The sequence below is a fragment of the Sarcophilus harrisii genome, chromosome 4 (assembly GCF_902635505.1).
Source record: "Sarcophilus harrisii chromosome 4, mSarHar1.11, whole genome shotgun sequence".
NCBI lineage: Eukaryota > Metazoa > Chordata > Mammalia > Dasyuromorphia > Dasyuridae > Sarcophilus > Sarcophilus harrisii.
The window spans coordinates 137,539,456-137,824,303 of NC_045429.1; the positions used below are offsets into that span (position 1 = coordinate 137,539,456).

The 284,848-nt window shown below is 34.3% G+C and overlaps 2 protein-coding genes and 1 pseudogene across 6 annotated transcripts in view; 1 reads left to right on the forward strand and 2 right to left on the reverse strand.

The window, feature by feature from the left end:
- The first annotated feature begins 202 nt into the window (after window positions 1-202).
- IPCEF1 (interaction protein for cytohesin exchange factors 1) lies at window positions 203-204,096 on the forward strand. 5 transcript variants are annotated; one of them, XM_031937588.1, is made up of 13 exons: window positions 203-374; window positions 82,834-83,085; window positions 86,578-86,656; window positions 89,696-89,748; window positions 115,328-115,364; window positions 116,032-116,201; window positions 145,349-145,422; window positions 147,209-147,280; window positions 155,082-155,140; window positions 156,255-156,343; window positions 172,118-172,478; window positions 194,414-194,607; window positions 202,892-204,096. In XM_031937588.1, exons 4-13 carry the CDS (start codon window positions 89,725-89,727, stop codon window positions 203,093-203,095), a joined length of 1,284 nt encoding a protein of 427 aa, XP_031793448.1. In that variant the 5' UTR covers window positions 203-374; window positions 82,834-83,085; window positions 86,578-86,656; window positions 89,696-89,724; the 3' UTR covers window positions 203,096-204,096. The 5 variants fall into 5 exon arrangements, with proteins under 5 accessions (XP_031793448.1, XP_031793450.1, XP_031793449.1 ...); XM_031937589.1 differs by lacking the exon at window positions 203-374 and adding an exon at window positions 77,157-77,270; XM_031937590.1 differs by lacking the exon at window positions 82,834-83,085.
- On the reverse strand, window positions 45,047-47,053 carry LOC105750495 (annotated as a pseudogene).
- Window positions 204,097-242,597: 38,501 nt separating the features above from the next.
- OPRM1 (opioid receptor mu 1) overlaps window positions 242,598-284,848 on the reverse strand; it is a 49,848-nt gene continuing 7,597 nt past the window's right edge. The window contains exons 2-4 of the mRNA XM_003769557.2: window positions 258,516-258,868; window positions 255,971-256,491; window positions 242,598-245,076 (exon numbers count right to left, since the gene is read on the reverse strand). Coding sequence (XP_003769605.2) covers window positions 245,038-245,076; window positions 255,971-256,491; window positions 258,516-258,868 — 913 coding nt within the window. The 3' untranslated portion in view covers window positions 242,598-245,037. The remainder of the gene's footprint in view (window positions 245,077-255,970; window positions 256,492-258,515; window positions 258,869-284,848) is intronic.

The following is a 284,848-nucleotide window of genomic DNA, read 5'->3' on the forward strand; positions in this document are numbered from 1 at the left end:
CTCCAAAACAGGAAACCAGAGCAGCCCACTGTTTTGTACATGTGTCCTGTGAATGAATATACTGGGCAGTGTTTAGAATAAATGGAATGAGACAGATAGGACTTGCCTTCCCAGAATAGCTATGCCTGGGGTATTGGAATCAGAGAAGAACAGAAAGAAGAACAATCAATTTAGGGAAGTACGAGACTTCCTCTTCTTTCAAAAGCGCTTCATTCTCCATTCAGTTTGTGAAGGGAACCTTGTGGGTTGATAGAGCCCTCCCAGTAATACCTGCTTAAGTGGAATGAACCTCAGCTGTTGCTCTTTATGTTACGAATTTTCTGAATTTGGGGACACCTGAGTCAGCTCCTGGATTTCTCCCCCTTTTAGTCCATGTAAGTAAACTCTATGTATGGGAAGCAATTATTGAGGGTTGCAAAGTTGTGGGCAGCCAAGAAATAATCTTGATTTCAGTAGGGTGTCTTCTAAAGTCTAAGTCTTGGGAAAGCAGTCCTTCAGCTTGGCTATTTGTAAATCTGCCTTGACAGCGATTGGATAAAAGGGTGTTATTGAAGGTGTCCTTAAATTGGGGGCTGTCCGCAGGCAGTAACTTGAAAGGGCAGTACTGTGTACTGAGAGTGTCTCTCTCCTGCTATGAAATGGATGGAGTATTGATAGCTGTTTGAACCAGCCACTGTGGGGTTGATTCAGACCAGCACAAAGCTGCATTTGTGTGTGTTCTGTAAAGTTCATTTGGGGGAAGTCTTGCAGTAGCATATCTGTCTGATCGAGTGTGTGCTCTTTGTGCTTGATTTGCAGTCCATCCTCCCCGCCCCCCTCTTCCCCCTGCTGTTAACATTCCCCTCCCTACCTTGATGCCTACAGCTGGTGGGGATTTCATTTCAAGTAAAATCAACATGCATGAAGAACTATGGTAGGGACTGAAAGGAGAGCTAAGGCTACGCTAGGTGCTGCTTGTTTGGTGGGCTTTTATCCTAGGGGGCTTAGGGAGCTCCTAGAGGACATTTAATTATTGGAGAAAGCATTAGTTGTGACCTCTCACATAACATCTTTGATCTTAATTATATTTATAACAATAATTTTTAATTAGGCACTTCTCTTGCTGTATTAAGGACACTACCACCTTCCCAATCACCCAAGCTTTTAACTTTAGAGCCATTTTTGATTCTTTCTTTCCTCTCTCCCCTCCTCCTTTACATCCCCTCAGTTGTCCAGTCCTCTCAGAGCTTCTTTTGAATTACCTCTGAAATGTATTGCCTTGTTTTCATTCACTCTGTTGCTCTCCTGGTTCATTCAGGCCCTTATGTCTTTCTGTACCATTTTAAGAGCCTCCTAATTGATCTTCCTATCATCAGCAGCTGCTCTTTCCATTATGTACTTCACATTCACGCTAAAATAACTTTCCCAGTGCCTAAGTCTGACCATGGCACTAAACTATTGGGTATACATCTTTTTTAAATTATTATTTTTTATTTTATTATTAAAGTTTTTTATTTTCAAAACGCATGCATAGATAGTTTTCAACATTCTCCCTTGTAAAACCTTGTATTCCAATTTTTTTTTCTCCCTCCCTCCTATTCCCTCCCCTAGACAGGAAGTAATCCAATATATGTTAAACATGTGCAATTCTTCTGTATATATTTTCATATTTATCATACTACACAAGAAAAATCAGAATAAAAAGGGAAAAATGAGAAAGAAAAAACATCAAACAACAACAAAAAGATTAAACTACTATGTTGTGATTCACTTTCAGTCCCCACAATAATCTCTCTGAGTGCAGATGGCTCTCTCCATCACAAGTCTACTGGGATTGGCCTGAATCACCTTACTATTGAAAGAAGCAACGTCCATCAGAATTGATCATCACATACTCTTGTTATTGCTGTGTACCATGTTCTCCTGGTTCTACTCACTTCACTTAGCATCAGTTCATGTAAATCTCTCCAGGCTTCTCTGAAATCATCCTCTTGATCGTTTCTTATAGGATAATAATATTCTATTACATTCATATACTGTAATTTACTCAGCCATTCCCCAAATGATGGGTATCCACTCAGTTTTTTTTTTTTTTTTTTTTTTTTTTTTGTCTATACATTTCACTCCAACTTACCTTTAAAGTCTAATTTCATGATTCTCCCCTTTAGGAATTCCATTCCAGGCAAGCAGAAATATTAACTATCTTTCCTTATTCTGTCTTGACATCATTTGCTTTTGCCTTTCCTATTTCTTGGAACAATCTCTTTCCACATCTCCACATGCTGAAACCATAGGATTTGATCTCTAAGGTACCTTTAAAATCAACTAACACCCTCCCATTTTATAGATGAAAAGGATAAGGCTCCAAGGAAATCAAGTCATGCCTGAGGTCACAGAAGTCATAAATAGTAGAGCTGGATTGTCAAACTCAAGCCAACTGACTCTAAATTCAGTGCTCATCTCACTGCAGTTCTCTTCCCTCAAGAAATGATTTTTTTAAATCTTATTTTTCTTGTGCAGCATGATAATTATGGAAATACATAAAGAAGAATTGCACATGTTTAACATATACTGGATTGCTTGTCATCTAGAGGAGGGAGAAGAAAAATTTGGAACACAAGATTTTGCAAGAGTAAATGTTGAAGACTATGCATGTATTTTGAAAATAAAAAAATTTTATTAAAAAAAAGGAAAAAAATTGATTTCCTCAGTGAAACCTTCTTAAATTTTATTAGAACATTCTGAACTGCTTCTTTACTTTAGCCATATTCTGCTGTCGTACCTTTCTATGGACAGATCTGTTGACCTTGTTAGATTTTAAGCTCTTGAGGGTCATACCATGCTAGGATTTTTTTTTTAATTTTAAGTGTTGTATCCTTAGTGCATAATACAATTTTTTTTGGGGGGGGGAAATAGGGCAGCTGTTGAATAAATCTTTGTTTTGACTTGACTTGAATTGACTTGAATGTCTTGTTAATATTAGCACAGCATTTTTCATGTTAGAAGGTGTATTTTCACTGGAAAGCTCACTGGATCATCTCAACAATCCTCTGATACTACTTAGCATCCCTGTTTTATAGATGTTGAACCTGAGGCTCAGAAAAATTTAGTAACTATCCCCAAGTCCTTAGTTAAATGGAAAAGCCAGGATTTAAATTCAGATACTGTTATTCCCAATTTCATTCACAAAATTTTGAGTCTAGAAAGAACTTTAAATGTAAATTCTCTAGCTCAATCCCTTGCTTTTACTGATGAGGAAACTGAGGAAAAGGTGAAATAGCATACACATATTTATTACTTGTCCAGTGCTTATTATAAATGGTATTCTAGGCATAGTATATGTGGGTAATATGTATATATTTTAATGGAAAAAAGACCTATTGCTTGCTCTTGAAGAGGCTTTAATATGGGAAATATAGAGTAAGATTTGAAAATAAAATTGTTCCTTTCCCATTCAGGTGAGGAAAGGAAGCAGTTGGAGTTTAGGATTTTAGCTGTCTTTTGCTTTCATTCTTTCCCACTTTTTGTGTCCTGTTAAATGACAGCAATTAAATCTTGTTTTCTCTGTAAGAATTGCATTAGGTATCTGCTCCATGAAGCAAATACCTATTGTGCAAGATAGAAATAGGAAGTTTTCTGCAGTAGCATGTTGGAGCAATAAGAGATAAGCAATTACTTCATGACTCTGTTGCCTGGGTCTGCTTTCCTTTTGAGTCCTCCTGGTCTCTTTTTATAAAGCTCACTTCTGCTTTTGCATCCATTTTGGAGCCAAGGGAGTTGTCTTGTTAGTTTCTGAGTACAGCACACAGATGGGACCTGAATTTACTTGGCTTCTTCCCTTTTGTTATTGAAGTAGTCATGAAAGCCCATAAACAGTAAAGGCAATAAGGTAGTTCCTTAACCTACAAAGAAAGGTCTTTCCCTGGTACCATTGTCTCTAGGACAATGGTAGTGAAGGAGGATATTATTAAGAGAAGGCTAGGAAGTCTCTCAAGAGTTTGATTGATCATAGGTCCTAGATCAGACAAAGTTGAAAGAACAATAACTTGTTTAAATCAGATAACTTTGATGTCCCTAAATACTGGGGTTTATTGTGATGTGCTTTTTATTTGTTTATTTATTTATTTTTTTTAAGGCAACAGGGGTTAAAAGATTTGCTTAGGATCACACAACTAGTAAATGTTAAGTGTCTGAGTCTGAATTTTAACTCAGGTCCTCTTAACTCCAGAACCAGTGCTCTATGTGACATGCTTTCTTGTCCAAACTTCTTAATTACATGGTTCAATATGTTCCAAGGGGGTGTCAGTTGTAAGACTTGAATCTGGACCTTTAAGCTTGTCTATCTTCTATCCTCTATCACTTACTAACTGTGTGACCCTCGACAAGTCACTTAACCCCATCTGCCTCAGTTTCCTCATTTGTAAAATGAGTTGGAGAAGGAAATTGCAAACCACTTTAGTATCTTTGCTGAGAAAACTCCAAATCACAAAGAATACAATGCAACTGAACATCAACAACCTTCTAACCTAAGCTATATTTTAACCTTAATTTTCAATTTTGTAAGCCAATAAGGTAGGTGGTTTTTAAAAGGTTTGTAGATCCTAGCTGGATCTAAATCCTATGATTCTCACATCATGTTGCATCCCTGACATTGCCTTCCAGGACTTAAGAGAGAGAATTGGAGTTCTAGAGATTATTTTCATAATCATTGGTGGAGATGTGAAAGTAAAGATATAGGCTGATCGTTCCTGATAGCTTCTTTGCTACTCTCCTAATCATCATAATAAGCAAATAACTAGCATTTTTATACAGCTTTAAGATTTTTGGCAAGCACTTTACATGCTATCTCCTTTGACCTTCATAGCAGCTCTCTGTGACAGGTGTGATTATTTCCATTTTACAGATGAGGAAATGGAAGCTGAAGTGAATAGTTAGTTGCCATTCATAAATATCTGAGGTAGATACTTCCTGCTTCTAAACCCAGGACTCTTATGTATTCCAGGGTTTGAGATTTTTTTGCAAGGGTTTATATATTATGAGACTTGGTTCCTTATCAATACAATTGTATTCCTTTCAGGATGAATATCTGTTTTTTATACTTTGTCTAGTCTGGCTACTCTGCCCATTTTTTATAAAAATTTCTTCTAGTTTCATTGTTGAATGCTCCCATGATAATCTGATTGGTGGGAATCTCTAAAAAAGAAAAGAGTTAGATTCTTTCCCATTGTTCTGTATCTTTATGTCTTTACCACAGAGTCAGATTTGGTTCCTCTCTTGGGTCTCTCCAAAACAGAGTAAAAAAAACAAAAACAAAATAAATTTTGTGCTTATCCATGTAAAAGAATTTTTAAAACACAATTGATTCAAAAGTGAAAATGATAAAGATTTAAAACTCATTAAAATAATGTCTAATCTCTACTGTCCTAGGAGGTTGGTACTAAAAACATGGACCATTTTGTGATATCTTTCAAGAGGCATTTCATTTTCATCTCAGCTCTGTAGAGTCTGAATAACTTTTTTCATGTCTACTATGTCTTCTGATAAGCCAGAGCAGCTCTTGAGTATGTTCTCATGTCTGTGGTCATCTGTTCTTCTGAGAATCATTGTAGTAGCTGATGGGAACAATTCCCACCATGTAGTAAGCATCAAGTAGGGACTTGGAATCTTCTGACTCTGAACCTATAAGGTTGCTTCCTAGGGCAGAAATATCTCCCTCAGGATTGCTGTTTGATTACTGAGACTTCCAAAGAGAGATACAAAGGACATATAGCCTATACTTAGACTTGTATAGGCAACAAGTACTCTTATCTGCTATGTGTATGTAAGTATTGGGACAGGGAGATAAGAGGAACCTTTCTCTTTCCTCTTTCTCTGGGATGGGAAGTCGCAGAGAAAATATCACATATCACATATTCTGGAGAGAAGATGGGAGATTACCATGGCTAAACCTTTTTTCATGCATCCATCCCCACTCCTCTTTTTGTCATTGGTAGAACAAGGGATTGGTGTGTTATTCTCAAGTTCCAAGTCTTTCAGCATTGATCCAGAGCCCATGTATCCCATCAGAACTGGCCTAGAATTCCCTAGGTGGGTTTCCCCAATTCCATTATCTATTTTTGTGCATATATTAGATCCTTATTAAATTGCAAATTATTTAAAGGCAGAGACCATGCAGTATGCATATTGGTTGAAGGGCATGATGCCATACCTTAAAAGTAAAGTAATCACTCAATAAATACTTGCTAAAATATTGGAAGTAGCTGTCCTTTCTACTATAATTTCCAAAGTAGAACATAATATAATATCTAGAATAGAAAAATAAACAAGAGCAAAATATTTGCTCAATTTCCTGATATTATTGTGACATTTATCATAGCTTGTAAATATGAAATGGAAGCTGATTTTTAAATCCCTTTTTCCCTTTTTAAAAACCCTATTATTTACTTCAGGGGTACTAAATCTCTTGTATCATGAATCTCTTTTGGCAGTGCAATCTATGGATCCTTTCTCAGAATGGTTTTAAGTGCATAACATAAAATACATAGAATTACAAAGGAAACCAATTCTATTGAGATACAGCTATCTGTCCATTAATCCATATATCAATATGCTAATGTGACTGTGTGTTAAGTTCATTGATACTAACATTACTTTACCTTTTCATTTCTGCCAAAGCCAGTTCAAGTTTCACATTTTATAAAAAATTATTCACACAAAGTTATACAAATTAATAGTTTATCCATTCCATTCACTCTTGACGAACATTTTCTTCTGTGCTTGTATCTCTTCAAATAAGCATCATTTTAGTGTAGTCCATTTTCACCAGGTACCTAGACTACTGGAATAATGTTTTCGTCCTTCATAGAATTATCAGAGTGAATTTTTCCTATGTATCATTTACTTTAAAAGGTTTATGGAATTGGTTTTGAACACCACTACAAAGTAAATGTTGTTCTCGACAGTTAAATCAGCTATACCTTTAAGTGTTTGTGCCTTCAGTCTCTATTTCAGCCTCTGTACCCTTAGCTTCTTCTTTCCTTCTTTAGGGGCACCCTCTTTTCATTGTCAAAAAACATAGTGCCCTAAACTCTGCACCTTTCTTCAGCAAAACCAACCTTGAGAAAAGGGATCTGAAACTCATTAACACTAAACTGCAATATTTTCCAGGGATATTTACATTTTAGCCAAAGATTAAACCTCAATTTAAAGAAATAAATCTTTTCTACATAAAATGCTTTGTAAATCTTTAAATGTCAGACAGTAATTGTGGAATTTTAGATATCCACAAACTGGCAGGAAAGGATTGGGTGGAGGGAGTCATTCCAATATTTCTGAAGCATCCCTCTTAAGTGACCCCATATTTCATATTTAGCACCTGTGAAGTGTCTTGGAATTGGAATTAAAGGATTTCCATATTGTTAGACTTTAGGCAATTTAATTTAATTCAACCATAAGTAGCTCAGTTTGGTTGTTACCTAGAGTAAGAAAGTATGAATAATGTAAAATAAGTCTAGAAAAAAGAGTCTGGAGAAGATGAGAAATTATCTAATTGTATTTATTTTATATTTATATTTATTTACATTTTGTCTCAGAGGCAATAGAAAGTCACTAAAGCTTTTTGAGTGGGGGAGTAATTTAATTGTCAGTCATATCATTTAGGAAAATGAGATTGAAGAAGTGAGAGACTGGAAGCATAGAAGCCAATTAGGAGACTATTGTCACATTCCAGATGGGAAGTTATGTAGGCCTGAAAAAGGTCAAGAGAACAGGAGGGATGTGAAAGATGTTGTAGAAGTAGAATTGACAAGCGTTGTCAATTTATCGACTACGAGGGATAAATAAGTCATAAAATCATCAAAAAGTCTCATAATTAGAAATTATTTTATTTGATCCAATTCATATCTAATCAGGAATTTCCTGTGTAACGTCCCTGGCAAGTGATCATTTCAACTCCATTTGAACTTTTTCACTTACCGCTTCCTCCAGGGAAGCTTATTTCACTTTTGGACAGTTGTGATTTTGAGTATGTTATCCTTACTTTGAACTAAAATCTGCATTTGCCTCTGGAACCAAGAAGAACAAGTCTAATCCTTGTTCCTGATGACATCACTTCAAATGTTTGAAGTCAGGTATTATGTGTTCCTTAAATCTTCTCCGGGTTAAACATTTTAAGTCTTTCATGTGATTGTCATGAAATATTTTTAGGTTTCCTCACCATCTTGATTGTCCTTCTTTGGATAAGTTTTTGATTATGCCTTTCCCTCTTAAAATATTATACTAAGAAATATAGCATTGCACCTAAACACAATACTATATAGACAAATTGACCACAGTTGAGTACAAGATGACTATTGCCTCTCTTGCTTTGAAAATTACAATTTCATTAATATAGCCTAAGATCCTTGTTGGTTCATGTTAAGTTTATTACACTAAAATTCTCTCTTTCACCCCTCACTTCCCTACTCCTCTTCTTCCTCTTCCACCCCAAGAACTCTTGCTGATCCAGAGAGAGGTCTCACAGGTTCAGTGGATAAAGGTTGAGCTTGGTGTCAGGAAAACTGGAATTTAATCTGGCCTTCTTTCCAGATATGTGATTCTAGGCAAATCATTTCACTTCTCTTTTGTCTCAGTCTCCTAAAGTGTAAAATGAGATTAATAATACCTATCTCCCAGAATGAAATGAGATAGCATTAGTAAAGCATATAGTACAATTTCTGGCACATAGTAGATGTTTAAATAAATACCTATTTCCTACCTTTCTTCCTCTTGTCTTTCCTTCTTCCTTTTTATCCTTCCCTTTTTCATAGCTGCCATTGCTGCTTTAAGAACCTATCATTATTTGTGATTTCTGCTTTTTTTTTTTTAGACTGTAAATCAACTGGAAGTAATTACTTTGAGAATGATCTATTGGCTCTCATAAAATTAGATCTGGGAGAGTTCTTATAGGATCATAGATGATGATGATTGCATTTATATAGCACTTCAAAGTTTACAAAGTCCTATAATTATCTCATTTGATCTTCACAAGTTTAAGTGATTTGGCCAAGGTCACACTGCCAGTTAGTGGAGGAACAGGATCTCAACAAAACAAAACAAACAAAAAAACAACACAGTGTTTCCAAACTCCTAGTTTAAGTTTAATGTTATTCATGTCACACCACAATGGAATACACACTGATAAGGTCTCTCAGCAGGTGATTTCTGAGGTTCTCTTTAAATCTACTCTCTAATAGGTGACCTACTATTTCTTGAGACAGCTGATTGCATTTTGGGATGCTCTAATTCAGGGGTTCTGAAATTCTTTTTTTTTTTTTTTTTTTTGACATCATGGATCCCTTTAGCAATCTGGTGATTTTGATTCATTTTTTTAAAAAATTCTGAATCACGTTTCAAAATAATTGATGGAAATGTTATATTTTACTTAAAGGTTGGGGAAAAAAGTAAAAGGATTTTCCCCTATTCAAGTTCGTATAACCTATGAAAGTCTATCCTTGGATCCTGGGTTAAGCATCCCTATTCTAATTTTTAGGAAGTTCCTCATTTTGAAATCTGTCTCCCAGTAGCTTCTATATATCACTCCAGTTTTGCCATTAGTAGCCACAGAGAGTGAGGCTAATATCTTTTACACACCTGTTTTTTCAGGAGTTGCTGAACATAATTTTTTTTTCTTCATTTACTTCTTGTATCTTTGTACATCAGTGCATCATTAGTCAGAGTAATACATATTTTATAGGGCAGAATTAGAAGAAATATGGTGATCTGAAAATGGGATGAATTGTCTTGAGAAGCTATAAAAGTTCTGCTTTGAGAAAGGAGTACTTTTAAATAAAATGTAAAACATTGTCTGAAATATTGTTATGTGGGAATTTATAATCCTCTCAAAATGATAAAGGATTAGACTAGATGACCCCTAATTTCCTACTCTAAGATTTCATAATTCTTTAGTCCTTAAATTAATCTTCTTTAAATATAATCTTTTTTTCTTAACTGGATCATAGATTTAGAGACAGAAATAATCTGACAAGTCAACCAGGTCAGGGCTTCTTAAACTTTTTTCATTCATGACTCTTTTTTTGCCTGAAAAATTTTTATGTGACTCAGAGAATATAGGTATATAAAACAGGTATACAAATCAAATATTTACTAATGATAAATCATAATTTCACAACTCCCACATTCAGTTACAAAGCCCTCTCTGGGGTCACAATCCACAGTATAAGAGTTGGGATCTTGGCCATCAAGGTGAGAAAGCCAAGACAGATCTTGAGAGATTAAATGACAGATATTAAATTTCTAGTTGGGTCACTGGGCTTCAAATCCAGTACTCATTCCATTATATCATATGACTTATTTTATTTACTCTCCATTTTCATCCCATTTGAGGAATTATTTGGATCTAGTAGACCTTTTCTGGCAAGAAACTTAACTCTGAAGTGGTGGCTAATGCAGAACAATCCCCTTAAGTGGTCTCACAGTGAAGAAACTCATCTACATCACTGGCAAAAACTTTCAGGGAACAAATCCAATATGAGTCACTTCAGTGACTCTAACCTGTGGCACTGAGCCTTAAATAGTAAAGTGTCACTTTATCATTGGATGGAAATAAAATGTAACACAAAACAATGAAACACATTTAGGAAATGGGGGAAAAAAAAGCTCATTGTGAAGTCTATTAAAAAGATGTCTTTTCATGAAGGGTTGAACTGCATTTACTATGCAAGTAAGAGCATTTGCCAGATATGAGCACTTTGGTTTTCATCTGGAAGGATGCTATTTTCCCAAAACCATATGGCTGAGGAAAAGTTCAGACACTAAGAATTGGGAAATGATGCAATGGGATGACACATTTGTCCAAACAGCTAAACAAAAGGGCCAATCTAAGCAGTGCTAAAAGAAGAAATATTCTAATGGCTTTCTCAAATCTCAACCATTTGGTGTTTTCATATGGACTTTGTTTTCCTGTAATGCGTACATGATCCCTGTATACCTGCTTAACTACCTAACACAAATGGTCTGGATTTCAGAATGACTGAAATCATCAGGCCTCCATCAGAACTTCAGATTCTCATAAATGAGCATCACAATGATTTTCAAATACACTAATACATGTTATTATGATTACCCCTCAAAGGAAAAGAAAGGGTGGGGAGTTTAGATTTATTTTGTTGGGACATAAATTAGAATCTTAGTATCTTTCTTCTTCTCTCCCCTCCCCCAATTCCATTTGCTCAATACTGATCATAGGGATTTAAACAGCTTTTAAAATCCTATTCTAGAGTAGTTAGCAGTTAAATATGACAATGAAGGGAAGGAAACATTTTCAAGAGGATTGTAAACCAATCCCTAAATCTGGAAGGGGGTAATAACTTATTTACAAATATTTATGAAATCAGCTACTTTCAAAAGATTGTATAGTATGGAAAAGTACTGACCTTAAATGTAAAAGATGTGGCTGCTGGGTTCAGATCCTTTCTTCTTACCTTATTTGTTGTAGTATCTTGGATAAGTCATTAGTTTCCTTTTTCTGTGAAATGGAGGTAATAATATTTGTCCTATTTTACAAGATTGTTATTCATGTGTTATATTAAAGCAAGTTATGAATGTTAATCATAAGTTCTTAGAATTTTAGAATCATGATAATGATAACAATCTTGAGAAATAGGTGCTAGTACTATTGCCATTTTAATTGGGGAAGGAATTAAGTGATTTGCCCAGAAACATACAGGAAGTATCTAAAGTAGAATTTAAACTCGGGTCTTTGCTAGAGGTCCAGCACATACATTGTACCTAATCTAGAGATTCTTAACACAGAGGATAAAGGATCTTTTGTCATAATTTAATATGTGTGTGTGTGTGAGTGTGAGATTTAGGATTTGTATATTTGATTTGATAAAGAAAACTTCAAATCTCTCAGAATTGTGAGGCATATGTTAGACTTGTTTAATGAGTCTTTATTAATGTGTTTTGAAAGTAAATGTTACCTTTTTTAAAAAAAATGAGACATGAAAATATTTAGGTTAGAGAAAATTTAAATGGTTTAAAAATTAAATCCACTTAAAATCAGATATGCTTTACTCACTTAAATATATTTTTTGATAATTATATTTCAATATAATTGTTTTCTTTTGTAATCCAATATATTTTATGCATTAAAAACATTGTTTTTGAAAGAAATTTCATAGGCTTTACTGCCAAAGAAGGTCATGACAAGAGGTTGAATTATAAAGAAAATGATTCTTTTTACTTACATTATTGTATCTATTTATTAGTTTACTTGATTGTATCTTTAGGTGGGATAGCTCTTCTTATTAATTTTTTTAAAATTTCTGTATTTGTATCAACAATACCTTACACATAATTGATCCTTAAGGTTGTTGATATGAATGAATGGAATTGAATAGAATATAATCTTGGGAGATATAATAGTGTTTGTTTAAACCTAATACCTAGAAGAATATTTTGCATGTAGGAGGCATTTTAGCAAATAAGTATTTAACTTGAAAGGAAGCCCTATATTATAAATGAGGTACCTAATAAAGAAACCCCAGATGGAATTTAATTTGGTAACATAATAGGCAGAAAGACAACTTTTGACTAATATTGTCTACAAAGTTTCATCTAGACAGTATCCAATCTTAGTGATCTCACTTTAGGATGAATACTTTTTGTAATAAAGGAAGGGATAAAATTCCATAGCACAGAATAAATATTACAGTCTTATTACAAAATAATTCAGGACAGGTATTTTTAGTTCCATTTTACAGATGAAGAAACTAAATCCTAGAATGATTCTTTTAAGAACACATTCATTTAAACACATCTTCTGACATCAAATTCAATGATCTTTCCAATGTATCTCCCTAACTTTCCAAATATTGGCATCTTTACACTGATGAGCCATCTAGATGTCACAAAAGATTGTGTGCTGTGCTTGGAGTCAGGAAGACTCGACTCCATAGCCTGCCTTAGACATTTTGTCAGCTGTGTGTCTTTGGGAAATGATTTAACTGTTCCCAGCTTCAAATCTCAATCTGTATAATTATAATGAGGTTGAACTCTAAGGTCCCTTCCAATTCTAAATCTATACTTCAAGATCCTATACTTATTCCATTGTGGTTAAGCAGGACCACTTGACTAACTAACATGAGAAAACTTGGTGGAAAGGTGGGGAGGGATGCATTGATTATCCTTCCCACTTAAAAGAAGATTCTTAATTGAATCGATCAACCGGAACTAAGTGTGAACAAAGCCTGTACACTTCTTTGAATCAATCAGTCATTTTTAAGAGACTTGGTCATACCCCAAAGACTTTTTGTGAAAAGAAGGATTGTCTCAGAAACAAAAATAACATGCCTGAAAGTAGAGAGAAAGCAGTGGAGTCATACAAAACTGAGTGGAGCACCAGCAGCCCTGGGGCAACCAGTGAAAGGAGAAAATGAAGGTAGGACTGAACTATGATGGAGAAAGGAGACTTTGAAGAGGGTCATTATCTCATCATTTATCTTGGAGCAGAAGACCTAGGCTGAATATTACCACTGTGCTCATCTACTCAAAGACTGAAGGAAGTAATGATAAAAAGGTCTGGTCTGTTCTTAATTTCTCTCCTCGTGCCCATTGTCACTTTAAAATTATCTTTGTTACCCAAATATTTCTATTAATCCATTGTTTACTTCAACCACAGAAGAGCCTGAGGTTAAATAGAAATAGATATAGATGTAAATTTAGACAGAGAGCCAACTGCTGCTTAAATTAGAAATTTTTTTAAATCTTGGAGATGGAAGTGGAATGAATGCTATTGAAATCATAATTTTTTGTCTAAACCTACTTATGCTTTTAGAGGAATGAGCCATAGTAACTTGGAGGGGGGGGTGTTATATTAACGCTAGATTTTAAATGTGTTTAATTACTATAACAATAGTAATTGGGCAGCTAAGTTGGCCTTTTTGTGAGGTCACAAACAGTTGGCCAAGACTGATAATCAATTGAATAGCGAATATAACCAGATGTTACTTAGGGAAAAATTCTATGGTTGGCTTATGAGAAGTTGTGTGATAAAATAGAATGAATATTGGACTGGGAACCAGGAGGCCTCAGTTCTAATTCTGGATCTGCTGTTGACTAGCTCTGTAACTTTGAGTAATGGCTTGCTCAATGTAGAATAGACTTTCCACATTTAATAATAATAATAATAACTAACATTAATATAGCACTTATTATGATCCAGCCATAGTGTTAAGTGCTTTTGATTATCTCATTTAATTCTCACAGTAATCTTGGAAAGTAGATGCTATTGTTACAGATTTTTTTTTTTTTTTTTTTTTTTTTTTACAGATGAGGGGCAAATAGAGACAGGCCAGATATAGATTCAAGCCTTCCTGACTCCAGGTCTGGTGCTCTATTCCTTGCATCACCTAACTGCCCAACTGAGAAGGATTAGATAGCATCCTAGGGAATTCTAACAGTTTATCAGTTTTTTATAATTCTTTTATAATTTTAAAAATAATTATTATAATTCTTAATTTGATATATTTTTTCCCAATCCATTTGCTAATGCCGCTATTGTGACAAATTCAAAGGCATCTTTTCAGGTAAGAGGTTCAACGGATTTAAAGCTACAAGTCAGTGGTATCTTCTATAACCTAATTATGAAGAAATGCAATATTAACATTGAATGTCAACTCAGTTCATTAAGAGATAGACAGATGAAGTGCATTTCTCAGTATAAAGTATGAAAATCACTCAGAAAATTTTATGGAATTAGATTCAAGGGAACAGTTTTGAAAGCAAAAGGATATCCAAGCCATGAATGTTTTTCATATCTGGAATGAGAGCGTCTTCCTGTCTTATCTCTACAAATTAGAAACTCGAATTTCCTTCAGTGGTAAACTTTGACATGAAATCTTACTGAATCTTCCAGTTACTTGTGCCCTCCATCTTCTGAATTATCTTGTATTTTTTAATATTTTCTGTATAATTATATCAACCAACCAAAAGCATATAAGAGACATAAGTATAATTATGTGTGTGCATATTATATTCTTACTAGAATGCAAGTTTATTTGGGAAGTAGGGGCTGTTTTTTTTTTTTTTTAATTTTTTAATTTTGAATCCATATACTAGGTGTCTAAATAGGTGCTTTTCTATTGACAAGCTACATGACCTTCTAAATTCCTTCTCAGGCCTACACATTTAAATCCCTTTATAATAGCTTGAAGGAACACATGACCAGTTTTCCCTTGATGAGAGCTAATTACTGAGTTTGGTGAAGGGGCCTGGATTTTTTTCGCTCTCAGTGCTCTATAAATGCTTTTCTAGTTAGAACTGGATTTCTCTGTATAATTCAAACTGCCAGGGTTTTTTTGCAGTCTGATTTTCAACTTGATTAATCAACTAGACCAGCTTTTATGTAGGTAATGGGAAATTAAAGAGAGAGTGTGTGCTCTGAAGGTTCAGTAAGGAATTGGAGTCCTGTTGTGTTTTATCTCTTGAGCACTGTCTAGCATTCCAGGCCTGTGTACAAATCGGTTCCCTCGATTGGAACATAAACTCTTTAACTATTTTGAACTAAGAAGTCAGCTCAGGAGCAAGAAAGGAAAAAAGAATTCATCTGTCACATAACATGGGTAAGTGAATCAAAGGGGGTGGGAGCCCAGTGATTCTAATGGGGCAGACCATTTGCCTCATTCAGAAGCTCTGTCTAGAAAAGCCATCTATATTTGGTCTGGAATGCTGCCCTGCATATAATGGCATGGAATCAAAGCCTGTGTCTGAAATGGTGATGTTTCTACTCTTTTCGTGTATAGCATCTTTGGAACTCAGGACTAGAGTCTATGCGATAGGAGTAAATGTCTTACTATAATATATGCCAGTAAATGAAAGACATAGTTAGGATGTTATTTACATTATCAGCTGAAACCTTTTACACTAATATAAATATCTTGTAATGGCTTCTGAAGTCCTGCTTTTAGGGGATTGAAAGACAAAAGGGCTCAGTCTCTACAGAGATCATCTAACTAACTAGTTAACTTGAGTCTTCTTGACTCCAGACCTGTTACTCTCTTCCTTGTACCACCTTATTGCCCAAATGAAAAATGACCAGATGGCACTTTAGATAATTCTAACATTTTATAAATCTTTTTATAATTCTTCATTTGATTAAAAAAAACATATCTACAAAAAAAATTTGAAAGAAAAAAAAGTGTAAAAGGCAAGGGGAATGTTGGGAGGGAACTCTTGAATAGTTTTCCATTTATTCCTTCTTTTCCTTTGGGAGGTTAAATTTGAGGAAAGTGAAATGAAATGAAATGAAAGTACACTTTGTGTCTTAATGTGTGTGTGTGTGTGTGTGTGAGAGAGAGAGAGAGAGAGATGAACCCTTTCAGTAATCTGATAAAGCCTCCACACAGTGCCTTTGTCTACATTTATAACTGAAAGAAGTGCTAGATTTTAGGTAGAGATTAGTGAAAATAATGATGTAAGTTGTTTTTCTTCCCCTCATCCAAGTTCATAGACTTTTTGAAATCTATCTTATAGGATAAGAAACCCTAAGTTAAGAATCACTGGTCTAATGTAACCTCTCAAGAGATACCCGAATATATTAGACATCAAAAGAGATTTAAATGACTTGCTTTGGGCCACCCACAGCTAAATTAGTGGGAAAATCAGTTCTGATTTTCTAGTGTTCATTCCCCTACACCAGACTTGGTTCAACATTCTTACTAGCATTTAAAAAAAGCAAGGCTTTGGTTTAATAAAGGACTTGAGTGTTTTTGGTATTCATAATTGAATTATCTTACACCTATCCCTATACTTTAGTATTGTTTTTTTTTTATTGATTACTGGATGCAAGAGTCTATGAGACCCAATTCACTTAGATGAATTGATAATGAGAAGCTTTATACTTGATAGCCATATATTTACCTGGAGAATTGAGGAAAAGCCCATCCTTATCTTTAAAGATGTTCCTAGATCTAAGAAAAGCAATCACATAGCTACAATAGGTATAGGAATGGGGATGGGAAGGGATCCATATGTTTGAATAAAGATACTGCTTAGTTTTGAAAATTTGAAAAGAATTTGAAAGAAAAAAATGTGTAAAAGTCAAGGAAAATGTTGGGAGGGAACTATTGAATAGTTTTCCACTTATTTCTTCTCCTTTGGGAGGTTAAATTTGAAGAAATTGAAAAATACTTTAATTTTATCCCACTGTTGAAAATGGAAGCCTGAGGTACTGTTTTCAGTCTGCATATGACATAATTACTCTTGCTCCTAACTCATTAAATTAATTATTGTTGTTCAGTCATTTAAGTCGTGTCTGAAACTTCACGACTCCATTTGGGGTTTTTATTGGCAAAAATCCTGAACTGGGTTGCCATTTTCTCCTCTAATTTACTTTGCTCATGAGAAAACTGAGGCAAAAAGGGTGAAATGACTTGCCCAGTACTAGTAGATATCTGAGGCCAGATTTAAACTCATGGAAATGAATCTTCCTGACTACAGGCCTGGTACATTATCTATTATGCCATATAGCTACCCTGAACTAACCCATAGATGATGTAAATCCTTTACCATTGCTTTCATATTGCTCTGATGGTATTTATTTTCATTAGTGTATTTTTAATAAATTCATGCCTGTATTAGTATTGTTTATCTTGGCATTAGTTGGAGTAACTTTTCCCTTTACTTAGGATCTCCTTCCTTATCTATATTCACCTGTCCAAATTCTATTCTAAGCTCAGTTAAAATTTTATTCTCTTCATGAAGTCTCCCTTTATTTTCTTTGCTCTCTCAACTTACATATTAGTTGATTTCTGAATTATTCATACTGTCATGTAATCATATGATGCCATCTTGTATTTTTAAATATTTTTGTTTATCAAAGGTCTTCCTAAAGTACAGGTATTCTGATCACTTCATACCTTATTCAATAAACCCCAGCTCTTTATAATCTTGCCTATTTCTATCTTTCCATTCTTCTCATAGTTAACTCCCCACATATTCTTTTTTTTATTAAAGCTTTTTATTTTTCAAAAACATATTCATGAATAATTTTTCCACATTAAGACCCACATACTCTTAAAATTCAATAATTCTGGTTGGTCTCCCTTGTTCTTCCTCACACATGACACTCCTAACTCATTGTATTTTCTCTTGTTATGCTCCATGCCTGGAATGCTTTCTCTTACTAGATGGCCCTAACTCATGGCTTCCCTGGAGTGAGAAGATAGAGTATCTCTCTCTCTCTCTCTCTCTCTCTCTCTCTCTCGTGTTTGAGCGCTCTCTTGCGTGCCCTCTCTCTTGCTTTTTCATTTCAGACTTGTTTCTTATACTTCCAAAATAACCATAGGAAAATCATTTTTAATTTCCCTGAATCTCAAGCTGTAAAATCATGATAACATAACAACTGTAATGTCCACCTTATGGGACTGTGAAGCTCAAATGTTTAAATTAGAATTAAGGAAATAGGGATGTTCAGGCATTATGAAATCCAATAGAATATAAACTCTTGGAGTTCAGGGACTACTTCTTTTGTTCTTTATATTCCTCAAGATTTGAAAGTCACTCAACTATCCTGAGCTTCAGCTTTCTCTTCTATAAAGTGGGCACAGCAATCCCTTTTGTTGGGTTATTAAATGAGAATAAATGATGCAGTGTAATGCTCTGCAAACTTTTTAATGGCAAGCAAATTTCAGGTTTTTTTTTTTTTTTTTTTTTGGATAACTTGAGTATTGGCCTGGCTTCAGAGCCCTTTATGCTCTTCAACTTCATGCCTTTATTTGCACGGTTACTTCACTAAAATCTTGATCTATCTTCTCTACCTGTAGAAATCCTAATCATATGTTAAGTGACACATTAGATCCCACTTGTTCCATGAGATCTTTCTGCAATATTCCACTCATTAGCCATCTTCCCTTTCTTTGAACTTTTGCAGCACTTAAGACCTGGCTCATCTATTTTGACTTTTAATCAAATGTTATTGTTGTTCAGTTGTGTCTGACTTTTTCTGACCCCAGATGGGGTTTTCTTTCTAAAAATACTGGAATGGTTTTTATTTTCTTCTCCAGCTCATCTTACAGATAATTGAAGCATATAGAGTTAAGTGACGCCCAGAAGCACCCAACTAGTCAGTGTCTGAAGTTCTGGAAAATGAGTTTTTCTGATTATAGAGCTGCTATTCTATCCACAGTGTCACCTAGTTGCCCCTATTTAATCAAATACTTCATGGTGTTGTGACTTAACTATTTTGTGTGTGCGTGTTTTGTTTCCTTAGTGAAACAGTGAGCTTTTTAAGGGCAGGTGGCACATTTTTGTAATATATATGTTTTAGGTCCTCAATGAGTCCTATTGAATGAATGAATGAATTAGTAAAATGAATTAAGCCTTCAGTTCTTACCCACTGGAAGGCTTCTCAGTGAATCTGAAATAAAGGCTGTAAAAACAGATTTGAGTTAAATCTTAACACCTCCATCTTTTATATATAGCAATAATTCTTTCCCCTAGGGATAGGGAGTAGACTTAGTGATTTCCTTGGTTGAGGGAACTTATGAGTGAAGAAACTTCTACCAATAAAGGCCCTTGTTTTTTCTGCTATTTGGTCTTTAAAAAGTTGCCTTTAACACTGAAGATGTTAAGTGACTAGCCCAGGGTCATATGGTGAACTTGTGTCAGAGGCCAACTCCTAACTGTCCTAACTTCTAGGCTAGATCTCCATCCACTGGCTCACACTGCCTCTTCTCTCCTACCATGATATCTATTTAAATATATATCAAACCCAGGAAGAAAAAAAACACACAAGTCTCTCTACAATCAAACAAAAGAAATAAATAGGAGAGAGAAAAAACAGAGGCAAACTAAAATCCACTTGTAGTTTTGGATGAATTATTTGATCTTATTGATTCTTGGTTTATTTATAAAATGAGGGATTTGGACAATATTTCTCATGCATATCCTATTTATTCACAGTCACCATCCTAGTTTAGCCCTTTATTACCTCTCAGTAAGACTATTGCAGTAATCTTCTAATTAGTCTTCTAATACCCCCTTTTGCCTCAAGATACTCCCACTATCATCCATTTTCTGAACAATCACTCAAGTGATTTTCCTAAAGTTCAGATGTGACCATGTCACCCTTCCTCTTCCCCTTCCCTATTCATTAAATAACAATGGTTCCCTGTTACTTCTTACATCACATTTAAACCCCTTTGTCTGACATTTCAAGCTCTTCACAGTCCAGCTCCAACTCATTATTATATTACATGTTACTTCCCTCTACATACTGTAAAGTTCAGTCAAAGGGACCTTCTTGATGCTTCTGATGAGAATTCAATTCTCATTTCTAGATCAATATATTGGCTGTCCCTTATGACTGGAATCTTTTTCCTCCTTAGTGTTTTACCTTTTTGAGTTTTTGTCTTCCTATAAGACTTGATTCATTCACCATACCCCCCCCCCCTTTTTTTTTATTAAAGCGTTTTAACTTTCAAAAAATATGCATGGATAAATTTTTTGACATAAATCCTTGCAAAACCTTGTGTTCCAGTTTTTCTCCCCCTTCCTCCCGTCCCCTTCCCTAGATTGCAAGAAATCCAATATATATTAAACATGGTAAAATATGTTAAATCCAATATATGCAAACATATTTATACAATTATCTTGCTGCGCAAGAAAAATCAAATCAAAAAGGACAAAAATGAGAGAAAATAAAATGCAAACAAATAACAAAAAGAGAGTGAAAATGCTTTGTTATGATTCACAGCCAGTTCCTACAGTTCACTCTCTGGGTATAGATGGCTCTCTTTATCACAAGATCATTGGAATTGGCCTAAATCATCTCATTGTTGAAAAGCGCCATGTACATCAGAATTGATAATCGTAAAATCTTGTTGCTGTCAATCACCCATTTTTGTATAGGTTGTTTTTAGGTACCCCACAAGGTTACTTTGCTTTATTATCTGTAGATATTTTTATTTATACACTCTATGGGTGTATGTCATGTCCCTTTTAGAATTCAAGCTTCTTGAGGGCAGAACTGTTTTTGCTTTTGTTTTTTCATCTTTAGGGCTCAGAATATACTAATTGATCAATCAGTTAACAAATGTCCATCTCTAACATAATATGATATAAAATCACCCTTAAATGCTATCAAGTAAAGTTTTAATTGCTCTACAAGCACATTTTGGCCTAAATTAATGCGAGTGATCATTCGGGAAGCTAAAGGAAAATTAGAGTAGAGATAGTGATATGGGCTGAGCTCAACTCCTCTTGAGTCTTACTTTTTTTTCCTCTTTCTTCTCTTGTAGTCAACCTCACTCATTACTTAATATGACATGTCAATAGCACCTTATATGGGCACTTAAAAGTCCTGTCTGGGCCTTGACAGCATGATTTCATCATGCCTTCCATTCTGGCTCACTCAGTCATTGTGATTAGAAACAACTTCCTTTCCTTTCTGCTCCCAATTTAGCTACTAGCGCACCAGATATAGTCTACTTAATAAGACTCTTTTGGTGCTCCTCCTACTTCTCTTAATCAATCAATCAATTAATAAAATATTTCCCCCAGTTATATTTAAAACATTTTTTTAACATGTGTTTTTTTTAAAACTGTTGAGTTCCAGGTTTTATCCCTTATCCTCACTCCCAATTAAGAAAATGCATGTGAAGTTATGTTAAACGCTCTTACTTATCTCTTTTCCTTTCATACATTACCTTGGTCTTTTCATGTTCTGTCTCCATGTTGAACTCTGCTCTTATCTAAGAGTCTAAGAGGTGTTCTGAGATTGTTTTGTTTGTTGTAGTATTGAGAGGCTAAAAATTGAATAGGTGGATAATGACTGGAGCCTGGAAATCTTTTCCTTTTCCTTTTTACACTTTCATTTAGTATGTGAGAAAACATATTTTAAGCACTTACCAAGCTCCAGGCATGTGAGATGGTCAGTGCCTTCAAGGAATTTTTATTCCATTTTGTTGAAACTCACATAGGAGAGTAGTGGTAACCAAGGAATGGTATTTTGGTCTGGAAAATCACTGGGATAATGAGTGAAACAACTGGGCAGTCCATTGACCCAAATTTTTCCTGAAACAAAGGCAGTTTTGATTTGATTATAGTTCTCAGAGAAAGAAGTGAAAGTGATAGCAGAGCTGGACATGATTGGAATGAAGAAAAATGGCTCTAGGGAATTCAGAGCTGAGTGATTTATTTTTTTCTGGACATGCTTTCTAGAAGTCCAGTTAGAGATTGGAGTAGTAGCAGTAGCAACTAGGAGGGAAGTAACAAAGCCCAGGGATAGGGGATTGGGACATCTTTTTCTTATGCAGAAATTTTTACTGAACACATCACTTCCTTTTGTTATTACTGCAAAAATTTGGGCAACTTGTCCTTAGCTTGATAAATTTAGAAGTTTAGTAAAGAAATCCAATTCACTTAAGACTTTAAGCAACTGAGATGTTATAGATTCCAACTGCAAGAACAGCAGGCCTTTGAGATTACTTCTAAGCAATGACCTATTATAAGGGGAACTTTGGCAACAGTACAGGCATGCCTCATTTTATTGTGCTTTACAGATGATGTGTTTTTGTTTTTATTGTTATTGTTTTTTAAACAAATTGAAGATTTGTGAATCCTGCATTAACAAGTTTATTGGCACCATTTTTCCAACAGCATGTATTCACATCGTGTCTGTCACATTTCGTTAATTCTTGTAATTAGCTTTTTATTCAAATTTATTATTATTATTATATTTTTTCTGTGATCTTTGATGTTACTATTATAATTGTTTTGGAGTGCCACAAACCATGCCCATGTAAGACAACAAATTGATAAATTTTGTATTTGTTCTAACTGATCCACCACCTACGCAACACAAAATTAGGTTAGTTAATAACATACTATGGCCTCTATGTATTCAAATGAAAGGAAGATTCAATGTATCTGGCAATTTTTAGAATTGTTTTATTTTAAGAAATTACCACAGCTACTCTAACCTTCAGCAATCACCATCCTGATTAGTTAGCAGTCATCAATATTAAGGCACAACCCTTGACTAGCAAAAAGATCAGATTCACTGAAGGCTCAGATGATAGATTTTTTTAAAGCAATAAATTAAGATACGTATGTAGCTTAAAAAAAAATCTAATGCTATTGCATACTTAATAGTATACAAAATAGTATAAACATAATTTATATGCACTAGGAAACAAAAAAAAATCATGTGAGTCACTTTATTATGATATTTGATTTATTGCTGTAGTCTACAACTGAACCCACAATATTTATTAGGTATTCCTGTAATGGACTTAGGACAAGGAAAAAAATTGCCAAGCTAAGTGGAAGTTCTCTAGATTTTAGCAGTAACCCTGAAGTCAAGGTATAGTTGCAATGAATCTTATTGCATAATGAAAAGATTTCTAAGCCCCAACTATCATCCCACCAAGCTAAGGGAAATGTCTCCAGGTTTGAGTAGTGATACAGCAGGGAATGTTGACATTTTGATCTATAATATTTCTAGAAATGGCACAAGTGGAAAATTATGTTATCAGAAGTTTTTGCCTTTAGTGCTCTTTTCCTGGAGGAGAGGGTGACTCAACGAATTAATCAATTTCACCTTAATTTCACAAATATTTATATTTAATTGTCTAAATAAGGGAGATATTCACTCATTTTTCAGTTATATGCAAATTTTCATGACCCCATTTGGCGTTTTCTTAGCAAAGATACTGGAGTGGTTTGCCATTTCCTTCTCCAATTCACTTTATAAATGAAAAACTGAGGCAAACAGGGTTAAGTGACTTGCCCAGGATCACACAGCTTTTAATTGTCTGAGGCTACAGTTGAACTCAGGAAGATGAGTCTTCCAAATAATAGAACTAGCACTGCCATCTACTTGCCCCAAGGAGAAAAAGTAGGAAAATGAATAAAAGGGTAAACTGTATACAACCCCTAATCTCCAAATAAATTAACTAAGTAAAGTAAATAAATAAACAAACAAACAAATAAATAAAACTTAATAGTTTTTATAACTTATATAGCGCTTTAAAATTTGTAAGGGACCCTACAAATATCTTATTCGATCCTCACAACCACCTTTCTAGGTAGGTGTCATTTTTATGGCCATTTTTATAGATGAGAAAACTGAGGCAGATGTGGTTAAATGTTTTGGTCAGGGTCAAATAGCAGGAAATTATATGAGGCTGAATTTGAATCCAAGTCACCTTGATTTCATGTCCAACCCTTTATCTACACTGTTATTCAAATATTTAATATTAGTGCCAAACAATTTAAAAAGGTTATTCAATTAGATAAGGAAGAAAATAATTTCCATATGAGAGCAGGAATGGACACTTCTAGAAGGTAGCATTTTGACCCATGAAGTTTGGTTATATAATGTAATGTATGTATGTAATGTAATGTATGTATGTAATGTAATGTAGAGTAGTTTGGACAATAATGATGCACATAGCCTGACAATTTTCTTCCTTTTTCCTAAGTGAAACTTCCTTATATTTCTTCAGTGGCAGTGAAGGAAGGAATATTTATATTTATTATGGCAATATTTATAGTGTGACATAGGCAGAAATGGGGATTTTCAAACTTTAGCCATCATCCAACTAAGTACCCAGTAACTAGTAACAGAGAGGAATGGAACATGAGAGTTGAAATGTTTCTTAGAAGCAAACTAATCTAATACCCTCATTTTAGAGAGAAGGAAACTGAGGTTGGGATAAGTGTAATTCTTAATTATCTATATGTAAAAAATTCATTCTACTAAGAATTCTTAGTAGTTCTTGATTTCATTTTGTTTTTCTATATTTTGATTGGATACAGGGCCAATCTTGAAATCAGGAGGATTTGAGTTCAAGAAAAATGCTAAATGGGGTCAGAACCAACAAGCAATATATTTTAATATAATTAGTTTCTTTTGTAATCCTCTTAAGTTTCACCAGATTGTTAACAAGGATCCATATGAGATACAAAAAAAAAGTCACTGTAGGACATCTTCCTGACTTTTTCTTTTTCTATTTAGTATCTCCCTGATCCTTCCAGCATCTTCATGTATCATGAATTCTGGGTAGGTATTACTGACTCTTATGAAAATATCATCATTATGATTTGAGGGCTAACCATCACTCACCTATCTCCTCTTTTGAGACTGTTGCTGAAACTTGAAGATTTAACTGTAGTGCTTCATTGTTTTGATTAAAGATGATTTTCTTTGCTCAAGTTCAAATGCTCCTGTGATAGCATACTCTAGGATGTCACTAAGAACTAGTTGGGCAGATTCTTTTAAATGACACAGATGACTGAAGACTAACCAGGTGCTAAAAGCAAAGTAGACACAGACCACAGGGAAATAGGCCTGGGTGGGGAAGCCCAGAGCATCAAGAAAGCAGCATGAAGGAATAACAGGAAAATGCATCTCAGATAAAGAGAAGCTCATAGTGGAGATGAAGAGCAAAGAACATAAATGCCCTCTATTTTACAGATTTATGGAGGTTTGGCCTTGGCTATATGTTCAGCTAGTGCAAATACATTTTAATCTTTTGAGAGAGAGTTATCTCTATAGGGTGGGGAAAAATCCTAAAGATATCTAAAAAAGATAGTTAAAGTTAAACATAGGATTAAAATCTTGTTTTTATTATCTGGTGGTTTTTGGATTATCTGTATTACAAATATTATTGCTTTTTATCAGGAATTCAACAAACATCAATAAACATGGCCATTTAAACATACAAAGAACAGGGGGAAAAGGATTATTTCTGAAACTCTGAGCTTTTGCAAGTTTTATAAAGCATATATATATATATATAATATATATTATATATATATATATATATAAAATTTAAGTTGTACTAATTATTCTGCCTTTTTTGTTTCCCCATATGAACCTCCTTCTGCTTTCCTCTATGTCTTTGAATCATTGATACTCTTTTTTTTCCTTCTGTTTATTTTCATCACTATCACTCCTCACCAACAGAACCTTCTACCCTCAACTAGAAGCTCACACTTGTAATATAAAAGTAGTCAAACAAAACAGATTTTTCCTATCCTGAGTTAGATAATGGAAAATTTACTCAGTTTTCAAGTGAATAATCCAATTTAAAAAGATATTGTAAGAGGAAGAGACCATGCAAATTGGGATGGAAAGGTGTCATCTCAGATTAAATTGTGTTAACCTTAGTTCAGACCTTAATGAGATTTTAAGAACTCCTGCTTTTTTTCAGGCCTTTAGAATGGCCAGATCATAAATTCTGAGGGTCATCTGGTCCTAGTTTCTTAATTGCTGGTAGATGAGTGGCTAAATTCACCATTCTTATTTAAGAAAAGAGATTATAAAATTCTTTTTGTTAGGTCTTATTAGTTTTTAACCATAATCTTTTTTTTTAAAAAAAGATCCTTTCCATTGATGAGGTTTTACCCTTTGTCAAACAAAATAGGGCATATTTATTAGTTTGCTATCCTAGGGGTGGTGATAGATCGAGCACCTCCAGGTACTCTAGTTTTCTTGCTTTTCTGGGTCTCCTTTATGATCAATGACTTGAATTTACAATAGAGGCAGATAGGGTGAGTGCAGTCTCTAACTGGGGATAATTCACAACAAACTGATCCATATGGGAAATGAACAGATGTTCTTAGCCTCATTAGAAATGAATTTGATCAACTAAACAAATAGATTATCTCTCTTTCTTACCCTATACCTATTCAGGTCTTTCCTCCCCCCACCCCTCCCATCACAGAAAGAGATTAAGTTTGTGTGACATGAGGGGCCTGAGTTGAGAGAACCCTTATCTTTAACATGGGAGCGGTTTCATAGGGCAAGTTTGTGACAAGGATGAAAATATTTCTCACTCTTTTTGCTTCTTAATTATGCATTCCCCAAGACAGGATGCTTTAGGATTAGTTGAGTATTGCTTTAGGAATATCACTATTAATAGCTAGCATTTAAAAAACCTTAAGATTTGCAAAGCACTATATATGTTATCTCCTTTGAGCCTTACAGGATTCCTTTGAGACAGGTGCTATTATTTTGCCCGTTTTATAGAAGAGGAAACTAAGGGTAAGGTTAAATGACTTAGTGTTCTGTACAACTAGTCAGAATCTGAGGCAGGATTTGAATTCAGATTTCCAGATCTAAAGCTCTTATCCACTCTATCCCCTTCTGCCTTGATTGCAAGATATCATCATGGAGCCCAGCTCAAGAATTTAAGCTTCTGGTCTTCCATTAAAGTTCTGTTTTTGTTACTCATCCTTTTAAATTCAGGTTCGCTTCTCTGTGATTCCTCCTCTCTTTCTCTGATTATAATCTATTTACTATAAGCAGTAAATGCTGATTTCTGGGTGAGAGGCTTAACTTTGCATAGTGTTGTGACATATTTGTTGTGACTATATCTGTAGTATCTTCCAGGAATTAGGAATAATGGATAAGCTTATTATTTGGAATCGGCAAGATGATATAATGGATAGAGTGCCAAGGCTGGAATCGGGAAGACTCATCTTCTTGAATCAAACTTGGCTTTCCTCAAACTACGGCCGTCGGGCTAGATGCGGCAGCTGAGGACGATTATCTCCCTCACCCAGGGCTATGAAGTTTCTTTATTTAAAGGCCCACAAAACAAAGTTTTTGTTTTTACTATAGTCGGCCCTCCAACAGTCTGAGGGACAGTGAACTGGCCCCCTATTTAAAAAGTTTGAGGACCCCTGCTAGACTCTTATTAGCTATTTAACCCTGGGCAAATCACTTACCCCTGTTTACTTCACCTTCTAATCTGTAAAATGAACTGGAGAAGAAAACAGTATATGACTCTAGGATCTTTGCCAAGAGAATCCCAGATAGGATCCCAAAGAGTCAGACATGACTGAAAATTACTGAACAAAATAGATAATTTCAAATAAAATCTTTGCAAAACATTTCAATCTCTAACTTAACCTAATTATGAGATAACAATAAGGAAAATCTTTTTAGAGTTTCTTAAAGCTTTTGTTGAGTACAAATGTTTTTTCAAAAAAAAAAAAATCCACCTATACAAAATAAATCCTATAAGTGCAATTACAGTTTAAAAAACAAAGAAACAAACTCAAATGACTAAGAGTTGGGCATAAATGCTTCCCTTATGGAAACTCATGGTAATCATACCTCTTTAGTGCATCTTTGAGGAAAATGTAATACTGCATAAAACTACCATTGTTTCAGATGAGAGATACATATGCAGAGACATACACACAGAGACAGACACACACACACACACACACACACACACACAGAAACAAACATACACAGAGACAGAGACACACATACACAGATACAAAGAGTATATTTCTAAATGTTATATTCAAGTCTTATCTCCTGTACCTCAATACCTTCCTATGTATTCCAGGTTATGAATCGGGAAGAAGAAAACAATCTTCTATTAAGTACTTAATTTGTGCCAGACACAGGTAACCTCTAGGGATATAAACACAAGCAAAAAGAATAAACACAAAAAGGAATCTGAAAAGGGGAAGAGGTGATAAAGCTACCTTCCTCTTGATGATGGCTATATGGCTAACTATATCCAATTGACTGTCATTATTTATAAAAGCAAAATATATTGAAAAAAGGTTTTAATTGATTTTTTTTAAACTACTAGTTCTTAGTGTGTGCAGAATGCTTTGATATACAACTAGATCAAAGGGAGCTCTCAAAATTCAGGGTAATCTCTGTGATTTTGCAGCTAAGGTAGTGTAATAAAAAATATTAAGTCATTTAGCTCTGCTTGCCTCAGTTTTCTCATTTGTTAAATGAGCTGGAGAATATCTTTGCCAAGAAAACCCCAAATGGAGTCACAAAGAGTCTGACATGACTGCTATGATTGAAAAACAATAACAAAAAGAGGTTGTGAGAGGTTCAGAAACATGAATTAAAAAAAAAAAATCTACCTAGCTATAGTACTAGAGAAAAGCATTTGGCTAGTTTTACAGCTATACATGTTAAAACTGGGAAGTATTAATTGGAACAGCTGAGTTGAAAGAAACACATCTTTTATTTCAGACATAAGGTTTGGTTCTTTCTTATTAAGAGGAGGGATGTTTGGGTAAGTTCTCTCCATTTTTTTAAAGTTAGATTTTGAACGGACTTTGGTTGTTTTGGTAGTACTCTGAAGGAATCAGGAAGGATTATTTTAGATAAGGAAGTGATCAAATGGGATAATATTGAATTTCTTTCTTTCTAAATCCACACATTCATTGCTCAGGCCTTGCTTTTATTCCTTTTAAGAGCACATGGTTCCTGTTCCCTGTTTTGCTAAAATCATACAAATTCTGTCTAAATTTGGGCTAATCAGGAACTGTGCCCATTTGGAGATCATGGCAAGGGCTGGAGTTTTATTAAGTTTTCAGAGAGGAAAACAAAATCACTGACAATTGTTTTGAGTTCATGTGATATCAGGACCCAATTCTTTTCATGGTTCCCTTTCCCATCCCTTTGTTGGTGTTTGCTCTTTTTCCACACAAGGCTGCTATAGTGCCAACGCTGGCAATCAATGACTGGGAAATCCATGTAAAATGACCTGATTATTTTCCTTTTTGGCAGTAGATGACTTGAAATAGGCTTTGGGGGATATTTACTGAAAAGGCTGTTATTTATGTAGCAGGGAGTTTTTATGTCTTCCAAATGGTTCTTATTCTGTTTTTTCCCCTTGAACATTTTCTCTTCTGAACTAACACATACATATCTTGTCTAGGGTCTAGAATTATTTTCTATTTTCTTTGATTCTCCTGGCACTCAGTAGCTTTGTGAATACTTTATAAGAGTTTTTTTTAACTTGTCTTAATCATGACCTTTGATCTAGGCCAGCAGTTTTATATAGCTGTCCACCACCATCATCTTCCATATTGAGGCAAGATTATACCTGATCACAGATGGCCAGAAGAAGATTCTGAAGTTTTTGTTCCAAAGTATAGTAGTTTCTCTCCTTACCTTCTCTGATCAATAGCTTCATAAAGCTTTTTGGATACTATCAGTAAGTGTCAATATATAGGTTATGGTTTTGCCATTTTTGACTTTGCTGCTTACTTTTCCAAATTTCTTTAAGCAGAAATTATTTTGAGTATAAGAAGCATCAGGATAATTTTTAAGGTCAGTCTTTTTATTCCCATGCTTTGCTACAGGTTATTCAGTAACAGGTGAAAGCCTCTTTCAAGCCTTGTATTCTATTTGGGTTGATACAGATATTTAAAATCACATGAAAAAGTTTGCTTTCCTTAATATAAACGATAATATTTAATGATACAGTGTCCCAAAAGTTTTAGTGAAACTTCTGTGATTGCTTAAAATGGCACTAAGACTTTCAGAATTCCAGATATGTATGTATATATGTATGTATGTGCACACACATAATACATATGTATATATGTGGGCTTAGAAAGCATCTGCATTTTATTTTCACAACATCTCTATGAGGGAGGTGATACAGATATAATTATATCTATTTTATGCATGAAAGAAATGAAGATGTCTCATATCTATGGTCACATAGTTATAAATATCAGAGTTAGGAATCAAAACTTGCTGTACTATATTCATCTGAACCAAAGAGAGCTTCATTGAGGTTTTTTATTCAAATCAATTTGAATGGGGTTAATTAAAGATTTAATCAAAGTCATGGTCTATTTGAGGACACTAGATGATCTTGGGATCACTAGGTCATCAATTTAAAGATGGTTTGTTATAACAATAAGTTTTATAACATCAGAAGATCTAATTTATATTGTCAGAGTCTTAATTCCCATAAGGTGAAAGGGGCTTTGACTTAAGGCATTGGCATCAGGTAGTGCATCCCTATTCTCAGCATCTTCAGGACATTGGAATTATAGTATAACTGCCATTCCCATGATCACAATAACATGACACCTCTCTCCCCTAATTTCTCTTGTAACCCTGATGGGAACATGGATGTAAGTACTGGTCTATGACCTCTCCCAGCATGACTGGACCGGTGGTTGTAGTGTGTTTTGCTCCCACTCAACTGTGCTTATCTCAGGTGAAACCATTTTCATTTTTGGCTCTTAGTACTCTTATTATATTATCGTCTCCATGCAATGACAAGAAGCCAAGAAAATGTTTTGCAACATAGCATTTTAGAAAACAACTCTGTCCTTTACAAATTTGCACATGAAAATGGAATAGTTTCCCAAATCAAGGATCCATAGACTTGAAGGAGATCTGAGAGGCAACTTGGCATCTTGGAGTAACTGGTGGCCCCTTGTCATGACTTCTCTAGGTCATACTGACTTGGCAACTCCACAGATGGGACCCAATATAGTTTCAGGTGTTAAGTGAGAATGCCCTTAGATTTCTATCATATTTCCCCTGTTTGCAATATGGATCCTATGGATTGGGGAGATTTTGAATTGGGCCAAAACAAATGTTTTTTGTTCTGTGTCTTATGTAAAGCAAACAACAGGAAAAGGAGAAATTGATAAATGAAAGTATTTAAAAAATCTGTTGGCAAATTTGATTGGAAATAAAAGGAAATATAATAATTTCTTTTTCTTTTCTCCCCTTATTAAATACGTTGAGTCTCTGGAGTTTATAATGTGGGAAGGGGAGATGTGTGTTAATTTAGTTGGATAGAGGATTAGGGCTCTGAACAGAGAGAGAGTTCTTTTTGTCTGGTTTTTGAAATCATCTTAGGCCTGGCTGATCTTCTGGCTGTTGGTTTGGGTGCCCCTGAGCCTCTTTAAACACGGATTATCCTAAATGAATTTACTGAGTGTTTTTCTTCTCTGCTCTACATACTTTGGCAGAATGGGCAATGCTCCAGAAGAACAAAGGGGATCAGCAGAGCATTTTGTTGACATGGTGACTTTGTCATCGGCCAGTTCCAGTGGAATGTGAACTTTGTGAAGGTGCTTATCTTTCCATGGCATGACAATTTTGAGTTATATTTTGTAATGCCTTTGGGATGATATGTTGTTCCTTTAAGAAGCTCCTTTGGTCAACAAGGACACATTTATCCACTTGTCAATCCAAATGAAGTATAATACTTGCAATTTGAATGATTTTTATGAAGAAAATATTAAATTCTCTTCCCTAATCTAATTTTCTCTACTCTCCCCTCCATCTATTTATACTTGTCCTTCATGCCTATACTAGACTCCATTCACATATCTATCTGTTAAAAAATTTCCCTTTCTTTAAAGTAGAGGCCATATAGTACCTTTTCCAAGAAGCTTTCATTTGTTCATTCAAGCAATTTTTAAGTGCTATTCCAGCAAGACACTCTGTTATACATTGGGAATACAAATACAAAAGTGAGTCAGAGTTTGCCTTCAAGGAGCTTATCATTTATTAGGGAGATTTTCAGAGATAAATATACAAAATTAAATATATGCAGAGATTTAGAGGGAGGGAGGAGGTCACCAAACTGGGAGTAGAGAAAAAGTCCCTTGATATACTTGACATGAGCTGAAAGTTGAAGAGAACCAAGAATTTCCAGAAAGGTGAGAATGAAGGGCACTCCAGGCATGGATAAAGAGTCCTTGCAAGAGACAAAGTCAGGAGATGAAGTGGTACAATAGCAAAAAGGCCACTTTGGTTGGAATACAAAGGGGAAGTAATATATAATCAGCCTGAGGCAGATTATAAAGGCTTCAAATGCCAAACAAGGTGTTTTTATTTTAGCTTAGAGGTAATATGGAACCATTGAATTTTTTTGAGCAGAGAGAAACATAGATAGATAGGAGTAACAATTTGGCAACTATGTAGAAAATGGTTTGTAGAAGGTATAAATGTAGGAAAACAAGTATCACAACACTGCAATAACCCAAGAGGTCAAGACCTGGACCAGGGCAATTGTGGTATAGAGAGCAGGAGATGATATAAGCGATGTTAAGGAGATTGAAGCAACAAAATTTGACAATTGGATAGGGTGGGACACGTGGTGAATGAGTGACAGTGAAAAGGGAAGGATAATGTTTAGGTTCTGAACCTGGGGAAGGAGGAATGACTTTATGAAGAAAGAGAATGACTTTTATTTTGGACATATTAAGTTTAAGACATCAATGGAATGTCCATTGACATGCTTTGCAAGCAATAAGAAATATGGAAGTGGAGCCCAGGATGGAGATGAAGACTAAATATATTAATTTGGAAGTCATTTTCATAGAGATGATAATTGAATCTTTGGGAGTTGAAGAAATCACTAAGATTATAGAGAGTGAAGAAGAGAAGATACAGGATAAAACCTCAAGATCAACTTTTGTGTAGGAAATAGGATAACAGCACAAATTTTTAAATAGTACTTTATAATTTGCAAAATGTTTTACATATATTATATAATTTTAATTCATAGCAATCCTAAAAGGTAGTTAGTATATTTTAATGTTGTGTTGTATTTTTAAATTTTATTAAACATTTTCCAATTACATTTTTTCCACAAAATTTTGTTGAAATACAGTGATCTACATTTGTAGACTATATTATATGTTTTTAACAAATGAGTGAAGTGGTAGATTTCAAGAGTACCATTATATGGGAAAGAGAAATAATCATAAGCATCATTTCTTCCTGGGTCATTTCAGTGTTTTACCATTTTAACTATAGTCTTATGTGAAAAAAAAAATAAATTAAGATCTAAAATTTAGTAACTATCAGTGAATTTCAAGGTTTAACTCTGTCCTATTTTAATTAACTGGGAAATCTCTTAAGCCATGTTTCTCTGAAATATCCGTGGCATTTGAAAACATTTTTCTTCTTCATTTTCTTCAGTCATACACTTTTTTTTTTTTTTTGCTGAGACAATTGGCATTAAGTGACTTGCCTGGGGTCACATAGCCAGGAAGTGTTATGTGTCTGAGATCAAATTCGAACTCGGGTCTTCCTGACTTCAGGGCTGGTGCTCTATCTATTATACCACCTAGCTGCCCCTAGTCATACATTTTAAAAAATGCCCTCAACACAATTATATTATTTTGCCTAAAATAAAGGTAGTCACTATTATTGACATCACTTTACATATAGGAAAACTGAGGCAAAGAGAGATTAGGTGTTGCATAGTTAATTAATAGTTGAGGCAGGATATTAATCCAGGTCTTCCTGACTCCAGATCCAGCACTCTAGCCACTGTTGAGGCACTAGTTGATCCTAGTGGCTACTGTGGAATTGGATGATGATCTTGCAAAGGACATTGAAAAGAACAGGTAGATGGGTCTGTATCCCAAAAAGATCATAAAAAAGAGAAAAGGACCCACATATGCAAAAATGTTTATAGCAGCAGCCCTTTTTGTGATGGCAAGGAACTGGAAACTGAGTGGATGTTCATCGGTTGCGTAATGGCTGAATAAGTTATGGTATATGAATGTAATGGAACATTATTGTTCTATAAGAAATGATCATTAGGAGATTTCAGAGATGCCTGGAGAGACTTTACGTGAACTGATGCTAAGTGAAGTAAGTAGAACCAAATGATTCTACATTGCACATAGGAACAAGATTGTGTAATGATCAACTCTGATGGACATGACTCTTCATCCATGAGATGATTCAGGTCAATTCCAGTAGATTTGTAATAGAAAGAGCATCTGCTTCCAGAGAGAGGACTGTGGGGACTGAATGTGGAACACAACATAGTATTTTCACCTTTTTTATTATTGTTTGCTTGCTTTTTGTTTTTTCTCATTTTTTCCCCTTTTTGATCTGATTTTTCTTGTGCAGCATGATATTTATGAAAATATATGTAGAAGAATTGCACACGTTTAACATATATTGGATTACTTGCTCTCTAAGGGAGGGGATAGAGGGAAGGAAGGGAGAAAAATTTGGAACACAAGGTTTTGCAAGGGTAAATACTGAAAACTATTTTTGCATATATTTTGAAAAAAAAAGCTATTTTTTTAAAAAAAGAAAACTGGTAGAGAACATAAAAAGATAACTATAAAAGAACTGTTATTAAAGGGCAGAGAAGTAAGATTATGAAGAAGGTAGGGATTATCAATAATGTCAATTTTTGTGGAGAGGTCAAAAAATTAGAGTACTGAGAATAGGAAATTGGATTTAGCAGTAAAGAGATCATCTCTGATTCTGGAGAAAGTTCACTGTAGTCAAACAGTGGAAGTGGAAGCTGGACTGAGGAAGTTGAGAGGTGATGGGGGAATTAGAAAGTGGACTCAAAGAGGGTAGTTTTTTTTCCCCTTTAGGAGTTTAGTTGTGAAATATAGAAGTAGATTGATAACTTGAGGAAATAGCAGGGTCAGTTGAAGACTTTTTTTTTTTTTTTTTTTTTTTTAAACAATGATGGAGAGCCACACATGTTTAAATGCAACAGGGAAGACATCATTGGATTAAAAAAAAAAGGTTAAAATTGATAGAGAGTGTAGGGGCAATTTAAGGGGCTAATTGCTGAAAGAGGCCAAAGGGAAGCCATTAAGGGCACAGATAGAGGGTTCATTGCAACTAGACATGAAAGTCACACCTCTCTTTGACCTCTTTGCTGTGGTGATATTTGATCTTGTTTTACAGTTATTTGTGTATGTATCTTATCACTCTTTAAGACCTTAAGCTTTATGAGATCAGTAGTGGAGGTTTATTATTATTATTATTTTTAATCTTCATGTCTCCATCATTCCTGTCCCTTTCCTTTCCTTAACTGAAATGATCTTTCTCTATATTTTCTTAGGGCACTTTATTTAAATCTCCTCTTTTGTTAAACCTCTCCAACATTCCGTAAGCCATTTTATTAGATTGAAAGCTCCCTGAAGGAAATTACTATGCTACTGTCTCTTTGTATCTCCAGCATCTAACACAATATCTTTCACAAAATATATGTCTAATAAATATTTGTAGAATTGAATTGGACATAATTGATACTTTGTAAATGTTTCTTGAATTGAAATATATTCATCCACCCATATGGCTGGTGATTAATCGTGGGAGGAAACAAAAGAAGTACTAAAAAGCAGAAGTTAAATAATTTTTTTAAGCTAGAAGAATTAAATCAATGGTATCATTACCTCTGGAAAGGACATGTTAATTAGCTCTCCTATTATTCTGCTCACCCGTTTTATGACTTTCCAGATCATGCGTATCTTTGAGACTTTTCTGAATGGCTCTTAGGGCTGGGGGAGCGGGGGAGACAGAGAGGGAAGGAGGAAAGATAAAACTTGTCTTATTTTATTTTTATGTTCTTAGTACTTGACACAGTAATTGACTTATAATAAATATTTAATACATTTCATTCATTCATTTACCTTAGTTTACAACAGTCACCAATCTGAAGAACTTTACAGACCTGGAGAGGAATAAAACTTCAAGAGGTAGCTTGGTATAGTAGAAAGAACATGGATTCTGGATTCAAAAGACTGGGTTCATATCCTACCTTTGATACTTATAATAGCATGTTTATCAGATATTTAACCATCAGAAAAGTTACTTAACTTTCTCCGACTTTTTCCTCATCTGTAGAACAAGGAGTTTAAACTAGATGGCCTTTGGGGTCCCTTTCAGGTCAAGATTTGAATCTTATATTATACAGTTGCTTTTCAGTTGTGTCAGACTCTTTGTAATCTCATTTGAGGTTTTCTTGGCAAAGATACTGCACTAGTTTGCTACTTTCTTCTCTAGAGCATTTTTATAGATGAAGAAATTAAGTCAAAAAGGATGAAGTGAATTGCCCAGGTCACAATCTAGTGAGTGTCTGAGACCAAATTTGAATTAAGGAAGACAAATCTTCCTGATTCCAACCCAGTGCTCTATAACACTGCATCAACCAGCTGCCCTAAGATCCTATAGAAATGTTCACAAATACTTAGAATATCACCATTGCAAGAATGAGTTCTAGAAGAGATGTATGAATGATTCATGTTTAGATGGGGTAATTTCAGAAGGGTTTTTGGAAGAGAGCCCCCTGACCTAGCCCTTTAAGGAAGGAAATATTTGAACAGATTCTCAGGTGGAGAAAATTCGATTCCAGGCACAGAAAACAAGAAGTGCAAATGCACAGCAGCAGTAAAGGGCAGGATCAGATAAGAAGTTATTAGTTAACGAAATGGATCCAACAAACTTAAAAAAAAAGTCAATGTTTAATCTAAGCTTAATGACTTCTCAGTTTTTATGTACATCTGGATCCTGAGGGCAAATACAAGAACTTATATTAGGGTAAACTTCCTTGTTCTGCCCACCCTTTAGACTTGCTGGTTGGCACTCACAGGTGCTGCTTAGTTCTGGGAGTGACGTGCAAGGGCTGGAGAAGCTGCTGATCTCTGGCATAGGTGAAAAGCAGACTGGTTTCCTTTGATATCTTTAGTTTAAGCTTTGAGGTCAAGCTTAATCTCTTTGTTGCTATGACATTTTGAAGAGTTGATAAATATGCTAGTTTCTTTATTATATTCATGTCAGTTCTCAACTACTGACACATAACCTACAGGAAATCCACACTTGATCCAAACATCCCTAAAAGTTATTGTCCTGTATCTCTACTCTTTTTTTTTTTTGGGGGGGGGGGTTGGGAGGGCGTTGCTTAAATTCCTCAAGAAAGCTATTATTGGTACTTTCACTTACTTTTTTCTAAACCTCTGCATTCTGGCTTCTAACTTAATCATTCAACTCAAATAGTCCTCTCCAAAGTTATAAAAGATTTTATCTTTATTTATTTATTTTTTGCTGAGGCAATTGGGGTTAAGTGACTTGCCCAGGGTCACACAGCTAGTGTGTCTGTTTTAGTGTATTTAGTGTATTAAGTGTCTGAGGCCAGATCTAAACTCAGGTCCTTCTGACTTTAGAGCTGGTGTTCAATCCACTGTACCACCTAGCTGCCCCTACAAATGATTTTTAAATTGCCCATATTAATGGCCTTTTATCAATTTTCATCCTCTTGGCCCCTCTGTTGTCTTTGACACTATCAGTTCCCCTTATTTCTTAGATACTTTCTCTCTCTCTCTCTCTCTCTCTTTTTTTTTTTTTTTTTTAGGTTTCGATTACCCTGCTCTCTCCTGTTTCTCCTCATACCTGATTGACTATCTTCATCCTCTTTTGCTGTATCTTCCCCAAAGATCATGCCGCTAACCATTGTATATACCTCAGAGATATGCCATTTACCCATTTCTCTTTTCCTTCTGTCTGATCTACAGCAATAAATTACTTTCTGATTGGTCTCTTTTTCTTAAGTCTTTCCCCATTCTAGTCTATCTTCTATACTGCTGTCAAAACCACTGTCTCAAACCTTATGTATGTCACTGCTCAGTTCAGCAGTCCTTAATAATTCCTTATTGCTTCTGGTAAATTCTTTATTTAAAATCCTTAACAGTTAAGCTCTAAACTAAATTTCTAAACTTATTTGGAGTATAATGAACATGTAAACAACAATTTAACACCAAATAACATCACAAAAAAAATGAAATTGACTACATTTTAGTAGATATGGAAAAGACCTTCTTTCCACTAAGAAATGGTTTCCAAAGGAAATAGTGGACTCATAATAAGCTGATCCTTGACATCTTACAAAAAAACATGATGAATAATACTGAGATGAGCAGAGTCAACTCAAAAAGCTCCTGGGTATAATGGATGATAAAAACATTTTAAAGGAATTTTGGCAAGATATCCAATGAAGCAGAGTCAATCCCAAGGACTTTCAAGGATGAAAATGAAAGGACTACAAATACAAGAAAAATGGAAATGTTTTGTAAAAAACATTTCAAAAAACTATTTTCTTCATCAAGAATAGTGAAGAAGCACCTTTGGAGATTAACGTTATAGTCCCTGTGGTGCTTAGAGAGAAGGTGGAAATGACATTGGAACAAAAAACCAAAGCAAAACAAACAAATGTAGGAAAAGCAATCAGCTTGGATTAAGAATATATGGAAGAGATTTATGTTGAAGGTGAAACAATTGTGAGGGTACTGAGGGACCAATTAATGTTTCTAAAGGAAGGGAAGATACCAAAAGTATGGAGAAAAATCCCAGACCTTATTAATACTGAAATAGATGGCTAAAAGACCAATAACGTCCCAATTACATGCTTATCCTCCCATGTATATACAATTTTAATAAGTTATCTATATATGAACTGAAGGCATATTCAATGGAGACATTTAATAAAATAAACAGGCTTTCTACAAGGGATATTCAACAATGAATCACATCTTCCTTTACTAAAGTACTACTCTTACTTTAGCGTGGTATGGACATGTCTGGGTCATTAGTAAGCTTTGGTGGACTTCAAGAATAATCCAGCAGAGGTCTCCATCATTTGAGACTAGCCTCATTTAGCTTGAGGAGGCTCATGATTAGATTGTTAAGTACCAACAGATTAATTTTTTTTGACTTTAGCTTCTCATGTAGGTTGCCTTTTAAGGACACAAATAGTTACTGAAGATTCTGTGTAGGTACCAATGAAATAAGAGATCCTGGAAGCATCAAAGTAAGGAATATACTTTGAAGCAATTCAAAAGTTTTTAATAGGAAAATTCATATAGAAAGGAATTGGAAATGGGAACCTAAAAACCCCTCTTCTTCCTCCCAATTTCTGAATACATGTAGAGATAGTTTTCAATTTTATTTTTTAAATTAAAGCCATTTATTTTCAAAACATATGCATAGATGCTTTTCAACATTTACCCTTGAAAACCTTGTGTTCCAACTTTTTTTTCTCCCTTTTCCCTCTCACACCCCCTCTAGATGGCAAGTAATCCAATATATGCTAAACATGTACAATTCTTCTGTACATATGTCCAAAATTATCATGTTGCACAAGAAAAATCGGATTAAAAAGGAAAAAATGAGAAAGAAAATAAAAAGCAAGCAAACAACAAAAAAGTGAAAATACTATGTTGTGATCCATATTCAGTCTCCACAATACTGGGAGCAGATGGCTCCTTTCATCACAAGACCATTGGAACTGCCATGAATCATCTCACTGTTGAAGAGAATTATATCCATCCCTGTTGATCATCACATAATCTTCTTGTTGTTGTGTACAATGTTCTCAGCATCAATTCATGTAAGTCTCTCCAGGACTCTCTGAAATCATCCTGCTGATCGTTTCTTATAGAACAACAATATTCCATAACATTCATATACCATTACTTATTCAGCCATTCTCTAACTGAGGGGCATTCATTCAGCTTCTAGTTCCTTGCTATTACAAAAAGAGCCACTACAAACATTTTTGCACATGTGGGTCCTTTTCCCTCCTTTCAGATCTCTTTGTGATATAGAACTAGTAGACACACTGCAGGATCAAAGGGTATGCCTTTAGGCGTAGTTCTATATTGCTCTCCAGAATGATTTGATCAGTTCACAACTCCAACAATAAATTAGTATCCCAATTTTCCCACATTTCCCTGCCCTCCACAACATTCATCATTATCTTTTTCTGTCATCTTAGCCAATCTGAGAGGTGTCTAGTAGTACCTCAAAGTTGTCTTAATTTATATTTCTCTGATCAGTAGTGATTTAGAGTGTTTTTATATAATTAAAATGGTTTTAATTTCATCTGAAAATTATTTGTTCATATCCTTTGACCATCAAATTAATGTTTGTAAGACTTTGTGATCCAAATTTTTCTCCTTCCCTCTTACCTCTCCCTTCCCCAAGACAGCAAGCAATTTGATATAGATTAAATATGTACAATCCTTTTAAACATATTTCTATATTTGTCATGTTGAATATGAAAAATCAAATCAAAGGGAAAAAACACATGAAAGAAAAAGCAAGTAAACAAACAAAAAGGTAAAAGACTATGCTTTGATCCACATTCGTCTTCCTGGTTTTCTTTCCAGATGCATATGGCATTTTCTATCTTAAGTCCATTGGAATTGAGACCTTGCTGATGGTGATAAAGAAAAGTGAGAAAGTTAGAATATAAATTGAGATGAGAAACCTGATAAACAAAGCTTAAAAGACACAGTATATACCAGACAGTTGACACTCAAAAATTGTTAAGCGTTCTGTTATTTCCTCCTTGGTGGTATTGGATGTGGTCAGATTCTTCAGGTACTGCTCTGCTTACCTTGATTTTCCATTCTTTACAACCTAATCTCTGTTTCATGTTTAAAAAAACAAAAACAAAAAAGACTCTCTTAAGAGTCCAGAATATCCAGAACAATAGTGGTAGAAGCTGATGTATGTAGATACCAAAAAAGCATTTAGTCTTTCCACTGAGCAGAGGAAGGAAGAGGTTACAAGGGCAGTTCATGGTGAATATCATCATATAAAGTACAAGAGAGGCACCATTATTTAGTGTTTCATTCATATATGAGTTTCTGTAGATTATAGATCTACAGCTGGAAAAACCTGAGAGGGAATACAATCTAATCTTTTCATTTTTACAGATAAGGGAAACTAAGGCTCAAAGAAATTATATGACTTGCCTGTGGTTATAGAAATTTGTGCTTCAGACAGGATACATTGCTAGATTATAATTGGTGTTTAAAATTTTCTTAATGATTAGCTAATTTATAATTTAATCACCTTGGAAAAAAATTACCAAATCACTTTGAGTCATCAGTTTCTTTGCTTTTGACAAAGATGGTAATGGTTTCAGAGCTGAAAATTTTTTTGTAAGGATGTTGTGAATTTATGTGATTAATTGAATGGTCAAAATATACATGACAGAGAGAGAAGTATAGGTTTTATGTTCAATTTGCTTCAATTCAGTAAACATTTATTAAGTACCTACTAGATCTTCAAGAGTTTTGGCAAAATTATTCCTCTTGTGTCATTTGAGGATTCCAAACCATACACTAAGCACATTTCTATTGATTTTCATTTCTGTAGGAAACACAGAGCATAAGATACTTCTGACCACAACTGCCCCCTGATGGTTAGAGCAACAGTTTCTGCTTTACTTGAAATCTTTTTTCAACCTGTTTCAATAAAATACAAAAAGAATCCAGTAAAATGTGAGGATCCAATGGAAGAAACCCTCCCCCCCAAAAAACAACATTTCTACCCTGTGCCATACATTTTTAAAAAAAGGTTAAACAAAATAAAATTCAGATTTTATCAGTTCATCCTTTAAAAGTTACTTTTTAATTCTGAAAGCAACTCAATGCAAATCAGAAGCAGTTCTTGGGTAACTGCAGTAAACACTATATTTTGACAATACATTTGTGTATGTATATACATATATATGTGTGTGTGTGTGTGTGTGTGTGTGTATGTGTATGTGTATAATGTAAATTAGCCTGTTTTGATTCTATCTTGATTTACCTCCCAGTTTTCAAGTTTAATCACAGCTTCTCTTACTTCAGAATGTAGAAGTTCAATAGTGTTGGCTCCCAAATCTGGTGGCTGTAATGTATTACAGAATGATCACCTTTCTGGGTGATGCTTGAGCTGCTCAGATGTGTTCCCACAACTGTTGCAAGGAGCATCCCAAGGATTGAAGCCATCAACATCTGAGGTCTCATCTTCTTCAGGAGGCACTGAGACTACCATGTATGGAATTTATTTAGGCTATCTATAGCATCTCTTCTGTGTGACTTGGCAAATTTGTGCTTAAATATGGTTACTGAATTTTTTTCTTTTGGAAATGGGAAGAACTTAGTAACTTGAAATCAGTCCAAATTACTCTTTATCATCATTACCTTTTTATTTTTTTTATTTTTTAAAGGAAGTGGTGTATTAACGGGAAACTGCCTTGACAGCTCACCTATGGTCACATACAAATGTTTGAAATCTGAATGACATTTGGCACCATCTAGTTTATAGCTTGTTGTGGTCCTCCCTGCAAAAGTACTGCTTCAGGGGATAAGGCTGTGATGGTACTACTTGAAATAACATTTGAAAGAACCAGTCAGTTTGGTGTGCAAGTTTCCATTTCTTTCCTAATACTCTTAAAATTTAAAAAAAAAATTTAACTTTGTTTATTTAATATTTTGTCCCATTATATTCAAAACATTTTTTTTACACATTTATTTTTAAGATTTTTGAGTTTTAGGTTCTCTCTCTTATTCCCACCGACAATTAAGAAACCACACGAGAAGTTATACAAAATGTTTCCATAAAAGTCAAGTTGTGAAAGAAAACATAGCTCTCTCACCTTAATGAAAATAAAAACCCTCAAGAAAAATTAAGTTAAAAATAAAGAAAGAGATAGAGAGATAGAGACTGCTTTGATCTGTATTCAGAGACAATCAGTTCCTTCTTTGGGTATGGGTAGGATTTTTCATGATAAGTCCTTCAGAGAAATTGTAGATGATTGTCCTACTGAGAATAACAGTCATTTACAGCTAATCATCCCAGAACATTACTATTACTATTGCTATTCAGTATATTTCACTTTATTATTGGAGAACTTTCCAGGTTTTTTTTTTTCCTGAGACTGTCCTCATCATTTCCCAGAGAACAATAATATTCCATCAGAGAAACTTGCTTCAAAATTTTTTTACAATTACTATCACTAATTGTGTTCCCCCCCATTTATTCTCTCTCCTTTCAATCTGTCCCCCCTCAAAAACATTCTACAACTGAGCACTCCCTCCCCCAATATGCCCTCTCTTTTATCACCCTCCCTCCTTTTCCATATACTATCCCCCTTATATTTTCCCTCAGGGTAAGATAGATTTCTATACCCTTGTCGAATATGTATATTATTTCCTATTTGAGCCAATTGTGATGAGAGTAAGTTTTACTCACTGCTCTTCTCTTTTCCCTCTTACCCTTCACTGTTTTCTTGTCTCTTTTTTATAGTATATAATTTGCATCATTTCATTCTCCCTTTCCTTTTCTCTTAGTTCATTCCTCTCTCATCTCTTAATTTCATCATTTTTAAAAAAAAGATATTATCCCTTCATATTCAACTCACATCTGCACTCTCTGCCTATAAATCCTCCTTCTAACTGCCATAAAAATGAGAAAGTTCTAATGAGTTACAGGTGTCATCCTCTCTTGTAGGAATGTAAACAAATAATCCTTATTAAATTCCTTATGATGTCATTTTCCTGATTATCTCCTTATGCTTCTCTAGATTCCTGTAGTTGAAAATCAAATTTTCCATTCAGATCTGGTCTTTTAATCATGAATGCTTGAAAATCTTCTGTTTCATTAAATGACAACCTTTTCTTCTGAAAAATTATACTCAGTTTTACTAGGTAGATGATTCTTGGTTGCAATCCTAGGTTCTATTACTCTCTGAATATCATATTCCAAGCTCTCTGGTCTTTTAATGGAGAAGCTGTTAAATCTTGTGTTATCCTCACTGTGGCTCCACTATACATGAATTCTCTTTCTGGATGCTTGCAATATTTTCTCCTTGACTTGGGAGTCCCAGAATTTGTTTATAATATTCCTGAAAGATTTGATTTTGGAATCTCTTTCAAAAATGATTGGTGGATTCTTTCAATTTCTCTTTTACCTTCTGGTTCTTCAATATTAGGACAATTTTCCTTGATAATTTCTTGAAAAATGACATCCAGGCTCTTTTTTTTAATCATGATTTTTAGGTAGACCAATAATTTAAAAATTATATTTCCTGAATCGATTTTCCAAGTCAGTTGTTTTTCCAGTGAAATATTTCACATTTTTCCTATTTTTTCTTTTTTTTTTTCTTTATTGTATCTTGCTTCCATTTGCTCAATTCTGTTTTTAAAGCAATTATTTTCTTCAGTGAATTTTTGTATTTCCTTTCCCAATTGGTCAATTTTGTTTTTTAAGGTATTCTCCTCATTAGCTTGTTGTATTTCCTTTTGCTCCTCTCAATTCTTTTCCTAATTTTTCCTCTATCTCTTTTACTTGATTTTCAGAGCCCCTTTTGAGCTCTTCCATGTCCTAAGCCCAATTCTTAATTTTCTTGGAAGCTTTGGATATAGGAGCTTTGACTTTAACATTTTCTATGTGTATTTTGATTTTCCTTGTCACCACAATAACTTTCAATAGTCAGAAACTTCTGCTCTTTTCTCTAGCCAATTACTCTTAGTTAAAGTAGGGCTCTGTTTCCAGGGTAGAAGATACATTGTCCCAAACTTCAGGGGTTTTATGCAGTTGTTTTCAAAAATCCTTCCAGGAATCTGACCACAAGCAATCTTTTCTGCCCTGGAGTTGTTAGGTGTGTCCCTGCCCCACTATAGATCTAGTATGCTGTCTGGGACTGGGGCTCCTGATGGGGCTGCACTGAGACTGCATACCAGACTCCCACTTCCTTGCCACAGTCTCTCTCCAATGACCTTATAATCCTCCCTGTTATCTGTGGGTGAGAGGTCCAGAAGTCTCCAGCACAGCCGCTGATTCAGAGATCCTGACTCACTGACACTGGGATCTGGGTTTGTGCAGTGGCCAGAGCCCTGCATGCACTGGATTTGTATTCTGGGCTCCCACTCTAGTTCCACAGACTTTTTCTGTTGACCTTCAAGGTCCCCTTTGGTATCTCTGGGCTGAAAGGTCTGGAAGCCACCAGTGCTGCTGCTGATTCAGCTGGGGCTTGGCTGGACTGCATTGGAGTGCCCTGCACCAGGATTGCACATTGGATTCTCACCCTGGTGTTACTGAACTTTTATGCTAAACTTCTAAGTTGCCTTGAGCTGGAAAATGTTCCCCTCTGTCTTTTTGGGTGTTCTGGTGCTCTAAAATTTGTCTAGAGTCATTTTTTTAAAAAAAGGAATTTGGAGCAATTTGGAGGGAGAAGTTGGGCAATTTTCTGCCTTTATCCTGCCATCTTGGCTTCATTTCTTTCTTGCTTAATACTCTGCAAAGAACTGATAATATCCTGATTCACTGCATATTGGAGGGACTGAATTGGAGTTGGGCCATGATAATATCTGTCTGACTCCTTTAAGCTTAATGCAATTGTTTTTATGCTGTTATTTCTCCCCAAATCTCATATTTAATGGATTTCTAGAACTTTTCTCTTTTAGGTAGTGGCTAAAACTTTCTTTTTTCTAAATCTGAAGAATTCCCATCTGTGCTACTATTTTCATTGTTGTGATAGTTTTGTGCTTCATTTTTCCTGAGACTTGTTTCCAGGCCCATACCACAATCATAGTAAATTCTTTTGAGGATAGGGGCATTGTTATTTTCCTTTATGGATTTTGAAGAGTGGGAAGTAGATGATATAGTGGAAATCTCATAGCTCTCATTTAATGATTTATCCTCTAGTACTGTCCTAATGATATAATTGTTTTTAAACCCTCTCCATCCATTTGGGCACATTTTACAAAGAGATCTTTTGCCTCTGTGTTAAGTTGATCCTTTTGAAAATAATGGGATTGAAAAAAAAATGATGTCTAGAACTCTTTTTCTATCATGTTATATGAAATGTTTTCTATATATTTCATTTTTACTGCTGATTAGTTCCTATATATGGACTCAATGATTTCAGAAGTTAAATTTTAGCCATTTGTTTGGGAGTGGGCATCAGTTAGAAATGTTACAGAAATGTCCACATCCTGCTTGGGATTGGATGCTGCAAGGCTATCCACAGTATTTGTGCTTAAATAATTGACTCAGAATTCCTCAGCACATCGACTACCTGACTTACAACAAGATCTTTATAAAGCTGAAACAAAACAGGATCATCTTGTAGCATTGTTTTTCTCTTCCATTTCTTTATTAGCTTTCCTCTTCAATTTGGGCAGTAACTGCTAAAGGTCTTTCACAGCCTCTCACTCCTTTACAACTGTGCTTTCATTGGAAAAATGGAAGTTGATTGTGTCTCTTGAATGATCAACTGAAGCTGTATTTTCAGCTTTTCCTTATAGGAAAATCGGACTGATTTTCTGGCATTTAATGTCCATATGCATATGGCTTTGAAGATGTCCATGGTAACCTTTCTGCCATGAAATATGGAGAGCTTCTTGCTTCTTTTACAACTTGTCTGTAATCAGTAAAACTTCTGAGGAAGCTGACATGCTGATTGGATTGTGCATGCAGGAGCCCCAGCTAGGTTGAGCTTCTTTCCATAGCTATTTTCACTGGTGCCGCCTGGATGAGCCCAGGAGCCAGCTGACTTTGACATTGCCTCTGTGGTTTGGGAGTCTCACCTGCCACAATTGGTTATTATCCTTTGTTCTTGGAGAGGACTAAAATGATATCACTATATTAAAGTTGAGTTACAGTGTGTCTGACTGGCTGATTGGATCAATGTGAGCTAGAAATACGCTTCCACAAGTTGGATACAAATAATGTATGTTAACATTTGAGAAGGCTTCTCTAACTTGTACATATCATGTTTCTCCTGGGTTAACTCAATTCTACTTTGCTTATAGAGTATAGCACCATGACTGTGCCAGTGTCTTTCATATCTAGAGTTCTTAAAGCATACCTTGAGAGTGTCCTTGTATCACTTTTTCTGACCACCTTGTGAGAGCTTGCTCTGTGTGAGTTCTCTATAAAATAATTTTTTTTTTTTTTTGGCAAGTGTTCATTTAGCATTGGAACAAAGTGGCCAGCCCGATGGAGTTGTGCTCCCTACAGTAAAGTTGGAATGCTTGACAGTTTAGTTCATGAAAGGACCTCATTGTCTAGTATCTTATCCTGCCAGGTGATCTGCAGAATCTTCCTAAGACTATTCATATGGAAGCGATTCAATTTCCCGGAATGGCACCGGTATATTGTCCAGGTTTCACAGGCATAAAACAATGAGGTCAGCACAATGGTTCTGTAGACCTTCAGTTTGGTAGTCAGTCTAATAACTTTCCTCTCCCACACTTTCCTTCAGAGTCTCCCAAACATTGAGCTAGGTAATCAATGCACATGTCAATTCCATTATTAATGTGTATATTTTGGAAAGTATACTGCCAAAGTAAAAGAATTTATTCAGCATTCAAAACTTCTCCTTTTGCTATAACTGGTGGTTCCATATATAGATGGTGTAGTGCTGGCTGATGGAGGACCTCTGTTTTCTTGTTATTAATTGTTAGGCCAAAACTAACACAAAGCAGCAGAGAACTGATCCATAATTTGTTGCATCTCAGTGTGGGAGACTGCATCAAATACGTGATTATCTGCAAACAAAAAATCATGCACCAACACTCCACTTAAGTTTTGGCTTGTAACCTTTTTAGATTGAAGAATTTACCATCCGTGCTGTAGTTGACTTTGATTCCATGTTTGTCCTCATTGAATGCATTTGTCAACATGACTGAAAACATCATGCTAAAAAGCATAGGAGCAAGCACACAACCTTATTTCACTCCATTGGTGATGGGGAAAACTTGAGAGCACTGCCCATTGTCCAGTGAGCAAGCATACCATAATGAAACTGATGAATTTCTCTGAGCAACTGAATTTTGACATAATTTTCTACAAGTCCTCACAACTGATAGTGTCAAAGACCTTGGTCAGATAAATGAACATTGTCTATAGATTTCTGCTCCTGGAATTTTTCCTGGAGTTGTCAGGTAGCAAATGCCATATCGACTGTTCCTTGTTCCCTTTTGAAACCACACTGGCTTTAAAGTGGATGATCTTTATCCTGGCTTTAAAGTGGATCAGCCTAATAAGGAGGACTCTGGCAAGAATCTTCCTACCAATGACTAAGAGAGAGAGAGAGAGAGAGACTCTCCTGTGATTACTACAGGACAATCCATTCCTTTTTCCTTTATAGAGATGGACAATGGAGGCATCCTTGAACTTCTGGGGCATAACTTCCTCTTGCCATATAATATGGAGAATTTCAATTAGCTTTTATATGAGCAATGAATGGTTCCCCCTCCACCTCCCACGTTGTAAAGTTGTCTGGGAGTATGCAGGCAAGTGACTGGAAATAATGAGGAGAAGCTGGAAGGGACATGACTGCCATGATACTTTTGGTTCCCAGACCTCCTAGCTGCCTATGCTAGGCATAGCACTATACTATGCTAGTTTTTCTCAGACTATATAGCACTCTACTATATGTTCAGGCTTCAGGTGGCTCCAGACCCAGTTTCCCAGCCTCAGGAAGCTTGAGGAGGTGGGAGAACATTAGCAAGGTCAGGATTTGAGTTGGAGGGGCACTATTGATTTTAAAACACAATCAAATTACCTAACTCATTTACTATTGCTTATTTTCTTTCTTCTCCTTTATTATTAAGGAGCATGAAAGGGGTAGGCCAGGGGAGAGCAAAATGTGATGAGAAATCCAGATTACCAAAAGGATTCCCAAGGGAACAAACTGAAAATCTGACAGGTTTAGTTCAGTTTTTAAAATAGTGGTTAGGGAAAGAAAGTGTCAAATGACTGTAGTGTGCTTTATTATCTCTTTGTAAATAATATGCTTGTTTAAAATATGATTGACCTCTTTAAACAGGAAGTGGAGAGGATTAAAAAGAATGTTTTGCCTGGTTTCCAAATCCGAGGGCACTAAGAATGATTATTCCCTGTGAACCAAGAATTCTTTTGCCTTTCACAGGACTAGGTCATTCCTGAGGTCCATAGAGGCATAAGACAGAGTTCAGGCACTTTTCTACCAGAAGGGACTTTGCTCAGACATAATCACAATAATCTTGGAATTGCATACCAGAAGTCAGTTATTGCTCTTGGAGCCCTTTTTATTTAACTAGGATTTTTTTCCTCTTTTCTTGATATCTCACTTTAATTATGAACTTTTCAAACACTCATAAAAAAATAAAGCAATGCACAAGAAATGACCCATGCTGAAGTCTGGGGAAAGATGACTGAGGGCAAGAGAGGATTCTGAGACAGGGGGGAGGAAAGGGAAAAGAAAGGCCATGGGAAGAGGCCAATTTCACTTCTATTTTTTCTCTGTAATACCTAACAATGTAGTGAGGAAATGATGTTTTAGTCAAATACCTTTAAAAAGTGCTTAGTAGACAAATGTTTTTGACATGCCGTCATGATGAAAAACACATGCAGATGCTGTTAAGTCATGAGAAATATCCTGAGTTCTTGCCTGTGTACTCCATATGTGTGTAAATATTTAACTAGAGAAATAGTCACGTGAGAACCACTCCAAGGCAATCTTGGAGGCAGGAAGCCACAAATGATAGGTTTGAAATTTGCCATGCATGCCTTATGTGTCCAGATAAGTACAGCCAAATGAAAAGGCTCAGGGAGGTTTATAAATAGCAGCAAACTTGGGTGGGAAGGATTAAAGAGAATTTTAATAGACTTTTCTGAAGTGTAATCTGGACACTTGGTGTATACCAATCTGAGCTAAAAAAAACTTTTATATGAATGATTTGGTCAGCTATGTGTTTTGAGTCTTGAACATATTACTCTTACAGTTATATACACAGCTAGGGCATTACTGTAGGATCATAAATGTGCTTATAGGATTTCCTTTTGAACTAGAAGGGCTTTAGCAATCATCCTGTCTAGCCCCTTCATTTTATTTATTTTTTTATATTAATTTTTTTTCTCTCTCCTTCCTAAATTTACCCTTCTCCACTGGGGAAAAAGAAAAGGAAAAAGCAATCCATAATAATAAATTTTTATAATTTCTTCCTATCTTCCATTCTTCTGACATCTTATTCCCTAACACATATTCTTCAATCCAGTGACAGTGGTTTCTTGGGTATTTTAAGAATAAAACATTCTATCTTTCAGCTTGGAATACACACACATACACACATACATACACACACACAGAGTGTATATGTGTATGTATGTTTTTATATACACTCTCTCCCTCCTCCATTCTAGTTACTAACCTTCCTGGCTTCTCTTTAAGTCCTAACTACAATTTCATCTTCTATCGGAAGCCTTCCCCAAGCCTTTTTGATTTCAGTTTTTCCCTCTTTTAATTATTTCCCTTTCATCCTGGAAAACAGCTCCCCCTCCTTCTCCCAGGCATTTGGGATTAAGTGACTTGCCCAAGGTCACACAGCTAGGAAGTGTTAAGTGTCTGAGACCCGATTTGAACTCAGGTCCTCCTGACTTCAGGGCTGGTGCTCTATCCACTGCACCTAGCTGCCCCCAAAATAGCTTGTTTTTGATATAGTTGCTTGGATGTTGTCTCCCCTTTCGATTGTAAGCTCCTGGAGAACAAGATCTGTCTTTTAGTTCTTTTTGTTATCTCCAGTGCTTAGCACAATGTCAGACACATAGAAGGTGCTAAATAATTAAATGCTGATTGATTGGTTGAGTGAAAATCAAAGGAAGTCAGGGAAAGGAATTATTAGAGGCTATGTAACCTTATACATTAAGGTAACCAAGCTATTTGGCTGTCTTAAAGTTTCAATTAAAAAAAAAAAATACAAACTCCCTCTAAGCTCACAGATTCCTTTTTTAATGATTTCTTCTTCATTTGCCTCCTAGTAAAAATTCCTCTCAAAACCCCTAATTTACCTCACTTATAGAAAAAGGGATTTCCCCTCCCCCCCACATCTGGATCTCCATTCTTTTTGTTGGAGATTGATGCATCCCTGGTGGCTTGGTTTGATCTTTGCAGTGGGAATGCTTCAACTCCACATTTCCAGTTTCACCAGGATATTATGAAGTTGGGATTGAGATAATGTGAGAATACAGGAGAGAGAGTATAAGAAAGGGTTTCATTTAAAGATTCTGGACCTTTCCCTAATGGCGCATTCCTTTAAATTCCCATAGAGCTTGCCACCTGGCATTGCCTACTCTACCATTTTTTTGCTCAGCAACTCATCACTGATTTCTACCATTTGGTGTAAGAGATTAGGATTATTCTTGATTTGCTTCCTTCATTTCTCCAAGTTTGAAGGAAGTTAAAACTTCATTTTCTCAACTTCATTCCAAGTTTGTGACATTAGCACATATGTCTTTTGATGTCAATTGTTAATATTCTGTCTCTCTTCAACTTACATGTTCATTCATGAGGGATCCTCAAAAGATGTTCTAAGTCATAAATCCTGGCTTAGGTATGATTTGAATATCACGTAATTTACACTTTCATTTACATGAGCATGCATTATTCCTTGTGGCAAAAATGAAGCAAAATAAAACTAATGGAGAATTGTAGTGTATAAGTTAATAATACTATCTGACACCTGAATAAGTTTTTTACATACATTCTCTTTTTTGAATGTTATATCTCTTGGTAGACTATAAGCTCCCAGAGGACAGGAGAAGTACTTTTATTTTATCTTTGTATTTTTAACAACTAAAGTGATACCAAGAAAATGTAATACTTGATAAATTTTCATTGGATAAGTTTTTACGGCTTACCTCCAATCTCATCTCTCCAATGGCTTTCTAGAACTAAATATCTGGTAGATATCTTAAACTCAACATGTCCAAAGTGGAACTCATTATCTTTCCCTCCTCCAATGTTCCCCTTCCTACCTTTGTACACCATCCTCCCAGTCCCTCAGACTTAATTAAGGAGCCATTCTGCTCTTCTATCTAATCTGTTGCCAAGGCCTATCAAATTCACCTGTGCAACATCTCTTAAATATGCCCCTTTCTTTCTTCTGACACTGTCATCATTCTAGTGCAGGCTCTCATCACTTCACACTTGGACTATTAATACTCTGCTGATAGGTCTGTCTGCCTCAAGTGTTAAGCCACTGTGGTCTAATCTCTTAGATTAGACTCCTAAAATGATTTTCCTAAAACACAGGTCCTCTCACAACACTTCCTCCCCACCCTACCACTCAAGGGCTCCCTATTGCCTCCAGGAACATATGCAAAATACCTTGCTCATTGACCTCTTGATCTTTCCATAAACAAGACATTTTCTCATTTCTGGCCATTACCTAAAATGACCCCACTCCTCTGTACCTACTGACTTCCCTGTCTTCCTTTGAGTCCCAATTAAAATCTCACCTTCTTGCCTAATCCCTCTTTTTTTTTTTTTTTTTTTTTTTTGATAATTATGGTGTATATTTATTTATTTTTATTATAGCTTTTTATTTACAAGTTACTTGTATGGGTAATTTTACAGCATGGACAATTGCCAACCTTTTGTTCCAATTTTTCCCCTCCTTCCCCCCATCCCCACTCCCAGATGGCAGGTTGACCAATACATGTTAAATGTTAAAGTATAAATTAAATACAATATAAGTATACATGTCCAAACAGTTATTTTGCTGAACAAAAAGAATCAGACTTTGAAATAGTGTACTATTAGCCTGTGAAGGAAATCAAAAATGCAGGCGGACAAAAATATAGGGATTGGAAATTCTATGTAATGGTTCATAGTCATCTCCCAGAGTTCTTTCGCTGGGTGTAGCTGGTTCAATTCATTACTGCTCTATTGGAACTGATTTGATTCATGTCATTGCTAGGATGGCCACGTCCATCAGAATTGTTCATCATATAGTATTGTTGTTGAAGTATATAATGATCTCTTGGTCCTGCTCATTTCACTCAGCATCTGTTCATCTAAGTCTCTCCAGACCTTTCTGAAATCATCCTGCTGGTCATTTCTTACTAAACAATAACATTCCGTAATACCTAATCCCTCACCTTTCCTTTCTCTAATATTTGTTATTTATCCTGTATAGCTTGTCATATATATATACATATATGTATATATGTGTACATATACATATATATATATTTTTTGCTTGTCGTCTCCCTTATTAGATTATAAGCTCCTAGAGGGCTTCAAGTTTTCAAGTCCCTCCCTATTCCAGTACATTCTACACACTGCTGCTAAAATAATCTTGACCGTGTGATTCCTCTACTCAGTGTACACCAATGGTTTTCTATCAACTCTAGGTTGCAATAAAAATTCCTCTATTTAGCTTTTAAAACTTTGACAATGTGATTCCATACATCTTTCTAGCCTCATTGTCATTAGTCCCTCCCTCTGCTTTCTATGATTCAGGCAGATCTGTGCTTTTCATATGAGTCATTCTAACTCTGTGCCCCCATGCTAATACTTCTTACCTCTGCTTTATAAGATTGTTTTTTTCCTACTAAAAAATAGCATCTTCCTATAAGATGCTATTGAAGTATCACCTTTGCTTGAAGTCTTTCTAGAGCTTCCCAAATGTTAGTGTACTTCTTCCCTAATTACTTTATATGTAATTATATTTCTTAACTTTATTTGCCATATATCATAGATATGGACTTTGTATGGTGACAAAAGTTTCACAAAATTTCTGAGTAGGGAGAACTGAATCAGATTAAAATAAAACTGAGAAATGTTTGATAAAATAAATAAAAATGCAATACAATGATGATGGTGTTAATTTGTAGTTTTCTAAGTTAATATATGGCCATAGGGATCCATTTCTAATTGAGTTTGATACCCTGGCTGTATATTTTTACATGTACTAGTTTTATCCTCCATTAGACTGTAAGCTTATTGTGAGTAAGGATTATTTCATTCTTCGTACTTATATCCCTAGCATAGTGCTTGACACATTGAAGACATTTGCTAAGCTTATTGTTTGATTCTAGATGGAGACTCCTGCCAGATACTTATGTGATCCTGGATAATCATATAATTTCTCTAGACATTAGTTTTCTCTTCTATAAAATAAGATGGACTGTATGAGTCTAAGAGAAGACATAAGGAAACAAAGACAAAACACTAGTATGCTGAATGAGGCAGCAAAATGACACAGGAAATTTATTACCATGCATTGCACAATGTTACAGAAAATGTGTCAGTAAATATGAGGCCACCTTTAAACAAGTTAGAAATATATATAGCTAAGTGGCATAATTGAAAGTATGGTATTTTCACTTGATAGCCTACTGAAAAATAGTTTCTTAATTAAAATTTGTTCAGTTGTTTCAGCCCTGTCTTACTTTTTATGAATCTTGGGGTTTTCTTGGCAAAGATATTAGAGTGAGTTATCATTTCCTTTTCCATTTCATTTTACATCTGAGGAAATTGAGACAAACAGGCTTAAATGACTTGTCCAAATTCACACAGTATCTGAGGCTGGATTTGAACTCAGGAAGGTGAATCTTCCTGACTCCAGCCCAGCAATTTACCTAGCTGCCCTTAACTAAGTTCTTTCAGAACTTAAATATAAACTTAATTGTCTTTCTATAATCCTCAAAGGCTCAATCATTCTAGCTACTTTACTTATTTGTTAATTTATCCATTTATTCATGTGGACGTGCATTTATTAACTTGCTTATTTAAAGCCTGAGTTGGATCCTAAGGCACTTAGCAGCTAGATGATCCTGGGCAATTTATGTAAACTCTACTAGCCTTAGTTCCTTCATCCACAAAATGGGGCTAATGACAGCTAACTCACAGGCTTGTTGTGAGGATCAAATGAATTAACAAATGTAAAATGCTTCACATACTTTAAAGTATTAAGCTAATATTAGTTTTTCTTATTATTGTTCTCTGAAAAAACATATTGCTCTCTGTACAATATGCTTAGTATATTATTTTAACTATCATTTGTAACAGCAGCAACAACAAAAACTTTCATAAACTTCCTACTTTTTTCCTCATTATTGCATGGAGGTAACACCAGGTTTCAAAGACCATGACATGACCATTTGGCAATTCTAATCAACTCAAAAGAAATTTCAGGTATCGGCCCAATGATCTATTTTATGTCTTTAGCCTGAGGACAAATTCAACTGAATTAATTCAGCAGGCACTGATTAAGTGCCTTTTGTGCTAGGCACAGTCATAGTGGGGCAGGGAGAGTCTTAACTATGCTTGGAGTTGCTCTTCTCTGGAAGGTTGGATTCTAACTAGGTAATTATTTTTTTTTCAGCCATAGTAACAAAAGTTACCATCCAACTATCTTTGGAGGGCTTGGGGAAGCAGAGGGTGAGGTAGGGTATAGTGGCTATACATAATGGAAGAACAGTCATAGATTTAGAGCAAGAAGAATACCACAGAGGCCAACTAAAATCATTTCCTTTTATATATAGAAAAGTTGAGATCCAGAGCATCTAAGTACCTTGCTTGGGGGTCCTCTTCCTAGTAAAGAATTTAAATCCACTTCCCCAGATACCAAATCCAGCATTCTTTGCATTATATTTTGCTAATGATAATAATAATGGTAATAATGTTGCCTGGGAGTTAGCATTGGATTTTCTTCTTTTAAATATGCTTCATTAACTTTCTTTGGACCTTATAACAAAACTCTTTATTGTCTGTATTTCTGAGGTTAAAAAACTCAAAGTCATAAAACAAGTTTGTGCCAGAGATGAAATTAGAATCTTTTCTTTTTCTTAATCCCCTAATCGATACAGATGCTCACAATTTATTTCTGAAGGAAGAAACATAGGTAAATCATGCTGCTAGTTTTCTTCAAAATTCATCTAGAGCCTTTCCTTCTGCATGAGATCTTTAGTGATCACACTATTTATCTCCTTCTTTTAAGCCGCTACTACTTTCCCTCTCAAGGTTACATTGTATAGGCTCTATTTGTGTTTTATATTTACTTGTAAGTATGTAGATTTATTTGCCATATTAGAACTGTAAATTTCTTGAGGGTAGGGCTATTTTGTTAATATCCTTACTGGTGCAGATATTTTCTTGTCTTTATCTCTTGCAGAGATGGAGTGCCTCCCCCTAGTATTTCTTGAACAGATTAGCTCTTAGTGATTGTACAATCTACAGAGGAAACAAATATACTAGGTTGTCTTCTCTTTTTAATGAAAAGAGAAATAGAATTAATGATTTGAAGTAACTATAGCCTCCTCAGAAGTTCAGTGGTAGAATGCATGTTTATGTAAGGACATATCCTGCTTCTTTGATATATAGCATGACTACTTGTGACACTTGTATTAAATTGCTCTTTCAGTAAATAAAGCCATGTCTTATTAATTGACTCCTTAGTTGATGATAAGTGGAATGAGGGCTATGCTGAAATATATATTTGCTAAGTAAAACCTTTCTTTAGAAATATAGTATGTTAATTTCATAGAGAAGGAAAAACACTTGAAACTCTTTAAGAAAATGATTTTTCTAGCATAGTCAAACTGCTTTGGAAAATTCTACTTTCACATAAATTAAGGCAATGATAATTATAGACTATTAATTATAGTTAATTATAGCTTCATTAAATTGTTTCCCCCTAAACCCTATACTGATAGGACCATAGAATAATCAATCCAGAGCTGGGATTATAGAGACCTAGTCCAATTCTCTAATTTTATAAAAGGAAAACCACGGCCCAGAGCGGTGAATTGTCTTGTGGAAATTCATACAAGTAGTAAGCGACAGATGAAGTATTTTCATAATCTGACTCCAGATTCTGTTAGTATGGACGGAATACTCAAGGCTTAAATGTAGAAACAAAATTCACATTTTTTGTTTATATACACACACAAATATATATACACACATACATACACACACAATATATATACCTCCTTCATAAATATACATATGCATACACACACACACACACATATATATACATCTCCCTCACAAATATGTATAAACACATACATACACACACACACACATACACACACATGCACACCAGTGCACCACACCCGCAAGCATCATACTGCACGCATACCCACACACATATACATATATTCCACAATTTAGGTCCAGACCTCCATTTAATTTGAATTAAATAGTCTATAATGATTATTTACAAAATACTTGTATGAGTTGTTTTGAAATTTGCAAAGTCCTATCACTGGAGGTACCTGCTTAAGATGGACTCTATATAATTTAGAAAACAATAACTATCTTACCCTTATGTGGCAACTATGTGGAACAATGGATAGAGTGCTAGATCTGGGGTCAGGAAAACTCCTTTTCCTAAATTCAAATCTGGCCTGAGACACTTAACTAGCTGTGTGACCCTGGCCAAGTCACTTTAATCCTGTTTGCCTCAGTTCTCTTATCTGAAAAATGAGCTGGAAAAGGAAATGACAAAACACTTCATTATCTTTGCTAAGAAAACCCCAAAAGGAATCACAAAGAGTCATACAACTGAAAAACAATAAGAACAAATCTTATCCCTAAAACATTTTGCAAATCTTGGTAATTAAAGGTATGTCTATTCTACCATAAAGCTGTCTCTTTCCTCCATATCCTCTTTTCCTGCCCCTTTTCTGGTCTGTAATTTGAATTATTCTTAGTTTTTTAACAGTCCAGCAAGGGTCAAATTTTTGGTTGGTTTTTACCTGTATATTGAATATCACAAAAGACTTTTAAGGTAAAAGAACAGAACCATGTTGAGCAGTAGTAAACCAGGCACAGAAATTTAGGATAAATAATCTAAGACATTGCCACCTTGTGGCCTATTGAGAAATGATAAATTCTTTTCTTTTGATCTTCAGTCATTCAATCTGCTTGCTTCTTTCTTGCTGACTCTTATGTCCAGAGCTTTGTCATCCTTTAAAAACCCTTTACTTGCTTCTTTTATGCCCTCAAACTCTCTCCTCTTCAACTTCTAAAAAAAGACCATTTATATTCATTGCTTTCCCTTTCTCACCTCTCTGTTCTTTCCAAATCTCTAGAAATCTGACTTTTGACCCCAAAGCTTTCTCCAGTTTCTTAGTTATTAAATCGAATAGTCCTTCGAAAGTCCTCTTCTTCCATTCTTCAGCTTTTTGACACTGCTGGCTATATTTTTATCCTATATACCTTCTTCCCTGTTTTCTGGTTCTTGTACCTGTTTGATGATAATTCAGCAAAGAAGCAGAAGGAGCTGTCAATGTCTTGACATTTAAGCATGTGGGTACCCTAAGATTCTTTTTTTCCTGAATCCTCTTCTCATTAGGGTTTGATTTATTGTTTTATTATTTGCCAAAATTTAATTTTTGGAGAAAATACTAAAAAAAAAATCAGATTCAAAATAAAAAAAAATGTGTCATTGACATATTTTTTTTGGGTGTAGTAGGGTGGGTGGGAATGGATTTTGGAGCCAGTTGTTAATCATTCATCAGCATATCTCTGGAGGGTTGGGAACCCAAAAGCCAGTCAGATTGTTTTTGGAAGTTATAAGAGGCTTGGGGATTGGTTGACTTATCATTTTATCATCACCAAGGATAGCTCTGTCCTGAGTCCTAGCTCCAATGTTAATTTGATTATTGTTTAGGGAAATTTGTTTTAAGAAGGAAATCTGGTTGCTGTTATATATTTTTAAACGATAAAGTTATTGGTATAGTTTTAGATTCTGTTTTATCTTTAGTTCAAAAGAGGAATTCTTTGAAACGGTTCCCCTATTCTTTCTTTCTTTTTTTTTTAATTTTTTAAATTTTTTTTATTTTTATTTTTATTTAATAGCCTTTTATTTACAGGATATATACATGGGTAACTTTACAGCATTAACAATTGCCAAACCTCTTGTTCCAATTTTTCACCTCTTACCCCCCCCCCACCCCCTCCCCTAGATGGCAGGATGACCAGTAGATGTTAAATATATTAAAATATAACTTAGATACACAATAAGTATACATGACCAAAACATTATTTTGCTGTACAAAAAGAATCAGACTCTGAATTATTGTACAATTAGCTTGTGAAGGAAATCAAAAATGCATGTGTGCATAAATATAGGGATTGGGAATTTAATGTAATGGTTTTTAGTCATCTCCCAGAGTTATTTTTCTGGGCATAGCTAGTTCAGTTCATTACTGCTCCATTAGAAATGATTTGGTTGATCTCGTTGCTGAGGATGGCCTGATCCATCAGAACTGGTCATCATCTAGTATTGGTTGAAGTATATAATGATCTCCTGGTCCTGCTCATTTCACTCAGCATCAGTTCGTGTAAGTCTCTCCAGGCCTTTCTGAAATCATCCTGTTGGTCATTTCTTACAGAACAGTAATATTCCATAATTTTCATATACCACAATTTATTCAGCCATTCTCCAACTGATGGACATCCATTCAGTTTCCAGTTTCTAGCCACTACAAAAAGGGCTGCCACAAACATTCGTGCACATACAGGTCCCTTTCCCTTCTTTATAATCTCTTTGGGATATAATCCCAGTAGTAACACTGCTGGATCAAAGGGTATGCACAGTTTGATAACTTTTTGAGCATAGTTCCAAACTACTCTCCAAAATGGTTGGATTCGTTCACAACTCCACCAACAATGAATCAATGTCCCAGTTTTCCCACATCCCCTCCAACAATCATCATTATTTTTTCCTGTCATCTTAGCCAATCTGACAGGTGTGTAGTGGTATCTTAGAGTTGTCTTAATTTGCATTTCTCTGATTAATAATGACTTGGAGCATCTTTTCATATGACTAGAAATAGTTTCAATTTCTTCATCTGAGAATTGTCTGTTCATATCCTTTGACCATTTTTCAATTGGAGAATGGCTTGATTTTTTATAAATTAGAGTTAATTCTCTATATATTTTGGAAATGAGGCCTTTATCAGAACCTTTGACTGTAAAAATATTTTCCCAGTTTATTGCTTCCCTTCTAATCTTGTCTGCATTAGTTTTGTTTGTACAAAAACTTTTCAGTTTGGTATAATCAACATTTTCTATTTTGTGATCAGTAATGATCTCTAGTTCTGCTTTGGTCATAAAGACCTTCCCCTTCCACAGGTCTGAGAGGTATACTATCCTATGTTCCTCTAATTTATTAATAATTTCATTCTTTATGCCTAGGTCATGAACCCATTTTGACCTTATCTTGGTGTCGCGTTAAGTATGGATCAATGCCTAGTTTCTGCCATATTAGTTTCCAATTTTCCCAGCAATTTTATCAAACAGTAAGTTCTTATCCAAAAGCTGGGATCTTTGGGTTTGTCAAAGACTAGGTTGCTATATTTGTTGACTGTTTTGTCCCTTGAACCTAATCTATTCCACTGATCAACTAATCTATTCCTTAGCCAATACCAAATAGTTTTGGTAACTGCTGCTCTATAATATAATTTTAGATCTGGTACAGCTAAGCCACCATCATTTGATTTTTTTTTCATTAATTCCCTTGAAATTCTTGACCTTTTGTTTTTCCATATGAACTTTGTTGTTATTTTTTCTAGGTCATTAAAATAGTTTTTTGGGAGTCTGATTGGTATAGCGCTAAATAAATAGATTAGTTTAGGTAATATTGTCATCTTTATTATATTTGCTCGCCCTATCCAAGAGCATTTAATATTTTTCCAATTGGTTAGATCAGACTTAATTTGTGTGAAAAGTGGTCTGTAATTTTGCTCATAAAGTTTCTGATTTTCCCTTGGCAGATAGATTCCTAAATATTTTATATTATCAGTAGTTACTTTAAATGGAATTTCCTCTTTGTAACTCTGACTGTTGGATTTTGTTAGTGATATATAAGAATGCTGATGACTTATGTGGGTTTATTTTATAACCAGCCAACTTTAGCAAAGTTGTGGATTATTTCTAATAACTTTTTAGCAGAATCTCTGGAGTTCTCTAAGTATACCATCATGTCATCGGCAAAGAGTGATAATTTGGCTTCCTCATTGCCTATTCTTATTCCTTTAATCTTTTTCTCAGCTCTTATTGCTATAGCTAATGTTTCTAATACAATATTAAATAGTAACGGTGATAGTGGGCAACCTTGATTCACTCTAGATCTTATTGGGAATGGTTGCACCCTATTCTTTCTTAATTTGAAAGTGAGCATATATCAGCCTTTTTTTTTCACCCTCCTTCTTCATGAAAGAAGCTTCACATCTGACAGACGAATTGAAGGAAGAATGTACAGGATTTTGAGATGTCTTGGATTTATTAGGTGAAGGGAGTGATTAAAAAAAATCTCAAATTAATTCTGAAATTTCAAGTCTGATAGATGAGAAGATAGGAGGTACCTAGATGGTACCTAATTATTTCTGATTAGACTCAATTAACTTCCCATATACATAAAACTCAAGTTCTCTATGGGTCATATTTGGCTTATATAAACATGATATATACATATATATACACACATGGTACATGTATAAACACATTTTAAATGAGATGCAGAAAATGGTCATGTACTAAGGCATCTATCTTCTAATATTCATGCCTTTAATAAATGAAAATTAAATGAAAGTTTTATCCAAAGTAAAAATGCAGGTGAAAAAAGACAAATTTAGAAGGATTTTTCAAAGCTATTACTAGGATTAAAGTGAACTGGCACAGAGAAATTGATTGAAATGAGGAAAGTTTTGAAGAAAGTGACTATTTCACCACAAAATTCATGAAAAAAGAGGAAAACTGGACACAGTTTTATATATAGGCTGGAATGGTGGGTGGGTGGAGATGCATTTCAAAGAGTTCATAAAAAGGTTGGCAAGATTCTAATGATATAAAATTCTACAGAGGAAGTCATCTTGAGGCAGGTTTGAACTAAAATTTGAAGTTTAAAAATATATTACTCTGAGAAAGTAAAGAGGAGACTGAAGAAACTTATGTACAATTACAGAAAACTCATAGACAAAGTTAATATAAAAATTATCATAGAAGATCAGATTACTAAGGTTGTATGCAAAAAGATGTCATGATATTTTAAGGAGGCAGGTATCAGGAGGTAGCTAGATATCAAGAAGCAAGGAGGAGATATAACAGCTAATCTAATGTAGCAAATTTGGAGTCCATGAGATCTGAGTCTGAATCCAACCAGAGATAATAGCAACTATCTCACAGGAGAGGTTAAGAGATAACTTGGCTGCCTCTGATGAATTCAAGTTATTAGTTCTAGAAAACTAGATTCTCTGGGTACTGAATGACCTAACTGATTAGGTTGGAGAGTTGTAAAAAATTTTGAAAATTCTTGGCATATAGGAAGAGTTCTGCAAGCCTGGAGATAAGTAGATGTCCCACTTAGGTTTATTTATTTGCATCTTTCTAAAAATGCAAACTCTAAGCAAGTGAGCTTGATTTCTCTTTCTGACAAAATTCTAGAATGCATTATTAAAGAGATTAGTATTAGGATTTTAGAAATTGAAATTATGATAACTGAGAACCAATATGACTTCATCATCTGCCAGACTAACCTCATTCCCTTTTTGACAGGATTAATATATTAGTAAGGGGAATTCCTTAGATATAATATAGCTGAATTTCAGCATAGTTTTTTTTTTTTGACAAAGTGTCTGATTTTTGTAGGTAAGATGGGAAGATGTGGCTTAGATAGGAGGTATCAAATACTTAGTTCACAGGCCACATGTGACCCACAACAACACTCCAAGTATGGTGAATGAGATGAAAATGCAATTGGGGAAATATTTAACAAAACAAAATAAAAATACAACAAAACATAAAGTTAATATGTGGCTTTCTAAGTCAACATGCAGCTCATAAGAATCCTTGTGTAAAGAGTAGTGATTTTGTTTCTACTGTTAGATGATCATGCTATTAGGTGAATTTGGAGCTGAGAAAGCATAGTGATAAATTATTTTCAATTTGTATAAGTTTTAATATGTTAGAAAAGATTCAACATGTGGGAAAGGAAACACATACATTATATATATGTATTTACACATACACATAATATGTAATACATACATAGAACATGCACACATACATTTTTTGTAAGAAAACCTATTGGTCTTATGGGGGTAAATTCTCACCTATTCAAAAAACATTGCTCTCCTGTTTCCCTTGAGTCCCATATGGTTAGTATTTTATGCTACCACATTTTAAACCATGACTATCAATTTTATTTCCCACCAAAACTTTTAATTGAGAGTAATTATGAAGCAATTGTACTTATTTAGGTTTCACTTCTTTTTTCTTCTGCCCACACTATGGTAGGGTGCAAATGAGCATGGGGAAAGTAAAATACAGAAAGGGAATCAGTAGGAAGTAGGTGGGATCATATACAAACACAATAATGAATTTTTAAAGAGTTGAATTAATTATATTTGCTTTGTTTTGTTCAGATCTGTGATTTCATTGATAGTGGAGAACTCTAGTATGACAGTTTCTATGGTGAAACACATTGGTAATTGATCTGTAAAATACAGTTTTAGAAAGCTAAAAGTGTGAAGTCTCTTGTCCAGAGTCACAAAACTAAAATATTTCAAAGGCAGGGTTTGAATGCAGGTCTTCCTACCTCAAGGACGATCTTACCACTATCAGCGGGTTCCTTTTTATTTCTAAATGCTTTTTAAAAAAATATGAATTTGACATTTATCAATAAGGATGAGCATTTTCATGTATAAAAGGCCAGAAAATGAAGATCACATATGAAATCAGGAATCTTTTGCTGCACAGCTTGATTTTTTGTAAAATATATGAAATTTATCATGATAGTACCAACATTGCTCTTCTTATTTGAATATCTACTCTGAACTTTCCTTCTTCTCTCTTTAATGCATTTTTTGAATGCTTCATTGATGGTCTTTTTAAAAATATATATATTATCACTTATCACTTTTGTATTATCACTTTTTTTGCATTATCACTTCAACCAATCCTCCATAACATGATGCTTTTAAAATAAATGTATAAAGTCAACTTGACATTTTTTCTTTTAAATGAGTTCATACCCAAAATTTTACAGCATTATTGAATATTTTAAAATATGTAAATATATTCAATTCTGACCAATATTGGAAAGGCTGTAGGAAAACAGGAACATTAATTCATTGTTGGTAGAGCTATCTGCTCTTTTCCTCTTAAATAACATAAATTTTACCTAAAATAATGCAGCATTGTTTGAGTATATTTCAATACTTAAGAATGAATATCTAACAAATATTGGTGGTACCGTGGGAAAATAAAATACATTAATTCACTGTTAGAACTGTGAAGTGGTCTAACATTCTGGAAAGCAGTTTGGAACTATGCCTCAAAGGTCTGTGCGTACCTTTTGACCGAGCAATCAAACCACTAGGTCTATATTCCCCCAAAGATCACGGAATGAAGAAATAGTTGTAGTAGCTCTTTTGGTGGAGGCAAATAACTGAAAACTGAGGGGATTGGGTCGAAGAATGGATGAACAAATCATGGTGAATGAAAGTTATAGGACACCATTGTATTTTAAGAAATTATGAAAAGGGATGATTTTTCAAAGATACCTGGGAAAAAGAATCTTATAAGGATAACTTGAAATATTTAAGAACTCTGATTGATGCAATGATTAGCCATGATTCTAGAAGACCAACGAATAAGAAGGCTAGCCAGCTACTGACCACTGATGGATTCAAGGTGTAGAATGAAACATATTTTTTAGACATGGCTATTGTGAGAATTTTTTTCTATGTATATTTGTGATGAGGATTTTTTCCCCAATAGGAAAAAGGGAGAAAATAGATTTTTATTATTGGAGTCTTCTTTTTTTTTAAAGAATGAAACCTTAAGAAGCTAACCTTAATTCATATTTTAAAAACATCTCTATATGCCAGGTGCTATGGTAAGTACTGATGCTACAAAAATGAAACCAGTCTCTGACCTCAAAGAGCTTATAATCTAAAGGGTAAGAAATAATTATGGAGACAGGAAACAAATCTTAATTATATTCAAAGAAAATAAGAAGTAATTTTATTTTGGTGGGTGGAGTAAAATGGAAAGAGATTTAGAAAAAAATTTCCATAGAAATGGATCCTTGACCTGATTATGGTGTTTCAAACACCATAAATGTTTGAAAATGGAGTAAGGAAAAGAACATTCAGGAATTGAGACAGCCTGTGTAAAGTCACAGAAATCAGAGATAGAATTTAGTAAAGAGAGTGCATGAGTAGGGCATTTTAGCTAGATTATAGAAAATATGTATCTGGGTAAATAGAAATAAGTCTAAAAGCTAGATTGGAACTAGAAGTAAAGAGCTTTAAATACCCAAAGAGAAGTATTTGGTTTTGATCCTAGAGATAGCATAGTTTATTGAATATAAAGAATGACTTAGGTTCAAATCCTACTTTTGATACTATCTGTGTGACTTCTCTGGCAATTCACTTAATCTTCTTTGGTCTCAATTTTTTCATCAGTAACATTAGAAATTGGATAACATGGTCTTAAGGCTCTTTTAGCTCATTAAATTGCAAGCTCCTTGAGGGAAGAGTTTCTTTCTTTTTCACATTTCTATCTACAGCATTAGCAAAATGACTTAGTGACATAATGTCACTAAGTAGCTGTTTACTGACTGACTGAGGGAGACTTGTGGCAAGGAGACCAATTAGGAGATTACTGCAGTAATCTAAGAGAAAAGTCACAAAGATCTGAGTGTGAGTAGTATAGATATGATGTAAGTGAAGAGGATGATGGATGCAAATTATGTCATGGAGACTGAATTGATCAAACTTGTTAATTGGATAGAATGGAATGTGGGATGAATAAAAGTTAAATATCAATAAGCATTCCTAAATTCTGAACATGGGTAACTGGAAAGAAGAAGGTACCCTATCTTTTTTACCTTATTGGATATACCTCCCTTTTCTTCACTTTGCAATCTAGCTAGCTATATCTCTTAATATAGTTCTTGTCTTCATATCTTTCCCCTGACTTCTAGCATGCCTGGAATGTATTCCCTCTCTTTCTTTAAAACACAGTTCAGTGTGGCAGCCCTTTTTGTAGTAGCTAGAAAATGGAAACTGAATGGATGCCCATCAATTGGAGAATGGCTGAGTAAATTATGTTATATGAATGTTATGGAATATTATTGTTCTATAAGAAATGACCAGCAGGATGATTTCAGAGAAGCTTGGAGAGACTTATGTGAACTGATGCTGAGTGAACTGAGCAGAACCAGATTATTATACATGGCAAACACAAGAGTATACAATGATCAATTCTGATGGATATGGCTTCTTTAATAATGAATTGGTTCAGAACAATTCCAATTGTTCAGTAACGAAGAGAGCCATCCACATCCAGGGAGAGGACTGGGGGAACTGAGTGTGAATCACAACATAGCATTTTCACTCTTTCTGTTGTTTGCTTGCATTTTTGTTTTCCTTCTCAGGTTTTTTTGTTTTTGTTTTTGTTTTCTTTTCTTTCTAGATCCGATTTTTCTTGTGCAGCAAGATAACTATATGGATATGCATACATATATTGGACTTAACATATATTTTAACATGTTTTGGAATACCTGCCATCTAGGGAAGGGGGGGAAACGAAGGGAAAATTTGGACAGAAAGTTTTGCAAGGGTCAGTGTTGAAAAATTACCCATGCATATCCTTTGTAAATAAAAAGCTATAAGAAAAAACACACTGTTCAAGTTCTTTCTTATGCATGAAACATTTCTTTGTCCCATTAACTGCTAGCGCTTTTCTTCTCAAACTAGTTTTTATTTGGACATTTTGTATATATTTACAGTTCTTCAATTCATATTTCTGATATCTGTGTGTATGTGTGTGTGTGTGTGTGTGTGTGTGTGTGTGATATATATATATATATATATATATATATATATATATATATACTTATCTTCCATTAAAATGTAAATTCCTCAAGGGAAGAAAATGTTTCTTTTCTTTTCTTTTTTTCTTTTTTGCTCTTGCATCCTCAGTAGATATTTGCTAAATGTTTTCTGGTTGATTGACAGAAATAAAGATGTTAGGAAATAGTGTTGTTTTTTTTTCCCAGGGGGTTGCATAATGAGTTTGTTTTTGGACATGTTGAATTTGAGATGCCTATGGGACATTTTAAGATATCTAGGTAAAGATATCTAGAGGAAGTTGTAGATGTATGAATATGCAGATTTGGAAATTAATTACATAGACATACATATAGTTATCTCCCCTGGTAATACGTAAGCTTTTTGAGGGCCAAGTCTGTTTCATTGTTGTCTTTGTATCCTCATTGCTTAACACAGTGCCTTGATTTGATAGTGTTTGATGATTGAATGAATGATTCATTGTGTCATCTCTGCTACCCAATTCCACGCTGACTAAATAGTGGGCATTTGAGAAAATGCTTGATAGATGGACTAATTCAGAAAAATCTAGGGGGCAAGCATTGATAATATCATCTTAAAGGACAGAGAGTTAAGAACATTTCTATTAGAGAAACGTCTAGCTTTTTCAAGAGCTCTCCTGACAAAATGCTTGACTAAGTAGGAACACTATGGTCTATTCTTTCCTTGATACCTGTATCCAGTTATATATCTGTTATGATGCCTGGTCACATTAATAGGTTACTTTTAAATTTTAAAGGAGAAGAAACCTTTCACTAGTGATGGATGCTGACAAGAAGAATAGTTTTTCTCTTTTGTTCTCTTTCAGTTTGTATTACTATTTAGTTGAATTAGTTGGGCACAGTCTGTTTCTGCTATGAACAAATAAAAATAGCCTCTTTCTCTAATTTAATGTAATTGACTCAAACAATTCACAGGGTGTTAAAAGAATTAAGTGCTATTAGGGTTTCCTTTTATTTCTGAAGGTTGTTTTCAAGACATTCTATATAATTAAAGTAGAAGTTTCTGAATCTTGTCTTTTCTCACAAATAGTGAAATGAAGTGTCAATGATTCTTCACCTAAGGCATAGTGATTGCTGTTACTGGAGTAAATTGACACTTTGGCCTTTATGCAGTATTTCCCAAAAGAATTAGAGTCTCAAATGATTAAAATAGTAGCTCTTTACCTTGATAAATGCATCTTTGATAACATTTCTTCTTGATTTGTAAAAGGGAAGTGCCATTTTGCTTCTCAAACTAATTGTTAAATTTAGAAAAAGTAATGGGGAAGTATGTCTATGGGCATATACACTGTTCTGTCCCTTGAGACTGCATACTCAGCAACTGAGATAAAGAATAAATAATCTTGAGTAACATAGTACATTGGTACACTCTCCAAAAATCTGCAGTATGTTGGATAAAGTTGAGGAGATGACAGATAATACATCTGCTAAATTGAATGAATTGTATAAACCTAATTTTTCAGATGACGAAAACTGAGTACCAGAAAAATTTAAATGACATATCCATGGTCTTTAAGCAGTACAGATAGAATTCAAAATTCATAGGAGACAAAATCCAAAAAAAAGCCTAGTAATATAAAGTCAATGGCCTCTGAAGTCTATATACAAGTACACAGAATATGACTGGGAAGCAAGAACAGCTGAGAATCAATGCAAGTTGGCAAATTTTGCATCATTTATAGTATTAAAATTTATTGAGATCATGTCTAGAAGATGACTTTGGGAGATAAGATATTCAAAAATCACCCAATAAACATATTATAATTCTTACATAGATATTGAGCTGTAAATACTCTGCCAAATGCTTTGGGGGATTAGAAATAAAAGTAGATTTTTCTATTATTTGGTTTAGTTGATGAGACCAGATATGAAATAACTAGAGAAATATTTCTAGGCAACACATAAGAAAGTACGTGATAAAGTTTTATTCACTTTTTAACATAAATAGAGAAAAAAATGAAACAAAAAGCTTGTAGGGGGTTTGGCTCATAGGGAAGGTTGCATGATAGAGATGAATTTTGACTGGGAAATTCATTGATGAGAATCAAGGGGGAGGGCATATCTAGCAGAGTTCAGTAAAAACAAAGGGACAGAGGAATGTGCAAGGGATAATAAAGAAATTAGACTAAATAGGATGGAGTGGATTTTTTTTTTTTTTTTTTGATGAATCAAGGAATTGTAGAGGCAAGACACTTTAAAGATAATGTAGTCCAGAGTTCTCTATTAAAAGATGAGGAAACACAATGAGTAAATAAATTACTTGAAGTCACACAGGTAGTTAATGGCAGAACTAAATAGGACTTGGGTCTCTTTAACTTCCAGCTTTTCCCACTACACCATGGCACTGTTCATTTTGTGGAGTGGTTCTTCTGATCTGGGTTGTGCCAAATTATTATAACATTCCTCAGTTTTAACACTTGGACCATGAATACAAGGGAAGACCGACTTTTATACATAAAAACAATACATACATAAACATAAAAAACAATCAAATATGACCAATTTTAAAAGAAAGCAATTAACCAGGACATATATATTAGGTAATCTGACTTCTAATTGGAGAAAAGATTAGGGAATACAAGTTGGGAAGGAAATTAATAAGAAGTAGTTCTTTATAGTGTTTGCCAATTTCCAAAGTGCAAATATAATGAAAATTTAATGATCAGCTCTAGAGAGCCACTTTGAACTGGCTCCAGCACACCCTACGTAAACAAAATGACTTCTCTTGAGCACTTTTTATCCTGGAAGTGTAAAAATTGGTCTACTATACTATAATACTTATACTATACTATAATACTTATAATATATATTATACTATAATATATCTACTGTCCTACTCCTATTGAATGAATACCCAGTAACATAAGATGGACTGTGAATATGAATATTTAATGTAAAAGAATTAGGTGGCACATCGAATGAAAATCAAACAGTGACTATTGGCTATGTCTCAAATCTCTTTTGATTCTTTATCTAATTTTGTTGCAAATTTGTGTTCATAGGGAAATCTAGGTCATGGTATTCGTAACTGAAAGATTCTTATCTTCTATCAATCAGTTGGATATGCTTAAATATGGAATCATAAGCAGTAATTGAAAGAGGTCATTTGCATTGTTCTGTGAGTAGACCAAAGGAAACATCGTGAGGACCACTAGTCAGATATGTTACAATGTGGATTTTTTTCTGATGTGGATTGGATAAGATGGCTATTGGGTCTCCTTCCACTTTAAAGATTCTGGGGTTCTGCCAATAAATCAACCAACAAAGCATTTTCTCTGGCTATATCCCCTCCCTGGAATGCTGTCCTTTCTCATCTCCACCTACTGGCTTCTCTTGACTTCCCAACTAAAATTCCAACTTAAAAAAAAAAAAAAGCCTTTCCCAACCCTTTAGTATCTTTGCTCTGCTAATTATTCCCTATTTATCATGTATGTAGCTTGTTTGTACCTATTTGTTTGCCTATTGTCTCCCTTATTAGATTATGAGTTTCTTGAGGGTAGGGACTATCTTGGGGGCTGTATTGATGAACTGATTTATAAATACCTGCAAGCTAGGTGGTACAACAGATTGAGTGCCAGACCTGAAGTCAGGAAGACTTTTTCTTCCTAAGTTAAGATATGTCCTTACTTACTAGCTGTGTGACTTTGAACAAGTTATTTAACCCTGTTTGCCTCGGTAACCTCATCTATAAAATAGGCTGAAGAAGGACATGGCAAACCATTTTAATATCTTTGCCAAGAAAACCCCAAATGAAAGAGTAGGGCATAATTGAATACCAACACAAGCATTGTACTCGGCTCTTTGGATAAATTTCCCCCAATTTCACTGTTTTTGGACTTCTCATATGTCCATATATCTTCCTACTCTCCATACTCCTTCAGTTTCCTTTTGTGTATTGCCTTACTCTTTGGGTTATAAATGAAATTATAAACTCTTTGAGGGCAGTAACTGTTTTTTTAAATTTTTAAACTTTGTATCCATAATTTTGGGAAGTGTCTATCACATAGTAGTAGTGAAGTATTTATCGACTATTAACTAAAACAATCCCTACCCTCAAGGAGCATGCACAAATAAATATATACAGTCAATAAAATCCCAAAGTAATTTTGAGGAGGGTGGGGGTAGCTCTAGCAGTCCAGATGATCAGGGAAGTTCACATGTAGAAGGAGGTATTGATCTGAGTTTGAAGGAAATTTAGAGATTCTTTTCCCTCTAAGCTTAATTCCTCTAGAGGATATCATATGATTTTATGTTAGATGAGCTGTTAGAGATCATCCACTTCAACTCTCTTGTCTTACAGATGAAGACATGAACCTAAATGATTTGCCTCAAATCATATATTCTGAAGGCATCAAAGATCTAACTTTGGAAGTATAAAATAATGGGGAGCAGAGAGGGAAAAGGGAAAGAGAGCTAAGGAATAAGCAAGTATCTGAGGTCTATTTTGGCCATTCTATTTCACAGGTTTACGGCCCTCAAGATTTATTAGTTCTAGAAGTATTCAGTTAGAGATTGATTTGGTTATTGTTATGAGTTGTTGTTTACATCTTTCCTCTGTTGATATAAAGAGAATTGGGAGATAAAGTGAGTTATGTATTATTTTTGAACTTGGTAATGAGAAACATATTCATAGATTACAACCACAGAATGCCAATGATGGAAGAAATTTTATAGGCATCCAGCCCATAAAGCAATAGTTTGCACCTTCCCCTATATGTGGCCACTCAGTATCAAATTGAATAGCTCCAGAACTAATACATTTTGAAAACTGCAAACCTGTGAAATAAAATGACCAAAGTAGAATTCAGATACTTGTTTATTCCTTGCCTCTCTCCCCCTTTTTGTTCTTCTAGCTTTCACCAGTTATGCATGCCAACTTACTGCTCATACTAAATTATAAAAGAATGGCAAATCATCATTATTAACATTAAGAGCATAAGAAAGCATTAAGGAGACATATCTCATGGCCTTTAGGTTATAGCTATGCAAGTATTAAATATAGTTATGATATCATAAGTGTTTAAAGTGGTTTGGCAATTTAATACTATGTGACACAATGAAAGATTAATTTGACTGCTATTTCCAAGTGAAAGCACCCCACATATGGGCATAGGAAAAAAGGGCAAAAATTAAACTTGACAACAAATCCCAAACCCAACACCATATTATTTTCTTATAGCTGAATCTGTTCCTTTATTCATTAATTTATTTTTAACAAGCAAAAAACTAAGTCTTGCTGTAATTCTATACTTTGAGAAAGGTGTAAGAATTAATCACTAATCATCCAGAGAGAGAAGTTAATGTGTTCTTAGAATAATTTTAAAAACAATTTTGAATTCACATTCATAGGACATAATGGAATTTTTTTTTTCATGCAGCAGGCTATATAGTCTTTAGTTTCATTCCATGGGAAATTATAACTGTTAAATTAGCAGGAGGCAGCCTTCCCCATTGTTTCTTGAATTTAATAGAAGTCTTCTAAGAATTAGCAGAAAAATTAATATAATATATGCTATTGAAGACTTTAGAACTCAAACGTACCTTACTACCCTCTGTTTTTTGCTAAGGTATGTACATGTAAAACCTGGCATTTAAATTTCACTTATGTTGCTGTATTTAACCTGTAAAACTAATTTAGATGAAATTTTTACTGAATTAGCTGAATTTTTGAAAGTAGTGTCAACATTTTGGAATATTATTTGAAAGGTGAAAGATGCTACATTTATTTTCTTGACTGAGTATTTTAATGTTTAGATCTATTATTTCTTTAAGAAGTTCAGTAGCCAGGGCTAGAGAAAAATGTCACTTACACTGTACAATTACATGATTCCATAGACTGGAATCTATGTATTGATTTGAAAAACATCCATAGATCAGGAAGTATTAGGGGAATTGTAGTAGGATGAAAAAATAAATGACTCCTGAACTGATAGATATAGTCAAGCTAACCACCTGCATTTTTATACTTATGTTTGACATTTCAGTTTGCCTTTCAAGGTTTTGTCAATGAATTCCTCTTTTTTTTTTTTTTTTTTTTTTCTCTTAAAGATAGCTGTTTGCATAATTCCTTTGAGGTTAGATTTTCACATGTCAACTTTGCAAGCCCAAGTAACTCAGATAGTATGTTTGAGTCCAAATACAATTTCTCTAAACCTTCATGTTATATATACTAATCTTCTCATTGGTCATAGGAAGTAAATCTGGAAGGAATCTTAGAATTTAGTCCAACCTCTTCTTTTTTTTATTTTTATTTTTTTATAGATGAGTAATCTGAGGACTAGTAAGGTTCTAGAAGAGCAGCACTGTTTCAGTTTTTGATCCATCACCAGGGCTTAGCACAGGACTAGTACATAGTTGCATCTTCTAGTTCTTTCTGTGACGCTTTTAAATTCATTTTCTAGTTTTATAAGATCCCCCAATTCTCTACCCTTCCCCAATATCTCAGGCTTTGACTCCTGCTTTGACCCCACCTTCCTCCCTTCTTCTCTCTGGGTATAGATGGCTCTCTGTATCACAAGGTCATTGGAACTGGCCTGAATCATCTCATTGTTGAGAAGAGCCGCATTCATCAGAATTGATCATAATATAATCTTGCTGCTGTGTACAATGATCTCCTGGTTCTATCTGAGCAGCTTTTTATAACACTTTCCACAGAAACTATTTGAGTCTGTATCAAGTAAATCACATTACTCTACTTCCCTTAATGTCCTTAACCTACAACCTTTTACTTTGCAGACAACCTCAATTTTTTTTTCAGTAATGAGTTATTTTGCTCATTTTCATACTTCACCTTCATACATAATCAAAGCATCATTTCGTAGATCTTTTTCCTTTTGCTCCATTTTTTTTGAGGTTGAGGTGTCTCTTGCTGTCAACTCCTCTACTCATACCCCTGATCCTATACCATTCCTGTTGGTCCTGATGTATATACATACACTTGTAAATGAAAAGCTCATCTCAAGTCACTTGGGGAAAGTCTAATCCTGAATTAATTGGTTCAGGATTGATTTTGAGGTCACAAAACAAGACCAACAGGAAGGATATAGGATCAGAGGGATGAGTAGAGGAATTGATAATAAAAATTGACAATAAAAAATACTTATGACATTATACTTCCCTGAAAACCCCCTATCAAGAAGTCATGTGGCATCTTGAGAATTTTCTTGACTTTTCTTGGTTGATTGTAGATAGTTCAGTTTTAGTTGTATTTTCTTCCCAGTTCCACCTACTTTGTTTTGGGGACAAAAGTCTAGTTCTAGATATAATCCCACATGGAAATATGGCTATAACTTCCTACTAAGTGAAGAATTAATTACATATTTCCCTGACATCCAATTATAAATCTTAACAATATTTTTGGCAAAAGTCTTATAATTTCAGATCATAAAAATACTTCATTGAAACTCAGTTTCAAAATTTCTCATAATTTAATTTAAAAAATCTTTTAGCTTTATTGCATATTTTCCTATGCCACAATTATTTCCCTTTAGAACTCTCCCACAGAATCCTCTTTTGTAACAAAGCAAAAGTTCAATCATTATAGTGCATGGGAATTCAATTGCCTTTTGATGTTTTTACCATTTGTATTATTATTATCATCATTGAATATATCATTCTCCTGATTCTATTTATTCTTTATCAGTTAATACAGGTCTTCAAATATGTCTGCGAATTTTTCATATTATTCATTTCTTTTCATTATTTGTATGGAAATGAATTTCAACAAAGAAGCTTATTCCATTAAAGTATATCAATAATGACTCTGAAATTTATTTTATTTTTATTTATAAAGGTAACCCTTAGAATATTTTTTGGGGTAGCAAAAAGATAAATTATTAGCTAAGATCACATAGTCCAGTAGGTCATCCGGGTTCTTCATCAGTATTATAGGTTGATCAATTCTTATGAACATGGCGCTTTCCAATAATGAGATGATTGATGCCAGTTACAATGATTTTGTGATGAAGGGAGCCATCTACATCCAGAGAGAGGACTGTGGGAACTGATTGTGGATTACAACATTCTCACTTTATTGTTGTTTGCTTGCATTTTATTTTCTTATTCATTTTCCTTTCTTTTTTATCTGATTTTTCTTGTGCAGCAAGAGAATTGTATAAATATGTTTACACATATTGGATTTAACATATATTTTAACATGTGTAACAATAGATTGATTGCTATCTAGGGAAGGGAGTGGGGAGAAGGAGGGAAAAATCTGAAACACAAGGCTGTGCAAGGGTCAATGTTGAAAAATATCTGTGCGTATGTTTTGAAAATAAAAAGTTAAAAAAGAGGACTGGTTCTTTATACATGATGACATGCTCTCTCATAATTTCTTACAATGCAATAATATTATATTGCATTCAATATTAATTGGTTCAACCATTTCTCACTCAATGGCTTCTCATGTTTTCCTAGATTATGTGTGTGTGTGTGTGTGTGAGAATATTTGCTTTTATAATTGAATACTATAACATTTCTATAAAGTAAAAATAAGGGGAAATCTAACTTAGAAGAGGGACAATAGGGGTTGGGGTTTGAGTAAGAATGCTAGGCTGCTAGTGGCATGAGAATCAGTTACAGAAGGAGAGCAGCAAATACATCGATTTAGCTTACATAGCAACTTTCACATTCTTAGTCTAGATTAAATGGTTAGATTAAATGGTTTATATATAGGAAAAAGGGGTCCAAAAATGAGCCGACACCTGCTACAATGCACTGAATGAAGTAGATGCTCAGAAAACATTTGTAGATTTACTGATTGTTACCAAATATTCAACTGGAATGCTGGACTTAGTTAGGGAGATCTGAGTTCAAAATGGCCTCTGACATTTATATTTGTGACCCTGTTAATCTCTATCTATATTAAATTCTATTTGCTTCAGTTTCTGAATTGTAAAATTAGTCTAATAATAATAATCTTTCTATATTTTTGTAAGGCTCAAATGAGATAGTTGTAAAAAATTGTAAAAATGAGATAATAATTGAAAAAATGAACTTAGTAATAAATAATAATTTACCAATAAATAATAATCAATTAAAACAGCTTAACCTGAAATATAGTAGGCACTATATAAATACTTATTCTCTTTCTTCTCCCCATAAGCAATTAAACAAAAGAAAATCATTCAACCAAAGTGTCTGTAAAGGCAGTTATATGGATACTCATTCCTCCAAAATTTACATTAAGAATAAATTTAATGACTGTTTTTTGCTGCCTTCAATTTGTCTTTCAGAGTCCTTCATGACCTGACTCTCTCCAACCTTTCTAGTCTTCTTAAAATTTCTTGTCCTTTAATTCCATTCACATGCTCCATGTCCCAGCAAAACCTGGTCTCTGTTCTTCTTCACACATCATGCTCCATCTTCCTTTTCTGGGCATTTTCACTCGCTGTCCCCTATGGCTATATCTCTTTCTTTCCTCATCTCTGCATTCTAGTTTTGCCAATTTCCTTAGAGTCTCAGTTAAAAACTCTACTTTCTGCAAGGAGCTTTTCCTAGTCCCTCTTAATCTTTATATCTTCCCTCTGAGATCAGCCCAATTTATCCTCTAAATATCTTGTTTGTATATAGTTTTCATGTTGTCTCCTTCATTTTGCTGAACACCCTTTAAGAGCAAGGACTATTTTTAATGTTTATTTTTTTTTTATCCCCAATGCCTGGCATATGGTAAAAACTTAATAAATATTACTAGACTAACTGACTCTTCTTCATATTGGGTATAAATTCTTGGCTTTTGAAAATAGTACATTATTATAGTACCTTATTCCAATATAAGGTAGAGTTATGACAATTTTAACCTTTTTTTTTCAGTATTAAAAACCTCTTTAAATTAGTTCTCCTTTGGACACATGATAATGACACATCGATAGATCCAGAGAAAAGAAGATCTGAATTCATTCATATACTTCTCATAAATGTTATAAGCCTGTGAAAAAAGTCATAGAGTTAAAATAGGATTAGAAATAGAATTTAAAAGGATTAAAATGTTTATTCTATTCTATTTTTCCTCCCTCCCCCCAAAAAAACCTTTCAACTCTGAAGAAGTATGAAACTTAAGTGTCTGAAATGTATACATGGCCATCCAGGCTTTCTCTGAGATTCTGTTTCCATAGCTACAGAGTTTTCAAGTTCATCCTCCTGATAAGATCTTTGGTAGTTATGATGATCAGCTCACTACTGTAGAGTAAGGAGAGGAATTATGGCATAGTGCGAAAAGTCATAGTTTTGGCCTACAAAATCCTGCAGTTAAGTTCTGTCTTGTCACATAAGCCCGTATATTGACCTTAATGTACTCACTTGTAAAATGAGGGAATTGAATTAGTTGGTCTTTCAAGTTCCTCTTATTGTTAAATTTAAGACTCTATCCTGATGCTGTAGGAGTAGATTTTTTAGATTTCTCTTTGCGAAACTAACTGTATCCAGGTTGATAACATGAGTAAGAACTTATATGCTTTTTCTTGATTAGCCTTGAGATAAGCAGAATTAGAGTAAGATAGGTCATAACTATGCTTGGATTTGGAATATTTAATTGATTCATCTTAAAAACCAAGTCATGCTTTTGAAAGTTGAGCAACTGAAGGGCCCAAGATCTTATACCCCTTATTTTGCTAATTTACAAGCCTGAAGCAAACAGGTTTGTATCTTGGATCAAATTCACATACTCAAAGATTTGGCTTGCATTGATACATAGTTCCTTTTTAAAAAGTCATTTTTTTTGCATGCCAAAAGACTTTATTTGGGAGTTTCTAATTTAAAATGTTTTTTTTTTTAATTTTTATGGTGATTGTATTTTTTTAAATTTCTAAATGTAGTTTTTTTTCATTTCTTAAAAAAATCCCCATTGTTTATCATCAGGCAGCTATTGAGATTAATGTGAAATTTAAGCAATTAAGTGGTATAGAACATATAGAATTCTAAATTTCAAATATATTAATAAATGTCTACATGCATACATACATACATATATATATACACACACGTATACACACACACATACACACACACTCATATAGTTGTGAAGGCTGAGTTAGCACCTTGGATGCCTTAGAATCAGTTGGAGTCAGGGTCAGCAAAAGTCCTTGGTTTTTTTCTTGGTCTTAGGGATAGAATTGAAGGGAATGAACACAGCAATCTCCACACCTTCTTTTTTTCTTCTCCCCCCCTAAAAGTAACTCTGGCTTGTCTTACTCCACCCTCTAATTCCTCCTACAATTCTCTGTATACACCAAAAAATGGAGCCAGCACAGAATAGTAAGAAGGGCCATTTTCCAAGAATATGCTAATAGAGTATTGTCCAATAAGTATTAGCCTTAAGTGCTTGGTTGTCCAAGTGCATCTGTTCAGAGTTTCAGCCCTTTACATATAGCAACTCAAAGACATATCAGAAAGTTTCTGAAAGTTTTTGAACAGGAAGGTGAAATGGTCTGATATGTACATTAGAAGTAGCATTTGGAAGATGTTTAAAGGATAGATTGAAAAGAGAGGATTTGAGAGAGGAAGACTTCTCTGCCTTTGACATAGATCCCTGCTGATTCTTTTATTTTAATTTTAGGGGCCAAAGTACCTGATTTCATTTAAATTTTAATAATTAGATAAACTTTTTAAAAGGAGTATTTATTTTAAATGTATAATAAGAATAAACTTGCAAATAAACCTGGGGCACAAATTTATAACTAAACTAATTTTTATAAACTAAATTTTTTCATATTCCAAGTACAAAGGTCCTAGGCTTCTCAGTTCTGCTGAGCTGGCTGCAACATTTAGCCTTCTGAGCTTCATTCTAAGTTTCATCAATGTTGTGACTTTCTCTCCCAGGTGTGGGACTCTTTTCCCTATGCATAAAACTAGATAACAATAAACAAAACAATGCTGAAATCCCAGGACTATTTATTGAGATCACAGGACATAAGGAGGAGGGGAATCTGGAGGATCTCTTCCACAACCAATTTAGTTTATACCTGAGACATTCATCTCTGGATGCCACTGAAAGAGATGGCCACTGTGCCTCAGTCAGGTGGATTTAAAGAAACAGGTCGTTTTGACTATGCAAGACTTCTTCCATGAGTGCAAGTGGGGATGTCTCTATCTTAGGTGTTTTGGGTATATGCAAAAGCCTCATTATATATATATATATATATATATGTGTGTGTGTGTGTGTGTATGTAACAATAAGAGATGTAGATAAATAGATAATCATGAAATTCTTGGAGTACAAGTTACTTTGCCTCACTGTCGACCAATTAAACCGAGGGCTTAAAAAGACAAAAAACATATCTTGAAAGAAAATAGCTGGTTAAAAAAATGACACCAGAAAATGGAATTTGGATTTCCTGATCATGGTATAAATGTAAGAATGGCAAACTCCTAACCAGTAATAAAATAAAATTAAGTAGAGCTGGTAAAAATGTATTTACTTTCCATTCTTTTTGACCTATTTACTCTGCTGATAGTCATATGCCAATGTCAAGTTGTAAATCAACATATTTATAGAAGCACTTTTTGAAGTAACACAAAGTAGATATCAGGTAGAAGCCTATTGATTAGGAAATGACTAAACACATGACACATGAATATAAGACAATATCATTGTATTATAAAAAATGAAAATAATAAATGCTAAGAAACATGGAAAGACATAAAAAACTAAAGAAAAGAAAGCAGAATCTGTCAGTTTAATAACTGTAAATGAAAGGAACACAAAAACTATTGAAACAATTTTCTAAAATTATAATACAAAAAATGGGTCCTTAGGGAGAAATAGCAGAAAGTACCGCCTCATCCCTATTCTTTGATGAGGTGGGGGATTATGGGAATGTAACCCTATAAATGATGTCAGATTAATAGTAAATTTTGTTGAAGTGGCTTTATTTCCTCCTTTTTTTGTTCTTTGTCATATTGTTTGTAATGGGAATTGGGAAGATTGGCAGCTGTAGGTAATATAAAACAAAAAATATCAATAAAATTATTTTTCTAAAAATACTTTTTGCCTGAAGTTTTGCAAATCCAATCATAACAGCTTTAAATTAAAAGTCAGAAAAGGAAAAGAACTGCTACATATGGTTAGATGGATGGATAGATACATAGATGATACTATCTTCAGGCTGCCTCTAATACTCTGTCTCTGGTGATCCCTAAATACTAGTTGTCTTATGGGGAGAAAGCCACCTATCTTTTCCATGCTTCCGGAAAAAAGAAAATTAAGTTTCTAGGGACATAAAGGGAATTTTATTTGAAAAAATTCTAGGAAGTACTATGGACAGAGGGAGATTTATTGAGGAATCAGCATGGATAAAGATGTTCACAGTCCATAGTATATGGATTTCTCCATAAGCTATAGGACATTTGCTATTTCCATTTGCTCCTTGGCACAAGTAAAGACTTGATAAATCCTTGTTGATTTGACTGCTGTTTACATCTTTTCATTCAACTTTTTATCATCTAACCCATATTGCTCCTCCTTTTCTATTAGAAAACCACAAGAAACTATTTTAAAAAACATCTTTAAATCAAAAAAAATTAAACTAAATGATTATTTCTAGCTGTACAAGTTTATGAGGTCAAATCAATTAGAAGAAAAATAATTTGTGAAACATTAAGATTTGTAAGCTTTCACTGATGGCATTCATATCCAGCAATACTGGTCACAACAAAATTTTAATATCATGAAAAGAAATCCGAGTCATGTATAGGACAATATTTTAGAAATTTTAATCAATTTGATCTCCCTTGAGTAGAAGATGAGACAAGTTGGAAAGAATAAGGAGATAAAAAATAGAGGGAATGGGTAGAGTCAGAACGTTAATTAGAAACAAAAGTGAAGCATGAGTCACTTTTGAGTGACCAGAGCTAGAGTCAAGAGCGTTCAAGTTCAAATCCATTCTAGATCATTGTTAGTTATGGGATCCTAAGCAAATTGCTCAGTCTTTCTGACTCAAAAGAGACATTTCCTGATCCAAAAAAATGAGGATAAAAATAGCACCTATTTCAACAGGGCTGATGCAAGGACCAAATGAAAGAATACATATAAAGCACTTTGCAGACTTTAAAGTGTTACATAAATATTGATCATTATTATTATTATCTTTGGGTTCATTTAAAGGGCAGTTGAGAAACCTTAGAACACATATATCAAAGGGAAGAAATAAAGAAAAGTTGTGTACTGAGGTCAAGTAGGGAGGGAGTCGATCAGTTAAAATTTAACACAATAGAATTAAAATAATTTTTTTTTTTGCTTTTTTGCTGAAGCAATTGGGGTTAAGTGACTTGCCCAGGGTCACACAGTTAGGAAGTATTAAGTGTCTGAGGTTAAATTTGAACTCAGGTCTTCCTGACTTCAGGGCTGGTGCTCTATCCTTTGTGCCACCTAGCTGCCTCTGTATTAACTCTTTTTTTTTTAAATTATTATAGCTTTTTATTTACAAGTTATATGCATGGGTAATTTTATAGCATTGACAATTGCCAAATCTTTTGTTCCAATTTTTCCCCTCCTTCCCTCCATCCCCTCCTCCCCCATTGCAGATTGACCAATACATGTTAAGTATGTTAAAGTATAAATTAAATACAATATAAACATTCTGTATTAACTCAAAATTGTTGAAGTGGTATAAATTAAATGGCCTGATACAAGATACTTCATGCTGAATCATAAATTTAGACCTGGAAGCACTTTAGAAATCATCTTGTCCAATTTCTTGATTTGACTCAGATACTCATAAAAATTCTGTTACTAGCTTAGTCACAGAAACAATTTTTTTTTTTTTTTTTTTGGCGAGGGGGTGTACAATTTAGATTTAGTAACTTTAGAAAATATTTCAGTGACATCAGAAATGAATTCAATCTAGATCATAGGATCATAAAGGAATTATAGAGACCAGCTAGTTCAACATCTTAATTTTACAGATAGAAGTGAAAGTTGTTTTTTGTTGATTGCAAGGTTTTATCTTAGTTTGCAAGTGATTGGATTGAAGTGAGGTAGAGTTCAAAGTCATCAGCCTCACACTTATTCTCAGAGTCCTGTGGCAAGACTCAAGTCAAAACAACTGGCCCACTATGTGGGAAACCTTTTTTTTTTTTTTTTTTTTGTTTTTGTTTTTGTTTTTGTTTTTTTAAACAGGAATTGGAAAGTCTAGAGTGTTGAAGGGACTTACCCAAAATCATACTGATGGCAAAGTTTAGGATTTGAATTCAGATCCTATCATGATGATTTTCCATTCTACATGGCAATGCATTCAATTCCACATTGGGTCTCTAGTAGAAATTTATTTCAATTACACAGACATTTTAACACATATGCTATGTGCTTGGTAGTTGGAGTGCTTGGTACTAGGAGATAACAAAAGGGCAAGGAGGTAACAATCTAATGGGGGTGAAGGAGGAGGAAGAGGAAAGGATAAGTTAGGACCTATGTAGAAATAAGTGTGCAAAGGAGAAACATTTGAGCAGAGTTAGAGATCGTTTTCTGTAAGGTAGTGATGGATTAAGCAAACATATAGTAGATATTTAACAAATATTTATTCATTTGAATTATGAAGAATAGTTACTCTTATCAAACTAAATATTGTACTTGAATTTTTTTAACCACTAGGTGGCTCTTTGGATACACTTTAGGGTTATAGGAAAAGCTAACCTTTTCATGAAGGCATCATTATGAATTCATTAAAAATGTGTTTCCTGGATATTTTACTAGTTATTTTCCTCACATTTTTTCCTAGTGAATGAAAAATGATAATCAGAACAACCCCTATTAAAGACACCTAACTATAGACCCAAGTACCCGGGTTGGACTTTTGCTTTTGTATACCATTGCAGGTTTCCTGGCTGTTCCCTGATCAGCCTTGAAAAAGAATCCTAGCAAGGATGCTAATTAGAAGAAAATACTAAGGTTATTCTGCTGGCTATTATGTAAAGAAGGACTTAGCAGCCCAGAAATTATGCTAATGAGGAACCAAAGCATCAAGTTTAAATCCCTTTCAAATAAGAATGGATCATAACCACAAAAAGCAGTGGGGAATTCTCTCAATCATACTACAACAAAATCTATTGGATGTTATTCCGGGAAAGGTAAGCCAGTTTGCTGACCTCCTTTTCTTATGCTTTAATTGAAATGTGTCATTTTTCATTAATTTGTCAAGAAGAGGGTTAGAAGAGAAAAGAGATAACATTTAGGTTGTTTATCTGTCACTCTGGGGGATAGGTTAACTTTCAGTTCTATTGGTCAGGTGATGACTGGTTGTTGGGATATTCCTTAGGCAACCTAATTCAAGAGCAAGTGATCCTTGCTTTGAGAAATGTTCAAGAAGTCTTGGACTTTCTTTGACTGCATGACTATGACAGATATAAGCCTGGAAAATCTACTTCAGGCCATCAGAGACCTGCTTACAGCAAGAATTGTCTTCTGAGATATAGAAAAATAATGATTCTTAGGTTTTCCTGATAATAATAATCAACTCTTCAGTTTAGGCTAAAATTGCTCCTAACGACAACCAAGTATTTCTTTGGATTAGGAGCTAGTCTGATATGGAAAGGTCATATCCCATGGGCCTGAAAAATGGGATCCAAGATCAAAGAAAGACTGTTAGTACCTTCTACATCCAGCTCAAAGACATGATGGGGATTGTACTTCTGACAATCTAACATAATTCACTGCTTTTCTTTTATCTTCTGTTGTTGCATTGCTGTTGCCTAATCATTGCTTTTCCTTCTCCAGCTCATTTTATAGATGAGGAATTAGATAAACAGGATTTGTGCAGGGTCACATAGTTAGTAAGTATCTGAAGCTGGATTTGAACTCAGGAAGATGAGTCTTCCTAACTCCAAACTGATTTGAATTCAGGTCCCCCTCTTTCTAAGGGTAGCACTCTATCCACTGAACTGTCTAGTTGCCCTGTAGCTGCTCACTTCAGTAAGTAGGGAAGAAAAAATTACAGATTTTGCCAGGCACTTAGTAGATGTGCCTTGTGCTTCAGGCTGTGGTAAGAAGTTTGATGATGACAGGAATTGAAATTTTTTGGCTAAAAGCAGGTTTTTTAGATTTGTGGATTCTTTTTCCTCACTCATTTCTAGATTGTCAAGAGATGACAGCTGATGTGTGAATTATGAAGGACAAGTATGTGAGAGCCCTGCTAGTCTCTTAATGTGATAGATTACAGTATATTTATTGTGTTGAAAAGAAAGTATTTTTAGTCATCAAAGTTTTTTTAAAGATAAACTTTTTGTGCCATCTGCCAATTCATTGTTGGAGCATGGAGTCCGAAGAAAGGAGAAACAGTAAAATAACTAAATGGGACAATGATATAAAAGAAAAAAAAGTAGTAAAGCAAATAAAAGAAAAGAGTCAGAATGTTGTATTGGGCTTGAAATAAATGAAGAGTTGGAGGAACACAGATAATGCCATGTTCCATAGCTCAGAATATCATTTTTTCATCCTATTTTTATTTATTACATAAGATGGAATGTCTTTGTACTTACTGAAATTCATATTGTAGACAAACTGACCCAAAATGCTTTTTTGAGGAAAGAAGAAAGAGAAAGAAAAGAAGAAAAAAGGAGCATTTATTAAGCATCTATTATGTGCCAGCCAACGTGCTAAGTGTTGTACAAATATCTTATTTGAGACTTACAACAAACCTAGGAGATAGGTTTTATTATTACCTTTATTTTACAATTGAGGAAACGAAGACTGACTTGCCCAGATCTAACAACTAACAAGTACCAGATTTGAACTTGGTCTTCCTAACTCTAGACTCAGTGGTCTATTCACTGAACCAGCTAGTTAGAAACCTCTGCCCTAGAGGAGAGGGACTATTTAATATTTGTCTTTATAGCCACAGTGGTTGGCATGAGGCTCAAAAAATTATTGGTACTTAAAATAAATGCTTATTGATTGGTTGATTGGTTTTGAGAAGATGCCAGTTCAAAAGTTCCATGTGCCCAAATTGTAACCCCTCCTCCTCCTCTCTGTTCCCCTACCCATCCCCCCTCTCTCTGTGTCTTTTTGAATTGATGCTTTCCACTATAACACAACAGTGATATTCTACTCCTTTTGCCTGCAGACTGACACATCCGGAGGCTGGGTCTGTAGCTCTACTTATTGCCACACATATTATGGGCTTGTTGATGTAAGGTAGTTCTGCTCTAAGAGTGACTAGAGCTTTCTGTTTCCTCTTTCTCTGAGTTCTCTAGAAAAAGAGTGTGTATTTTATCTAAATGTCTCCCATAAACTTTGGGAATTTGTGTCCCTGATTGAAGTCTTGTCATGTTAGTGCTGTAAATTTAAAGTATACATTGTTGATGGGTCTTCTTTATTTCTATTTTGGTGCCATGTTGCAATGAGAAAGTATTTCTAAGCCATGCAAGTTATTGATGTTGTATTTATTTGGAACTTGTCTATTACTTAGAAACTTGAGTTGTATTTGTTTTGTTCAAAATGCTCTTCATTCCTTCTGTCTTTGTGTATTGCTTTACTATTTTTCACCCTTTGTTTTCTAAAATAAGTTGTCAAATGGTATTATTAAAAGAAGATGGCTTTTCATAGGATCATGGATAAGAGCAGGATATGGGCCTTTATAAATCATCTAGACCAACTTACCCATTTTGCAGGTGAAGGAAAATGAGGCCCAGAGAGGTGAAGCGATATGATCCAAGTCACATAGATTATCTCTAGCAGCAAAATCAGTTTGAAACTGTCCTTCAGAGTCCTTTTTGCTATATATTGTGGTTGTGATAATAGAAACATTTCTCCATAAAGTTTTGTGAAAGAAAAGGATCTTTTTCTAATTTTATTCTATTCTTATTTCAAAAAATGAAAACTTCTTCCATTTCTCAGTGACTAGTGTACTCCAGCTCAAGACACTTATACTCATTGAGGTCTCCAATTTGAAATATTTATGACATCCAGTTTTATAGCTAAGTACGTGATTCTGACATACTTCTTAAAGAAATGTTTATTTTCAAATTATTTTACAAAGATTATGTTGAAATGTAATTAAGCTAGACACACCAAAGATTTTCAGCAGAGGAAATAATTACTGAATTTTCGGGATTAATATGGCTCTGTTTATATAAGATCACTGTTTATAATATTACTTAGAGACCTTGACCCTAATGTGCTCAAATTTGACAAAAATAGACATTCCTGAGAATATATTTTATAAAATATAAAGGAATCAACTTTCAATAGTGGATGACACTAAAAATTTGAATTAAACTAGATAATCAGCCTGGTATTGATCCTTGTGTTTCTCTGTTCCAATTAATCTTCAAAGACCTGTGTACCAATGGAAATGTGGGAACTCATTATGCAGACATTCCATCATGAGGATTTTTTGATAATTATTAATCTCTAAAAGTTATCTTTTCCTGAAAATTCATTGCTAAAAAGTTGTTCTAGGTGCCTCCTGTTTTTCTCTGATTTCTTTATATATATCTGGTTTAAGACATATTGCATGGAGCATATGAGTAGAAAAAATCAGAACCACAAACCCCAGAGGAAGTAGATAAGGACACATTTGTTGCATATGATAATAAAACTGTTTTTTTCAACTTGTTTCTCAGGAACAATGATGCCCAATTAACTCGGAGAAGTCTTCCTGTGAAGAGGGACCATTTCCTTAACAAGTACCATCTCTCAAAGGTTGGATCTTGATTGTTCACAGACTAAATCCCAGTAAAGTGAATGCCCTGGGATTTTCTTTCATTGAATTAGATTAAAAATAAACTATAAAATATCATAGTGACTAAGTTATGAATTAAAATTGGACTTTTTGTTATAATGAGATTTTGTAATGACATTTAGACAAATGAAAATTTGCAAAGGAATATTTTTCTTGAATCAATTCCAGAAAATACTTTTTTTTTTTTAAAAGAAAGTACTGTCACATAATGCAAGGTTAGATGGATTCTACTAGAGTTGCATAACAAGTCTAGCATATAATCTAAACATATACTAAAAGGGGAAGTAGCTATTAAATCCCACTACAGAGAATATCACCCAATAATTGAATAAGCATTTTTACTGAAAACACGCAGAGATCTGAGTTTAATTTCTTCTTTTAAAAAATGGTTTCTGGACTGGGAACCAATTTTTTAACCATGTATGTGGTTCTGAATAACTAAACTATTTCCACTATCCACAGCCCATATAAACAGTGTTTTTTTTTTTTTTTTTTTTTTTTTGTTGTTGTTTTTTGTTTTGTTTTTTTGAAGTGGCTAGTAGAATTCTGCAATAACCAATTCTGAAAGAAATGTTTTCTTTGGTCCTTTTCCTTATACAAGTCATTTTCAATAGAAAAAGTTCCTGGTTCTATACTATTGACTATATTTAGAAAGGAAAGAGGAGAGATGATTTTAACAAATAGTTCATCTTCCCATCAAGTGTCTCTTAGATTCTATGTCCCCCCCCCTTTTTTTTTTTTTTGCCAAGGCACTTGGGATTAAGTGACTTACCCAGGGTCACACAGGCTAGGAAGGGTTAAGCATCTGAGATCATATTTGAACTCAGGTTCTCCCGACTTCAGGGCTGCTTTTCTATCTACTGCGCCACCTAGCTGCCTCTTATGTCTCTTCTTAAATAACATTCTTAAACAAAAACTATTTTACTTATTCACTTAATTATTCAATTAGCATTTATAAGTACCTACTTAAAGCACTTGGTTCTGAGGATGCAAATATTGCCCTTGACTTCAAAGAACTGGTATTCTACTGGGGAGTGGAACACCATGATCACAGAGAATCCAGTGTAAAATTATTGTGCACAGTAATTTTTGTGGAGGTAACACTAGCAACTGCATAAGTCTTACTATGTACTAAAAACTTGAGAATACAAATATAAGCAGAAAGACAATTGCTGTCTTCGAGGAGAATACAGTCTACTTGAGGAAGACAGCACACAAAAGTCAGCTGAAAAGTAGCATGGGAAGTGGCAGTGGAGGGCAAGGAGGAAGATTGGAGATAACCAGATATGGCATGGTATTGAAGACTTTAAAATAAGAAGAACTACTGATGAGGAATGATAACTGCTCTGTCAGAGCCCTTTCCAAAATTGGAGGCCCTGGCGGCAGGGGGGGGGGTGGGGGAAGCTCATCAATGGATAGTTAGTATTGGTAGTGGGATGTCCACAGTGAGCAGGGTACAAGCATCCACTGAGTTTTCATAGTGAAACTGCAACAGAGGCATAAAACTAGGGTGGAAACTCTCACACTGCTCACCCAAACAAAGAATGATATGAAAGGTAGGAGAAACAATGATGTAGAGACAGTTATGAGTAGCTGAGGTTATCTATAGATGATAGTTCCTTCATTTTATTCCTGACTTTAAAACATTGATTTTCACTTGCTGATTCACAACAGAAAGGGTGAAAATCAGGTTTGTTTCATCTCTACATTTTGCAGATTGGGTAGGTGAATTGTGTGGTTATGGTGACAAAATTTTAAAATAACAAAAAATGCAAGTTCCATGGATTTGTTTATAATGAGGGAGATGTCTTACCTGAAATTTGGTTAGGAGGCATCAATATTTTTCAAAGCAAATGTTCAGAGAAAGTTTATTCCTAATTTTAGGGCAAGTGATTGAGAGGTGAGAAGGAAGGTTTTTCCTTGAGAAAATTTTAGAGATGCAATACAGAACTTAGAAAGGACAGCTAGGTAGCTAAACTGAGAGAGCTGGGAATAGGAAAGAATTAGGAAGATGTGTGTGTGTGTGTGTGCGCAAGCACGTGTGCATCTGAGATGTGACTGAACACGGGTCTTCTTGACTTCATATCCATCTTTCTATTCATTATGGCCACTATATAGAAAAATGCATCTCTGATTCTTTGTGCATGCAAGTAAATAGGAAAAGGGAAGGACTATACTTTATTGACAAATAAAATAAAATTTTGAATTGTAAAGTCTCAACTTGAGGCATAAATTTGGTTTGGAAATACAGTAGAAAAAACATGTTAATGCCAGTATATTGATTCCTCTTGTCATTGGAAAATTTTTTGGTTTTTTATCCTCAAAAAGGTCACATTATGCAAATATCTTGGGCAGTTTTAGGACTCTCTTGAAGTTCCATCATTTTCTAATGTTCTTCAGTTTGAAAATAGGAAGTTCCTTTTCCCCCCTTTATGTTTTTTTTAAAGTTAAAAGTCATGTTGTACACATTCATTTTTTAGGTAGCCCACACACTGAACTAATGGAGGTAGATCAAAAGAGCTTTTCTCTTCATTTTAAAGGCTGGGAGGACTGAGGCAGAACACCTTTCTGAAAACTTCTTGAAACTTCTTTACCCCTAGGAAAATTTTCCCTTTTTCTGTTACTTTAGTAGTATCAATAGTTGCCAGATTCAGCACTAGCAGCTAGTCACAGAGGGAAGAATACAATCAGAGAGAATTTCTTGGAATTTTGTTTTTTTAACACTGAAAGGTGTAATAAAACATTGTATCTACAGATCATATTCTTTGACTTTGGACTGAAAGAATATTGTGCAGATGTGCAAAGGAGATGCTCCCAGTTTTATCAATTCATTTTTAATTTCTGGTTCTGGTCCTCATATTTCCCTGATCATAAAAGTCATTATATGATTTCTTTTCTTGCAAAATCAATCCAGAATATAAGATGTTTCTCCCACCACATATTTGCATGTTGTTATACATATTTTACTTCATCTTAACTAAATACCTTTTTTCTTGCAGTTTTTGTTTCCACCAGCTTAACCTCACCCATGGCTGCAGATGGCAATGATATTGTAAGTATATTTTTTGAAAACCTTTTGCTAGAGAGGTATTAGTGGTCAGATGGATGTAGAAGAACACTTAAGAAATCATAGGTGGACTGATTGGGTACTTAAATGACAATTTAACTACAGTGGAGCTAAATTATAATTAGATTCCAGAGGTTTTACATTACCAAGATATTTGATTAGATTCCTCTCTTTAGCAATCTAATTATTATCTGGCAATTCTTTGTATTGTATTGTCCTTTGTATTCAAAGTCGATGTTACTGATGACCTTATATGTGACTACAAAGTATAGTACTTTTATTTCCACTGAGTTACATTTTCCAATATTTCCATATGCATTATTTCACATAGTCCCATAATAACCATATATGGTAAATAGGGCAGCTTTTTAGTATCTCTCCTTTACAGGTGAAGAAACTGAGGCATAAAGAGGTAAAGAGAATTGAGAAGAAAATAGTGTTTAAAACAGCACAACTGAAAGCTTAGAGGGAACAGATTTGATAAAATGGGAGGAAAAAAGTATGCTAAAGTTATGGGGAAAGACATGGCAAACCACTTCAGCAACTTTGCCAAGAACACCCAGTGTGGAGTCAACTAAGACACAATGACTGAACAACAAGAACAAATGCCGAGGCAAATTCATTTGAGGCACAGAGGCAAAATGAAAAACGCTGGATTGATGATAAAATAAAGGAAAACCAGAAATGATACAATGTTAGAAGTATACTACAGATGACCTAAACCAATTAGAGGATTCACAACCAGAAGGGTATTTGGAAGTTAGTGACTATCACTCAGTCATACCCTTTATATTTCTTGGTTGTGATTTTGAAAAGAATGCTGCATAAATACACAAAAGAATCCTTTTGCTTTTCTTAACTTTATAAAACTTTATTTTTCTCCTGGGCTCTTCCCTGAATCCCAGTGGCAGAGATAGAATTTGAACCCAGGTCTTTTGACTTCAGATCTGGAATCTTTCTATTATGCAACACTGTTCTCTTGGAGGAGATGATTAAAACTTTACTAATACTGATTACAAAGTCTTTGTCTGGATATCTACTATTCAACTCACTGATTAAAGCAGGGCATCTGATTAATTGTCTTTTTGCCTTGCTGATAATTTCATCACTTGCAAAGTAGAAAAAAGCAATGAAGGGAATTATTTCTTTGGATTTAAGTCTGACCAACAAGGAGAAACTGATCAGTGCAGAAGAGTGGGAAACTTGGGTAGGGCGGGGTGGGGGACAATGGAGTTTGCAATTTGGAAATTTATGCAAAAACATGTATTAAAAACTTTCTGTATACTAGACTGTGTGATGGGCATCTAGGAAGTACAGTAGATACATATGAAGAAATATAGCCTATATGACAATTATAGATAGTTGCCCCCTGAATCTGGTAGAATATCCATACAGAAAGATGGCTAATTAATGAATAGATTAATGTTAGAAGTGGAGGAAATCTCTGTTGACAGGCTTTGTCATTTGTACATTTCTAGTTAACATTTTTGACAACAACTTGAATGGGGAACTAGAAGGTATGCTTATAAAATTTTCTAATGAAAAAGTCTGAGATAATTAAAGAAAACTAAGAACAATGTAGTTATATTAATGGATGACAGAACTAGTATTCAAAATTATTTCCAGAGGCAAAAATCATGATGGTATCATCTGGGTATGAGTCATCAAATATCATTTTCTGAAAAATTAAAGTTGAGTCACTCCAAGTAAAGTGAGAAAGTTCAGAATAGGTGTGAATGGGTCATGACTACCCAAAAACTGATAAAAAGTTGCAGAATAAAGGAGGTGATAAGGCAGGTATATGACCAAAAAAGAATGTCGACTGTCATTTGGTGAGAGCAAGAGATAACTAATGGATGCTGTGTTGGAAAGGAGGTGAGATTAGATGATTTAGGACCATAGGGTCATAAGTGAAGATAAGGAAGGAATATTGGAGGTCACCCTCCTCATTTTATACATGAGGAAACTGAAAGCCAGAGAATTTGTGATTCATGCAAAGTCACACAGATGATAAATATCAGAGTCTATATTCTAGACCTAGGAGTCAAAACCTAGCTTTCTTTCTAAGTTACTATGCTCCTAGCTCCAAAGTTTTATGCCTGAAATCACACAGGAAATTAGTAGAGATAAATTATTAAAAATTATTGGAAGCAGCTAGCTGGATAAAGCTCTGAACTTGGAAACAGGAAGATCTGAGTTCAATTTACTAGCTGTGTGATCCTGAGATACTTACTTAATTTCAATTTTCCCTAGTTTTCTCTCACCTTTAATATAGGAATAATATTAGTATATGTCTCCCTGCATCATGGCAAGGACAAAATGAGATAAGATTTATAAAGCACCATGCAAACAAAATAAAGCCATTCTGCATGGCTAACTCATTACAAATGAATCATTTCCAATTTCAGCTCATAGAATTGGATGGCACTAGAACCTAGGTTTTTTAAAATCCTAGTGCAGAGATCTTACCATTGTGATATATGATGTGCTTTTTTTTCCCATTGAGAAAATACATTATCTGTCCATTAATTGTCCATTCTTTGTAGGGTGGATAACTGCTTGTCACTCTTTGTCTTATAGGTTGGCAGTCAACTGCTCTAGGTCAGAAGAAGTCATCCTAACTGTGATATCTATGTTAAGTTGAGGGATCCATTACCATTTCCCTCTTAGCAGCTGTTGTTTGTTCTGTACTAATTTATTCTTTCCTGCATTTTGTCTGCCTTCCAGCAATTAATCTATTCTAGCTTTTTTTTTTTTTTTAAAGTAGTAATGTACAAGATTTTTGTAATTTCCTATTTTCTGTCCTCCAATACAGTTTAGGTACCAAATCTGTGTTATGATTAACAGAGCTTTTGATTTTAGAACTTTGATCCTAGTAGACTGATCATGCCTAGAATTTTATTTCTCATAATCCTGTCTTGTTCACTTAATTTGGCATGGTTAACAACGCTAATGAAACTACTCGGGAAACCTGATTCTATACATTTAAAACTATGCAGTTGGGTTCCTGAAGCCACGTTATTTTTGGTTTGAATACAAATTTTTTTTATTTGCTGTTTTCTTCATCAAAGGAACCTAAAGAATCTTTCAAAGATTTTATATTTATGTATATACACACATATATGTATGTATATCTATATATGTGTATATGTATGTAAGCTATCCCCCAATTATATGTTAAAACAAGTTTTTTGACTTAAAAAAAAAGTTATACATTCTAAATTCTATCCTGTAACATTCTGGTTAGTTTTTAGGAAGTCTTGAGATGAGAGCTTGAGAACCTCCAGTTCTCTGTCTTCTCTGAGTCTGTCTCTGGCTGAGTTTGTCCCAGTTTATATGCTCTATTACAATTACATCATTACAGTATACTGAGTATAAATCAATCATTATGTCACTAGGGCAATCATACTGAAGTAGAGAACTCACATGTTAAACTAGATAACCATTGTCTTATCAATTGTACTGAGTTAACACCTTGTTTAAATCAATCATATTGAGCCTTAAGTATATTTCTCCAAAGTTCCTGCCCTTTACATATCCCTTCCTCTGTCCCTCCCCCTCCTTGAGATGAAAAACAATTGGATATGTGCAATCATGTAAAACATTTCTATATTAGTCATTTTGTACAAAAAGACATAAATAAAAGAAGGTGAAAAATGCTTCAGTCTGTATTCAAACAATAAAAAATAACAGAATTTATCTGGAAGAAGAAAAGGGCAAGAATATAAAAGGAACCAATGAAAAAAATGTGAAGGAAGGCAGTCTAGTTGTATTAGATCTCAAATTGTCTTATAATTATAAAAATAATTTGGTAGTCATAGATCAATAGAATATATTAGATACATATGACATTATAGTAATTGACCACAATAATCTAATATATGATCCCAAAGATCTAAACTTTTTGAACAAAAACTAATTATTTGGCAAAAGGTGTTAGGGAAAACTGGAAAAGAATATGGCAGAAACTAGGTATAGGCCAACATATCATACCATATATCAAAATAAAGTAAAAGTACATACATGATTTCATACATAAGGGGTGATATAAACAAGTAAGTGGAACATGAAATAGTTTATTTGTCAGATCTATTTATAACAGAAGAAATTAGACTCAAAGAAAATATAGAGGGCATTGCAAAATGAAAAATAATTTTGATTATATAAAATTAAAAAGGTTTTGTACAAACAAAAGCATATAACCAAAATTAAAAGGAAAGCAGAAAGATGAGAAAATTTTTTTGCAACAAGTATTTTTGATAAAGAATCAGGTGTTTTTAAAGATCTTGGAGTGTTGGTAATTTGTAGATATGAGCTAATGATATGATTTGGTAAACAAAAAAGGTTAATACAATAACTTGCATTAAGAGAAACATTATTATGTGCCTAGAAAAAAAGGTAATATTTCCATTGTAGTCTTCTCTGGTCAGACTACTAGTTGAGTAATGTGTTAAAATCTGGATTGTATATTTTAAGAAAAGCATTTTATCTAGCCGTCCACCTGGGTCGTCTCACCAATTGCCCTGTTGCCTTGTCTCAACTCTCCCTAAGTGAACCAGTGTTGTTTTTGCATTTTTGAAGTAAAGGTCTTGTGGATTGTAGGTATGTCCTAATACTTTTGGAAATTATTGCATGAAACTTTTGAACACTCACTCTGGAACTAAACCATCTTGCTTTGGGACTAAGTAATTCTAAACTTAATTAACCTACTATATGCAGGTAGCTACCAGACCATACCTAACAACCTATTTGACCATTTCCCTAGGCCATGTTATTATCAAATATCCTACCCCTTCTTTTCTTGTACCTTTTAATCTCTTGATTTAGGTGTAGTAATCATATCAATTTGATCATTTTTTTCAGGAAATTGGATTGCCAATTGACTGAGTTGTAGATGAATTTATCATCTGTGATTCCCTTAATAAAATGGTGCTCTGACACCCCTTCCTTCTACATATTGTCTTTTCTATTAGAATGTAAGCTCCTTGAAATCAAGGACTGTCTCACTTTATGATCTTGTATCCATAATACTCCCTGGAACTTAAATTAGTATAGTGTCTCATATATAGTAAGTGCTTGATAAATACTTTTTTCTTTAGTAAGGAATGATAATAATAAATAACAAACAATAAGTAATAAATATGAGTATTAAGTGATAAATGCTTTTTCATTTCATTATGAATAAATAAATTCATTCATTTAATTTATATCATATGGAGAATAGGGTGATCAAGTTGGCAAGAGTATTGTAGAACATGTTATAGAACAATGAGTTTAAAAAGCTGAGGATGTCCAGTTTGAAGAAGAGAAGACTAGGCCATACAATTTGCAGTCTTCAAGTATTTGGAAAATTGTCATGTGAAAGGAGAATTAAACATTCTCTATTTGGCTCTTGGTTTTAGAAATAGAAAAAATTAGTTGTTCTTTGATTATAGCTTGATATAAGGACAAACTGATTAATAATTTATTGTTGTTGTTGAATTGTTTCAGTTGTGTCCAACTCTTTATGACCCAATTTTGGAGTTTTCTTAGAAATGATACTAGAATGATTTGTTGTTTCCTTTTCCAACTTATTTTACCGATGAGGAAACTGCAGCAAAAAGGATCAAGTGACTTGTCTAGAGTCATGCAGCTAGTAAGAATTTGAGGCCAGTTTGGAATTTAGGAAGAAGAGTATTTCAGACTTAGTCTGACCCTCTAGTCATTGCTACCCCAAAGTGAAACAAACTACTTGAAGTTTTGGATTGAAGACCTTCAACAATAGGCTGGGATAGTCACTTGTCAATAACTTTGTAGAGGCAATTCTTGATTGGGTATAGTTTGAGCTAGTTGGCCTCTGATATACCTTTTATTTCTAAGATTCACTGAACTCTTTTAGAGTAAATGATATCACTTTGTACAATCATACAGAACCTGTTTTTATTATTATAGTTTTTTATTGACAAAGCGTATACATGGGTAATTTTTCAACATTGACCCTTGCAAACACTTCTGTTCCGACTTTTCCCCTCCTTCCCTCCATTCCCTGTCCTAGATGGTAGGTAGTCCCATTCATGTTAAACATGTTAAAGTATATGTTAAATACAATATATGTATACACATTTATACAGTTATCCAAGAAAAATCAGACTTAGAAAGGAGGTAAAAATAACCTGGGGAAAAAAACCCCAAAAATGCAAGCAGACAACAACAGAAAGAGTACAAATGCTATGTTGTAGTCCACGCTCATTTCTCAGTGTTCTTTCACTGGGTGTAGCTGGTTTTGTTCATCACTAATCAATTGGAACTGATTTGGATCCTCTCATTGCTGAAGATAGCCACTTCCATTGATCCTCATATAGTATTGTTGTTGCCATGTATAATGATCTCCTGGTTTTGCTCATTTCACTCAGCATGAGTTCATATAAGTCTCTCCAAGCCTCTCAGTATTCATCTTGCTGGTCACTTCTTACAGAACAATAATATTCCATAACATTCATATACTACAATTTACTCAGCCATTCTCTAATTGATGAGCATCCATTCAATTTCCAGTTTCTAGCCACTACAAAGAGGGCTGCCACAAACATTTTTGCACATACAGGTCCCTTTCCCTTCTTTAAGATCTCTTTGAGATATAATCCCAGTAGAAATACTGCTTGATCAAAGGGTATACATAGTTTGATAACTTCTTGAGTATAGTTCCAAATTGCTCTCCAGAATGGTTGCATCCTTCACAGTTCCACCAACAATGCATCAGTGTCCCAGTTTTCCCACATCTCCTCCAACATTCATCATTATCTTTTCCTGCCATCTTAGCCAATCTGACAGGTGTGTAGTGGTATCTCAGAATTGTCTTAATTTGTATTTCTCCGATTAATAATGATTTGGAGCATCTTTTCATATAATTAGAAATTGTTTCAATTTCATCATCTGAAAATTGTCCGTTCGTATCCTTTGATCATTTATCAATTGGAGAATGGCTTGATTTCTTATAGAGTCAATTCTCTATATATTTTGGAAATGAGGCCTTTATCAGAACCTTCAACTATAAAAATGTTTTCCTAGTTTATTGCTTCCCTTCTAATCTTGTCTGCATTAGTTTTGTTTGTACAAAACTTGATATAATCAAAATTTTCTATTTTATGATCAATAATGATCTCTGGTTCTTCTTTGGTCACAAATTCCTTCCTCCTCCACAAATCTGAGAGGTAAACTATCCTATTCTTCTAATTTATTTATAATCTCATTCTTTATGCCTAAATCATAAACCCATTTTGATCTTATCTTGGTACAGTGTATGGTGTGGGTCAATGCCTAGTTTCTGCCATATTAATTTCCAATTTTCCCAGCAGTTTTTGGCAAATAGTGAATTCTTATCCCCAAAGCTGGAGTCTTTGTGTTTGTCAAAGTTTACTAGATTGCTATAGTTATTGATTATTTTGTCCTCATACAGGACCTTTTAAAATTGTCTCATCATGGCCTAAAAAAGTCAACATATTCTTAACATTGATAAAGAGCTAAAACTATAGTCTAATGAATTGTTAGCATCAGAAATTTCCCTAAGCGCATCTATTTAATCTAATGATCTCATTTTGGATATGTGATAAAAATGACTTATCTTAGATCATGCTATGTATTAGTGGCAGAACTGAGATGGGACCTTAGGTCTCTCCATAGCTACATTCTCTTTCTACTATCCCATACTGTCTTAGAATGAATTTATTAACCCATAGAATCTGGATCTTGGCACAAGAAAAAAAAGCATTATTATGTTGACTTTGCTCATAAAGGATTTTAAATTATTCATGATATTCTTCAGCTTCCATTTACTCCATCAACAAAACAGCACTGATTTTGTGATAACTATACTACTGGAAAAAAGATGAGCAACTTCTTATATCATTTCATTCTTAAAAACCACCATTAGAATTCCTTAGTCTAAAATATGTATTAGTAAAGGGATACTTTAATTGTGAAAGGAAAACACAGACCCACTTCAAAATACATGGGATTTAACAGGAATTTGAGAAATTATTTATTTTATCTCACTTATGTCATTTTCTTGCCCTGTGTCCAGCACCTCCCAGACTTAGTCTTGCCATGGAGAACACCATACTGAAATGCCAATACTGGAAATTGTAGGAGTTTACCATTTTAGATTAGAATTCAGCAGTAATTATTGAAATAAAATTCTGTTTCTGAGGAAGAACTTCAGTTTCTCATTTCCTTTAATTAAATCAGTGACTTACTGTCTCAAAATACAACACACTTACCTAAGAGGTATATTTTCTTCTCAAGAACATAAATATATTTATAAAATCCACAGCAAGAAATAATTATTATGATTTGTTGAATTTCACATATAACTTTATATAAGATGTATAAGTATATACATCTAGAGTTGTTGTTATTAATTTTGATTGGGCCCCTTCTTTCTTGGGTCCTGTTTGACAGCAAATTGATATGTGATATTTTTGCCTTGAGGAACTAGCTTATTAAAGGTGATGAAGATTGGAGATACCAAAGAGAGAAATTGTATGTGTTTTTATACATCTTGAAGAATATTGCAATATGGATACAAACATGAAATTAAGAAAACATTTACAGATCCCTAAAAATAGATTCTTGGAATAGGATAGGAAGTGGATCTATGGTTTCATTAGTAAAGGAAACTTAACAGATAGGGAAACTTCTGTCAATGGCTTCTCTGAGACTGAATCTTAGGGAATTACTTAGAAGTCTGAAAGGTTAAAGGTCACACAGTTTTTTTTTCCATCTTGTCTTCAGAGCCAGTTCTATCTACCATGAGCAATGCTTTTCCTTGGAGTAGAAGGATTGTTGTTGTGTTGTTTTTTTTTTTTTTATAAAGAAGATTTATGATTCTTGCCATGGGATCATGTGGAAAATTTCCACATCAACAATCACATCTGATCAAAGACTTCCTAGAGTAGAACAATAGGGTTGAAATTAAAATATGAGATAATGACATCACCAAGATTTTCTGAACCAGTGTACAGTGTAGTACAGTTACATTTGGGGAAGAGTCCTTGTGTTTAATGTTTATGACAAGAGTCAGCTTTCCATAAGAGACTGGATCTGGGATCAGACTACTAGCAGATTTCTCTTTTTCTTCTATATGGTACTATTTGTCACCCTCAAGAATAAAGTAGCAGATTAGCTATTTCTGGATTGTCAAATAGTTAGTTTCCTGTGGATTGACCTAATTTGTCTCATGGTGGTCATTAGGTGGTTAGGCCAGGTTAAATTTCTCTTTTAATTTTCTGCTTTGAAGAAATTGAAGGATATTTGTAAAGAGGCAAGCTTGATATAAGAAAGGAAAGTGTCTTAACAATGGAAGCTATCCCAAAGTGGAATGAATGATCTCAGGAGATACTATAACTTCCCCTAACCAAAAGCCTTTAGGTAAAATGTGGATCATTACTTGTCAGGAATGTTTTTGGGGAGATTTTTTTTTTTGAGTTGGATTTGATGATCATTAAAATTCCTTCCAATTCTGAGGAACAGATTTATAACCTTGAGTATTAACTTATAAAGCAGATTCAAAAAATGAATTTATAATTGTTCTTCATAATAGGAATTTAAGATGTGCAAAATTCTTTGTAAATATGATCTAATTTTTCCTCACATCAACCCTAGGAGGTAAGTGCTCTTTTTTATCTCCAGTTTGCAGATTAGGATATTGACACTGAGATAAATTAAATGACTTGTACAGTGGCACATAACTAGTAAGAGTCTAAGACTGGATTTGAACTCGGATGAACTCAAGTTCTAAGAATTTGAAGTAGTTTTATAGGGAAAATAAATAGTGGTTAAATTCCCAGGTCAAATTTCAAATATCTATTTAATGTTTTAATGTAACTAAAAAGAAATTCTAACTTCAGAGGAAATTGAACTAGATGACAGATCAAATTCATTACAACCCTAGGATCTCATATTTCGGACTTATAAACCATCAGTCAATCAATTAGCAGACTTTTTTTTTGAGATTATATACTAGAACAGGTTCTTTTTGAATATAAGTTATGGTTTTTACTTTCAGGATACTTAGAGTTTAATTGAGGAGATAAGACAAAAGTAATTGAGAAATGAAGCAATGATATAATGATTTAATAAGTATAAGACAAGGAGGCAAGATATAACAAGTAAATAAATGATTAATTGCTAAATGAGTTGTATGGAAAGTAAATGCAAGGAATTAAAAGTATTTTATTTTCCCCCAATTATATGTACAAATTTCTGACTTTTTTTTTTTGAATTTCAAATTATATTTTTCCTTCCTTTCCCTTTTCCTTTCCTGAGATGGAACTAATCTGATATAAGTTATACATTTGCTATCATGTAAAACATTTCCATTTAAACCATTTTGTGGAAGAAAACATAAAAAAGGGAGAAGGACAGAGAGATGGAAGGGAGGGAGGAAGGGAGAGAGAGAGAGAAAGAGAGAGAGAAAGAGAGAGAGAGAGAACGAGCGAGCATGTTTCAGTCTGTATTCAGACTCCATTAGTTCTTTCTCTGGAGATGAGTAGCATTTTTCATCATGAGTCCTTTGGGATTGTCTTAGATCATTGTGGTGCTGAAAATAGCCAAGTCATTCACAGTTACTTGTTTATGCTACAATATTGTTATTACTGTATGCAATGTCCTAGTTCTGTTCATTTCACTCTCAAATGCAATGAATCTTGAGGGTGAGATCACCATGGATTAAAGTGGCCTAGAAAAGCTTCACAGATTTTTGAATTAAATATTGAAAGTTGTGTACAGTGTGTTTGGTAAGGGGAGGATCACATTCTTGGTGGGGGTAACAGCATGAGCAAAAACACAGAGGTGAGAAAGCATGATACTTATTCAGGAGAACATGAAAAAGTTGGTTTTTCTCTTTTTTCTTCCTCTCATAGATCATTTTCCATATTTTTTTCCAGTATCATGCTTATAATGTCTGTTCTTATGCTATTTAAGCAATAGAAGGAACAATAATAATAACCTTAAATATAGTTGCATCTTACATTTCTGAAAAGTTATATGTAAACCAAATATTTGTAAACTTACTTAGAATGTATCAGGGAAGGTTTTTTTTTTTTTATTAAGATGTCCTGTTTTTCATCCTTTTTACAACCTGATAGATTACATTCCAATTCTTCTTCTTCTTCTTTTTTTTTTTTGGTAAGATTGGAATTTCATATATTGAGTTTACATAAATCAAAGTGGATTTTTTATGTTTTTGATAAACAATATTATGGCAACAATAAGTGGTTATGAATCAATCAGTGCGAGACCTCCTATTGTAGGCACAGTGTGAGACACTGAGTATACAAAGACAGCAGTGAAAATAGGAGCAAATAAAATGTATGCATATATTGGTACAGTTGGGGAGGGAAGCAAAATACCTTTAAATGAGCCACTTTGTGAACTTTTTTCTCGTTAGTAAATAATTCCCTCTCCCCTTTCACCTTTTTGATAACCTGGAGTCAGAACAAGCTTGAGTATGCAGGGATGTTTCACTAATATGACCCTATTCATGTTAAAGTGACATATAAATCTGTGCGGAGATGATACTATACCTTTTCTTTTCAGCAATGTCACTGACTTACTGTCAATTCCCACTCTAGCCAGGGACAATTTAAACTGATTATTATATCCAACTAGTAAATGTGATGCTTTCTGACAATTCAGCCAATCATTGATACAGGATAGAGGAATGCTGAAGGATGTTATACATATCCTGTTCTCTTCTCTGTTCCTTTTCCCCTCTGCTTGTTCGCCAAAGGAAGGAAGTTTCTGGCAGCAGACTGAGGATATAAAGCCCTGAAATGGCAAAGCACAGGCAAACATTATGAATTCTCAGACTGCTGACTCTCTCACTACTAGTAGATACCTAGAGAGAAACAAGAAAATGTAAGACAATACTTGCTTGTCCTCTGGTGGTTTACCATCTAACTTTGAAACTGAGGAGCAAGAGAGAAAAATAAAACTACTAAAGAATTTAGGGAGACATAGAATTAAGTGCTAATAAGAGGCTCTTGAAAGTATATTTATATCTCCATTAGAATGTGAGATCTCCTTTATAACCCCAGTCTTTGTATTCTCAATGCTTAGTACCATGCTTGTACAATATAATTGGTGCTTAAATGATAGTTGACTGACTAATTGACAGTTGGTAGTGAGGCAACTTTTAATGCAAGAATTTTTAAATGGAAGGAAAAGTATAGGTTGTGGTAAGTGACTTTTTCTTTCCATCTTACTTTTCTTCCCAGATGTTTACAATTTCATGACAAATTAAAGTACATGATAACAATTCTTCTTAGCCTTACTGCTAAGTTAATAAAAAAGGTACGTGAGAAATCCAGAAAGGAAATATATAAAAATAAACAGTACAGTGATTTCACATTCCCCTGAAGTGTTTAGGACACATCTTCAGGATATTAAATCGCAAAAGTCAGGAAATACCGACTAAACTATTTAGAGCTCCATAATGTAACCAATATGTCACATCTCATTTTTTTTTGATTAGATGTATAGTGTCATTTCTTAATAAAATGTTTATGAAATGAGGAAAAGTAAATGCTACTGTAAAAACCAGCTATCTTCATTCATAGTAAATGTTACTGAGCTGAGAATCAGAAAGATCTATTTTCAGATCCTGACTTTTATACTTCCTGTTCTGTATGACCCTAGGCAAGTCATTTAACTGCTCTCTGCCTCAATGAAGGTAATAGCAGCTATCTCCTAGGATTGTTGTGAGGATCAAAGCCCTTTGTAAACTTCAAAGAGCTTACTGTTTACTATTACTGTCCTTGATTCTCAAAGCCTTTATTTGGAAATAATTTTTTAAATTTCAAAATGACATTTTGTCTTATACCAATTACATGCAAAAACAAATTATTTACACTTCTTAAAGTTTTGCGTTCTGAATTCTGCACCTTTCTCCCTCTTTTTACTTCCTCCTCCCTCACACAGTCAGCAATCAGAATCGGTTATACATATGTAGTCATAAAAGACAGGAAATAATAATTTTCTATATCAGAATTTTCCTACTATAAAGGTAGATCCTGAGATGCAATGGAGAATATTAATGAATATCTACATTTAATTTTGTTTTCTTTATAAGCATTATATATCTACATATATGTAGATATACATGTATATATAAGGGTGTATATATGTATATGTGTGTGTCTCTCTATATCTATCTATCTATCCATCTATATGTCTCTCTCTCTTTCTCTCTCTCTCTCTCTCTCTCTCTCGAGACACAACACATATAGATAGATATAATTGAGGTACAGATTGTAAACTTAAATTTTTTTCCTCCCCTTGAATGATTATTATATTGACTCAGAATATGTCTACATGGCACTAAGTGAGGGACTTGGGAATATGTAATTGTAAAGTTTTATTATAAGTTAATGAATAATTATGTAGCCTGTGTGTCAAAATTAGTCTTAGTAATGTCACAAGTTGACTGTGGAGTCAGGTAAATTGGGAGATGCAGAACAAAAATACATACCACAACTGGCCATTTTTGCGCTTGAATTATTCAAGTGGGTGTTATCCTTGTACTTTGACATCAGAAGTGTACAAGGATACCAGTATAATTTTAATCATCTGCTTTGAGCAATTACTGAACTTGGAAACTTCACAGAATCACAAAGCGAACATCTGTCCCATCTTGTTCAATCCATCCCCTGTAGAAAGAATCTGTCCATAAAATGCTTTATGGGTTAATGGTTGGTTGGTGGTTATCTTATAAACTTTCAAATAACAATAATAATCAACCACAACAACCAAGAACATAAATAACAGGAAACATTGATTCCTTTCATAATAATTCCACTGTGATAAAAAGTTTGGCATTGTCACAGAGTCTTAAACTCAGCAAATTCTCAGCAAATGTTAGTGTGCAAAAATAAATTAATAAATTACCCTAGAAAGCTTAATTTTAAGTAAGTAAAATCATATAGATGGGTGAATTTTTTGTGTCTTGTCTATAATGTTTCCATTGAAAAGTGTAAGCCTTGAATATGGATATTGTTTTGGCAATTAATTGTGGTCTGTCTTTAGAAACCATTATTGCACAATCTTGCCTATCTGTCATTCCCCAAGTATAAACCCACAAGTGAGACTTTCTTCAGACTGACACCGAGTACAATTTCCTGTTTTGAGAAACAAGTTCTTAAAGACAGTATTTTGTTTTCCAACTGAACAAATTCAGTTTTAAGGTCGTTGGGGTATAATAGTAGCTAACATTTACACAGCACTCTAAGGTTTTCAAAGCACTTTACATATTTTATCTAATATATATCTCACAATAATCCTGATGTTATTATCATTCCCATTTTACAGATAAAGAAACTGACACTAAGTGGAGTTTAGTGACTTCATAATGGGTCATACAACTAATGAATGTCTGAAGCAGGACTGAAATTCAAGTCTTCCTGATTTTAAATATAATATTATATCCACTGTACTGTCTACTTGTCTAGAAATATAACATGGAAAGAATAAAATGGAAATTTTGTGATTTTTCCTATTAAGAATGGTGGAGGGTATTGTAGGGAATTGCAACCAGTTAGAAAAATTATTTAAGCTTGGATTAGAAAGATCATTATCAGTGCAGATCAAAGTTTAAGGTTTCTGAAAAGAATGAATAAAATGTCATGTTAGTTAACATATTAATTTATAAACACCAACCTGATTCCTGATTGGAAGACCTAAGTTTATGTGTCACTTCTCGTACTTTCTGGATTTGATTCTAATCAAATCACTAAACTGATAGGCTTGGTTATTTGTAGGCAACTTTACATGACTGTAAGATGCAGAGAAAATGCCAGTTTATATTAGTAGAAAGAGTTTTTTCATTTTGAATTCCTTTTTTAATCAATGAAATCATAGATACGAGGGGAAAAATACCATTTCCTCAATGCAATTTAATCTCCTTTCTTTCCTCCACTGATTTCAAGGTCCAGCCAATATTCACCTTCAGGATCTGACTGAAAAATATGGTTGCAATATAGGTGAGAGTATTGAACTTGAAGTCAGGAAGTTCAACTCATTGCTGTGTCTGACTCTTTATGGCCCTATTTGGGATTTTCTTGTCAAAGATCCTGGAATGGTTTTCCATTTCCTTTTCCAGCTCATTTTATAGATGAGGAAACTGAGACAAACAGGTGTAAGTGACTTGACCAGGGTCACACAGATAGGAAATTTTTGAGGCCACATTTGAATTCAGGGAGATGAGCCTTCCATGTTTTGTATTCTATTCCCTCCACCATTGTAAATTCAAATTCTACCTCACACATTAGCTGCATGATTCTGGAGTAAGTCATTTTACTTCTGTTGGCTTTGGTTGTTTTATCTTTAAAATGTGGATAATAGTAGCATATACCTCCTAGAGTTGTGGTGAGGATTAAATGTATTAACACACACACTCATATATATACATATACTTTGTAAACTACGAAGTGATATATCTATATATCTATATTATTACTATGGACTAATAACTCTATATCTCAATATGGTGTGGATTATTAGGCCAAAAATGTTAAATGGTTATGAATTTTATTTAGAAAGTTCTGAATTGTTTGGAGGATTATCACAATCAGTACAATGTAGAAAGAATCATTATGGAGGATTTTGCCCTCTATGACAAAACCTTTTTCAACTTGGACTGTCATTTAGTTTTCCTCCAAATCAATGACATCGTTTTAGTGATCGTGTATCTTTAGTGAACAATTGGCATAATGTCTAGAGAACATCAGACAAAGATACCTTTATTACATTTTTCATGGAATCATGTGTAATTTTGTCATGTGCATAGAAGATACCTTGCTGGAGGTGATATTTTAAGAATGTATTTTGTTGAATTCAAATACTCTTTTAAATAGTAGATAACAATTAGCATAGAGAGTCCTATCTATATTCTTTACATTTTTCAAGTAATAATAATTGTAAAGATGTAGTCTATAAAATATACTTTGTAAAAGTCTTTTTGTTGCTTTCTCATACCTTTCTAAAGGATGCTCTGATCTATTTATTGTCACATTATAAGTCCTCATCTTTTTGCATTCTTTTTTATTTTTGCATTGACTTTTATTTTTATTCTGAAGTTTAAAAATGCAAACAAGTAGAACATTTACATATACACTATGGAATGGTAGAATTTGCTTTGCTTTTAACACATATAATAAACTCAATAAAAAACTTTGAAAATGATCCTTATTGTGATTATATCAGGTTTTCCTCTTTTCTTTTTTATTGGAGAGAGTGTATGGGAAATATTCTATTGCAGTTTTTCTCTCCCTTAAACTTATCTCCCCAATAGAAAAAACAACAACAACAAGCCTTTGTAATAGATGTGCATAATTAAAGCAAACAAATTTTGACATGACCAGTGTCTAAAAATGAATCTCCTTCTGCATCCTGAGTCCAACACTCCTTTGTCAGAGTTAAATAGCATGTTTTTTTCCATCAGTCCTCTGGATTCATGGTTGGTTATTTCATTGGTCAGAGTTCTTTAGTCTTTCAGAAATATTATTCTTTTTAAAGTTGTTATTGTATAAGCTGTTTTGTTCACTTCTCTCTGCATCAGTTCACATAAATCATTCCAAGTTTCTTTGAAACTGTCCCTGTTTGTAATTTATTATGGTGTAGCAATATTTGGTTACATTAATGTATTATCATTTGTTCATCCTTTTCCTAGTTGATGAACAGTTTCTTTAGTTTCCAGTTCTTTGCTACTAAAGAAAAAAGAGCCAGACATAAATATTATGTACAGCTATGTCCTTTTTCTCTTTCTTTGATCATTTTAGTACAGGTTTTGTAGTGGTGTTGCTGGGTTAAAGGTTTTGCTCAGTTCAAGCCTTTTTGACTTCCTTGTAACCTCGGACTCTATTAAATACCCTCTCCTTCCTAAATATTCTCCTCTCTTAGTTTCTATATTGCTAATCTGTCATGGTTCTCTTTTGAACTTTATCACCAATTCTTCAAAGTCTTCCTTGCATGATTATCAATCAATCTTTCCATCCTTTTAAGTAAATATATCCTAGGGCTCTCCCCAAGGACGACTAATCCTCCTTCTTTCTCTGGAATTCTGGAATTTCATTAGTGCCCATGAATTCAAATAACATCTTTGTGAAAATCTAAATACACATGCATACACACACATAATATATGCATGCATATGCATACATGCACAGTGCACATGTATACACACACACACACACACACACACACACACACACATATATATATATATATATATATATATATCAAACTCCTTATCTCTTTCATGATCTTAGGCCCTTCTTTAACTATTTGTTGGCCATCTCTACTTGAATATGCTATGGGCATTTTAACTGCATCATGTCCAAAATAGAACTCATTATTTTTCCTTTAGATTTTTGCATTTAAATTTTTGTTGGCATCACCATTTCCCCAGTCATCTTGTTTGCAAACTAGGAATAATTCTTAATTCTTCTCTATCATACATACTCCTACATTGCCAAGATTTGATGCTACTGATATACATCTTTTATATCTGTCATTCCCTACTACCATAGTGGTTCAGGCCCTTACAAATTCTCCCAGAGACTATTGCAATAGCTTCTTAATTAGTTTTTGGCTTCCATTCTCCTCTATTCATCTGGCAAATTAATATTTCTAAAACATGTTTGATTTTGTCCCTTCCTAATTTAGGAAACTTCAGTAGCTTCCCATGGCCTTGAGAATCAAAGACAAATTTGTCTGTTGGAATTTTACAATCTGTCTTCAGCCTATCTTTCTAGGCTGATTGTACATTGCTCTTCCCATATTAATTACATGCTTTTCTCCATAAATAGTTTTTCATTTTCTGCCTTCATGCATTTACACTGATATATTTTCCTTCTTCTTTCTTTTTTTTTTTTTTAATTTAATAGCCTTTTATTTACAGGATATATACATGGGTAACTTTACAGCATTAACAATTGCCAAACCTCTTGTTCCAATTTTTCACCTTTTACCCCCCCTCCCCAGCCCCTCCCCTAGATGGCAGGATGACCAGTAGATGTTAAATATATTAAAATATAAGTTAGATACACAATAAGTATACCCGACCAAAGCATTATTTTGCTGTAGAAAAAGAATCAGACTCTGAAATATTGTACAATTAGCTTGTGAAGGAAATCAAAAATGCAGGTGTGCATAAATATAGGGATTGGGAATTCAATGTAATGGTTTTTAGTCATCTCCCAGAGTTCTTTTTCTGGGTATAGCTAGTTCAGTTCATTACTGCTCCATTAGAAATGATTTGGTTGATCTCGTTGCTGAGGATGGCCTGGTCCATCAGAACTGGTCATCATCTAGTATTGTTGTTGAAGTATATAATGATCTCCTGGTCCTGCTCATTTCACTCCGCATCAGTTCGTGTAAGTCTCTCCAGGCCTTTCTGAAATCATCCTGTTGGTCATTTCTTACAGAACAGTAATATTCCATAATTTTCATATACCACAATTTATTCAGCCATTCTCCAACTGATGGACATCCATTCAGTTTCCAGTTTCTAGCCACTACAAAAAGGGCTGCCACAAACATTCGTGCACATACAGGTCCCTTTCCCTTCTTTATAATCTCTTTGGGATATAATCCCAGTAGTAACACTGCTGGATCAAAGGGTATGCACAGTTGGATATTCCTTCTTATTTCTAACTCTTGGAACCCCTAATGTTTTTCAAAGCTCAGTCCAATGACCATCTCTCTCTCTTTTTGAATTGAATTTTTTTTTTTAATTGAAGCTTTTTAGTTTCAAAGCACATGTGGGGATAATTTTTCAACACTGACCCTTGCAAAACCTTGTGTTCCAATTTCTCCCCCTCTTCTCCTCCCCCCTCCCCTATATGACCATCTCTTTCAAGAGATCTTTTTAATTTCTCCAATAAATAATGTGCTTCCATTCCCATTAATCTGCATTTATTTTGTATATTTAACATTATGTTACAATAATTAACTTGTTTTAAGCCTGAGACAATATAATGACCTTTAAAGTTCATATACTCCCTCTTCTGTAATTTTAGGAAGTTCATTTTAGATGAAAAATTTTGAGTTCAATCACAATCATTTAGAGTAAATTCAGGTATGTATGGAGTGTTCAGGGAGGACTAGCACCTCTGGTGTGAGGGCTTGTTGAACTCTTTTCAGGGCCATCTACTGGCTCTAAGAAGTTGTAGCAAGTACAATGATCACAATAAACGTGGGCAGACAGGCTAAACCAGTCTCAAATGTGTCAATGAATTAGGGGGATGTCTACTACCCCAAGCCTGGGAAGACTTGTCTTCAGTGGAATGGACTCGTAAGAACAATTTGTTTCAAAGGCCATAGCTAAACCAGGCACTATGGAATGCTTAAATCTTGGTCAGACATCAAAGATGCCAAGGTCATTCACTGAATCGTGCTTCATGGCCAGTCATTTTGATTTTTGTTTTTGCCTTTGGTCTTCTATGACTCAGGAAGAGCAAGTTAGGCTGATGACTTTATGCAACTCTGCCTCACTTAAATCTAATTCACTGCAAATCAATATATCACTTGGGCTGTCATTGATCCTCTTCAAAAAATGAAGGATGAAAAAATAATATAAGTAATGTTTAGGCAGAATTCTGGCTCTCTGCTGAAATGTGTACATTTCTTTCTAGTTAACTCTTGGCCAATTTGTGGTTGAGGAAACATTTAGATGACTGAAAACTTTTATGCTATGAACTAGCTGATTGTATATTCATATTTGTAGGTAGAAAGTCATTAGGAGCGAAAGCTGGAGAAAGAGTAGATTTTTTTTCTTGAGAAGTCCTTTAATCCATGAGTAGATTATATCAGCTTGGGTTTTTTGTTTTTGTTTTTTTGCTTTCATATGTTTGTTGAGTTGATCTTCCTTGATATTATCCTTTTCTGCCACAGCTCAGTCCTAGGAGCTTTTGCTTTTTACTACTTGCCCCAAGGCTGCTTTAAATTTTTTTTTTTTTTAATTTGTTTTGTTTTATTTTGGCCTCAGCTCAGTATATAGCGTCTCTTTCCTTTCCTTTCCCAACCCTCAGAATCATTATCTGGAGCTGAGAAAGCACTTTCCTTTTATACAAATTCCTGAGGTGGTGACCCAGTCTATCAAGTAATGCATTTGATTGATTCCAAATGGTGGATAGGTCTTATTTATTCACGTATTAATCACTTGTAAAAGAGGGAGATAACCAAGTTCCACCTTAACATCCAACCTTTACTTGTCTGTGGATGAGCTCTATCCCCACCACTAAAATGTGAGATCCTTGAACATAAGTAATGTTTCACTTTTGATTCCTAGCACTTAGAGTAGTGCTTTGTATAGAATAGGCACTTTATAAATGTTGCTAATAGGTTATTAAATTATTCTCAAAAATGTATGTAGATGGAAAGCCAGTATATCTAAATGTAATGCTCAATGTCTTCTCAATTCTTTTTCTTTTGATAGTAATAAAGTCTGCCATCTCCCTTCCTCCTTTTAGGATCTTTCTTTCAGGCACCTTGCCCATTAATGCCTTGCTGTCCTCAGAATTATATCACTCCCATCACAGATCTCCTCTGTGCATATCTGACCTAGTTCAGATGCTTTTCCCATTTCTGTTTTTTTTTTTTTCCCAGTACTGTTTCCACTTCCTATCTAAATACATCTGGGATTATGATGCATGCTAATTTTGCTGTCCAAGGGTGAAAAGAGTTTGTTACAAGTTTTTTTTACTGATATTTTTCACTTTTCTTTGGTCTATTATTCTTCTTCCCATTTTATCCTCAACTGCCAGATGGATGGCATTGCTTACCTTGAACAATTGCCAAGCTTCCTTTAAACTTTTTTCCTTTCATGACTTCTTTATGTTTTATGAGGTAAAACTGCTCATAATCTTTCACCATCCATCTTTGTAAGAGATTTAGTTTAAACTGATATTGTACTTGGTTTCAGGATTCCTTTGCTTATCAAAAAAATTAAATAAGTCAGGCACCAGGACTAGTGATATGAAGATAAAAATAATACAACTTCTGCCGTCAAGGGATGTTACAATGTTATCTAGCCCTGAATAAGGGTACTCAGAGTGATGAATTTTATCAACTACAGATCACTCTTTCCTTTGGATTCTGTACCAAATAGCTGAGCTGCAGTATTATACAAAAAGGCAAAAACAAAGTCCCTAGCCTCAAGAAACTCTTACTCTAATGGGAGGTAACAACATGCAAAAAATTATACTTTCAAGTTATGTCCAATGTAAATTTAAGTCTTTGTTTCCCTTGTATTAGGCACATATAGTAGAAAATAGCAGGTACTTATTAAATACTTATTGAACAATTGGTTATTTAATGGATTGAATTTTCAAAAAGTTAATGAAAAATTGGAAAATATATTTTGAGATTAAAGAAAAAAATAGGAGAAAGATTTATCAGTTCCTGAGAAGCTTTATCTCTATTCATCATGAAAACTTTCTTCAAGAAGAATGTTTTAAGACACCAAAAATGGAAATACCATGCATCACAAAGATTAAAACTTATTGTAGTTTAACTTCATATAAAGAGACTGGTTTCTAATGTGGAATTCTGTTTTCCTACAGTAAGATTATTGGCTAACTAGAGCAAAGGTCAAGGGCAAACCAAATTAGACAAGAGTATAAAGCTGAAAAGATACTGCATGAAATTGCAACCAACCTGACCTATTTAAACAAGCTACTAACTCTGATAAAAGGGAAATGGATGTGGATTCTGATTATCTCCATTACACAGATCAGTTAGCCACATGAGATGAAGATACTACTCTAACAAGGAAGCCAAAAAGAGTCAGATAAAATTTGGTCCCTTTGCCAAGTAGAAAGACAAAAGTCAAGACCAGTACAGGTTTAAATAGTAAGCTAATTTGCAATTCATTATGGAGAGTAATGAAAGTTTATGAACAGTATTATAACAATTTCACCAAACAGTCAAAAGAAGTGAAAAAGAAAACAAATTCGTAGAAAGCTCAATGTAAGACCCAGAGAAGTCAGATTACTTCCAAGGGTATATAGATATAAAACTAAAAGAAGAACAGTAAATATTCATAAAATAGAGCAGACTTGCTAAGTGTTTTATAAAATGATTTATTGTTATTATTGATGACGTGGAACCACCACTTTTGGACTAATACCACAGTATCCCATGTGCTGTACAAAGAAATATAGTGTCAAAAATGAATTTGGGGGGGAATTATTAAGTTTGGTAAAATATAGACAAAAGAAACCTGGGTTGGAGATGACATCATTTTAGAAGAATGCAGAAATCTATTTTTAAAATATCTTAAATGTTATAAAAATGATAAAGGATCACAGTATTATTACTAAGAAAATAGAAACCCAGGAGACATTGACAACTAATAATTCATATTCCTGCTTTCTTATCTTAATGTAATCTTTAATTGAATAGTCTATGTATGCTTTTAAGGGTATCTATGATGAAAATTTAAGAAGGAAATAAGATAGACTTCCTGGTTAATATTTTACCCCAGACCACATCTGCTTAGTTACGTAATTTATTGAATGTTATGGAGAATACACGATTCTACTGTGCCTTTTGGGCATTATATTATTAATTGTCCCTAAATAATTGACTTCAACTGTACTAAAATTATGATGGGCATAGGCTGGGAGGTATAAGTATGCAGTGAGATTTTTCCACTGTATATTGAAAGATACTTTATATAGAGTTAGATACTTAATATTTGTTGAATAAACAACTCAATGTTCCCCCCCCCCCCTTAGACTTGTGCTCCTTTGTAATGGCTGTTGCTTACCTCTTTTTGTCAATCTGGTTTAGTAGTATTGTGCCATTGCTCTTATACTCCACAGTAAGCTAAAAACTTTATTCCCAGTTTCCTATTTTGAATTCTATTTGCCCAGGAGTCTGTTTTCAGCTAGGTTTAATAGACTTGCCTTACAAGATTGTGAAGAAAACACTCTGTAAACCTTAAAGTTCTGTTATAATTAACCAATCTAATGAACTTATATGGACCAAAGTTTTAATGAGTGCTAATTATTTCCTGTTACTCTTCTCCTGTAACTTATTGCATCTTAATGAAGAACTCCTGGAGACAATTAATAGAAAGCTTCAGTTCTCAAAATTTTTTGATCTAAGAACCTTTTTATACACTTAAAAATTGATGACCTCAACCAAAGATCTTTTTTTTAGTTGTGTTATTTTTATTGGAATTTACTGTTAGCCATAAAAGCAGATAAAATTTAAAAAGTTTTAAAATTCATTTAAAATAAAAATAATAGGATCATTGTTTACATATTTACTTAGATAACATTTTTTAAATAAAAATTACTATATTTTCCAAAACAAAAAAAATTGAGAAGACTGGTATTGTTTTACATATTTTTGCAAATCTCTTTGATGTTTCCTCTAATAGAAGACAGCTGGATTCTTATAGCTGCTTCTATATTCAATCTGTTTTGATGTGTTATTTTGGTTGAAGTATATGAACAAAATCTGGTCTCACATAGATATGTTATTGGAAAAGGAAGGACTATTTTAATAGACTCTGTAGATAATTATGTACATTTTTCTTAGATTCTACATGAAAACTCCAGGAGTGGCAGGTTTCTGACATTTCTTAGGATTATTACAAAAAGTTTTTTGATCTCATGGACCCCCAAAAGGATCTCCAGGACCCCTAGGGGCTCTAGGAATATACTTGGAGAACCACTAAAGGAATTCCCCTGTTGCTAGGACTTAAACATTAAGTTGACTGGCCCAGTGGGGATGATATATTAAGGGTAATGAGAATGGTGGTGGAGGCAGCTTTGAATTAGCCCCATATCACATGACTTCTCAGAGAAGGTCTTATCCTAATAATAATGCTACCCACATACATACATCTCAGGGAACTCATAGAAGTGAGCAAAGTTCCTTTGCTATTGCTTATTTTCAAATGACAAATCTTAGAATTTAGAATTGGATAGAGCCCTGTACTTTGAGTCACCAAGCCCCTAGTTTTAATTTGACTTTAGAAATTTACTTGCCTTGTGGTGCTGGGCAAATCACTCCTCCGCTGCCTGCCTCAGTTTCTTCATTTGTAAAAAGGTGATGATTGTATCATAAATGTCACTGTGTTGTTTTAAAGGTAAAATGAAATTTGTAAAATGTTTCTCAAACCTTATTGTGCTGGTTCTTATAAGTACTTATGTAATTCAAAATTGTGTTGGAACTTTCCTTTAATAGCTTTAGAATAAAAATATATGAATATTTAAAAATATTTTTAAGCAGTTTATTTTCATCATCATTGCTGAAAGAATTGTGAGGCATACTTAATCTCTGAATTTCAGAAAGGGATTAAGTCTTAAAATATTTTTCAAAAAGTTTGAAGCTTTCACGTCTATTATGCAAGCATTTTGTATCATACACTTGATACTTGCACAATACAAGAATACACAGGACAGTAAACACTATAAAAATTACATATGAACTTCTCTCATTGATTCTTCAAACTCAGAGTTTTGGGCTACGCATATTCCATACCTGTTAATGTGAAAAGGCAAGTCATTATACATATTGATTCCATACAAGTAATATTGAGCAAACACAGATTTTTAAAAATGGGAAATTCCCAATGAAGGGCAAACGAAGGACATTTGCTATATAGAAACGTGAGAAGAAAACAAGAAAGACATTATTGGCCAAAAATAGCTTTTGTGCTGTCTATATTTATAATAACTGGGACTTTAAAAAATTGAATCATATGTATGTATATGACATAAAATTGCATTTCCAAAACTTGAAAAGCAATTGACCTTGTGCATTTTAATATAATATAATGGACAATATAGAAAAAAGCTTAACATTATAAGGTAGAAGTTGATTGTGAATTTATTCTTTTTAGAGTATATTTACAAAAGTAAGTTTCCTTTAAGGAGAATGTAAAAGGGAATATGTAGCAATTACAGCAAGAGAGATTAAGTTTAAATATAAAGAACATTTTCAGGATGGGAAAGTTGGATAAATACAGATGTGTTATTTACCTGATGGGATTTTAGTGTAACTCTGTAAATATGTGGTTTTAATGACAATCCTATAATTGCATAGCCTGTCTTGTAACCTTTTCAACGTTTACTTACGTTACAATCAACACTTAGAAACTTTTAGTAGTAAGAAGGGTTAAAGTATAAGAATTTTCCTAGTTCTGGAGAAAATGAAAAGAGTTTATCAATATAGTATATATCCGTTTGCAGACACATTTTTTAAAGAATAGTTAAGTCTTTTGACTCAAAAGTACTAGTGAGAAAACTGCTTGTGGGTGGAAACAGGAAACACTAGTGATAAAAACAATGTAACATTTTTTCCCCACATTCAACTCTATGTACATCAATTCTAATTAGCCCATTTTAAGTTTCAGCTAGTAGCTTCTTTATCTCCAAGTGTTGTATTTTGTTTTGTTGTTTTTTAAGATTCTCTCCTGCACGTGAACACCACCACCTCCTCTCTCCTCTCCTTTACAAATGTTACAACATAATCAGAAATTTCCTCTTTTCTTTCCTTCCTGCACTTCCTGCAGGTTCCCTTGCGTCAGAAGCCGAGGAAGAAAACTCAAGGTATTGTTATAGGAGCTCTCATTTCTTTCTTTATTATTTATCGTTATTATTATAATTTTGTATGTCTTCCGATTTTTTTTTTTTTTTTTTTTGGCTTGTCTGAGTATCGTGAGTCTGGGGTAGTTGGCAGACTGCTTAACTCGTGGTTATTTTTCTATCGCTTCTGAGAAATGACGACATGCTGCTCATTTGGATTAATCCCCTGTGGTATGTCAGGAGGGCTTGGAGATAGTGGAATTGAGAGCCTGGAAGTAGCTTTACGCTTAAATGGGCATTAGCCCGCACGCTTCTATTGCATAACTGCAGCGCTTGTGGCAGGCTGCATGCGGCTCTGCTGTGCAGTCATATTCCGGGTGGCCTGATACACTTTATTTTCTAATTTACCTATTCAGTGGCATTTAAAAAATACTACTCATTCGCTGAACACTGTTCCTCCCTTCTTGTTTCATTTGTTATAAAATATAGAAGCGATGCATTTTGAAAGCTAAGGCACCCAAGGCAGTGGCAATTTGAATTGCCCAGATTTGTTCTCCAGGGAACTCTGGGGGTGCGTGATATAGCAACTTGGAAGCATTGACTTTAAGTAATTGATTATTTTAGCAGGATCTTTCTCGGGCTTGCCTGAGCAGAAAATAATCATTTCATTCTTGGTTTGAATGCTGTGCAGGTTTCTTCACAATGAGCCGGAGGAGGATATCCTGCAAAGATCTGGGACACGCTGACTTCCAGGGGTGGTTATACAAGAAAAAGGAAAAAGGCACCTTCCTCAGCAACAAATGGAGAAAGTTCTGGGTTGTGCTCAAGGGGGCATCGCTGTACTGGTACGGCAATCAAATGGTGAGTGCGCTTTCCCCCCAACAAGCCCCCGAGCCTTGCTCCCTGAGAGCTGCTGTGGGGCAGAGCACAGCTTCAGGGAGTTCAAGGGCAGGCTCAACTCTAAGCAGAGAAAGTGATTGCTCAATGGCTTGATCTACACCTTGTAGAAGCCCTTTCTGCATCAGTAAAATTGTCAGAAAAGCAATCTTGTTTTATCAAGACAAAACCGATTGTCTTAAAACTCTAAGTCATTTGTGGATGGGGCTTTCAGATTTCATCACTGTTAATTCTGGAAGCAATTCCCCTCCTTTCAGGGAAAGATATTGAAGAATGATAAATTAAAACAAAAAGAGATAATGAAGAGCAAAGCTTTCCGGGGTTTCCTCCTAATGGGCACATGCCATGTATACTGCAGATTGTCTTAATTAAGAGAAGCTACTACATTTTATGTATTGCTTTTGCTTTCCTCCTCTTCGTATTGTGAAACTTGCCATCAGGATTGTTAACAGCTATTTCAGCTTTGTGATTGGCACTGGTATTTAGGGTTTTGTCATGGGTGGAGGGCGTTTAAACCATACTGTCCTCTTCTTGTTACATACTGCTTTGCCTGCCCTTAATGAGTTGTTTGGGAATTCAGCCTTTAACAGTTAATTAAAATATGGTCTGTTCACAAGCCAGATCTCTGTTGTATAGGACCAGGATTTAAAATTTTTTTTAGAAGAATTGGTGATATTTAGAATTTACATTTGTATAGTGCTCTAAGTGTTTTACTCACTGCTATCTTGTTAGATTGAAAATATATTATTATTTCTATTTTATGGATGAGAAAATTAAAGTTCAGAGATAAACTGTCATATCCATAATACTACATAGGTAGTATTAGAATTTAAGAGTTTAAATTAGGTTTCTTAACTTAAAGTGAAAAAAGATCACTGTTTGATGCCAGAAGACCTGGATTCAAATTCTACCTCTGATAATTTACTTCCTTTGTGACTTTGGGCAAGTCACTTCCTTGGGCCTCAGTTTCTTCTTTTGTAAAGTTGAAGGGGATTAGATTAAGTGGACTCTAAGGTCTCTTTTAGATCTATGATCTTATAACTCCAGGTCTAATTGCTCCTTTATATGATACTGCCTCAGAGGGAATGCATTTCTGTCCATGAAATGCTGAGTACTTTACTTATATGAAATTAAATATGTTTTAGTAACTACAAATCCTGATGCTCTGGAAGGTATCACTTGTTAATAAGGAAGCCCCCCCTCCTTTTTTTTTTTTTTTTTTTTACAAAATTTTAGACATTAGAAAAGTAATAACCTACAGTGATTGTCTACAATCTAGTAAGCTTCACAGTTTTAGAGCATGAAACTACATGAGTTGATTGAATTTTAAACAAAATGCTATTGTTTAATTATAAGCAAAATCTTGAGCTGACAAAATTCATTCACTAGGCATTTATAAAGAATGAAATTTTAGAATGCTATATTTAACTGGATTAATAAATCACAGATGATAATAACTCAAATTTGTACCTATTTTAAGGCTTATCAAATGTTTTCCTCGGTACAATTCTGTAAAAAAAAATTTTACAGATGAAGAAACTGAGGCTGATAGATGTAGAGTAATTTATTTATATTTATGGTTAAATTAAGTAGTAGAGCCAAGATTTGATTCTAAATCTTCTAATCCTAAATCTAATGGTCTTTCTCTTATGCCAATCATTGACTTAAATTATCCACTTATGCTAAGAATATATTTTTTTCAGGAGAGACTGGGAGATTAGTGGAAATTTTGCATTCTAAGGAATACAATGAGAAAAAGGCAGAATAGCTTATTGGCTAGGATGCTGGACTTGGACACAGGAAGATCCATTTTCAAAATCCACTTTAGAAACTTATTAGAAGTGTGACTTTGGGAAAAATCAGTGCCTCAGTTTCCTTATACGGAAAGTGAAAGACTTAAATTTGATAGGCTCTAAAATTCTTCCTAGTTCTAAATCAATGATCCTTTGAAAAACCTTTTGCCTATTGCTATAAATCTGTTCCAAGCCAGAGGGATTGGAGATGGACCCTGATTGGTCTACCACGGGTTCTTTTTGCTTTGATTTTTCCTTAGGCAAAGTGGTGCATAATTGGGTAGCCAATGACTGTTTTATGTATGTGTAGCTTCTCTTATAGAGTTGGTTCCTGGGGTCATAGCTTTGAAAGCACCCCTAACTGAGGAAGAAAGTTAGCTCACAGTCGTTTATATAACTCTTTTTGTCTTTAATGTTACCCAGACTTCTTTCCACCTGGATGCAAGTTGCAAACATTAGTTTGAATTGTTCCAATGACCAATTTTAAAGATAAGGAGATGCTTCTAGTACTTCTGTGGGGGGTTTTTTTTTTTTACATTAAATTGGCTATATATAGAAAAGACACCTCTTCCTCTGACCCTATGATCATTATTATTTTTTTCCCATGGACAAAAAGAGTCACCAGTGAATCATTATTTAACATTCTTAATCTGGTCAACAAAGTGATATTGTAAAATATAAAACAAGACCCCCAAACATATTTAGACCACATTTATTTTCAGTCCCTATCAAAATTCAGTTTCAGTAATGCTGTTGCTTTGGTAATTCTGATCAGGCTCTCAGATATGATCCTGAGTTGCCTTCTTTTCTGGTTCCTTTCAAATTCTTTTTTTCCCCCCAAGTGATAAGTCTTGTCACTTATTGATCCCTCTTCCCAAGGACTCTTTGATTCTCCTAATTCTTAGTACTTTCTCTTTACTCAGTTTTAGTATGTTATATTTATTTGTGTGTATTTTGTCCCCCTTTGTTCCCCTCCAGGAGAATATCCTCAAGAGCAGGACACTAATTGAGGGCAGGGACTTATTTTTTTTTTCCTGAGTCTTCAGCATCTGACTCAATGCCTAGCAAATTTTAATTGAATTGAGTTATTGAATTGTGAAAATAATTAATCATTTGATCACTATTTATTAATTACTTGCTAAATGTGAGATTTGGTACTAGATAGCAGGGATAGATGGTATTATATAATAATACTCTCAAGTAGTTTTATTTTGCTGTGGGAAACAATATATTCAGAGATAAGTAATTATATACAGAATAAATTTGAAGTAATTTGGGAAAGGAAGAAGGCTTTTTATTAATAGAGTCAGGAATCTCTTAAAATAGGTCAGTCAGTCAACGAGCATTTATTAAGTGTTTACTAAATTCCAAACACTTGCTGGGAGCTGGCACTTGAGCCCAGCTTTGAAGGGAGTTTTGGGTCACAAGAGGTAAATGTGAGGATGAGATCATATTAGGCTTATGGACAACCTGTGCATCTGCAGAGTCAGAAGACAGAATGTTTTATAAAGAGAACAGTAAATGATCCAGTTTGTTTAGACTGTAGAATGGGTGATGGTGGATGGGAGAGTAATTTTTAATCAACCTGGAAAAAGAGGTTAGAACCAGATGGTGAAGGACTTTAAATGCCAAACAAGAAATTTGTATTTTATCCTAGAAGCAACAGCGAGGCCCTGAAGCTTTTTGAATAGGAGAGAGTTCCACTTATATTTGTGCCTCAGGAATATCAGTTTGGTAGGAATATCAATCTCTAAGTAGAGACTAGATTGAAAATGGAAGAGACTAGAAGTAGGGAGACCATTTAGGACGCTACTGCAGTTTTGTATAGTGAGAAGTGCTAAGAATATGGACTAAAATGGTTGTGATAGGAATGGAGCAAAGGTAACCTATGATAGGGATGTGGAAGAATTTATGAATCTTATTGATTGATTGGAATTGGAGAAAACATCTATATTGTGAACCCAGGTGACTAGAAGAATGGTGACACTATTAATCAGAATAGGGAAATTAGGGGAGGTGGTGACTTAGGGGAAAAATCAATGAATATAATTTTGAACATGACAAATTGCAGATGCTTGTAGGTCATCAAGATAGAGGCAGAATTATGGAAACAGAGGTCAGGAGAGAGAAGAGTACTGGATAAGTAGGTCTGGTATTAGCATAGAGATGATGGTTGAATCCAAGGGAGCTATGAGATGTGTTGTTCAGTCTTTTCAGATTCCTTGTGACTCCATTTGGGGCTTGCCATTTCCTTCTCCAGCTCATTTTACAGATGAAGAACTGAGGGAAACATAGGTAAATGACTTGCCCAGGTTCACATAGCTATTAAGTATCTGGGGCCATATTTGGACTCAGGAATATGAGTCTTCCTAATTTCGGGCCTGGTGTTCTATTTAATACACCACCTCACTACTCATGAATAAAATTATGAGAATATAAAGAGAGAAGAAAAGAAGGTCAAGGATTATATTTTGGAGTATATCCATAATAGGATATGGAATATAGATAAAAATCATCCAACGGAGACCAGAAAGGATTGATGAGAGAGGTAGAGAGAGAAAACCATGGCAGAGCAGTGCCACAAAAACCTGGAGGTGAAAATATCCCAAAAGAGTGGGTGATCAATAGTGTCATTTGTAGTGGCAAAGATGAGAAATAAGAAAGGTCATATTCAATTAGAGATTATTGGTGACCCTAGCACAATTTCAGTTGAGTGGTAGATGTGGAAACCATGTTACAAGAAATTGAAAATTAGGTAGGAGGTGCGAATTAATATTTTTATCTCATAGATGTTACCTGTTCCTCTATAGCTGAAATACTTAACCTGGAGTTGTATGAGTAGATAAATTTCATGGGTTCCAGGAACTTGGATGGGGAAAAATACAATTTTATTTTTTACTAATATTTAACTAAAATTCATCATTTACCTCAATTATTTAAAAATATTATTCCGAGAAGTCCATAGATTTTATTAAATCCTCAAAAGGGTCCATGAGAAAAAAATATTAAGAACCAGTATTCTGTAGCACATTTTTTTCAGGTAACAGAAAAACCCAGAACAGGGGACATCTAAAATCTTACAATGAGTGGCATTCATGTCCCCTTCCCCCCATCCCCTTTCTCCCATCAAGGCTTTGTGTTTGACCCTTTTTTTCTTTATACTTTCCTCCTGGGTAATGTCATGTGCTCTTATTATTTCAATCATATTATCTTCTTGGGTGATATTTGATATAATCTTTTATCAGATCTCTCTCTTCCCTCCCTCCTTCCCTCCCTCACTGTGTCTTCTCTCCCTCTCTCCTTCCTTACCTCCATTTCTTCTTCCTTTCTCTCTCTCTCTCTCTTTACCTTTCTTTCTATTTATCATGTATCTACTGATCTTTGTATCTCTTTCTCTGTATACATATATTCATATACCTCTTTCTTTGTTTCTTTCTCTCTGTCTCTGTCTCTTTTTGTTTTTAAATCTCTGTCTCTAGTCTCTATCTCTCTGTCTCTGTCTCTATCTGCTTCTGTCTGTCTCTGCCTCTACCTCTGCCTCTGTCTCTCTCTCTCTACCTACCTACCTATCTTTCTATCATCTTTCATTTTACTTATGTATCATTTATTTATCTTTCATATACACTTTCCTATCTTTCTATCTTTCTTTAGCCCTGTTTTCCCCTCCCTCCCTCCCTGAAATGCTGTGATACATAACCAAAGTCCTTTTAGACATTTCAGACTGGATGTCCTGTACACATTTCACACTCATCATGTCTAAAACTGAACTTAGCATCTTTCCTCCAAAATCCAAATCATTTCAAACTTCTCTACTCTGGGGAAAGATACCATAATATTTCCAGGCTCCCAGTTTTTCAATCTCTTTTGCCCTTTGATCCTTCACTCTCCATCTTTAATCAATTGTCAAATATTGTCATTTTTTACTCCTACAATATAGCTCTCAAATGAATTCTTGTCAGCAGTCAAGTCATAGTGTTAATTTAGAATCCTAATCATTTCTTATATGAACTACGATCACTTTGGTTTTCACACCTTAATTTTTTCTTTTCTTCAATCCATCCTTTGCATAACTACCAAAATGATTTTCTACAAGTATCAGTCTGACCAGGTTAGAGTTAATAAAGACATTTTTACTTCCTCCTCTGTTTAGCTTTTTTATGTCTTTTACAACTAAGTTCCAACTTTTCCAACCTCATATCTTATTCCTCTTCCTAGACACTCTGGCTGTCTCTCTATCTTTTATACATGTCTTGCTCCCTGTTTCTTAGTTTTGTACCAGTTGCCCCACATGCCTGGCTTAATACTCCTTCTTCACCTTTGTCACATAGGGTCCTAATTTCCCCCAATATTCAGCTCAAGAACTACCTAATACAGCAAGTTTACCCTAGACTACTGCCTCTTTCCCCTCAAATATCTTATTTTATTGTTGTTATTAATTTTCTTCTACATATACTTCTATGTATATATGTTGTCTTCCCAGATAGCCTATAAGTTCTTTGAGAACAGACAGCTAGGTGATGCAGTAAATATAACCCTGAGTGCAAAGTGGGAGAGATCTGAGTTCAAATTCAATATCAGGTACATATTAGTTGTGTGACTGTAGACAAGTCACTTAAATATCTGTTTGCCTCAGTTTCCTCAGTAATAACATGAGGGTAACAATAACATTTACCTTCCACGATTGTTGTGAGAACAAATGAGATAGTATTTCAGTTTCAGCACATAGTGGTGCCATATAAATATCAGCTATTATTAGTGATCTTTAGTTCCTGGCACATAATGAATGGGTGCTGAACGAAGGCTTGATGATTAAAAAGGGGCAGGGAGGATAGGACACAGGATATGGAGTCAGAAGACCCGAGTTCAAATCCAGCATCAGCATCAGACACGTATTAGATGTGTGACTCTTGGCAAGTTACTTTACACTGTTTGCCTCAAGTTCCTCATCTATAAAATGAGATGGAGAAGGAAATGGCAAACTACTTCACTATCTTTGTCCAAAAACCTCAAGTAGGGATGGTTTTCCCTATGACTAAAGTGACTGAAAAACAATAAATCTTCAGTGCCTGGTATATAATGAGTAGGTACTGAATGAATGCTTGGTGATTAAATAATTCCTTGATTGGTTCTTATATGTATGTGTTATGAGTGTATGTGCATACATAGTATATATACACAGATATTTACACTTCCATTACATAATTTATTTTTTTTTAAATTAATGTTTTACAAAAGAATGGAAAGGAACTCTACTTTGCTATTGGTTGCTCTGGTTCTTTGTGGGCACTTGTGGAGTACATTTAAGCAAGCTAGTCTTTAAAAATCACATTTTTCAGAATGACTTCTAAATTCTTAATTACATTAATTGAGTTCCTTTGTGGTGTCCACTGAAACCAGAAATATACTCTATTCTGGTTCTTTCCTTAAAGGTGAGAAATCTCACTTGGACACATTGAAACCAGCCCAAGTTAAAAACAAAATAACAAAACAAGTACCCAGGATCACTCAGAGTAAATGTGCCAAAGTCTACAATGTATTTCTACTTCTACAATGTATTTCTACTTCATTTCATCCTGGGATTTTATCCAGAACCTGGTAGGATAACCAGGTTGTTGCTGTAGGGCGTACCTAAAACAAATAATGGGTAGAGATAGATGGGTTTGTCATTAAGTTAGCCAGAGATCCTACATTTTGCCATAAGAATACAGTTAAGAAGTGTTAATGATAAAACTTACTATGTTTTTTATAACTAGTAAGACTTTTAAGGCTATTTGGGAAAGTAAAGTGTAGGAATGCCACCTCCACCACTTCCAATATACAGTTTAGCATTCCTAGTTGGCAAAACCATGTTATTTTTTTTCCTCCCAGAATTGTAGTTCTGCCTTTTATTCATTTTGTGAAAGATGACTAAGTGCCTATACTGTGCAAAGTACTATGTTTGGTGTTAGAAAGTATATAAAATAAGTAAAATCTTCCCTATTTATAATTTACTAGGAAGTAATAATTTATACATGCAAATAGCAACATTCTAAAATACAAGTGGATAAAATGTACAAGTAAAGTACAGTAAGAAGTTCAAAGATTTGGACTGGGGCATTCAATAGGTAGAAATGGGGCAACAGGGAAGCTAGGCAGTGCAGTGAATAGAGCAAGAAGATTATCTTCATGAATTCAAATCTGGCCTCAGATATTTACTAATTGTATGAACCTAGATGAGTCAGTTAATTCTACTTATCTCAGTTTCCTCAACTGTAAAAGTAAGCCGAGAAGGAAATGGCAAACCACTCTAGTATCCTTTGCCAAGGAAACCCCAAATGGAGTCATGAAGATATGACTGAAAAATAATTGAAGAAACAGAGGGAGAGTTTTCTGAGCATGAGGAACATGTAAACAGAGATGCTATATTCAGAAAAATTTAACATTGAGCCAAAGTTGTATATTCTAGAAATAAATAGCCATTGACTGAAATAAATAAGGTGTGGACCAACATGAAGGTGCATCACAACAATATTTCCCGCTAACTATGCCTATAATAGACACTCAGATTTTTAGGCTACATTTTTATGCTTGTAATTTCCTATGACCATGCTAAGAACTGAATAACCATTCAGTAAAATTGTTTGTAGGAAAGCAGCCTAGTGAACTGGAAGGAGTATGAACTCAGCTATGAAAACTGGATTTGTAGTCAGAACTAGGTTCAAATCTTAGTCGTGTCATTTACTAGTTCTGTGGACAAAAACTGGACCTGTGATTTCACCAGTATAGGAAACTTCCTTTAGTAGTATTGATTGGTACCTGTTCTGGAGACTAGTCTAGATCACTGAGGGCTTAAGTGAGCTGCCCAAAATCATGTAACTACAATGGGTCAGAGAATTGATTTGAAACTAGGTTTTTTGGTTCTGAGGTGGCTCTGGCGCGCTCTTGCATGCTCTCTCTCTCTCTCTCTCTCTCTCTCTCTCTCTCTGTGTATATATATATATATATATACACACACACATACATAAACATAATCTTAAGCAAATCACTTTGTTGTTGTTCAGTCGTTTTCAGTTATGTCTGACTCTGGCCCCACTTGGGGTTTTCTTGGCAAATATATTAGAGTGCCATTTCTTTTTTCTGTTGATTTTATAGATAAGAAAACTGAGGCAAACAGATTTTTTTTTGTAGAGCCTCAATTTCTTAATGTATTAAATGAGAACAATGCACTGGATAATTTCCATGATTCTTAATTAACCTCTGAGCTTCAATGTTGTCTATAAAACAGGCCTAATAATACCTGTCCTGCTTACTTAATGGGATAATTGTAAGGGTTAAATGAAATGATCTCCTATGTAAATCTGTTTTTTAAACTTCAGAGTACAGTATGACATTTTTTATCATTGCCATATATATCAATAACATTTTAATATATGTCCGATAATATAATACCGATAATAAAGTATGTTTGCATTCATGCCAATATATCATATAAGATCCCTGTCATCTGCTTATATTCAGAAAATGTTACAGATTTTGCTAGTTCTTCCAGCTGGCATTTTACTCCATTATATCATTGAGGAACATATGTAGACTATCACAGAGTGTCATCAGAGTATATACATGGATATGCCTCTGAATCATTCCCTGTAACAAATAAATCTTTGCATTGCGAAGTCTATGTGACTGCAAAGAATTGTGAGTAGGCCAAAATTTCATTTAAAGTGATTCAAATTCTGGAACAAGGGTGTTCCTATTAAAAAAGTAATCTGTGATACAACTAAGCTAAACTCTATCAAAAGGACACAAAAGAAATAATGGAATGTAAACTCACTGAGGTCAGGGATTATTTTATTTTCGTTTTTGGACTCTATCTCCAACCATGATTTCTGTCTCATAAATCAGCAATCATTCAACAAGCAATAAGTATTTATTAAACACTTACTATGTGCCGGGTACTGTTAAGTCCTGGGGATATAAAGAATAGCACTTGAAGGGCACTAAATTGATAAATATGTATTCAATTCAATTGAAACGAAATAGATATGGCTTCTACCATAGAAAGAACTTAATGGCCGATTGGAGACAAGCTAAATGTAAATGAAAGAGAATAATTCAAGGAAATATATATATATGTATATATATATATTCATACACACATATATAAAATAAGTTTTGAAGATATTGAGTAAGGGAAGAATCATTGTGAGGTGGATGTGAAGGTATTGTGGCTGCAATATATACTCTGTGCTATGCTGGTATATATATTTAATAAATGGCCTGCAACAAAATATATCTATGATGCCCATTTAAGTTTAAAAAGAGAGAAAGAAAATGTTACTAAAAGAGTTTAAATTCTAGACAATTAACAAAACAATAAATCAAGCTCTGGCTTGTAGTGTTTGCGGATTTCCAAATTGTAAATGCTTACAATTTAAATTAAACAACTTTAAATTAAACAACCAGTTCAGGTTGGAGCTGGCTCCAGCACATTTCTGAAAATTTGCCACATTATGATTGCCACTCCTGATATTTATTATTTGAGGTAGTGTGTTACAGTGGAAAAGAAAACCTTCTTTGGAATCAGAGGACTTGGGTTCAAATTCTGAGGGCTCTGTTAATTAATTAATTTGACCTTGGCCAAGCCACTCATTAGATGAGGGCTGTTCCTCATCTGCAAAATGAGGAGACTGGATTGGATTACATGATCTTTGAGGTTGCTTTCAACTCTAAATTTATGTTCCTGTCACTCAGTTGTGCTGATTGGCTAGATAAATGTTCTCTTTGCTATTCATTATTTCCCTCACCTTTAAAAAAAAAAGGGGGGGTGTTTAAAGGTAAATTGGTAGTTAAAAAAATAATCTTCCCCATTAGAAGAGTACCATTCTTTCTTGTAGGTTAGAGTTAATCTAGAAATATTCTGTGGAGAAGTTATATCTCAAACTGGGCCTTGTAGTCCCAGGTCTACAATATATTAGGTGATAATATCTAGGGGAGGACATAATAGTTGTAAATATTTGAAAAGCAGTCATATAGAGAAAAACATGGAGTTGGTTTTTTTTGACTTCACGAAGACCAATGGGTGGAAATTATAGAAAGGCAGACTCAGATTTTCCTAATGATGAGAGCTTCTCTAAAGAGGAATAAGATGCCTCAGGAAGTTATCAGTTTTTCAAAACTAATGGATTTCCAGCAAAGGATGGGTGAACATTTGTTGGTTATTTTATAGAGGGGATTCTTTTCCTGGTACAGATTGGACTAGGTGGTCCCTGAGATATTTTCTCACTTGGAAGATTCTGTGCATGAGTAGGATTTTGACTATAAAAAAGTAAGAGGGGTGTGTGTGTGTGTGTGTGTGTGTGTGTGTGTGTGTGTACTATGTTTTTGACAAAGACCACAGCATGAGGAAAGCAATAGAGATTGAATAAACCAGATATTTGTAAAGAGACTGACCTGCCAGTTGTGGAAGGGAGATGACTTGAATAAGTTGGGAATTACTGGTAAAGACTTTAATGTTAGACTAAGAGAATGAATCTCAATTAAATAAGCCATTCCTAAAATGGCTCTACTTAAAATCTTGTAGGGTTTATGATTTCATCTGTGTAAGTTTGTCTTCTGCTATCACAAACCCTTTCACACCTTCCTATATGTTTTTCTGAGTACTGTGGTCAAAAGAGTTGACATTTGGTCTCTAGTCCTTTGATGATGTTTCTCTTCCTCCTAAATAGGCTAGTCTAACTTCATACTCAAAGTCTTTCTAGATTAGTAAGATCTATTGGTCACATAATGAGAAAACAGAAGTCATTGGAAAAGACCCTGATGTTGGGAAAGATTAAAAACAAAAGGAAAAGGGGATGACAGAGGATTAGATGGATAGATAATCTCATGGAACCAATAAATAAGAACTTTGACAAGATTTCTAGAGATAGTGGAAGATGAAAGGACTTGGTGTGTTATGGTCCATGGAATCACCAAAAGTCAGACACGATTGAAGTCGAACAATAAAAACTGGCTTAGCCTTTGAGAACCCAGTCTACACTACATTGCATCATCAGAATAGGAAGCTAATGGAAGAAGAGAGATATATAGGATAGACTGAGGTTGGGGAGTGGGAGGAAGAGAGCTTTGAATAGGAGACTAGTTAGAAGACCATTCCAGGAATACGGGCATGAAGTAATCAGTCAGCCAGCCAATAGCCATTTATCAAGTGTTTCCCTGTGCCAGACATTATGGTCAATTTTAGGGATATAAAAAAGCTAAAACAAACGTATGCCCCAGAAGTTCACATTTTAATCAGAAGACACCATGGAAATAACTGTGTACATATAAGACAAATGAAAAGTAGTTGGGAGGCAAAGGAACTTGAAGGCAGATAGGGAAGCCCCCCAGTGAAAATGAAGAGGGAGAGCATTCCAGACATGACCAACAGCCAGTTCAAAGACACAGAGTTTAGAGACTGAACTTTATGTGTGAGAAACAAGAATGCCAGTGTGGTTGGATTATAGGATATATAGAGGATATTGAAGTATATAAAAAAAATTTTTTTTGATGGAGGCAATTGGGATTAAGTGACTTGACCAGGGTCACATGGCTAGTAAGTATTTGAGACTGGATTTTAATTCAGGTTCTTCTAAATCCAGGATCTGGGTATCTATTCACTGTATCACCTAATTGCCTCATGTAAGGAAGTTTGAAAGGTTGAAATAGACCCAAGTTATGAAAAACTTAAAATATTAAATATAGTTAGATCCTGATTAGGGTGAATAATAACAGTCCCTAAAGTGGTCATTTTATTAAAATCCACATCACATTTCCGTTGGATTGGACACTATTTTACATAATTATAACCTTGAATAATGTGAATTAAAATACATGTGAACAGGAAAGGGATTCATTATTTGCCTTTATTGGTACCTCTTTCTAGAGGACCTTTTTGATCTTGCAGATAATAGAGACACACCAGAATTTGCGTGGTGGTATAACATGGTCAGACCTATAACTTTGGCAGCCAGATGGATGATTATTAGCGACAGAAGACATTTGAGAAAGGGATTAAAAATAGAAGGCTATTATTGTAGCCCAGGAGAGAGGTGAGAAAAACCTGAACTAGAGTGATGGCTATGTGAGTAGAGAGAAAGAATATGCTGTATGTAAGACATGCTGTGAATGTCTTGGACTGTGGTGATACATAGGGATTTGAGAGAATACTTTCAATGTAGAACCAAATAGGCTAGTCATAAATTGGATATGGGATAGGATAAAGGGATAGAAGGTAAAGAATATACAAGGGAAACTCTACATGGCAGAAGTGACTAGCAAGGTCTTTATTAAGGTGAATGAATGAATGAATGGTTGAAATTTGACAGTATGAAAAGTGAGGAATGGTTGTATTCTTTATCACTGCTGTCATTTTAATTGCAGGCAAGTGGGAATGAGTGTTTTAAAATCTAGCTGATAGTTTGTTTAGTTTCTGCAGGGAACATGAATCTGCTTCAGTGTGCTAATTTTTCTGCTGCTTAATGGATCATTGACTGTCTCCCTTTACTAATGACTTACTGTGCATTACAGTTTGCTGTGTCAGGACAGTCTCTGAAAAGAGGTGGAGGTTGATGCAGACCATTCTTTATCTAAACTCTGAATTATGGGAGAACAGATTGCTTATTTTCAGATTTAGTATTTTTCTCTTTCCAACTGGATAACTATTATTTCTCCCTAAATTTTCCAGTGAATTTCCCCCTTAGCTTTCTTGAAACATTTATGTTATTAAATGCCTGTTTCCTTGTTTTTTTTTTTTTTTCAGCTGAGAAGGGGGGAGGGAGGGAGAAACTACAGAGACAGATAAGATAGAGATAGAGACAGAGATTTAAAAAAAGAGAAATTTAGAAAAGAATGTTATAATAGAAAACTATTGATGATCTGGTGATAGGAAAAAATGGGTACAAGTCTGGTGAATGTTTTTATTAATATTTATCTTATTAATATCTCATTTTTTTATTTAATAGCCTTTTATTTACAGGTTATATGTATGGGTAACTTTACAGCATTAACAATTGCCAAACCTCTTGTTCCAATTTTTCACCTCTTACCCCCCCCCCACCCCCTCCCCCAGATGGCAGCATGACCAGTAGATGTTAAATATATTAAAATATAAATTAGATACACAATAAGTATACATGACCAAACTGTTATTTTGCTGTACAAAAAGAATCAGACTGAAATATTGTACAATTAGCTTGTGAAGGAAATCAAAAATGCAGGTGGGCAAAAATATAGGGATTGGGAATTCAATGTAATGGTTTTTAGTCATCTCCCAGAGTTCTTTCTCTGGGCATAGCTGGTTCAGTTCATTACTGCTCCATTGGAAATGATTTGGTTGATCTCATTGCTGAGGATGGCCAGGTCCATCAGAACTGGTCATCGTATAGTATTGTTGTTGAAGTAAATAATGATCTCCTGGTCCTGCTCATTTCACTCAGCATCAGTTCGTGTAAGTCTCTCCAGGCCTTTCTGAAATCATCCTGTTGGTCATTTCTTACAGAACAATAATATTCAATAATATTCATATACCACAATTTATTCAGCCATTCTCCAACTGATGGGCATCCACTATCTCTTATTTTTTACATTGTCTTTGTTTCCTAATATATCCTTTCTTTCTCTCTTTTCTCAAAAGCTATGTTGTACAAAAACAAAAGATGAAAAAAGTTCACTAAAAATACAAATCACTTCTATAAAGTCTGATATGTGGAGCATGATACCCATGTTCCCCCACTTCTGACGAGAAGTGAGGGAAATTCCTTCTCATATACTTTCTTTGGGAAAATTTGCTCAATACAATTTTGTGACATTTCATTGCAATTGCTTGCTTTTTAAATTTGCGTTTTTGTAGTCATTGTATGTTATTTTCTTGGTTCTTCCTATATCAATCTACACCAATGTTTTTGTCTTCTTATGTAACTTTATATTCATTTTAGTCATTGCTTCTCACATCAGAGCAATATTACATTATATTTAAGTACTATATTTTGTGTAACATTCCCAGGTTGAACTTTGTTTCCAGTTCTTTGCTTCTACGAAGAGTATTGCTATACATATCTTATTCATGTGCGACCTTTCTTTTGATCATTCACGTCCTTAGGGTATATACCTAATATTTTTTCACTTAATATCTATGTTATGTTTGCAAAATACCAAATCCTCCTCTATAAAATGATGGCTTAGACTGACATTCAATGTCCTTCCAACTCTAAATCTATGACCTCATGATTTAACTACTACTCTTTCTCTCACAGTGATGAAATAAGGAAAGTATTGTACATAGATAAGTTGTTATTTTGGCATTAACAGAAACGTTTGTAGATATTTGTTGATTTGTTAAAAATCTTTAATAGTTTTTAGAAAGGGCCATAATAGGATCAGTTTACATTGGATCAGAGTGCTTAGAATGCTTTGTTATTTCTCCTAATTTTGGAATTCCATAGAACACTAGAGAATTCTATGAATCTTTTGAGGTTCGTTTTCTAGTATACTATGCTGATTCTAGCACAATCCTCCTTTGATTGCTTCTCATAGCCTGTACATTATTTCATCTTTCAGAGTTTTCCTTTTTTTCTTGCTCATTCCCACTGTATCACACAACCACAAAATTACAGAATTTAAAAATTAGAAGGGATGAAAGTGAATTCCTGTTGAATTCACACATGAAAAGGAATCTCCATTCACATGTTATTATATGGTCCCTTTCTGAAGACCTCCAAGAAGGGCTTGGGGTCCACCACCTTACTGAGTACCCCTTTGATCTTTTGGAAAGCTCAAATTGTTGGGAAGTTTTTCTTGGCCTCTTGGCAACTTTCACCCTTTATTCCTGGCTTAGTCCTAGAGAGGAAACAAAACAAGTTCAATCTATGATAACCCTTTAAATACCTGAATATAGATATCACAGCACTCCCTTCCCCATTCTTCTCTTTTCCTCATTTAACATGTCTAGTTCTTTTAACTAATCTTCATATGTCATGAACTTGAGGCCCTTTATTATATTTCTCCTCCTAGACAGTCTTCAATTTATCAGTTTACTTCTTAAATTTTATACCATTATTCTAGGTGATACCTTTCAAGGACTGAATAAAATAGAATCATTACCTGCCTGATCCTGGAAACTTCCCTTTATAGAACAGTTAAGTAGTGCAGTGGACTTGAAATCAGGAAGACTCATATTCCTAAGTTCAAATCTGGCCTTAGACACCTACTAATTGTGTGATTCTGGGTAAGTCACTTATCCTATTTGCCTTAGTTTCCTCATTTGTAAAATAAGTTGGAGGAAGAAACAGGAAAAATGCTACAGTATCTTTGCCAAGCAAACTCTAAAAGATGTCACAAAGTCGAATTTGACTGAACAACAACTTTCTCTTCTTAAGGCAGGCCATAATTGCATTAAATTTTTGGCTGTCATATCACATTATTGAGACAAAATAAAGCTAATTTTCTAATTGCAGGGATTTCATTCTTTCATTCAATCCATAAACTGTCAACTTAGAGAATGTTTGTGTTGGGGAAACCTTAGACATGTTCTTCTCCAACCACTTTCTTATAGAGATGAGTTGTCTATGGCCTCAGTGGCAGATTTGGGACTAGATCCCAGGCCTGGTTGTAGTGTCCAAAGTTCCTATTGAATATTTTTGAAATGTTTATGAGATATTATATCTTAGATATGAACTGACTAAGGGATTTGAGAATAATGGAATAATGGAATGGTTCTTGAAATGGGGCTATTTCAGTTTTTAAAATTTTGGATACCCTGGAAAAAATCCTTGATTTTTAGTTACAGCTAAACATAAATGTTGAAGAAAAAAGCCCAGGACTGGGAGTCAAGAAACAATCTATGTTTGAGTCTTGGTTCTTTCCCAAATTAGTTTTTATGTACTTAACCCTTCTTGCGCTTTTGACTGTTTTGTGAAACTAGTATAATATTTACCTTCTTTAATATATAGATATTTTATAAGGATCTATGAGATAATTTATATGAAAGTGTTTGAAAAATTTAAGATCTTTATAAATATATAGCAATATTATATAGCTGGAGAAGAAATGTGCTTCTCTAGTTGGATGTATGATTTTTTTCTAATGATTTTTATTCAACAGGATGAATTACTGTAAGGCAGTTGTGGCATCTCCTGTTCTCACTATTTTAAAACCAATATCCTTGTCCACCTATATAGTTCATTTAAAAAGAAGATGGGTTAACTGGCTCTTAGAATCCACCTCATCCTATGATTTTTACTCAAAAGAAAATTACATATACATTTTTTACTGGCAAGATTGATACACACATTTCTCCAGAACCAGAGATGGAAAGTGCCCAGTGGGATATATTCTCAATTTTTACTGAGCCCTGATGGCTTTATTGAGAGGTAATCATTTGGAGAAGATTTGCTATACCTTTGGATCAAGCTATGTCACACATGAGGGACACAGGTGCTTTTCCAACTGAGCTTACTGTTAAATTTGTCTGTGATGGTTTGGTACATTTGGCTTGTTTTTAACCACCCACCTGATCCCTTCCTTCTTTCTCAGCATGTTTTAAAGAGATTTCTAAGGAAAATAAGCTGAAGATACGTAAAATAATGAATAATGTTTAAAAGGCAGCATTTTAGGAGGAAATTAGTTTCAATTCAATTCAACAAATATTAACTTGCTATTTATTAAATATTATGTGCACACACTAAATGGTATTTCCTAAAGAAGATAGAAAAATTCTCTGCCTACCCTCTATATAATTTTATATATATTTTATAATCTTATAATCTAATCTTTATAATCTATAATTATATATAATCTAAAATTTAGCTAAATGAATGAAATAATTTTTCCTAGTCAATCAATAAAGGTCTATTAAGTGCCTACCATGTGCCTGTCCTGGGGTTAAAAAAAGAATCAAAAGATGGTCCCTACCTTCATGGAGTTTACAGTCTAGTGGAGAAGACAGTATGTATAAACAAGCCATATATTAGATAAAAAGGAAGTAAATTAAGAGAGGCATTAGAATTAAGAGGAGTTGGGAAAGACTTTGCAGAAGATGGGATTTTAGTTTGGACTTAAAAGAAAACGGAAGCCAATAAACATACAGAGATGAGTGGGGAGAACATTTTGGATGTGGGGGGAAACCTAGGGAAAATACCCAGAGCAGAGAGATGGAATGTCTTGTTTGTGGGACAACAAGGAAGCCTGGATCATTGGATCAAAGTATTCGTGGAGAAGAAAGCATAAAAAGATTGGGAATGTAGGAAGGAGTTAGGCTATAAAGGGCTTCTAATGCCAAGATAAATTTTAATTTAATTTGTTCTTGGAGTCAATAGGAAGTCCCTGGAGTTTATTTAGTAGTTGGGTGACATGATCAGACATGTATCTTAGGAAAATCACATTGGCAGCTGAATAGAGATGGATTGGAATTGGAAAAGACTTTGAGGGAGTTATACCCATCCGCAGATTATTGCAGTAACTTAGATGAGGTGATAAGGAGCCCACACCAGAATGATAGTACTGTCAGAAGACAGAAGGGAGTATATTTAAGAGATGTTGCCAAGATGCCTTAGCAGCAGATTGGATATGGGGGTGGGTGGAGAGATAGTTGGGAATCCAGAATGACTCCTAGGTTGCAAGCCTGAGAAACTGGGACAATATATGTAAGATGTGTGCTAGAGAAGCAGCTTGTTGAGTTTAAAAGGAAACTGAATTGGAAATTAGAAGAATATAATTCCAGTGTCAGTATTGTTTCCTACCAGCTGTGAGTGGTACAGCTTCTCTGGGGTGATTCTTCCTCCCCAAGCCAGAGGATCTCCAAGGTTACTTCAAGCCTCCAAATTTGATGGACTTGTTAAAGAAAGAGCAAAGAAGGGCACTGGCCTCATTTCCTCAATCAAGGAGGATGTGTTTGCCCTTCCTCACTAACAAGGTTAATCACTAGAAAACTTAAACATCTGTTTATAACCCTTCCTCTAATACTCTGTGCCATCCACCCCCCCACCTCATCCTTCAGAAGGGCCTTTTTTGTCCCTTCTTGGCTAACATAGATTTGAAGTCATTGGAGTTCTCATGTCACATTAAAACCTGTGATAACAGCTGTCTTTGACAGATTTGAAAATTGTGATTAAGTTGCAAAGGTAAATGTGTGAAGACGGGAGTGAGTGTTAACCCTGAACACTTTATACTTCCTCTTTTCTTCTCACAAGTATCTTATTAAGAAGGCTCGATCAGATCATTTGTTTTCTCAGTGGCTTTTCCTTTCTTTAGTCCTCCCTTTCTGCCAATGGTGGCTGCTTATGATTTATTCTGAAGCACAGAATGTAATTTATACAGTAACTGGGGAGCTTAATCAAATTTGTTCCCACGAATCCAAGATATGGGCTTTCCATAGCCTTTTATTTGGCAGCTCTCTTCATATCTTTTCTACATACCATCCTGGTAACTGTCTTTATACTAATTCAAAGATGCTCATATCAATTTATTTGGTATGATTTAATGAATGTAAAGAGTTCAAGAAATTTAACCATGTGTAAACTACTATTTTATTTTGGAAAAATAAATACAAATTGATGCATGGTTCACTATGCCGTACACACACACTCACACATATAGTTTTTTAAGGATTAGGAAGCATTTTTTTTTCCTCTCATAGTAAACCTACGTATCAGTAGTTCAGATGTTATAATTACCATTTTATTGACAAAGAAACTAAGGTTTCAAGAGATAACTTTCTTCTGGCACACAGCCATGGATGGCACAGCCTATGCCACCTATATATGAATATGTATATCTGTTCAGTAGGGTATATGAATTCAGTCAGAGATATGTTAGTAAATGTTTAATTACTATCTCCAAAAAATACAGATGATACACTTTAAAGATTAATCTACATTATTAACATTTTCCCTGACATTTAAAGACTATACAGATAATAAAACAATAAATCAAGTCCCTATTTGTAACATTTGCTGGTTTCTAAGATATAAATGCTCACTTCAAAATGTAATAATTGGCTCTCAATTAAATGGTATGAGCTGGCTCCACTTTCCTGAATTCTGGCCATGTGGATTACAAGTTCAGTTTTTATGCCACTATAATCTCTCATCCTCCTCTCCCATTCTCATCTCTCTTCTGAAAATACATAGAAAAGGGGCATTTATTTGTCTTCTGTGGCTGAAGAGGTCAGGCTTTGAATTCCAAGACTAAAAAAAGTATACATATCACAGAACTAAGGATCTTCTCTACCTTCCATATTACTGTAGAGGTCAACATCCTCCTCTCAGTCTGTCAGACTTGTGACTAGAAGTCATCCTGGATTACTCACTATTTCTTACCCCCCATCTGCAAGCAAGCTATTACCAAGGCCTGCTGATTTTACCTTTGCAACATTTCCTCAATATGCCCTTTTCACTTCTCTGACATTGTCCCCAAATTACTGCAAGGACTCATCAACTCACACCTCACTTACCATAATAGTCTGGTAGTGGGCCTGCCTGTCTCATATCTTTCCCCACTCCAATCCATTCACCATTCAGCTACTAAAATGATTTTCCTAAAATGCAAGTCTGATAACATCACCCCCATAAACTCCACTGGCCTCCTTTTGCAGGAGCAAATAAAATATGTTCTACTTGGCATTCAAAGCTTTTCACAACCTAGCCCCCTCGTACCTTTCATTCTTCTTCAGATTTATTCCCTAACATGTATTCTTCAGAAATACAATGATGATGACCTCCTTACTGTCCCCACAAACGAGACACTCCATCTTTTGACTCACACATTCTCTCTGGCTACTCTCTTTGCCTGTAATAATCTCCCTTTAATACTCTACCTCTGACTTAAAAAAAATATCAATAGAAATCCTACCTTCTCTATGTGCCACAGGAAGCCTTTCCCAATTCCTCTAGTGCTTTCCTCTGTTAATTATTTCCTATTTATCCTGTACATAGCTTGCTTTGTGTGTGTGTGTGTGTGTGTGTGTGTGTGTATATGTATATATATGTATATATATATACACACACACATTATATATATATATATATATATATATATTTTTTTTTGTTTTGTTGTGAGCATTAGAATTAGCACATAAAGTACCAAGGAGCTAATTAAGAAGACGATTATGAGCGTGTGGTCATGGAAATATATGAGTTCTTCTATGATGGGAGAGGTAGCATCTTGAAAGCCCAACTGTATAGGATATGGCATGATAAGATATACAGGGGTTAAACCTATAATTTAACTATGGCAAAGTTATGTAATTGTTATTACTAATATCTTTTGGAGAAAGTCATAATGGTTATGGGGTTGAGTTGAAATCAACTTTTTGGGGGTTCGATTCCTTCCTTTCTTGTCTAAGCTTTGATGAAAACTGGTTGCTCAAATGTATGGTGTGGTGGAGGGCAACCATAGAGTCATTCGATATTAGTAGTAGTTAGTTCTACGGAAGAAACTTCTCGTTTAGATGCAAATGCCTCTCAGATAATGAACACTATTAGGATGACAGCTGTAAGAGAAATGAAGGAGCCAACTGAAGATAATGCATTTCATGCTGTGTATATATATTTGTTTGCATATTGTCCTCCTCCCCCTCCCTTAGTCAAAGACTTGTCTCTTGCCTTTTTTTTTTTTTTATCCCCAGTGATATCAGCTCAGTACCTGGCACATAGTAGGTGCTTAAAATATATTTATTGATTAGAATTAACTTACATTCATCTGGATCTTGACATATGTGGGTTTGAACTTAGAAGAGGTAAAAAGTAGATCTGTGATTTCATTGGTGTAGGGAACTACTAGATAAGGAAAATCCTGCTTCAGTAGATCTATTGGCTTTTTTCCCCCTACAACAGATTGTGGAGAGTTGTGTGAGCCACAGAGGTTAAGTGACTTGTCCAAGGTCACACAGTCACATAACACAGGTTAAGCCTGGTTCTTTATCCAGTTCCTGAGGCTGTCAACCCGCATTTCAAAATAATTAAATTAGAAAGTGATTGTGAGGAGTTTCTTTCTGAGTTTTGCAAAAGAATTTATTGTAGACTTCTTTTACAAAGTAAGGTCCTCTAATTGACTTTATTTCTGAGGAAGATGGTATGTTAGAGATGATTATGATCTGCTATGACTATGAGGTTGAAAGGTCTGAATATAAGACCAACAGTCCCTTGTGCAATGTAGACATAACTATATTTAAAATATTATTCTGTATAACAATTTAGATTTGATTCATAGCTTTTTCATTGTGTGTAAGCATTCTTTTCTCTAGTTAATGTTTCTCAAATAGTGATAGAGTTTTAATAGTTAGACATTAAAAATGAAAACTATAAACACAGGATTTCCTGGGTTTGAAGAAACTAGAGTTACAATAATTAAGTAAGAATATTTTTGAAGCCAACTAGATTGGGTATATGATGAGAAATCTGCCTCTGAGCATAATTCAGCCAAGATGTGATTATTTCCATTGTGTGATTTTGGGTAGGAAATAATGACAAAGGCTCATGGTCACTCAGTAGAATTACTAGTGTAATTGGGTACCTTTGTGAAGTCTATGATACTCTATTTAAGAGAGAAGCTTTTTGGCTTTGTTTTTTTCAGATTCTTCCTTTCCCTGTCCTGAATGATAACTTACTCAATAACATCCTCACAATTAGTGTTAATTTATCCTTTTTGTCAAGATTTGGTGAGGTGTGTGGAAAATGAAAATGTTTATTGTGTGAATAAAACATGTTATATACAGGCAGCATTTGATCATGTAAGGGAAACAGTATGATTGAAACACAAGTAATAAATGAACCCTGGGTTCCTGACTTCTGATTAGCTGTTATATGCCCTGGACCATGTTATAGGAGGCAATTTCTTTCTTTAAATGATTGTTCAGCTGATCCAGGATCCTTTAAATTACTATAATTCTAAAAATGCCATCTGATATCCCAGAATTAAGTGACAATAGGTAGGATATGCTATTTTCTAAAATCAGTTTAGTTCTTCTAGATTCTCAGGTTAAAAATGTTGAATGGGAGAGAAGACTGAAGCTTTTGAATCTCCTGAGCCTGGGGATCCTGAATTGCAGAAAACTAAGCTGATCCAATGTCTACACTAAGTTTAGCATTAATATGGTGGGCCCCTAGAAGTTGGGAGTTACTAGGTTGCTAAATGAGGGATGAATCAAGCCAGGTCTAAAATGAAGCAGGTTAAAACTTGTGTACCAATCAGAGCATAGCTTACTGTGAGAAGTTCCTTTCACTCCCAGCCTGGAAGAGATGGGAAACCTAGTCTTTAAAAATAAAGACAAAAAGCCAAGCGAGAAGGGTATTGGAAATAAGTAAATTGTATAACAAATCAGTGTGTTAAAGAACTGTTCCAGTGTTTGTGGGTAGGGGAAGAATGACATTGAGAATAATTAAATGATTGGAATGATTAAAAAACCCTCCCTCCCTCCCTTCTTTGTTTTCTATCTCCCTTCTTTCTTTCCTATATAACCTTTCCTCATGGTTATAATTTTACATAATTGTGAAGTTTATTTTTAAAATGCAAAAGTATTGCTTTAGTTTCATTCATATAAAACTACACTGTATCTCTCTATTTCTCTACCTACCTTCCTACCTACCAAGAGACTAATAGTAGTAGTAGTAACAGACCAATAGACCAATAGAAATAGTAGTAATTTCTAGAGTAAAATTAGGATTAATAGTATACTCTCCCTATATCATTGTGATATATAGATATATGTAACATACAATATAATATATAATGTATAGTGACATGTAAAATATATGTATGTGAATACATGCATGCAATATAAGGGGTGTGTGTGTGTGTTTGTGTGTGTAACAGAAAGAGTAGCAGCAGTAGTAATAATGGGTTTTTTTAGCTTTCAGTGCCCCAACAGTTAATATAAGGCAGTTAAGTGGCTCAGTGAATAGAGTACTGGGCATGGAATCAGGAATGCTCATTTTCAGAAGCTCAAATCCAATCTCAGATGTTTACTTACTGTGTCATCCTGGACAAGTCCCTTAACTTTGTTTGCCTGAGTTTTCTCATCTGTAAAATGAGAAAGAAGTGGCAAACGGTTCAGGTATTTTTGCCAAGAAAACCTGAAGTGGGATCATAAAGAGTTGGTTGGACACAGCTGAAAATGACTGAATAACAATAGTTAATATCTTTTAGAGGAGGAAAAAACAATAACCCTGAAATGACCTGAAATTTGGGTGAAAATAAGCAAATCTTGCATATTAACATCTGTCCCCAGAACTTCCATTTGTTAATAATTAATCTCAAATTACCATATATCATCACATTTTTATAAATACTCATGAATTTTGTATTCAAGTGGCATAGATTTCCAAACATCTTATCTTAAAATCATTATTTGATGTATCAAAAAATCTTTTCATATACCCCCTAAAATTGTTTCTAATTGCTTTTTTCTTATTATTTTCATGTTTCTCTCTTTTCTCATTACTACAACTATTTTTCCACTTTTCAAAATTATGAATCTAGAACATCAGTCAGAAATTCAGCCACACCCTTACAGAATTGTTGTGGGAAAGAAGAACCATAATTCTTGTAATATCACAATTTCAGGGACCAAATAGTACTCAGCTTTAAAAAAAATGTTGAGTTTAAAACGTTTGTCCTAGTGAAACTGATATTTTTAGCCCATTTTGGTTGTAAAACTTTCTTGATATTTGTGCCTATTGGTCTCATTTCACAGCAGAGGGAAGTAAATTAAATTTGGAATCAGAAGAACAAATTCTAACTACTTTTCACTTTCTGTATGACCTTGGATAAGTCTCTTTGTGGGAAGCTAGATGATAGAGTGCATAGAGTACTAGACTTAGGCAGGAAAACCCGAGTTCAAATTCTTACTAATTGTACAAGTCATATAACCCTGTTTGCCTCAGTTTTCTCATCTGTAAAATAAGCTAGAGAAAGAACTTTCGCACCATTCCAGTATCTTTGCCAACAAAACCACAAATGGGGTCACGAAGAGTCAACATAACTGAAATGAGTCAACAAAGAGCAATAAAAATTTTCTGTTTCCTCATTTTTAAAATCAAGGAATTGGACCAGATAACTCTAAAATTCTTAACAGTTCTAAGTCTATGATGTTCATAGCAACCTAATAAAGGATGGCCTTTTTTTGTCCCATTTCTACAAATTAGCAAATTGAGTCTGTAAGAAGCTTTGACTTACCCAAGTTTCTAAGTATTCTAGAAAATAATAACAGGGACCAGTTCATACCTTTGATCTGCTCCCTTTCCTCTACATCACACTGTTTCATAATAAAGTTTCATTTGTTCATTTTTCTAAATTCTAAATTTAATAAATACAAAGTGAAAAAACACTTTTATATGCAAAATGAACAGGATAACAAAATTATATGTGAAGCCACAGATCTCTATCATATATATTTATATAATGCTTTTTTTTTTTCAAAAAAAGTTGCTACTCAGTACTCATCTTGTGATTAATTAAATCAACTCCTTAGAAACTGCTCTTCTTATAAAGCGCAGGAAATTAACTATACCAGGGAGAATTAAAAACCCTTCAGAAAATTTATGGGAGAGTTTGAATAATAAGAAGTTTTAAAATTTCATTTTATTTTTATTTTTATGATGAGCTCTAAATTGTAGTAAAAACTTATTTAGAAGGAATTAGCAAGTTTGAATTTCATTGCTTTGGTGAACCTTTGCCTATAAAACTACCTTTCAATGAAGAAGGATGGGTTATTGCAGTTTCCATTTGTCTTGTTCAAAAGTTAATTACAAACAGGTCATTTGCATAATTATTAATTTTGTTGATATCTTCAAATTTTTTTCATGCCATCCTAGCAAGGAAATTTCAGCATTGCTTTTCTGGGAAGGTATGAAAAAGCATTGGGTTGTTCATACTAGTACTGGCAAGAGAACATGGTCTTGGGGATGGAAGGGTTAGAGGAACAAGATTCAATTTTGACTATCCAACCATTGGATGAATGTTATTCTTATTAATAGTTTTTTTAATTCAATCAATCAACTATTTATTAAGTGCCTACCATGTTTCCTGGCTGTGAAACTAGACTATGATCCTATGACAAATCATTTAGCTTTTTAGAACCTCAGTTCCATTATCTGTAAAATGGGAATAGTAAAACTTACATTATCTACCTACAGGTTTGATGTGAGAAAAGTAATTTTAAACCATGAAAATATTATACATTCAGTTTTAAAGCTGGAAAGGACTTTGGAGGCCATTAAATCTGAAGCTTTCATTTTATAAAAGAGGATACTGAGACTGAGAAATACTAGAGGACTTGCCCAGAGCTGAGCATACAGCTCTTATGAGTCTAATACAAAATATGAACTCAGGTTTTCTTAACTACAACCATTTAAAATGCAATGGGTTTCCTCCCAAAATGTAAAAGGTTCTTAAATGAGATAGAGAACTGAAAAATATTTTACCTCTTAATTTAGGGGCTTATTGCATCATTACTTAGAAGCAAATGCTGAGATTTTTAGATAGGATGTATAGTAAGTTGAGGTGAAATGCCCATTGCAAATGCCAATTTTTTTTCTTGAATGATGTCATCATTGTCCTATTCCTTTCTATTAGTTTGACTACTTAAAGAATATAATTCTTATTTTTTTAAATATATTTTTAATCATAAGAGCCACTGGATACATAAAAAGAGATCCTCCTATGGTTGTCCAAGTTGTGGACTTGGCATTATTCTCATTACTGTAATTTCCCCTATTTCCTTTGTACCTCACAATGCATTTAAAATTAATTCATCAAAAATTGTTGCATTTCATACTACAGTCACTCTCAACACCACTCATCTTATTGAATTGTAATTTGTAATAATAATAGCTGGCATTTATATAATGCTTTAGTAGAATTGCAGATTGTAACTCGGGTCTTTTAGATCTTGTTCTAGCTAGTAAGCTACTTGTTCAACTATTGCCTATATGGGCACCCACTTTCTTTTCACTTATTGTTTTGCCATGTGAAACTAAAGTACTGCTAGAAATCTCTTGGTATATGATGCTATTTAGTCATTTTAGTAGTACTCAACTCTTTGTGAGTCCATTTGATATTTCTTCAGTAAAGATACTGAAATAGTTTGTATTTTCTTTTTCTAGCTCATTTGACAGATGAGGAAACGGAAGCAAACAGAGTTAAATGACTTGCCCAGAGTCACATAGCTAGTACATATCTGAGGTTAGAGAGTCCTACTGACTTCAAGCCCAACATTTTATCCACTGAACCATTTGTCTTCCTATTGCCTTGTCTTTAGTCACACAATCAGAACGTATCAAAAAAAAAAAAAAGGATTTGATTTTACTGACTCCAAGGCTGGCTCTGTATCCACTCTACCAAGCTGCCACTTACCTACCATATCTAGGCTGCTTTTAGTAAATCAGAATCTGGCCCCAACAGTAATTGTTCTAGTTTTTTTTTTTTTTTATGTCATTGAATGGTTGATAGATTTTTCTCAAGTCCTTTTCTTTGATTTTATTCTTTTTATACTTTCATTCATAAATGCTAGTTTGCACATTTCTGAATCTAGTTTTTCTATTATAATTTGACAAATGTTGTTCATCAAAATTTGACTATTTCCATTTTTCATGTTTTAGTGTAAGGCTGAGACCAAAGGGACATCATTTTTTTTTTCAACTTTGGATTGGAATGGGGTTAGGTGATAACATGTCTGAGAATCATTAGCAATATCTACTACAGGGAATTCCACAATAATTAATTTAATGGACATTTATTAAAATTCCTGCTGTGTATAGAGCATTGAGCAAATTACTGAGGAAAAGCAAAATTTAGAAAGATATGATTCTTTCCTTCATCAGTGCTGCCTTAAAGTATTCATTTGTGTGCCAGTGGCTGGAACTTAGGAGGAGCCAGCAGAGACTTCTTGTCTTTGAAATATTAACTATCCTATTTCTACTAATGATATTTGAAGGTATACTTTGGGGTCAAATTATTACTAATGATAATAACATTATTTACTTTGTAGCACTTTACAGTTTATGTTTCCGTTCATCTATTACCTTGGTTGATTTTTACAATAATCTTGTATGTAGATAGCAGAGATGATTTTCATTTGACAGATGACAGAACTAAGGCTGAGAGTAGTTTCACGGCTTACTCAAAAACAGAACAAGTTGGGCTGAACTTGGTCCTTTAGTGACATGTGAACAGTGGTCCTCTGGGGCCTTTGTGCAATCTACTGCCATACCTTTCCAAAGCAATCTGACTTCATCTAAGGCTCTAGAAACCAAGGAATGGGATGTGTGTAGACTCTTGAATGCAAATATGATAATCAGGTTCTGTATCCTTCAGGAAAGGGAAAACACTCCATTTACAATTGTTGCATCCAGTGGGCCAGGGCTTTATTTTATTTTTAAAGATTTGAGATCCTATATGGAAAGACCTAGCATATATATCATATTTATTATGGAGACAAAGGCAGGTATAATAACTCTTTCCACTTCAATCAGATTGGCCATGTCTATTATTAAACTGCAATTTTAAAATATTAATTGAAATAAAGCACAACTGGAAGAAGCCTTGTATATCACATCATGAATGCTGATTTGGGAGTCAGAATACCTGTGATCAGATCCTACCTCACACTTCTGTGTGGTAAATCATGAGGTGATCCTTGTTCCTTAATTTTTTCCAAATATAAAATGATAGCATTGGACTAGCTAGCTTCTGAGGGCTCTTCCAGTTCTAAATCTATGATTTTAGGTGCTTATTATAGAATATGGACATTATTTTCTATTAGCAATGTTTGTAATATTCAAAACTTTCCCCCCAGTGTGATGACATAGTGTTTGGTTTCTTAATATATAACCTGTGAAGAAAAAACCTTCAAAATCTTGATGCCTCCAATATTCCTGAGTGTCTCTACCCAGATACTAGAAGACTAATTTTTGTAGATGGGAAGATATCCTAGCATATATTAGCTAGTGATGTGCTAACTTATATTTGCGTTTGTGTGTCATTCTTAAAGTTTGCAAAGCATTTTTTTATATATCTTTTCATTTGATTCTGGACAACTCTGCTATATTTAACACCATTTTACAGATGAGAAAACTGATGATGAGAGAGATTTGGTGACTTGAACTGATCACACAGTAATCAGGGGAAGTGTTTGGACCCAAATTTTCCCGAGTCCATTGTCCATTACAACCTTTATTAAGATTTAATCACATTGTAGCCATGTTTCTTAATTTTTACCCCACTTACTAAATTCAGTTTGTCTAATCATAATAAAATGAAGTGAGGATAGATATGTTTAATTCACATATGTGATTTTTACTTTTTTTTCAGTCAGAGAAAGCTGATGGATTCATCAATTTGCCAGATTTTGCTGTGGACAGAGCTGCTGAATGCAAGAAAAAGCAGTGAGTCATCAGGTCACAAATTCCTGCCTGGTCCATGTTCACATTCACCTAATTTCATGTTTGTTGTGCATTTGACTGGGTGGGGATCCTGACTTTAAAAAAGTGTGGTAGCTTAGAAGTTGATAAAGGGAGCAGACCTGGAGCTTGGAAAAACTGACTAGGAAGAGAAGAGTTTCTCTTCATGTGTGTTAGACGTTGGCATTCTGAGAGAACCGACCAGTTTTTTAATAGACCCCCCATAAAATTCTACAGTGGAGCTCTATGTTCTGTGATGCAAGGGAACTCCATAATCAAGTCCTCCTATAGAGGTCATAAGATCACATTCTAAGATTCTGTGCTAGTTAGTGACTGAGGTCCAAAGCAAACCTCCCTCCACATAAGTGTAGGCATGACGACAAGTAAGACTCATGTTGTTTTCTTACTCAAACTCTTTGTGAAGCTATTCATGGCGTGAATTGTCATTTGTCTTTCAAGCCAGGTCATAAATCCAGGCTAAGTGTCTGCTGAAAACAAGTGTTTTATTACAGTTTCAGAACTGGAAAAGGAGTTAAAGTCATCTAGTACAAACCTGTCACTTTGCTGATGAGACCTACAAAGGTTTTGTAGCATGTACTAGTTTATACTGCTAGGCAAGATGCAGAGCCAAGACTGGAACCAAGATTCTTGACTCTCCATACTTTTCCCTTTCTATCCCAATGCATCTTACTAATTTTTTTCTTTTGATCCTTTGTCCTTTCTTCCCTTTCCTCATTTCCTTTCCCCTCTTTCCCATTCTATCTTTCACTAGTTTAATCAAAAGTCAGCATTCCCTTATGCTAATGGTTATCCTAATTTATAATGTTTCAAGAGATTACCCCAGGTTTGAAACTTTTACAAGGAGGATGAGCTGGGTGGAAGGTAATAATTACTCTTTAGGTGTTGGGGACTTTGGTACAGCAGGATGTAGGCAGTTTTGTGTTAACTTAGGTGGTTTTTGGTTAGAAAACAGAGATGGTCCATATGCTCTGGGACTTCCATTTTAGAAACTTATGTGCAGATAGCCATTGGAAAAACTTTTGCTGATTAATTTCAATATTTCAAGCCTTTATTTTAAACTGAGATGAATATTAATTTTATTTTTTCTTTTTGTTAAAGTATGTCATGCCTGTTATGAATTTAGCATGTATAGAATTGGTTGTTCCTTGATAATTAAAACATGAAAATTTTACACCTGTTTGTCCACCTTTAAGTTTAATTCCAGCAGGTTGAAATACATCTTTATTATTATTTTCTTATTAATGGAACTTCAGAAATTATTACAAAGTGTGAGTTTTGGACAACGCTTTTGACTTGGAACCCTCCCCTAAGGCAGTGTTCTGAAAGACCTCTTTATAGTTTTGGCCCTGAAATTTCAGTTGCCTTTCCAAATTTCCTGTGTATGTTGGAGGGATCATGATTGAAAGATTTGGGTCAGTTATTCTAAGATTAAGCTCCTTCACTTGCATCTTTTCATTCTCTTAAGCATTGACAAACAGCATACTCCTGATGCAGTGCAAACATTATAATCTTATTGTAAAGGAAATATCTTAACCATTAACTAACATATTTTCTTGATGACAGGCAGAATTGACCCCTGCCTTTCTGTGGAAGATAGGGAATGGAATAGGTAGTATTTAATTTGTCTGAGTTATTTTTAAAAATTGAAATAGAAAGAGGAAAGAGTATATTTTTTACTGATATATCTATGAATCTATCAAATTATATTTTATATTCAGTTCTTCTATATCTTTGCTGTTTTCCCTTTAAGTGCTTTTAAGATCAGCCACCCGCAGATCAAGACTTTTTATTTTGCAGCAGAGAACGTGCAGGAAATGAACATGTAAGTAAATAAAACAACTGCTTATGATATGGGTATAGACAAATTTTGGTGACATTTTGACATTTTGAATGCCAAGCAAGGGTTTTTTTTTTGGTTTTTATTTCTTAAAATTCAGTTTCATTTTTAAAAAATTAATAAAAATCTACCTTCTCTTTCTCTTGTTAAAAAAAAAATCCTTGTGACAAAATATGCATAGTCATTTCCTTCATTGACCTTGTCCAGATAATTATGTGTATCTGTGCAAATTATATGTGCAAAAATAACTTGCATCTTGAATATAATACCTCTTTGTCAGTATTAATACTGTGCTCTGGGTAACAAGTTTCCTTATGACTACTTTAGACTTGTGATTGGTCATTCCATTATTGTTATTGTATACATTGTTTTTCTGGTTCTGCTTTCTGTACTCTGATCAGTTCATACAAGTGTTCCAAGGTTTTTCTGAAACTATCGAATTCATCACTTTTTAAAAATAGCACAATAGTATTCCCATGGGTCAGTTTTGATTTTTAAGCACAACTGGTGCTTCTGATATTTTCAGGATTTTCTTTTCAGAGCCTATCTGTCATTTTCATAATCTTTCTCAACAGTATGGAGGCATAAGGGCTAGAAAAGAAAGTACACCTGAAAAACAAAAGTATGCCTGAAAATTAAGTTCTTTAACCTGTGGGATGCTTCTGCAGGAGCAATAAATTAAGAAGGAGGAAATAGTGGCCATTTCAAGGTGCCACTGTTGTTAATATTATATAAACTGTGGAAATTAGAGAATTAGGAAAATAAGGCTAAATGGAACCACAAGTAAATTTCTCTGTTTTCAGCAGATGCCATCTGCGACATCTCAGCTGGTATTCACCATGGAGCCATATGGAAGTGGGCATTTATTAAATACTTTTTGGTTGTCATCATGAGATGCTTAAAGATTTTCTTGGCAAAATACTCCACAACCTCTTGCCACATCCCTTCGACAAACTTGCTGTCAGAAAAATTTTACTTATAGTATAAATTTCTTTCTCTAATTTAAACCCATTTTTTCTGTCTTTTTAATATGTATGTGATAGATACTCAGATGGTGGCATCTCTCTGGTTTATATCAGAGTGAATTTTAATTGAATGGGCATTTACAAACCCTAAAACTTGTGTGGTTTAGCAAAATTTATAAGAGAAAATTTTTTACTCTGATCCCACATCTGATATTTGTATATTGTTTTCTTGTTACTTATATTTTGTTATTACTTGTTTGTTACTAACAAAGAAACATTAATTAAACATTTATTATATGTAGGGACTATCTTAGATGCTGAACAAAAACAACAACAAAAAATGAAACAATCCCCATTTTCAAGGAATTTCTTTAGGTTCCTTATTGGTTGTATCCAGAGGAAGAAAACAAGAATGGTGAAGGGTCTTGGGATTATTCTATATAATGACTGATTGAAGGAAATAAGGATGTTAGAAGATTTACCACTTGGTAGGGGAAGGACAAGACATTGACTCCATATATTTTAAGAATTATCCTGTGGAAGAAGCATTCAATTATTTTCTGTTTGGCTCTAGAGTTAGAGTAGTGTAAAGGTTTAGAGTGGGTAAAGGTTGTAGAAAGGCAGATGATTTTAGTTGAATGTAAAGAAAATGTTCTCAAATTATGGCAAACCTAAAGAGGAATAGGCTGCTTTGGGAGTCAGTAGTTTCCCTCCAGGGGTATGCTGGGAAATGTTTAACAGCTGGCTTTCCACCCTGCTCCCAGACAAAAAAATAGCATGGTTTAATTTGCATAATTAACATTTTTCTTCACCACTTTCTCAAGTCTAGTCAGTTAGCAAAACAGTAATTCAAGATCAGTTTAGAGTCTTTGCAGATTCCTGAGGTATAAAATGCTCACACTGAAAATTTAACAATCAGTTTTCCAGAGACTGACAGAGGTAGGTTTCCCCTCACTAGAGGAAGTCTCCAGGAGGAGTCTTATTTCAGTAGGAACCTAGCAACTTTCAACTTTCTGTGATTATCTTCTATACTATGGTCTCTTCTTATACTGTCCTCACTTATCAGTTAGATATTTATAAGATAAAGTAGTAAAGATATGGTTTATATCCTCTGGGTTGCCAGTAACAGTTACTCGTTAGCACACTGAACTCAAGCCGTACACATTCTGATTGCTATCTCCCTCTCCAGTCATTGATGCATCAATAATATTCATGAGAAGAGCAGCAAAGCTCCTAGCACAAAAAAGTTGTGGATACCCTTGTTCTAGAAGAAACAAAGGAAGGGATGAAATAGCCAAGCTTAGAATTAAATCCCAACTTGGCTACTTATTGCCTCTTTTGAAACTCTTGCCTCTGTACCTTGATCTTTCTGAAAATCAAGTTTCTTTGTCTAGAAAGTGAGAGGGGTATGTTTGGACTGATGAGCTGTTGGGCTTCTTCCTCATCCAAATCAATGAAAGATTTTATGATCTTGTTTAATAGAGGATAAAGAATAGTCCTAGCCTGTTTTTTTTTTTTTTTTGGCCTTGTTTAGCATGCATGTAGTATACTGAAATAAGATGAAAAGCCAATCCTATTAATTTAGTCTAAAAACCAAAGCATAGAAATTTTTTTTAAGAATTAGGACAGTTATTATTTTAAAACAAATTTATGAATCTTTGTTTTTAACATCACATCATTTCCAAAACATTTTTCTCTTTGCTTACTAAAGTCTGATCTTTTAACAAAGGCTAAAAAGATTTATAAAATCTAAAATTAGAAACAGTTGGGTGAAACTGGCCAACAATTGTTCATATCTGACAGTAAATTGATTTTTCCATATACATATTCTCCCACTTTTGCAATGAAAGGGAAATGTATTTTCTTAGCTTTGTGTTCAAACTTGGTCATTATAATTACATAGCATTCAGTTATTTAAAAAAAATACTTTTACTGTTTATACAGTAGCCATTGTGCCTATTGTTTTTTTTATAAGATTTTTTTAAACTATGTATCCTCATTTCTTCAAATTATTTATAATTCTCCTTTGTTTAGCCAATTGAGGGAGGCTTACTTTTATTTCTTTTCTATTAAGCAAAGTAAAAGCAGGAGTTATAAAAAAGGATTGAATGTTAAAGTGCTTTTAATTTGCAAAAGAAATCCTAAGTACCATTGGCTAAGTTCTGCTGGATAAAAATTACAATTTTGTGTTTTTGAAGATAAAATGTATTCTGTAATAGTGAGGGCCAGTGCTGTACAAAGTGAGGAAATAGATGAAATTTGCTTTTGTTTCCCTTCTGACATTGGCTCTGATTCTCAATGTCCATAATGTCCCCATGATACCTCCCATTTGATCACATTGGTCATATGAGAATAGTAATACATGCCTTTCTTCTTTCATAGGCTAGATTTGAGCTCCCCTGAAATAATATCTGTAAAGGATTTGGGAAAAACAAAGCATTCTGCATGTATTAGTGATTGATTTCATCCGCTAGACAAAGTTCCACATTCCTAACTTCCTTTTCCCCACTTTCAGATTAGCCCGTACTGTCCAATTCTTTCAAGAAATCTCCTTTCCATGTGGCAATGGGTGTCAGTTGGCCAATCAGATAAACAAATCCCTGGCAATGTTTTAGTAAGATCAGAGGCAAGGGATGTTTATTTATGAAAAAGACCAACAGTGCTCCGAGAAGACCCCATTAGATCAAAGACTATTGTGGCCAGTTGAAATTATAGTGCCATTAAAAAAAACAATGATCATATTTCTTCCATAATGTATTCGTTCCAAAGCAAAGAAAAATGCTGCATTCCAAATTAAAAAAATTACTGAAGGAATGTAAGTTAATGACTTTTTAGAAAAATGTTGCATTTTCTCATGTTTACCAAATTAAAAAATATGAAGAATCAAGTACATTTTAACAATTACAAAAACCTCCATACTAAACATCTGCTTGTTATGATCTAAGGACTTCATTTTTGGCTTCAGCATTGTAGTTTTCAGCAACGATTTATTGTCTTCCTTTCTTTTTATTCCCCAACTTATTTTTACTCTAACCATAACAAGCATCAAATATGAGCGTTTTGGTATGCATAACATAACAGAAAAAGAGTATTGTAGATGAAGCTGTAGTTTTCTATTTTTTAGTATTCTTTTAAGTATATAATAAAGAGCAATTCTCATGTATGAATAAAGGCACATTTAGATTTGAGTCATTATAAAAACACTGATTCAAAGTCAGGTTCATATATTGATTTGCAACTGCTTTAAGTGGGGGACTAATCTTGCTGAATCTTGTATAACTCTTTTACAGATTTACATCTGTATTGTTGAGATAGCAAAGAAAACCAAAAATCAAAACCAAAACCAAAAAATTCTGGCAATATAGCTGCCATATAAAGACAACCAAACATCAGAACCATTTTATAAATTTATTTTCACTGTCATATCAAAATAATTCTAGTTTATATTTATTTACAGAAATCAGAAAGGTAGCACTGAAGGTTACTGTAGTTGCATGTGTCTTTTCCACTCTGAGAAACTTGATTAAGACTTTTTTTAAATTTTTAGGAAGGTCATAATTGAATAAAGCTGCCTGAGATCATAGGTCTACCCCATTCGTATAGAATTATATGATCCTCTTATATCTTTCCTACTGTTATCTGTGATATTTAATAAATGATTCAGTGATAATTTTGAGACTAAAGAGATTCTAGCTTACTTTTCTACTGCTCTCATTTTTAACCAGTTGATAAAGCCTTCACTAAAGTTGTCCTCTAGGGTCTCATCAGAGTGTATAGCATCAGGATGCAGATGATACTGATTTCTTATATGGTAGGCAAATAAATGAAGCTTACATTTAGAAGATACCACAAAGCTCCAAGGTTTTAGTAACTTGGTTTTAGTAAATGTCAGTAGTGTTGTCTGACATCTATCTTAGCTAAGCATTGAGAAACTCATCACTAGATTTGCCATGAGAGGGTAATGAATCTTTTCAGTATTTTTCATTCATCATTCATTCATCCTCACACTGTTAGCAAGGTTTACCAGGTCACAGAGGATTTGTGATTGTAACAGTGGAGGTGATAACTGTATTGGCCAAGACAGTGCTTTTTTGAAGCATTGATGTAGAATAATGTAAATATTTTTCAGAATCAGAACAGATAGGCTTAACAAGAAAGAGAGACCACTTTTAGAAGTCGTTTCCATTTTTAGAGCTTTGTTTCCATGGGTAACAGCTTTGTTTGAATAGCTACATATCTATCCTAGAGGCCAGAGGCAAAAATACTTAAGGTTAATAGAAACTTCTTGTGTTTTGCAGTTATCCTCAATTTAAAACTACATGGGGAAGTAATTGCAATGGGAAGAATCAGTTTCTAAACTCTGTCTGGGGGTAGAAGCAGACTTTTCTGCCAGTATTTGAATAAGAAGGCTTAGATTTTGTGCATTGAAGTCTCAACACCCATGCTATGCTAGCATACACATTCATATCAAAGGAATGTACAACAAACACCCAGGAAACATCTGTCATCTTCCCTCTCCATAACCGTGTCCTTTTGTGCAACAGTCCATTTAATCACGAATGGATGCTTTCTTATAGTCTTAATATCTTAGAAAATTCTTGGTGAAGGGAATGGATCTAAGTCAGTGAGTTCTAGAAACTCAATAGTCAAATAAAAGATCCTAATCAAATGCCTATTTCAAATAATCAGTTATTTTTCTGTTTACATTGGTGATTGAGGCTGCAATCTACTTTCTCTCTATACATGATGGATAGGGTGAAGATGCTACAGCAGATAGAATACCAGACCTGAACTGAGAAAGACTTGAGTTCAAATTCAGTATCTGATATTTAGCTATGTAATCTTGGACAAGTCACTTATTTTTGTCTCAATTTCCTCATCTGCAAAATAAACTGGAGAAGAAAACGTCAAACCAGTCCAGTATTTTTGCCCCTCCCCCCAAAATCCTAAAGGGGTCATGAAGAGTTGGACATAAGTGAAAATAACTAAACAAAAATAACAATGGATATGGACTAATAGATGTAAGATTTTTAGGGTTTTTTTCCCATTGAAGCTAAATTATTATTTTTTTTCTGTCTTATGAACTGGCTTTACTCTTTCAACTTCTAATTGCTTGATATATATTGGATGAAATAAAACAAGATCCTTACAATTATCAGTAAACAGATTTTGCTGTCAAGGAGTTTTAAAATAGGTTAATCATATAACCTTATCATTCCTGAGTAAAAAAGATCAGACTCCCATGTCACCATGTTTTTTCTTAAAACCATTGAAATGATTGTTCTCATTAGAACATAAACTTTGTGCAAGTAAGTATTGTTTCATTTGTTGTATTGTAACTCATAGCTCCTAGTACAGTGTCTGACTCATGGTTAAGTTCTGAAAAAATGCTTGTTGATTGATTGATTGCTGAGATCTGTAGTTCTATGGAAACTACCATAGTTACTTTTACCCTGATGCTGGTATGACTCAAGGTTGGCTAAAAATAAAATGCAGAAAATAAAGCTTATTTGCCATAATATAGAAATTCTTCCTCCTTCCCTCTTTTCCTCTTTCCTTCCCTCCTTTCCTCCCTCCTTTCCCTCCCTTCCTTCCCCTTTTTCCTTCCTCTCTTCCCTCCTTTCTTCTTCTCTTCACTCCTTCCTCCCTTTCTCCCTTCTTCCCTCCCTTCCTTCCTCTCTCCCTCCCTTCCTTCCTCTCTCCCTCCCTTCCTCCCGTCTTCCCTTCCTCCCTTAGTCTCTCCCTCCCTCTCTCCTCCTTCCTCCCTCCCTCCCTCCTTCTCTTCTTCTTTTCCTCCCTCCCTCCCTCCCTCCCTTTGTTTTGTTTTTCCCCAATGTAACCTGTTGCTGGAATGGTAATAAGCATAATCCTAATTGAGTTGGACCATATCTAGCACTATTATAAAATCTTGGATTTTAGATCTCAAAGAAAACTCTGAGATCATGTATTTTTAATATTTTCCTCTTGTTGATTTGAAAACCATGATGTAGTAAAGTTAAATGGCTTTCCCTAAGGCATCATACAAAGTAGTAAGTGACAAGACTTGGGCCTTAATCTAGATCATTTACTTTGTTTCTTAGCTGAAATTTAAAAATGGGCAACTGAGGAATGTTTTCTTATAGGAACACATTTTTACTTTAAAAAAAGGAACCCAGAATTTTCAACCACTTGTATTATATTTAATATTTCAAAAATTATTTATTTCATAAATTAAGGGACAGCATAAATTAAATCATAGCCAGATTGTAATAATTAAATACAGAAATATCTTTTTAAAAAAGTACTATGAACATTCTTCCCAAAGAAGATGTAACTAAGATGTAACTTTGATGATCAACTGAGCTAGTATTTAGAATTTGAAATGACAACATATTTGGAATGAACACTTTCAAAGGAAGATATATTTGATCTTAGCACATAGAATGCTCTAGAAAACTATGCAACTGAGTTGTTGCACTTAACCAATTGGCGAGTTGTTCATGATCAAAGATGGCCTGAATAGAAAAGTTATTAAAAGCTTTAGGCTTCCATTCTTTAGGATTATATGAAGGTTGTGTATCTACCTCAGTAAATTACCAGCCCTTCTGGGAGAAAAAAATCATTTTGAATTGCTGCCTTTTTCTATTTCCATGCAGGTATTAGGTAGAAATTGGGATTCACTTTAGTACCAGGACTGAAGTATTCTCCTGCTGCATATATTTGGGGAAGGAGACTTAACATGGGGTTTGAGACTGGAGTACCAATTTGGTGTGGGGGTACTATACTCCTCTATGATCATTAAAGTTTTTCATAACATGTTTTTGCTTTCTATTTTGATCTAGGTGGTTAAATAAACTCGGTTTAGCTGTAATTCGTCTTGCATCCACAGGAAAAGATGAAGGTATGCTTTATTTTAAACCTTGGATATATAATAGGAGGTGATTAGGTTATGGAAGTAGAATGGGCCGGATGCAGATGAAAGGAACATATCACATTTGAATTTGAACTTCCCTAAAATTACAGAGAAAGAGAAAGGAAGAGGAAAAACAAAAGGAAGAGGGGAAAGAAGGAGGGAAGAATAGAGATGAAGGAGGGAAGAATAGAGATGAAGGAGAGACAGGAGAGGAGCAGATAGATGAGTATGCCATACAAGTTTGTACCGGCTATAAGTTAGTTGTTATCCTTACTTCACCTACATAGTAGCTGTAAGTTTCATTGGCACTGAAAGCAATTGCCAGTATAAATGTTTTATTTCCCCACTTCTGTAGTTATGACAACTCAGACTCAGACAGACACCCCTTTTACTGATCTAGTCATGCTCTCAGCCCGACAACATTCCATCCCACAGTTTCCTATCTGGTATTTTAGCATATGTTCTAGGTGGATATGCTGCTAATTCCTGAAAGAATGGACTAATAAAGGAATGCCAGGATCTGAAATGGTGCTAGTAAGAGATCTCATCATATGGATTTGTCTAGAGGTTTCATGCTTCAAGATTTGAGTCCCTAGTCCTTTCCAATGAATCATTTAGTTGTTAACCTGGGATCTGTGAAACTATTACATTTTTTTCCTAGCTATATTTTCATGTTTGTTATTTTTTTAACTTCCAAAGGAATCTAGGACACAAAGAATGTTAAACAACCTTGCACTAGGTTGTTCAAGAACAAAATTTAAACTTTTAAATGAAAAGAGTATAGAATCTTCAACTTCAAAATAGAAAGATTCTTCCTCTTCTTATCCATTTGTTTCAGCTATCTATTCTAACCTGATCTTAAAACCACTTAAAGAAATCCAATACAATGAAAGCAACCCACTCACTTTCATTTCTGGCTTTCTTCCTTCAAAGTAGACCAATCCCTAAGTATGGCATTTTGTACAGGAGAAATGAATTTTCTGTGTGTTGACCGTTGCAAGAAAATTAGCCAGAAAAATATCTTAGCTGATGCTTTATTGTATAAGCAGTGGTGATTTTTTTTTAAAGGCAAAGCAATTGAGCCCTTCCATTTTCATTGCAGAATGCTACAGTGAAAGTGAACATGAGGATCCTGAAATAGCTGTGGAGACGCCACCCCCTCCCTATTCTGCTGAGCCTCCATCGCATTTGGTGTGTGTAATAGTAATTAGCCTGCTTGTCATTGCTACAGTGGAATTAACGTCATTCCACCCTCTTTGTATAATATATCGATGACTAATAACTTTTAAGTGATGCAATAACTTAATGTGTCTACCAGATGGGCAGGTGTTTGTTTAGTAATTTATAACCCTGTGGTCCTCCTGGATGCTGATTTGCAGCCTTCTCCATGGCAACATAGTGATATGACAAAGTCAGCATCTGTGTGTGTAAATGAATGTCTCAAATATGTCATTATTTTAAAAAAGAGAGTGCAGAGGGCTCAGACCAGAATATTAAAATTTCCAGGTTACCAATTCAAAACCAACTTGGATTGTTAATGAAGAGGCCTACTACTGAAAATCTTCTTTTTATCTGGAGCACAATTGCAGCATTTATTAAAAGGGATGATTATAACTTTATTTATGAGACAACAAAATCTCCAAGTTAGTCTCCAAAGAAGGGGCTCAGTGAACATTTTAAAAATAGATTTTTATTGATGTCTTTTGTCTTTGCATTGCATATATTGCTCAATAAGTATCTAGTAGATAAATGTAGCTTTACATAAAAATAGGATATTTTTAGTTGCTCAGCTATACTTATTTGGTAAACCAATTCTTCCCTAACTTGCTCCTAAGCCTCCCACTTATATTACTTGTCTTAGAAAACAAAACTTTATATCAAAACTCATATAGGATTAGAATCCATCTCCAAATAAATTCATGTGTAGTCAATATAAGGGAATGAGAATAGCAAAAACTCTTAAATTTCTTTTTGGGTTCATTCTATGCTTTCTCTTAGACTTGGTGAAAATCCTTTTAATCTTTGGGCACATTGTGGACTTCTAGTTGTCATTTACAATGTTGGCATAATAGAACTTTTCCTTCTTGGATAGCTGTTTTGCAGTTTCTTTATTTAAGAGTTTATCTTCCCTTAGCAATAGTATTTGTAATTTTCATAGTTTCTCATAAGGTGACAATTGCCAGTCATTGGGTTGTAGATTTAGAACTTTAAAGAACCTTCCAAAAACTATTCCACATTGGGAAAACTGAAGCCCAGATGGTTTGTTACTTGTCCAAGTGACTATGTGGTCCAATTGGTAAGGTCCAGTTGCTAAGATCAGAAATTTCTGTTTTTTACTAATCAATAAATTTTTATTAAGCATCTACTATATACCAAGCACTGTACCAAGCTTGGGTGATACAAAGAAGAAGCAGAAAAGTTTCTGCCTTCAAAAACTTATATTCTAATGTGGAATACAGAATGTAAAAAAAAAAATGCACTTATGAAAACTACAAAGAGAGAAGATAACCATAGAGGAAAGGCTCAGGGACTGGGGTTGGGGAGGAGGGATGGACCAATATCTCTGTTTATAGCTAAACTTATGCAATAGTCAAACACCAGTGGTTAAATAATGAGATTCATTAAACTGATTTATAATACAAAGGAATGTTTTTGATAACAGGAATCATTTTGTAACTAACTTCCCACTGTGCCTAATCTGAGCCTTTTATCCTTTGAAAATCAATATCTTGTTGAATAGTTCCTCTCTTGAACTCTACCTAACTTTATCCCTAATTTTTCCTTCATCGCTTGTCTTTTATTTTATTTTTCATTAGGAATAATCATTTTCTGACTTGCTTTTCTGGGATTGTCTATTTCTTAAATGACTATTTTGCACATGTCTATTCTTTAGCTTTGCCTGGGAATAGAAGGAAGTAACTGGAGAAAAAAAAAAACAAAACAACTCAGCATCCTTTACTTCCAGGAAAATAAGAGCTGAGTTTTTCTCTCATTTGAATAATTTGTGATTTTTCTCTGTTATTTCTCCTTTTTTCCCCCTTCCTAATTCCCCCCTTCCTTTTGATTCTTTTCATCTAATGCCTGTCAGTTATAGTTTTAACAGTCACTTTGACAAGTTTGCTTAGGAAACAGAAAGGATCCTTTTTAAAAATCACAGAATTCCTTTAAAAAAATCACACAAAAAAGAGAAACATGCTAAATACTTCATCACTGTTTGCTTTGAAGTTACATTCATCATGGCTGTTCGCTCAACTTTGTGCTTTATCCAGTATCATAATAGATAATATTTATATAACACCTTTAAGATTTGCAAAATACGTTACATTTGTTACCTCATATGATCTTTAGTTCAATTCTATGAGTTAGGTGCTACTATTATGGGGATAATAGTACAGATGGGAAAACTGAGGCTACAAGATTAAATGACTCATTCAGTATCACCAAACTGTTAAGTGTCTGAGGCAATATTCAAATTTAGTCTTCTTGACTCCACATCCAGCACACAAAGAAGTTTTTTTGATGATGAGTTAATACTCATTTAAATGAATTCACAAAAGAACTGAGGGAATTCTATTCCTACAGTAGGCTAAACATCTGTAGTTTCCCCACTAGTACAAATCTCAATATGAGCAAAAATACCTTCTATGGCTTCTCTTACAAATAGTCATGCATGCAGTTCCATCATTTTCCATCATGTCTGACTCTTCCTGACCCCATTTGGATTTTTCTTGGCAAAAGTACTGGAGTGATTTGCCCTTTTCTTGTCCAGCTCATTTTACTGATTAGGAAGCTGAGGGGAACTCTTGATATAGTCAAATCCACTTTTGAAAAGCTGTTAGCAGATTTTTTTCTTATATGAAGTTGAAATCTGCTCCTCTACAACTTCTTTCTCTTTTACTCATACTTTAGTGCTAAACCTTAAAAACAAGACAATGAACTATATGACCTCTCATAGACCTACATTGCTTTGGAATTTTGTTCTCTTTTCTGAGAATTATATTCTGAAAACATTTGGTGGTGTCATTTATTCCTAAGAAATTTTATCATAATATTGATAATTGTGGGTATTCTTTTTCCACAACACAGCCAGGTGATAAAAGAGTTCAAATCTTTTATTGTGTCCTTCAATATAGCCTGGTTAGCTCAGAGGCCTATCTCTCTGCCTGGTTCTAAGAGCTCCACCCAAATGTCTCCAAATCCAAAGGTTTGTCTTTCTGACTCCAGCCAGCACCAAGGTAGAAGATACAATGAATCTCTCTTGCCTTGAAGATATGGCTTGTAGGCTTTCTTCCAGAGTGCTTCTCTCCGACTCCTGGGAATGTTCCCAAGTAACTCTCTCGAGTGGCTCACTGGAGCTGTATTTATGCTACTTCTCTGAGAGTGGGATTGTGGGATATCTCCCAGCATGCTCTCTGAAATCTCCCAAACATGTGAACTCCAATGAGTACTTAAATATTTCTTGCTTCTATGAGCTCTCCAAAGGTGTGAACACAAGCATTGTTTCCATCAGTTGTACTTAGTACCTTGTTTTAAGTTTTGGCCCAAAACATCTCCTTCTAAAATCAAATCAATCATATTGAACCATGCTAAATTAGATAATTATTGTTTCTATCAAGTCTAATGGCTTAACAGTTTGTAAAGATTCCAACAGATAATAACTTATATTTATACAGTTTTACAGTTTAGGAAGTAGTTGTGACAAGAGCATGAAAGTTTCATTATCCCATTTTGAAGATGAGGAAACTGAGGACAAATTAGGGCAGTACTGCAAAAATCCATGTGCAAACATAACCTGGGTAGGAGAAATTGGGAATGGAAATTGATGGATGGATACAAGCTACATTTTCCTTTTCTATCCCTAGTAAATCTGAAGTAATCCAAATGTAAAGGAAAGAAATATAATTTTTAATTCCACTTCAATGCTCTTTCTGATATGCTTTTCCAAAATTTCTTTACATTCCCTGTAATATTTTACATGTAGTAGGTGCTCAATGAATATTTGTTGTTTCTTTGCTTCAATATAGTTTTTGCTATAGTGGAATACAACATGCAGAAAGTATGGTTGAAAAAACATTTAAAATTTTGGTGAATTCTCTTACTGATTTCCATTATTTCCCTCTTACTTATCCAACCCTGAAAATCTTCAATTTGGATATAATATTCTGGGAACTACTTTACATATTAAGAATTTATTCATTTTTTGTCTGGGATAGCTGACTAATTAAAAAAATTACATAATATGATCGAAGTCATTAAGTACATGAACTTGGGAGGAGAAATTTCTTCCTTTTAAGACAAGGACATATTGATGTGGGATCAACCTATTCATTCTAAGAATCTTGATCAAGTCCTAGAGATTCTGAAACTGAAACCATTTTTTCAAGGGTCTCTAGGACCCTGGAGAAGTATCAAATGAAAAAGAAACTTGAACAAGTGAAAGACAAATCTTGGGCTTGGCCATTTATGGCCCCAAATCATTTGAAATGTGTTTATATAAAATATCAGTCTGCATTAATTAATAATATTCTTCTGAGTCATAGAAAAAGTAAATATAAAAGGAAACAAAGGATGTCCTAACAAAGAATCTAAAACTAGTGGGGATGGGGGGGCTTAGGTGAGGCAGATAATCTATATTCTAATCCTGACCCTACTCTTTACTGTTTGATCAAGGTAAGCTGTTCAACCTCTTAAAGTCTCAATGTCTTTATCCCCAAAATGAGAAAATTGGATTATATAATCTTTTTGAGTGATTCAGGCATTAATATTTTATGATTTTATGATATTAAATTGGATCCATAGTTGGATACATGATATATATCTATATATGTCTTTCATATCTTTGTATGATATCTCATGTATCTAGATATGTATGTATGTATATATATATATCAAGTCCAGAAGAAAACTTGAACTCTATTGGATATTGAGGGCAATCTGATGAGAGCATAAAAAAAACAACATGTATATATCAGGGATCATTGTTCACTTATAGAAACATTTTTCTGTATTTTTAAGGAAAATAGTACAGTAATGATTTTAAATGCGAGAGAGATGCTTTTCTGTCTGCTATGAGTACAGTCATTTTCATAAAAGAGGAAAGAATAATTTGGGAAGGGGGGAGGCTTCCACTAATTGACTCCTGATCCAGAGGGTAATGACAATGCACCTGTCCTCCTGATTAGTCCTCATAGGGTTAATAGTGAGGATTTAAAATAATTTATCTGTTGTCCTTTTTGTTTTAATGAGATCCATGCTTATGCAGAAGAAATTGATTTAACAAATTATGCATTAAAAATTCAATGGATGAAAAATATTTATTGTCTAAACTGTGACATGTAGTCTATTGTGCTAGTGCAGCACCCTCTTTATCAGAAATTAACAGTAGACACAGATGGATAACACAGAGAGAACAACACTGTCTCAATAGAATACAAATTGTGGGTGACCCAAAGGGTAATGGAGAAAGAGTAAATAGTGTACAAAAGAGGTGCCAAATTCATGGCTCCTCCTGAGAGCCACCAAACCAGATTAAAATATAATTGGGAAATACTCAACAAAATTAGAAGAAATACATGATAACATAGGGTCAACAAATAGTTTTCAAACTCGATGAGTGATCTTTAAGGTTCTTATGTATAGTTTAATGGATTTGAGTTTGTCACTACTGGTGATGTTTTATATATTGGATGTGGCAAAAAAGGTATCACCTAGGAAAGGGAACATATGATTAGAAAAAAATAACTGGTGAAACAGAGAGATACGGGAAAAAGGAAGTTGAAGAATAGAGAAAGAGAGAAGAGGAATGAAGAAGATATGAGGGTAAGAAAAAAGACAGATTGCATTGGTGCCCTTAACATGTTAAGAAAAATCTAGAAGAAAGGCTTCCAGAGCATTGAGATTTCTTCTGGGGATATATGAGAGAACATAGATAAGAATTACACAAAATATGAAAAAGTAGAAAGGATATGAGGCTAGGAATAGGGGTATGAACTTGTAATCCATACTATTGGGGAAGCTGTTGGGGATGGTGGATTACTTGAGCCTAGAAATTCTTAGCTGAAGTAGGGATAAAGTTGATGAAGTGTTGGTACTATATTTGACATCAACAGGGTAGTCCTTGAGTAGAGTGGGACCACCAGGCTGCCTATAAAGAGGTTGGGGAAAAATGGAGGAATTAAAGCTTCTGTGCTGATCAATATTGGGCTTGGACACATGTGTGCCCACTGTAATTCTAGTCAAGGCAAGATAAGAATAGTCTCTCCAAACATGCAGACATGCATCCCTTCCTAACCCAAACACAGGAAAAAAAAATCAAGCAAGCTACAAAAGATGTTATATCATATGAATGACATCTAAGATTCATGGAATTTCTATAGTACTAATTTAAAGGCTCAAAATATAATATTTTAGGCTTGAAATAATTGCTTATCATTCCATTGAGATGAACAATTTATGCTACATTTTCCTACCAACTATCACATTCATCCTCTCAACAAGCCTGTAGGATAGGTATTAACAAGTATTATGACAATCTCTAGGATTCTAATGATGCAAAAACATCAAATGATTTCAGTCACAGTACCTCAAGGTATGCCAGTCCCAAGACATCAGTGAATTAACCATAGTAGTAGCATCTACTTTGTAGAAAGAACCTTGGTTGAGACATCCTTGGCAGGTTATAATAGTTATGAAGCTTCCAAGGAAATTGTTGGATTAATTAGATAAATGTTGAACAGTTTTGTTTTGCTTTTTCAAAAGAACACCATCTTCCATCTTTGATATTTCCTAGCCAGATTTTGTTTTCATTTTCTCCTGTTTCTGAATAACACACATGGAAAACATTGGGTTGAAATAATATTGTATTTTGTTTGAACAAATGAAATTTATAAAATGTAGTTAGCCCGAGCCAGGGAGCTAAACTAGTCAGAATGTGGCTCAGTCTCTTGTAGGTCATTTATAATTTTAGCAGAGATACAAAGGCTAATGTGACCAGGGAAAGAAAGCAAAAAGGGGTTCTTTTTCCAAGAACTTTTTCCTGAAAAATTTTAAATTATTATTATTGTTTGAATGGAAAGTATGAATAAAATGCTTATGGTAAGGAGCTTGTGTCTTCCTCCTGTGTCTCTTACTTCCCTCTAATTAAAATATCTTATGTAACTGGAAATTTAAAAGTAAAATCCTTTTTGGTGCTTGACACTATCTTTTCTCCATTCGCTCATGCCTTTTTTTTATTCACTAATGTCTTACATTATTTGCATGTGGCAGTGAAAATAAAAATTCAGTCTCACAATAGTTACATATGCTAGATAAACATTACAGATTTTAATCAATAAACCAACAAATGTTTGTAGTTAAATGATTTATGTCATCAATAAAGGTTTTATTAAGATTATCTTGCTTTGTGTTTAGTTAGTGCTACTGGATTCCATCAAACTAAAAATGTGATTGATTCTTCTTGTGACTATGGAGACTTGTGATACAAATAAAAAAGCAGTCTTTTTTGACAAATAAGTTTTAGTTGATTTTGCACTTTGATTTGTTATTTGTTTTTGAAAAGTTGAATAGTTGCATATTGACTGGATTAAATTAAAAGAATCTGTTCTGATTTGACATGATTTGACATGTGGACAGGCTACCCCAAATTTTTGTTGTGAATAGCAACCACAGCTAATAATTATGTGAGAAAACAAAACAATATTACTTTACTTTAAAGTCACTTTCATCAAATAATAATCCAAGAATCTCAAGGTTGATTATTTATTTATTTATTTTTACTAAGCTGCCATTTTTGAAAGCTAAATGTGTGGTCCAAAGGATTACAGGTAATATGTAGATATAAAGTCCAGATATGTGCTTTTATCACTATAGCTACTACTGTGGAAACTCCTTCAAATGATGCAGATCAGCAGTTCATAATTAATAGTCTTTCTAGAATTGCCTGAGACATTGAAAAGTTTTGATGTGTCTATCCATCTATGTGTCTAAATATGTGTCTAAAAACCCATCAAAACAAACAAACAAACAAAAAACTCCCCAAAGTATCTAGTATGAAATCCATTTCCTTATTAGTGCTTTAAAATTTTTCTAAATTTTCAACTATTTTCCCTAATATTTCATATTTTCTCATTTCCCTCTAATATTTTAGAGTAAGAAATGTATTAATCCTTCTCAAGAATGTTCTGCTTTATCTTTACTTTAAATTCCATTCCTTATAATCTCATTCAGGGCTTTGTTCCATCAATCATATTCTCTCCTTTACATCTTTACTCTCTCCCATTAAATGGTTTCTTTCTGCTTGCAAAGATTCTCAGTACTCTTCAATCAGTGAAAAAACAAAAACAAAACAAAACAAAAAAAACTTTGCTTTTCATTTTTGCTCTTCCTCATTTCCTGTATCTTTTCTTCCTTTCCCAGTCATATTTTTTGAAAGAATAGCCTATGTTTATTGCTTTCATTTTCTTAACACCCACTTCTTTGCATCTCACAAATGAAATATTACCCACCTTCACTATACAGACACTTTTTTCATAGTCTTCTCTTTCTCCTTGTCTTCTTTATGTTGTTTGATACTGTTCAACACCTCCTTTGAAACCATTCATCCCTTGTCTTTCATGCTAGTGAATTATCTAGTTCTATTTCCATCTCATTTTCTGGCTACCACATTTTGTATCTTTTGATGTATCCTCCTCTTTATCTCTAAATTCCTTTGTTTTGCCCTCAGTGTTCTTTTCTCGTGTATATCTCATTCTTGTCTCATCTATTTAGTATCACAAAATCTCAAGTTAGAAGGGACTTTAGAGGCCAGCCAGTCCAACCCATGGGCAACAAAAATCACCTGTACCCCATATCTGATAAGGTATCACCATGCCAGAAAAGGCAAAGTTTTGATTTGAAGAATTCCAGAAAAGGGAAATCTTCTACATTGTGAAATAATCCATTTTTATGTTTGGTTAACTCTAATCCTTAGGAAGTTTTTCTTTACATCTAATCTAAATTTACATCTTGGCCCATATTCCTTATGATTCCTTCTGGGGCCAAATAGAACAAATCTCTTTTGTCTTCTGAATGACAATTCTTCAAATATGTTAAGATGGCCTTTATCTTCTCCTTAAACTAATTTTGAATCCCCATTATCCCATGTTACCTATCAACACTTAACACATTCCATTTTATGTTTTAGTTATTTGTGAACCTTATGTCCCTCCTTTTATGTTAGCAGTTCTTTGTAGACAAGGGTTTTGTCTTAATCATTTTTATATTCCCTGTAACATTGTGGCACAGTATCTTGAATACAGTAGGTAATCAGTAGCTATTTTTGAATGAGTAAATGAGTTAATAGATGAATGAAATGTAAAATTCTTTCTGGGTTAGAAATGTACTTTTAATAAAAAAAAAACCCTTTATTTTCTTATGTATAACTATAGCCAAGTTGTTTTTAGCCTTAGATGTTAACTTGAATTTTACAATATTATTTTAAAATCTGCATCACAGTGCAGATTTTCCTGCATAAAAATGAACGTGGTAACTAAATAATGCATTTCTACATCCTTATACCTTTCAGCCAAGAGGCTTATAGAATTAAGCACAAAGAATTTAAATGACTTACCCAACATTCTATGGAGAAATAATAGAAAACATAAAAATAAGACCCTAGTCCCCTATTCTCTGATTATATTTTCATAATGATATAATTGGTCCCTTCAATGAATTCAAGGTGGAGAAATGATGAAATTAATTTTGGGATTGCCAACTAATCTGATGGAACATGGCATTTATCAGATACCTTGAATCCATTCTATCTTTAGCTTGAATATAAGGTCTCCATGCTTTAGTCATCTTTTTATCTTTGAACAAAGCATGCATGTGACACATTTAGTAGATGGATAAATGAATGATGATTGTGCCATTAGACAATTGTAACCATAGTCATCTTTATTTAATCAACAATTTTACACAACTCAATGATATCACATTTTCATATAACCATTATATTCATTTTCTCATTTGCTCTTCAACATACCCCTATTTTTATTAATTGGGCAAGAATTATGGCCTTCATTTTATAGTGAGGGAACTAAGATCTTGACACAAAAACTTATTTATAGTCAGCTAGCATATGTAAAACACCTAGTATGTGCTAGTTACTGTGCTAATTGCTGGGAATTAAAAAAACAAACAAAAAATAAAACAAAGCAAAAGTAAAGGATAAAAATCAGTCCTGTTCCTCAAGAAGCTCATGGTCCAGTGGATGAGAAAGCATACGAACAATTATAAAAGGCATATATTGGGGATTGCCTCCTAAGAGTTTCCAGAATTAAGGAAGGCCTTCTTATGTAGGGTAGAAGTTTAGGCAAGAACTGAAAGAAGCAAGGGAAGCTAGAAGGCAGAGATGAGAAGAGAGAGTGTTTCAGGAATAGTGAATAGCCAATAAAAATGTGGATCAGGAAATGAAATGTTTTGTTCAATGAACAACGAGGATTCCAGCATTTCTAGGTTGCAGAGTATGTGAGGTTAGATTTAGGGAATCCTCCTTTTTGCACATTGAAGAATTTAATTAGATTATTACTAGAATTAATACTAGAAACAAGCCCTTTTCACTCTTTTTCTAATGTTTTTTCCTCTATACCATAAAGGAAACAAATAAACACCATTTTGCTCAGTAGTTATTGTTGTTCACTCATTTTTCCAGTTGTGCCTGACTTTTTTCTTAGCAGAGATACTGGAATAGTTTGTCATTTTCTTCTCTAGCTCATTTTACAGATGAGAAAAAATAGGCAAATAAGATTAAGAGCCTTGCCCAAGGTCACACAGCTAATAAGTACCTGAGGCTAGATTTGAACTCAGGAAGATGGGTCTTCTTAATTCTAGGCTTCATGTTCTACCACCACCTACTTGTCTTAGAAATAGTTATTAACTTGTCAGTCTTATATTCAATGATTTGATCAAAAACCAGTGAAGGAAAATGTGTTGCCTCCTACCCCTTGTCATTTAGTTACATTTAATCTCATGTTACTCTTTTGTTTTTTTTCTTTATGTTGACTTTGACTAATTTCTTCTACAGTTTGTATGTTGACTCATGCTTTCCTGATTGTAGACTCATGGTGCTTCTGTTTGATTAATCTTTCATAAGATCAATTTCATGTTTTCAAATAGCTTGAGGGGAAAGAATTTGTCTTTAGGTGGTTGTAGAACCAAGTTTTTTTTTTTTTTTTTTAATAAATAGAAGTATCATTTACTTGTGAAAAAATGTTTTAAAAACAAGAGAATGTAGGGTGAAAAAATTTTGTCTAATTTGGTTTTAAATAGCACCGGTCAAATTAAAAAAAAAGATGCCATATTTTCATGAGGGAAAAATTATTTTAGGTTTAATTGGTCATATATTCCCCTTATTCTACACTTAAAATTTCTTTTGGTTTCTTTAACATTTGGAAGAAACTGTACAGGGTTAATAGGGTTAGAAGTGGGAAGACCTGCCTGTCACAGATGTCCAGGACATGTTAAGTTACAAAGCCTTGTGGGTAGGATACATTCACATTTATTCTACTACTAGATATGTAGATGAGGTAAAAAAAGAAATTATATCGGGCAAGTCAGTTTCTTCCTTTGTAAAAAGAGGGTATTGAATGCAGTATTTTCTAAGATCATTTGGTGATCCTATCCATACTAGTCCATTATCGATTATTCTGTGTGTCTGCCAAAGGAGAAAGTTGTAATGGTTCAGTGAGTAAGTGGGAGATGATGCATCATTGACCCTTAATGAAGGCATTATTCCATAAGGAATCCAGATGTCTAGTCTCTTTTCTGATGAGTCAGATTTTCTTGTAATTTATAAATTTTTCACTGAAATGTTTATGATGCTTTGAATGAATAAATCATATTGAATCCTTTCTGGGGAAAGAACATTTGGCTAAAAGCTATCTGGGCACCTGGTAGCTATAAAGCTTTAAGCTCCAATTTAATTTGTATTTTGTAAATGTTTCTCTGTTGCTTTTATAATAGATTTACATGAAATAGGCATTTATCCTTGGCAGACAAAGTTAGTCTCTTATTTTCCTCCTATTTGCATTCTTTCTTTCTAGACCCCCACTACCTTTATTTGCTTTCATCTGTTATTCTTCTTGGCCCTGGCTCCCTCCATTCCTTCCCTCCCCCAGTCTCTTCTCCTCCTACTCCCTTCTCCACCCCCACCCCCCATTCCTTCCTTTCTTTCCTTCCTTTCCTTCCTTCCTCCCTTCCTTCTTCCTTCTCTTTTTTCTCCCTTCTTCCCTCTTTCCCTTCCTCCCTCCCTTCTTCCCTTCTTTCCTCCCTTTCTCCTTTTCTCCTTTCCTCCCTTCCTCCCCTTTCTCTTTGTATCCACATGCAAATAGTCCCACAAATCTTAAAATACATTGAGTGTTAACATTGCTAACATTTTGTAGATGTGCAATCAATAACATTAGGTTATACCTATCCAGCACCATAAAGCATAATTAGTCTGATCCTCACCATAGTCCTATGAAGCAGGCAATACAAAAACTTTAATTTCCATTTAACAGGGAAGGGAAGTGATTTTCAAAGAGATTAAGTCCTTTGTATAATGACATCAACAGCAAAGTACTTATACCATAGTAGACTTTTGAGCTGGAAGGAATCTTAGGGGTCATCTAGTCCAATCCTTTCAGTTTACAGATAAAGAAACCAAGACCTAAAGAGATTGTGTTTACACAGGTAATAAGTGGGTAGAGCTGGAGTAAGAGTTGATCTCAGACATGGATTTGGATACTTTTTGGCTATGTGACCCTGATGGATCTAGTCACCCAATCTCTTTCTGTCAGCTTCCTTATCTGTAGAATGGTGGTGATAATAATAGCATCTGTCTCCCAGGGTTGTTATGAGGACCAAATGAGATCACCATTATAAAACTCTTTGCAAACTTTATATAAATGTTAGGTATTATTAATGTACTTAAATCTGAAACCTTAACAAACTTTACTTTCATCACATGAGAAAAGCATCAGTAGGAGCCACAGGAAAAGCTTTTTCCTGATCTCTATTTAGAATAGGAAGTAGAACATGTAGCCACAGTATGCTACAAAAATAACTTGCAACAGGACATGACATTGGATTGAGCTAGACAGAAGTATGGTTTAATATTTGCTGATAATTAATTTTTCTAGATCCTGCCAATGGATAAGCTTTTATTGGAGTGTTATTTGGGTATTCCACTTAGCATGAAATAACTCCTGCACATCATTGTGGTATCATTTAGCAAATTATTTCTCATTAGTGCTGAAGTGTCCTGACTTATAGAAAACTGATATACTTCTTTTCCCACTAAGATATGCAGAGATGTATTTTTTCCTATCTACACAAAAGTTTTTTTTTTTTTTTTTTTTTTTTTTTTTTGAGGAAGATGAATCAATTTAAGTTCCTAACCAAATGCTCCCAAGATCGGAAGTTCTTAAAAATTTTTCTGTCATGGACTCCTTTTAAAGTATGATCAAGTAAAGCCCATGACACCTTCTCAGAAAAAAATATTATTGAATGCATAAAAGAAAGTACATGGGATTACAAAAGAAGTCAATCTCATTCAAATATAATAGAAGCTGCTGGATGGCATGGTGGATAGAGCACTGGGCCTGGAGTCAGGAAGACCTGAGTTCAAATCCAACTCCACACACTTCCTAGCTCTGTGACCCTGTTTGCCTTAACTTCTGTTTGCCTCAGCTTGCTCATTGGAAAAATGGGAATAATATTAGTACATACCTCATGTTGTGAAGAATAAATGAAATATTTCTAAAGTATTTAATGTAGTACCTGTACATAGGCCATACGAATGCTAATTATTATAATTGTAATAGGACATTCTATAAGCTAAGAGAATATTTGATTATGTTACATAATTACAACAACATACAATTGTTGTTATTATTTTTTGTAGTTATCAAGTAATTTTAAAAAACAAGTTCACATACCCCAAGTTAAGAACCTTTTAAATTTTTTGATGTACCATTTAGCCAATATGTATTACATTAGGATTATACTAAATTATCTGATATTCAGCCCAGAATTGTTTTGGAAACTGAGGGATCATAGAGATAGCTAGAGCTTGGAGAGTCCTCAGTGGGCAATCAGTCCAACTTCCTTTATTTTATAGAGATAGATGTTAAGGACCAAGGAGATTAATTGACTTGTTTAAGCATACGCAGATAGGAAATATCAGAAGTGAGATTTGAACGTAGGTCCTCTGACTTCAGAAATACTTGTCTTTCACTACACCATGCCCACTCCATTTTAGAGGGAAACTAAGTCACTGTTAGGATATATTTAGAGTCCCCTATCTTTTTTAAGAGGAACCAAGCAATTTGATTGTGTCCAATCAAATATATCTTGACACCATTCGTGGTTTTTTTTTTTTTTTGTTTGTTTGTTTTTTAGCAAAGATACTAAAGTGGTTTGCTATTTTCTTTCTAGCTCATTTTACAGATGAGAAACTGAGGCAAACAGGGTTAAGTGACTTGCCCAGCTTCACACAGCTAGTGTTTGTGTCTGCATGTGAACTCAGGAAGATGAATCTTCCTGACTTCAGATCTGACATTCTATCTACTGCACTACCTAGTTGTGACTTAATAACTTCTTCATTACTGCAAGTTAATCTCAATGGGAACTACTTTCTTTATGAGGCAATATTGATAAATAGCTTTGTAAACCTTAAAGAACTATGCAAATGTTAGTTGTTGTTGTTGAAAGATATTCTGTAAAGGTAGAAGCTTCATATTGCTCTGACCAACTTTGTCATTGACCACTTATTTCCACTTAGCTCCAATCTTTGCTATTTCCTTCCTTTTCATATTTCTCTGAAAAATTTCCCAACATATGCATATTAAATGATGGAGACAAACCATTTTGTTTGAGAGATGCTCCAAATAATACAAAAAATTAAAGAAAAGATCATCAAAGGTGAATGACATCAACAATTAATAGGGAAGATGATGGAGCTCTTCAGCTTTTAGGAGAAGGTGTTGTAAGATATCCAAAATTATTTGGGGAAAAAAGCAACGTACAGACCTAGTTTACTGATATTAATGAGACTAAAAAAATCACAATTATTCTCTGTCATTATGTTTATAGTAATAACAATCCATATCTATAGTCCCATAAAGTTTATTACTTGAAACTTTTTACTTGAAATATTACTTGAAATAATTATATAAAGTGGGACCTGGAAGTTTTATTATCTTCATTTTACATAAGAGGACACTAAAACTGTAGGAGGTTATATTAATTACCTGAGGTCATCCAATTAGTAAATGTCAGAGTAAGGATAAAAACCCATGCCTTTTCTGATTACTAAGTTAAATTTTCTTTCTACTGTACAAAGTAGCAGCAGCAATGGTTAGCATTGTATAGAGTGCTTTTAACATTTGCAAAGTCTTTACAGATACTTTATTTGATCCTCGTAGCAACTTTGGAAAGCTGGTACTATTATTATTTTCATTTCAGATATAGATATAGAAGATAATATAACTATAAAGTTATAGAAACTGAGGCAGCCTAGAGTTTGAGTGACATTCAGAATCACATAATTAGACTTTTGTAATGTAAAGGGAAATGCCCATTACAAGTACATATTGGAAAACAATCTAAACTGCATTCTATGAAATTATAATGCCCACATTCAGCTCCAGAGAAGAGATCTTGAACACAACTTTCCCTACTTATTTGAAGGGATGGAGAATCATCAGTGTAGAAAATGGAATATATCATCAGACTTTTTTGATATGCTGGTCAATTTTATAGTCTTTAAAAATTTTTTTTCCTCTATTATTTTAAAGAGTGACACTCAGAGAAAATGGAATGAAGTTATAGTAGGAAATGTAGGTGATATAAAAAAGAGATAATATAATTTATTTTAAAAAAGCTTGTGTTGGATGTTTTTTCTTTAGCTGAGGAGTTGATTTTTTTTTTCTTATTTGTGAACAATAGGGTCCACAGGAAGCATCTTCATCTTCACTTGTATTGAATGAACCATCCTGTTCTTTCTCTTCCCTGGAGAGTTCAGTCAAGTCACCCAACAATTCTTCTTCCACATCTAAAGCAGCCTACCCAGAAAGGCAGTCTTGGCTCGATATTGTCAACAATTCCTCTACCACTGAAGATGTGGGACAATCCATAATGGTTCAGATCCATTCACCTGCCCTCCCAGAGGCCTCAGAAAATGGCCTTGCCAAATCGGAAAGTGGATTTCTGAACTCTTTGTCAAGTGAGGAGACATCCTCCCTAAACAGCAGTTTAGATCACCTTTCTGTTCCTGATGACACTATAGGACTCAAGACATCAGATAGAGGTAACTACATAAAGATTTGTCTCATATGTATGTACATGGTGCATACTGTATGTACATACCCACCCATTTTTTAATGTTAAAAAATTATTTTTTCTTTGTAGATGTACACTTAGCCTTTATCATTGAATGGGTATAGCCTCAGTCAAACTGTAAGATCTTAGCTTAAAAAGGCCAGGGTTTCCCATTTAAATCATCTAGGGTTACCTCCAATCAACTTTTTTAATATCTTGCCCCTGGACCCAGATGGCTCTGTAGGGGCAAGTGAAGCAGGTGACTCTTTGAGAACAAAGGACAAAAAACAAGCCCAATGCCAGGCATGTGGTAGTGCCTAATACATGCTTATGGATCTGACTTAAATGTGATGATATGTAAGTGTTAATTAAAAACTTTATAAAATATGATTATTATGACTGAATAACAAGATTATCATGTTGGTTCAAACCTATGTTTTTTTCCCCAATTCAGTGTGTACTTGATAAATTCAATATTTAATTCACAACTTTCAAGTATTTTTATGATTCTAGATTAAAAATGCATGATGACGAATTAGTTTAATTTGACAAGTTCTTTTTAATACATGAGTTCTAATTTTAGAGAATAATTTCTACAATCTAGCCTTCCCTGCCTCTCTGCTTCCCTGCCTCCCTGCCTCCTTCCCTCCTTCCCTTCTTTTCTTCCTCCCTTCTTCCCTCCCTTCCTCCTTCTCTTCCTCCCTCTCCCTCCCTCCCTCCCTTATAAGGTTATAAGATCAAAAGATGTGTACCTTGAAATACATTATCTATTCTAACTGCCTCATTTTATAGAGGAATTAGTTGAGCCTTAAAAAAAGTAACTAAGGTCATTTAAGTAAGTTGAGTCTTCCATAGGCTATTTAATTCCACTTTGTTTTGAGATCACAATACACGTAATGTTTTTAGATAGTTATTTCACAAATATATTTTCTGTTACACAGAGGAAAATGAGAATTGTAAGCTCCAGTGGATTTCAATCGATCAATTAGCAAATATTTATTAAGCACATACTATATGACAGGCCTTGTACTGAGCATTTGGGGATATGAAGACATGAGTTTAGATTACACCAAATTCATTGGCACTATTGCATTCTCAATTCAAAGTCTAGTCTAGTAGTAAATTAGTAGATATATCTTTATATATGAAGGACAATACATTTTTATTATTTATTCTGATTTTGCAAATGAGTTTGTCTTTCCTGTATGTGTATGTGTATATAGAAATATATACATAAATAGTTGTATATAAAATTATGCTATATTAGCTCTTACACTAGTCATGAATCTTCATTTTTGAGGTAGCAATAATTTCTGTGTTAAAATTCACTAAATTCTTTTCCCCTTTTGACTTACTGTGTTTTTCCATTTTCTAAGCTGACAATTAAATCTAGTTAGCACAAGATTCCAAATACAATGAAATTGGATTTCTATGGTATGATCTTAAATAAGACTCCTTTTAATAGGGGACACTGACCAAATTGCTGTAATGTCAAAGTGCTATAAAAGAGCTTCTAAGTTCTATTAATCTCTTTCTCCAAACTGGGAGTATAGGGGAATTGTATCCTAACCTAAACAATGATGTTCTCATAGAAAAATATGGAGGATCATAGATTAGAGGAACATCAGTCTAGAACACAAAGAGTTTTCAGAGGTCTTCTAGTCTAACCCACTTATTTTACAGATATGAAAACTGAAGACCAAAGAGAAAAAATGATAGCAAATGTCATACAAAAGTTATGTGGCAAATTGGATTTGAATTAATTAGCTAATTGGCTATTTGGCCTTAGGATCTTTTTCACAGTTGAACATATTTGAGTGATTACATGATGTTTGTTAGTCGGAACAAAGCAATTCATGTAGTCATTAAATTATTACAAAATTGTGAATTTTGAGTGTGTCATTGACTACTGTATCTTGTGTACCTAACTTCTTTCCCTGAACCACCACTTTATTTCTTAGCCAGTACCAAATGGTTTTGATGACTGCTTCTTTATATTATAGTTTTAGATCTGGTATGTCTATTTTTTCTCTTCCATTTTTTTCATTAATTCCCTCTATATTCTTGACCTTTTATCCTTCCAGATAAATTTTGTTATTACTTTTTCTAGCTTTATAAAATAACTTTTTTTTGCAGTTTGGTATGGCACTGAATAAGTAGATTAATTTAGGTAGAATTGGCATTGTTATTGTATTAGCTTGGCCTACTTATGAGCAAGTGATATTTTTCCAGTTGTTTAAAACTGACTTGATTTGAGTGAAAAGTGTATTAGTAACTATGTTCATACAGTTCCTGGGTTTGTCTTGGTGAATAGGCTCCTAAGAACTTATAATGTCTAATTATTTTAAATATAATTTTTCTTTCTATTTCTTGCTGCTGGGTTTTGTTTTGGTAATATTTAAAAACGCTGATGATTTACATGAATTTATTTTATATCTTACAATTTCACTCAAGTTGTTAATTGCTTCAAGTGGTATTTTTTTAGTTGATTCTCTTACGTATAGCACCATATCATTTGCAAAGAGTAACAGTTGTTTCCTCATTGCCTACTCTCATTCCTTCAATTTCTTTTTCTTTTATTGCTAAAGTTAACATTTCTAGTACAATACTGAATAATGGTGATAATGGGCATCTTTGTTTCTATCTTATTGATCTTACTGAAAATGCTTCTAAGTTATCCCCATTATATACAATGGTTGCTGATGGTTTTAAGGAGAATTACTTGGAGTGTATCAAAAAATTTTTTGAGTCTAGTTCTTACAGTAGGGCAGCTAGTTGACACACTGAGGAATGTTTGGCCCAGAGTCAGGAAGACTCATCTTTCTGAGTTCAAATCTGGCCTCAGACACTTACTAATTATGTGACCCAGGACAGCGAGCTTAATCCTGTTTATCTTATTCCTCATTTGTAAAATGAACTGTAGAAGGAAATGGCAAATTGCTGTAATATCTCTGCCAAGAAAACTCCAAATGAGGTCATGAAGAGTCCGACAGGACTGAACAACAGCAACACTATACTAATAATAGTAATATCATGCCAAGGAAACCCCAAATAGAATCATGAAATGTTGCACGTGACTGAAACAACTGAACAACAAAATTTCCCCAGTAAATAATCTTTATGAAAAAGAATTGACTTAATCATTTACACACCCTTGGAAAAATAATGCTGACTTTCAAAAGTCTCAACCAATCTAAAAGGTTACAGACTTTACTGAATGAAATGTGATAAAGGCTTAAACCTAATTTTGCATTGTTTTCTATGAGATAGCCTTGTAGCTTGAGGAAGGGTTTTTTAGGATAGCTGGTCTTAAGTGCTGATCAGCAGAAAGATCATGGGAAGGCTCTTGTTCTTACATGAAGGTCACTTCAGGAGAATTCACAGGAAAATGGTGGACTGTATATCAATAGCCCTTATTGAAAGAAGGAAAAGGAAATCCTGGAATATTTTGTTTTAGGGGACTTTGAAGAACATCATAGTTTGTAATATCTGTGTGCTTGTTTAAACTGCTAGGAGAAAAGACATTCCTATGGAGAAAAATGAGAGAAAAAACAAAGTTATTTCTCCCTTTGTGCTGCTGACAGTTGCCATATGTTCTGAGTCTCTCTTCCTCCCTTTCTCTCTTTTTCTTTTTTCCTTTCCCTCTTCCTTGCTCCCTTCCCTCCCTTCCTCCCTCCCTTCCTCACTCTCTTCCTTCCTCCCTCTCTCCCTTCCTGGTTCTCTTCCTTCCTCCCTCCTTCTTTCATTTCTTCCCTCTCTCCCTTCCTCCTGTCTTCCCTCCTTTCCTCCCTTTCTCCCTAAGAAAGGAGAGCCTTTCCTCTCTTCCTCTTTCCCTCCCTTCCTTCTTCTTTCCTTTCTTTTTCTTTCCCCTGCTATCTATGGGCTTTTGTTGAATTCCCAAAATAGCTAAGCCAAGTGAAGTAGTCACTATGGAAACTGTAACCCAATCATTTGGTCATATGCACTTAGCACTTACTGTTGAGGAATCGAATTACATATTGTATACCTCCTGGCTTTTTTAGAATTATATCTGCATTTCTTGGGGAAGGAGGGAAAGGAAAGGTCAGGTCAGAGGGTAGCATTTAATTTTTGTAATTTTTGGAATCTCTGCTATTTTACTGCTGTAAAGAAGAATCCTAAAATGTCTGTGATTGAGAAGTGTTTCAAGCTTCAAGATAATCACTGAAGTACCAATATGTTCCTGGTCAGGACTTTGGCTCTAAATGGAACAAAAAAAAGATTGCTATCCCAAGCTCAATACTGTTAACCTTCACTTTCAAGGTTGTTCAGAGAAGGGCACCTTTAGCCTAGGATAGACATTAAAAACAAAAACAAAAACATACCAAAAAACCCTAGAATTTCCAAATCTCTTTTTATTCTAGCATGGATAACTTCACAAAGTGCCAGTTAGTAGCTTTTCCTTTTAAAGAAAAAAAAGTTGGATAGCTTTCATTTTTATATCTGCTTTATTTCCAAATATATCTCTCCTCCACTCAGAGAGCCATCCATTTTATTTAAGAATAAAAAATAACAAGAAGAAAAAAAATTAAGCAAAATTAACTACACATCATCTTATTCACCCTTAATGGAAAGTTTGGTTTAGTTGGAAAAAGTGTGTGGTGTGTGGTTGGGGTGTGTGTGTGTGTGTGTGTATGCTTCTCAACTAGACTGGAGACAGGAGCACCCTCCCCCTCCCCTCTCCCTTCTTTCCCTCTCTCCCTCTTTCCTGCCTTCCCTTCCTCCTTCCTTCCTTCTCCCTTTCTCTTTCTCCTCTCCCTTCCTCTCTCCCTTCCTCTCCCTCTCTTCCTGTTTCCCTCTTGTTTCTTCCTCTCCCTGTCTCCCCTTCTCTCTCTTTCTCCTTTCTCCTCCCTCTCTTCCCCCCATTTAGAACTTATACGCCAAAAAAGGAAATTAACATAAAACAGAACAATATGCTAATTTTTTAGCCAGACAGAAGATTTTATTGGTTTAAGAATGCTCAGTGAAGAAAACTTCCCCTACCAATGCAGATTGGTAGTCTCTTAGGGAATTGCCTGAAGGTGCTAAAAAGTCAAGTGATCACATGGTCACATAAACCAATATGTCTCAGGGGAGACTTGATTCTAACTAAGCCTTCCTGACATTAAGGTTAACCCATACCCATTATGCCATGTTATAATTGTAATATCCTGTTTATGGTATTCCCCCTTTCCTTTTTTATATTGGTTTATTCTCTTATTTAAGTATATTATTGAATGGATGAATAAACATTGTTTCCTAGACTTGTGAAGTAAAAGTAGCAATGCTTCCACACATTCTCATGCTGTGTGATTCTTGACTATGTCACAGAATCACAAAATTACAGAGATATAAAAAAAAAATCAGAAACAATTTAGTCAAATCCATATCTATCTGAGAATCTCCTTCACATCACTGCAGCCTAAAGTAAAGCAATCATGTCACTTTTCTACTCAATACACTCCAGTGGTTTTAAATACAAAACGTTCTGTTTGACATTCAAAGCCCTTCATAACCCTTTCCTACCTTTCCAGTCCTCTTATATTTATTCTCCAACATGTATTCTTCAGAAATTCAGTGACATTGGTCTTCTGGCTTATCTATGAACAAGTTCATGGACTCCATTTTATTAACTCTGGGTTTTCTTTTTGGCTGTTCTCCATGCTGCTTAGAATACTCTTCATCCTCCACTCCTACTACTGACTACCATGATTTACTTTAAGTCTCAACTAAAATCCTACCTCCTATAGGGTCTTCCTATAGGAGGTTTCACAACCTTTTTTATTCCAGTACATTTCCTCTATTAATTATTTTATACTTATTCTATATATAGTTTTCTTTGTATATATTTGTACGATGCTCTTCCCCTTATTAGATTGTAAACTTCTTGAAGGCAAGGATTGACTTTTGCCTCTTTGTATATCACCAGTGCTTATAAGGAACAATGCCTGGCACATGTTGAATTGTTGTTGTCATTTTTCTTTTTCTTTTTTTTTAAATTTCTTTTTTTAAATAATATAACTTTTTATTGACAGAACTAATGCCTGGGTAATTTTTTACAACATTATTCCTTGCACTCACTTCTGTTCTGACTTTTCCCCTCCCTCCCTCCACCCTCTCCCCCAGATGGCAAACAGTCCTATACATGTTAAATATGTTGCAGTATATCCTAGATACAATATATGTGTGCAGAACCGAACAGTTCTCTTATTGAACAGGAAGAATTGGATTCAGAAGGTAAAAATAACCTGGGAAGAAAAACCAAAATGCAAACAATTTACATTTATTTCCCAGTGTTCTTTCTTTGGGTGTTGTGGTATTCTCTTCTTTAAAATATAAGATTCTAATGAGTTAACACTTTGTAAGGATTCCAACAGGGTGTAGCTGCTTCTATCCATCATTGATTAATTGAAACTGAGTTAGATCTTCTCTTTGTAGAAGATATCCACTTCCATCAGAATACATCTTCATACATTATTGTTGTTGAAGTATATATTGATCTCCTGGTTCTACTCATTTCACTTAGCATCAGTTCATGTAAGTCTCTCAGCCTCTCTGTATTCATCCTGCTGGTCATTTCTTACAGAACAATAATATTCCATCACATTCATAGATCACAATTTACCCAACCATTCTCCAATTGATGGTCATCCATTCATTTTCTAGTTTCTAGCCACTACAAACAGGGCTGCCATTGTTGTCATTTTTCATTGTGATGTTTAAATTTTTGCTATATCCATTTAAGATTTTCTAGGCAAAGTTACTGGAGTAGTTTGTCATTTCCTTCTCTAGCTCATTTTACAGCTGAGGAAACAGGCAAACAGGGTTAAAGGACTTGCTTAGGGTCAGGGTCACACAACTAGTAAGTGTTTGAGGCCAGGTTTGAACTCAGGTCTTCCCGATTTAATAAATGTTTATTGTATGAATGAATGGAAGTGATCTTCAGGTATCTTTTTGAGATAATACTCTTTCTATAATTAATCAGCTGTCTCTTAAGTTATCCCACTTCAATTTGAAATAACTTCAAGATTTTTTTCTTATATTTAATAGAAACTGGGCTCTGAAATCCTATCATTGCTTAAAGTTTTTCTGTCAGGGACTAAGTGTATCAAGTTTAGTCTATTTTTTAACAGACCTTCAGAGACTTCAATAACTCATTATCTCACCTGTTTTCCAAATTTTTTCTTCTTTATACTGTCTACTTAGTGCCTGTAACTGATTCTCAGGTACCATGATCTAGGGGTTTTTAAGTTTACTGTTATACACTCAAGATGAGCAGTGTCAGCTTTTTTGGGAGGGTGGGACATATCAAAAATTGTTGATTTATATTAAAATTTGTAGTCCACTAAATCCTTTAAACTAGAAGTTGGAAGTCAGAAGGGAGAGCATTCTAGATATATAATCCAGAAGTCACAGCTATCAATTCTTTCAGGTGCTCTTTGCAATAATTTAATTTGGCCTTGAACTTGAACCTTTCACAGCTCTAATTTATCTGTGTACCAACTTATAATTAGACAAAAACGTTCTCTTCAGTCCAAAGATCATTTTCCTCAGAAAACAAAAATAAATTAAAAATTTCCTAGTTTTGCCTCTTCTCTGTCATCTATTTTTATCATCCTATACACCTTAAATATTGGTCCTATTTCTTCTTTGATTCTCCCCTCCCCCCCCTCATATTCAAAATAACAACAATAATGACAGAACCATACAGATACACAGCAGTTCTTTACATTCTCCATAAAGGATCAACCCAACATGGCAAAAGTATTTGACTTCTTTCCTTCCTCCCTCCCAGAAATGTTAATCATGTTGTTGCTTGCCACATTCCTAGTATATCCCTGAACCAAATTGTAATGTAATTGAGAAGTATTTAATAAGATAAAAAAACACAAAGATACTGTTAATATGTGGTTTTCTAAGTTTATATACAGCCCACAGTCATCCTTATGGTAGCTTAGTAGTCTCTATTTCAATCTGAGTCTCAATTGCTCTAACCTACTTAGAACTTTCATGCTTCTTTTCATCACTTTTTGAATTATCTGATTCAATTATTCTTTTTATTATTATTATTCAATTATTCTGATTCTGTTGATGATTTGGCATAGTCACACATCATATAAACATTCTGATTCTGTTGATGGCTTGGCTTACTTAAGTCTTATATAAGTCTCTCCATAGGCTCATTTGATCCCTAGTTGCTTTTTCGTTATTTGAAATTCATAACAATTCATCCAACATATGCAACACCAATGGACCAACTTGATGAGTTGTTCATATTAACTAGCTGTTATATGTTGGACTATATGTTTTGAATCATTGTGGATTTCATTTAAGTGTTTTTGAGCCCAAGATTGTTGTAAATAAGATTGTTTTTGAATAAAAAACATTTGGAGAAGCCATCCACCAATAGGAATTTTTTTTCTCTGCAAGAGGCATCTTCCATTTCAATGCTGAACTCCCTAGATGTGCACATCCCCTTCTGTTTTACACCTTGCTTTATGTTGCCACTAGGCAGATTGTTAGAAAATGTCAGTTATGTGATTATGTCTTAGAATATTCTATAGTTTTCACCATATGTGTGGTGATAGTATGTTTTATGAGAACCTTTGATTTGACTTTTATATTTCTAATCAGTTGGGTCTTAACTCATTATTGCAATACTAGTGTCTCCCTGAGCAAATACAAATACTAACAGTAGTCTCTTGTTGAGGAAGAGATCTCCTAGTTTTAAGGTGAATTTCTGAAACCATTATTTTTAAAGGTCATGTGTCATTTAAAGGAAGGGCACTGGAGTTGGAATGGATCTCTTTCATTGAGTTATTGAGCCTCTTTGTATTCTGTTTACTTATCTGTAAAACAAAGAAATTAGACTAGATAATTTTTTTCCGTGATTAATATTATTTGTCTTTAGGTAAAATGGGAAAGTATTGGCTATATTATTATCACATTATTTATTCTTTTTTCCCTATTGGATTTGACAGCATATATTTTGTGAATAATTGATAGAACAGATTATTGACAAAGAAAATGTTTATGTATTTTTGTTGTTGTTGTTGTTGGTGGTGATGCATATGTTGTTTTTTTGTTATATATATTTTTTCTTTTTGGGGGCTGTGGAATAAAAATAATGATGCTAGATTTTGAATTTATTTCCTTTGACCAAAAGTTGTCAAAAGGTTGTTAAAATTTCTAGTCAACAAAGACTAGCAACCATGTTGTTTTCTAGAAATTCTTAACCTTCCTAGAAAATATAAGATGTTTTAGTGATATAGAATGCTATTGATAGAGGAAAACATTTACAAAATTTCTACACATCAGTAATTCCTTTAAAAAATTAAAATATCCTTTCCTCCCTCCCTCTTCCTATCTCAATTACTTTATGTAAAATGGACCTATTATGAGCCAGGCATTGTACTAATAATTAAGAATGGGTAGAAGGAATTAGGGAGGGATAGAAACAAATAAAAAAAAAACCTATTATTAAGATGTTTACAATCTAGAAAGATAGTTAAAACTAATGAAAATTACAAAAAATAGTATTTTAAAGTGAAGGTCTAAAATATAAGCCTTTACTTCAGGATTTATTTTTTTGGATATAAACAAAGTGCTAGGAAAATTCATCCCCTCATCTACTTATTAAGGCAGGGATTAACTTATTTTTTTGTGAAATAGACCCTTTTGACAATCTGTGAAATCTATGCATCCGTTCTCAGAATAAAATTTTAAGATACACTAAATATAATGCATGCTATTACAAAGAAAACCAATTATCTTGAAATGTATATCTAAATAGTTTTTTAAATGATAATTTCACATTTCTTATAGTTCAGTCTATCATGTCTAACTCTCAGTGACCTTATTTGGGGTTTTCTTGGTAAAGATACTAGAGTGATTTGCCATTGCCTTTTCCAGTTGATTTTACCTATAACTGAGGCAAAATGGTTTAGGTAACTTACCAACAGCTACACAGCTAATAAATGTCTGAAAGCATATTTAAAATCAAGTATTTCTGAATTCAGACCTAGAAATCTATTCACTGTCCCATCTACCTGCCCCAAAGTGAAGGAGTAGAAAAAAAAAGTTGTTGCATAAATGTTGACCCTAGTAATAACATTACTAGTACCTTAACCTGAAGTTATTTTTACTGAGTCTGACTACAGTGACAGAAAAAAAAATCTTTTGAATCTAAGATATTAAACTCAGATGTTTGTTTCAGTTTTTAGTAGCCCAGTGTTTACTTAGTATCTTTGAAACAGATGAGATGACTTTGATATTTGAATAGTTTTAAAAGTGCAGGTAAAGAAAAGGGAAAAATATACTAATTATTCATTCAGTAAGCACATATTTAAAATGCTTATTATGTGTCAGGGTAGGTAGATGGTACAGTGGATAGGGTATCAGACCTGGAGTCACGAAGACTCATCTTTATGAGTTCAAATCTTACCTTAGATACTTACTGACTGGGCAACCCTGTATGAGTCATATAATCCTATTTGCCTCAGTTTTCTCATCTGTCAAATGTGCTGGAGAAGGAAATGGCAAATCAGCCCAGTCTTAGCCAAGAAGACTCCAAATGGAGTCACAGATACTTGAACATGTTTGCAAAATGATTGAACACATAAAAATGCCAGTCACTGTGTTAAGAACTGGGATGCAAAGAAAAGGAAAAACAGTTATTGCTCTCTCAACAAGCTCATATTCTAATGAGGGCGATGAAATACAAACCAATATGTATGTAGAATATACATACAACATAAGTGGAAGATAATTTCAGAAGGAATTAGGAAAGGGACCTAGAAAGTTCCGAAAGGTAGAATTTGAGCTTAGTCTGGAAGGAGACCAGAGAAGCTAGAAGTTGAAACTGAGAAGAGATGACATTCCAGACATAGGAAAAACTAGTGAAAAATATATGGCAGCAAGAGATGGAGTGGAGTTGAATTATAGAGTACATGGAGAAGTGGATAGAGTTTAAGAATACTGGAAAGGTAACAAAGGGGCCAAATTTGGTCTTTAAAAGCCAAACAGACAATTCTGTATTTTATCTTGAGGGTAAGAGTAGACCACTGGAGTTTATTCAATGAAGGGGAAGTCCAACAAGTTAGGAATACCACTGATAGCTGAGGATTGTAGTGGAGAGACAGACAGGAACAGTCAGTAGGAACAATAACTAGGCCCATATGCTTGATGATATAATCAACTAACAATTGTCTTTATGTTTAAGTTACTTAGTAACATTTTAAAGCAGAAATTGCAATTTTTTCTTTACAAGTTTAGATTCAAATACATGTAACTTTTGGCAACATCAAAAGTTGATGTTGCCAAACATCACCTTAATAATGTTAACATTATTAAGCATTTAATAATATTAATAATACCATCACAAAAGTTCTCCTCCAGTCTTTCATCATTATGTACATGTGACCCTAGATTTCAAATAGTGATACCCAAAGAGCACAAACTCCTGTGGTTAATGAAACATCATATTGATGAAAACACTGGTATGAATTTAAAAACAATATCCAATAACTCTCGATAATTATCACCAAATGCAAAGTGTTTTCTTCACACAACCCTCTGAGGTAGATAATGCAAAATCTTATAGTCACATTAAGTGATAGAACCAGGATACAAACTTAGTTCTTTACCAGTTCCATCTTTAGAATTCTTTTCATGACTGCATGCTGCCTCTTTTCAGTTTAGTTGCTTCTACCTATAAGTACTAAAAGACCTAATTAAAGAAGGTATCTAAAATGATTTCTGTCTGTGAAGGCCATTTGCATGAATCTTTATTTTTAAATTTTTTGACATACAATTAACCAGAATCTCCAGTACCTTTTCATTTCCTTTTCTTCCTCTGGTGGCAATTTTGGATATCATACAGTAAATCCAATTTTCTCTTTCTTGCTAACTCTTTCCAAGTTTCTTTTGTTCTTTGGGGACTATAATTATCTTCCATGGGACACCATTAAACTTCTACAATCTCAAAAGGGCTTCCTTTGAATTGTGAAGTGAAAAATGGCAGATGAATTCCCCTCCTGTCTCCCAAAGGCAACATTTATATTCAAATTGGAAAACAAACAACCCCATTCCAGTGAGCACAAGGGAAGACTTAGCCAAAAATAAGATAGTGGGGGAGGCAAAGTTAAGAGATCATCTCTATGCGGTATTTACGACAGCCAAATGTAGGGTCTATTAGTATTTCGTTGCTTGTCAGAGGAAGACAATAGCTTGGAACATGTAGGAGGAAGAGGAATGAGCAGCACCTTCACATGGGTTATTAAACTAACATGAACTTGGCAACGGGTGACTGCCAACTATATGCCAGAATTGTTTTTTTTTTGTTATTATTACTGATGATATTCAAAGAACATAAAAATCAGTATATTTTAGCCTTCAACTTTGACATTTACCATTATTATTATCATTATAAGGGATAATTGACACTTATATGGCTCTTTAGGGTTAGTAGTTTGCATATGTTATCTTATTTATTCCTTAAAACAATTCCATGAAGTTGGCAGTGCAAGTATTATGATCACTGTTTTACAAAATAGAAAATTAAAGCCCAGAGAGATTTTAGCATTTTCCCTCCTGTAGGGTCTAAAGTCTAAAATCCTAGTCCCACTTGAGAATAAGGGAATAGACTAAAATCAGATTTTAATATCCCTTTTAGCCCCTTGAGGCTGAGCTATTCCTAAAAGACAGTTTTTATTTCTTCTTCTTCCCTTAGGTACATAAATTGAATAGTACTTCAATATGTAGAGCAGTGATCAAAATTCTCTATAACTTTGAGGTAAACAGGGACAAGCAAGATCTTAGAGAGTCTTTAAAGAATTTAATTGTAAACTAGGAAGAAAGAAGCAAATATTCAAGTACAAAGATAAGTGGAACAAAGAAAAGAATTAAGAGAAGAAAGAAAGGAGAGAATGTTTAAAAGCTAATAGAAGTGGGTAAAAGAGGAAAGAGATCTCTATATTGGACCCTATTTTCTGTTCTTTCTACACTCTTCTTTGGTGATCTTAACATTTCCTCTTAGTTTAATGATCATCTGTATGATTTCTCGATCTATGTATCCAGCCCTATTTTTTCACTTAAACTCCAGTGATATTTACATCACTGGCTACTTAGCAGCTATCTCAGATTGGATATCCTTTAGCTATTTGAAACTCACCATGTCTAAAACAGAACTATTATCTCCTGCCCCAAACTTACCCATTTTTCACAATTCTCTGCTATCATTAAGGGCACCCAGAAACCCAGGTTTGAAACTTCTGTGTTTTTTTTTTTCAGTTTTTTTTCATCATTCACCTAACATATTCAATCTGTTGTCAAATCTTGTCATTATATTTTCTGAACATCTGAAGCAGATTTATCAGACATTGATAGAGCACTCTACTTATATATAAATGCATATTTATATATATTTGTGAAAAGCCCTCAACATGTTGTAGGTACTGTCCATGGTTGTTTTATGAGATGACATGTATAAAAGCTTTCACTTAATTTCTCTGAGTCTCAGTTTCTTCACTGGTAAAACAAAGTATTTGAATTCTAAAATCACTTTAGTTCCAAAGCTATGATCCTATGAGTTACTTGGAATAGGAAAACATCACTAAAGAAAGTACCCCCATTGGTGAGATCAGGGTAAAAGTATGGAATAAATTGAAAGCAGACATGCATTTCTAATTTGAAATCCCTTATCTGTCATGCTAGACTTCTGAGAACAGAGTGATTGAGATTTTCTTCATTTTTACACTGCTCATTTTCTATCATAGGAAAATAATTGCCCATACTTTCAGTTTTCCATCCATAAAATGTGAATCCTTTAACCTGCTTCACAAAGTGCCTATCAAAATAAATGATATTTTGACTATAAAGTGTCTTCCGTGTCCATGGAAATCAACACTGTATTATCATGTAAGAATATGGACTTGATGAGGAAGGGTAGCAATTGCAATTGAAACACTTGGATTTCAGACGATCCATTTATCTGGCTTTAGAAAGCAAAGCGAGGTGGAAATAATTAACATGACTTCTATTTCTAATGGGAGAGAGAGGAACTGATTACCCTGTCACTTTTATTGTCTTGGTCATTTTAAGATGATGGGATACAATGAGGTATTTATTCCTTTTAAGTAAAATGAAAAAAAAATCCACTGCAAAATAAAGTCAAAACTTTGAAATGATTCAGGAAAAATGGTGGAAGAATGGTGCAGAAATAGAAAGAAAACTGATTTTGAAGCTTTGTTACTATTTGTTGTATGTATGAGCCATTGGAGTTTTCTGGGCCTCATTTTCTCCTTCTAAAAAATTAAGAGTTTTGTATTAGGTGGTTTCAGATTTAAGTTAATGATCCTATGATTTAAGCAAGAAATCTAGAAGGAATACATTAAAAGTATGGTTATTGGTGACCATCTTAAGAGCCACAATTCTACTCTTTGCCTTTAGCTAAATGCCCCCTTTATCTCCTCTGACATTGTTCCCAGTTTGATGCAAGTCCTCATTACCTCATTCTTGTTCTATATCAGTAGCCTGCCAGTTGATCTCCTACCTCAAGTTTCTTCCCCCTTCACTCCATCTTTTACTTAGCTGTCAAAATGATTTTCTTAAAGTATACTTCTGACTCTTACCCTGTTGCCATTCTGTATTAATTACATCAGTGTCAGTGGCTCCCTACTGCCTTTAAACAAATATAAAATCTGTTTGTCATTTAAAGTCCCTCATAGACCTGGTCTCCTCCTACCATTCCAGTCTTTTTATACGTTACTCCCTTCCATTCTGGTCTTCTTTCAAATTAGTGCCTTACCTCTGAGGTTATCTTCAATTTATCCTACATGTGTCTTATTTACATCTTTACTTGCATAGTGTCTTTCCCACTTTTTATGCATGCTCAGTGCTTAGTACAGTGGCTGGCACATGGTAGGTACTTAATAAATACTTGTTGACTTGACTAATGGGAAGGCTCTTTGGTATGGTGTGTATCTGCTTTTATATTTGTTTTGTGTTTTGTGAAGTCTAGCATTTTACCAGCTTTTATCGTACTTTTAATTTCCTGTTTTGTGGAGATTTAAACACTTGCCATTGTAAATATTCTAAATATAAAATTTCAGATATAAAGTATCATATTAAATCACAATGGCTGGCAGATAGTAAAGCATTTAAAATAATAGGTGTTAACTGACTGACTAATTGTCTTTAGTTGTAACAGTATGTTTCCTGTACTTACAATGCATTTTTGACACTGTGATATTGAAAAGCCAATAGTTGCTTTAAAGAATTTTAGACATATACATAGCACATTTCTCAATTTTATTCTTAGAGAAACGTGTAACTGAGAAAGAAGGTGATCTGGTCATGTAATTAGAGAGGAGTAATTTACAGTCCGATGAGCTCCATTGTTATCCACAACACTGTCTTGAACAATAGAAGAATGCTCTCAGGATGTTTAGTGAGAGGCAGCATGGGACAGAGGATACTGGTTTGGCTGCAGAATTGACATGGGTTTGAGTCTTGCCTTTGATTTATATGTGAATGTAGTTGTGGACTGTCCTAAGGCATTTATCTTCTTAGTGCCCCCAGGTATTCCAACATACAAATTTGAATTGATGGAAGAAATTTTCTCAGCAGAAAATAATCATTAGAAAATTTCTCTCTATAGAGTGAAATCACAGGTGTGAACTTCCTCCTCTCTTCTCCTAATTCTTACATGAACTCTGCAGGATAAAGCACTGTCACTAATAACACCCTCATTTATCAGATGAGAAAACTGAGACTTCAAGTGACTTACTTGCCCAAGGTCCCATGGCTAAAAAGTAGCTAAGCTAGGATATCAGGCCATTTCATTTTGTCTCTGAGTTCAGTGTTGTACTCAATGTGGAAATTTTTTTTATGCTCCAACACTAGCATTAGGATAAGTTATATTGTCCTCATAGTTTGTGGGTGCCACTAGTTTTGGATTATTGGAAGCTTTACAACATTCTTTTTAGTTTTAAGCTTCCTTTGATGGAATTCAACTTGTAGGTTACCAGGAGTAAACTAATAAGTGATTATTATATCTCTGTCTCACTGGTTACTTCTCTGCTCCCTGACATACAATGTTAGCTATAGTATGCACCTCCTGGTGCATTGGACTTGTGGCACAGATTGAGATATATTTTTTGAACATGGCTGATGTGGGAATATGTTTTGCTTGACAATGAATATTTATCATAAGATCTTTGTTTTTCTTTTTTTCTTTATAAGTGGGATGATGAATAAGAGAGAAGAAGATTCATTTGTTAAATTAAAAACTTTAATATTTAAGGTTAGCTAAATTGACTTCAAGGTGGTATCAGTTTTCATTTTATTTGAAAGTCTTACTCTTCCTCAATATAGCTTAACATTTTAGACAATTCAAAATCATGAATGCTAACTCCTTTGAAACTATTAGATAATGTCACTTGGACTCTGCACAATTCTTCTGTAACTCTAAGTTTCACATTTCCATATGGCTCTTGCCTGTTTATGTCAAATTCTTATAAGCCCTGATTTTGTAAAATATGAATGTTAAGCAAAACATAACAAAAGAAAATCCAATTGCTAGTTCCCTTGATTTTAAAATGGGGGTGGGGAGAGAATGATAAGGGAAGACAACTGATTTTATCAATATAAGTTCATTTGTTTGAGAAATGGAAGAGATTCAAAGATATTTATTTTTACTATTTTGGACCAACTCTAAAAGTCCTTGTCCAATATTCCTCTATGGAATGTAATATGGGATTTTTGCTTGTATCAAGCTGTTCCAAGATGTCAGAAGTTAATATTGTCTTATAATAATTTATGATTTTCCGAAACTTGATATAATATATCCATCTTTAATCTTGGCATCAAACAAGAACAATTTCCTTTTCTGCTATTGTCAGTAGTAGCAACTTATGGATAAAAAAGTTTCTAGACTAATAGAATATATAGAAATAAAAGCATAGTGAGTTTAGACATATGACTAAATTGATTATGGTATATTTGTGAATCAAATGGAAAATATGAACTAAATAATAAAATTCATTAAATACAGATATTGTTCACCAATGGGAATCAAAGAATATTAATTAAATCAATCAGGATCAATTAAGAATGTGGTCAGAATTAGAGTAACACAGGAGACCAGTTGGTTAGTGGTTATGACCTGGAAAAAGATCCAGAAAAGAAGAGAAGTTAGGTACAAGGAAAATCAGGAAAGAGCACTGTCACAATTAGAATTCTTGGTCTCATTCTATTAAACAGTTTTACCAGTGATTAAGACATAGATACATATGTTTGGTGGATTTACAGACCACATGAAGCTGTGAAAGATAGCTGATAAACTAAATGATAAGCTTGAATCCAAAGCTGTTGGAGGGTCAGAAACAATGCCTGAAGCTATTAAAAGGAAATTTAATAAGGAGAAATGAGTAGTGTATCTTCATGTGCCAATGATAAGAGAGATGTTCCTATAAGCAGTTCATGATCTGAGGATTTTATTGTACTTTATGTTCCATGTAAATTTGATCATATCATCACAAAAAACTAATGTAATATTAATCTTTATTAATAGGTATATTGCTCAGAATAAGGCATGCGATAATCTCATTGTATTTGTCAGTTAAGAGGAAGATAGATTGAGGTGGGAAGAAACTTGAGACAGGGATACCAATTAGAAGGTTATTGCAATAGACAGGAAAGAGAGATGGGTAGAGTGTGAATTTGGATATTGTCTGTGTGAAGGAAGAGAAGGGTATGTGTACAAGAGATGTGGAAATAAATACACATTAGATATTTGGAATAAGTATAAATGAGGAGCTAAAGATGATGAGGTTGTGAGTCTGGGTGGTTGCCTAGTAAAAGAGAGATTGGGAAGAGAAGAGGGTTTTGGAGGAAAACTTTAGTTTTGTTTTGAACATGTTGAATTTGAGATGCCGATGGGATATTGAGTTCAAGATGTCCAAAAGTTAGTTGGTGATATGGGATTGAAGCTCAGGAGAGAGTAGAGCTAGATAGAGATCTGGGAACCATCTAAATAGAAGTGATAGCTGAATCAATAGGAACTAATGAGATTGCTAAATGATACATTATTGAAGAAAAGTTAAGGAGTCCTAGTACAGATGTGTTGATTAGTAGGCATGACTTGGGAAAAGGTTCTGCAAGGAAGAGAGGTCAGGTACAAAGAAAACCAGGAGAGACCACTGTCACAAAACCATGAGAAAAAATTTTTTGTAGGAAGAGAGGGTGATTAACAATGTCAGGGACTGCAGAGAGCTCTGGAAAGATGAGGTTAGAGAAAAGGGTATTAGATTTGGCAATTAAGGGATCCATTTAACTTTGGAGAGAGCAGCTGACAATTGAAAACAAAACTGTCTTAAAAGTCATTTCAGCTTCTTTAATTTTTACTGGATGACTTAAACACCTAATTCCTGAGAAGTTGTGGAGGGAAATAGTATTTCAAGTAGATGATTTCTAAGGTTCTTTCCATTTCAACTAGATGATCTCTAAGGCTCCTTCTAACTCCAGGATTCCATGATCATGTGACAATAGAGATTTTTAGAAAAAAATATTACAACTTGTTTTTCTTATTATACAGAATTGTGTTTTTCTCATTTTCTTTCTGCAAGTTGTTAAATTAGTGTTTACTTTACTAAAACACTCAAGTCATGAACTATAGTTGCTACTTAAAAGCATCACAAAAATACAAATTTCCTAGGAAGAAGTTATTTAGTACAGTTGTTAGAGTCTGGAGTTCTGAGTTCAAATCTCCTTTCAGATATTTAGTAGCTGTGTGACCCAGGAAAAGTCACTTAAAGTCTGCCTCACTTTCCTCAACCTAAAACTAATAATAGTGCCTGTTTCTCAGTGTTGTTGTGAGGATCAAATGGGATAATATTTGTAAAGCACATACCATCCACAGAGTGGGTGCTTAATAAGTGCTTATCTACTTCCCTTACTCCAGGATATCTGAAAATCCTATTGCCACAATCCTAATTCTCCAAACCCTGAAAATTGTTAGACAACTTTTCTCCTGATCCATCTAAGAAGTAAAAAAAAAGATTTTGGGAATTCAGTGGACTGCAAGCTCAAGCTAAGATGATCTTAGGGTCAATTTGAAAAAGCCATGTTGAGATCTAGGGTGGCAGTAATCCCATTGAACTCTTTCTTAATCAGACAGCATTTGAAATCTCATATTGAGTTTCATTTACCACATTTTTGGAAGCACACAGGAGAACACCGGGAGGATGGAGACCAGAATGATTTTGGGATTCAAAATCATTCCATATGATTTTCATTTCATATGAAGATTGATTGAAGAGATTAAGTATATTTAGACTAGAAAAGAGAAAAGTTAAAAGGAATATGATAAACCAAGTATTTGAAGGTCTACCATATAGAATAGAGATGTTAATATAAGCTTAGCCTCAGATGGCAAGAATGGGTAATGATGTATAGAATGACAAAATGATGGTCATAAATTGAGACCTGGAAGGGATTTTAAAGGCCATCAAACCCAACTCTCTTATTTAAGAGATGAGGAAACCGAGCCTGATAAAGATTGAATGTTTTGTTTATGGTCAAAAAGCTAAAAAAATCTGAGACAGAATATGAATTAGTCTTCTTGACGCTAAACTCAGTATGCTGTTCATTATTCTACACTACTTTTCCAGAAGTGAAAAACATCCTGATAAAGAAGGTGGGAAGGAAGGAAGGAATGAAAGAAATAAGGAAATAAAGAAGGAAGGAAGGAGGGAAAGAAAGAAGAAAGAAGAAAGGAGTGAAGGAAGGAAAGAAAGAAGAAAGGAAGGAATTATGAACATATAAATGAAGGATTTTAAAAATTCCTCTGGTTGAGGAAACTAAGGCAGATAGAGAAAGGACTTGCTCAAGATCTCAGAGCTAGGCCAGGTTTAAACTCTAATTTTCCTGAATGTAGGCCCAGTGCTCCAAGCCTAGAAGCCTAGGATATGACTATCCAAAAATGAAAAATGCCTTCAAGCAAACACTGGATGACCAGTTGTATAACTGCAGAGTGTTCCTGTTTAGCTACAGATTGGACCATACGGCCTCTGATTTTCCTTCCAATTTAGAAAGCCTGAGATTGTAACATTCTTACATTTTTAGCTTCCCCCAAAGACAATTGCTGTGACTTGTTACTTCTGCCTTGTTGATCTCATCCATTGTGATGACAGTTGCACAAAATCTACTTTGTATTGTTTGTGCATAGACCCAGTCAGGAAGACTAATTGTGCCCACATGTAGCTTTGAATGGAGTTTTCTATCATTGTTCTTCCAAAACTATTAAAAAGGATAATAAAGTATTCAGGGCCAACCAATGCCCTTAACAATAAAGTTTCATCTAGAGAATTAAGAACCATTGTAATGCAAGTACAGTATCTTATTTTCTCAATTTAAAAGAAAGGGATGATAACATTTGCAATTAATTTTCTTAGGGAAAACATTTTTTTCTTTGAAAATATGTTCTGGAATAAATATTCATAGAATCAAATGCTTGGAAGAAAGGCTTGTCTTAACAAAGTGGTAAAATAGGACAATTATATTTATCTCTAGTACTTTCAGTCTCTTTTCCTCCCCCTTGTTAAACCCTTCTCAGTATTGCTCTTTGGGATATAGTACCCTTATTCTCTGCCCACTGTGAAAACCTGTTTTTATGAATGTATATGAAACTTTTTTTTATACAGAAGTAACATTTTACACAAATATTTGCATTAACTAGATAAATTAAAGGATGTGGAGATGAAATTTTTGGCATTACCAGGTAAGGTCAGGCAGATGTTTTGAGGATAGCTTTGAGAATCTTAACATGCTTAATAATTTCCTGATTTGTTGGCTCTAATCAAAATTTGTTGAATTTCTCTCCCCTGTTCTCAGACAACACTACTCCCAGGATTATAAGAATCAATCAGTAAATATATATTTTATGCATACTGTGTGCCCAGCATGGTTTCCCATTTTTATAAGCTTCTTGGGGAAAAGTATTATACAACCTCTATTTCAAAAATCTTTCTCTGCTTAGAAATTTTGTTAACTCTTTTTTTTAAATATTCAGATATCCAAAAGATCCAATATTTCATCCGTGATTGACTGAGGAATCCTAGGCAGTTAGGTGGTACATTGTTTAGGGTTCTAGGCCAGGCATCAGGAAGACCTACATTAAAATGTGGCCTTAGACACTTACTAGCTGTGTGGTACTGGGCAAGTAATTTAATCTCTTTCTCAGTTTCCCCATTGTTATAGGGGAAACCCTTGAAGGGTTGTTGTGAGGATCAGATGATAATATTTATAAATAATTTAATCTCTGTCTCAGTTTCCCTATTGTTAAAGGGGAACCCTTGAAGGGTTGTTGTAAGGATTAGATGAGATAATATTTATAAAGATTTTCCCTAGTGACTAAGAAAAAGAACTATAGATGCTTTGTAAATACTTATCTACCTATTTCTTCACCCCTACCCTCCTATTCTTTTTCTTTTGTACCAAAGTTTATTGAGTGAACTAGTGTTTACCTTGGAGAAGACTCGGGTGTATGACAGCTTCCTTCTAGTATTTGAATGGATTGTCATGCTGAGGAAGAATTAGGGTTTTGATGTTTTTTGTTTCTTTGTTTCATCTATCTATCCATGCATTCACTCATTTGTTTGTTTGTTTGTTTATTATTTATTTATTCCTGTGTGGCCTTAGAGGTTAGAACCAAGAGTAAAGGATTAGAAATTCTAGAGTCCAATTTAAGCTTGATGTCAGGAAAATTTCCTAATACCTTAAAAGAAGAATGGGCTGCAAGAAATGATTGGTTCTTCCTCCTTGAAAGTCTTCAAGCAGAGTGAACACAACCATCTGTCAGGTTTGTTTTAGTGGTGATGTTTCCCGCTTGCTAAATCAGTGATTTTGTATGATTGTTTTTTGTTACAGAACAGACAAAAGGCCTTGAAGATGATGAAATGGAAAAGCTTTACAAATCTCTAGAACAAGCCAGTTTATCTCCTATTGGAGATCGAAGACCTTCAACCAAAAAGGAATTGAGAAAGTCTTTTGTCAAGCGGAGCAAAAATCCATCCATTAATGAGAAACTACACAAAATCCGGACATTGAATAGCACCTTAAAGGTAAAGCTTCTGACATTAAGATAAACTGACAGGTTATTTAACTTAGGGAGGGGGAAGTCCTTCTAGTGATATGAGAGCTCAAACTGAAACCTTCTTAAGATTATTTAATCCTGAGTGTTTTTGTGAGATTCATGTGAGGCAACTAGAAAGTACAGTGAATAGAGTTCTGGATTTAAATTCAGAAATAACTGATTTCAAATCTTCCCTTATGATGCCCTTACTAGGTCTGTGATCCTGGGAAACTTATCTAACCTCTTTGAAACTCAGTTTCCTTATTGTAAAATGGAAGAAATAGCACCTGTAGTAGGGTTGTTTTGGAGACCAAATGAACTAATATGTAAGCTATATTTACAAATATGAAATACTATATGAACTATATGTATAAATTTTAATAAACTATACATGTAACAGATCTTTATATTATAGATAGACACAATGACTCCTTTTCAATCATATTTTTATTTTGATAGAAAAATCCCAATATATGCCATTGTTCCTCCAACCCACTTGTTCTAGAAAGCATTTGTGTTGTTTAGTAACAATTGACTTTTCATGATCCTATGAACCATATTATCCATGATGATTTTTGCTTTATTTTTGGCAAAGATATTGGAGTGATTTGCTATTTACTTCTTTGGAAGATTAAGGCAAACAGAGGTTAAATGACATGCCCAGGCTCACACATCTATGTCTGGGGCTGGATTTGAACATAGATTTTCCTGAGTCCAGGCCCAGCCTTCTATCCATTGAGTGAGTCACCTAGCAGCTTCCTACCTGGTAAGCATAAGGAGCATTAGGCTCGTAAGTTAATTAGATATTAGCAGTATGAAATTGTGGACAGAAATGAATGCTTTTTGACATCTATTGAATGGGTACTTTTGGGCAAGTCATTTAACTTCCTTAAGAATCAGGCTATATTGATATGGGAAATTCCTCATGTCAATGAAGTCCCTTATGACAATGAAATCACAGGTTTAGTCTAAAAAAAAGCCAAACAAAAAAATTATTGGAAACAAATTTATGAGATGCTATACTTAAAGATATCATTGTAATTACTTCACATGTCACTAAAATCTTTTAAGGGTGTGTTTAGGGATATGAATCTGCTGTGTTCTGACAAAGGTCAGATTGGTACCTGTTCTGTTAAGGGATTTGTAAACTTGGTAGTTTCCAACTGAAGCTGCCTAAAGCTGGGAATTTGGATGACAGCAGGATAGTGAAACGTGTACATGTGTGATCACGGAGAAGCAGATGTTTTCATGACATGCTAACAATACACAGGATGTACTGGAGTTATTTTGGGTCTTCTTGCAACTAAAATGGTTCTTAATAGTAACGACATCCTGCTTTTACATCTTCCACACACCATGGATAGGAGACTTTCAGACTTTGGAAAATACTCCCTGGAGTGAGAGAAAACACTTTAGTTCTGGAAACATTTGAAAGATCATCTTGTTTATTTATATTTTTTAATTTGTAGACTAACAAGAAGTATTGTAGTAGTACAATAAATATGAAATAGCAAAGTGAGGGAGTCTGGATATTAAACAAGCTTCTCATGTTGGTCGACAAAAGATTAAATTGTCTTAAAACATCTATTTGGAATTCTTTCCCTTTGCAATGAGATTAGGAGAGAAGGCTTTGGGAAGTTATTTCAAAATGAGGGAATGGCTTACCTCTTGTGAAACTCTCACTATCTGCTTCCCTTGTTCCTATAAATCTGGAGGAAGTCATCCAGTCATGCTGAGTGCACTAAATTCAAGTTCTCAACCTCAGCTAGATGCTTACTGCAACAGTACAATCTTTTTGTTTTTTTTTTTCCCAGTTGATTCCTTATCTCACCAAAGAAGCTTTTCCAAAAATTCGATTTATCTCCAAATCTCCTATGCCTCTTCTACCTCTCTTTGAGAACAAAGATCTCATTTCTTATTTTATTGAGATAATTGAGGCCATTTACCATGAACTCTTCTCCCCTTCTTGTCACCTAAAACCCCTTCACTTAATACCCCACTTTCTTTTAATTTATTTCAGTCTTTAGGAATTAATTGGCACTTCTTCCCAAGAAAATGATATGTACCCTGGATCTCATCCTCTTTAATCTTCTCCTGCATATTCTTCTTGCCCTCAATTATGCTCTGCTCTTCCCTATACTTTAAAAAAACCCAAAATCTTCACTAGATTTTACCATTTCCCCAAGATATCATTCTATATATCTCTCCCCTTGTTATCTGCTAAAATCTAGGAGAAAAATGTTTATACTCATTGACTCCACTTCCTTTTGTCTCAATTATTCTTTTGACTTCTGAACTTATAACTCAACATCCAAAAATTCAGTCCAAACTTAATTATCAAATCTTATAGTCTTTTCTCAATTCTTATTCTTCTTGATTTCTCTGTTGCATTTGGCACTCTATTGGAGTTTTTTCCTTCTTCCCCCCACTTGTCTAATCACTCCTTTGCTGACTTATTATCTATATGATGCCTCATCTCTCACAATGACTATTTCCCAGAGGCAGTCCTGGCCCATTTTTCCTCTAGCTATACTTTTTCTCTTGATGACCACATTAGCTTCTATGGATTTAATTATCATTTATAGCTAGTGATTCACAGATTCATAAATCCTACCCCAGTTCTCCTATACTACCAACTGCTTATTGATCATTTCAGACTGGAAGTCCCAGAAAAGACTAAAACTCAACATATTCAAAATGGAACTATTAATTCTTTTCTCAAAACCCACCCTTATTATTTTCTATTTTTGTTGAGAGTATCACTTTCAATCTCCAAGATTTATCCTCTGATATTATTTTCATCCTTTCAATCACCCTTGCCCTACATGACCAATAAGTTGCCAAATCTTGTTTCTATCTCCATAATAACTCTTTGATTCATCTTCTCTTCATTTTTGTGCCTATCAGTCACAGGTATTCTGAGAAAACCAATATGCAGGGGATATTTTAAGTTTAATCTAGTTTATTAACATTTTCCCCCAATCACTTTCTTAAATTCAAACAAATCAAGTTATAATTTGTAGTTTTTACCACAAAAATTAAATGAAAAGAGAATTACAACTTTTATGACTAATGTTGGGGTGTAGAATTTTATAAGCTAACCATATTACTGATAATTCAATTTTTATATAGTACTTCCCCCTCTCATTCCTCTGTGGGAGTAAATTTTGAAGTTAAACAACTTGCTCAAAATTGTAATTAATAATTTTTAGTCAGATTAATCCATATCTTCTAACTCCAAATCCGGTGACTTTTACTCTAGGTAACACAGGATCTCCTGTTCTAGAAAGCTGTTGCAATGTGTAGTTTATGCCGACCAGTTTCAGCACAAGTATATTTAAATCTTGAAAATGAGCTGGAGAAGAAAATGGCAAACTAGTACTATTGCCAAGAAAATCCCCCAAAAAGGGTTACAGAGAATTGGACACAGCTGGAAAATGACAATACATACACACATACATATCTAAATCTTTGTTATAGTAAGGACTAGTTGTAGGATCATTTTGTGGGTCTCTGTTTTCTTCCAAAGAATATATTATATTCTTTAGGACAAGGAAGATAGAAACCTCTTAAGTATTTAGAGGTACAGGGGAAGGAGCTCTAGACCTGAAGTCTGGAAGACTAATTCAAATTTGGCCAAAAAGGCTGTGTTAGGCAGGGCAAGTCACTTAGTTTCAATTTGCCTCAGTTTCCTCACTTATCAATGGGAATAATAATAGCACCTACCTTATAGGGGATTTTAGAATAAATGAAACATTTGTTTAAATATTTTGCAAATCTTAAAGGGCTATGCGAATTTTAGCATGATGAAGAATGATGATGACAACAATGATGATATACTCTCTGTAACTATTTCTAGAGTGTGACAATGTAGTCATTGTCTCATTTATTGAGGTTATTATGTGGATAAATCTCCTATAGTCAGTCCTCTGGAACACTTGGTTCCCATTATGGTCATCAGAAGTCCAGATTGATAAATACAAATTATTTAGCAGATCATATACTATTGCCCCCCTGTCCACTCCTCCCTACTCTGCAATGATACTTTTCTTTTGACTCAGTATAAATTGCCACTCACTCTATACAAATATATGTAAGGCTATTTCCAAAACTACCTCAGGCCATGTAGAAAAGAATGTATGTAGCTGGACTTGGTTGACTACTCAATCTGATATATGGCTAACCTTAGTATTTTTTATTCTATAAGCAAGAGAACTTTTGACAGTTTAGAAAGTGGCTACAAAAACTTAGAGCACAAAAGTTTATAGAAAAACTTATAGATGTTCTTCAGTTTTCACTGTTTTATATCAGTGAGGAAGAAAGTCCTCTAAATACCTCATTGTGTCAGGGTCCCTGGGTTCTCACAGGTAATGGATTTCCTGGGAGCTGGAAAGGCTTCTATGATAGGCTAACCAACAGACTGCTATAGTAGGGGAATGTAATATTCTCTCTAAAATGTAATATTCTCTGTTGAAGTTTTCTTGGGGTTTCTGGAAGCAGCCTTTGTTTCAGTTCAGTAAGCACCACATGAGTAGCCAGGGGTTAAAGTCCAAATTCTTTATTGTTTTTTTTCAAGTCTTGTCTCCTTTCCTGAGGCCCGGTTAGCTTTCTTAGAGTCCAGATCCTTTATTATCTTCTTCTTGGGGTTGGGCAGCTTTTGGAGAGCCTTCCGGAGTCTTGGTTTCAATGGAGAAGCAAAGGAGGAGAGTCTGCCACGACTTCTCTGTCTTCCCTAGTTCTGATTCTGGCTGAGTTTGTCTGAGCTTATATGGTCTCTTATCAAAGGTGTGAATCTTGTAGAACTATATTAAGTACTAAGTACATGTACTGAACTAGAGAATTGTTAAGCACCATGCTAAATAACCATTGTTTCTATCAATTCCATTGATTTAGTACCTTGTTTCAAGTTCTGGCCCCTAACAGGGGAAAGTCCAGATTACCACAGTAAGGAGGGGTTCATCACCAGAAGTACAACACTAGGAAATATATATTTTTTAATTTTTTTACTTTTGGCATATAACCTATTAAGTAGGACAGAAAAGCTCTAGGAAATGAGTGATTTTTAGAGTTTTCAGAATTAGCAGTTTAAGTGTGGACAAGGCAAACACATCAGAAGGTTTCATGTAGAAATGAAGAGAATGCTTAAAGCAATAGTTCATATTGCTCATAGGCACATTCTAGCAATAAAGACAAATCTTTGCACTGACTGATTGCAAACTGAAAAGTAATCTCTTTAAGTTCTCCCCGGAAGTTGGAAGAATTTAAATACATTTTCATGAGATGCCATAATATAGATCCCCAGGCATTATTGGATCACTTCCATTTTTGCTGATTTTTGGAGAAGGCTTTTTTAGTTTTCAGATCACCAGTAATGTATCCAACTGATTAGTTGACTGAACCGTTGTGGGACTGACTGAAACCCTCACTAGCAACATGCTTACCCATAAAGAATACTTAATACTAAAAACTCAATGGTAGAAGACATTTTTAATAATTAAGATGAATCAAACTGGATCTTGAATATTTACTCTGTGAAACAGAAGTCAAATTTTCTTTTCAGCTTTGAAAACTACTAAAAATTCTGATTATTTGCCAGAAAATTAGGCACAGCATTCAGAGTATTGAAACCCCCCCCACCATACCAATATTTATTCAACCACTTTGAGCTTAGTCCCATACATAAGTGCAGTCATTACAAAAATGCTACCAGTTCTCACAGGAGATCTTCTAAGAAAAAAGCCCCAAACACTATTTTTTTTCATGCCCTTCTTTCTTTAATTCATGCCCATTTCCCTTTCTACTCATAAAAAAGGAAATCTAGAGATAACACAAATATGGCAGAGGTTGCTAAGTAGAATACAATTTTAATGTGAATTTTGGACTCAACAGAGAAGGACTCTCTTCTTCCACTTTCCCTTCACCCCTTAATAGAGTAGTTGAACTTTAAAAAATATAAACAGTGTCTTATTTTGCAAATTCTCAAAAAAGCTAGGTATTTGTTTTTTTATTTTTTATTTTATTTTTTTATTATAGCTTTTTATTTATAGGATATATGTATGGGTAATTTTTCAGCATTGACAGTTGCAAATCCTTTTGTTCCAACTTTTTCCCTCCTTCCCCCCATCCCTTTCCCCAGATGGTGGCAGGTTGAATAATACATGTTAAATATGTTAAAATATAAGCTAAATACAATATATGTATACATGTCCAAACAGTTAATTTGCTGTATAAAAAGAGTCGGACTTTGAAATAATGTACAATTAGCCTGTGAAGGAAATCAAAAATGCAGGCGGACAAAAATAGAGGGATTGGGAATTCTATGTAGTAGTTCATAGTCATCTCCCAGAGTTCTTTCGCTGGGTGTAGATGGTTCAGTTCATTAGTGCTCTTTTGGAACTGATTTGGTTCATCTCATTGTTGAAGATGGCCACGTCCATCAGAATTGATCATCATATGGTATTGTTGTTGAAGTATATAATGATCTCCTGGTCCTGCTCATTTCACTCAGCATCAATTCGTGTAAGTCTCTCCAGGCCTTTCTGAAATCATCCTGCTGGTCATTTCTTACAGAACAATAATATTCCATAATATTCATATACCACAGTTTATTCAGCCATTCTCCAACTGATGGGCATCCACTCAGTTTCCAGTTTCTGGCCACTACAAAAAGGGCTGCCATAAACAATTCTTGCACATACAGGCCCCTTCCCTTAAAAACTAGGTATTTGAAAAATAGAGTGTTAAGTTTTCTAAGCAATAAAATTAATGAACAATATAAAATCCTTGACAAAGCCTGTAACATAGTAGGCACTTAATAAAATGTTATTAATTAAAATATCATGGCATAATTAGAATATACTGTCAATCTTAATGGAAGAAAAGTTCTTTATAAATTAAATTCTGGAAATACAATTTAATTTAATTTAATGAATATTTGTTGGGAGGCTTATCCTTTTCATTTCAGAATCTGAAACTGGATTCAAACTTTTAGTAAGCTGCAATACATACCACTCATATGAATATGTACTAGTCATTTAATCAAATAATCAATAGGCATTTATTCAGGAACATCTATACCATGCACTATACCATGGCAGGAACCAGGTTCCATGATAAGTGCTATGGATAAAAAGACAAGAAGAAATCAAAATCAATCCCTGACCTTAAATTTCTCATTCTTATGTGGGAGAGAATATGTATACAAATATCCCCTGTCTCCACACACATATATAATGCAAAAAATAGAATCTTGGGTAAGGGGGACATTCACATCTGCATCCCAGGATCCTATTTTGTAAAAATAGGAAGGTGGCTATAAAGTCTGTAAGATCTCTTCTTATTCCAAATGCTCTAATCTTATTGTGCCAGGGAAATTTAAAAATGAATGAAGGACCCTACATGCTAGAACATGGAAACTAACCAGAAATCCCCAATAGTTTTCTAAAAATTTGAACAAGGTAAGTATGTAAGATAGACAAGTAGAGCTTTTCTTTAAAAATGAGTTCTAGTTCCCTCTGTATTTACCCTCTGTTTTCATTAGAATAAGAGATTTAGAATTGGAAGGAACCTGAGGAGTCATCTCCTTTTATAGAAATTGAGACTAAAAAAAGGATAATGTTCAGTTACTTAATATCACAAAGCAGTAAATTGAAGTTTAAAAATTTGAGCATAGCATTTCTGACTTTTAATTAAATACTTTATCCATTTTATAATCTCCTGCCCACATTTAGTTGATCTGTCCATTCTCACTCTAATTTTTCAACTATGTTCTTTTTCTCTAGTGACTTCCAGACCAGCTATTATTTTCTCTTCAATTCATCAACTTGGTTCCATGTTTCTCATTTAAAAGTCTTAATAACTCACATTTAGGAGTTTTGGATAGAGCACTATATTGGGAGTCAGGAAAACCTCAATTCATATCCAAACTCAGACATTTACAAGCCTGGGCAACTCACTTAACTGCCATAGTTTTCTTATATTTCAAATGAGAATAATAATAGCACCTATCTCCCCTGGTTTTTTTGAAGATAAAAATGAGATAATAATTGTTAAGTGCTTTTACTCTTCATCATTAGAATGTGTATTCTTTGAGAATAAGGGCCATTTTTGCTTTCCCCTTTAATTCCTTTTTTAGTTCTTAGCACAGTGCTTGGTACATAATAAACAATAAATGCTAGTTGACTGATAAAAGGGTAAGTTTTTCAAAGGACTAAATTTGGCTCTTTGGATTGTATGGGAAATATGACACCATTTTTTTTTTTCTCCTTTGCCAGTGTAAAGAACATGATTTAGCCATGATTAACCAGTTGTTGGAGGACCCGAAGCTGACAGCAAAGAAGTACAGAGAATGGAAGAGCACAAATAGCTTATTGGTTCAGGAGATCTATCAGCAGCAGAGTGCAAAGACTAGTGCTGAAGGGCCTTACCTGGAGCCTGAGGGACTACATTCCTTTACTCCGATTGAAAGTTCTATTTGAGAACAAGTCAGAACTCTCTCCCTATCTTATTTTTTCCTCAGCAACCCTTTAAGCTGCTACAAAGTCTTAATTTTTCCTTAAATGGAGATCTAAAAACTATTCCCTGGAACCTCAGATACGGCCTGATAAGGTGATTTCACTGGAAGCAAATTAACTAATGCATGGTATCCCTAGCTCAAATGACAATATTTCCATTTTATGAATCAATCAATTTAATTCAGGTATATATAATCGAGGGTCTGCTCTATATGAGGTGCTATATGAAGTGAGCAAGTGTGGTGAGGGAACAAGAAATTCGTCTGTTAGGATCTGCTTTCAAGGAACATACAACAACAATATGTGGAATGGACAAGGGATTCACTCGAGTGATTGTCATAATTTCATGGTTCAGGACTGTGGTAACAGGAAGAGAATGTAAAAAAGAATATACATGGTCTATCTTGTTGGGTTGCCATCTTTCCCATGTCACTTTTAGATGGAATACAGTACAAATGATTTTTTGTTGTTGTTGTTATTTAATTCAAAATCTTGTCTTGAGGGTTGCAGATCACCAATCTCATTTCCACATCCACTTAAAGGGAATACATTGGCATTAAAAAAAAAAAAGACTCAGAAGAGAACTATTCCATGGGAGTAATGTTCTATCATTTGTGGACTCAAAGGACTACTTGACATTTTCAAATTTCACACTGGTTGGGGGAATTCTACAGCACGTGCTTGTACCACTTGGGAGACATCTGTTTTCTGCCTTTCTTCATCAACTATAGGACTTAACCATGCATCAGGAAAGACATGTCTGCTGCCTGCAGACTATGGTACAACGACAGGATTTGTATTTGTGTCCTGGTGCCCCAGGGTTTACACCATAATGATATTTTTCGCACCTGAAGTTTTTCAATTTCTTTATTCAAAGGAATGAAAAAAAATTGAGCTAATTAATAGTTGCTTTTATTTTTGTAAGGTTATCTGTCACTTTATGGCCTATGTGAATATATAGCTATATCTATAAATATGTATATGTTTGTTATTTAAGTCTATTTATAGAAGTATAGATTACCAGTGTTCATAAGATCATGATATTTCCCCCTTAATGAATAACCTACATGTTCTAAGTAGATGTATTTTTAATCTGAGAAAAAAAAATGAGGATAATAGTAGTTGTCTCAGTCATTCTGCTGCATCAGCTATGGAGTATGATGTATTTTCAGGAAACCTGTAGGATATATATGGGGCTATGCCAAATATATTGTTTTGTTCCTCTGTTCTCTATTGTAGCTGTATATTATAATGGTAAGCACATTGTGCCAGGAATCAGGTGGTCTGGATTCAGGATGTGGCTGTATCATTTATTAGCCATGGAATCTTTACAAGTCACTTATCTATCCTGAGCTTTAGTATAGAATAGAGCTTCTGCACTAGTCAGTCTCTAAAGTTCCTTTCAGCCTAAACATTTCATGATTCTCTTTCCCTATTTATCCATGTTATGACATTCACATAAATATAGAACCTTAGGGATAGAAGGGACCTCAGAGGAGCTCTAGTCCAAAGTCTTGCTTGAACAAAAATTCTTTCTACAATATGGCTGGCAATGTATCACCTCACCTTTACTTAAAGACATCCAGTGATGGGATACTAACTATTTCCTGAAAAACAGCCCATTCTGTGTTGGAAGAGTTCTAGTGGCTGGGAAGTTTTCCATTCCATGAAGCTGCCCTCTTTAACTCCCATCCATTTCTCCTGGTTCTTGCCTCAGGGACCAAACAGAAAACAAACAAACAAACTCTTAATACTGAATTCATTTGAATATCCTTTCATGTATTTGAAGAGAGCTACCAAGAATTTGAAAAACAGAAATCAAAATTTAATTTAGAATGATTTAAATTAGGAAATTTTGCCAGGAGAGAGGTCTTATAGTCCATTATATTTTCATATAACTTTGTATTTAAAAAAGGAATTCTATATTTAGCTTCATTATAAGGAACCTTCAATCATCTCTCTTTCTCATATTGCTAAGAATATGTATGCAGATATATTTCAACCATGAATATGTTATATATATATGTGTATATATATATATATATATATATATATATAAATTGGATTGGTTGTAATTACAATCATATTATATATGTGTGTATATGTATATATGTATATAAAATGTGTATAGGTGGGTGTGTGAGTATATATATGTTTATATATATATATATATGCAATTATATGTTTATGTGCATAAAAATATATATATATGTAGTCAAATCCCAAACTAATGAAAACACCTCTGGGACAGCATTCTGATTAAGATGTGTTAGAAATCCTAGTACTCCTTGTTAAAGAAGAATTTGGCTTATTAGAGGAACAAGATAAGGAAAGAAGCTGCTTCATTTATGAATTATCCTAATCACAGCTCACAATCATAGCTCACTTTGGTCTCACATCAAGCAGACCATTGAGATGGCACATTCTATTTCATAACTTAAACATTTGACTTATTAAAAAGGTAAGGAAACCCATTAACTTCACCTATCAATTAAATGCAAATATTTAATCAATTAAAACAATTTTAAGCACCATGGAGAAAGCAATCTTATTGTAAAAAAGAAAAAGAAAAAACCTCTAAAGTACATAGTTATGGCAATAGAATTGACACTAGGATGAGAAATACTTTGTCATCTAGATAAATTTCTGTGTCTCATTGTAGGCTTTTTAATAATAAGTGCTATGAGGCTGTCCCTTTTACCTTATAGTACAAATTCTCATGCCATCATTGAAATTGAAGAGAGGAAAAGGTCCATTAGTTTAATCATCAAACTTTTCAAAGATTTTCAAAAGTCATCTATGACCCAGTTTTATAAAAATCTTGGTAGCATCCATTAGGAGTCAAGATGGTCATATGAGTATCCCTCCTGAAAACTGAAATTCTGCACATTAAGCCCTGTCTCTGAAGACAGGGTGGTAGTGACTAGGGGAAGGTGGAACTGAACTCAAAAAAGAGTCAACTAAGGGTTATTGGTTGTAATTCTCAGAATAGATATAAATGGGTACTAACGCTTTACAGTTTTGAAGCTTCATCTGTTGTATGACAGTTACTCTTTACACTGATAGGTTTCAGTAAAAACTGTTTAAAAATCATATGATGCTTAAAAAAAGTAGTCATCATATGATATCTGATGGATAGTTCAGATATTCCCACTGGTATTCTTTGATTTCAAGGAGATCTGAGGAAGATTCTCAGGACATATAGTAGAGATCTCCTTCAGTGAATGTAGGAAAGAACATGGAAAAGGATATATACAGAATGGATAGTCATGGATGGAAGCAAATACTCAAATCAATAGGATTACTGATCCAATGGAGGAGAATAAAGGTTAGGGTATTGTGGAAGGTATAAAAATGTCATCATAATGATGTATAAGAAGGCTGGGGGAAGTTTTTTTCTTCAAAAAACTGCTATAGGTACTTGGTGAGATTATACCATCAATGGACCAACTTTTAGTGGTGTTTGTAAAAAAGGTTGCTTAAGGTAGGTTACTGTGGGTTAAAGGATAGAGGGAAAACGGCATGAATTTAAGCTTATTTTTAGAGGTTAGATTCTTATGTGTACCATGACTAACCAAATCCATTCAGATGCACCAAGAAAATTGGTTTCATCTAGAGTTACTCTAATCTCTTCAGGGTTCCATTGAGAAGAGATGATTCAGAGCAATCATGGTGAAGAGCTGTCCTTGGTGGCTGAGGTCCAACAAGAATACCCCTTGGGGATACCTTAATCCAGACCTGACTCAAGCAAGAGTGGTCATCTCAGAAGATGAAGGGCCAGCTTTAAGATTTGTTGTCACTCTTCCTCATTCTACAACTGTAACAACATAATGTTCCTAGGAGTCAGCACCTGTATTATTCAAGTACTCTGAGAAAGGTATTTTGGTGGTGACATTTGGGACAAGATCTTCTAGAGCCTCTGGGTCCTCTGTGAAGCCTCTTGCATATGTCATAGAAAACCAGATCTTGGAAAGTGAAAGGTTCAAGGAACATTACAAAAATGCCCAGAGACACATTTTAAAGATTCTTAAAAGCCCTAGGAAGTAGGGCTTCTACTTGAAGTAGAATTTAGATGTAAAATTGATGTGAAAAGCAAAAATTAAGGAACAAGAGACAGCTTGACATACATTAATTTAAAACATTACATTGAAAATCATAGTGGTCCAGTCACAGAATCAAAAATTTTACAGTTTTCTTAGCCAGATTATCCAGCCCGTATACCCACATATATCTCCTATAATATGTTCAACTGCTCAGCCTCTGCTTGAAATCTTTCCTCTAATGAAGGAAAATCCATCCCCTCTTGAGGCATTCCATTTTGGGGCAGCTGTAATTGTTAGGAAATTTTTTTCTTGGCATTGATCATAAATTTGACTTTTTGCAATTTTTTGTTCATTGCTTCTGATTCTGCCCTTTGAAATGAGATAATCCCTATCACATGTGATAGCAGAGAAAGCCCTCCAAGTATAGTAGGAATTCATTTTTTCCTTCCTTGCCTCTCCTACTCACAATCTTAATAATGAATTGTATGAATTGGGGACAAATCATTTAACTTATTAGTATGTTTTCTCCATTTCATTAAGACAAATCATACCATTTATTGAACAATTGGAGATCCTTGAATAAAATGGACATATTAAAAATTGGCATTCCACTTTTTCTATCAAAAGAGAATTGGGAATTATCACAAATTGTTATTTTGGCCAAAACCCCTAACCTCAATTTCTCCATGAGTGAAATAGACACGATTTCCCTTATTCTATATCTTGTAGGGCTGTTATGAAAATTAATGGGATAGTTAGATGTTCAAGAAATAAGCCTTTATACTTCAAAAGGTGCTATATATTTCTCAAAGGACTGAACATAACCACGTTGTATACTTAATATCAGTAAATATCTCTAAAATATATTCCCATAAATTGTTCTCATAAATACTTGTATTAGATATAGATCCACTCATTACAATTCTAGGCAATGAAGATCAAATTATCACTATATACTAAAATAGCTATCAGGATTCAAATGAGATGCTAGGTGCAGTCTTTCTCTGACTTAATACTATTATCCATGAAGCCAGGGAGTGTCTTTCATTTTATATTCTTACCATGACTAAGAAATTAATGGGTACTTAATAAATGCTAAATTTGAATTGAACCTTCCTTTCTATATTCCTCTCAATGTAGCTTCTATGGCAATGTTTATTTTAACATAAGGAAACTGAGTTTCAGAAAGAGAAAAAGGTGCTGTGCATGACAAAGAGGAACGAACACTAGACAGAATCTAGAGATCCAAATTCTAGTTCCAGCTTGTCTCCTAATCAATTGTGTGATTTGGAGCAAATCAGATAAAGTCTCTGGAACTGTTTCCTTCTGAAGATCAAGGGATCTCGGTGATCTATTTCAATTTCAACATTCTAAAACTCTTCATGATATGGATAAACAGAATGTCATTCTGCTGGGAATACAGGTTTCTCTTTGAGGCAGAGTCAGTGAACTATTTCGTTCAGCCACAGACTGTAGACTTCTGCGAATCAGATTCAGCAATGGAAGACTGTGAAAAGCTGTGGGTTTGCTTTTTTGTGTAAGACAGGAAGTGGCTTTCCTGCCTTCAGTGTAAATAGGTATTTTTCACACGCATGTGAAGAACCCAGTGAACATCAAAATGATCTTTATACATGGTCGGCAACTTCATTTGTTGTGCAAAGGTGAACCAAGCTCTTTCAGGCTAATTGCATTAAAACATTGAGACATGTCTCTGTGGAGAATTGTTTTTCATTTTTCAAACAAGCTAGGAAGTTGTTGCTGTATTTTCTCCAAGTCCTTGTTTGGTAGGCAATATAATATTTAGAACCACATGGCTGGATGTCTTGACCCTATTTTCTGATTGTTTTTCTTATTACAACTACCCCAGATTCCTGTGTTGCCGAATCCGAAATAAAATGTAGGAAGCACCATAACATTACCTTATGCTTTTAAATTGTATTGCCAAGTGTCTTTTTAAAATGTTGAACAAAAGAAAATACATTTAGTAAAATAACACAGAAGGGCTGGCAGGAAATTTCTCAAAACAGCATTTGCTGTTCGTCTACTTCCCTATTAGCAGCACTGTGCTGGGGGAAAAAATGTCAGACTCTGGACTGGCTCCTTTTTTAAAAGCTTTTTCTTCTACAAAGGTTAGAGTGACCTCTTGTGGATATTAAATGAACTCCCTCTTATCTGATCAAATAGAATGGCCCCCATAGTCACTGTGAGTTTCACATTCTGTTGATGCATGTTAACTTATATTGTTCGACAAATAAAGTTTTAATGATGTTAGGGAATCTTTTCACATGATAACTTACTGTTGTCTTTTCAAATGATGCATGTTTTCAAATGTGCAAAAGCTTTGGAAATATTTCCTAGCATTCGTTAGTTTTGACAAAATTGTATTTCTGCCATAAAATTTACATTGCATATTTCTCACTGTTTCTTTCTTTACCATTCTTAGGTGTTCCCAGTTTTCTCCACTATCGGTGGTATCATTAAAGTTTGAGGCTTAAATTTACAGCAAAAAATGAAATAAAATATTTCCCCAAACATCTGTTCTGGAAAGCATTTAGAACATTCTCTAGTTTAGTCCTTACTTGTGAATAAATGCCCTCTATCATATCTCCAACAAGTAGTAATCCCATTTAACCTCTGTTTGGACATATTAAGCTTGACAAATAATTAACACTTAGTAAAAGATCTCCCTCCTTGCCTTCCTTCTTCCTTTCCTCCCTTTCTTCCTCCCTCCCTTCCTCATTTCTCTTCCTCCCTCCTTCCCTCCCTCCCTTCCTTTCTCCCTTTTCCCCTTCTTCTCTTCCTCTCTTCTTCCTTCCATCTATCCATCATTTTATCATCTATCATCAATTCTAGGAAACTTAGAATATTGAAATGAAAGGCCAGGTTGATTAGAGGACGTTGATCTGGAGGGGACCTTGGAGCTCATCTACTAGAACTTTTTTTGACTAATGGGACAACAGGGACAGGTGCATAATTAACTTATTCAAGGTGGCATAAGCAGAAGAGGCAGAATTCAATTCTAAGTATTTGTCCTCAAGTCCTATGCTCACATTTCATGTTACATCTACATTTCTTCATCCTATTTTTTGATTTCAGGAAGTTCTCCAAATATTCTTATTTATAGGTTGCTTTAAGCCCCAGAAAACTGCAAAGTCCTGTTGATAAATTCCATGTCAATAATGACAAAATGTTGTAGAACTGAAGAGAAAGAATGAAGAATATAATATAAAGAAAAAAGGGACAAGACCAATAGAAAGTTAAAATTTCAAATAATTGGATTATAGATTTGGAGCCTGAAAGAACCATACAGGCTATCAAGTCCAAATCTTCAATTTAAAATCATGGAAACTAAGGCTTTGAGAGATTAGATGACTTGTTCAGAGTTTTATAAATACTAAATTTCTGAGATGGGATTCAAAGGCAAGGCTTTTCTAACTTCAAATGCATTATGTCACAGGAATATGGTGGTTTCGCATTGTGGATTGCAAATTATAATCAGAGATGGCCTTGTTATGCCCAAATTGGGGACCTTTGTCTGATTCCAAAATGTGTGATAAAGCTGTTCAAATCTCACCCTTGCTTTAATAGTCAAGAATTAGAATAGTATCCAATACAATAATTTATCTTCCAACATTCTCCCATTCTAAATCAATCCTTTTCTTTAGCTATTCAATATCCCAGTTTTTCTCCTTACCCCTTCCCTTCTGAGCTGAGTTTCAATCCTTCATGGCAGTTACCATCACTTAGATTAACCACTATTCATAGCAGCTATGGAAATGCTATTGGGATTATTATGTGCTTCATTCCACTAGTACACTCACCTGAATGCTTTTGCAAGCCACTTTCAGGTTTTTACCACTTTATATATAGGCATTCATGTATATAATTAATTGGCAAATCTCGGTGGTTTTATCTTTAAATCTCTTATACCTGTTCTCTTCTTTCTGCTCATTTAGCCATCACCCTAGTTAATTATCATCTCTAGTTAGAATTATTGCAATAGTTTCCTCACTGATTTCCCTACCTCAGATCTTTTGCCTCTCAAATCCATCCCTTGGTTGGTTGTTGTCCTTTGTTCTTGAAGAGGACCAAAAAGATACGACTATGTTGGAGTCAAGTACTGTGTGTCAGGGTCTGGCTAATCAAACTAATAGGAGCTCAGAAGGCTTCCCACAGATTGGGCACAAATAGTCTATAAACTTTCACAGTTGAACATTCTTCATATAACTGCCAAAGTAATTTTTGTAGAGTAAAATGTGAAAGTATCAGTCCTCTACTTAATAAATTCCAGTGTCTCCTTATTGATTTGAGGAGGCAGCTAGATGGTTAAGTGAATAGAGCAATGTCTCTGGAGTTAGGGAGATCTGAGTTGACATCTGGTTTCAGACACTTATTATCTTTATGATCCTAGGTAAGTCATTTAACTTCTGTTCTTAAATATTATCTTACGTCATTATTTTAAAATATCTCTTTTTTTTGTATAGGTTTAAAATGTAGTTACTAATATAGTAATACATACATACATACATACATTATATATATATATATAATTTATATACAGGTAAACCTATATATATCTGGGTGCATATTCAAAATATTTACACTGATGGAATACATAACCAGAAAAGTTGGGAGAATACTGGCCTTGTCAGTCTGAGCAGGTGGAAGAATGAGGCTTTTCTTTGAATTTTGATTGCATTTTTTCAATGAGATATAAATATACACTCTTTCCCCAATACTTGCTCATTGATACAGGAGTAATGATGATTTATTGGATCCTGACAATTATAGATCTGAGCCAAAGCAATAGACTTGACTTTTAAATAGGAACAGACAGATCTGGGAAGAAGTAAAGCTGAGAAAATTAAACCTAAATAGAACAGATGAGAAGTTGAAAGTTCAGTGGAGAACTCAGTTGATCCTTACAACCCTGCTCAAGGAACCCAATAATCTTAGAGATATCAGACATGGAAATTTAGAACCTCTGATCCACAGAGAGATTATGCAAATTTAGCATAAACAGAGAAAAGACTGAGAGAAAGAGAGACTATTTATATACCCAGAGTGAACTTTCATTTTATGGGCTAACAGTTTTCTTGGGGCCTAGGAATTTATAGGCCTTAGTCCTTTAGGTACTATTTTTGTGTATAGTTCTACTGTCAATTCCAGTCTCCCAGGTCTTTTTGCCCTTTCAATAAACCAAGTCCAGTGGGTAAACCTCAGACTCACAACAGTGTAAAGGGCTGAAACTGAGCAGATGCACTGAGGTTCGAGCACTTAAGGTTAATTACCAATTGGACAATACTCTATTAATATATGCTTGGAGAAAGAATGGCCCTGCCCACTACTTTGTGCAAATTTTATCTGTTGTATAGGAGGATTTAGGGGGTGGAGTGAGAGAGCCAGAGTCACTGCTGGCAGATTTGTGTCGTGGTTGCTCTCACTTTGTATGGCCATTCTGTTCACGTCCACAAAGAATAAAGATCAACGACTTTTGCTGATTCTAACTCCAGCTGATTCTAACGTATCCAGAGTGCTAAAGTGGACATCACACAACAATCCTAATCTAATTAGCCATCCTCAATGGCAATAGCATCCAGGAATGAGTACTCATTCATATTCCATCATGGAGACATATTTAAAGTTGATGGGGAGATAATGAGGATGCTCTACCTTGTATAGGGAGATATCTGAAAGCCAGAATAAAGACTTCAGACATTAACTTTGTTAGGTTTACTGAGCTACTCCCTCTCATGTTCTCTACATTCCAAATACACAAAATTATGATTACCCTAAGAAAAATAATTTTTTGAATGAATTTGATATTTATTTAGGAATCTGAGTTTCTCTCATTATCTTTCCTTGTTTATTTCTTATATATCCTGTTCTCTGTGGAATACATATTTTGAAGAGTGTGATATATTCTCAAGGAGTTAGGACAGATATCGTTTCTAATGTCATAACTCATAAGTCCCCACTGATATATTTTTTATTGTGATTATCAGTTGAGAATCATTTAGCCAGATTTAATTAGTTTTCAGAAAGTGATATTTACTGAGGCGATATAGTTGTTTCAAAACATCCTCTTCAAGTCTTATAAAATGTCAACCTATAGGTAGAGAATCCAGAAGAAAGTGGGTTTTAGCTTGAAGGATGCTTGTAGCAAAGGGAAAGCTCACAGCTTTTGTTGGCTGGAAGTTGTTTTTTCCCCTTCACAGAGTATTCAAGAAATTTTTCTTAGTCATGGTATAGTTTTTCTGCTGAGCTCCTTGTAGAGATGCATTTTATTTTTGGCTTTCACTGCAGACATTGCTATCACTTGATCTTCTTGGACATGGATGGGAATATGGAAAGTTCCAAATCCTCCAAACCCTTTCAAGCTCTCAAGGTCCTACTCTTGGCAAGAAAAGAGGAAAGAGAACAGGCCAAAAGCAGAAAAGTTTTCCTCCTCACCAAGCAACTCATTCTCAGAGCTTTTGGCTTGCTATTCCTTTGTTTTTTGCTTGGAATACAAATCTCTACCAGATCCTGAAATAACCAGAGTTTTAATCTATTTCATTTTTTAGATCACATACATCATAGCTTTCCCAATAGTACATTAGTATGTTGTCATTTTCCTTCTTTTGGTCATTTTTTCCAATCAAGTGGATATGAAATAGAACTTTTTATAGTTATGTGTTCATATTTTTTGAACAGCTCTTGTCCTCATGTATTTGGTTTAGTTCCTTACATCTTAGGTATCAGACCATTACTGGTGAAACTTGGTGCGAGGATTTTTTTCTTAATTAATTGATTCCTTTCTAATTTTAATTACATTGATTTTGTGCCGAAGGTTTAAAATCTTATATAGTTAAAAAATATCCATTTATTTTCTATGATCTCGTGTACCCTTTGGTCATGAACCATGTCCATACATATAAAGAACATTCATTTGCTTCTCCAATTTGTATATGATGTCTGTTCACATATAAGTCACATAACCATGTAGAGCTTATTTTTGTGTGCAATGTGAAATGTTTCTCTAAACCTAATTTCTTCCATACTTCTTCTTTTCCATTTTTCTAGCACTATAGGTGGTGTTGTAAATTAATACAAACTATGCAAAAAAGGCTATGAAACTATGCATCAATATTACTACTAGGTCTGTATTCCAAAGCAATCATGAAAAAGGGAAAAGGGCCTGCATGTATAAAAATATTTATAGAAGCTTTTTTTTTTTTTTTTTTTTTTTTTGTGGTGGCAAAGACTAAGAAATTGAAGGGATGTTCATCAATTGGGAAATGGTTGAACAAATTGTGGTATATAAATGGAATACTGTTGTTCTATAAGAAATGATGAGCAGATGGATTTCAGAAAACATGAAAAGACTTACATGAACTGATGTTGAATGAAGTGAGCTGAACCTGAATATTGTTCACAGTAAAAGCAGCAATGCATTAATTTAGCTTAACTCTTGCCAACTTATATCTTTTCTGACAATGTTTTCCTAAGAGGCAGTAAGATATAATGGTTAGGGACCTAGTCTTGGAGTAAGGAAGCCTGAATTCAAATACCATCTCAGATACGTTTTTAGGCAAGGCTGCTGTTGAAGGCCTGCCAACACTTTCACCTGTTCCTATTTAATGGAAAACTGATATACCAGTGTGTATAGAACAGTGGCCCTTAGCTAGTGATAAAATTCAGGTTTTCTTAGATATAGTACAGGAGCAACTTGGCCAAGGACACTTAACAACTTTCTCCAAGTCCTTGGAATTCCCCTGTATTTGTTTGAAGAAGAAATCTGGAAAATGGAGGATATTGACCGATTTAAGAAAAGTAAATGAAGAAATGGAACTCTTCAGCCTGGACTTCCATCTTCTACTCAATTCCCCAGAGAATGGCCTCTTTGGGTTATAGATATTAAGGATTGTTTCTATTCTATCTCTCTGGATAAGAAGGGTACAAAAAGATTTGCCTTTTCAGTGCCCAGTGTTAACTTATCTGAGCCTTATAAAAGATATGAATGGACAGTTTTGCCACAGGGAATTAAAAACAGCCCTACTAGGTGTCAAATGTATGTTGCTGCTGCTCTTACTCCAGTAGGAAAAGCATTTCCAAAAGCAATGTTATTATATTACATGGATGATATATTGGGATGTGCACCTGAGGAACAAATGTTAGAAGCATGTCTACAAAAGACTATAGAAACACTAAGAAACTACAAGTTACATGTAGCTCCAGAAAAATTCAAAGACATGCTCCTTTTCAATATTTAGGAATATGAAGTATACCATAAGGTGCTTACAGTACAAAAACTTTCATTAAGAACAAAGAAGTTAAACACCTTAAATGACTTTCAAAAATTGATAGGAGATATCCAATGGATGTGTCCAGTGTTAGGCTTGACTACCTATCAATTGCAACCATTATATGACATTTTAAGGGGAGACAGTGCTTTAAACACACCATGCCAGCTTGCAAAAGAAGTCCAAGAGGCTTTGAGAGAAGTTGAACTGACTTTATCCAATGTGGTTGAAAGAATCATTCAAAAACCCTTGGAAATATCAGTTTTTGCTACACAAGAGGCCCCCACAGCAGTCTTTCATCAAGGAGACAGTGTGGGTGAACCCCCCAGCAGAACCAGAACAAAGCCTTACTCCTTACCTAGTGCTTGTGGCTAGAATTTTATTAAAGGCCATTAAATAAGCAGTACAATTATCTGGAATAAGACCTGACAAGATGTACACCTTTTATACCAATGCACAAATTAATGTATGCTGTGAAACCATCCCAAATTTTATTGGCCACAGCTCCAAATTTAACACACGGGTCTCCATTAAAGATAACCAGACTATTACATAATTGGCAATGGATTCTTGAAGAAAAGGTTTCTAAAGTTCCTCTTAAAGGACCAACTATCTTTACAGATGCAGCCAAACATAACATTTGTGCTATATACTCTTGTGACTTAACTATAAAGAGAGTAGTCAGAACTCCTTTTCAGTCCACTCAGCAGAATAAATTGTATGCAATCATTCTAGCTCTTACTTATTATCCAGGAGATATAAATATAATATCTGATTTGGCCTATTCAGTAGATGTGGTACAAGAATTGCCACCACCCAAATAAAATTTGTAACTTCCAATATGTATCAGCTCTTTAAGGAACTTCAAGAGCAAGTGAGAAAGCATCCAGGTAAGATTTATATCTTGCATGTCCACTCTCATAGTGGACTTCCAGGTCCTATTTTTGATGGTAATTCAAAGGCAGATAGCCTTCTAACTATGTTGGCCAATAATCCTTTATTTCAGACAGCCCAAGAATCTAATTCTAAATATCATTAGGCTGCTTGAGCCTTTTCGTTTGCAATTTGGAATAACAAGAGAGGAAGCTAGGAGCATAGTAAAAGCCTGTACAGTTTGCCTTTCTTTCTACGCCCCTATGCTCTGTCCAGGGAAGAACCCTCATGGTTTGAGACCCAATGAAATTTGGCAAATGGATGTGACCCATTATAAATCTTTTTGTTGTCTGTCTTTTATCCATGTTGTAGTAGACACCTTTTAAGGATTTACTTTTGCAAGTAAAAGAGATAGCCCAAGTGTTCATTGATCATTGAATTCCTTATACATGCTTTTGAAATTATTGGTGTGCCACAAGCAATAAAAACAGATAATGGACTTGCATATACTTCTAAACATTTTGCACACTTTTGTGTACAGCATCAGATTTTACACACCACTGGCATACTCTTTAATCCTCAAGGACAGATAATAGTAGAGAGGAGAAACAGAGACATTAAGACATTCCTCCAAAAACAAAAGAAAGGGGGAGCCACAGGTAACCCTAGATAACTTCTAAATCTAGCTCTTTATACAATTAACTTCTTGATTTTTGACAAAGATGCATTGGCTCCAGCAGACAGGTTTTATAATCCACTGGAAGGGCAGTGTCTAGTGTGAGCAGCTCCACTATCTTTAGATAATTGCCAGGTGATGTGAAAAGATCCACAAAGTGTTGAATGGAAGGGACCAGATAGGTTAACTGCTTGGGGGAGAGGGTTTGCTTGTATTTCCACAGGTGGAGAAGGCATCAGATGGGTGCCAATGAGCCATATTTGCCTTGTCCATCAGAGAGAGATGGAGCAGACCCTTGAAACAAAGGAGAAGACCCAAGAAACATCGGATGGTTCTATCTCTGATTGTGCCCACCAATGAAAGAGCATGGTAGTTATGGCAATTGACTCATGGACATCAAAAATTGTTGGATTTCAAAACCCTCAGGAATCATTGGATTCTCTGAGACATGCTAAGATTGTTGTAGGACTTGAAAACCCTTGGAATCCCTGAGACATGATAAGATTGTTGTAGGACTTGAAAACCCTCAGGAATCATTGGATTTTCTGAGACATGATGAAAATGTTGTAAGACTTCAAAATCTGCAGGAATCATTGGATTCTCTAACACATAAAAAGACTGTTGTAGGACTTCAAAAACTTGCAGGGATCATTGGATTCCCTAACATGTGAAGTAATGGACAATAGATTGGCTTTGGACTATCTCTTGGTTGTGGAAAGAGGCATATGTGTGATTGTTATTTCCATATCCTTCTTCTAGGACTTCTGGAAATCTTTTACAACACCATGTTGATTCATTTTGTTTGTTATATCCCTACTTGCATGTACAATTCATGTTTGTTACCCCACAATGAGCCTGCACTGGCTATGGGGAGAGTCATCACTAATAGCCTGTGCGTTATTGCTATGTGCTTGTGTAATATCTCCCATGCTGATGGGTTTGTGCATACCTGTTCCAGTAAGACCCTTCAGCCCAGAAACTCACTAACAATATCTGGCTTGACTCCCCACTACCCTTTGGTGTTTTTTCATCTCTCTTCCTGAGAAGTCAGAGAAGGTGTGACCACCTGTGTTCTAAAACTAAAGAAAGGGGGAGATGTAGAGGGCTGAAACTCTGAATAGGTGTATTTGAATCAGACAACTGAGCACTTAAGGCTAATTACCTATTTGATATGAGACAATGACTCTATTAGCATATGTTTGGATAAATGGTTCTTCTTACAGTTGATGGTGGCTGAATGTTTGGTGTTAAGATAATTGTAGGCAAGGATTAGAGGGTGGAGGGAGAGAGACCAGAGTCACTTGGTGGCAAGACAAGGAGGAGAGAAGTTGGTAACTTTGGACTCGAGAATCCAGGATACATCTTTGGGGGCCTCGTGATACTTTTCCTGCTTCTTTCACTTCTCACCTTAAAGACCAAGTCCTTTTGCTTATCCTGACTCTGGCTGATCCTGATGCCTCCAGCTATCCCGGACTTCATATCCTTTCTTTTCTACTTTTAAAATTCTATCATTATCATTTCATTCCTAAAAAATTTAAAACTCTTTTAAAAATGTGTTTCCTCCCTTCCTGGAATTCTAGTTGAATATGTGTCCAGGATTTTTTTAGACTGGGCTTGAGGATATTTTAAAGATGTTTCTTCTTCTGGATTTGTGCCTTGAACATCATTGAAAACAATAGTTTTTTTATGGTCTTTTTGTTTACTCATTCTTTCACTCTCCTTTCTGACTTCAGATTTGATGGTAGGGATAGGAGGAAGGGAAGAAGGAAGGAAGATCTGGGTTGGTATTATTACTATTTCATTAGTGATTTGAGTGGGACAAGTTTGCAATGCTCCCAAAGAGGTTAGATCTAGGGGAAAAGTCTTATTACTCTTCCTCTGTTCTGAGTCTGCAAGTTCCTAAGTTGGGTTTGGATCTTAGCTAATAGCTGACTGCTGTTGGACTTGATCACTATCAGTAAACTGGAAAATTCTGTTGATTTGGGACAGAACTGCCAGCTCCACTTTGGTCTCAAATCTCTTCCCTGTTTATTTCTCTGTAGACTTCATATGGGGCTAGACGCTAGAACTTAGACATTACTTTCGGTGTGAAAGCCACAGAGTTACTCCTGCTTCCTTTTGAACTTACTCCTTTTGCAATACATAGCAATAGTACTTGACATTGCTTTTTACCCCAAAAAGCTACCCCTGGATGCAGTTTCCTTTTTTTACCTGCCATGCATTTTGATCTGAAACTGAGCTAGTGGGTGATCAAGCTGCCAAATAGCACTGATTCTCATCAAGATGTCCTGATATAGATCTGTGAACTTGTCTTGGTGTACAATTTTTTTTTCTGGATACTGTAATTTTCCTGGCCTGTTCCTTGCCAGAATCTGTCCCCAGTGTCCAAAGATCTTTCTGTTTGTCTCCTCATACCAAAGTAGGCATGAAAAATGAGTCACTGTGACTTTTTTTTTTTTGGGGGGGATTGCTCTATCAAATTCAATCTGGCACATTTTCTATAACTGTTTGGAGGAAGACTTTAGTTTTTCTTCTTTCTTTCTTTCTTTCTTTCTTTCTTTCTTTCTTTCTTTCTTTCTTTCTTTCTTTCTTTCTTTCTTTCTTTCTTTTTTCCTTCCTTCCTTCCTTCCTTCCTTCCTTCCTTCCTTCCTTCCTCCCTTCCTAGCTCCCTCCCTCCCTCCTTCTTTCCTTCTTTTCTTCTTCCCTCCTTCTTTTCTCCCTCCCTCCTTCATTTCTCCCTTTCTCCTTCTTTCCCTCTTTTCTCCCTCTCTCCTTCCTTCCTTCCTTCTTTCCTTCCTTCTCCTTCTTCTTCCTCCCTCTCTCCAATAATAATAGAACCTGATTTGAAAGGATATTATATCTCTGAATAAGATAACATACAATCATTTTTTAAAGCTTTGCAGATATATTGTCTGGCACATGGAGATACTTGTTTGTTTATTGACTTGCTAAGAGAAAAATGCCTGAAATGGGGATTTGGAGGCTCCATCTAGAATGCATTGAAAAATGACAAATTTAGTGGGTGAAAAGACAACTTTTTCCTTTAGTCACGTGACTTACCTATGGTCTCACACAGACAGTGTCAGAACTGGAATACGATCAGAGGGCCCCTAACTATAGTTTGAAAACTTCTACTATTTGCCTATGGTGGGTAGAAACCTCTATCCTTTTCAGGGTTCTCTCAATTCATCAGCACATCCTTGGAAAGCCAAAAGTTAATACATATAAACCATAGAATTTCATGTTATATTTAAATTCTTTGTAAGATCTGGAAAGAAATCCAAACTGAAACGGGCTATAGTTTTCAAAATCTTTTTTCTCTTGGGGAAAATAAACCTTATGGTTCTTTTGTTGTACTAGTGACAGTCTGTTGAATCCTAAATCACTATCTGTTCATTTTGCCTGACTCTTATTCACTGAATAAATACTGGTAATTGCTAATTGCTTTCAGAAGAAAACTGACTCATTGCCTGAGGAATGACTTACACATCAATGTTTTTGTTCCTTTCCTCTGCATTTCTGTATTCAAACTGGAGGAAGTGTTGCAGTCATCACAAAACTAATGTTGAGAAGATAAGTTGGTATGGGGCGGAGCCAAGATGGCGGAGAAGGCACACGCTACTTTCTAAGCTCTTCTATCTATATTCTAAGCTCTCTATCAATATTATATTGAGCCTTAAAAATAGTCTTGACTGCTACAATTCGTAAAGATAAGAAGTAGAACAACTCACCAGCCGAAGAAAATCTGCAGTCTCGCCAAAAAAGGTTGGTTCCGGGGCCAGGGGAGATCAGCAGACTGGGAGAGAAATTAGGTTCTGAGGAGAGTCTCAAACCGAAAGTGAAAGCACAGATCTCAGCACAAGCGTGCAGCCCTAACCCGCAGTATGGGGCTTTTCCTTGGGGCAGTTGCGATCCTGCACAGAGGACACAGCCCGGGTTAGCCTCCAATCTGCGCAGTGGGGGGCTCGGCTTGGGGCCATAGAGCTTTCCCAGGGCCGATTTGCATCAGAGACGCTGGGGCAGAATTCGTGGAATCGGCAGTTCAGGTCAGCTGCAAACTCACAGTCCCACAAGAGGCTCGGGCCTGGGGCAGTGACACTTTCACCCTTGTCTCTCAGCCGAGGGCAACGGCTATCCCACACAGCCCTACTGGGCACTCTGATACCTCGGCCAGTGCTGAATCTACTTCCTGTTGGGAAGGGAAAACTCTCACTCAGAGCACTTCCCATACCTCGGAGCCGGAAATCGGTTTACATCTCTCCCTGTTCTGCAGGGGAAGCTGGTAACCCCCTTGCCTAGGAGACATACCCTAAAGGCTTTAAAACATGAATAAAAAGATGAAAAGAACGATGGACAGCTTCTATGCAGAAAAAGAGCAGGTCAGCAAACCTGAAGAGACCTCAAACAGCAAAATGCATCAGACTGTCCTCCTTTACATGATGTCTCATAGAAGAGACCATTAAAAGTCTCAAAGAGAGTTAAAAGATAAATGGGAAAGGAAAGAGAAGCCTTACAAGAGAGCAACAACTTCCTGAAATACTTAATTGAAAAGTTAAAAAATTCCCAGGAAGTGCTAGGAAACAAAATTGTGGAATTGAAAAAATAAAGAATTCACTAGAAAGTAGGATTTGCAAATTGAAAAGACAAAGAACTCACAGCAAGAAAGTAGGATCTGTGAATTGAAAAGAAAATAATTCACTAAAAAAAAATTAGTGAAATGGAAAAAATTCCACAGACCAAAACAATACATTTAAAAACTCAATTGGACATATACAGAAAGAAGTGAAAAAAGCTAATGAAGAAAATAATTCTTTAAAAATTAGAACTGAACAAATAGAAACTAATGATTAATTGAGACAGCAAGAATCAGTCAAGCAAAAACAAAAAAATGACAAACTGGAAAAAACCATGAATTATCTACTTGCAAAAATGACAGACTTGGAAAATAGATCAAGGGAGATAATCTGAGGATTATTGGACTTTCTGAAAACTATGATGAAAAAAAGAGCCTAGATACTATTTTACAAGAAATCATCAAAGAGAACTGCCCAGATGTAATAGAATCAGAAGGTAAAATAGGCATTGAAAGAATTCATCGAACACCTTCTGAAAAGAAACCCTAAAATAAAACCCCAAGGAATATTGTGGCCAAATTTCAGAACTATCAGATTAAGGAAAAAATTTTACAAGCAGCCAAAAAAAAAAAAAACCATTTAAATACCAAGGTGCCACAATAAGGATCACCCAAGATCTGGCTGCCTCCACATTAAAGGAATGAAGGGCTTGGAATATGATATTCCGAAAGGTACAAGAACTTGGGATGCAGCCAAGAATAAACTACCCAGCTAAGCTGAGCATTTTCTTCCAGGAAAGAAGATGGACATTTAATGAAACAAATGAATTCCATTTGTTTCTGAAGAAAAAACCAGAATGAAACAAAAATTTGATCTCCAACCATAGAACTCAAGAGATGCAGAAAAAGGTAAAAATAACTCTTGAGAATTATTTCTGTTGTGGATATACAAAAAGAATACATGTATAATTTGATTGACTGATATAGCATAAAAAGGGAAGAGATATGGAAAAGGGATGATGGCAGAATAAGGTGGGAAGGAGGGATAAAAAGAGGGAACCACATCCCACAAAGAGGCAAAGGAAACATCATATCTGAGGGAATTTAGAGAGGAGGAACATTGTTGAATCTTACTCTCATCAGAGTTGGCTCAAAGAAAAAATAATTGACATTTGTATTAGAGAAAATTCTCCTCCTCATTAAAAAACAGGAGAGGAAAAGGAAAAGAAAAAGAGTAATAAGGGAAGGAAGGGAAAAGATTCAAAGGGAGGAAGGGATTATAGAAGAGGTAAGCATCTGATACAAGATGTACATAAATTCAAAAAGGAAAAGGGTTGGGGAGGCAAGAAAAAAGTAAAGCATAATCTGGGGTTATTAGGATGGCAGGAAATACAGATTTAGTAATTCTAACCATAAATGTGAATGGGATGAACTCCCCATAAAGAGGAGGCAGATAGCAACTGTATCAAAAGTCAGAACCCTACAACTATGTTGTTTACAAGAAACACATTTGAAAAGGAGATACATATAGAGTAAAGGTAAAAAGGCTGGAGCAAAATCTATTATGCTTAGGTGAAGTCAAAAGGAGGGTAGCCATCCTTATCTCAGATCAACAAAAGCAAAAATTGATCTAATTAAAGAGATAAGAAGGTAACTACATCCTAGCTAAAAGGCAGCATAAACAAGAAGCAATATCAATATTAAACATATATGCACCAAGTGGTATGGCATCCAACTTCCTAAAGGAGAAGTTAAGAGAGTTGCAAGAAGAAATAGACAACAAAACTGTAATCAGTGGGAGATCTCAACCTTCACTCTCAGGAATTAGACAATCAAACCACAAAACAAATAAGAAAGAAATTAAAGAATAATAGAATATTAGAAAAATTAGGTATATTAGATCTTTGAGAAAATTGAATAGGAGATAGAAAGGAATATATTTTCTTCTCAGCAGTTCATGGAACCTATTCAAAATTGACCATATATTAGGAACATAAAGACCTCTAAAATTAAATGCAAGAAAGCAGAAATAGTAAATGCTTTCTTTTCAGATCATGATGCAATAAAACTACATTCAACAAAAAGTTAGGGAAATAGACCAAAAAGTAATTGAAACTAAAAATCTCATCTTAAAGAATGATTGGGTGAAAGCAAATTATAATACAATTAATAATTTCACCCAAGATAATGACAATGATGAGACCTATACCAAAATTTATGGATACAGCCAAAGCAGAAAAGAGGGAATTTTATATCCTTAGAGGCTTACTTAAATAAAACAGAGAAAGAAAGATTAATGAATTGCTTGCAACTAAAAAAACTAAAAAGACCAAATTAAAACCCCAATCAAATACTAAATTTGAAATTCTAAAATTAAAAGGAGAAATTAAAAATATTGAAAAGTAAAAAACTATTGAACTAATTAATAAAACTAAGAGTTGAGTTCTATGAAAAGCCAATAAAATAGATAAGCCTTTGCTAAATCTAGATTAGAAAAAAAGGAGGAGGAAAAATGAAATTAGTAGTCTTAAAATGAAAAGGAGAACTTTCCACCAATGAAGAGGAAATTAGAGAAATAATAAGGAGTTATTTTGCTCAACTTTATGCCAATAAATTTGATAACCTAAGTGAAATGGATGACTACCTCCAAAAATATAGACTTCCCAGACAAAGAGGAGGAAGTAAATTGCTTGAATAGTCCCATTTCAGAAAAAGAAATAGAACAGGCAATTAAACAACTCCCTAAGAAAAAATCCCCAGGACCAGATGGATTTACATGTGAATTTTACCAAACATTTAAAGAACAATTGGCCTCCAATGCTATATAAATTATTTGATAAAATAGGGAATGAAGGAGTCCTACCAAATTCCTTCTATGACACAGACATGGTACTGATACCTAAACCAGGTAGGTTGAAAACAGAAAGAAAATTATAGACCAATCTCCCTAATGAATATTGATGCTAAAATCTTAAATAAGATATTAGCAAAAAGACTACAGAAAATCATCTCCAGGATAATACACTATGATCAAGTAGGATTTATACCAGGAATGCAGGGCTGGTTCAATATTAGAAAACTATCAATATAATTGACAGTTAATAACCAATTAACAAAAACCATATGATCATCTCAATAGATGCAGAAAAAGCATTTGACAAAATCCACCATCCATTCCTATTAAAAACACTTGAGAGTATAGGAATAAATGGACTTTTCCTTAAAATAATCAGCAGCATCTATTTAAAACCATCAGTAAGCATCATATGTAATGGAGACAAACTGCAACCATTCCCAATAAGATCTGGAGTGAAACAAGGTTGCCCACTATCACCGTTACTATTTAATATTGTATTAGAAACGCTAGCTTTGGCAATAAGAGCTGAGAAAGAGATTAAAGGAATAAGAATAGGCAATGAGAAACCAAATTATCACTCTTTGTAATTTACATGATGGTATATTTAGAGAACCGCAGAGATTCTACTAAAAAGTTATTAGAAACAATCCACAACTTTAGCAAAGTTGTGGTTATAAAATAAACCCACATAAGTCATCAGCATTCTTATATATCACTAACAAAATCCAACAGTCAGAGTTACAAAGAGAAATTCCATTTAAAGTAACTACTGATAATATAAAATATTTAGGAATCTATCTGCCAAGGGAAAATCAGAAACTTTATGAGCAAAATTACAGACCACTTTTCACGCAAATTAAGACTGATCTAACCAATTGGAAAAATATTAAATGCTCTTGGATAGGGTGAGCAAATATAATAAAGATGACAATATTACCTAATCTAATCTATTTATTTAGCGCTATACCAATCAGACTCCCAAAAAACTATTTTAATGACCTAGAAAAAATAACAACAAAATTCATATGGAAAAACAAAAGGTCAAGCATTTCAAGGAATTAATGAAAAAAAAAATCAAATGAAGGTGGCTTAGCTGTACCAGATCTAAAACTATATTATAGAGCAGCAGTTACCAAAACCATTTGAGATTGGCTAAGGAATAGATTAGTTGATCAGTGGAATAGGTTAGGTTCAAGGATAAAACAGTCAACAAATATAGCAACCTAGTCTTTGACAAACCCAAAGACCCCAGCTTTTGGATAAGAACTTACTGTTTGATAAAAATTGCTGGGAAAATTGGAAACTAATATGGCAGAAACTAGGCATTGATCCACGCTTAACACCGTACACCAAGATAAGGTCAAAATGGGTTCATGACCTAGGCATAAAGAATAAAATTATTAATAAATTAGAGGAACACAGGATAGTTTACCTCTCAGACCTGTGGAAGGGGAAGGACTTTATGACCAAAGCAGAACTAGAGATCATTACTGATCACAAAATAGAAAATTTCGATTATACCAAACTGAAAAGTTTTGTACAAACAAAACTAATGCAGACAAGATTAGAAAGGAAGCAATAAACTGGGAAAATATTTTTACAGTCAAAAGTTCTGATAAAGGCCTCATTTCCAAAATATAGAGAGAATTAACTCTAATTTCTAAAAAATCAAGACATTCTCCAATTGAAAAATGGTCAAAGGATATGAACAGACAATTCCCAGATGAAGAAATTGAAACTATTTCTAGTCATATGAAGAGATGCTCCAAGTCATTATTAATCAGAGAAATACAAATTAAGACAACTCTAAGATACCACTACACACCTGTCAGATTGGCTAAGATGACAGGAAAAAAAATGATGATTGTTGGAGGGGATGTGGGAAAACTGGGACATTGATGCATTGTTGGTGGAATTGTGAACGAATCCAACCATTTTGGAGAGTAGTTTGGAACTATGCTCAAAAAGTTATCAAACTGTGCATACCTTTTGATCCAGCAGTGTTACTACTGGGCTTATATCCCAAAGAGATTATGAAGAAGGGAAAGGGACCTGTATGTGCACGAATGTTTGTGGCAGCCCTTTTTGTAGTGGCTAGAAACTGGAAACTGAATGGATGTCCATCAGTTGGAGAATGGCTGAATAAATTGTGGTATATGAATATTATGGAATATTACTGTTCTGTAAGAAATGACCAACAGGATGATTTCAGAAAGGCCTGGAGAGACTTACATGAACTGATGCTGAGTGAAATGAGCAGGACCAGGAGATCATTATATACTTCAACAACAATATTATATGATGACCAATTCTGATGGACCAGGCCATCCTCAGCAAGGAGATCAACCAAATCATTTCCAATGGAGCAGTAATGAACTGAACCAACTATGCCCAGAGAAAGAACTTTGGGAGATAACTAAAAATCATTACATTGAATTTCCAATCCCTATATTTATGCCCACCTGCATTTTTGATTTCCTTCACAAGCTAATTGTACAATATTTCAGTCTGATTCTTTTTATAGAGCAAAATAATGTTTTGGTCATGTATACTTATTGTGTATCTAATTTATATTTTAATGTATTTAACATCTACTGGTCATCCTGCCATCTAGGGGAGGGGGTGGGGGGTAAGAGGTGAAAAATTGGAACAAGAGGTTTGGCAATTGTTAACGCTGTAAAGTTATCCATGCATATAACCTGTAAATAAAAGGCTATTAAATAAAAAAAAAAAAGATAAGTTGGGATCCCACTAACCAGTCAAATTCAATGATTTGTTTTTTCTTCCCAAGGAGACATCACCCCTGGGTTGGTGAAATTAAAAATGCAGTAAAAGTAATTAACTTTTATTATTTCTGATCAAAGTTCTTTGCATTGGCTGGTTGGCCTGGCTTTTTCTTTTATTTACATTGAAGGATTAAAAATGCATCTAAAAAATCTTTTTTGTGTATTCAATGCTGAACAGTGAAATTAGTGTGTGTATTCTGATTCCAAAGGCTTTTAAGTGGTGTTCACTTTGATGACTTCTCAATACATGTCATAACCAATTCTCCATTCATGGTCCCATCATACCCTTATGATATTCTTGAAATTGTACATATCTATTCTTTGAAGAAAACTGTGAAATAAAACACTTGATTTCAAAGAGTGGGAAAGTTACCTCAAAGAACCCCATCTTGTGGATGTGAATAAAGAATGTGCTTCCAAGCAAGATCTTCAAGGAGCCATAAAATTAATGACCCATTTAATATGATTGCAGGGAACTTTGGCAGAGCTCACAGGGCAACCAGTCAAGAGTTTGTATTATGACTGACCTATTGTGTGCTCTAAGCTGAGAGAGAATTTTGAGAGTAAGTTTCAAAAGGGCATAGAAATAAACCTCTTTACTTTGACTAAGGCTTAACTCTGTCAAGATGAAATCTTTTGAGAATCACACATTAAAAACAAACAAATACTCAAACAGAGATGTGTCTTAGCTGGGGTTCAATCTTACTTTCTAGGACAAAGCTTCTTAAACTGTGCATCAAGACCCCACATGGGGTCTCATAAGTGAATGTGGAATTTGCAAAATTATGACTTATTATTAGGAGATCTATATCCAGGGTCATGTAAAAATTTCTTGGGTGAAAAGGGAATGGAATTGAAAAAGTTTGAGAAGTCTTGTTATAGGAGACAACATAGTCTCTCCATTCCAGCCAGGAATATTTCTTTACTGTTTCCTATATATGCTGCTGTCATTTTTTGTAGAGGGCCAGGACTCTGAGAAGGTATACTTGAATTAAGGACAGCAGGATGCTTATAGTTAAGTACCTACACAGTGTGAGATAATGGTTCTCTAAACATATATTTAATATCATGATGAAATGGGCAATAGGCACATGGCCAGTTGTAGTGATGTAATTGTACTGAGATATTTAAGGGAGTCTCAGACACAGAAGACTCTCTGTCACAGACACAGAGGACTCTCTCAGCTATAGCCACAGACACAAAGAAGACTCTAGACTCCATCTTTGACCAGCCTCGTGGTGGCCCTCCTGCCTTCATCACTTCTCCACCTAAAGACCAAGGCCCATCCAGAGATCCTCCAGAAAGCTAGCCCAGACATTACAATTTTGTCTTCTTGCCTTTGTTGATATTACTTATCCTTTTTCATCCTTTATTTATTTAAATGCAAAGCTTTCTTCAAGGTCCATCTCTTTTTAGAGGCTCTTCACCCCAATTGGTGATTTTGCCCTACTTTTTTTATTCTCTTGAATGTATAGTATATAAAAATGTTGAGGGAGCTTGGAGTAGTAGAAAACCCTCTAGGAAATTTATAGTCAGATGTATGTGTATCTCTCTCTCTCTGTGTGTGTGTGTGTGTGAGAGAGAGAGAGACAGAGAGACAGAGAGAGAGAGACGGACAGACAGACAAAGAGTCTACTATGTTCCAGGCACCGTGCTAAGCACTTTTAAAATTAATTTAATTACCACAGCAATCCTGGGAGTAGGTGCTATTCTTATCCCCATTAGGAAACTGAGCCAGACAAAAGGTAAGTGACTTGCTGCTAAATATCTGAAGCTGGAGTTGAATTCAAGTCTTCTTGACTACTTGGAAAGCCTCTATTATTATCCATATGACTTTGCACAAGTTATTTAAGTTTTCTGGGCTTAAGTTTCTTTATCTTTAAATGAGAACTTGATGGCTTATAAGATTTCTTTAAGTATTACATTTATGAGCCCATGACTACGTGACTGTAGAGGGCCCTTTCCAATTTGTGTTGTATTGTGTTGTAGACTTGTTTTACAATCATGCCTCATGGTCCACCAACCTTCCCATGTTGGAAGATTCCTCTGTTCCTAGACTGCAGTTGGGGGTATCTTTTGATTTATTTTCCTCAACACCTTCATTCTCAAAAAGAATCAATGACATTACAAGTCTTGACTTACCGGTGAATTGCATTCAAGTGAGGCAGAGCTGTACAAAGCTGTCAGCCTTACTCTCACCTCTCTTCTCTTGTTTTCCCTCCAAAAAAGATACGTAAGCCTTTTTGAATTGAATTACAGAGCTGGGCATTTAGTATATTCTTGCTTAATCATTGTTGTAATTTACTTTGCTCAAATTATAGTGGTCCCATTTTTGAAATGGAAAAATTGAGCTGAGTCAACATATAGTTTACTATTTTATTTAAATATAACCCTGACTCAAAGCCCATTGTTATGAGACTCAATCTTTATTGGTGGAGTTGCACTGACCTTGGGGGAGTAGGGCAAAGTTGGAAGGGAAGCTAGAGCTTTATTTCTTGTCAGTAAAGGGATACTTCAAAAAAAGAGTTCCCGGTTGAATTTCCCTTTTGGACTCTTCAGGGCCAGTCAGCCCCCTCTGGGACTCTTGGAAAGCCTAGTCCTTATCAATATTCTTCACGCATCAGTTGATTGTGGCACTTATAACCTCTAGCTTCCAGAGCAAAGATGGAAGAAGCCAATGACAGTTCAGGTTGCTGGAGGTAAAGATTCTGGGAAGACATACGGGGAGCTAGTAGTGTTCATTGTGTCCCTGTATCAAAATAGCTAAAAAAATCACAAGAAAATCGGAATTATACTAATGGAAGGACATCAAAACTTATTCCTCCAATTTACAGATGAGAAAAGTGAGGCCAATAGGAAACTGTTTACTCTAGGGAGCACAGTTACACAGGCAGTAAACATCAAAGGCAGGATTCCAAATCTTCTGACTAAAGAGCCAATGTTTTTTCCACTCTACAATTCTGTCTCACTTATCATTTGCTTTCCTAATAGGGAATTAAACTACCTTTCAAATGAACAAGCAAAATTTTAATCTTTTAAATTCTGGATCACTTTTTTCCCCTCAGCTAATATCTTCATTATCAATAGTAGAGACATGGGACATATTTGGGAATATTTATTTTTCAAAATCATGAATGTTGGCCATCCATTTTCTATGTAATAAAATTATGATTATACATTATTTTATATAATTTGTTTCCATTGTAATGAATATTCATGTAAAAGCTGGATTTCACACTCTGAACTACTAGTGGTTCTTGAAGACCACTCTACTCCCAATCCTATTTAGTTTATAATATATTGTATGTGAATTTTTTTCCAATTTTCAAATACCAGCAGGTTAAACATACGCATTAGAAAAGATAGAACAGAATTGATTTTAGTGTTATATAACTCTAAGTAATTATCTTTTGCTCCCCAAAGTATTTAATATCTCTCCACAATTACTAGCAATAGAAGTTAGAGCTTTAGAGACCAATTCAATAATCACCATTTTGGTATTAAAGTTAAAACACTTCTAGAGGAAAAGAATGATTATGAAAAGGCTTTGCTAAATATCCAAATCACAAGTTCAGAAATTGTCCATTATCTTTTCCACATTTTAATAGAATTTGGATCCCCAGGCTCTGTATTCTGCCATCTAAACTTGTCATCTAAAAATGCCCTTTTTATGTTGGTTGATGAGCTCACTACCAGAATGATGGAGGAGTCCTGTACACTTTTTTTCACCCAGACAATTGAATTTGTTGAAATTAAAAACTCCTGGTGAGGAACTAACCTCTATTAATGCAAGTTTGGACTTTTTTTTTTTTTTTTTTTGCTATTTTGAGTTTTCTAGAATTGCTTGAAACATTGAAAATTTAAGTTCAATTTATGGCAGCCCTTTTTGTAGTGGCTAGAAACTGGAAACTGAAAGGATGTCCATCAGTTGGAGAATGGCTGAATAAATTGTGGTATATGAATATTATGGAATATTACTGTTCTGTAAGAAATGACCAACAGGATGATTTCAGAAAGGCCTGGAGAGACTTACACGAACTGATGCTGAGTGAAATGAGCAGGACCAGGAGATCATTATATACTTCAACAACAATACTATATGATGACCAGTTCTGATGGACCTGGCCATCCTCAGCAATGAGATCAACCAAATCATTTCCAATGGAGCAGTAATGAACTGAACCAACTATGCCCAAAGAAAGAACTCTGGGAGATGACTAAAAACCACTACATTGAATTCCCAATCCCTATATTTATGCCACCTGCATTTTTGATTTCCTTCACAAGCTAATTGTACAATATTTCATAGTCTGATTCTTTTTATAGAGCAAAATAATGTTTTGGTCATGTATACTTATTGTGTATCTAATTTATATTTTAATGTATTTAACATCTACTGGTCATCCTGCCATCTAGGGGAGGGGGTGGGGGGTAAGAGGTGAAAAATTGGAACAAGAGGTTTGGCAATTGTTAATGCTGTAAAGTTACCCATGCATATATCCTGTAAATAAAAGGCTATTTAAAAAAAAAAAAGAAAATTTAAGTTCATGATCATGCATCTAATGTGTGACAGAAGTTGGAATGGAATGTTGTAGCAGACCTTTTTGTAGTGGCAAGAAACTGGAAACTGAGTGGATGCCCATCTATTGGGGAATGGCTGAATAAGTTATGGTATATTAATGTTATGGAATATTATTGTTCTATAAGAAACAAACAGCAGGATGATTTCAGAAAGCCTAGAGAGACTTACATGAACTGATGCTAAATGAAGTGAATAGAACCAAGAGAACATTGTACAGAGTGGCAACAAAATTATGTGATGATCAACTCTGATGGACTTGCCTCTTTTCAACAATGAGGTTATTCAGGCCAGTTCTAATAGCCTTGTGATGGAGAGAGCCATCTCCATTCAGAAAGATTGTGGGGACTGAATATGGATCTCAACATAGTATTTGCACCTTTTTGTAGTTGTTTTCTTTTTTTCTTTCATTTTCACTTTTTCCCTTTTTGATCTGATTTTTCTTGTTTACTATGATAAATGTGAAATATGTATAGAAGAATTGCATGTTTGGCATATATTGGATTGCTTGTTGTCTAGGGGAGGGAAGAGAGAGGGAAGTGGGGAAAAAAGAAGGGAGAACACCTTGGAACACAGGATTTTGCAAATGAATGTTGAAAACTATCTTCATGTATTTTGAAAATTAAAAGATATTATTAAAATTTTAAAAATACACAGAAAAAGTTGATTTAGAGCCTAGGTTTTCTTTAATTTTATGGTCTGGCCATCCTGATTTATATCTTGTTATTAGATGACTCTGAAAAAGAAAGTGAGGCTGGAGACACAACTAATTTAATCCAATTTACTTGCAAGTCATGGCATCACCTCTTTAATGTCACAGTCTTCTTAAAATCCTTTGTAAAGTATAAAGGACAAAGATAAACTGTTTTAGGATACAGAAAAAATACAGACTTCCCTCTAAATTCAGCCTTCCTTTATTCGTACATGTATATATTTTCATATCAAACATGCAATAAAATCACAGCACATTTATACACATTGTTATATATCCCAGCAGAGTGGGAAAACACAATGAAAAGTTTCAGTGATTTATAATCACAGACTTATACAACCCATAAGAAGAGCAGAAAATTAGTTTTTAGATACATTGACTCTATTTAATGAAGATCTGATATTTGTAAGTACTCTAAGATGACTTTATACATGGATTCAACTTTAGCATTAGGATTTGACAGAAGATTTCTGAAAATTACATCTGGTCAGCTTGTCCTAAAGATACATTTATGTCTTGAAAATGCAAGAGTGACAATTTACAGAGGGTTGGCATTATACTAAGCATGGATATCCATTTCTTAACAATTCAGAAGACATTGTAGGGTAGGATGGACAGGCTGATAAAAATGCACACATTATTCCCCAAACCAACTAAATGAAAGGAACCATGTTCAATTCAAAGCTTTTAGTATTTCATACACATGCCTCTAGAACAATTTCAGAAATGCCTCTGGAAGGTATATTTTTCTTTTGGTTTGACTTCTGGTCTCATTGATATAGAAAACTTCCATTTTGGAAATTACCTCTACCAATGCAGAGTAGCAACTTTTCTAAGACCTAGAATATTGCCTGATGTCTTGGCAGATTAAGTGACTTGTCCAGGACCATATGGCCAGGATGTTGCAGAAGCAAAAATTAGAGTCAAGTCTTTGATTTCTAGGAGCATAATATAGATCTTAGATTAAGAATTGGAAAAGTAGTTATTAGTAGTTAGCTAGTTCATCTTCTGAATTTTATAATTGAGGAAATCAAGACTTATAGAAGTTATTAAGTGATGCAGCTAATGTCAGATAGGATTTGAACCTCAAGCTCAGTATTCTATCCACTAGGTAAAACAAAACAAAACAAAACCCCCCAAAACCCAGATTTTTCCTATGGCAATTAAAAAAAAATCTCCTTCTTTTCCTCCTCCTCCTCTTCTTCTACTTTCTCCTCCTTCTCCTCTTTTCCTCCTTCTCCTTCTCTTTATCCTTCTTCTTCTTCTTTCCTTTTTGAGTATTTAAGAAAGTAATTCATGTCCAAATTTCACTATGATTTTTCATTTTATTTTGAAAAGATTTGGTATTGTTTTCCTTGGATGTGACATAAGAATCTAAAAACACTGGCATTCAACCATTTTTTTTCCATGATGTTTCCATAGTTGCTACTTAGTAATAACTTGAATGCTCTGGTTGGAAAGATTTCTCTCTAACAGTAACAGGGCTATCACGCTAGGCTGGAAAGATATTCTGGGATCCTTCTTGCTTAGAACTTTTCTAGTCAGTTCTAGTCAGAACTCAAGTTGGTAAAGATTCTGTGTTTCTTCCAAGGAAGAAATCAGTTATTTCAGATGAACAATGTTTCAGTCAACTATAGTTGAAAGGTTCAATTTAAAATCAGAGCTTAGATTGGGAGACAATTTTGTTGTCAGGGATGTAAAGGCTCAGCAGGACAAAAGTAGCCCATATTTAAAATATCTGAGCTAAATTATCCACAGGATACTTTCTTTAACCTATTGAACTCATTAAACTCATGATCTTCCCCAACTATTCTTCTTGCAACTACTCAGAGTGGTTACTCATCAAAGCATTATTGACCATTTGAATATTAAATTCATTTTGGGGATGGGACAACCACAAAAAATAAATTGCTTTTCATTCCTTTGGGAGGGAAAAAAAATCACCTTATGAAAAAAGAGCACCTACTTATTTGTTTAGAACCCTGCATTTATCTCATCCATTTATTGTGTTTCACTGTTTTGGGCCTCAGTTTTCTCATCTGTTAAAGGAAAGTGTTGGACTAAATGGCTCTTCCTAAATTCCTTCCAACTCTAACTCAAATCACATATTTAGAGCAGGAATAGATATCCAGGGAAAACTACAACTTAACTTTGTGCATTTTCTATGGGCAATGAGGGAGAATTTTTAATTTTTCTTTTAAAAGTTTGTACACAAAAATGGATTTCATTTTCTCTATGCAACAAAATGAAAGCTTTAAAGTATCTATTCATCTGCTAGTTTCATTTTCTAAAAATTGTTTCATTGAGTCAATGTCCTAGGAAATGCACTGCCAAGGCAAGAAGGATATCGGGTTCATAATAGATCTGGCTGGCTCAGCCATTTGGAGAGAATTTATTGCATCCTTCCCTGGGCCGTATTTATTGGGTGATCATATATTGATTTGTATGGTACTACATCAGTCCTGGTGTTTGCTGTGATGGGAATAATTAAATATAGATTGTACTCCACTGTCCTAAATGCCTGATTCCTTGTGAGAGAATGATTCATTGCTTCAGGTAAAAAAAAAAGGTGGAGGGAGGCAGAAAGAGTGCTCTAGAGACATATCTTAAGTTAATTGAAATCTAATTGGAGATATCCATTAAAAATAAACAGATGAGAGTGTTACCAGATTTCTGATTTTTTTATTCTGTAGCTTTATATCTATAGGACAAATGGAGATGTGTTTAAAAAATTAACTAAAAGCAACACATATAGTTGTATAGGTGAAGGAACTGGATAAAGAGTCAGAAATCCTCCAGTGAAATTCTGACTCAGTGCCTCATTGTGTAAACTTAGGCAAGCAAGTTCACTTCTCTGGACTTTAATTTCTTCATCTGTACAAAAAGGAGAAGTGGTCAATGATCCCTAGGAGTTCAGATAAATTTAAACTTGTAGTATGAGTGATTTGGAAATAAAAAGAAATTCAGAGCCTCAATGACTAATGACCTGGTCCAACAATATCATATTTCTGAGGAAGAAATTAATGCCCAGAGAGGGACATTGACTTGCCCAAAGTCCCCATATGGAAAGAACTGAGCTTTGAACTCATATGTCGTTTGACTTCATATTCAGGCATATTTCTATTGCATCCGGCTGCTGCAGTTCTATGGTGTTGATGACTCAACCAAGATAATATTATGTCAAAGTCTCAAGATGAAGTTTTTTTTTGTTGGGGGGGGGGGAGAGGGAGGTGTTATTGACCTGAATTTTCATATTTGCCTGTTCAGCATAAATCAAATTAAATTAGATAACTGCCAAATCCTGTTTCATTTATAATTGGTTAAAAAAGTGAAATTCAGTCAAACTGGTACTTGTCATCTTGTAAAAAATTCCTATGGCTTTTAAAAAAATGAATTCAGTCAAATTGGTACATATCTTTAAATAATGTTTAACTAACACTATTAATGTTATATAACTGAAACCCAAGAGATTGTGGGAGCACTAAACCAGAAGAAATTTTTTTTTAATTTGCTAGACAGAATCTTAGTAACTAACATTCAAGGTTTTCAAAGTACTTTATAGTTATAACTTTATATGATCATTACAGCAATGCAAAAGCATAATATTATTATTGCCATTTTATAGATGAGGAAACTGAGATCAAGAGAGGGATTTGCCCAATACCACACATTAAGTAGAGTCTGAGGTTGGGTTTTAAGAGTCAGGTCTTCCTGACTCCAGTTCCAGCATGCATTCTGTCCATTGCACCAACTAGCCTCTCATTGTGTGAATGTATGCTTGCATGTGTGTGTGCATGTGTATGTGTTTATGTGTGTGTAGCTTGATTGGGTTGTTGATCTGGGAAGTTTTCATTCACTATAATTCTTTCCTTTTTCTATTCCCAAATGGAATGTAATATCCTCTTTCCTATTTTTGCTGGTAATTGCTCAACAACACAACATTTCTGCAAAGGGAAGTCAGATCAAACTATGGAGCAGAGGTATCTTCATGACTGATACTAAAAGATGAACTGATTTTTCAGTGGTTTTATTTTTTCTTTGTAATTAGGTAGAAAGCAAGAGCATAACCATGTTATTGCCTCATATTTCATAGAATTCATACCATTTAGAGAAGGTAGGGACTTTGGACAAAATCTAATCCAACCCCTTCATTTGATAGGTGAAGAAAGAGTAGTCCAGGCAGAATGAATGACTGGTGCAAAATTACACAGGTAATAAATTTTAGTTGAGTCATTTCTGTCATGTCCAATTCTTTGTGACCATATCAGGAGTTTTCTTGGTAAGGATACTGAAATAGTTTGCTATTTCCTTCTCTAGTTGATTTTCAGATGAGGACATTGAAGCAAACAGGTTAAATGACTTGCTCAAGATCACACAACTAGTAAATGTCTGAGGCCATATTTGAACTCAGGAAGATTAGTATTCTTCATTTTCACTGGTCCAGCTAGGTCTCAATGGTGGTATATATCAGTGTCTAAATTAATCATAATAATATTGAACATTTAAATAACACCTTAATTTTTGCAAAGCACTTTACATAAAATATTTCATTTTATTTTCACAACAAATCTATGAAGTAGGTTCTATTTTTATCTTCACTTTGCAGATCAGGAAAGTGAGGCTGGGAAAAGTTATATGATCCACCTAAAGTCATGTAACTAATTAGTAAAGGTCCTCAGACCTCAGACCTCAGAATCCAAGCAGCCTTGACTTCATCTCCTCTCACTCAAAAACCCTACTCCAAATCCAAAGATCTTTCTGGTGCAAAATTCTGCTGGTCTTCTTTTCCTTTTAGAGAGATAATTTTTCATGAGGATACTAGTTATAGAAACAGTCAAATTCAAGAGTCAGTGGAAGTGCATGAGAGATGCCTAACAATCAGGTTCAGTAATAGAGGACAGCTCCCATGAATAAGAATGTTTATGGACTACTCAATATATTTTGTCATAGTGGTATTTTGTAGTAAACAGGATGTCATTTGAAATAAATAGGACAGGGCAACTAGATGATACAGCAAATAGAACACCGGCCTTAAAATCAAGGAAAACCTGGATTCCAATCCAGCTTCAGATACTTGCTAAGATTCTGAGCAAGTCATTTAATCCTGATTGTCTTCCCCCATTCCACGGGGAGTGGAGGAAGGAAAGAGGGGAGGAGAGAGAGAGAGAGAGAGAGAGAGAGAGAGAGAGAGAGAGAGAGAGAGAGAGAGAGAGAGAGAGAGAGAGAGAGGATGTTGACTTGACTTTGGGAATCTGATTATTGAGAGATTTTATTGGGGGTAGTCTTCATTGTAAAGAGATTTAGCCTTTCCATCTTTCTCCAAAAAGAGGGATTTCATAATGAAGAGAAAATAGGAAACAATTTAGATGCTTATATTTCTTTGTAAATAGAGTCCTTCTAGTAATATAAAATAAAACAAAATACTGGAATGTATATACTGTTATGATGTTTTTTCCCCTAATCCTATTGGATATCATAGATAACATTCATAAGTTATAAGAAAAATAAGAGAATATTTAACATGTTTATCTGTTTGTAAACATTAAGTTTACAAAACTCTAGAAATAACTTGATTTTATGTTATCTCTTGTAAATAAATACATTAGTCACAATGGAAAGTTGAATAGGTTAGGTACCATATCTTTTGGCTCCCATGAGTCCCTGCAGACACCTAGACCAATCAATTTTCTTTGAAAAAGTTTAAATTGGCACTGATACTACAAAAAGATTGACTGGTCACTACTGTTGTAATCCTGTCTGTGCTCTAGGTAAGTAGATTTGACTAGCCCATACATTACACCAAAAGAGAAACGTGGGAAGCTATTGTTGTTTTCCTGCTTTCTGAAAGGAATCCTGCAGTGAAACCGGAGGAGGCAGACAGACAGGTGGTGATTTGAATCAGTTTTTCCACCTAGTAGGGAGCCAAGAAGTAATGAGAATAACCTGATCAGTGTAAATTCTCTTTTATATAATCATTAAAAATATAGCAGCTTGAGCTCTCTGGTTAGATCTCTACAGTCAAATCAAGGTAGATTGTCTGCAATTGTCTGGTGAAATTGAGGCTAATAAAATGACCAAAAGCTGCCATTGAAGATCTCAGTCTTACTGTGGTTTAGATAACAAAGGTCAGTAACACTTGTTTTGAAGGAGTGATCTAGGCAGGAGAAGTGGGATGATTCAAACTGACTTTACAAATAGGAATCTTTCTACTATACCATGTTGCTGCTGCAGCAAGGTCAAAAAAAAGAAAAGTCATAAGTGATATTTGACTAAGAAAATCATAAAATACTAAATCAAATCCCTTAGTCTTTATAAAATAAATTTTATGGAAATAACAGCCTTCTAAACTTTTTCTTTTTTTGGGGGGGGAATAGAAGGCTCAACTGCTGATTGCTCTACAGAATTCAATGATGTTTACATCTTCACATTTAACCATTAGTCCTGGTCAAAACTGTAGCCATGATCTTGACCTTCTCAACTCATTCTTACATATTCTGGGTGGGAGAGGGTCTTCTATCTAATCAGGAATCCTTACAGTAGTCTGAACTTGATTATCCTTATATCACAACAACTTATTCAATATATAAATGTTGTAATGGGAAGCAAAACGTGAATGACCTCACACTCTGGAAGGCTCTCCCCAAAATGAAACCAGGGAAAGGCAGCCCTGAATTGGTATTGGGGTTCTGCAAATGTTTCTTAGCATTATGGTGAACAAATACAACTTCCCTCCACTCCCCTCCTTCTCTGAGGTTTGACTGGAAGTGTTAAGTCATTGCTGGTTTTTTCCTGCCCATTAAGGCCACTTCTCATAGATCTCATTTCCTTGTGCTTTGTTGGTGGATGAGGACTACAGCATTCTTCATAAACTTCATTAAACACACACATGCAGAGTCATACATACACATTCTTTCTCTTGGAACTTTCTTATTTGGTATTCTTTACATCTACAAATGAATGGATGAAAACAGAGGTTTGATCCACTTGACCCATTATTCTCAAATTCATATGACTCATATTTTCCTTTCCTTACATTTTTTCTTCCTTCCTTCCTTCCTTCCTTCCTTCCTTCCTTCCTTCCTTCCTTCCTTCCTTCCTTCCTTTCTTCTTTTCTTTTCTTTTCTTTTCTTTTCTTTTCTTTTCTTTTCTTTTCTTTTCTTTTCTTTTCTTTTCTTTTCTTTTCTTTTCTTTTCTTTTCTTTTCTTTCTTTCTTTCTTTCTTTCTTTCTTTCTCTGAGGCAATTGGGGTTACTGTACCATCTAGCTGCCTCAAGAGGTCCTTTTTGTGTGGTGATGGAAGATGGCAACATTTGAGATGTATACCATGTAAGGAGATTAATGATCTTGCCAAAATAGCTTGTTAGTTGTGAAAGCTCAAGAACTATCACAGCCCACCGTGGGGAATGCTTGACTGTTCAGGGTCAGGATTAGGATAATATTTAATGAACTATGAACAGGAGCCTAAGCTTAAAAGAAAGCCTGGATTTTGGTATACTTCAACCTGGATATTTGGGACATGTCTACTTCTGGAATCCCTTGAGAGAGGCTAGATACACAAGTGTAGTTGGGAAGGCTCTATAGTAGATTGTTTTACAAATGCATATAGGGAAAGCCTTTGTTAACAAAATATCTATATTCTTTGAGAAAAAGAATAGAACTGTGATTTTATCAGTAGAGGATACATCCTCCGATAATGATACAGTTTCTATAGGTTATAATTTTAAGAGAATTTCCTAGAGTACAGAGGTTGATTTGACTAGTCATCCAGTCAGATTTATGTCCTAGGCAGGATTTGAACTTAGGTATTCCTGACTTCAGGGCCATCTCTATTCAGTACATTAGTTTCCTCTAAAGCTCTTAAGATAAGCATGGTTAAACAAATACTGGCAAAATATGAATTCCCTGCAGTTAGAAATGAATAAAGTAGCCTACCTAATACCCCAAAGGCCCTGGGGAATCATCACCTAGGTTTTAACCGGAAGGAAACTTTCTTCCCAGTCTTTAGTTTTCTTAGCTAAATGCTGCAGGGTCATTGTTATCTATGGAAGCAGATTTAGGTTATGTCAAAATTCTGGTTTTCTGAAGCCTAATGTGAGAACTCTGAAAATGGAATTTTGTTTGTCCCTTTTCTATAGCCTTAACTGAGTACCTTGTGAATATCAGAATCTATGAATAGAGAAAAATGTTACTTTCAAAATTCAGACTATGGAAATGAATTAATTTGTTTTTAAAAACAGCAATCTAAATTTCATCTAAAATTCATAGATGTTTCTTAGGAGAGCATACTTCATTTTTAATATGACCACCTGTCAATTTTCCATTTTTATAAGTATTTTGAGAAACTGCAAAATCTAAAGTCTGTTCTTTGCTTTAGATAATGCCATTGTTGAACTTAGAAATGACAATCTTCACTATTTTTTGTTAATTCAACAGAAGCAATAGAAGCAAATGCTTTTTAGTCTCTCCAGAAGGGGTCCCTGAAATGATTGGTAGTCTGCACTTGGTGAACTGGAAATTCCTAACTCTTAATCTTTGACAGTTCTGGGAGCAAAGTTTTTGATGAAGTATCTCATGTCATATTTAGGGAGAAGATGAAGAGATAATGGATTAGATAATAATGTGATCAGTTGGATTCAGAACTTTCTGGGTGGCTGGTCTTAACGAATAATTTTTAATGACTTGATATCAACATAGCAGGAAGCCTGCATTAGAATAATCTAGGAATCTGTGATTAGGCCTTTGCTGCTCCATAGTTTTATCAAAGACTTGAATCAAAGCATAGATGGTATACTCATCAGATTTGAAGATGACACAAAGCTGGAAAGAATAAACACTGAATGACAGGATCATATTCCAAAAGAATCCTGACAGTTTAGAGGAATGAGATGAATATACAATAAAATTTAATAGAAATATATGTAAAATCTTGCACTTGAGTACAAAAAAGCAATTTCACAAATATGAGATGAGCAGACAATAGATGGCAGTTGTTTGAAAGAAAAGATGTGACTATTTTAGTGAACTGAAAACTCAATATAGTTGGCAGTGTGAACTCATAGCAAAAGAAGCTAATGTTGATTTGAGTTTCATTAAGTGAGGAATATCTTGCAGAAATAGGAAAGTATAGTCCTACTGTACTCTGCTTTCATCAAATCTCACCTGGAATATTGTATTTATTTATGGGTTCCATTGTTCAAGAAAGACATTAAAAATTTGAAGAATGTCCCAAAGAAAGCAACAAAGAACGATGAAGAGCCTCAATATTTTATATGAGGATCAGTGGAAGAAACTTAAAATATTAAGTTTGGAGAAGAAAAGACTTAGAGAGACATGACCAGTTAACAAATCATCAACTACTTGACAACTATCATATAGAAAACGGATTACATTCATTGTTTGTGTCCACAGAAGGTAGAATCTGGAGGAGTAGTTGGGAGGTATACAGAGGCTGATTTAGGCTTAATGAAAAGCAAAAACTTCCTAAAAATTAGATCTGTCCAAAAAATGGAAAGAATTGGCAAGTTATTTTTCTCTGGAGGTCTTCAAGCAGTGAGTGCATGACCAATTATCAGATATTTTACAGTGGGGATTCCTTTCATGTATGGGTTGACCTTGATAGCTCCTGAAATTCCTTTCATTTCTCAAATTCTGTGATTTTATTATTTGTATCAGGAATTCTGGTAGATATAGGAAGTTTCCCTTACTCTTGGTATTTTTGTATCCCTCTCTGCATGTGAGAAGTAGGCAATCATGGAAAGCCAAATATTACTTATTCTTATAAAGAGTTGAGAATAAGAACTAAGCAAGGTCCTCTTTTGGGAACTTAATCTTGGGAGAATGGCATAGCCTCCAAGATTTTTTGCCCTGATATAGTCAGTGATGTTGGGTAAGGGAATAGTAACAGGGACAAAGGTATGGTAGAGACTGAGTGAGAGTAAACAATAAAATGCATCTTCCTACTCACAACCCCCGGTTCTAAACTAAATTTCCAGATGCTTTCATTTTGAGGTCAAAATTTGCTCTTAGCCATTTTCTATTGTGACCATTTTTTGAATGGTCTTTTTGAATAGAAAAATAATTCAATAGGTTGACTGTGAAGTAAGAACAAAGACAAAATGATGTATTTTCTTTAGAAACATCAATTCATTAAGCATCACACCACATCATGAATGAGAATTTAAAAAACCCTATTGTATTGTTCAGCTTAGGTTGTTGTTCTGCTGTCCTTAACCTTAAATAGTCTATAGAGACTTGAATATATTAAGAATAAAGTCAATTTTCTGACACACTGATAACTCAGGAGTATTTCCTCAATAAAGATAGTAGTAGAAGGAATAACTATATCAATGAAATTCTAAGTCCTTGAAGCATTGACATCAATATAGTTCAAGAAAATTAGTCACTTTCTTTATTGGTTGCTATGAAAAAAGTTGCTTACTTGCAATATGTATATGTATATATGTATCTATACATGCATACACACATATTTTTCTCATTCTTTGTTTAAAAATAGCCTTTGAATTATTCTGATATTAAAAATAATAATCCTCAAAAGAATGTACATTTATTCCAGAATAGACAGGTTGAGAGATGCCAGGCCATTGATCTTGCTCCCTGTAAGTTTTGAAGCAAAGGTGGCAATTCTTGTCAGAAGGAATCATTAAGGCACACATCTAGACTTGATTTTCCTTACCTAGTATACACTTTCATAATCTGTGAACATGAATGTGCACAAACATTCTACCAGATTTTATACCATCAAATTCACCACCATTGTCTTCATGAAACCAGTAGTCTAGATTCCAAATTTGTGGACAAGTCTTGTTAGATTAGTCACATTCAATTAAAGATACTACTTCTGGCAGTCTCAGGGAAACTTTAGTCCAGGTCGTTGACAAGTCTCCAGTCAGGGGCAATGACTTAAAGACCTGGAATTCCACTGCTTAACATTTTCTCTGGGGAAGCCAGCCAGCATTGTTCCCTCAGGCTCTGCCTTCACATAGAGCTAAGATTTATCTGGTCCACTTGATCAATGTCGACAAAGGCTGCAATGTGGATTATCTTTTGGCAGGAATGATCTGATTTGGATTCTACATAGAAGAAATGAAATGGGCAATTTCCAAATCTCCACTTGGCCTTGTGCTATGTAAGAGTCTAAGAAGGCAATATTTTTGGGAGGTTTCTACATACATAATGATTTTTTTTCTAAAGTGAGACACAAAGCACATCAAAGATCAAGGAAACTAAAACATTACACTATTTTACAGGTTACACTATTTTACAGGGCATAGCCTTCATGGCAATGTCTCTGGTTACCAGATATTTTTAGCCCTACTGCAATCACCGTTCCACATTTGGTACCTATACAGATGTGACCAAATGATCACTGATTGTCTCTGGGATTAGCAGAATTTTACATCTTGTATCCTACTCTAGCTGATCAGTACTCACTTTGAAAAATATAAAGTGCTCTGGCAACCAATGCACAGTTAAGAGAACCACTGTCATTTTAAAACACTGACATAAAAGAAGCATAAATGTTCTGAGCTGAGTAAAAAAAAAGAAAATAATATACGCAGGAGACAATTTGGAAGACAATGCTGAGAAGAATGCACTGTAATGGTTGGTTACATTCACAGACAAAGTGATAAGTTTGATGATAGGCCTTTTGAGTATACTTGCACGGGAGAGAGATGATTGCACAATTGGGAAGCAAAATTGCCATAAGGGTAAGAGTGGAAAAATACTCATTATAGCTCTTATGAAAAAGATGAGTGCTTTGAATGCACCCGAGAATTTACCTTTCTGCTGCTGACACATTGTCCTTTTCCAGATTGCCAGTTGTGTGCTCCTCTCCTTCTGGTGCAATCATACAGCTATGCTTTGATGGGAGAATCCAGTGAGGGGAAACAACAATAAAATAATAGACCCCCCAAAATGCAAAAGAAACAAAAATCCTGGCACTAACTAAAAGCTCATCTTTAGTCAGTGTCAAAGACATACATACATATGTATATGTATGAGTGTGTACATATATGTTTTTTGTTCATCAAACATTAATAAGATTTGACCTTTTTACAAAAAGGTACTTTGATGCTCAGAGGTAGCTTTCACCATACACGTTACTGTGGTAGATACACTAATGAATGGCATTTTCATGGATGTGGTCACACATATTTATATGAAAATTAAGGACTATATACAGGCATTATTAATCATTTGTTGAGTTGACCATAATTCACATACCACAGCATGGTTTAGCCATAGTGGGTCTAGTCTTCATGACTATGTATACTTTCCTACAAAGCTAAGCAGCCTGTCCCCTTCCTTCTGATTGCTTGCCACAGGTTAAATACCCTTCAGATGTATAAAGAAGAGTTGTCAGAGAGGAACAGAAAGTCTGCTGCCTCAGGAAGCAGACATTTCCCTTCCAGACACCAGTCCCTTCTATACATTCTCAATGCAACCTGCTCAGACAGTGGTGCTGGTGTCTATTTGCTTTGACCTTGAGCAGGAGACCTTGTTATGGCAGTGGAGCAGTTTCAGCTTCCAAGTTTTCCATCTGAAAAGAAAGAAATTGAAGATATTGTGAACAACTTCTTTTTGAATAATAGCAGAAGAAATGCAAACCTTTGTTATTGATATCATGATGTGAACCACACAAAAAAGATATATGAAAAACCTCTTTATGGGGGCATGGGAAGGTAAAACACTCAACATGATGGCAAACTTTTTGGATACATTTGTTTGTTTTGTTGAACTATCTTCCCTCTCTTTTTTATTCTTTGATATATGTGATCAGCTCATAGAGTACCAAACTTGAAGTCAATCCTTCCAAATTGTACCTTCAACACAATTTTTCCTCAGACAATTACTATCTTGCCTGTCCATGGACAAATCATTTAATCTGTCTCACTCTCATTTGTAAAAATAAGGTTAGTAATAACATCCACTTACAGGTTTGTTGTATCAAATTAAATGAGGAAAAATTACGCAAAATTTTTCAAAGCAGAATTCTACATACTATTTTATGTATATGATAACTAATATTATATATTACCATTATTACCTCCCTTGAGGAGGACAAAACTGGGAAATGTAAATTGTATAAAAATAAAAGTTATCAATACAATTCATTTTGATAAATATATAAGGCCATGATGGATGTACATATGTAATCCCTGCTACTAGGGAGGTTGAAGCTGATGGATCCCTTGAATTCCAGGATTTTCAGCTGCAATAGGCTAAAGTTATTTGGGTATTTGCATTGTTTACCACCAATATGGTAAGATGTTGGGATTAAGGAGCTGCTTAGGCAGCGAAGATCAGAAAAGGAGCAGATTGAAGCTTCTGTATTGATCAACAGTGGGATTGGGTTTATGAGTGGCCACTGAATTTATTGACTCACTCTCCAAAAAGAAAAATGTAGATTTTTAGAGTCATTAGCATGTGTTGACTTCTGAGTACTCCATAAAATATCAGTTGTACATAGATCATCTCAAAGGAGCCAAACCAAACCTCTTTTTTTCACTAGACCAAAGAGTGACAAACTTTAAGGTCCTAAAGTTACATCATCTCATATCTATTCCTGAGCATTCGTGTTAGCTTCATAAAGAGAGACAAGACTTTAACAATATTTATATTTTAAGATACTGATTTACAAATGGAACCTCATTTTCTGTTTGACACAGACCCATTTAAGTTTGGGAATAAATAGGCATGAAAGTTGCATTTTTTTGGCAACTCTTCTATAAATTATAGTTTATAGGAATTGCCTGGGGGCATCAAGAAGATAATTATCTGGGTTCACAGTGACCTAGCTAGTATGTCTTCCTCATCCACTATTCCATACTGACTTTCACATTTGTCTTCTAGTGAGAAATAATTATGGAATAAAGAGAGAGCTTTATTGCTAAGAAGTGAATGATTGTCTGTGAAGTAGAGTCATGTCTCTGAAAGAATCTTTACTACTGACACTGAAGTCTTATTTGCGTTATTAGAATACTATATGTATTAGATTCCTAATGATTGTATTAAGTAAGTTTTTGGGACAAATTGTTTAGACAAAGAAAAAATGGAGTAAATGAACAGATAGTTTTGCCATTTAACCTGTTATTAAGCTCTAGCTCATTTCCAAATAATAATGATAATGACAAGAACAACAACAATAAAATCTCAGCCAGATGGACCTGGTAGTTTAGGGTATCAGACAAATTCCAATTGTGAAGGAATATACCAAATCTATCTCCAATCACTTCATGAGCTGAATAAAGTTTAATGATTCTGAAGAGTTTTTGTCTTGAGGAGGAGCCTTCCCTCCTGGGAGCCAGAAGATGTGGAGTTCCTTCATAGCCGTCACCATGCCTAATTGATCCTCTGTTTCCTTATCAATAATTTAATCAATAAGCAAACATTAATTAAGCACTAAAACGATGTCAGGCACTGAATTAGATTTGTAATATGAAAGCAAAAATGAAAGTGCCTACTCTCAGGAAGCTTACATTCTTGGCAGACAATATGAACACACATAAGTACAAACAAAATAAATATAAGGTGCTTTTTTCCCCCCAGCAAGGTAGTAGTTTGGTGGGGGTGGGGAAGAACTACAAGTCTCTCCTTTTCCACTTAATAAAAGCTTTTGCCTTTACTCTGAGATTACCTTATATTGACACTGCATTTTCTGTAGGTACATTTTTTGGTATGGTATATCTCTCATTAATGATTTTTATTAATATCCCCAATTTAATTATTAATTATCTCAAATTTTGTCTTCATACATCTCATTTGTAAATTGTTCTCTCTCCCTTCTCCTCTTTAGACTGTGAGCTCCTTGAAAGCAATCACAGTTCTTTATTTTTCTTTGTATTCCTCAACACTTTGCACAGTACATGGCACATAGTAAGTGCTTAATAAATGCTTATTGCCTGGACTGTAATAACAAAAAATTAATGGAGAACAGAAAAAATAGGAATATATAACAAGTGGGTCATCTAACCTCTGAGGAGGTAAATTTTTGTTTGTGTTTTTAAGTTGGATGGTTATACAGTTGTCACTTTTAGGAGTGTTTACTGAAATCAAGCAGCTTTTACATAGCAATGTTTTGTTTTTAATGTTATTGAACTAAAATCACATATTGTTTTTATCCTGGTTAACAAATAACATTTTAAAAGCTATTTGAGAAACAGATACTTGAAAAGTCTCTATCCTCCATCTGTCCCAGCAATTACATTTTGAACAAAATCATAAAATATTTTTGAATAACCCTCTGGGTCTTATCTTCCTAATGTGTAAAATGAGGTAGTGGGAGTGGATGATCTTCAAAGTCTCTTCCAGCTGCATTATCCCAGGACAGTTCTGACTTGCTTAATGAAGCTAATCTCAATAATTTGTTGTTGATGGTTTTTTAAAACTATGTTATAACTATTTGAATGGTAATATTAGGTAGTCTTTGACAATGGCTATTGCCTTTTGAAGCCCCAAGGAGAGAACTCAATGACTTGTTTTTTAATGGATTAAAGCACAAACTTCCGGTATTGCAAATTTCCATCTGTGGCACAGTAAATGCTTCATGCAGAAATAATTAAGTAGCTCTATCTCTCTCAAAAATACAAAACAAAAACAAAAAACAAAACACACCATTTTAAGAGTCAAAGCCTGTGCCTAGATTAGCTCAAATTTAATTATGCCAGTAGATTTCTGACCAAAAAAATAATTTAAGAAACATGACAGAGAAGAAGGAAAAGGGAGCAGGAGGAAGAATAAGAGTAGCATAATTTGGTTAAATAGATAATTATATCATGTTAAATGCGCATTATTTCCATTAGGAATACAAAGCAATCACAAAGCTGCTGAATTCACTGGTGAATAAAAGGGTATTTATGGTGAACTTTTATTTCAGTATCCTGTCTCAGAGCTTGTAGAAGCTATGAAATTTTAAATTATTAAAGAAAGTAATTTTTTCAGTTTTGTTATCCACATTCCTTTTTTAAAATTAATTTCTACTTTGGTTAAATATTTCTGAGGTTTATATAACCCACTTAATATTAATAGCTGAGGGGAGTCTTGATCAACTGTATCTTACAAATCCACTTTAATGATATTAAAGGCAACTGAGACCAAGAAATATAAGAGCACATAAATTAATTACCAAAAACAATGCCTTTGTAGTGCTTGGGGTTGGAGAAAGAAACAAGACATCGTTAAATTGGAGTTTAAAAAAAAAAGGGAAATTAACTTCCCTAAAGACTCATTTTTTTTTTTTCATCTCTGATGGCTAGATATGAGACAGAAAAGAAAGAATATAGCTGAGTTATCAATCAACCAAAAAACATTCTTAAAGAACCTATTATATATTGAGTATTACACTAGGAATTGGAAATAACTGTAAACTGTGCTCCAATTTTTAAAAATGTTAAATCTTCCTTAGAATTATATGCATATCTATGTTTTTTATTACCTTCAATTTTTTCCTTTTTTAAATTTTTTACAACTTGGAGTTCATTTACTGACTACATACACACACACACACACACACACACACACACATACACACACTGATTAACAACTGGGACTAAAACAGGCTGATTTGTTTAGACAAATAACCAATTAGTGACTTCATTTCTAAGCTCATTTCTGTGAGAGGCAGCAGGGCAGGACAGTTTTTTTTTTCTTTTTTGGTCCAGGCCTATAATTTCCTCCTTCTTTAGTGTGAGTCAACAATTTTCCTGCAGTTTATATTCTCAGAAGATTTCCTGTTACAGTGACCCATTAAGTAGCTCATCAAAGGTCACATAGTCAGTATGTCATATACAGAACTTGAATTTAGGTGTTCCTTATTTTGACACTAGCTCTCTATTTATAACAATACTGAGAAACTGAGCAAAAAGCTAAAGAAATGAAAGATCATCAGAAATGAAGTTGATTATGTATCTGATAACTCAATTTTAACTTGCATTTTATCTACAATATTATTATTAGTTTGTTTTACTAAATGAAATAAAAATATTAAGATGACTAATGGAGTGTTGTTTTTCAAATTTTATTTTTCAACTCAGTTAAAAAGTGAATGTTAGTAATTCCCAAAGCTTACTTTTTGATGAAGTCAGAAAAACAATGAAATAAAAATCCAACTGAAATCCTAATTTTAGCCAATAAAAACTCAACTAACTAACTTCTTGAAGAAATAATAACAGCCAATTATTATATTTAATCCATATACCTAATATTTTCACTACATATTAAACATAGCAGTGACTGGACAAAATTAAAGTGACTAATGCAATCCTTATACTATGTTACACCCCCAAAAGAAACTATCTTCAAATTTCGATATTTTATATGATAGAAATAATTTATTCTCAGAGTTATTTCTATCTTTATTGCCAATAATAATTTATTTAAATTATATGCTATATCTTGATCATAAATGCCAATTATTTTACAAATATTCCTAAAAAGTATGAAATCCCCATTTGTAGAAATGAACATTCCACCCACTAATAAGACCTATGAATGTATATAAGAGCAGATTTTTAAAAAAACCCAGACCTATAGTTGACAGTTGTAACAGAATTCTCATTTTAATGAATCTGTGTAGACTTTGGGCTATGTAGCATTTTCAGACATATATCCATATTATTTTTCTTTTCTTTAGTGCAACTTAATATGAGCCAGGGATTTTGAAAGCTGGTCTTTGAGTAAATAAGTCTTATACTGAAATTTTATTGACCTTAATTGGACTCTAAGGTTCAAAAATTTACTAAATCCAAACCAGACTAATCTTAAAGCTAATTACCACCTAACATTCCAATTAAATAAATCTTGTCAGCTCTTTGAGCCTGTTTTTTTTTTTTTTTTTTAAATTTGTGAAAAGTAGGGTTTGTAGTCAATGATCTCCAAGGTTCCTTTTAGTTCTGTCATGTGACCTCATAAGCAATTTTTTCTTTTAATTCTGTTTTTGTTACAAAATTGAGGATATACCTAATATAAATCAGTTCTTCATTTATTTTGCCATTTATTTTAAAATAAATATGCTACAATACCAGGAAGATAGTGAAAAAAAAGGAAGAAGGAGGGATGGAGGGAGAAGGGGAAGGGAGAGAAAGAGGGGTAGAGGGATAGGATAGAAGGAAAGAGAGAGAGAAACAGAGACAGAGACAGAGAGACATAGAGAGACACAAAAATGAGAAAGGGAGGGAGGGAGAGAGAGAGAGAAAGAGAGAGAGAGAGAGAGAGAGAGAGAGAGCAGCTGTTACCATGGTTTTACGTCACAGAATTGAAGGGATGGAAATTTTGACCTTGCTGATCAAATGTGTGTTATTATATTCTAGTTCTGCAATTTGTGAGGCATTCTCATTTAAGGCTTTTGTCATGGGCTTTAAATGTCTTTGCTTAACATTTAGCCCTTGGCAGATGCCTAGTGAAAGCAAAGACCCAGGATATGGGAATACTCTAGTAGACATTAAAAATTCATCTGTTTTAAGTTATCTTCTAACTGAAGATAGAACTAAGTTGGAGGAGTCGATTTAGAGAGCCTTTTCTATCTTTTGAAATCTTATTCCTGTATTTGAAATTACAAAAAAATCTATTTACTTAAAAGATTTATGAATTTGTTAAAAAATCAATAGTATATTAATTGCCAGGTGTACCTTATCTTAATTTGATCAAGGCTTTCCTTGTAATCTGGGTCATTGAGTAGTGGATCCGCTACTTCATTCAAGTAGAATGAATTCAAGAAGACTTGCATTCAGATCCAGTTTTGAATACTTAGTAGCTGTGTGATCCTGGGATAAAATACTTAATCTCTGTATCCCTCAGATTCCTTATCTTTAAAATGGGAATAATAATAGCTTCTACTTCCCAGAATTTTTGGAAGGATAAAATTAAATAATATTTGGAAAGTTCTCAATCTGATGCCTGAAACAGTAATTACTTAATAAGTATTTCCTTCCTTCTTTCTTGTTGATCAATTCATATACTTGGAAATAAAATATCATAGAATGTGAGATTAAAGTTTGACAAGAGACGATACATTATAGGCAGGAGTTTTTAACTTAGGTTTGTAAACTTTCTTCAAAAAATATTCTGATAATTGAATTTCAAAATAATTTCCTTTTTAATCCTATGTATTTTCTTTTATGTATTAGGAATTATGATACTGAAGAAGATTCCAAAGACTTGCAAAGGAATTCATGACCTAAAAAATGACAAAGACTCCTGACCTAATCTAATTCTCTTATTTTATAGTTGAGGAAAACTTGGCTACAGATGGCTGAAGTTTCTTCTCAAACTCATTCTGCTTATTAGGAGGGAGAACTGGACTATATAATGGATATATGTTCTAATTCAGCTGAGCACTTGGTTCTAGCTTTTTGCTTAACAACCAAAAATTGATCCATCTATTCATATAGCTAGTGAATTCAGTGAAAAAAATGTTGCTAAAGATCAAGAATTTGACTTAAATGAGTAATCCATTTCAGTCAAAACAGCTAATCTGGTAGTCCTTCATAATCTTAGCCATTTCCACAATTTTTTCAGCTGTGTCTCACTCTTTGTGTCCTCCTTTTGGGATCTCCTTGTCAAAGATACTGGAAGGTTTGCCTTTTTCTTCTCTCGTTCATTTTATAGTTGAGGAAATTGAGGCAGACAGGTTTAGTGACCTGCCCAGGGTCACATAGCTAGTAAGTGGTAGATTTGAACTCCTGATTCCAGACTCAGGACTTTGTCTTGTGCACTACCTAGCAGTTCTAACTCCTAGTTCTTTGTTTATACTTGTCACTCACAAGTCCTTGTCTCTATGGTGGAACCTTAGTAATCAAATGGTATTTCACAAGGATCAATTATTTTCCTTGGGTTGTATTTAATGTTTTCATGAATCCACCATATGATAGCATTAAAATATATTGAATAAGACATCAGACTGTGGAAGCTGATAAGGAGGTGTCAGGGAAGCAAGAATTATGACCAAAGGGAAGAATTAGAATTTAGAATATTTACAGTGAATGGGAGAAGTATTCAGGAAGAGAACAAAGTTCACTAAAGGGCAAATGAGGGGTAATATTTTATGGGAAAAAAATCAATTGCACAAATACTGTATGGGGAATAATGGGCAAGCACATCTAATAAAGATCTAAAGATCATAAAGATAATAAGCTGTTCATGAATCAGCTGAAAGAGTAGGAAATTCTATAATGCACAAAAATGAGACAACATAGAAAAACTATGAGACAATCTGTTCACTGTGCTCAGCCTGGGGCATGTGCTTATTAGAGTATGTTGACCAGTTCTGTGGATTTGCAGTCGAATAGAAATACCAAGACTTTGAAAATTATCCAGAGGCTAAACTCAGATGATGAACTCCTTGGGATGTATGAAGACAGAAGAAAGAAACAAGTCAGCGGATTATTTAGATCAGAGAAATTTATAGGATTTAGAGCTAAAAGGAAATTTAAGGATCATCTAGCCCAATTATATAATGTTATAGATGAGACAGTCCCAAAGAAATGAAATGATTTCCCCAAGATCACATAGCTAGATGATAGATGCAGGTCCCTTGTTTCAGAATCTAGATGTCTAATGCACATTCTCAGTAGCCAAGTTGCTGGCCCTCTGAACAACTTCACCATTATTATATCCTTGTTCTATATGACATATTTAGGTTCATTGCTACACATCCACATGCATTTGTGTTTCCATATTCCATTCTGATTTGGCTGCTTGTTTTTTTTTTTTTTTTGAATATAACAGAATTACATCCCTATGTTCTCCAATCACTGATTTAAGGTACTTAATTCTACCTATGCTGTATATTCTTTTGGTGTGTAGCTTCAACTGATATTTAAGTTTCTGAGAAGTGTTCCAAATAAACGTCTGTATATAACTGTGCTGGTATTATGAATGATGATACTTCAGTACAGATTAGAGGAAGGAACTTTGGGTTTTTCTGAATTTGCAAATGTTGCTGCATTTCTCTCTCTCTCTTCCTGGTGGCCTTCCTCCCCTGTCTGACTTTCCCAGATGGACAGTTTGGGAAGGCAGCCAATTCTTGGGCTAATGTATTTTCACTGGTATCTGACACTGCTACAACTCCAAAGAGATAATGATGAAGATAAGTCATAATTGAATTTTTTTTAAGGCAGACCTTTTAGTTACCTCAAAGTAAACTTTTCCAGTTAGCTCATTTCCTCCCTTTATCTGCACTGTGTTGGAACTACATCAGTATTAATGTTTCAGTTCAGAGAACCCATGAAGGTCATTGTCAGCATAAGGAGACCTATTTGCTGCTGGGGAGCCACGATAATGCTTCTGTAGCAGGCCATATGACCTGCAGAACAGAATGGGAGCTGGAACTGGAATTAGAATGTGAAGAGAACCTAATACTGAAGTACTACACTGCACCAAAGAGCTTATTCTTTCTACAAAGAGAGCTTATGCTTAGAAGGGAAGGGAAAGACCAGAATATGGAGTACTCTGATACTTGCAATGTATGATTTTCAAGCCACTTAAGTAGGATAAAACAATTCAGCTTAAATTTGTAGTAGTAATAGTAGTGATAATAGTAGTAGCAAGCCATTATACAACCACCTTAAGGTTTGTAAACTAATTTACAAATAATATTTCAACAATCCACACAATCATCCTGGGAGACAGATGTTATAATCAAACTCATTTTACTGATGTGGAAACTGAATCATTCAGGGATCAAATGGCTTATTCAGGGTCACAATAGCTAATGAATGTCTGAGGGGAGATTTGAATTCAGGTTTCCCTGATTCCTAGTTCTGTGCACTACCTAACTGCTTAATCATACAAAATGCATTCTACAATAACCCTGTATTATAAGGATTCTTAACTTTGTGTGTATGTGAGTGAGTGTGATAGGCTCCTTTGGATAGCTGGAGAAGCCTATGAATACATTTTAATAGTAATAAATATGAAATTAAATATATAGGACTTAAAAGGAAGCTAATTATATCAAAATGGTTATATATATCAAACATAGTTATATATATATATATGTGATAAAGTACTACATGTATTTAGATGCTATATTTGTTATTATTGTATTATTATATAGTGAAATATGTGCCTATATGCATGTACTTATATGTGTGTATATATATATATATATATATATATATATATATATATGTAGGTGTGTATGTGTCTTAGGTTGATAATCTCTGTAGTATATTGGGTTTTCCTTTTTCTTTTCTATTTCCTAAAACACTGTATTTATTTTGAATGGTTCAGTGGAAACTGGAAAAGAAGAGAGCTGAAAAAAGGAACTAGATTGAAGGAGTAGGTAAAAGAATATGAAAAAAGTCAAGTAGGAGATATTTTGAAACAATCACCTCTACCCCCACACAGCTTCTAATTTTGAAATAGAAGTTGAAACACATAACATTAAAACACAGACACACAAACACACAACCAGACACACAGACACAGACATAGATACACGCCTACACACACACAACAGACTTTCCTTTTCATTCATTTTTTTTCAGGTCAGCAGTCTATTTTGCATACTCTTACACTTGATCTTAGCCAAAAGGCTGAGAAGTGATTATTCTGCATATTCTTTTGGGAACAAAAGTTCTATTTTCTTGAGAATTGGTTAATGTCATTAACATGAAGTGGAATTAATACTGCTTTGTAGCAAATTTATAGGTACAATATGGCTTTGGCAATAGCAACATCCTATTCCTACAATTTTGGCTGGGTATGAAGTTAAGGAGTTGATACTTTATTTAAGTATATAAGTATTGAGGTTTGAATGATTCCAGATGAAAATGACAATGGTCAGAGACATAAATGAAAATCTATAAAATTCTGATAACAGGAGAAAGATTTACAGAATTTCAGAATTGGAAGAAAACTTAAATGTTGCTTAGTATAAACCCCTCTTTTGATATATGAAAAAACTGAATTCTAGAGTACCAACATAGCCTAGTCTAACACTAGTCAATAAAAATAATTTTTATATAATTCGTGGTAGATTTTTTCCTTAAAACTTTGAGTCCAGTGCTCTTCAGATACATCACAAATATATAGACATTCTAATTTCAGAGAGTTGGAAAGCGAACCTAGACTGAACTATTATTCTAGCTATTTTAGTGATATAATAATGCTCCAGATTTAAAAAAAAAAGAATTATGAAAATTAACTGAGATATAGAAAAAAGATTGTTCCAGTTGCTAAGAAGTTTTTCTTTTATTTTTTATTTGTGTATTTTTGTATTTGTGTGGCTATACACAGGAACATATATGGACTTACTTTATCTGGAAAGATAAACTGCCTTACCCCAGCACAGACACATACACACACTTACACACATGACCCCCATCTAAAGCTTCACAATTGGAATTCAGTGTAAATTATAAAATTTCCAAATTCAAGTCTCCCTCAGTGGGAATGACTAATTCTGGAGATGACATCTTAATCACTAATCATACCTGATGGTTTGTCCTATCCACAGTGTTGGCAGTGGAAGGGTGGTCCCGAGTGTTTTGGCGAATTCGAGTTGAATTTTGTTGCTCGATGGTGGAGGATGTGGGGATGCAGAACTCTCGGAAACATCTCTTGAAGTTTTCATCCAGGAACGCATAAAGGACTGGATTAAGGCAGCTGTTTGTATACCCTAGAGCAATGCAGAAGTGCCAGGAAACAGTTTGGAAAGTAGTTTCAGGAATGGTGACCAAAGCTTTGATGATGACATAGATGTGAATCGGGGTCCAGCAGACTATGAACACAGCCACTACCACCAACACCATTCTGGTAATTCTTCTCAGGTTTCTGTCCTTCTCTTTGGAACCAGACAGCATCCGGACACTCTTAAGGCGTAAGATCATCAGGCCATAACACACGGTGATGATGAGGACGGGCATGATGAAGGCAAAGATGAAAACACAGATCTTCAGCAGGTTTTCCCAGTACCAAGTTGGATGGGAAAATGTAAGTGTACAATCAATGGAACCTAGAACATAAGAATTATAAAGAAGAACAAGCAATGGCATTGCTGAATTTCTTTGATGATTTTTTTTTAAAATCTTTGGCATAGCTGTTTATTGTTAATGACCCTTGAACAAAAACCAAGGCTATGCCTACATATTTTAATGAAGTGGCTTGCTTATTTGGATATCTCAGGAAGATTTTTTGATTTGCATTGTCTATATTGTGATTTTTCTTAGGTATTCAAAGGGATCTGTGACTTCAGTGATGTATTCCCTCCAGTGATTCAGTTCCAAACCTATCCATGCCTTTCAATCTGTGTAAGTCTTGTCTATGTTCTTCCATAATTTTGCCACAATTGTATTCAGTGTATGTACTGGAGCCAATTCCTACCACTTTTGTGAAATGATTAGTCAAATTTCAGTGTGAGCACTTGCACTCTGGAATTAGTGAAACACTACAAATCAGGGTGTGATTAATTGTTTAGACTCAAGAAAGAGATAAAAAATATTAATGATATAAATGAAACTTAGAAATGTAGAATATATGCTCTTCTCTCCCTCCCCCAGAGAACCAGATATTTAATATTTATCAGCATCCCTGGTTCTAGCCAACATATCAGGAGCCTTCTTGTCTTCTCTTGACAATCAAAATCAATCAAAATCCTGGTAGCTGTTGCCCATTGACTTCCAGACTACTCTCCTTCCTTTCTCCTTTCTTAAGTCTTGTCTCATTCTAGGGGACTTCAACATGCATATTCACCCTCTCTGAAAGACCTTAACCACTTAATTCTTCAACCTACTCATTTCTCATAACCTACTACTACTCCATTCCACCTCTGCCGTATACAAAGATGGTCACCTATATCTTGCCATCACCTACAAATATGCTACCTTAACAGATGATAATTCTGAAATCTCCTTATCTTACAATAATGTTGTAGATTTTCTTCCATCCCTTTTTCTTTCCTTATAAAACCACAATGCTTGTATGCACTATGGCTGGCAGTCTAAATGCTCAATTCTCTTCCATGCCATCTTCCCTGCACTGGACACTCTTATTTTCCCCAGCATGCCAAATCTAATGGCCTTTTCTCAATCTTCATTCTAAATTTTTCTGTAGCCTTTGATATTATTGATAATCTTTTCATTGTTATTTTCCTCTCTCAAAATTTTTGAGACACTCTCTCTTCTGGTTCTCTTCTGAGTCTCCTTTCCTAGATCCTAATTTAAATCACATCCTCTAGCTATAGGTATCTTACAGAGTTCTTTTTGCTGCTTTCCTCTCTTCTCACATTATACTATTACTCTTGGTGATCTTTTCTATCTTTCTTATTTATTTCCTATTTATACTCAGTAATGAAGATAGTACATTTAACTTTTTATATGCCAGTGAATTAAAAAAATTAAATGCAATCTTTTGTCTCAAATCCTTTTTGGACTCTTGCCAACAAAAAAAGTAAATGATTTTCCATAAATCTTATTCTGGTGGCCTATCTGCTTCATTGGCATCCATAAAATATCACAGAAAATAAGAAGACCATCAACACATTGGTTGTATCCCCTATGGTATTTTTACAAAATGAACAATAATTATTTAGGATTGATGAACATGGTTTAGTTACAACCCATAGAAGGGAAGACCCTTTACTAACAAGGTCACAGCTTTACTAGAATATTGGATTTTCCTTGTCTACTACCTTTGGGCTTGATCTCTGATTTTATAGTCATGGGAAACTCCTATTGTGAAAATTTCTTCTGTCAATACAAATTGGCTATTAAGCTGGAAATTAGAGTCTTAGAGAATAATCTGGGATACTAAAAAGTTGTCACTTCTTTGGGATCACAGAATTAGCCTGTGTCACAGGCAGGAATTAAATCTGTCTTTCTAAATTCATCCTTTCTCTTCTACATCATATTACTTACCAGAGAATTAGAGCAAATACAGAAAATCAGGTATTGATCAAAGAAAATTGCCATTTTCAAATTCTGCTTTAATCAACTCTGCACACATTTGTACTGCACCTCCACCCTCCAAACCACTACCAACCTTGCCTGTATTTTGTTGTTGCCATGAACATGACTGGCAGACCTATGGCTGAGGAAAGTATCCAGTTGCAGATATTAACAATTTTGGCATTTCGAGGAGTACGGAAATCCAGGGCCTTGACGGGGTGGCAGACAGCAATATAGCGATCGACACTCATGGTGCAGAGAGTAAAGATGCTGGTGAACATGTTATAGTAGTCTATGGAGATTACAATCTTACAGAGGATGGTGCCAAAGGGCCAGGTGCCCATCAAGTAGTTGACACTCTGGAAGGGCAGTGTGCTGGTTGCTAGGGCGTCTGCCAGGGCTAGATTGAAAATGTAGATATTGGTGGCTGTCTTCATCTTGGTATATCTGGAAGAAAATAGAAGAGTGATTATAGACTCAGGGAAATAACGAAGTGTTATTTAATAAAAAACCTAGTTCCATAAAAACATAGAGCACATCTTGCATTATTTTTGCTTATAAGGCAGTTAGGTGGTTTAGTGGATAAAGTGTCAATCAAGAAGTCCTGAATTCATATATAACCTTGGTTTCTTACTATATGACCTTGGTAGGTCATTTAAGCTCTCTCTACCCTAGTTTCCTTATCTATAATAATAGGACTTATCTCCCAGGATTGTTGTGAGAATCAAAGGAAAAAAAAATTTATAAAATGCTTTAAAATATAAATGCTAGTTAGAAACTCAAGAATCTTAGACCTAGAGGGCATAGTAGAAATAATTTGGCCTAATGCTTTCTGTTTATAGATAAAGAAATTGAAACCTATTAATAATTAATGATTTGCTCCAATATATGTTTTTGTGTATATTCACAGACATAGCCTCATAATTAGAATTTTCTTATGTTGCATTTGAAATTGATATATGATCTTTATAGAAAATAAAGTTTTAGATAAAACAAGGCAGTTGAATTTCATAATTTAATCTATTTCAGAAGCTACATATAAAAATTAAATCTCACTGGAAGACTGTAGTCTGAATTTTGTAATAATTCTCTCCCTCACCTTTTTTGTTTTAATTATGAGGAACCCTCTAAAAATCTTTACTGGTAGGGTAATATTAAAAAAGTTATATTGAATTGACTGTATGACAGACACAGCAAATCCATGAAGCAAATATTTGGACCAGCTGGTCTAGAAATCCTGTGTAAAAAATAATAGTAGATATTATTTATATAGTACTTTATGTTTTGTAAAGTTTTATTGTCTCATTTGATGCTGTTAGTATTCCTATTGTAGATATGAGGAAACTAAAGCTTAATAAGGTTACTAATTAGTGTCATTCAGCTGGAAAGTGTCTGAGGCAGTATTTGAGTTGGAGTCTTTCTGACTTCATATCCAAAGCTCTGTCCTTTGTGCTACCTATCTAGAATATGAGAAGAACCTGTGATTTTCTAGGTGTTTGAACTTATTCCATTCCAACCTGTTGGAATGACAGTAGACGAATTCTACTGAATTGCCTGAAGTACATAGAGATCAAGGATTCTTCTTGAGTTATATGGCAATACTATAATACTATGGTAATACAGCAAGACCATAAGGCCAAAACTGTTGTCATTACTTCAGATTATTACTTTTGAAATTAATCTTTCATAAAGAAAAAAGAGGAATGAAATTGTTTTTAACTCAAATAACTAGAGCATTTTTATATTTGAGGTTTTCAAAAGAATAACAAACTAAGAAAGACAATTTTGAAGAGTTTTTTCAGTTAAAAAGAAATTGTCTGTATGGTTTTTAGCTTTGATATCGCTGAACTTGATCAGAAACAATTTTTAACAATGTTTCTGAGCAGAAGGGACAAGAATACTATTGATAGGTTATTCCTTAGAGACCTGTCTGTTCTAAAAACTTCCTTGCTGCATTAGTCACTTTTCTACCAAGGAGAATCTACATTTTATACCTTATCTTTATCTATAATAGAGTGTTTTTATGTTAAATATCAGCTCCTTCACTGTCAGCTTGGTGACTCATCATAACACATCTCAGTGTATTCTCTTATCTTGGAATTCAGTGCTTCTTGCTGTATGGTTATTTAAATAAAAAAAAATCATTTTCTCCTTCACTGAGATGAAATGTAACAAAATTAGGTTCTCTGTCCTATGTGTCATGCAAAGAAAATTGCACATTTATCTACTGAAACTATCCGTTGGCATTAAAAAAATAACCAAGGCACTGCTTAATTCTTCTTCATTTAAAGTCAAACAGTTCTTTTCAGAAGTGACTCAAGTTATTTTCCCCTCCCAATTACTCACAAATTGAGTCACTAGTCTTTGTCTACATAACTGAAATATAATCAGTCATGCTCCAGAGATTCAATCCCAATTCCCTGTGGTTTATTAAGTAGGTCTTGGGAGGACTGGGTGTGTACCTCAACTTCTCCTTTCCCAGACTTAAGCAACTAGGTGGCATAGTGGATATAATTCTAAACTTAGACTGATAAAGATCTTAATTCAAATTCCTGTCAAAGACACGTCTTTGCCTGCTATCTATGGGTTTTGGAAAGTCTTTTAGCTTCTTTCAATTTTCTCATCAATAATAGCATGTAGCTCCCAGTGTTATTGTGAGGATCAAATGTAAAGCACTTTGTAAAGTCCCAAAACACTATAAAATTGTAACTGAACAGAGCAACAAACTCATTCATTATTTCTAGCCTTGCCATAGTTGTATGAACATTATTACAATGAAATTATGTGTCCATACTGCGAAATGTTTGGCCAGGAGTGGGAGTCCACTACTGAAGGCCAAGTAGGAACCAATATGATATGATATATATATATATATCATATAATGGAGATTTGCGAGAAGGGAAGAATTGTATCTCAAAAGGAGTTTGACAGTGAAAGTGGGGACTCAAGTGTTGTCCTGACTTGGGCAATGGCCAGATCAATGTCTTGACCCAAATCTTTAGTAATATGTATCAGCACCTAAGGTCCTAATCTAAGATGTCATCATTAGAAATTATCAGAGAATTTATACTATTCTTTGTTTCTGTAGCCATAATACCTCCATGAAAGTTTTCTTATTTTTCACTATGCATTTTGATTTTTTGAGTCAAATTATTGGCAGACATAAAAAGTAAAAAATGTGGACCTAGAATTAGTCAATCACATAATAAACACTTATCGAGCATCTCATATGTACTAGGCACTGTGCTGTGCTGGACCTCAATCTGGCGCCATCCATGGAATATGTAGCCACAAATAATCTAAGGCTAGCGTTATGCAAAATTGTTTTTTGATAAGGATCTGTCTTTATTCTATTCTCTGGATTTTCAGGTTTTTGTCATAGAATTACCCAAAGATTTCTCTTAGGTTGTGGTCCATGGACCTTTTTTCTCCTTACTTGTGTAACCCCCTTTAAATGCCAAATAAGAGTTTATATTTTATCATATGGATACCCACTGCAGTTTATGGAGTATGATAACATGGTCAGTCTTGGGCTTTGGGGAAATTACTTTATCTACTTGTTCCTGATGGGAAAATGTTATATTTACTTTATACATGCTTATAAATATGCATGTTATCTGCCACATAGATTGTAAAGTTTTTTGAGAGCAACTATTTTCTTTTTGTATCTCCAGTGCTTTACATTGGTAAATGTATACATTTACCTGGTACAAAATAGTGCTGAATAAATACATGTTGACTGATTAATTGATTATTGATTCATTTATTAATCAATTGATTAAGAGAGTAGTCAGATAGATGCTTATTATGTTATAAATAAACAGGAGACATTTCACTTATCCTTGTCTCAGACTGAAAAATAAGGGATCAGATTTCAGATAAGTTAATGTGGCAGAAAAGAAGTGGGCCCTCTTCTGTAGATAGGAATATTATTATCAAGCATTTTGGCTCTTGGATGGAGGACGCAGAGGGAAATTTAGACATCTAGAATAGGAAATAAAATAGAGAAACATTATTTTGCTAATGAGATTGACTATCTATCTGTGCTTCTGCATCTCCCTCTTTGTCTACTTTCACTTTCTCATATACTTTGACACAGAATTTCAGAATTCATTTAATAAACATGTATTATGTGCCAGATATTGGGCTAATTTTAAAAGACTTAAGTGGCCATTTATTCTGAAATGAAGCCTCACTACAATAAATCTAAATGGCCATCCAAATTTTACTTGAAGACCTCCAATGTTAGTAAATGTTTAACAATTGGATCGTTGGGGTGGGAGGAGTAACATACATATGAAGTTTAATCTGCATCATTAACATTTTATCCTTTATTTTCTTAAATTTAGATATCCAACAAGACAATAAATCAAGCCCTAATTTGTAGCATTTGCTACCAATTTTCAAAGTGTTAATACACATGCTGAAAATTTAATAATCAGCTCTTACTTGAGCCTTTTCGAGCTATCTCCAACATACTCTGTCTCCAGAAGAGTAGATGCCTGATAAAATGACCTTCTTTCATTTATTAATGTAGGATATTTGACCATTAAGAGACAGATTATAATAACATTAATTAACCTTTGTATAGTGCTTTAAAATTTGCAAGTGTTTTACAAATACTATCTCATTTTAATTCATACACTGGCTAAGTTTTCTGTAGTGCTTTAAGATTTGCAAAGTACATTACAAATATTTTCTCATTTGATTGTCACAATCACCAAGTGCTAATATTATCCCCATTTTATTGACAAGGAAACTGAGACAGGAAGAAATTAAATAATTTGCCTAGCATCATAATACTACTAAATATCTGAGGCTGGATTCAAATTCAGATTTTTTTTTGACCTCAGTTCCAACTCTTTTATCCACTTTGTCCTCTTTCTCTGAGGTAAGTTCTACTATCATTCCCATTTTACAGATAAGGAAGCTGAGAGTGTGATAGGTTAAGTCAGTGTCATACAACTAATATGTGGAAGCAGAATTAGAATTCATTTTGATTCACTTCCACATGAAATCATGTAATGGTTCAATATTGGGCATCATGCCAAATGAGTTTTTGGATTATTCAATTCAATCAGCATTGCTTTAGTGAAGCTATTTACAAAAGCAGTGCTAGTTAGTAGAAATTCAAAGATAAAAACAAAAAAATGCCTTGCCCTTGAAAAAATGACATATTCCTTTTCCCCTTTTGGAGGATATATTTTTTTTGTTCCCCCCACTTAGAGTTTTCTTCGCAAAGATACTGCAATGGTTTGCCTTTTTCTTCTCTAGCTCATTTTACAGATGACAAAACAGGGGCAAATAGGATTAAGTGACTTGCTCAGGGTCACACAGCTAACAAGTGTCTGAGGACAGATTTTAATTCAGGAAGATGAATGTTTCTGATTCTCAGCACTGTTCTCAATGCACTGGGTCATTTAGATGCCTACAGTTTATTTACTGTTGAATAAATAGAGAGAAACTTTCAGAATAGAGAGAACACTAAGAAAGTGGGAATGGAAGTAAGGGATGAAGAGACTATTTGGAAAGGCTTTTTGTATGAGGCAGCTCAAAGATGAAGAGGGATTCTATGAGGGGAAGGTGAATAGGGAATTCATCTCATGCTTGTCATCCAGGTTAGCTGGAACATGGAATCTGTGAAAGAAGTAACATAAAATTGTAAAACAGTGGAGGTTTTTAAATGTCTAAGTGAATAGTAAATACTTTGTTACTGAAACTAAGTTACTTTTTCACTAAACCTTGAATATTTTTGCAAAGGAGAATGTCATGTTCAGACTTCAGACTTTTGGAATCTTTGCCAGTTGTATGGTGAGGAGAACAAGAGCTGGAGTCAGAACTGATAAATAGCAGTATTTATGTGTGTGTGTGTGTGTGCATGTATGTGTGTATGCATGTATATAAATAGACATATATTTATGTCTAATGGTAGCCATTTCTAGGTGAGAGGGAGAGGGAAAAATGGGAAAAACTTTACATGATAACTTTATTATGTATTTAAAAGGAAAGCAAATTGTACATAATAGATTTGCAATTTCATGTGAAATCATCTTTTTTATCACACTATGTTACAAAATGATTGTTTTGTTCCATGAATTAAAAATTAAATAGATAAAACTAAAAAACAAAACTGTAGGCAGTTAGGTGGTTATTTCAATAGTATGTGTATCCATGTAGGCAGTACTGATGACCTGAATTTCAGTGATGGTTCTGTGAGTGGAGATAAGGGAAGGTAATATAGGAAATGTGGAACTGAGATTAAAAAGCTTTCACAGCTATTTAGATCAAAAGCTGTGGAACAGGAAACAAAAAATACAAGTGCCAACTTAAATTTTATAAGCTCTTATTCCTTGGAAATTGGCAACCGTAACTAATCAGGGCTTGATCTGTTGTTTTGTTGATTGTCTAAATTTAAGTGATGTAGAAAACATTAATAAGATAAGTTAAATGTAAAAGTGGGTCCTGCAATATAATATTATATAACATAAGTATATATTTATGGGTCCTATATATACATACATTATATATTCTGCATATTATATATCCTGCATGATATATATGTAGCTCCTACACTTTAAAGTTTAATTTATATTATTTACATTTTCTTCATCACTTAAATGCAGACAATGGATATATATATATCCATATACGCTATTTATTAAATACACAAGATCATATATACATATATAATATGTTATACATATTATATATGTATATATGCATATATGTACATTTTGATGTATATATTTGAAATATCCATACACACACGTATGTGTGTATCTATCACTACATAAACATATGTCACATATGTATATATCATATATCTTTATCCATATCTACATATATATAACATAGTATCTGGTCATCAAGTATTTATCAGTATACTCCTGCAAAACCGATTCCAAAACTGTGAATCTGGGTAACTAGTGAGTTGAAATATTATAGAGGGAAAAAAGAAGAGCCTTGAAAAATTCTTACTATTAACGAGTACCACAAGGATGAAGGTCCAGCAAAGAAGACAGAGAAAGTGTGATAGTTTAGAAAAGAGTCATGCTTAAGGGGAGCACAAGCATGGTTCACATAAAGTTTGGGATAACAGTGATCAATATCCCATTTATACTGCTCACCACCACAACCTCATTTTTGCTAAAAATATATATTTAAAACTCTCACATTATAAGAAAACATAAAATTGTGTAGATAGCATCTATCTTAGATAGCATATTTTAGTTTGTTTATTATTGCCATATGATTATTTGCTTAACTAGATAATTTACTCATTAAACAAATAATTAATAATTAATCAATAACTAGGTAATTGAATAAAAATTAAATAAATAAATGGATTAACAAAAGGATTAGCCAAAAGTCTTGAATCCACATTAAGATACCATTATCATGAGATATGGGACTTTAAAGCTTATGTTTGTTATTATTCTAATTGACCTTTTTTTTCTTTCTTTTTTTTTTTAAATACCTTTTTATTGACAGAACCCATGCCAGAGTAATTTTTTTTACATTATCCCTTGCACTCACTTCTGTTCCGATTTTTCCCTTCCACCCTCCACCCCCTCCCCTAGATGGCAAGCAGTCCTATATATGTTGAATATGTCCTAGTATATCCTAGATACAATGTATGTGTGCAGATCCATCAGATTCTTTAGTCAAAGAAGGGAAAGGGACCTGTATGTGCCAAAATGTTTGTGGCAGCCCTGTTTATAGTGGCTAGAAACTGGAAAATGAATGGATACCCATCAATTGGATAATGGTTGGGTAAATTGTGGTATATGAATGTTATGGAATATTATTGTTCTGTAAGAAATGACCAGCAGGATGAATACAGAGAGGCTTGGAGAGACTTACATGAACCGATGCTAAGTGAAATGAGCAGAACCAGGAGATCACTATATACGTCAACAACGATACTGTATGAAGATGTAATCTGATGGAAGTGGATTTCTTTGACAGAGACCTAATTCAGTTTCAATTGATCAATGATGGACAGAAGCAGCTACACCCAAAGAAAAAACACTGGGAAATGAATGTAAACTTTGCATTTTTGTTTTTCTTCCTGGGTTATTTCTATCTTCTGAATCCAATTTTCCCTGTGCAACAAGAAAACTGTTTGGATCTGCACACATGCATTGTATCTAGGATATACTAGGACATATTTAACATAAATAGGACTACTTGCCATCTAGGGGAGGGGGTGGAGGGTGGGAGGGAAAAATCGGAACAGAAGTGAGTACAAGGGATAATGTTGTAAAAAAAAAAATTACCCTGGCATGGATTCTGTCAATAAAAAGTTACTATTAAAAAAAAAAAAAGTATCTCCTTGGGATATAAGCCCAGTAGTAGCACTGCTGGGTCAAAGGGTATGAACAGTTTGATAACTGTAATGGGCTGAGGCTTGAGTTGATGTACTGAGGTCCCAAGCACCATGAGGCCAAATAGTAATTGGACTATACTCTATTAATATACATGCTTGGATAAAGAATGGCTCCCACCCACTCTCTGTGCAAGTCCTGATGTGTTGTATAGGAAATGACGATTTTGGTGGGTGGAGGCAGAGAGACAGGAAGAGAGGCTGGGAGAGATTGGGCCTGGGTTCTATGCTGGTAGCTGCTGGTCATGTGGATTATGGTCTAGCTAGCTTCTTGACTCAGCTGCACGCATTGCTATCGCCGATTCTCTTCCAACTCCGATCTTTCTTCACTGAGAATAAAGACTGACGATTTTCCCCTAACCTGAATTCCTGACTCCGGCTGATTTTAAAATACGCAGTCTTCACAGATAACTTTTTGGGCATAATTCCAGATTGCTCTCCAGAATGGTTGGATTTGTTCACAACTTCACCAGCAATGTCTCAGTGTCCCAGTTTTCCTGCATCCCCTCCAACAATCATCATTATTTTTTCCTGTCATCTTAGCCCTAATTGACCTTTTCAATAGAACTCTCAAAGGTTTCATTTTAAGTATATATTTGGAAGCTTTAACTTGAACTATCTTAGTTATATTTTTCAAATGTAAGAAATATGTATGGTAAGAGAGACCATTACTTAAGTGGATTGAAATAGTTGATCATAATGCTAAATTCAAAAGCAGATTGACCTTTGCCAACAATGGGCTTAAAATACATATTTACCTACTATTTTTGAAGGCACAATAAAGAAACCAGGATGTCTATCTGTTTGTCTGTCTCTGTTTTCTGTCTCTGCCTCATACACACACATACAAATCCACAAACATATGAACCATAGATTGTAAATTAATAGAGGATAAGGACTATATATCTTTAAGGACAATATTAAAAGTTTCCAATAAAGTCCTATTTTAAAGTCTCAGCAAGGAATGAACATAATCATATTCAAAGCATTACTTGTCCCAAGTAATTAAAAGCATGATAAAAGAATCAATAAATATTTATTAGACATCTACTATGTGCTAGGCACTGGGCTAAGTGGTGGAGATCCAAAGAAAGGCATAAAATAATCCCTGCTCTCAAGATGTTCACAGGATAATTGAAGAAGACAGTGTATACTAAGAAGTTGGAAAGAGGGGAGGGGCAATATCAGGCTAGAGGTAAGACTGAGTCCTGCAGCCAGAGTGGAAAGTGTTGAGTGGGTGTGTTTTATAGACATAATTTGAATCTTATAGAGTGGGGGGTTTCTGGATTATTTGTTAGGAGATTAGTTGGGTGGAAAATCATGAGATAAATTTTGTGGCTGTTCTCCTCAAACAGAGGGTCTAGGAGGAACTCTCAGATGTCAACTTTCTATCTTCTCCAATCAGAGGGAAGGATGAACCCCAGGGGCAGGGGCAAGGACAATGAGTTTCAGAGCTGATTTCATTCTGTTGAGTTTCTGAGAGATTATGAAATCCATGAGATAGTCTGGGTAGGAAATAGACTAAATTAGACTAAAAGATCAGGGTCTTCACTCCTTTTAAGTGCTTCTGAATTTGATGAAATTCTTATACTATTCTTCTGGAGATTGGACAGATTATAGCTAGATAAAATTAGAAATGGGCCTCCTGTATGTTTGGTGTTTTGAGAGCAGCAAAAGTAAATTATAAATATTTTGTTTCTCTTCTGGGCATTTTTTTCCTGTTCTATTATAGGTACAGTATTTTAATAGCATTGACAGTATTGTCAATATTGACAGTACTTAAGACAATTTCTAAGAGGTACAGTACAATGAAAATATTTTCCTTGTCAAACTTCCATTATGTCAAAATTATACATATATTTAAAGGAGAAGCAAGAGAATTCCAGTTCATCTTCTTATTGTCAATCAAATGATGAATATTAACTACCTCTTCCTTGAAGTCTCATTGGAAACATTGCTTTCTTTCCAATACTTGGGCACTTAGTTCCCAAAATTTTAATCAGAATAAAATTAAATCTAATGTCATTAGCTACTGTAGATTTCTACTTCATCATTGCCTTGTATTTATAATAGCTGTCCCTCCCACCCCCATGAATTACAGTCTTTTGTATTTTACCCATCATGCTGACCTGGGACTTTTCTAAGAAATGGAAAGCAGCTTGTTGAAAGTTTTCTAAGTATTTTCAGGCACAGCTATATTTTGGAAGATATTTTGCTTTTCCTGTGGAGATTCAATAGCACTTGTAGGGAGAAAATATGAGTCATGAATAAACCTGTAATTTTGGTGAAGCAAATAATCCTCATTAGTCTCCAAAGCCCTGGCCTATAGTTATATGCTGAAACAATTTCTATTGAGCCAGAATTAATGATGATGTCTTCCCATTTGGGGACAGGCTAATTTATTCAAAAAAACACATTTATTCACAAGGTGACATCCTTAATTTAAAAAGATTTTTTTTTTTTGTTTTGCTTTTAATAAGGAGTCTCCTAATATGATCAAAATTTGAAACTATAATATAATCTTGTCGAAGTTTCAAGAAATATCTAAGAATTTCCAAATGGATCATAGGTATAGTTTTAAACATAATTCTTTTTGTCACAAAAGTTGTACAAATTCCTCTGGGCCCTGTTCATTTACATCATTTCCTTGTATTAATAAGCTTTTCCCCACTTTTTCATCTTTTCTTTCTCTTCCTAATCCATTTTCTTATGGGCATTTATCTTTCTGAGACTATAGAGGTCACCTTCCTGTCATTGCTTACCTTTGATTTGACCCCCCCACACATTGTTCCCTATCTCTTTGATTCATTTGCTCTCTCTCATGTGTTCTACCATTTTATAATGAAGTCTTACAAAATGTTTCACCAGAAGTCAGTGTCATCAGGTTCTGTCTAAAATGTTGCAGACTCACTTCTTTACTCACACTGTATTTGTATCTTCATCCCTGACTCCTTGTGTACATAAGGAAAGAATGTTTTTACTGGTCTTTCTACTGTCACTCTGTTGCTATTGTCCTTGGTTGTTCCATTTATCTGTTCTTTCTGCATTTCTGTTTTGGGAGTTGTTTGAAAAGAGAATAATCTCTTTGATTTCGGTAATATTCATCATTTTTCATTTATAGGTAAATTCAGATTTTCATGATTGCAACTAGAGTTCTATTGCTTTTAAGAACACATACTTCCCCTATACACTTCCTTGCGGATAAAGAATAGACTTATGTTATTTCATTTGTCTTCCTTTCATTTGTGTTTGAAATTCTTTTTAATTGATTGCTTACAAATTGAATTGTTAATTTAATCATTAGGTGAGTTGGAATTTGCAGCCTTAGGGTTTTTTTTTTTTTCTTCTGGAGATAATCTTTGAATTCTTTCAATTGGTATTTCATTTTTTTTATATTTTTGAGTTAATAAGGCAATTATCTTTTATTATTTCCTTCATTATGGTATTAAGGTTCTTTGTCCTGTCATGTTCTTCCCAGTAATCTTTAGCAATCTTATATCTCTAAGTATCTTACCTTCAAAATCAGTACATTTTGCTTTCAAAGTGAGTATATTTTCTTTTAATGTTATTATATTTTATCTCTTTTCTTCCATATTGTCCTTCAGTTCTGTATATTTCCATTCTTAATCTATTGTTCTTTCTTTCATTTCTTTGGCGAAATTTGCTACTGCATATTCCCCTTTTTCTATTTTGCTCATTATATTTGCTGGATAGGCCAAATTTTTTGCTCTTATAATCCACATTTCTCTTTTCAACCACTCAGGAATATGTATTGTAGTTATATATTTTCCTGAAATTTCACAGGGTTCTCTGTGGATGATGGAACATTTTCTTTTGTTTTGTAGTATTTATTCATAGATGTATGAATACATTTATTAGACCGGAGGCAATATTTCATTCTGTAGTTAATGTTTTCTTTGTTGATAATCTATTCATGTTCAAGGTCTTTGAATTTCCTTTTTTTCTGAGATTTTTGGTAATTTCAGTCTTGGGGGGGGGTAACCTTCCCCAATTGTCATATCCAGATTTTTTCATATTCCTCATTTTCTGACTGTCTCTTTGGGTGGTGGTTTTCTTAGGGTCAGAATGTCAGCCTTCTTCCATACTGGGCAATTTAACATTGACCAACCTAATCTCTTTCCAAAGTGAATAGATCTGGCTCCCAATGGATGCTGTGTTCTACTTCAGTTACACAAACTCTATGAGGAGTTCTTTCCTAAGTACTTTATGTTATCTTGTTTATCAAATAATGAATTAAACATTAGTCCTATCTGTTGATCTACTTCTCTATTTCTTAACCAGTACTCTAGGATTTTGAATAATTGCTGCTTTATGATATAGCCTAACATGCAGAAATCATATTCACCCTTCATTCCTATCTTTTGGAATAATTTCACTTGATATATGAGATTTTTTCCCAGATGAATCATGTTATTTTATTGAGTTCCTTAAAGTAACCTTTTGATAGTATGGTATAGAATTCAAACTATCAATTAAGTTTTGAAATATTGCCATTTTTATCATATTGGCAAGATCCCACTATGAGTACTGAATATTCCTTGAGGTATTTAGATTGTTTTGAGATAAATTTATTAAGGTGGAGAGAAATATTCCCAAATTAGTTATATGAATTTATGGGAAATATAGTTCACATAAACAGTGTTGTTCCTCCCATCTTGAGAAGTACTGAGATTGTCAAGAGTTCTTAACAGAATGTATAGCAGAGAAATAGAAATTTAGACTTTTGATTTTGTAGAGGCGTCAGCAGTTCCAATTGAACTCATCAAGTGAGAATGAGTGATAATGGGGAGGGGAGGGCATAATCTAGGCACTGAGATTGTTTGCCTCAATTTGCCACTTTCTCTGCCTACTGGGATCCTGAACAGAGGTATTGCTGCAATGAAATTAGGTTTTGCTGAACTGTTTCTCTTGAAGACATTTGAGAAAAAAGTGACACACTCCTCTCTTTTTCATCTCAAGAAGGTAGATTTACTCCAAAGTAAATGGAGTTTTGTTCCTGTTTCCTGATACAGTTAATGCTTTAAAGCCAACTCACAATAGATTTTTGCAGATCATATAATTTGTATAAGTTGTCAATTTTCCTGGACCATAACTACATATTTTATTTCCTGATAACTTTTAATTTCTTCTCTGTTGATCTTAAGTTTATATCTTTAACTTTTGTATAACAATAATAATAGCAGTTATATGGTGCTTATTATATATGCCAAGAACTGTGCTAAGTCCTTTACAAATATCTCATTCTACCTTTGCCACTTCCCTGGGAGATAAATGCTATTATTATTCCATTTTTACAGTTGAAGAAATTGAGGCAAACAGAAGTTAAAAGACTTATGTAAGGTCACACATCTAATACATGTCTGAGACTGGATTGGAATTCATATCTTCCTGACTCCAGACCCAGTGCTCTATTCACATTGCCTTATTTTTCTACATGTCTCTCTCTAAATTTACTAATGATTTATTGATTTTTATTAAACTTTTAAAAAACCTGCTCTTAATTTTAAATAATTTCTATGATCTTTTATATAAAGTATATCCATTTCTCCTTTAATTTCATAGTTTCCTTCTTTTATCCTTATTTTATAGTAGTATTCTCAAGTCTGCCTTAGTTAGCATACTTACATCTTTTGATTATTTAAAAATATGATACTTTTCTTTCAAAGTTTCTTATCATTGTTCCAATATTTCTAATAGTTGGATAAAATTTGTTGGCTTCCTTTTTCAGGTGAAGTTTTCAGGTCTAATATCATTTGGAAAGTAACATTTTATTATGTCACTTTGTGTTTCTTATTTTTCCTTCTTTAATTATTAGCTTTGCTGTTGATATCCATCTTCTCTTTTACCCTGCCTCCTTTTTTTGTTCCATTTGGCATTGTATCATCAACCTTCACTGCTTGTCTCCCATTATCCATTGCCATTCATTGTTTTATGTTCCCATAACTAGAACTGGTTGACTTTAATGATATCATTGACTTAGATGATCTCATTATGTTGTGTGTATGATTGCTTCTGGCTTGATAACAAACACATAGAAACCTTATAGGAAGGTGAATAGTGTTTACTTGTTTTATCTTCACTTTTTCTCAAGGAAGTTCTTTCAATTCTACTTATGTTTGTACTTTTGGCACTCTCCCCCAACCTAAGCTGTCCAACATAACTTAGTTCTTGATTTTATGCTCTCCTTCTTTTAAGATTGGGGATGGATGGGGGATTCATAGAGTCACTTTCATGGAGGCATGCTAATATGTCTAAACTCAGATGTGTAAAGTCAATCTCATAAGGCTATATTTGTGCCCAGAACATAGTAGACACTTAATAAATGCTTGTTTCCTTCATCTATTCCCTCAAGGTTATATGTTTTTCATACAACCATCCACTATTATTTCAGAAAGCTGTTTTGAGGTGATTCCCATTTTATCTTCATGCTGTGCTTTTAGCAACTATTTGATGCATTTTGGGGATTTGTTTTGAAATGTTAAAATGGGGGGTTTGGATACATATATTAGATGCATATATCTAGAAAAGCACAATATGTTGTCTAGAAATAATCTCTAACATTTTCTAGATATATGCTTTATATAGTATTACTGTGAATTTCTGAATTGCCAAGTAACAAAATACCCATTTATTGAGAATAGATCTGTGTAGCTAATGTATTTTAATATGTACTAAGTAGTATTGGTTTTAGTATTCCCAATGACTTTTGTAGGAATATGATGCATTTACTCATATGAATTTAGTTCTCCATTGTTCAAGGCTCATTGTTCAAGGTCTTTTAAACTGAAGAAAATCCATTGCTCTCATGCCATTTATCTTTCTTTGAATTAAAAAAAGGACATTAATTAAAAAATGAAAATTTAGAGTCAAATTTATCTTATCTTTAAATTGCTTATAATAATTGAGTATTTTCAAGTATTAAGTTGTGAAAGGACATATATATAGTATATTGGGGTAACTTAAATGTACCCCTAGAGAAATACAAAGATTTCCATGCTGGGCGCCCCTGAATTCTCCACAAGTTACACAAAATGTTACTTCACCAAAGATACACTATCAAGAATCTACTTAAATCTCTTACTATCAGGAAAATAATATTCAGTATATCCATTATGGAGCATAGCAACTGTACCTCTGATGCTATTTGTAGAGGGAACTCCAGGACAAGAACATTGCCTCTGGCAATACAAATCAGCACGTTCTTTACAATTTATCATTTTAATTGGAAAATTAAATGACCCATGTAGAGTGACAGAGGGAATAAGTGTCAGAGGCAGCTCTTGAACTTGGGTCTTCCTGGCTTTGATATTGATTTTTTTATCTACTTACTATACCACATCTCTCCTGTCCATAATAAGCATAAAATAGTAATATTTTAAACAGTAAAACAAATAGTAAAACAGTAAAAAAAAAAAAAAAAAACAACCCAGTAAAAAACAATAATTTAGATAGTTCTGGAAAAGAGACTAGCACCATCATGTGGCAGGAGCAATATCTTAATCTTTCTCCCCATGAAGGTTAGATTAGTTTTTCTTCCTCAAGACTTGGTTGGTTCAGTGGACTAAGAATTCAGACTACTGAAGTCTCTTTCTTATCTCCTGAGTAGAAAAGCAAACATAAAAACTGAGTACATGGAATATTTCTTTCAGAGACTTGCCTGGTAGATCCTGGTGGATAACAGAGACAAGGAAGCTTCACTTAGCAGAATCAGCTTACAGGATTTTTCAAGACTTATCTTTGTTGAATATCTTTCTCCTGTTATGGCTAAATAAATATGGTTCTGGAATTAAAAAGTCTTTTGATTTTTACCTCAAGAATGAATAACCTATATCTTTTCAGCAGAAGGGTAGAAACTATATGAAAGACCTCCAATCAATAAATACTTAATATTAACTGTTTTTTCCCTCTATCTGTACTAGAACATACACATTATCAGAAGCACACTTATATTTAATTTCATTTATTTCAAGCTGTTACCATTCCAGAGATTAGCATACTAGTAGAGCTGAGTAAGTATTAAATTATAATATTGATAATAATTCTCCTTGTTCTCCTTGACAGTTACTGTCAGGGTCGGCTTTTCAGGTTAGATTGCCTTAAACCTTTTTAAATTAATATTTAATACTCCCCCACAATACATGCGACTTCTTACTGGCATAGGATTCAGCATATAGTTGAATACATTGTTTTGTAGAAAAAGTTTCTTCTTTTTAAGTCTTTAGTCAGAAAAGCTCCCCCACTTCTTGGAATTGATTCAAGCTTTAAGTGACAATGGAATCTGACAAAGTGTGCTTTTAAAATTTAGAATGATTCCTACAACTCTTCTAGTTTAGGAAGTTGACAGTCTTTTTAGCATTATTTTGAAGAAAAAATATTTCCTCTTCTTTTAACTGTTCACAAATACCCTTTTCCCCTTCTTGAAACAAATTCAAGTCCATAGTGACAGTGGAATCTGATAAAGTGCAGTCTTTTAATTCCTTAAAATTTAATTTGAATGTTTCTAATAGTCCTTCAAGTTTAGGAAGTTAACAATTCTTTTTTGCATAGTTATGGAAAAGGTAATTAAAAGAAGTGTAAGGGATGAAGGTACCACTTAGCCATTTCTTGGGGAAATTTGTTTATGAAGCCCAGACACAGAATTTTATCATCGGTTAATCTTCATGTTCCCAAAACATTTGATTCACATTAAGTGGCCAGGATTTTTGCAGGGGGTAATACAATAAAGATTTCTGGTTATTTCAAAACTTATTACATAGCTTCTTGGAGATGTTATGGTTCTTTCTTTCAGGTCATTTTAACTATTCAGATGAACAAAAAGCATTTATTCACCTTAGAGACAATATTGCAGAAGTTCCATCTAAAGGATTACACAAAACCTTTTAATATGGGAAAAGTCAGGCAATCAATCCTTGATCAAATCGCAGGTTTTAGAGCTATATGAGACCTTAGCAAACATCATATCAAATTCTTTTGCTTTAGAAATGAGTCATCTGAAGTCCAGTGAGATTAAATAATTTGCCTAAGGTTAAAAAGTGAGGTCAAAACTTGATTGTAAATAAATTTCTTGTAGTACTGCTTATAAACTGATGTACTTCCTATTAGCATCAGTTATCCAGTCTCAATTATCTTTTAGAAAAGGATGTGTACTAATGTGGCTTAGTAAGAACCATTAGTGCAAAGCCTTGTCCCCACCAAAAAAATTCCGGGACATATTATCCAACAAATACACATAGATACATGTGGAGAATGAACATTAATTGAAGGAATAGCTGCATCCATGGGGTAAATGCACAGTTACTGAAAGTTCTTTCTTCAATCTTTAGGCAATCAATGTTTTCTGATGCTAGGGATCATACTCCTTGAAGCCACTTCTCACCCCATCCCCTCTTTGACTGTCTTTCTATATTTGTTTAAGTCTGGATTTGTTTGTCCTAAATTTGTCACATTATATGCAATACAATATTGCCTCTCAGTTGCTGTTTCCTACTGGTCCAGTCTTTCTAATAACACTTTCTAATAATAATAATATTAATTCTAATAATCTTGTTCTTTTTTACTTCATTGAGTAATGGATGAACCAAGTCAGTGGCTCAAATTCCTGTTTTATTTAAAGTCCTCTAGGGACATAATTAGCTTATTTAGTTAGAGTTTTCCTTCTTATTAAAAGGGGTTTACACTTCATAAAGAGATCAGATGGTATACACGATATTATTTACACATTTACAACTTCATCAGATGTGATTATACTTACATTTAACATCTTGCATCTTGTATCCTAATAATTGGCTTACACCCTTATATTATACTCCATACTGAACATTTTTTATCCCCCAAATATCAAGTGGAATACTTTTGTAAAAGTGACTTGAGAAAGTTTAACATTGCCCTTTTCCAGTGCTTTACTAAGTGTCTTTTACTAAAAAGCTGTTTTAGGAAACATCCAACAGGCTGAGATGAAAGCAATCCCTTGATTCCAATTGGATTCCAGTTCCTTGACTGGCTCAGAAGCACTATTGGTTCAGACTATTCACAGCACTTCTTGCCCACCTGAGTACAAAACAACCATAAAGACATTCAACTACTTTTTGATATCTGACAGAGAGAACAAAATGGGCAACTCATCTGCAGATTAGCTAAATTAAGTAGGGAGAGTCCCTAACACACACATCCTTATTGAACATTCTTTTCTTGCTATGGTTAAATATATCTTTTATAAATTATGAAATGGTGAGTATCTTATTTCATTCCAATATTGGACAAACTACCAGGGACTGGCTCACTCCAGGATGGTATCACAATTCAGCTTTTTTCCATATTTTCAAATACATGGTGGTACAACTTAATAAAAAGATAAAATTTTGCCTTGGTAACTACAAAAAAACTTTACCAACTCAAATTTGAAAAAAAAATGCATAGTAGCTCAAAAACTATTTCAAGTGAAGAAGACCTTGTATACTCTATTTCAATAGCTAGCTCAAATAGAAAGAAAAATGAACCTAGGAGGAATAGGTTTTCATTCACATAGATTCCTAGGGTACAGATATGTCCTATGGAGTGTATTAACACTGCTAGTCAGTCTGAAACCTCTCCAAGTTTAGATTGCATAAGGTAGCACTATGGTTTTGATAAAGGTTTTGACAAGCCCATAACATCAACTAACATGGAAATAGGGAAAGGCAGTTTTGAAAATTGAAGAAGAGAAAAGGCCTATGGTCAAACTAATTGACAACATCTTAGATAAAATGGATATACATGTCACCAAATGATAATGCTAATGTTTACCTATGTGATATGCACCTTGCATGGAATTACATATATTCATTGATGCACTTGTCAATTGCTCTATGTTTAATGAGCTCCTATTTTGTTATTTTTCTGTACTGTGTATGCTTATTTGCTTCTTTATTAGCACTATTCATGGATCATATAGTTTGTTAACTAGGCTTAGTTGTGCTATTAATTATGCATAAAAAATCTGGCAGTTTTGTATAACCTACCAATGTTTTTATTGCTTTGATTTTATTCACATATGGATAAGTATGTGTTACTGAAACATATGCTTGTAATAATTTCTGCTCATAATTTAGATTTGTAGCTGTCAAAACAGCCTGATTCCTTAAATGATATAGATCTAGTGAATGTATTATTAATATATGTTTGCTATGAATTATATCCTTAGGGGATTATCTGAAATTATGGGTTAATAATCCTTATTCTATTTATTATAGTTTTTTATTTACAAGACATATTCATAGGTAATTTTTCAGCATTGACCCTTGCAAAACCTTCTGTTCCAACTTTCCCCTTCTTTCCCCCATCCCCTCCCCTAGATGGCAGGTAGACCAATACATGTTAAATATGTTAAAGTATATGTTAAATGCAATATATGTATATATATATTTATACAGTTATCTTGCTGCACATGAAAAATTAGGTAATCCTTATTCTATTAAACACTAACACAATTTTATTTTTTTATTGTATAATTTCAGGTATCAAGTGTACTATAGACAATTTTGTAAGAAATTGCAAAATTACAAACCCCAGAAGGAAAGAAATAAAGATTTGAGAACTTACTGGAACCCTTTGCTTTTTACAGAATGATAATTTCCTCTCAGTTTGGACAGCAATTTAGGACCATTACAATCTTTGACTCAGAAGATAAGTTGAGTCTTGCCTTGAGTCCCTAAAGACATATACATTCTATAAAAGGAATATTTGTAAAAAGGGAAGGAGTGAAGATTGTGGATAAATCACAGCAGTCCTCATCTTTGAATTTATGAATTGGAATGGAAAGATTCAGAGGTACAAGGACAACAATTGAAAGGAGAAATAAAATAGAGAACTTGAAAGGAGAATTAACTGAAATACAGAAGGGAGATATCAAGGTGACTGATTAAACTGTGAAAAATCTAGGAATAGAAAATGTGAACTGAAGCTGTTGGTTTCAATCATATCTTCAAGAATCAAGGAAAAGTGTTTTCACATGACATTCTACTCTTTCCTCAATTACCCTTTCCTATGCTGTCCAATATAGACACTTAAATATACCTAGCTCACTTCTTCTACCCAAATGTCTCTTGCATCCTTTCTCCCTCAACTATAAAAAGGCTGGGGTGAGCTAGAAATACAGAAAATTTTAAGTTACATCAGAAAACGAAAATTCGTTTTAATCTTAGTCATTTTCTTTCCTTGAGGTTCTAAGCCATTGTGGTTGTATTATTATTTTCATTTGATAGAAACCCCATAAAGCAACAAAAACTTCACAGGGAGCTAAAGGATATTATATTCCCCCTAGGGTGCTAGCTGTTATATCAATAGCTAATTACATCTCCAACCACTCTGAAAAAAAGAAATGAAATAAGGTGGAAATAGAAAAAACCTAGGTGAGATCAAGCTCTACTTCTTTACACAAGGGATGAGAAAGCATTAAGAAAAAAGGTACCTTTACCAGCACCATCCGTCAGCGTCACATAAATTATACATATATACCTTTGCATGCATATACAAAATAAATAGAAAATAAATATACAAATATATACAAAAATAAAATAGAAAATCACAAACAGAAGAAAAATGGAAAAGATTTAAAAAAATTATTTTGACAATCTGTTTTCTCCAACAATGCAGTAGAACCAGTATTCTTGGACCCTAATATTTCAATTCCAGATGTGCTTCTGGAAAAGATAGAAATGATATTAGAAAAAAAAATAAAAATAGGAAAAAGAAGCTGGATTAGACCTAAGAAGAGGTCAGTTCTAGAGGTATCACAATTGTGTATTGAGAGAAATGTATCTGAGAAAAGGCAAGATACCAAAGTCTCAGAATTTATTAATACTGAAAAAAGAAATATAAAGGATTACCAAACTACATGTCTACTTTCTATCACACAAAACATTGTGTTATCTATATTTAAACAAAAGGCATTCCTGATGAGAGTCTTGTAGAGAAAAAAATCAGATTTTTTGCAAGTGATATTTAACAATGGAACAGCTTTACCATTTTCAAATTAACTGACAGAAGTTTACTGTTGGCCTCAGAGACAAGCTCTCAAAGACAAGTTGGCCTCCAAGACAGCTTGGACTATGTCTTTTGTTGTCCTTGTAAAAGAACAAAACTAGGCAAAACATATGAGTTAGATGTAATTGCTCTTTTACATTGAAATGGGGACATTTTAAAATGGTATTACTCATGTCAAGGTAGGGAAGATGCAATGCCCCATTCTATATACCATAACAGAAATAGAAGGATAAAAAAAATTCAGCTTGAAAGAGCACAGTGGCCTTCTTTACCTAGAAAGAAGATATAGCAGAACTTGCAAATGTTAGGAACAACATTTTTCAAAGCAACCAAAGCAAAGGTGTATAAAAGTTTTAAACATGTGCTCGTTATATAAGCTCCAAGACAGTGGGGCAGAAAAAAAATCCAAGATTTTTTGTTTTAGTAAAGATATGATATAGAGAAGGAAAAAGGGAAGCTGCTACCTTAGCTACATTAAAGACTGTAGGCACATGAGCAGTGAGAAAGAAAAGGAATGAAGTTCTAGTGCTATCTTTGAGGACACATTTTATATTTGCAAAGGAGTTACTATGAATACATGTATGACAACTTCAAGTTTTTCCCAAAAGTCCACAAATGATTGATGATAGAAGTGTCCAGAGAAAGTTTAGGAAATTGCTTTGATTTAAAATAGCTTCACATATCATTCATTTGAGGGAAAAACCTTCTGAAATGTTCTGATTTTCTTTTATCATCTCTGAGAGCTTCCTCTTTAATCACTGGCTAGGTGTAATAATGAAGGTTACTAATCACCAGTGCCAAATGAATGACCACAAACTGGGGATCTGGTGTATGCATAGGGGTGCAGAGGAAAAAAGGAGAAAAGGAAGTATTTGTTGCCAAGTATTAGTGTACAAAACCATCGGCAATAAGAAGTCCAGTTCTCTATCATCTTTTTAATCTGAATTTAAGTAACTAGAAATAATAGTGGCATTTAAAATAGTGCTCTCAGAAAGCTCTCTTTCTCTCTCTCTCATATATGTATGCATGTGTATATATATATATATATATATATATATATATATATATATATCACCTTATTTGAGGCTCACAACAATCTTGTGAGGTAAGAAATAATAGTGATATACCCAAGCAAATTCAGATAAATTGTGGTTATTCCCAGGGTTATGCCTCTTGAAAATGACTTAATCACAATTAAAATCCAGGACTTATAGAACCTTAAATTAAAGTACATTTTACATTATATCATACAATGTCTCAGTGGTGATGAGGCTGGTTTTAATGAAGGGGACATCTCAGCAGTACAGGATTCGTTTAATGACTCTAGAGTTTTAGTTTTGTAATAAAGTCACCAGTATTGAGATCCAGTAATACATTTTCTTAAGCCACTCTATCCATATGTAAGGAGGAATTTTAGCAATTTGTTGGCATAGTGGATAGAATGTGTGAAGTCAGGGAGAGGAGTTCCAATCCTATTTCCAACATTTAACAGATGTGGGATCTTGGACAAATCACTTAATCCTTCTAAACCTTGTGACGACCATGCTAGCACCCAGGATACCTTAGAATCAGCCGGAGTCAGGATAAGCAAAAGTCCTTAGTCTTTATTCTTGGTCTTTAGGGATAGAGGTGAAAGGGATGGAAGTAGAATTTCTGAAACTTCCTTGTCCACCGTCAAAGTGACTGCTAGTCTTACTCCATCCCCTAGTCCCTCCTACAATCCTCTGTATACACCAATCATTGAGCCAGCACAGGATAGTGGGAAGGGCCATTTTCCAAGCATATGTCCATAGAATATTGTCCAATCGGTAGTTAGCCTCAAGTGCTCAGCTGTCCTGACCTCAGTGCATCCACTCAAGAGTTTCAGCCCTCTACAAAACCTCAGCTTCCTTATCTGCAAAATATGGAGCTAATAGTATCTAATTTAGTATTGTTGTGAGAGCAAATGAGATTTTTATATGCACATGCATATGCATATCTGTACACACATATACACATACATACACATATATATCTCTAGCTATATCACTTTGACAAATCTTAAAGTGTTATATGAATGTTAGCTATTTTCTTCTCTTTTTTTTTACATGGCAAGGACCAATGATTACAGGTAAGATTTTGACCTCTTAGAAGGATCTAAAGAAAAAAATACAATTTTATCTGTGATAGCAATAATAATAATATCAATAATATACAAATTTGAAGTTCTATCATAAATGAATATATCTATAAACATTTGCATTTATAATTGAATACATTCTCTTTTGCAGAAGGAAAAGAAATAAGGCATCAGTATGGTGAGGAGGTTGGACTTAATGATGATCACCCCTAATGTTCTTTAAACTTTAAAATTCTATAATTCTATATGAATATAGCCATAGGAGTGTGGTTAAGCTTATGAAGATATAGTTCCAAGATTTTGGGAGATCCATGTCTTGAAATCAGTCAGTAAGTGGTCTTGCATAACCAATCCTCATTTACCTCCCAGAAGAAATAATTGGAAAAGAGGTAGAAATTTATTTTTATCAGATCTATTCCCAGTAGGATATTTTTATTGTACCCTTTCATATTGAAAGAGTAGCTGATCAAGTAAGAATTGAACTTAGAACAGAAAATTCCACCATACACACTTCAGTCCTTCAAGAACTGGAATATCCTTTTCCAAAGAATTAGTTGTCATCCAAAAATGTGTCCAAAATAGACTTCACATATAAATTGAATCTATTTAACCAATTTTATTCACTTGTTTATTAAGACTAACTAGATAGTCTTAAGAAAATACATCATATACTCATAGGTTTAATTGCTTATAATCAATTTTGTCAAGTGAGGAAAAATAAGTTGCTATTTCATGACTGCTGCAAAGATAATAAACATCTACTTTACTCATGCTGTGCCACATTTGGTTATTATTTCTCAAAGGTCAACATGAGTTGTGTGTAAATCAGTTTTAAAAATTTGCTCAAATATGATCTAACGCTTATATGTCAAATTCCAACTTTATAATCTCCCAGGTCTATTTCAGCTTGCCTCTGGGTTTCCAAAGTAGGCTAGCAACATTGAAAGACATTAGAATAACATTCTATATAGTGACCAACTTTTATTTTGGTGGACTAATGGAGCATGGACTTTTTATATGTGGTACAGTATGACTGGTGTGTTGATTTGCTTTGCATATCTGTAATTTTTGTTACAAAGAATTTGGGAAAGAAGGAAATAATATTGAGAACTGACAGTATTCTAGGTGAAAAGCACAAATAAAATTTTTATTTAAAATGCTATTCAAAAAACAAAACAAGCACTTCTTCATTTCCACGTAAAGCAGTGATGATCATCATCTCAAAACTATCCCCAAATAAGATTGAGTTTTTTTCATAGATTTGATGCCGCCTAATTTGAGACAGTTATTTCCTATATACAAACCAGAGAAAAGATTACATTGCATTATAAATACTTTGAGGCCTGTGTGTTAAACATAATTACCAAGTCATATTTAAATATGTAGTTATGATGTAATTATGTGTGTTTACAGGTGACAGTTTTTTTCTCATAATTTAAAAAACCACACTCAAGTGTTGAATACTAAATGAAGTTATAAAATTTGAGAGTGTTACATTGAATATGTCACTTTTTATCTAGATTCTAGAAGATTTAGAAAAAGGATAAGAAAAATAGACTTACTTGGTACATATTCATTTCCATATAGAGAAGGTTACATTGTTATGGTCATGTGCAAGAAGGACTCTTGTAAGTAATTGTACGGTAAAAATACTTGTAATCAAGGTAAACTGCTAGTTTCTCTGAACAAAACTATATTTTCCCAAATATTTCCCCAGAATGTAAACTTTTCACTAATATGTCAATGAAAATAATTATTTCTCATTGCTTCAAAACTAAAATTATATAGACTGATTTTTAATATGCAAAATGGAGATAAAGAAATTAGTGAAGTAATTATTTTTTTCTTGAGTTTAGTAAAAAAAATCTCTATTATCAATAGGTCAATAGGTATTTATTAAGAATCAGTTAATAAACAATTCCCAAAAACTATATGCCAGTCACTGTGCCAAGTTCTTAGGATAGAAAAGCTAAAACAGTCCTTCGCTTAAAGGAGCTAATATTTTAATAGGGGAGACAACATACAAACACCTATGTTTATGCACATATCACATATATACATGACAGTGCTATATGAGAGAAAAGTATCAATAAAGCATTTTAATCAAATCTACATGTATATTTGATGCATATTGAATATTTTACCATATATATGACAAATTGAAGTTGTTCTTATGAGGAAGTCAATAAGATTAATCAGGACTGAGAAATAGTGCAGAGATGTGCTATAGTAGTTACTTTTCAAAAATAAGCACTCATTGTTACTCTGAATGCCATAGAAAGGGTAAGGGACATTGGTAGCAGCATGGCGTAAATGTCTAACACCTGACCCTTCAAGAAAAAAGTATACATGATATACTTCAATTTTTGTCTGCATTATTAACATTTTCTCTATCGCTTTCTTAAGTTTAGATAATAGAACAATAAATTAAACCCCTAAATGCAGCATTTATTACTTCTAAGGTGCAAATATTACACCCAGAATTTAACAATTGGCTTTTGTAAACCTGTACAAACTAACTCCCATACACCCTGGATTAATGTAGCTTCTTTAAAGACTGAGAAGGTTTTGAATGGGCAGTGAGGAATATGGAAGGTCAATTTCAGTAGAGAGAATGAAGTGAAATATAAATGTTGAGGTAAGAAAGCATGAGGTATATACAGGGAACTATGAGTAGATTAGTTCAGTTTATTTTATTTCAAAGTACTCTATTTTAAAATTATTTCACATATGGAATTTATGAAGAAATAAGAATGATAACATTTCCTTATGTAGAACCTTTTTCTGCAGAGCCTCAAATTTATATAAAAGACTTCTTTAATTAAATATCATCCCCATTAAATATCTCAATGTCATTGTACAGTGATAAATTACTCTAATA

Coding starts and splice junctions, on each gene's coding strand:
- IPCEF1 (XM_031937588.1), top strand. CDS start 89,725: ATGGCTGCAGATGGCAATGATATT. Junction 147,281..155,081: donor AACGTGCAGGAAATGAACAT/GTAAGTAAATAA, acceptor ATTTTGATCTAG/GTGGTTAAATAAACTCGGTT. Junction 155,141..156,254: donor ATCCACAGGAAAAGATGAAG/GTATGCTTTATT, acceptor TTTTCATTGCAG/AATGCTACAGTGAAAGTGAA.